Source organism: Falco punctatus, assembly GCF_963210335.1.
Source record: "Falco punctatus genome assembly, chromosome: 5".
Classification (NCBI taxonomy): Eukaryota; Metazoa; Chordata; class Aves; order Falconiformes; family Falconidae; genus Falco; species Falco punctatus.
The window spans coordinates 43,850,136-44,129,650 of NC_137584.1; the positions used below are offsets into that span (position 1 = coordinate 43,850,136).

The following is a 279,515-nucleotide window of genomic DNA, read 5'->3' on the forward strand; positions in this document are numbered from 1 at the left end:
AGCCGAGATGGCAGGAGGGAGCAGGAGCACCTTTCCTTCATCTGTACAGCAAGGGCTTCCTTTCCCTATGTAGATGTTACCAGTTTTCTGTGGTACCAGACTGGATTCCTGCAGATGGTTTTACACAGAGCTGTCCTTGAAAATCACTAGAAAATTCTGGTCAGCGAATGCTTTAGTTGCTGTGTTTCCCACAGACTACCCAATCTTTCTCCATAGGGTATGGTGACTTCTGGTTAAATTCCTTGTCCTGTTTGTTAGTTACAATCTAACTAAGTAGAGCTATGTAGTTAATCTGTATTAAATCCCATATATCCAAGATATCATCTCTCTCTTAACACTTACCTAGGTCCCTGTCTGGCGACTTCAGCCAGAGTGATTCACACTGATATTACAAAATTAAATTAGAATTCTGTGGCATTTAAATGGAGAATCTGAAGCTCAGAAACTGTGGACCTTTGACTTTGAAATGCACTTTTCTCTTTGTCCTGATGTTGCATAAGCTTTTTGGTATGGAAGTCCCAGCACAGATTTAGCTGTTCACTCAGGTGTTTTCTTAGGGGATGATTTCAGGGAAATCAGAGGATTTCAGAGCAATAGAGTTTTATCAAAATTAATCAAGCTTGATAGAATTGGTGTGTGCAAGAGCATGTTGTAAATCTTGTGTAGTGTTTTGGCCTAGAGGGCACCCTAAGTACATTTTTGCAGTTCAGAAATAAATAAATACAGGAATGGTTTGAAACATTATCCAGGGCCGAATAGTCCTGCTCTTTAGCAAAGGAGACATCCAGCTGACTTCTTGGTCACTCTTTGGGAGCATCTCCATAGCCATTAGAGCACCAAAATTTGTCACTGGGTTTTGCAAGAACGAGTGCCTAGGAAATCTCCACACTTTGAGATATGTGCCCTTTCTGTAATGAAGGCAAACCAGGCACTTTTGACCGTTGCGTGTCATTTCTTGGACAGCATTGGTTTGTGGCAAAGAAACCATTTGTGAGATGAGTTTCCCTTGAGGAGAGGCCAGGCCCTTTCTCTTCTGGAGCACGCTCCTCCAGTCTGTCTCCTTAACAGTCAGCATGAAGCACTTCTGCTGAGAGTTTTTTAATATGGTGTTGTAAAACCAATCATTTACTTATTTTAAAGTGTAGAAAGAATTAATCTTAGCTTATTAACAGCTCTGCTAGCCAGAGATGGAGACTGCTGAACGTCTGAATAAATCTAGTCTATTCATCACTTCATGGAGTCTTTAATCCTTAGAGAGTGTCAAAAATTTACAAGACATCCCTGAATGTTGAATTTTGCATTGATTTGGATCTCACATTTATTTGAAAGACATTTGAAATCATAACCAGGCAGACACTTCCCTCCTGACTAAATCTCTGAGGAGGTATTTTTGTTATTTTAAAAGGATGTGAAATCTAAGCCTGTAAAACATGCTCAAGATACTGTGACTTGAGGCAGGGGATGAGAGGGTGTTTGATGATGAGCAATGGAAGCTTTCAAATTTCTGGGGATTGTTGGGGTCAAGCGGTGTCTATGCCTGTTAAAAAAAACAAAAAAAAGAGCTGAAGAGAGTAACCCCATATAATCAGAGGTTCGTGTAGAAGTTATTACTAGTTTCTAAGTATCGCAGAAATGAGGCCTAAATTTCATGGGTTAATCCTATTTAATTTTAATGGATCTACTAGTACAGGGAACAGCTGAGCAATCAGATCTTTATGAAGCTCCATATATACTGACATCGATCCATTAATGTTCATTTCTTAGCAGATGCAGCAAGTGTAAGTAATCAAAACTGTTAAAAATGCTGTTGCTTTGTTTCTTAAGAGATAGGGTGACTTAAGAGCCTAAATATAAGAAAGACGGTGACAGTGATGTAGCTGGTACACATTTTAAATGAAAACCTATGAGAAACATTTGCTTTGCTACGAGAAAAGAAAAAATATTGAAAAGAAAAAAGAAAAAAATTAGGAAGATTAAATTCCCTGTTTCAACTGAACAAGCCTGCTAGATGATGAGATGCCTCTAAATCCTTGTTCATGAGTAAACAATTTGGTATCTACTATAGAGGTCTACCTATGCATGTTTTGCATGCACACTGTTTTTATATAGTAGGTGGCTTTTGCAAATCATGAAGGATAGCATCTGAGTGAGCAGAACAGAAAGGACTATAGACAATTTATCAAGTAGCTGGTATATGTTTTAACTGACTTCAGGTGGGAACACATGAGCTTTCTACTTGTTTCCAAGGCAGAATAAAACTGTATAATTTTAGTGGCATTGATCCTTGCGGAGTAGCTTTAAATCTCTCCAATAATTTAGCTGAAGACTCTGCATGATGAGGCAGTCAATCTGACTTTTCTGTCATGGTAGGAAGTAGAAGAGGAAGGAGCCATGTCTGGAAAACCAAGAGTGGGGTCTGAGCAAACCAGGTTTCCAAGCTTCAGTCTTTGGTATTCCAAATCACCCCTCTTTCAAACCATTTTCTACAATACACTGGCCTTTCGCATTACAGCTCACCAGAACTTTTCCAGCACAAAATTTTCTGTTGAAAGAGGTCATTTTGGTGAGACAGAAACATTTAATAGGAGTATGCCTGTTTCAGAAAAAAAAATGTTTTGAAGAAATACTGGAACAGAAGTTCCATTTTAAGCTGAAGATTGATTTCATCTGAAGTAAAAATAATGATACACTTCCCTACACTGTATAAAATGTTTAAAAGGAAAACAGAACAAAACACATTTGATGCTATCAAAATAGAATACTTCAATCAACTTCTAAGTGATTTTTAAATTGTGTTACATGGGAGACTGAAAATTGTTCACTTTTCCTCCGTTTCAGAAAGCAAAAATATTCAACACAAGGTAATTTCCTGTGGAAAGCAAACATTGCTTACAAGCCAGCTGCAGCCCCTGCTCTGTTCTTGTCCTGATTCTCTGCTTTTCTGACAGCAGCTTGTATCTCTGCAAAAAATACAATCCCATGTAGCGCCCCAAGGATGGTTACCAGATGATAAAGGTACCATATGTTAAGAAATTTGGGAAGGCAGTAGGACTGGTGCCATGGGTGGTTTCTGAGGGGAGAAATGTTAGACTTGTGGGCTGAGACAGGATCAGAATGTGTAGGAGACGGGGCAGAAGGCAGTGGGAGGACTCTGGCCTCTTTGGGGGAATGAGGACAGCAGGGGTATATGGTGCTACTTTCCCATGAGGGAAGCCTCTGTTATCTCCATGATCACTAGGGAAGATTGACACCCCTGCAGTCCCAGTGCCCTCTTTCCCTAGCCTTCCTTAAATCCTCCTGATATCCCAGGTGTTTCCTCATGAGCCCCAGAAATCTGCCAGTTCCCACCTGCTGCTGCAGGGGTTTGAGAGGCGGCAGTTGAGACTGTGGCTGGGCATCAGGACCTGGTGACCGGGCCCTCCAGTCTCAGCAAAGCTCAGACCATTGCAGGAGGGAGAGCAGCTCTGTGTGACAGCCATCCAACGAGCCTCAGCAGAAAGGCCTTCTGTCTTTGTGAGAGCCAGGTTGGAGGGGGTGAAGGCTACAGTACGTTAAACGTTGGGAAGAAGCAATGGGAGCATTTGCAAACACTTCCCCTGCCACAGCCAGCGGAGCAAAACTTTCACTCCACCATTGGAATAATTTGCTGGCATGTTGCAGGTTTGTTGTGTCAAGGGCAGAGACTAAAGATTGATTATTAAAACATGGATGAAGGGGAATTTTGTTGCCCCTTTACCTGCACTTTGGGATGTCCCTCAAGGCCTGGTCCTGGCTCTGATGCCCTAGGCTGGCTCTGCAGCGTCCTGGGGACTTCATGCCCCGAGGCAGGGGACAGGCAGCCCCTATGTCCCAGGCTCCCTCTTTGGGAAACAAGACCTGCAGGGAAAGTGGCCATCTGCAAACCCCTGGGCTGGGTCTTCCATAATGAATATGCCTCATGGATAAACACACAAAGCAGGTGAATAACTAGTTGTGTGACAGTTAAAAAAAGCACAAATATTGACATATGGAGAAGACATCCCTGAGGCAGCATTCACTGCAAACCTTTCTCTGAATGAGCAATAGTTAAATGTTTGTCCTTGCCTCTTTCTTTCAAAAGTAGGGCAAATATCTATAGAGTTCCCAGCGGGGAGGTAATCTAACTTTAACTTTCATACAGCCAAGTAAAACACCCGAGACCTGTGTTAGGGATGCAAGCAGGTCGTCTGAATTATGATTATTCAATCTGGTATTATTTTAATCTGACATGCCTCTCACATGCTTCATTTAGATTCATCTTGACCTGAAAAGTGTAATCTCAATGCCTTTATCCTTACAGGTGATTTATCTTTTTGCAGCATCTTCCCCCCACCCCACCCCACCCCCCCCCCCCCCAGTATAAATATTTATTTTTAATAGCGAAACCCTGCCCGTGAGGCAGACCGGCACATTTCACAATCTCGGATTTCCCGAGCGTGGTCCGAGTCCCTTCGAGCAGCAGTCTCTTGCTTTCGCTCTCGCTCTTGCTAATTGTGGCAAGAAGATAATGAATTAGGAGCCGCGGGAGGTGAGTGAGAGCAGACACCTCCCCTGCAGCCGCAGCGTGCTCCGGGTGATGCGTCCTTCCTCGCTTACAAAACAATAGCCGAAGAAATTAAGGAGGGGAGAAAATGACTGATCCTTCAGTATGAGATAATGGATGAGCCCGGGATGACCTGTTTTTTTCCTTGCGGTGGAGCGGTGCTGAAGACAGAGGGCACCAGCGCCCAGCCCACAGCCGTCGCCCCGCCGCCAGCGCGCCAGCTCGGGGCGGCCGGAGAGCCGCCAATGCCGGCTCCGAGCAGGCAGGCAGCCGCTGCCGCCCCCCGCCAGGTACGTCTCAGGGGAAGCCCTCCGAACGGACCGCGGGGCGGCCGGGGCTCCGGCGGGGCAGGCGGACGGCGCTCGGGGCCGGGCTCCGCAGCCGCCCGCTGCGGACGCTGCCCGCCGGCGTGTGCCGACGCGCGGCCAGGACGGCGGCTCTGCTCGGGCATCGCCCTCCCCGCCGCGCCGCTGCCCGCCGCGGGCCCGGGCCCGGCACCTCTGCCGCCGCCGGGGAGGGCGGGGGAGCGGCGGCCGGCCACCGCGCCTCGGGGTGTCGGTGCCCGTGTCCGTGCGTGGGGGAAACGGCGGCGGCGGCGCCAGGCGGAGGGCAGAAGTTAGGGGGAAGCGCCCGGCGGTGCTGGCGGGCGGCCGAGCCGGCGGTGGCGGGACACTGGGACAGCGGGACAGCGGGGTGCCGGGACAGCGGGACACTGGGGCGCCGGGACGGCGGGACACTGGGGCACCGGGACCGCGGGGCAGGGGGACAAGGGGACGCGGGCCGGCGGCGCTGTCCCGGGCGCTGTCCCGGGTGCTGACGGCGCCGCCGTGCAACAGGGACCTGGGCCGGCCCGGCCGCGCTCCCCGGTCCCCGGGCGGCAGCGGCGGTGGCGGCGGTGGCAGCCGCGCCGCCCGCCCCCTTCCCACCGCGGCGTTTCAAGCCTCCAAGCCCAGCCGCGGGTCTCGCCGCCTCTGCCCGCCCGGAGCCTGCACGCAAGGCAGGCGTGCCGGTAAGGCACATCAGGACTTTGCCCGCGGTTGCCTTAGTAACTAATATGTATTTTCCCCCGCTTGCATGTGCGTGTCCCTGGCTGCATTACAGTTTTGCCCCCTACACACGGAAAAGTTAATCTAGGCGGTAAAGTGGTTCCTTTCTTCCCCCCTTCGCTGACCTTTAAATGACATTTCCCGGCGCCGGCTCGCTCGCTCTCGCTTTTCACCTCCTTTCTGTACTGGGAAAGGAAATTCCTGAGCTGAGAAAGATGCCTTCAGGTAGTCAGAACGCGAGAAAACGCGCCTGTAAGCTGGCCTGCGGGGCTGGGGCGGCTGGGACTGGGCTAGGACGCTTCTCCGGTGAGCCACCTCCCTTCCCGAAACTTTCCAAACTTCCCGGGGGCAGCGGGGAGGGTGTGCGCCGGCTGCGGCTGCGGGGAACAGCCGCCTCAGCTTGAAAAGCGGACACGAAAAGGGTCATATAAACCTAACATACGTGAGTGCGCATGATCGTACGTCGAGGCAAATAAGTACATATCGTAATCCCTCTTGAATTTTCCTTTCGAGAGGCTTACCGAAGCAAATTGCCCCGGGCATTTGCGAAAGCAGTCATCTCGAACTGTGCGGGGTTGCTTTATCGAGCTCTGGTTTGACATCGATTTCCCGATTAGCCTGTTTGATCCTCTGTTTCTATGCCACCAGGTTAAAAGTCACTAGGATGACGGCTGCCTTGGCACCTCCGAGAGCGATGCTGTAAGACTTCGCTGTGATGGTATTTGGAGCAACCCGGGCGCTGGCGGGGGGAAGCGGGTGCCATTTCCTACATGTCCTTAAACCATGTGCAGGCAAGAGGAGCCCATGAAATTCGTGACCTGGGTTTGGATGACATCGTGCAACAAAATGTTTGGCGTGCTGCTGGTCTTTTTCCCTGCTCTGCTCCTGGAGATGGACGTGCTGCCCAGGAGCGCCGGGCGGAAGGTGCTTCTCTCCGCAGCCTCCTCGCAGCGGTCGGTGGCTCGGATGGACGGGGATGTCATTATCGGGGCCCTCTTCTCTGTCCATCACCAGCCGCCGGCTGAGAAAGTGCCCGAGAGGAAGTGCGGGGAAATCCGGGAGCAATACGGCATCCAGAGAGTCGAAGCCATGTTTCACACTTTGGATAAAATTAACGCCGACCCGGTCCTGCTACCGAACATCACCCTGGGCAGCGAGATCCGAGACTCCTGCTGGCACTCCTCGGTGGCCCTGGAGCAGAGCATCGAGTTCATACGGGACTCCCTCATCTCCATCAGGGATGACAGGGACGGAGGCACCCGCTGCGTTTCCGACTCGCAGCCCCAGCCCCAGAGCAGAGTGAAAAAGCCCATCGCGGGGGTCATCGGCCCCGGCTCCAGCTCGGTCGCTATCCAAGTTCAAAATCTGCTCCAGCTCTTCGACATCCCCCAGATCGCTTACTCCGCCACCAGCATCGACCTGAGCGACAAAACGCTCTACAAATACTTCCTCAGGGTGGTCCCCTCCGACACGCTGCAAGCCAGGGCCATGCTCGACATCGTCAAGCGTTACAACTGGACCTACGTCTCCGCCGTGCACACGGAAGGTGGGTATGGGGTATGGGGCAGCCCGCTGCGCCCCCCGCTCCACCCGCCCCCACACCGCCTCCCCCGCGGCCCCGGGCGCTGCGCCCTCCGCGGGGGCTCCGCAAGAACGCGCCGGTGCTTCCCCGGGACGCTGCCACCCGGGGGAGCCGTGAGCTGAACGGGGCAGAGTCGCGGGGTGGGGGGGGACACGGACACTCTGTTTCCCTCGGCGCGGAGGAGCCCCCCCGACCCCGGTGGCCGCGGCTGCGGGAGGGGTGCCAGCAGCGCACGGAAGCCCGCAGGGAATCAGGCGCCTCCCCGAAGGTCCCGTCCCCGTTCACAGGCAGAGCGGTTCCTGTATTTCTAAAAAAAACCAACCCCAAAACGACAAGTTCACAGCTGTGAGCATGCTGGGGGGCCGGGGAGCCGGGGGGGGGGGGGGGGGGGGGCGACTTCCCGACCCCCCGGCTCCCCGGCCCCCAGGTCCCGCTCGCACGCTCGGTCGCTGCCATCGCCGCAAGTTTAGCAAAATGTAGTAGCCCCGCTGCAGTCCAGGTAGCCCCTGCAGAGCCAGTCCCGTGGGAAGGAAGGAGCCGTGGCTAGTCTGGCTGCGGGTACGGGCAAGCACGCTTCCATGCAGCTTGAACAGTAAAAAAACATTCTTTTCTGTACAATCTGTTCGTAGTCAACAGGGTTTGTTAATTTTAAATATCAAAAGAAAATATCAAAAGTAAGGGTATTTTAAAAAGGAGAGGTTTTAGGGTTTGTTTTGTTTTGTTTTGTTTTGTTTTGTTTTGTTTTGTTTTGTTTTTTCTACCCAGGCTAGGTGATCAACAGAAATTACAGAAGTAATTGCATTTGATGGAAAGCAAACTCTTGTGATATATTATTGTGACATTCTTATAGTCCAGTTATGATCCTGAAAATGGGATTTTTAAGTACAAAATTGCAAAGCTGGCCACATTATTGCTAGAGTTTTGTAGCTCTTCTGTTTATCTGACCGTATCTTTTGTACGGATTTGATTTATGATTCCCTCTGGTTACTGAGCTGACTCCACTCCTTTAATTCTCACAGAGATGACTAAGTAAAAAGAGGTAAGAACGTATATTGTGATGAATAAATAAAAGAATCTCTAGGGAGAGCTTCATGTAAAACATTCAAAGGTGAATTGGATAAAACTGGACACCTAAAACATGAAAGTGCTGCAGTTTGGGGGGGAGAGGGGTAAGAGGAGGGAGCAATGACCTGACATTTCCAGTTCATTTATGCCCTGTTCACATGAGAAAACGAACTGCTAGCAAGAGTTGGACACGAGCTATTAAGATCCTGTGTTGCTGACAGATTTGATTAGATCTTGTGGAAGGCCAGTGTGAAAAATAAACATGAAAGGGGCAAATTCTTGATGTAAATCGCCACCTCTCCCTTCGAGGCACTTCGGGGAGCTATGCTAACTCACAGTGCCTGAGGAGCTGCCTTAAGGGACCTGCTCCCTCCCTCCCTCCCTCCCTCTGTAGATGCAACTCACATTAATATTAGTGGGACTTGCCTCTTTTGGAAAAGACAGCAGCTTATGAAGGTTATTTGTTCATTCATTTTAAAAAGATCGTTATACATAGTAATTTCAGTCATTGCTTTTGAGAAATTTTAATTAAATATCTATTGTATGACTACATTACTGACTGATGAAAAATGCTTGTTGCAAGACATTTTTCTAGACTTTGAAGTGATACTTTTGAAAATAGTGGATCAGTTCTACCCCACAAGGCAACAGACTCCTCTTAGGAAACGTCACAAGGATTTTGCAGCTTATGCAGTTTGAGATTCATATTTGCTTTCTTAATTACTATTAATCTGTATCTGCCATACCTTTGTTGTTATATTCAAGCTGCAGATTCCACTGGAAATACGTAGCAAGCTTCAAGTTCTGTGTTTCTTTCCAGAAAGACAAGTTATTAACCCCATCCCAAGTGCTACTGGGTGGATTCCAGAGACTTTTTTATTTTTTTTTTTCTATTTAAAGTGAAATTAGTATTCATGAAATTTGGTGTAAATTGTTACATTTCTGTTGTTTCAAATCACATGCATTCACTGTGAGAGATCTGCTTGCTGGTTCATTAAAGGTGGGACCGTTCCTCACAGACAACACAAAGCCACTCTGAATAACAGTCTGCGTGAACAGGAGCTGCTCTATCCATGCTATGTTTGGAAATACAGGGATAAAGTGTAGTTAGAAACATTCCTCCTCCACACTTACTCATAGGCCTCTACGCTCTCTCTATGGTGGGCTGCAAAATGTGCTAGGAGGAATTCTAGGGTATCATGGGTTGGAGAATCACTTCAGCAGGGACTGTAAGGAAAGTGCATGTTTCTAGGAAATGCATAGCTTCACACTCTGAAGAATTGTTTCACCTTCTAAGGACTCCAGATCCAATCTGGTCACCTCTTGAGAGCAAAAAGCTTCTTAGTTGCTACCAGACCCCTCATTCTCATGGGGATGGACAGTCCTTAGCTCTTGCAGCCACCCAACCACAAGGGGATGCAACGAGACCACTGAGCTGACGGGCTACCTGTGTCAGCCAGCCATGCTCCTCAGTTTACACTGGCCCAGGGCAGGGTCACAGATAGCCTAGAGGTGATGAGCCTTTTCTCAAACAGTCTGAACCATCCAACTCCTCTGCTTACTTTTCCTCTGCTTCTATACTTTAGTTAGAGTTATTTGAATGCCCCAAACAATACCAGTCCACACGATTGTATCTTTAATGAAAACCAGAAATAAATACCACAAAATTTGATGCCCCTGTTCCTTAACGTGAAGCCTATGCATACCATGAGAATGAAAATAGTCACCCATGTAGCATGATGTCTTTAAGTAGTCCCCAATATCCTACTCTGTTTTAGACAGGAAAGTTTATTCTTCCTGTGTTAATATGATTAGTGTTAACTACTGGTGACAGCATTTTACTCTATAAAATCTCTACACACTAGTACATGAAGTTGCATGTAGGTATGTCATACCTCTTAGGGTTTTTTGCACATTCGTTTAATAAGAAGTATAAACATTGCACTTGGATGGAAACTTCTCAGTTAGTGAATAAAGTCTGTTTTCAAAGGCCCACATAGCACGTTGCTCCTTTTAGATTAAAATTGACACATAAAGCTCCACATTAAAGAACACAGAAAGGCAAGTTACTATGTTTGGTTATTTTATTACGTATCTCAGTTGAGGATAGTTGTACATCACAAGAGTGTATTTTTTCCAGAGTGGGCAGCAGTCATTAAACGATGTGAGAAATTGGTGCATCTGCCGGCAGAAGGCTGTGTGACTGTGTAGTAGCTGCAAGACATTTTCAAGGCTATTAGCTTTTTAAGGATTCTTCAAAGGTAATTCAGTGTTGGAGTTCTTGGCATGTGTACATCTCAGCTCTTAGGCTTGGATGTCGTTCTTATCTGGAAATGCACATAAGTGGATGCCTAACTCTGAGCCAAGGCTTCCTATGGAAATCAAAGGCATCAAAAGCACATGTGTTAAGTCAGGCACAATCCCAAGCATGATAAGGACAGACGGAGCTGTCTTGATGAAAGGGTTACTTTCCAAGTGAGATATTCTGGTCTTCAGTGAGATAACCTCACAGCCAGGTATTATTCTTAACTTACTAGGCAGCAACTGGTTATTTGGTAAAACTATGAGGAATTACAGGGGACGCTTTCTTCCTTGCTGGAGAAGAGCCACTGAGCTGCCTGTAGAACAAGGCAAGAGATGGCGGGCACCACCTCTTGCTGTTTTGATGCTGAAGGCACAGAAGTTAATAGTGTTGTCTCCAGAAAATGCAGAGCCGCTGTGAGGCTGCTGTATGTTACACCAAGTTCCAAAACCCACAAAACACCTGCACCCTGGCTAGTGAACAGCACGGAGTCTACACCAAATCCCTCACTTTCAGTGGTTCCTCTTATACATGAAGCAGGAGAGAGGGCGATATATCAATTCTGAATATGCAAATGGAAATACTTGATGCTATGCCTGACTTTTAATTTAAATCATTGCATACAATTAGCCTTACAACAGGTATGTGAGATTTTTGAATCTGTGAAAATGAAATTTGAACATGCAGAATAGATCCATTTGAGTAGCATTTGCGATTCGTGGACCGTTCTTGCACTTTAGTGTAGAAATACCCCTGTATAAAGAAAATTTCCACTCCAACAGATTGACATGCAGACTTTGTAAAAGCAACTTTTGAAATCGAATGATTAAGTTAATTGCACCAAATTTTGATTGTTTATAGATTTGTTTTAGAGAGCACAGAGATGTTTCTGGTCTTGATCAATTTTGTCAGATTTGTATTGCCAGGCTGTTTCTTTTTCTGAAGTATAAGGCTTGAAATGAACTATGATGAAGCAGATGGCACAACTGTAAAGACTTTCAGATCAAAGTAGATGGAAGGTGTATTATCTTCACAATCATTTTTGATAACCTGACTGCCACACACTTTCCATTGTAGTAATGTACAGGAAATTCATAGGCACGGTTATATACATTGGAAAGATGAGGGAAGGGAGTGAATCTTGTACTTCATTGCAAATTTCAGAGGAAATAAGTTCTTCCAGTAGAACTCAGTAAAGTAGCTTCAGACATGCTAGAAGACAACACTTCTGTTTAAAGATAAGTGGGGCGATATCCATCAAATAGCTTAGAGGAATCATTTTCATACAATTGTCTTCCATTTCTCACAAGATATTCCTACAGCTGTTTCTAACAATGTTATATTACTAATTCCATGGTGTCACTCAATGATTGATACTTTCTGATAAAAGCTATGGTCAGGCAATAGAGAACAGCAACTCCAGTTCAGATGTTTGACATTTCAGAGTTTGCAAAAATTTCTATAGTTACCAACAGTTACAAAAACGCTCTTAAAAGTTAACCTCATGAAGTGTTGTGAATTGTGCCTGAGATGTGTGTTCACAAATGCATATTCCAATCTATTTTTTTCTCGATTTAACTGGCCTCACTAACCATCTTCAGAGGCTTTATGACAGGGAAAAAAGGAGAGAGATATGTCCCAAGGAGGACAGAAATTAATTTGAACACAGGTAGGGACTCAAATATTCCCTTCATTGGATGTATTAATTGTATTTATTAGAAGGTGCTGGAAGAATCATTCACAATGATTGATGTCAGCAAAATTATTGAGCGTGAAAAACACCACAGAGGTCAAGAGAAATTCCTTCTTGAAAATATATTGCTTTCTAAATTCACAAATAATATAGCTTTTCAACTGCACAACTGGCAGCTGCATGAGTTAAATCAACTCAAAAGACTCATTGAACTTCTGTGCCTGTCTTCTCAGCAATATTGCTAGAGTTCATATTTATCAGTCAGCAACCATGGGTGCATTTGTGCTTTACTTCTATTTTTTCTGCATTATGCCCTTGCTCTCAGATTTGTGTGTCCCACCATCCTTGTAAACTCCTGCAGGATTCTTGTCTCACTGAAGACTGTTTTGAAAATGTTAAATGATCTTGGCTTTCTCAAAAAGCTATGTGAAAATGCCTCTACAATATTCCTTTGAACATATGGTTCATAATATGAACTTGCTTGTCCTTAGGTTTCTCAGACAGAAAACCAAAAGCTATGTAAAGTGAAACCATATAACTAGAAGTAGTGTCACTCATTGAGAGAGATTCTTCAGGGATCTGATGCATCAGTGAGCTGGTAACGGTACTGGGAGACCAGAAGCACTGCATCTGCCACACGCAACCCAGAAAAAATACCCATCAAAGTCATTACTAACTGGTGCTCACTGACCCACGCTAAGCAAAGCAGAGACTTCAGTATATTTTCTGGGTGGCAGGTGTTCACAGCATAAGCCACCATCACAGATGGCAGTAATTAACAGCTGCGCTGGCAGTCTGAACGGGAGGGCCAGAAACTGACTGGGCATGAACTACAATAGCATTTCACCTAAAGAAACCGTTCTTTCACCTATAGGTATCTAAGAGATGCTAAAGGATATCACCAGAGAGAGGTGGAGAGACGTGTGCAACAAATGAGTGCCATGAGTTTTGCTGGCTAACTTTTCAGACCGGATCTTTTCCCAAACACTAATATTGCTATTATTATTATTACTATGAATGTACAGCTTAAAGAACAATTTCTACGTCTGGTTGGCCTATCAATGCAACACAAAGTTGGCTGTTGAGAGAGGTGGCAGGAGTCCTGTGATCTTTGAAGCTATCGTAGCTGTTGCTGCTTGTTGGGCTGCGGCCCCAGTTCCTGGCCGGTATGAAGGAGTGCCCGCCAGTGGCTGGTCAGGGACACTGGAGTGGGATAAAGTCACTGGAGTCAACTGAGTTTACTGAATTCTTTACCAGGGGAGAAACACATACAGGATAAGGGCCATTTTTTAACCCCCTATCTCAATTAGAATACCTCACACCACAAATGGTGTGTAAGAGGTATGCCTAAGAATGGTGCATATATAAAGGCTTTTTGTAGTAATTGTTTTATGTGAAAAATAAACTTCGTCTCTGGCTGAGGAAAGGAAATAAAAAATTAAGAATTTTAGAACTGTTGCATTGGTCCTTCCGCAGTGGGCTGAATATTAAAAGATGCAAGAGTATGTAGCAGCTTCCCAAATACTAGGGCTACCGGCTGCCACTAGACCTTTCCTTTGTGAATTTTTCCAGTCCCTTTTTCTATCTATTTATTCTTCAGTCTCCATAGTAACATGACAATGAATTCTATAACTTAATTGTATGTTGTGTGAACAAGTGTTTCCTATCATTTACTTAAAACTGTTCCTTGATGACTGCATTATCTTCGTAAGTTCATGAAAAAAACTTCTCATCATTTCTTGATCCTGATCGTTATTCTGTGTTTCTAATTCCGATATGAAATGTATGGAAGCAGAGCTATATTCAGTAGTCAGTGGGGGTTAAACTCACTTGTGAAGTAGCAATTTCAGTATGTCTCTCAGACCTTTCCTAATAAACTTCCAGTAGTCCTTTACCTTTTTAGCTATCACCATGCACTGAATGGATGCTGCCAGAAAATATTACCACAAAACCTTTTTCTTAAATGGTAAAGCCAACTTCAGAGGCCATTATACACAGAGTTTTCCTCATGTGTGTTACTTTTAATTTATTAACATAAAATTAATTTTCTACACTTCGGCCCCTATCAGTTAGCCAATTATTAATCCAAGACTTTCTGTCTTATCACATATTACTCCTGTTTCTGTCAAAGCCTTTAATAAGAGAATTCATCAAAAGCTTTATCTAAATTCGAAGTACTCTGTAGTGACTGTATCATTCATATGGTCATCTGCTCCAACAAAAAAGACGAATGAACTTCCGAGGTATGTATTTTCTCTGAAAAAGCTATGTTCATTCTTCTCTAATATGGCATATTTATTTATTTGTGCATTAATACTGTTCTTGTTATGGTTCCTACCAATTAGCTTTGTGCAGTAGTATCTTAAGTCTGCAGAAATATCGTGTCTGTTGTCCATTGGGTTACTGTCTGTGCCTCTGTAGTCTCTATAAAATCTGTTAAAAAATGAAAAGTGGTATGTGAAGAAATAAAATTACTTTTTCCACTTTACAAGTTCCATCTGTTTTGGTACTAAGGCCAGTTTAACTGGTGGTAAAGTACCACAACAGAAAATTAGCTGGTATTGGTGATTTGTTAAAGTCCGTGTTATGGATTTGTTCTCCAATACATTCTATTGACACTCTGAGACAACAGTTCAGTCTTATCCTACATAAGGAATGACCTTGGTATGAGACCCATCCTATCCACCTTTGCAGGCAGTGCAGACTGAAAGAATTAATTTAATTTTTCTGTTATGGTTTTATCTTCCCTGAGTGCTCTTTTTATATAACTCGTCCTCACTGAATATCAGGCAAGTCTCTGGAATATTTGGTGGGTTATTAGATTCTATGCGTTTATGTCTCAAAATTGTTTCATCTTGTTTTATTCTGGTTTTGTATTTCATTTGTCAAGGTATACTCTGTTCTCTTTCCTTCATTAGGATACAACTTAGACTTTTTAAAGTATTTGTTTTATTTTTATTGTATTTATTTTATTTTGGGTTTTTTTGTTTGTTTTATTTTAATAGCTTTAGAAAATCTACTTTTCTTCTTTTTTATGCTGGCTTTTTTGATTCTTTTGGAGCTTTAGCTTTCAGCATGTCATATATTTCTCAGTAGTCTTCATGTAATTTGTTAGTATGCCACTTTTTTGGCTGTTTCTTTTAATGTCCTTGAAATTAGCTGTATCATTTTTATAGAATTTATTTTGTTTCAAATTAATATTGCTGTTACTGACTTTTTATTTCACATGCAGCTTTTTTCTGTCCAGATATGACTAAACTACAGTCACAATTACAGACTGGTTTTTGGATAGTTAGGTTTTAATAAGGCCTTGTATACTTCTCAAGACTAAACCAAGAGTTGCTGCTCCTTTTCTGAATTCAATGAGCAGATGAGTAACACACATGAAAAAGAATCAATACACAGTGTGTAAGATTTGCCTTAATTTTCCATTATCTAACCTACAGTCTGGCCATACTACATACAGTGCCAGGGTGGTTAACAGCATTTTGTGACACGTGGGGTGCTTTTTAATGAAAAGTACTGTGCATCACAAGCTGTTCTTTCCTCTTGTGACATGCCACTGCCTAAAAACCAGTGTGAGATATTTAATTTTACTGAAAAGTAATTGTTTGTTATACAATGCACTGTCCTCTGTTTGAACAATTTCCATTTGTATTCTCTCTTGAGTGTTTTTAAACAAATTAATTTCTTTAAGTATATTTGAATTATAGTAACAGACAGCAATGATGTATAAATCCCTTTGAAATGTGGTAGGAATGTTGTAAGAATAAGCATTTGGCAGTTCTGGTAGACAAAACGGAGGAGGTCATGTCCCACTTGGGTGCAGAGAGCAAGTGTAGCTGTAAGGCTCTTGATCCAATGATCATTGAAGTTAGTTAATGGTCCTCTGTGGAGTCCAGTGGAACCTGAATGGGGCACAGCACGGCCATCAGATGTTATCTTTTCAGGTTGTGGAGCTGACATTTCTCAGAAAGTGCTAAAAATCCACAGGGCTTGTGAATCCTACAGCTAGAAGGATCCCACAGTTAATCGAACGTAGTGTAGAACTGTGTGAAGGCAAACTGTGTTTGTTGAATTTGCACAATATTAGAGGATATTCATATAAATATTTTTTTCTTTCCAACTAGAAGAAGGTGAATCTGCTTCATTTCTTCCCATACAAATTCCCTAGTGAATTTAACTCTTGTTTCTCTTTGCAAATTGTGTGAGTAGCAAACTTTCATTTTCTTACATGTGGTCACCATTTTCGATTGTTTGACCAGCAACTTTCATCCTTACTCATCTCTGGATAGATAGATTTGCGCTAGTAATTTTCCAAACATTTATTCAAAGAAAAGTAATCCTGGCAAACAGCAAAAAGAACGAGGCATGAATATTGCTGAAGTGACAGCTATTTAAAATCTGAACAAGTGTTCATAAATACTTTCTAAAATGTCTGGCCAGGCTCCACTGAACATTGAATGTCTCCTCCTATGTGGAATAGAATATAAAAGATATATTTGTAATTAATTGTCAGGAAGTAAGAAAACCTTTCATGCTTATTTATATAAGCCTTTCTTACCCACATGGTGCTCTGGAGAGGCTTTAGCAGATGGAAATTTGGCATGTAGATCACAGTGCTGGGTATTGAAAGGTGGTGATCCTCCTGGTAAAAATGTATTTCTCTGATTGCAAGCTCCACATGTATACACCTCAGTGTCTTCCTGAGCAGCAAATATGTGAAACTTAATATAGACACTACTGTAAAGGAATGCTATATTGTCAGCATTGCTAAAACTGGTAGGATGAATTGAGAGACTGGAAAATTAAAACCCACTCCTACAGCTGTGGGCCAACACCATTCTCTAGGAGGATGCCCTTATTTGCCAGACCGAACCTCCCTGCAAGGCTAAGCTCATATTCAGGATTGTTCCAAAAACTCTACAGCTATATGAAGCAAAGTGCTGAGCTGGGACAGCTGCTTTGCTGGAACAAAAATGTTCAAGACTTTGAGAAGGGGAAATGAGCCAGGCAGCAGCCCCAGCAGCCTGGGTATCACTTAGGCCTTTCCTGTTTCCTTCCCCCTCAAGTCACTACAGTTGTGGCCCTCAGGTGTCACTGCATTCCCTTGGAAATAGGGTTAGCCTTCCTCTTTCACAGGGATACCTGCCCTGCTCAGACCATTCTTTGTCCACTGTTAAGGCTGACCAGGGCTCCAACATCTCACAGCTTGGTCAATGCATACTAAGTGACAAGGTGCCAGTGCCAGTCACGCAGAGACAGAATTCCTCCTCCTCCCCACGCAGTGCCAACCTGCAGGGGAAATTACACACAAGAATAACAGGCAGGTTTTCCAGGAGCTTCTTCTGGAATTGTCACTGACCTCAGAAAGCAATGGCCTATATTCTATTAAACACATACCCCTAACCACCCCTGCAACGCTGTCCTCCAGTGTTGACATCCTGCAAAAGGGTAGGATGAGGGTGTAACAAAACTCTGAGTCTGCAGTATAAGGACAGTAATGTGCAAAACCAATGTTAAGAAGTTGAGTGAGGCAATTAATATTGGTTTCAATATAATATGGAACAGCCAAAAATGGACAGTGTTGAGTTATGCCAAAAATCCAAACACAAAAGACGAATGAGCTATGCCAGACAGCTTTGGCTACCAAGAGAGCAATCCCCAGCGAAATAAGAAGATGATTTAGGATTCAGATAACAAAAAATTGTAATTAAATTAAAACCAATCAGTGTGACTCTACAGAAAATAGGTCTTCTCAAACAAACTTGATTTTATGCCCTGATGAAAATGCAAACTTGGTAGCTATAGATAACAGTGCAGACAAAACACCTTGGATTTCTGTAAGTCACTGAATTAGTATTATGTGTTATTTTTGTTTAAAAAGCACTGTGCAATGTCAGGAAATAGGTATCATATAAATTAAAACTCAGCACACTGACCTCAGCAAGTGAAGAGTGACCATCAAATGAGATTATATCTACTGCATTGCATAGAACTTGACAAAATGTCTATTGCCTCATTGTCTTCGTCAATGATATACAAAGCATAATGGCTGACAAGATATGCAGGTTTTTGAAATGGCAATTAATAGGGAGAAAAGGGAAGGTTCGGATCTCTTGGCAAGCTAGGCCCAGTCTAAGAAAATGCATGCTAATACAGTCAAATGTCAGCCATAAATACAGGAATAAAGCACATGTGCAACTTACATAGGAGAACTGTGTCCCTGAAAGAAGTCCTAAATTTATTATATGGTTATAGAGGAGCTGCATCTAAAAAACTCCAACCCAAAATACAAAAAGCTAATGTCATCCTTTCATGCTTAATGTGTTCCTTGAGGAACTTTACCTCAATCTAAGGATTATTAGTATTAATTTTGCTATTCTTTGTTCAGTTCTGTTGTCAACATTAAAAAAAAAAAGTTAAAATGTTGAAAAGAGGTAAGGAAAAAAGTCTAAATTATTTGAGGGCTGAAAAAAAATTACCTTATAGCAGGAATCTAAGCCAGCTTTGTCTACGTGGTTTGTCAAAAAGAGATACAGCTTAATTTATCAAAAATTGTTTCATTTCCTCTAAGCAAACAAAACCATCAGGCACTACAGGGCTCTGTATCCTAATGGTTAAATGCATAACAAGAACCAACAGCTGGTAAGCCAACAAATTCTGATTAGAAAGAAGACAAACATTTTTACTTGTGATGGTGATTAACCAGTGGGACGAATACTGAGGAAAGTGATATGTTTTCAGCCTTTTTCTGTTGTCTAATCAAAATGTGCTGCAGATGTTGCAGCACAGTTTTATCCAAAATGCAAGTCACTGGATACAGCACAGTGGGATCTGAATGTATGGGCTGGCATTATACAGGTGGTCAGATACAAAGAGCTGACGCTTCTTTCTGGCATTAAATCTTAGTCACTAATGCATGGTTTTGGTTATGTAAACAGGCAGGAAAAAATGTTTAAAGAGTATCTTAATATTCATGGGTTCATTCATCTGCTCAACTGCCTTGGAAAATGTTGATACTGATTGTAGAGGAAGAGAAACGGGATGAAATAATCCTCTCAGTCAAAGTCAGTCCGCTGGTGCAGTTTACATGCATTATTTTAAGTCAGTATTTGTTCCCTTACCAGCAGCTGGTGCTTGTTAACGCACTTTTACCAGATTACCATTAGAGCCCTTTAGTTCCTACTGTTTATGTTTGCTTGGGTGAAATTTTTAGTTTCATGCGGATTTTATACTGTACTTATTCTCTTACTTCTGACATAAATGTTGGCCCCTATGACTGAAGAAAACAGCAAGTTTTCTAAAAGGATGCAGTGACATTTTAGTATGGTCTCCTTAATTAGAATACGACTTTGCATCTAGAGTGATATAATTCATTTGACAGCCCATGTAAAATAAATAAATAAGAAAACACTACAAAGAAAACAAGAAGTTGGTAGCTAGCATAATTAACATTTTTACCTAACAGTTTTTCTAGAAATGAATTCAGTGGTGAATTTTGTGAATATTCATTTTATTTTTAACAGAGAAAATATGGCCATTGATATTTTCTGGTTGTTTCAGAACACAACCAGCATATTATAGATGCTATCCTTTCATGCAATGATCATCTTAATGTACTTTTACAAGACAATTTATAGTCATGTTTGAAAACTCATTGTCCTTGTCACACCTACTTGTGCCTTTTCTACTGAGTCCAAATATATGTGAAATAATGTATTCCACTCTTGTTATAGCTGTGGTGTTGCCTGTGAAGTGTGAAGCAGAAATGTGCTGGTACCACAGATATCCAAAGTCACATCACTGCTTTTTATAGTTCATATCCTGAGGACATATGAATAATAAAATGCTCTTTAAAATTCTGGCAATACATCTGTATTTACACTCAGAACTATGATTCGGCTTTAATGAAGTCAATGGAAGCTATTGACTGAAATTTAGTCATGCATCTTACTCTATGGAAAGATCCTTTAAGGTGCAGAATACTCTTGCTTGATCCCAAAAGGCATGCGAGCACTAGCTTAACTTTACACTTGAATTATGGAGGACAAGAATTAACCATACACTTACATGACACAGTTTCTAGGGATCGCTCACATCACAGCAGTGTCCAGTGCCTTACAAGATTAGGCACGATGTGCTTATCCGTCACTAAAGACAGGCTTTCTACTGATAAAACTAACATTTGTAAGCCTTGTAAAGGTCTGTGCAGTGGGTTAGGCTAGGGGGAAACCAAACGGCCTTAGAACTGTACATATCAGAGGATTATGAAAACCGGTGAGTAGGTTGACTAAAGAAAGGCTGCAGTCCACTGGAGAAAAAGGGCAGGATTTTGGATATGCTGCTTTGAATGGACAGGTGAAAGTTAGTTACCACTGTCTTTCTCAATTTAGAGTGCTAAAATAAGTGACTAGCTTGGCTCTCTTCCAATTTTGTAAATAGAAGATCTAGGCAAGTAGACAGCTAAATGAATGCTGAAACTTCATTGTATTTGCCCATGTAAGAGTTAGGATTATTTTTTAAATGTTTTATTTGTTTTGCTTTTATTACTCATTTGCTAGAAACACTAGATTGCTAGATTACACTAGGGTAAATGTCACGTGGATTTCTTTCCTCTCATTTTTAATGAACACTTGTAGAGTGTTGATTTGTATGTGCTTAAATTCACAAGCTCATGCAACTTTTATCATAATACATGCAAGAAAATAACACACAAAGCAGAAAAAGAAAGGAACTATTTCTGCGTCTCCACCACATAAAGACTTCTCATGTAAAAATCTGCTGGTTTTTTGCTGTTGCCAGCCTCCTCATACTAGTATAAAATTTTAACTTCCAAGGAAGCTATCTTAAATTGCCTAGTGTCTAGCAAATACTAACTTAAATTTCAGAATACACAATATTTTGTAAAACAGATAATTAAAAAAAAAAAATTACAAAATGAAGCTCACATCCAGAATAAGCACTATGTATGTTCCATTGCTTAATAGCCAGCAGAACACAGAAGGTGTCTGGGAGCTGCCACAAAACAGGACTTGGCTGCCTTATTTTGGGGGGAAATTTGTTGAAATGAAAAGATTCTTGTAGAATCATTTGATTTCACTGAACCAGCACCTTTCAAAGGAGGAAACATCCTATAAGAATCTTCTAACTGGCTCTGCCTCTAACTCTGGGTCTCATCATTCCATCCCCTAATAATCACACCCTGTACCTTTCTGTACCAAGTTCTAGTCTTTCCTGCAGCTTTCTCTCCCAGGCCTGTATCCCAGAATCTATATGAATACCTAGAACAGTTTTTAAAATCCCAATTGACTATTAATTGTTTTCAGAAGGTATTGTCTTCTGGAAATGCACACGCTTATTGCCAAATCACTCTTCTTCAGTACTGTGCTTTTCATGTTTTTACCATAAGCCACCATATTTCAGTAATTTGAACAGCCAGGTGTAAGCATCTCTGGACCATACAGAATTGATGAACATGTCCTCAGTCACTGGGAAGTACATTTTCTTTAAACTGAAAAAAAAATAAATATCTGTCTGAGCTGACCTGCAACCTGAGTGTTCAGACAGGCAGAGAATTTGAAAAAGGCTTTGTAGTCATTACAGTTAGATTATAATTAGCTTTTTATTATTGTAAGTTATTTTAATGTAAAAATAGAATTCACTTTCAACCTGATTCCATTGATGTCAGTGGAAGATTGGCCGCTGATTTCCATAGGAAGAAGTTTTGGGTATAATTACTACACCATTTCAATGCAAATGTACATGCATATAAGGAAAATGTACACAATTATGAGGAAAGAAGCTTATAAAACAGGAGAGCTGAGAGAAAACCTGTATATCTTATTATTTTTTTGTAGAAAGATTCCAGAGATATATTCTAAAAATGTAAATCTTTATGAAGAATTGCTTCATGGTAACGTACATTTGAATTTCAGTCTCAGGGAAAATTGGCTTTATACTGCTACTAATTATCTTTGTGGTGACGAAGGCCATTGTTATTTAGAATAAAAGGAAAAGGATGTTCTTCATACTGTAATCAGGAGCACCAATAAGCAAAGGCATACATTTTAGTGAACAAGAGGGTGGGGATGATGCACACCTGCAAGCACAGATGTTTCACCCTTAATTTCGGCAACTTTGATTTTATTCAGAGCATTTAAGTTCTGCATCTGTCAAGGAGTTCTGCTTCACTGCTAATTAGGAATAGATCCAGTAGATAAGAAGGATCCAAATATGTTTCACAGTTACATGAAGAAAACGAACAAACAAAAAAAGGACATTTTACATTAGTCCTAACTCACCCTTGAAATGGTGATTGGCTACAGCTTAGCTGTAGGTGATTCATTCTTATATTTATTGTGGGAAAAAGTGCTTTGGACAACCGCAAATAAATTACTTTAATATTTTTAAAAAAATTTATTCTGAGACACTCTTAATAAGTGCCAAGGAGGGAAACATGACGGTCGTTCTTATTTTACATGTTATCTCATTGATTATACTAACTGGAAGAGAGTCTCAATCAACTTTTCCTCTGAGCAGATGGGAATACCATTTTGTGAAGTATTATTGTCAAATGTTACACTGCTGTATTTTGCAAGGACATTTTATGTGTTCATTGTTCCAAGTGGTGGGTTGACCCTGGCCAACAGCCAGCCACCCACACAGTCACTTTCTCACTCCCCCCACTCCATACCAATTGGACACGGAGAGAAAATAGAACAAGAGTAAGAAAACTTGTATGTTGAGATAAATAGATGCAGGAAGAGGGGAAAAAACCAAGTGAAACAAAGGAAATTGCTTACCACATCTGACAGACAGACCTACATCCAGTCAGTCCCAAACAACAGCCTTCTTGGAAGCCCAGACCCTCCTTCTACTTCAGTTTTTATTGCTGAGCACATTGTCATATAGTATGGAGTAATCCCTGGCCAGTTTGGGTCAGCTGTCCTTGTTGGGTCCCCATCCAGTCTCTTGCCCATCCCAAGCCTACTCACTGTGGAGCAAGGAGGGAGCAGAGTAGGAAAAAGAGAAAGGTTTGGTGCTGTGTGAGCACTGCTCAGCAATACCCAAAACACTGGTGTGTTACCAACACTGTTTTACCCACAAATCCAAAGCACAGCCCCATACAGGCTGGTATGAAGAAAGTTAACTGCATTGCAGCCAGATCCAGTAGAGTCCAGCTCAAGAAACACTGTATTTCCATGATTAAGTCACTCTCCTGTGTAAAAGATTTATTTTCTTATCCTCTCATGCCAAAATTGAAGCCATATTGCCCACTTCGCTGATGAGTGCTTTAAATGCTGAACTGCTTGACTCGAACTTTGCGTCTGCAGAGGCCTTGCTGCGTTTGTAATGTCGGCATACTGAAGCTTTCACAGCTAACACAGTAGAGATAATGGCATTAGCATTTCAAACTGTAGTTCCTCAAATACTTTGAAGTGTATTATTATTTAATCTAGATTTACAGCCCAGAGCTCTCTAATGGACAGTTCCCAGGTTGAATGTTTCATGCTTAAGTAACCTGGATAACTGTATGACCAAGCATGCTGACAAGTTATAGGGACATCTTACAGATAAATGACAATTGCTATACTTAAGTTTGAATGTTTCTTCATTTAAAATATATTCTCAAGTGGTATAGGACCTGTGAGTTTATGAGAACTTCAACTGTTTTGAAATAGGAAACATATTTAGAAATGCAGAGGAGAGGCAGAGGTTCAGCTTCGGTGGGTGCCACCTGAGCAGAAGTTTCCCAAGATACAGTCCAACTCAAAATTCCAGAACCCTATAAGCACCTTCTTCATTGACTCCCCACGTTGTATAATTGTATGTGTACATTTAACCCATTTTAAGATCCACCCTGGTAAGTTCCTAAATACCAACAGTTCTCTTGCCATGTTATTCTAGAATTTAATTCCTTCTACAATTAACAGCTTCTTAATGCTTTGCTTTTGGTTGCTGCTTTGGGGGAAGGGGGCGAGGGGAAGGAAGGGGAGCAGGAATTGATATGAGAAGGAGATTGAGCCCTTGGATAACTCACTTTAAGTTACATCTTCCTGTCTTTCATGATCTTGAGGGTTACACTTTGAAATTTCACCAGTTTTCCAGTATCTTGTAGTACTGGATATTACTGCAGAAGTAGTCATAAGGTTGTGAAACAGAATTAAGGTAGTATGATCCTTCTGTTAGTATAGTATCACACTTATTTAGATAACTAAAACCCAATGCTATTGTTTTTTTAGCCACAGCATTACCTTCAGTGCTTGTCTATTATAATCCTTAAGCCAGTAATTGCATGCCATGATGGAGTCCAAGATCCTGTATGTGTAACGTTTTTAGTTCCTGAGGGTTTAAATATATGTGTCTTTAACTGCATATTTTTTTCTCTATGCCCAGTTTACTGAATTATGTAGATCATACTGCATTAGTAACTTGTCTCCCAATCTTTCTGTCATTTGCAAATGTCATTGGTAATGCTTTTGTATTTTTGTTTTTCCAGGTCACTGATTAATGTTAACTAGTAAAATCTAAGAACAGAACCTTATGGGACACAATAAAGAGACCCCCATTTAATGAGTGTTCCTTCACTGCAAGTATATGTTGAAACCTACCAGCTGGATTTTAATCTATTTTATGTATGCAATCCTGATTCTTATCATTCCAGATTCATAACCAAAATGTCATGCAAAATGAGGTAGATGTCCCGTGGAAATCTAACTGTATTGCATTGACATTATTACTTTTAATAACCAAGTTTGTAAATCCATTGATAAAAGATATTTTGGATAACTAAATTTGAAAGATCTAGTTTCTACATACACATAATGATTGGCACATGTTACCTTGCCCCACTCCCTTAATTTTTTTCTTACTCAAGTTCCATGTCAGCTCCTGAGTTATTTTGTCCAAAATGAATGTCAGGCTGGCAGACCTGTAATTATTCAGGTTAACTCACTTGTCCTTTTGAAGTATTGCACAACGCTGCCTTTGTTGCAGTCCTCTGGTGTGTTACAACTTCGGACAGCCATTGAAAATCATTTCTAGTAGCTCAGAGAGCTCGTCAGCAACTTCTGCCAGAAGTTATCTGAACACATCCATTTTAAAATGCCTACCTTTTGGAGCTGCCACTTGATTTCCTTCTGAGTTGGGAAGGGAAATTACCATTCATCATCACCATCAACACCGTCATCATCTTCTGGTATGTATACATTATCTGTCTCTTTCCCAAAATACAGAACATCAAAACTTATTAAATGCTTCTTTTTGTTCTGCAGAATCCCTTCCAGCACTAATCCATCATCATTATTCATTGTATCTGCTTTTCTTTTTTCTCTTTTCTTTTCTTTTCTTTTCTTTTCTTTTCTTTTCTTTTCTTTTCTTTTCTTTTCTTTTCTTTTCTTTTCTTTTCTTTTCTTTTCTTTTTTTCTTTTGTTTTTTTCTTTTGTTTTTCTTTTTTCTTTTGTTTTTTTTTCTTGTTTTTCTTTTTTCCCTTTCCTTTCCTTTCCTTTCCTTTCCTTTCCTTTCCTTTCCTTTCCTTTCCTTTCCTTTCCTTTCCTTTCCTTTCCTTTCCTTTCCTTTCCTTTCCTTTCCTTTCCTTTCCTTTCCTTTCCTTTCCTTTCCTTTCCTTTCCTTTCCTTTCCTTTCCTTTCCTTTCCTTTCCTTTCTCTTCTCTTTTTCTTTTTCTTTTCTTTTTTTTTCTTTTTTCTTTTTTTTCTTTTCTGAAGTTCCCAGCTTCCAGTGTTTCTTTGTTACCTTTTGAACTCCCATACCACAAACTAGCCAAATGGCATAATTTCCCTTTTTCCAAGACAGGAAGGCCAGTTCATATCTAAGCAAAGAATGTGGCTGGGGGGACTTACTGGGAGAGGCAGAGGAAGGCACAGTTCTGCTGCCCAGTTTGTCTCTGCTTAGTCTGGCAGGCAGGGCTGCTTGGTGTCATTAAGGGCAAGAGATGACATATGAGGCAGTAGCTGCTGCTGCTGCTCTGATAGTGACAACTCCCGAGGTTGAGGAGGTCAGGGCTCCCAGCCTCCATATGTCCAGAACAGCCAGGAGCAATCAACCTGCTGCTCCAGTGCTTTCACCCAGCTGAAAAAAATCCTTTTTTTTTAACATTTAATGATTAACACTGCCGTTCTATATTTTAAGAATTCTCAGAGGCATTGTAGAAGCCTGCAACTCTCAATTTTTTCAGCAATCATTTGCTTGAGCCTCTGTTTTTTTAAAAAATAAAATAAATAGAAATTCAGTCCAGATAATTTCAGGCTCTTTTTAAAAGGGGCACCATTTAAAAATGTGGGTGTAAGTTAATAAGAAGTTGAATTTCTCAAAAAGCACCAACCTAAGATTAGGGCAGGCAAACTACTTAGCTAAAAATGGAAATCCTTATACAAAAGTACTATATCAGTAACCATCAGCCAAAATAACCCCTTTTCAGGGGTCAGAAAAAAGAATACAATGATATACCTTTCATTTTAGCAGACTTTCACACATTTTCATCCCAGGGCCCCTCCTCCCTTCTGCTCATGATTTTGACAAACTTTTGAGCCAGCTCCAGTGACAGAGCTCCCCGTGTAGCAGATGGCTGTTTCTGTGTGTGTTCAAAAGATGGCAAATCTCTGATGGTGTTGCTCAGAAGGATTGCCCAGTCAACATTTGGGGCACTTGAGTCATTGTTGTGCCTTTAGCTGTGCCTACAGTTGTGTTTTGCATTGAAGAAAGCCATATTTTGTTTCTCAAGGACTGTAAGTACAGCAGATATCTCAGGGGAAATGTCTATTCCCATTGTAGTGTATTGACAGATCTCCACTCTATAAGAAAAGAAAGAAAAACAGTCATTTTTTTAATTAAATTTTTATTTAATAAATAAATAAATTTTTTTCACAGCACCCCATAGGTAAGAGAGAAAATAGTTCATCCCCCTCTTGTATCTGCGTACATGAACATACAGAAGTGCTTCAGATGTTTTTTGTTGACATATGGTTTTGTGTTCAATTATCTGTGCTAATACGGATATCCACTCAAAATACAACATTATTTAGGAGGGAGGAAAAAACAACAAATCCACTCAAATTAAGTCATCAAGATGAAAATATCTTGCAGAGATGTCAAGAAATGTTAAGAAAACTTAAAAGCTTTCTGCTTTTGACTTCCTTTAGATTTGTTAGATTAGAGTGCAGGCATCATGTCAGAAGAGCAGCAGTGCTTGTGAGAGAGCATTTATCAAGTGCTAACAAGAGGAGGAAGGGAAATTGAAATGCCATTACAATCTTATTCTTCATTAAAAGTGAAGTACTACATTTCCAACTAATTCATTTTGACAGATGATAATCTGAGAGAATTGACATCTATAACAAAATGTGACTATAGTGGATGCAATACAGGAAGTGATGTTTCAAGGTTTTTTTTTTTCCTAGCACTATGATGTTAATGTAGTAGATAATTCAGAATTGGGCTTCTTTAATCTCTTAAATCCATTTATCTTTGATCATCAATATTTTTTGTTATAGGCAGATATCTACCCACAAAACCAACAAAACCATTAGCTTCTTAGACTGTAAGGAAAATGAAGTAATTACCTGATCAACATTGCCAAGGGAAAATAGCGTCCGAACTCTTTTCCCAGGCAATGTGTGAGGAGGCATTTTAAAGCATGACTTTTTTAACAGCCTTTTCTCTCCCAAGTTGGATTTTTTTTTTTCGTTGGAAATGCAACATTATTTTGTTATAACTGTTGATGAGATTTAAGAGAGAATGGAGTGCTAAGCGGGGAACTCTTGCAAGTTACTTTCTTGTGAAACTTCAGTTATGGTTTTCTTTGGGATATAGGGTTGAAAACAAGGCTGGCAGTCATGTTCTGACAAGATATTGTAGAGGTATTTCAGCAATGTATTCCAGATATAATTATTAGTCATAATGTTTCTTTGCTAGTTATTGAGATAGACTCTAATGTGCGACTGAGAAGTGCCAAGTGAAGTAGTCACAACAGGATTTAAGTCCCAACAAAGGTCCTGCTGTTCCTGAACTTTTCTTTAGATGTTACGATGAGGCTTCTCTAACACTCACTGAGTGAAAGTGATTCCAAGGAAAGCATCAACCAGAACTACTTTTAGCAAGAAGTACATGGCAAAAAGACACAAAGCCATTGCACTAGTTAAGAGGTCAATGAATGCTTCTGTGAAGAGAGGTGGTGCTCCCTGGGCAGGTATATAGCAGTATGCCACCAAACTTGGTCCCAGTGCCACTGAGAACCTAGCTACTCTGTTGTCTTTCTGAGTGTGGTTTTTTTGCCCACAACTGAACAATGAATAATCTCAGGGAGCAGTGAACAGAGAGCACAAAAAAATCATCAGTTATGGTTCCTTTGGCTGCAGACCACTATGCAATAAATTATTTCAAAAGGTTCCTGTATATTAGTTTAGTAAATAGTTGGCCTGTTTTTCCTTTTTTAATAATTGAAGTTAATTGCCAGACGATGTCTTAAAAATACTGTCTTTAAATATGATCTTTAAACAAGAAGTTAAATTTATCTCTAGCAGAGTCTAGCAATTTAAATTTTTTATCAGATTCTCTTTTGTTTGCTTTCTAATCTCTTCATTTCATTTTTAGCATGTCTTATTGGTTTGATACGCCCCCTTTGTAAGCTAAGGAAGATGCAATAAGTTTGGAAATATTGCCGTTCTATATTTTAAGAATTCTCAGAGGCATTGTAGAAGCCTGCAACTCTCAATTTTTTCAGCAATCATTTGCTTGAGCCTCTGTTTTTTTAAAAATAAAATAAATAGAAATTCAGTCCAGATTATTTCAGGCTCTTTTTAAAAGGGGAACCATTTAAAAATGTGGGTGTAAGTTAATAAGAAGTTGAATTTCTCAAAAAGCACCGACCTAAGATTAGGGCAGGCAAACTAGCTAAAAATGGAAATCCTTATGCAAAAGTACTATACCAGTAGCCATCAGCCAAAATAACCCCTTTTCAGGGGTCAGAAAAAAGAATACAATGATATACTTTTCATTTTAGCAAACTTCGAAAATTTCTTGCTGGGCGCTTTGTCTTTTCTGATTCCTTGGTAATCTAGCCTTGGTTGCTTCACTTACTAATAAGATATATTTGATGGTCCTCCAGAGTTCAGTAACAATTTCTGGGGGTTTTAAACTGGTTTTGGGTTTTCCTACTCCATACACTGTGTTTTCTAAAAATTATTTTATCTCAGAAGAGATAATCAGTTTACCTCCAAGGCTCTGAGAAGCCTATGAGCATGCCTAGTCAACTACACATTTTTGCTTTTAGACATGGCCCCTTTGTAACTATTCTGGCAACACAGCCTCCTTGTCCAAGCACTCAAAGAGTATATAGGGGAATGCTGGAACCAAGAAAGGCAAAAGTTAGAAGACAAGTATTGCTGACATTTATTAAAATCTCCAGACTTACACAACTTTCATCTCTTGGCCTTTCTCTGTATCAAGTTGCAACAACATTTTAAAAAATGTCAAAAATATAAGCCACAAGTGCCTGTTTTTGCACTTGTGTATGCATGCAGCTCCTGATTCAATCATTGAAATCTGCATCCTCTAAACAGTAGATTTTGGCCCTCACTGTGTCAGTTTAGCATGCTTTCCAACAGCATATGGATAGCCAAGTTAACAAAGCTGAAAATTTAGGTCTGCCTAAAGCATCTCCTCATAGTATGTTAATATGCATAACCATATGCTTTTCTGAGTATATTAAAACATGGACTGATGTATGTGATAAGATTGTAGTTCCTTTGAAAATGCCATAGCAATGTGGGATATGTTTTTAAGAATAAAATTAATCTCAGACACAAAATCTCATACACATAAAAAACATCTAACCACCGAACCATCTAGCAAATGTCCAAAAGCTGTATATGTTCATACAAATTTTGTCTATGATTTTGAGGTTCTTTGTTGCTAAAGATTTTGCAGGAATGAGCTTGGTCACAGTTGGACCAGTAATTCCTGTCATCAGGCTGACATTTCAAGAGCAGATTTCTGCATTTGTACTCAACCTCCCAGATGCACCAGAACCACAACCACCCTCCCATGTGTGGGGCTGCAGTGACAGCAGAAGAGAGGCCTTTGCATTTGCAGAATAGTCAGGGCCAGACAGTCCTTGGTGAGCACCTTTCACTCTCTGTCCATCTGGGAGAGTAACGGCTTGGAATGATTTACTTTGCATTGTTCATGGAAGCTGTGCATTTTGCATACATGAGGGAGCTTCTTATCTCCTTATTCCTCTGGGTAAGCAACCTAGGGGATTTGAACTGAATCCATAAAGGAAGTATGCTGAAATCTGTGACAACAGTCTTTACATGATTTTATTTATCACTAGCAGTCTTTTCTCCCTCCCTTCCCATGAATGTTTTGTCTGTGCAACCAGGAAGTCTTGAGCAGGATCCTGACAGCACCAAAGGAAATGAGCAGCAGCTAATTTCAATATTACCTTCGGAGGCTTCTAACATTTTCAAAGGAGGTAGAGAAAAATTTGCATTCAGGCCATATTTTAAATAAAACCACTGTTCACTATTTATTGAACACATGGATGGTGAAAAGTATAGCAGCATTTTAGAAACAGAAATCCTGCTGTTAATGAAACTGCTAAACACTTTCTGTGCCGTCTAATTCCTTTAGCATGTAAGTGGGATTTGCCCAGTCCCTGAGCATCTCTGCTTTCAGGTAGTGCAGACTCACAGATGCCCTGAACTTCCCTTTTCCAAGCAGCTGTGCGTTTGCTTCTGTATATGGTCATGTACAAAAGTATCACTTGTTTAATCTAAGGCAAATGTCATTTACTTAAAGGTACCCTCTAGGATCACTGCATCATGATCAACTTCTCAGATAGGCAAGTGCATGCAAACCATACAAGCAAACTGTTCAGTTGCATGAAAAATAGTGCTGAGAAAGAAAACATTTAAAATTAATAAAAGGGACATATCAGTACCATCCAAAGTGGTATGTGACCGGCTTATCTCTTAGTTGTGTCTTAAGAAGAATTGTTAATTTATTCCTACAACAGAATGGGAAGCGTCAAGGTGTTCTATGTTCCCTTGGTGAAATAATGGTTATGTACTAACAATCATAAAATCTAACTTAAATCTCTTGCTTACTATGGAGATTATGTGGGACTTGTGAAAAGGACTACTAGGTTTCACTTAAGTGCAGAAATGCTTTGCTGGAGAGAGAAAGAGTTTATGTGAGACCTCAGTGGTATACAGACTTTGCAGCGACTTCTGCACTGCTCTTTTTTTTTTCTCTAAGAAAGCCCATTTCTCCTGCCCAGCTGTTTAACACTTTTATGAACCTTTTAAGAGCTTGGTGTCATAAATAGCCTCACTGTTTTATGTTGTCCTTTTAACACTTGGGCAGCTTAACACCTATGCTTAATACCTATTTGTTCTTCTGAAGATTAACAGCAATTAAATTAATTAAAAGAAATAATGAAATTTTCAGCCCATCTGAAAAAAAAAGAAAGAGAGGGAAAGAAAGAAATTAAATTGTCTGGTGTAATTAGAAACTGAAAATTTGTTTATTTTTGATCTCACATGTTTTGGTATCAGCACCAATTCAGTTGATTGTATTTGGATTAGATACAAGAAGCAGTTGATATCTGGCCTGAAAACATTCAACGTGTCTGAAGGATTCAGCATCTTCTCACTCTGGGTTGCTTACATCTTGTCACAGAACATTATGTTATCTTGTACCAGAGGCATGTTATTGATGTTAGGTTATACAATACCAAAACAGGATTTGTAGTGTCTTGTGCTTTTGGATCATACCCCCATGGTGCTCAGTCAGGACTTTGGGGACTGATTTTCCAACACTCCCAGTTGTAGAAGTACATATTTTGAACTGCTATACTCTTTGTCAAAAGTAGAACATGTTGCTGGAGAGCAATACATGGAGTATTTTAGTGTGCAGTTCAGATCTACCACACTCGCTGTCACAAGATCAAGAGGCATCCATGTAGTTTTTTATTGATTCAATCAAGGCAGAAATGTAGAACACCCTGAAAAGCACCATCGCTTCTCTAAACACGTGATGGAGACCCTCATCAAAAGTCCTGGCATGGGGGGCTATTCTGTCTCACAGTGCTGCAGCAACCGCACAGGCTGGCTGAGGAGCCCCCGTTTTCACCAAGATCACTTCTGCACAGCTGCTGATGGATTTTTTCTGGCTCCCACAGCTGTGAGATCAGAGCCAGTCGCATTGATGCTGCCCTTTGGCTGCTGTCGAGGCTGAAAACCTTGCTTCTATGCTGCCAGCAAAGTGCCAAAGCTGAGGCTGGTAGGCCACCCAAATCTGCCTCGCAGTCTGCCATCTCACAGCCTGCTTTGGCAGCAGTTAATTATAATGTTCCTGGAGAGCTTGTACGCAGCAAACTGCAGAAGCATAGCTGTCTTGCCCTCAGTAGCTGCTGTATGTGGATGAGCTTATCACAGGCACTGCCTCAGCTTCTTCTCCCATTTCCCACCCACCATCTGGGGTCACCCACCTCTCCCTGCTCTCCCTCTCCCCTCCTTTCCACTGAGTTCCCATGTGAATACACTGGACAGGGCCTGGCAGAGACGCCGGCCCTGCCGCCAGCCCTGGGAGCGAGGGCAGCCCAGCTGCCGGGGCACCAGCTTCTGCCTGGCGGGGCCTGCAGCCCCGCTCTGCCCAGTCTGCAGGGCCTGTCACCGCCGCCCCCTCTGCTTGCCCCCTTTCACTGGTGCCCGGTTTCTCTGAGTGTTTTGGCACTCACAGGTCCAATTTGGAAGAAGATGAGGTGGTTGGGAGCAAGCATGGCTGTGCCCGTCTTCCCTGGCGCTTGCAGAGGGCTGTGGTTATTCCTTGGGCCTTTGGCTGAGGGCCGTTCCCTTCCCCCAGCACGTCTCCCCAGCAGGGTTTCTTGAGGACTGAGCAGCTGAAGCCATGCTGGGATGACGTGCTCGGCTTCAGAGTTGGGGACAGGAGACTGCTGGGACCTTCTGGATGACCACACAACTTGTGAGTACCCAGATGTCATTTTCCTCAGGAGCTATCTGTAAGCCAACAGAGCTGTGAGCATGATGCGACAAAACTGTGATGTCTGGGGAAAAAACCCCAATCTTTTAGTCTTTCTCCATGAACTGTCTTTTCTTGTTTCTTAACCCAGCAAAGGGTCCTTCTCTTCTCCCTCCAACGAGCCGTTTTACAGGTCTGGGTAGCAGTGTTGCATAGATCTCCCCAAGGAGGCACGGTGCATGAGGAACCATGTCCAGAGAAATAAAAGGGCCTCTTGCCCCCCCGGCCTTCCTGGCTCGGCCCAGAGAGCCTGGGAGCTGGCCTGGGAGCGCTCCTGGCTGCGGGTGCTGGTGCGGGGGAACACACACGGGGGCTGCCTGAGGCATCACCCCTGAGGTGCAGCCCGGCAAAGCTGTATGGACACAGGACCAATGCCCTTCTCGGCTGGCGTGCAACGTGCTGGTGGATGGAGTCGGTTGCTCCTGACTCATGGGGGCAGATAATGGCTGTTATCTGTTTTGTGAAATAGTTTTGGAACAGCTGTAACAGTTTTGTTGTTTTTGGGCTTGGCTAACTCAATACCTATGCTCAGTCCCAGCCTGTGCTTCTGTAGCTTCATGGCAATTCAGAGAAAAGAAAATGAACTCTTCATTTTGCTCTTAATTCACAAGCAGTGTTTTTAAGTGCTCTCCACTATCTTAAGTTTTTGGGCTTATCACTTTGTCCTACTTGCATTTAGGCAATATTTATCTATCTCACAAGTCTGCCCTTCTAAAGTTCACTCTTTTATTACATTACCTCAGTACGAGCTATGCAAAGTAACCTAATAATTTGCTCTCTGCTTGTGCTAATCCAGTTTTTACACTCATTTCCTGTACTAGTTCTGCCTGGATTCTCAGCCTTAAGCCACCTTTTCATGTGCAGATACTATTTAGCAGATAGCATGTGAGGAAAGGTATTTCAAACATTTCACCAATCAGCATCACATACGCCTTTTAACACTGTGTAATTCAAGCATTTATATTGTGTTAATCCTTGAGGTTATGAACTCAATTGGGAATGTCAGCATGAACCATCCAAAATTAGGATTTGATTTTTTTGTTTGTTTTGTTTTGAATTTATTCCTGTCAGTCTCAAATCCTACAAACACTTGTGCTGTTTAACTTTTCTGCTCTAAGTCTTTAAAGCATCACTATGAGTATTCAAGTCACCATCTGTGACAGTGTGTGCAGAACTGAGACTTCAGTTTAGGGGTGATTGGAAATATTTTGACTAAATGCTTTTTGGAGCGGGGGGTGTTACTGAAAAAATACTTATAAAGTTAAATTCAATTTTTTGAAAATGTTGATTGTGTAAAAATGAAAGACTTTTGTTTAGATACATTTTATTTTTGCTTATGTATTCCAGTTCTCTTTCTCTAGGCCCTGTTCTTAAATTGTTAAAAATGTGGGTTTGCTTCTTATCTCTAGCTTTCAGACTCAACATCTATACCTTTCTGGCTTTCTTTCTTTCTTGTATCAGTCCAAGAGGCAGAATTGTTTAATATGTTATTCTGTGTTTCTTCCAGCTGTGATGACATAATTGATTACAGATGATTGGTCATAATAGTAAAAATCAAAAGTAGGCTGTACGTGAGGGTAGGCAGTTCAGATAACATTAGGAAATTACATTTATTTTTATCAGAATCTTTAATAGACACATAAGGTAAAGCAGCGACTGTCTTTCTTAAACATAAATGAAAACACAATTCTTTCTGAAATCATGTAATTTTCTTCTGAATAATAAGATTTAAAATATCCAGGGATTTGATAAAGCATACATCAAAAAGTCTGTCTTCTAATTTGCAACAAAACCCAGCAGTTTATTCCATTTAGATGAACAGATTCACTGGTGACGGATAAGCTATGATTAGTTATGTTTTTTTAGACAGAAGACTAAGATTTATTACTTAGATGTTATTCCAAACCTGATATAATTCACGTCTAGAGCTGTGGCTCACATAAAAAGTATTGGTGTCTAAACATCATATGTAAGCCAAAATTGCCCTAAAGGCCATGAATATTTAGCTCTGGGGTTATAGTTCAGGTCAGTAGCTTTTTGGATATTTGTTTCAAAAATGTGTGTTAACAGACAGTAAGGAATGAAATTCAATAATTTGTTTTGCCCTCTTAAGAATTAATTAACATTTTATAGTTAGCTGCTGAATTCAAGGACTTCAGTGGGAATAGGTCCAAACACTAACTTCTCTTAATGAGAAAATAAGTAGAAAATACACTTCAAAAAGTAATCTAATTTCTAACATACTTTCCAGATACCCCCTAAAGCCATTGATAATGTAGGTTATCAGGAAGCGTTCCTGGTCTTGATAACACTTTATGAAGTATCTCATGATGTTTGGCCCTCTTAAGTCCCAGCCCATGCAAATATATGATTTGTGAGTATATTGGTTCACAAAAATAAAATAGCCATTTTTAATTCTCAGAATTTTAGGGAAAAGTCAGAAACTGATTGCTCTTTGCCCTCAGGTTCAGAAACCAGATAACCTGTAGAAATATGTTCTTAAATTTCCATTCATTCCATTATGTTCAAACCTTCATTTATAGTAGGGTACTTGTGTGCATGATTTTTGATTGCTCAGTCTTGTGCTTGAAATGTAAGCTAATCTAATTGCATAACTGCCAAAGCATGAGCAGAACTGAGCATATAGTTAATTCCCATATGTCTGCTCATATTAGAAGGAAAAAAAAAAAAGAATATTGTTCTTCTACTTTGATGTCCCTTCTGGGTATTCTTTCTATAACTGTTTTTGTAAATGATTTTACTGACAGTAACATTCACAGCAAACATAAAAAAAAATTATTCATACAAAAGTGTTGAAAACATATTCTTCTTTACTTTCTCTAACCTCATCAAGAAACATTAAAAAAATCTCTGACTTTTTGTTCAACCAATAAACGGAACTAACTAACAGTGATGTTAGGCATCACTAGATTGTTTTTAATCCATTATGAATAGAACTAGAAACTCCATACTGATAAGTAATGAAACTCCATACTGATAAGTAATGAACAGAAAGACTAAGTTCAGCAAGTAAATTTGTTAACAAGTACTGTATATCAGCTAGGGTTGGAGCTGAAATAGTTTCTTTAGCATATAGAATTCTAAAGCTCTTTGTTAGACACATAATAAATAAGCACTGGATGTACTCTTTGAATACATTTAGAAAAAAAGTTGGCATAAGATCACATTTTGGCATTTCTTTTATTAGGATAATGTCATTTAGCACTAATACTCTCATTACTTCAGGACTGACTTCACCTGTGCTTGTATTTCTGACAAGAATATCAATTAGTTGTTAAAGATGATGCACCTGCCTCATTCAGGATGAAGACTTAAATATAACCACTTCAGTCAGTAGCAGTTTTACTTTCATTTGGGTCTTCTTCACTGAGACAATACATCGCTATGGTGAGCTGTTGGCAAAATGCCTATACTTTGTAGTTAATGACAAAAAGTAATCTAACATTTAATAAAATTATGTGGATTTTCTTATTTGAAATATAGTTTCACTTCTTTGGAAAAGAGCTGGAGAGGGACTTTTTACAAGAGCATGTGGTGATAGGACAAGGGCCCATGGCTTTAAATTGAAAAAGGGTAGATTTAGATTGGCTATTAGTAAGAAATTCTCTACTGTGAGGGTGGTGAGGCACTGGAACAGGTTGCCCAGAGAAGCTGTGGATGCCCCATCCCTGGAAGTGCTCAAGGCCAGGCTGGATGCGACTTTGAGCGACCTGGTCTAGTGGAAGGTGTTCCTGCCCATGGCAGGGGGTTGAAACTAGATGGTCTTTAAGGTCTCCTTCCAACCCCTAGCATTCTATGGTTCTTTGAAAAGCTGGATTATGGTAGGAGCATTGTATTGTTTAATGGCTATAACAATTATCTAAACTCGCTCTTTCATCTTCTGTTTCTATTTTTGCCTTTGTATGCAGTTTTACTTGACCTCAGAAAATGAAAAAGCTAGTCTGGTCTCACCAGCTCACTTTCTGCATTTCTAGAAGGGCCTTAACTTCTGGAGAAAATAGGCTGTAAGCACAGATGGCGGAGGTCTGTAATATACCAAAGATGACTCAGTCCATTAATGCATCCTTCTGGCTTTTGTAAGGCTAGAGTGCAGTTGCTTGGAAATCTCTGGTAAACACAGAAAACTTTGCTAAGGTAGTTTGGAAGAAGACATAGTGTTTACAGTGCTATTTCAATTTCTAATGAGTTTCTCTTTCCACAATTAAAGGACAGTGAGACCTCCACCCAATGCAGTCTGTCCAGTAATGTCAAGGGAAATGCTGACTTCCACCGAGCCATGAGCTGGCCTGGGAGGCAAGCTGGTGGTGGTAAGATCTGTGATCCCTACAAGTCATAGCAGGTTAAATGCAACTTTAGAACTGAGGAGCTGGGTGGCTGGACCTGCTCTGAGCAATCGAGAGCAGTGGACAGTCCAGCTGGTCTCTAGGAGAGGAGTACCTGTAGTGAGTATCTGTGACATTCAACCTATATTAAACTGTCCTTAGTGGTTAACGTTGGTAGGACTTGTTCCTCTCTTCTTTAAAGCCATTGTACTTAGAGAAATTAAAATAGCTACTTTAACATTCTTTGTAAAGCATTTCCCCCCTTATTTATCTGCAAACTACTTAGAATTAAGTAAGACGTAAAGTTTTCCATTTAAGCTTTGCAGTTAGACTGGGATTTTAGGTTTGGTGAAGTTTTTTCTTTTGGTATTTTCTCCACTGTTTTGTCCTGCCTGATAACAGAACTGGAGCCCATGTCCATGCAGTATTCTTCTAGTAAAGTGGCCAGTTCTTTAAGGTTTGTGAAGTGCTTTCATAGCCTAACTCTCCTGCTTTGAAGTTGTCCCTTAAAAACACCTGAAGTGAGATACACTCAGTGAAGAAAGAAAATTATGTTAGGAAAGCTATCTGAACTCTGAAAAGAAACTGGGTGGTAAAGGGCCTTAGGTGGTAAAGTCAACATTAAGTGAAGAGGGACAGAAACACAAATCCTATATGGAATAACAGATAAGTGGTAAAATGCAGCCCCTCCTGACATCACTGTGATTTTAGCCTTGAAAAAGATATTCTGAGGAAACATGGGAGTGTTTGATCTTTGCCCTTTCCACAGTGACAGAGAATTCTGGCAGAGGAGGGACGGTGTCAGTCCAATGGTCCTGGAAGTTGTGCGGCACCAGAGCTGCTTTCTATGAGTGTAGTATTTATGTTCAGGATATACAAAAATAACACACAGGGGCAGATCCATTTCTACAACTTTTCGGGTTTTGTTGGTCTGTTACATTTAGGGAATAAACGTGGACTTTGTCTTTTATTTTTAACTCTCTCAATCAAAGGTATGGACAAATGGATGTAAGTGGTTGAAGTATTACAGTGTAGAAAGTGACAGCTTATCATCTGAGACACATTAGCTGATTATGTATGTGCTCCCAACCTGTTACTAACATACTAGATTAAATCTGATGTTTGATGTTCTTAATTTTAGTTTGCAATGAAATAAGAGTATGCATATGATTATTTAATATGGTTCAACTGATAAGAAAGGTATTAAAACGAGAGAAATCAATAATTTTCTTATTAACTGACCCTATTCAAAGTTGCCCTTTGTGGCATAGGGAAACATAGGATGCTGTAGGAGAGAAAACTGGCACTCATTTGCCTTTTTATTTTATTTTATTTTTTTATTTTTTTATCTGTTCAGTGGTCCAAAACCTTCCAGTTTTCCCAGACTTGCATTTGACAACCGTACAGTTACTGTCATATTTAAAAATATCACTAGTTTTTACAGATGAGTTATTGCAACATATCTGGAAGTACCTTAATAATCAAATCATGTACTTGCTCTGCTCATCCCAAATAATCTGGTTTTGCAGTAGAGAAGCTCTTGAGTAGTTATTCCTTGCTGTTATGTCATGCAGTGCTCTTGTTCTCCTCTTATTTTTTCTCTGCCAAAAAGTAGTTAATGAGCTGAGGAAACTAGATGTTTTATAGTCAATCAATACTGAACAGTGAAACAAACTTCATACCTCCAGCAATGTATCTGGGAGAGGTGAACAAAGAAATCACGATGTTGAGAGAGGAAAGAGGAAGACAGGGAATAGTTTCTCATTTGTTATTTGTGAGAAGAAGGACCTTCCTGCAACATGACTTGCTTCTGTAGTACCCTGCAGTGAAGGTAGATTTTGTGGTTTTCTTACTGGTGCACTTCCTGCACTGTGTGTTTGCAGGGTATACGGTGTTTTTTGCGTGTTCACTTTTCATCTAGATTGTGGTTACTGCTGCTGTTTAGAGGAATAAATGCAGCAAATGAGCCCCTAATGGCAAGGAATAGGTGACCTCACCTGAGGGTATTGCTCATGGCCTAGGTAGGTGAAGTATCTCTTGCTCCCTGACTTTTGTTATTTAAGTGTGTTGGAACATTCTTCCAGGCACAATCCTCTGCTCTGGGTTTTTGTTGTTGTTTTTGTAGGTGTGTCTCTGAAGGAGTCCTTAAACAAGGAGTTGATATTTCCTATTGCCTAAAAGCAGAGTGAGAGGGAACAGTCTTAGTCTTCCTCTTCAGCATGACACACACACCCTCCCCCCACCTATATTTCAAGGGGATGTTCTCTGCAGCACAAATAACGATTCATATTTCCTTATGCTGCCCCACAAATAATCCCTGTCCTTGAATGAAAACGGACATTGATTTATGCAGGACACACTGTTGTTGTTATAATCCCCCTGAAAACACACCACTTTCCGTCATACGGCTTGGGAAGACCCACACAGCTAATCTGTGCCTCCCTTAAGAAGGCAGTCTCCGGGATTCTCATAAGCACCTCATTGCTGAGGCTACATTTCTGCTCCATTTCATAAATGAAAAATAGATTATTCTCTTGACAAAGAGAATGGGGATAAATTTGCCAAAAAGCTACAATAAAAGGGAGAACATAAACCTTTTAGATGGAGCTCATGGGTTCTGCTCCCCACACTGCTCAAGTGTTAGTACAAGCAAGTAGTGTTAATTCCAGTGTAGCTGTGGCACAAATGTAATACTTGCTGACTCACAGGAGCAATTTGTGAGGCTAAATTTTTAGTAATTTCTTCTTTTGTCTGTCTTCTGTTCATCAAGAGAACATCTTTGATTTTTACTACAGTATGTTAATGTTTTTATAAAGATATTTAATACAGGGAATGCAATGAAGGAGAATAATTCCCACTACATGTAGCTCTCACCAGCACCTTCAGATATGTGGATCCTCTCAGGAAGGCCTTATCAAGGATTTTTAGAGTGGCGAAGCAAAGCTGTCTTTGGCACTGAGAGAAAAGTGTCATGAAAATCCTCTTAGTAAAATTGGAGCCATGATAGGGTTAGAATTTACTTTTATGCTGCTGTACAGGCTGTGCTAGAAGCATATAAGGAAAACATCTGGCTCTCTGATTAGGGTCCAAGTTGAACAGAGCTAAAAAGAAGAGAAAAAAATTGTTTAAAATTAGCAAGGTATTGTTGGGCTCAAAGTATGTTACTGGCTCATGTAATTTTGGGTACAGGTCAGAATGACAATCAGTTGTCTGTAGCCTCAGAATAACAAATACTTTTGCTTTTCCCAGTTGATCCTGGTAGCAAAAGGCAGTTGCAGATAAGATTGCACCTTTTCTTCAATGGCTTTTTCAAAAGAAAAGTGGTCCTCAGCCCATGGCCCTGTTGGAACTTTTCACTGCCTACCATCTCATGCAGATTTTTTTCATTACACTTTTGCCCTCTCAGCTACTGCATATGTGTGGATTGAAAGTGGATGTACACACCAAGCTGGTACAGATGGATGTGTTCTTGGCTGTTGCACAGAATTAATTAGTGCTTTCTATTCTATATATGCCCTTACATTGTGTGTACCTTGGTAGCTGGGTGCATTGAACAATGTATCTAACAGCTGTCACATGTTCATTTTCTGCCTGATCCTTTCCCCTGAAGGGGGAAGGTGTGCAGTGTGCTGCCTTGCATTGGGAGCATGGCAAATGGACTCTGAGAGGACCTCCTGGGTCATCAAGTCTCATCTCTGGCTGTTGCAGACATCTACATTACATAATGCTCTTGCGAGCTGAGCAAGCTGCAGTCTAACATCATATTTCTTTTTTTGTGCTGCTATTGGAAAGCTGTTTCACTGCTTTCATATAAGGGTTAGAAATCTTTCCTTTTCAGCTTCAGATTGTTTCTGCCTTCTCTTTTGCTTATTTCATCTTGTGTCGATGTTGCTTTTGATATTCATTAGCTTTCTGCCTTCTAGGCTATCGCACTTACTGAATTTGTAGACAACAGTCTTACTTCCTCATAGCTTGTATTTTGGTAGGCTGTTGTACTGTCAGTACAGATGTGACTACGTTTGAGATAATTGTTACTCCATCAAAATTAAAGCTGAGAAAAATCATTCCAAGTGGATTTAATTTTTCATTTCTTGAAATCATTAACTTGAATTACAGGAGAGTTAGTGCTGTACTGATATATGAGAAAATGCCACCCCACCTTAATATCTGGGTAGGAAACCTACCACATTTGTTTTCTAATATGCATTGCCTAAATATCTAAAAAGATTCAGTTTAGTCCCCTGGCTCACCTTAGGTAAGACTTTAAGAATGATTCTACTGGTTTCAAATGAGTCTGTGTTGCGCAAAGTTCCACATGAAATTGGGAAATATATCCTAATTTCCTTCCAAAGCATAAGGTGCTTGCTAATGGCAAGTCAGTGATGAGGCTGTCCTGCCTCAGTCTGGGACTTGAGCCAAGTCATAAAAGCACTACAGCTCAAACTGCCCAGCCTCAGGTCCTGGGGTAAATCCCTTGGTGACTGCAGGTTATGGCCTATAAATACATGGAAATATCTCCACACGTGTCATTCTCAGCTTAAAACAAACACTGTACAATTTACCCAAGCACAGGGTCTTGGGATGGGGCTGCAGTTCTGAGCCCATGCTGGGGGCTGCTTGGTGGTGTGCTCCCACTAGGCACAGCTCTTCCTCTCTTATCCCCTCCCCGCAGCCATGCAGGGCCAAGGCATTGCTCTGTTCCTGCTCTGGAGTATGCCTGGCTCAGACAAAAAAGCAGACTGACCTGGTTGCTGTATCAGGCATTGAGTCACAGACTGGAAAAGAGGCCATTCTGCTGTGCTGTAATTTTGAGAGAAACTAGTTCAGTGCAAAAGGCTGGGGAACTTTTGTTTTTTGTTTGACACTACATCTGGCACGTTTAGCTGCGTCCTAGTATGACTATGACTGCCATAGTGTGTCTGCATAATGTGTCTGATCTGCAGGAAATGATCCACACTTCTGGAAAATGCACTTATTTCTACTGGATTTATAAAGAATGCCTGAACTGCCTCTTGCTGAATTTTCTCTCTGGTGGCTACACCTTTTGAGTAGTTGTGATTTTTTTGTGGAGGAAGTTAGGCTGATTCAGAAGTGTTCCTCTTTGCAATTTGCTATTTCAAACTATAGCTACAAAGGGGGAAGGTGGACCTCTTCCGTCATCCCTTGCTTAGAAATGTTTGGGTCTAGAAGTGTTCAGCATATCTGATGCTACTCCCTCAATAAATTAAGTAATCATTATGGATGTGGATAGCATAAAATAATGCTTTTCTTTTTGAACCATTCCTTGTTGATGTTAATAGATGGTTTTTTTGCAATCCATCTGCTCCTCTTGCCTGATTGATGTTCATCATTAATCCTGTGCTCTTGGCAGGCATGAAATATTCAAAGAAAACTTGAGATTTCACCTGTCTCCATAGCTGAAGGCAGTCTGAGTTTTGTAAAGCTGTTTATTTGGCTTCCTAAACTTATAAATAGAAATGTGAAGAGAATTTGAAAATCAGCTTTGATATTGTCTGGGCCACAAAAGTTCAAATATTTCTAGATTAGGAAGAGTTATTTCTGAAGTTCTTACAGATAGCAAGTCTCCTATTTGAAGAGAAACATCAAGCCTAAATTTTAAGTGTCATGAAGGTCAGTCCTATTAGTGCAAGTGGCTTTCAAAATGCTAACAGATCAATGTGTTTTACATTTTCATCTATCTTTCATTCACTTTTATGAGAGTGGACCACATGTGGGACAGAATGGCTTGTAATAAAATCCTTTTTTCTCTTTTTGTGACTGTATTCTATGATTAGGGCAACTGTGATTTTTTCCATAGAAATGTTAATAAAACTTTATTCTTACTGTCTGAGCTGTTTCTGTCCCCATCTCTACTTATCCATCCTTTGTTTGCCTTCAATATTCACTGGTAAATCAATGTAAGAAAAGAAACTTGCAGTCTCCAGGTCAGTTAAGACCTACTGATAAACAGGCAGCTTGTTGCTGTTGCTCCACTGAACTCTGTTTACTTTGGTGGATCTCCTTTGCTCTTCCTTCTGCTAATACTAGTTGATTTTTTTATTATTATTTTTTTAAGGAAAACGATCCTTTCCCGTCACAGACCCTTTACTTATAAATGCATGATATAATATAAGTTGTTTGTTTTTTTTTTTTTAACAGGAAATTATGGAGAAAGTGGAATGGAAGCCTTCAAAGAGCTGGCTGCCCAAGAGGGTCTCTGCATTGCTCACTCTGACAAGATCTACAGCAATGCTGGGGAAAAGAGCTTTGATCGCCTGCTCCGCAAGCTGCGAGAAAGGTTACCCAAGGCTAGAGTGGTGGTTTGCTTCTGCGAGGGGATGACAGTGAGGGGGATCCTCATTGCCATGAGGCGCCTGGGAGTGCTTGGGGAGTTCCTGCTAATTGGAAGGTAAGGGTCTGGGTGTCATTTCTCTGCCTGTCCTTTCCCTCTTGTCCTGCAGGAGGTCCTTTCATTTCAGAGCCATGCAACTCAGGCTACCTGTAATTACCATGTTTACTTGTCTAATGAATCAAAATAAATAGCAAGATGGTAAAGCAGATCTCTGGAATGCGATATGACGATGTATTCCAGCTTAATTAGTGGTGGTAACTTTTGCTATTAACTACTAATTCTTTTATATGGATACATGATATTAGTGCTTTTGTGCTTTTGCACACTTTAAGGGAGCGTTTCATACACAGATTTTAGAACCAAAATAGGGAGAGAAGAATTCTGGTTTCAGAATGTGTCTGGAAGTGTGACACAAGACAGCATTTCATGTGTTTCACTAAACATGTCTCCTGATAATTCGAAACCCCAAATTATTGTGTGGTTTTGATTACTGGAACTTTTTTCCAGTCTTATGATTACAACCTGTAATCCTCAGTTGTATACTTTGTTCTGATCTTTGCTGTTGAAAGCTAGGGCACTGATATTACACAGACTTGTTTGTTTTTTAAAACGTTGAACTTGCTTATGGTCAAGTCAGTATGTGTGTGTGTTTTTATATTAACCAGAGTAATAGTGCAGGCTTGTATTGGACAGGCAAAGGCTACCTTTATCAAAAAGAAAATGGTTACTTTTTTCCTTCTAGAGTTTTTCTTTGTAGATATTCACTGAAATATAGTAATTTTAGTTCTATCACACGTAGTCTATCTACATTTATATTTTTGTGATAATTCTTATTTTGAGGCTTCTTTGACTTTCACCTTGATTTTTGCAATGTCTTTGTCTCATTTTCCATTTCAATGAATCTTGTTCAAATGATAAGGACTGACATTTTCTGTCTTGTCTGTTAGGTTAATAATGTCTTTTTTAATCCTTCTAGTTACTCTTTGTTTCTTTCTTATTTATTGTTTAAACACCGTTCCTTTAAGGCTTTTGACAGTTGTCTCCATACCTATTTAGCTTCTGTTATCATTCTGATCTTTCAGACTTCTTTTTGTCCCTTTCTTTCCTTAAAGTCTTTGTATCTGTCATTGTCATTAACTGGGATGCTCTCCTTTTGCCCTGTGCTATAATATTGGTCTTTCCTTGACTATATTGCTCCTCAAAACCCAGAATTATGATTTTTTAAAGTCAGACAGCTAATCTAGCCTAAGCAATCATCTGAAAGCAATCAATGGTTCTCCTTTCATTGTTTATTTTTGTTGCAGTCTTTCATTGCAGTCTGTTTGGAGCAGAGACTGTATCTCTACAAGTGTGTGTAGATAAGATATAGCACATTTTGAAAACCATCAGCATTAAAATGAAACAGAGAGCAAGGTGGTATTGAGAATGGTATTCTAGATTTGTGCATGTGTTTTTCATCTGCATCATTCAATACACACAATTTGAAATGAATAATGGAATGTTTCAGTACTGACATGTTTTATCAGCGAATAGAGGAAACTAACTATAATAAAATTAGTCTGGGTGACAGCATCCCTGGTCTTTTTGTAAATGTCCTGCGGCTTTAGGTAACGCTGTCTTCATGTATTGTTGTCATTCTGTAGTGATATCTTATTGTTCACCTGATTTTGGTGCTCCCTCTTGACACTTTCCATAACAGAGAGCCAAAGGAAATCAGTCTCTTTCATTAAGCACCAAAATGAGGTACTTTGGTACAAACTTTAGTTTCCTATTAAACTATTTACTTAATCCCCTACTCAATGGACGTGTGGAACATTTCAGCTTATAATTTTGACTACAAGCCTTTATCAAGCATTATACTGCTCTATTTAGTTCATTTATTTGTCTCAGAATCTGCCCAGCAGCATTGCTCTGAGCCTTTTGTCAGAAATTCTCACCTATTAAATGCTAATAATGGAATTTCTTTGGAAATCACAATGCATTTTTCAGGTAGGTTTTCACATACCCTTCTTTTATGCTGATAAGAGTATGGGAGGCTCCTTTTTTAGGGCTAGGTGGGCTGTTCCAATCATAAACCAGGCTGGCTATTGTTTTGCATAGTCTGGATTGTGTCCAACAGCTGGTTGAAATAAAAAGTATCATAGGGCTTGCACATCTTTCATATGTGCTTACAGAACTAAAAGAAAAGAGGTTTTCTTTGAATTGTCCTAATTAAGTGATTTTAAAAAATGGCAAATCTAGCAAACTTGTGAATAAGTAAGTTGCAGAGGAATTGCAGTGCGATGAATTTGGTCATCTATATACAAACAGGAACCAAGGCACATATTAACATTGCTCTGACATGCTGTTTATTCTTTTTTATTCAAGTACCCAGCTAAACAAAAACCCCAAAGCCTTTTAAGAACATTCTTTTAATTGACGGAAAGTGGAAGTAAATGTGAAATCAAGACTTTTTTTGCAATGATGAGCTAAACAAAGCCTTTAATTTACCCACAAATTTATTATCAGCCAAACTGTATCAACCCCATACTCTGCTCTGACTCACTGTAAAGAGCAAGCCTTTACAAAGGGACACCTGGCTAAATAGCATCCTCCTGCTGCATCTTCAATATTTCTATTGATCACAGGAGACAGGAAAGGCTTAGCTTAACTAAATTCAAGGTATTGGAAAGAGTGCTGGGAACTCTCTTTGACTTCAGCTTAATCTGGGAATTATAGGGGGTTACATTGAGCCAGAACTGGGTCATCGGACACTGGGGACTTTTCCGGGATGTGCTGACTCTTCTCAGGCATGGAGTTAAGACACTATTTGTGCTTTATCTAAGCAAGTGTTCCCAAATTCAGACTGGAGATCAAACTAGAAGTTCAGTCCCCTTTGCTACTGGAGGTGGGAGTCTGTTGTATTAGCAAAAAGAAAAGGAATTCCTATTTCTGAATCTGGAGGGAAGCTGGGATTAAGACAGGATGGGAGAAGAGGTTACAATCTGAGGGAGAACTGCAGATGTTCTGAAATTGATCAGTGTCCAAATGTAGTGGAGAGTTTTAGTGGTAAAATGTATTAAACTATGAAATTAAAGATGATAAAGCTTTAAAAAGTGGCTGATAATCAAAGCGAAAGGAGAAGGCAAAAACTGATCATGGCTTTGTATAAAACCAGTGATTGGAATAGTACTGGAATAACCAAAGGCAAAAGTTATGGTAATAAAATAAACTGTACTCTTGCGGCAATTGAGGTTATAGCTCTTTTAGCAGAAATTAGTTTTAATGTGAAGAGATTATGTAGAAAGATGCTCAACATCATGTGTCTAATCATGTATATGCAGGCCACCAGGTTTTACGTTACTTAATAAGCATCAATTAGATTTTGTGAGAATCTGGCAAGGTGGAGGAATCTCCTATATATCCCCTGGGATGATGCATCAAGGCAAGGCATGTAACTGACTTTCTAGCATCTGTGTGGGTAATGCAAAGCAAATGAAAGATACAAATGAAATCCCCAATATTAAGAGTTACTCTGAGATCATTGGAGAACAGACATGTTAGATAAATAGTTGGAAATGAAAATGCTGTTTTGCAATTTGATGATCTCTCAAACTCCTACACACAATGGTTTGTGTAAACTAGGAAGGAAGTATTAGTGCAGATGCCATTTTTCAATATAACACTTGGTAATAGGCTATGTACTGCTTTGCTTCCGTAGGCTTCCCAATGTTTTATGATCTCCATTAATATTGCTCTATAGGCTATTGTAGAACTATAAATTTTAAGAGTTGGTACGGTGAATTCTCCTGAAAGTTTGGACACTTGGCAGTGAAGATATGGTTGGGTTCTTTGCTGTGAACTCAGCGCATGACAGAGGGCAAGTCAGTTCTTCTTTAATAAAACCCTTTTAGTGCAGGGTGACAGAGTTTTCAGGATGCGTAGTGTGACAAAATTTTTCCTGACTGCCCTCCCTTCACAAGACAATATTTGTGGGTTTGGCATTTAACTTCACACCTTCAAAAATATTGAGAAGGCACTGTCAGTGTAAGTTGTTTGGTCCCATTATCTGACATTGTTGGATATGTGGAACCAGATTTCATCCAGGTGTAAAGAGTAAACAACTTGCCAGTGAGTGTCTAAGACATGTGCCCTGACGCAGTCAATCCCTGGGGGGCAGGGTGTGTGGGAGGATTTGGGTAGGTGCTTAGGGCAGTTATCATCCTCCAAAGCCTGGGATTTTATACGTGAACAACCATGTAATCCCATCAAATTTTGGTGCATGACTTGACAGAAGAGTGCCTTGCCTACCTGCATGAGACCCATCAATTCCTAGCACTGTGACTGGGACACTGAGCCCCTGTTCAGCTCCATCAGAGCAAAGGAGGGCCTCTGCATCTGTGGACACGGTGGTTAAGACAGGGACCCAAACCCTATCTACATCACCCCAGTACTCATAAAGAAAAACTGGAAGGAGAAATTGACAGGCTCATAACGTTGATTAATAAGGGAGGAGGAAGAGTCTGATCAGGAAGCTGGTCCTTCATCAAAGAAACAGGAGAAGGAGGTGACAGAAGTCACTTTATAGTGAGGCAGAAATCACCTGGTCCCTGAGGGAACTTTGAGATATGCAGAAAGATTGTGTCTGCCAGCCAGGCAAAATGGATGGCTGCCTTGTTGCTCGGATGCTGGGATACTGAGGCTGACAGTCAGGAATTAAAAGATGAGGAAACTCAGAAGCTGGGGTAACTTGCTAGGGACCAGGGAATAGACAAAGAAATTGGAAAGGCAATAATCCAAAACCTCTGGAGGTGGCCTCTGTCAGGCATGAAGGCAAGATATCTCTTCAGGGATGACCTTGTAAATTTCCAAGGAAGTAGACCACTGGAAAAAAGTGGTGTTTTAATTTGTATCTCTGTTTCTCACTATCCAAATCTATTTTAATTGGCAATATATTGAATTATTTTACCCCAAGTTGAGTCTCTTCTGCCTGTCATGGTAACTGTTAAGCAATCTCTCTGTCTTTGTTTTGACCCATGAGATTTTTCATTCTACTTTGTACCTCTCTCTTGTTGGGTGGGGGTACCTGGTAAGCAGCTGGGTGGGCATTTGGCTGCTGACCAAGGCTAACCTACCAGAGATGACATAAGTTGCACTGACAACAGTATGATGACAGGTATTTCTCTTTCTTTTACATTCAGTTCTGACATGACAAATATCAATAACACAGAGTATCACAAATGCTGCCTTCCATATCTGGCTAAAGAGACTGTGTGCCTTTTCCTCCCAGACAAGTCCCTGGTGCCAGTGGCTCATACATAACCTACAAATTGACTGAGAATATTCTGCTGTTATATTGGGATGTTTTTTATAAAAAAGATGACCATCAAAGTATGTTGCTATTTTTTTAAGTTAGACTAGCTGAAAGAAAGTTGCTTTCTCCAGTGCACAGTGTCTTTATTTACACAGGGGCTGCCCCATGTTTATGAAAAATCAATGAGAAATGTCCACATTCTCCCAAAGGAGCTGAAGTGCTTTGCAGGGCCAATGTGTTTAACTCCATTTCTAGAAAATATGATTAGCTATTTTTAAGTACATAACAGATTACAAAGAAATCAGTAAGAGCCAACGCTATGCTGTCAGTGGGGAAAAAAACCCTGTCTTGTGCTAGCCTAGATTATCTAGCATAGGTTTAGGCTTTGTAAATTTGGCAAAAATAGTAGATATCACACAGTGTTGCTCATGATAGTGTTACTTGCTATGTTACTACAGTTTACTATGAATGGAAATGTGGTGTTAAGAGAACTGGTGGTAATCCAGCATTGCCAAATGGATACGATAGAACCCAAACCACTAGTATATGATGTGCTGGTTGTTTTGGGAGGGTAGTCTGAGTGATAAAACTCATAGTGGTTCAAAAGCCTAAAGTAAAGATGACAACACAAGTGGCATGCTGACAAATAGGAAGATAGTAATTTAAGCAGAAAAAAAGCTGTTTACAGCAGGAAGAAGACTTATCTGTCTGGTACCTGCACAGCCAAAGATGCTCAGAATGACTGTTACTAATGAGTCTGTTGCTGTTGACACTCCAAGTTAGTGGAAGATTCTGTATTTAAATAGGTGTTTAGATGTAATCAGAGGTTTAGCTAGGTTTGGATTCAAATTCCTGGATTAAAATTCAGGTAGATTCCATGAAATGCTGAAATCATTCATGATCAATGTTAGAATACTTTCAAAGTCTAACTGAATATGGCAGTTAAGCAAAATCTTGTCAATGAAGATAGTCCCACCTGGCAACATCAGCCTATTTCCTGAACATTATCAAGGTTGGTAATAGGATCCATTGCCAATTTTAAAGTCTGGAACCTCAGCACATGTCAGTCTCTACAAATTTGAATTCCTTATTCATTCATAGTTCAATTTGTAATTGCAGTCTAGCACCTGTTAACTATGATGAGAATTTATAATCAGTGTGGATGAGAACAGCATTACATGATGCAAGAAGACTATGAACAAGCATGTTTTGTTTACCCTTTAACCTAAAATAATATCAATCCACATTAAAATGGGATTACATGTCAAGTGCCAATTAAATAGGCATAAATTAGAGCAGAACTGCCTTTCATTTGACTTTCTCTGTAGTTCACATACAGAGTTCACCAATAGCCATTCCATGGCTGTTGCTTGTTGGAAGCTATGATGAATTAGATAGAACATTGAGGTTTACTTGGCTGGGATTTTAGAGAACATTTCCCTGCTGATCTTAACAACAGGAGCAATGTTCAGTTATTCAGGGGTAGAGACAAGAAAATACAAGAAATATACCTATTGTTTTTAATGGTAAAATGGGATTTAATTAACACAGTGGGCAATTTTTTAACTGTTTTGGGTTGAGGATTTTTGTCTTTTCACTTCCTTCTCCCTTCTATGGGACATGAACTAAACTAGGTTTTGGATATAATCAAACCTCTGTCATATGGGCATCCAGAATTAGTTTCAAAGACATGTATTAACCCTTAGATATTTCTGTGGATACACTCTGTTTTTAATGAGGGTGTCATTTTCAAAAGTCGTAGGTGAGATATTTGTAAATTGTAAATGTTTTTGTAAATGCTACTCAATTTCATTAAAACCCCCCTTTTTAACTCAAAATGAGATAGTTTCTGTTTTATGCAATAAAAATTGTTACAAAATAGTAAATTTCAGCCATGGTCTCTTTATGTTATTCCTAGTTCTTCACAGGCTTGTAACTCAGAATTTCCAGTATGGTGCTTGCTAAAGTGAATCCACTTCAGAGGAAACAGATCATATCACCAAGTATGAAACTGTGTTCCCATAGTCCATGTAAATTCCTGCCCCAGACTGTCCAAGAGGGATCCTGTTTTGATAGACATGAAATACTAGGTCTCTGGTAACTTGAAGACATAGGAAAAAGCCCAAATCCTTCCTGGCAACTTTTTTCCAGGGTGATTTTCCCATGTGATCTTTAGAATTGTCTGTCCTTACGTGCCTATGTATCCAGAGACTTCCTGAAAGGATCAAGCTTATAGGGATTTCAGGCTGTAGGCCATGCAGTTGTGAAATGGTATGTTTAAACTGTATTTGAGTGCTTGCAAACTATCTGTGGTAAGAAATAAATCACAGAAGATAGTACTTAGATTAGACGCAACTCTGAGTATCTTTTGTTCTTGGACAGTGGTCATAAATCACTTCTTTGATTTCTTTACAAGATTTTGAAAGAAAAAAAATATCCAAGTTATTATTCAGAAGATGTCTTTGTACGTATTATTAATATAAACATCACAAAGCATAAATACAACACTTTAATAAATCCTGAATGCACCTGTAAGACTAATTAAAGTGGAAGCAGTACTGATTACTAAAATACAAATGTGTAAGTTATTTTAATAAAGTAAATACAGTTTTTTAAATTGATATGAAAGGTTGCTGATTTAACAAACAGGACACATGAAAACCTGTTTAAGGCAATGTACACGTTTTAAGGTAGTTATTAATGTACCTTTCTCTTAAATGTTGATTGTATTGAGAGAAGAAAAGGGACTGGGATTTTCCTGTTTCTGAATGCTTAGTGGAATTGATTATCAAGGCTAAGTAACGCTATCTTTCACTTGCTTAAGTCACTGGAAAAGGAGAGGGGACAAAAGCATACAACTAAGTATCTTGAAATCAATAAGAAATGTGTCACTTAAACTTCATGATGGTAAAACTTGTGGGGACAAAACTCTCTTGTTTCTGGATTTCTGGTAAAGCTTTCAATGAATCTAAGGCAGTTTATGCTTAGAAAAAAAAGGCTAAGACTTGGTTCAGTGTTTTCAAATTGTCTTGACATGAATTTTGCAAGGAGAGTTATCTAAGCTAGTAACGTCCAACAGAATGCAAGGAAGGAACATTTTCTGCAGTCTTCCAACATTGAAAAAGTGCAACAGTTCAATGTATGCTTGTTGGCTGTGAATTAATATGGACGTTAGAACCAATGAATTACCAATAACATGGTGTTATGTATTGTTGATGGTTTATTTATTAGGGGGTATAGGTTTTATCATGCCTCTGTAGCAACCAGTAGCTGGATGGCTGCTGCTCACTGGAAGGATATGCTGTGCTTTTATGTGAATGGATAATATTGAATGGTACTACTTCAAGGGTCTTTGTATAATTTACTTACGGCCAGACTTTTTCAGGCATGTCCGTGTGAGGCTGGGATTTTTTATCGATGGTTAGGAAACAAAGCAGTTTATGTTTCTACTGACAACAGTTAAAATAAACCCTAATACTGTGAACTTGGGAATTCCTGCAGTTTACTTCTAGTGCTTTTCAGTGCTCAAATAGAAATGTAATTTAATACAGTTCAAGTAATACCATGAGCTAACCCCTCCCTCAAATTATAAAGCTCAATGTTTTTCTTCAGGTTTAACTTCTTAATTCTAAACAGCAAATGAATCACCTGTGCTATTTTTCAAGAAAAACAGAATGAAGGGTGAACCTTCCCTGAAATACTTGTTCATTTTATTATTACTAAAGGATAATTATGTTCATGTTTCCTGCCAAGTCTTAGAATAAAATTTGTTTTTCCTGCTCCAGTATAGACATATATATAGACTGTTAACAGTTCCAGTCCTTGGATCACTAGAAAATTTGCCATTAGGGGTAAGTTATTAACTGAAGGTAATCAGAATTACCTGAGCTGTGTTCGTACAAACAACACGTTTTGACAGGGACAAGCACATCAAGGAAAAAATAATTTAGGTTGTAATTTAAACAACTTTCTACTGAATGCCTGAAAGCAGTGACTGAAGAGCTTTAGAGCTTCTGTGCATAATCATCTGGCTGCATTTTCAGTGCAGAAATTTGCTGCTTGTTTAAGCTTTTGGCTCATTGACCAGAGAAGGTAAAATAAAGAGCAGGGTACAGTCTTGTGGGGAAAGACCATATACTATGTGATTTTCAGTAGTTTTTCCCTTTCCTTTCATAAATGCCTTCAACATAATGGCTTTGCTGCAGAACCTCTGGTACTTTTCCAAGGCTGGAGTATGTGCCCAATATTTAGCAGTCTGAGGAGCTGAATTCATATGAAGGGAGGCTAGCCCTGAAGCATCTGTATGAACATACAGTGTAGAAGTTTTAGGTCATGCAAAGGTTGTAATCTGACAGCCAAATGCATAATGTTTCTGAAGCTGAAATTAAACTGGGATCAAAGCAAATGGCCCATGGTGTTAGATCCTTAGTCTGTTGTTTTCGGCTGAAATTTTCAGCCAAGGCAAATCCTTTCCATTTCTGAGGGATAGTAGTGCTTTATGTCCTGACATGACGTCAAGAACTCATTTCACAAAGTCAAAGCTGGCTTTTTCATGTCACTATTGCCTCTTCAGCGCCATTAGTCTGTTTTGATGCAGGACTGAAAGATTGCAGAACTGGCCAGCTCTTGCCCACGTTTCACTTCAGGCATTAAATGTCTGCATCTTATTTCAGTTACTTGTACCTCAGAGAGGGAGAGTCAAAAAAAGAATTTTGTATCAAAGCCCTGCAAATTCATTGCTGCCTGATAAGTGACCTGGCACTTATTTTAACTGACTTTAAACCATATGCATTATTCACTATGAGCTATTTGTGGGTAAGCTTTGGTACCTAGGGCTTATACAGTTATTTTCCATGCTGGTGATTTGGCTATATTTATTCATTCTGTGGGGAAAAAGTTTAAATTTTTTCCTCCTGTCCCCCTTTTCATCAAAGACTGGAAGGATGCAATGCAAATCAGAATTAAAAAGAAAAATATACTTCTGCTGTTTAGTATAGTAGAAATAGAATGTATTATTTTTTCTGCTTTACAGAGTAAGACTGAATTCTTTGGTTTCAGTCCAAAGAAGGCATTGCTAAGAAGAGACTGACTATCAGCTCTTCCATGTTAACATGAAGATTAGGAAAGCTGCATAATAGGTCAAATTTAAGCACTTCTGTATGCAGAAATGACAACCTGAATGTGACTCCTGTTACGGGTTCTGCTGATTTCTCACAGCAAGTTGAATCATTGTAAGTTGTAATTTCTAATAAGAAACATCCAAATTTTCTCTACTGTTCTTCTAATACATCTCAGAATATTCGATTTTACCTGCCTCCTTGTTGTTATATATTATTTGCATTCTTTAGTTGTTCTTTGCGTGCACCATTTTGTTTCCTGCATCTCCAACCATCCTTTCTTCATCTTCCTGTCCCTGTTTACCTCAGTCTCAAGACTTTCTTGCCAATCAATATATTGAGCTCTTCAGCACCTGCTACCATTATGCAGCTTTTAATTTTTGTAGTAAAAATTCCTCACTGTTTACATAATTTCATTTCTGTGAAGTCAGGAGGAATTTTGGCATTTTCTGAATCAGAAATGGAGATAAGTAAAACATGCTCTTGAAAATCCTACTCGTATTACAGAGAAACTTGAGGAATAGGGAACTTTTCTGCCTTATCTGTTTGCTCCTATTATGTTAGGCAGATTTACACCCTTTTTTGCAAGTCTCACTCAAAGCCATTATTAAATAAACATAAAAATTCAGGAATGATATATCCTCTTTTTTTTTTGTGTGGATGTGCGATAACAGTCAAGAAAAAGAAGACCCCCCTCACCTCAAAAGTAGCTATGCAGCTATGTAAGACTGGCCCTTTTATTGTTTTCATCTGTTCTTGATGGGAATTTGCATCACTATTGCCATTAAAAAATACAGTATGAAGCATTTGTTACCATATTAACCACTATTGCATTTACAGACCTGAAGTACTGTAAGGGTAATTGACTTGAATCTGAAAACTAAATTCTGACGACTGGCAATGATATAAAGTGAAAAACTAGGCAGGTGTTCCAACTTCTAAAGGCTAGCAGTTGATCATTTTCAGAGCTGCAAACTAAGTATATGTGAAGACTCACAAGAGGTAACCTGGTGTAAGCAAACAAACCAGACACTGTAGTACCACTGCTATGGTCAGTGCCCAGACTAATTTACAGCGGAACACCTAGAGTACAAAATTAGATGTGTTAACCTGCATGCATTTCAAATGAATTTGTCTCAGCAGTGTGATTACAATGTATGTCAAATGAACCCAGAATGGGAATGGAGAGTTTAAAGTCTTCACGAGAAACCTGCCACCGTCTCTCTAATAAGCATGAGAATAGAAATAGAGGATGATAGAGTGCAATAATGTCTCTTGAGAGCTCTGTTGTCCAAGTATGACTGATTTCTTTTTTTCTGTTTACCATTATATTAGTGGGAAAACTTCTTAGATGGGAAAACTTAAGTAATTGCACAACCTGCTGCTGCAGCAGGGTAAGAGTTGCAGTTGTAAAGAGATGCAGGCAGAATTAAGAAGCAGCAAAGGTAAAAGGCTAAGAAAGGAGAAGAGGTGGTACTAAAATGTGAGAAAGAAAAACATAGATTGTAGGAAGAGGGCAAGTAGAATGGGGAAGTGGGAGAGCATGATTTACAAGAGTCTGTATGTAAAAAAAAAAAAAAAAAAGTTAGAGATGGTGAGTGATAGCTTTGGTTTCAGGCAATTATTACTTTTTTTTCTGACCCAAATTGAGATGTGTTACGAAACATGAAACAAGCTGAGTCTCTATAAATTGCACAAATCGAATGGAAGCAGAATCATGACTCCAGACCGGAGAAAGTGGTGGGCTGCTAGCCCATCAGGATTCAATACAAGAACGCTTCTGTTGATACTGAAGCTCTCCAGCAAAATACCAAGGGCTGAATTCTGTTTTCATGGTGCTGTGAAACATGAATAATCCTTTGGAAAACAGTGCTGTTGAAGTGAGTGTGAAATGAGAATAACTTTCTGATACGAAGTGCTTACCCGTTAAAACAGAAAAATGTCCACGTGTTGTAGGATTTGTGTTTCTGTCAGTGCTGAACATCCAGTGCTTGTGTTTCAAATTAAGACCTTTTACTTCAATATTTTTTCTTCTCTGTGAAGAAACATATTTTCTGATATGCTGACTGGCTGATTAGTTTCAAGCCAGATGATTGACATTCCTTGTAATTTTCATCCTTGGTGTGGAAATTACAGATGTTGTGCTTGTTTGTTAATGTCTGATTCTTGTTTAAAGCTTCCTAAGTTATTTACTTCAACAAAACCTCAGCAGCGTCTGTCAGTTCCACACATTAGTCTGAATATAAAAGGATATATTCTGTGTGATTTACATTTGCTGGCTTTTAATTGAATCAAGTCTTCCTAATGGAAGAGGGAACAGGAGTCTACCTGGATTCATTTTCATCATTTATGTTAGACGTACCGTCATGTTTGTCCTCATGTGTCTTTCTAACTAAATGCACGTTTTTAAGGTTTTGCAGACTACAAATGCTTTGGGGAAGGGAAAATCTTTTAAGGCTGTGCAACGCAATACACAAAGGGAGGACCTTGGCTCATAACTGGTTTTGCTGGTCAGTACTGCAACTCATGCAAACAGTAATAGTATTTTAAAACCAAACAAAAATTACTTAGGAAAGAATGTAAAGGAAAGACCAAACACCAAGCAGAAGAGGGGATTTTTTTTTTTTTTTTCTGTTTTAAAAAGAGGCTTGCTGCAGTGCTAGCATAAATTATACGCACTTACTAAAGCTGAATTTTGATATTGTATGGGGGCCATGGCCTCACTGCTTAAGTGGAGGTGTTCAGGATCAGCATGAACAGCTGTGCTACTTGTCTTGATGATCATGGAAAGAAGCTGGCTGGGAGCCTGGAGGGGAAAGTGTCTATATCAAAGCGTCATTCTTTCAGAATGTATGGGCACACTGAGTAAAGCTTCAGTCTCTCTGACAGAGCTCCAAAACCAGATAGAATCATAGCATCATTTAGGTTGGAAAAGGACTTTAAGACCATCAAGTTTAACCATTAACCCAGGACTGCCAAGTCCACCACTAAACCATGTCCCTAAGCATCACATCTACACATTTTTTAAACATGGTGATTCCACCACTTCCCTGGGCATCCTGTTCCAATGCTTGAGCACCCTTTCAGTGAATAAATTTTTCCTAATATCCAATCTAATACCTCCCAGCATAATTTGAGGCCATTTCTTCTTCTGTCACTTTGATCTGAGAGAAGAGATCACCCCCACCTGCCTACAACCTCTTTTCAGTTAGTTGTAGAGAGTGATAAGGTTCCCCCTGAGTATTCTCTTTTCCAGACTAAACAACCCCAGTTCCCTCAGCCGCTTCTCATAAGACTTGTGCTCGGGACATTTCACTAGCTCCGTCACCCTTCTCTGGATGTGCCCCAGCACCCCAATGTCTCTTTTGAATTGAAGGGCTCAAAGCTGAACACAGTATTTGGAGTGTAGTCTCATCAGGGCTGAATACAAGTAGACAGTCACTGCAAAGTGATGGAGACTTACCTCAAATTGTGCTCCTTCTTTTCCTGGCTTGATCCAATGAAAGTTGTAGCACAGGATCTAGCACTTCATCTTTTAAAAACTTAAGCTTTACTTAAGCCGGAGTCTTTGGATTAGAGAAAACTATTTTTGTGAGCCACTTGTAATATTCAGTGCTCAATGTAATCTGTGACTGAGATTGCAGTTCCCACTGCAGAACTAGGCTTTATAGTCTAAGAGTTGCTGCTTCATTGCCAGGTATTTTACCAGATTCAAATTTACTGTTCCTGTTAATCCCAAATCACATTTTGTGTCCCCAGGCAAGCAGAGCTTCACGTACCTGCCCCTTACCTGTCCAGATTCTCCAGCTCTGTGCTCCTGGCAGCCTCTAAAATAAACTTCATACATTGCTAATGCATATGCCTGCAGCACAGTGAAAGCTGAAATAGTTGAGACATAGTAAGAATAAATTGAATTTAACATAAAAATAAGACATTAACTGTTGTAGTGACTGAATTATTCCATGTTGTATGTAACTTAATATAAGGCTCTGTGAATCACTTAAATGAAACTGCCACAAATTTTCAGACTGAAAAGCAGAAGGAGCCTTGCTGTGTAACTGAAATCCCCCCCTGAGGTAGGTAGTGATTTACATCTCTCTTGAAGGAGCCAGGGTCTATTGACCGTTATGGAGTGTATGGGGAGCTAAATGATAGGGGCAAATACAGAGGGAGAAACAGCTGTACAGTGCTCTAGGTGATATCTATCTGCTTATCTTGGGTTTACAACATAGGAAGTCCGTTTATGCTGGAATGAGTAGTAGGCCAGGAAAAACAAACTTCATAACCAAGGTCTTTGAAAGGTATGTATCTCCAGTTGCTTTTCCTCCCCTCTTATTTCAAAGAGCTGTAGGAATGATACATTTTGTCATCTATTTGAAAGTTTGGTGGATGAACTAAACATTCTGGAGGCAATGCTTGTAACAAGTTGAAACAACTTTTAATGACTTTAATAGTTTGTTTTCTTTCCTTAGAAGGAAGAAAAAATGTATTCTTTGCCAACCTGAAACATTTTTGTTAAATCCAGAGCTATGTTGTATCAATTTCAAAACAAATATGCTATTTCAAAATAGAAATTCAGAATGTTCCTATTTTGAAAATATTGAAATATTTCTTCTAGAGAATGTCAAAATAAATTGTCATAATATTTAACCCTCCATGCTTTCCAAATCGGTGAATAATTTTGATGTCCCCACATATTTAATTTCCAGCAGATGTATTATTCATCCATTTCTTTGTAGTTTTAGTAATGCTTTTGAAATCCCTGCTGATAGTGACTCCACAAATCAAAACCTCCCACCATTTTCAGTAGTCTGAGATTCCATCCTGTTCTCATGTATAAAGATAGAAATACAAACCTAATTTTTTTTTTTTCCTCTGTGAACTACACAAACACAATATAATAATTATATAGACTCAAGTCCTTAGGAGCATGGTACACTGTGACATGCTTTCTCAGCAGTATGGGATACCGTGAGCCCATCAAATCCATCATCTGTTTGCATTGGCTCCCCATAGAATAGTGCCCTGGATTCAAAATCCTTACTCAAGGTCAGCTTTGTCTTTATCCTTAAGGAACTTGGTGATCTTTAACAAAGTTATCTACAAGAGATCTGAAGTATTTGGGCTCAAAACTGTGGCCAATGCTTTGGCCAAAATGGCAAATGGGAGTCTCCTGTAACAGCATGGACAGTTCTGTGTAAAATAGCTTCTGTCCGAGGCTGGCCTTAGGATGTAGAGTATAAGGTATGTGACTGAAGTGCTGGCTTCTCCCATCAATACTCGTAAAAACATATGCATAAGGAGATCAGAGAATGAACACTCTATAAACAAACAAGTTCTTAGCAAGTAGCTGCAAATATGCACCACAGCAGAAAAGATCCATGATATATACAATGCTTTATCAGCAAGAGGAGGAGAGAACCAGAGGGAAGGTTGTTCAGGCTCACAGTCCTCCCATTAGGGGTTAGGATCTTCCTGCAGTACCTGAGCAAGGAAAGCAGTCACCCTCGGCTCTCTGCAGATGGCTTTGTTACCCTCCTAAGGCACCTGTCTGTCCACGTCTCTGTCTCCCTGCTCTACTGGCTACAGGGGCAACACATACCCAAAGTCATGCAAGAGAAATTCAGACTTCTAATTCCAGCATCAGATTGGGAGGTTTGAAATGTTTTTAATTGAAATTTATACAGAGAGAAAGAAAGAAACAGGGTTTTTTTCCTCCCTAGCTTCACTCCACAAAATCCGGTTCACCGAACCTGTACTCTGCAAACTTAAACCTGCCCATTGATTCACAGTTCAGTTCTGAGATGGTAGCAGCCACTGCAGTACAAACACCTGTGGAGATCGTTGACAGGCAAAGCTAGTGTTCCTGTTGGTATATTTCTTGCTGTCTTATCCTAGTGAGGTTTAAATGAGTTCAGACTGTGTCTGGCATGAAATAGGGCATCGAGCACTTCTTTCCTGGTGGTTCTGGTACTAAGAAACAAGTTGTGCAGAGTCTTTGACCCTTTGAAGGCATTAACTGAATTTTGAATCATAGTTCCTTTAAATGAAAACTGATTCCATTCCTAGTCATTTCAAACCACCTTGTACATGATATAATTTTTTTTTTTTTTTTTTTAAATTAGAATAAAATACTGAGAGATACTATTCTGGACAGTGGAGAGACCAGTGACATTGGAAATACTTATTTAAAAAATCTTGATTCTCACAAAAAAATTATTCTTAAATCTGAACTTGAATTAGGCCCTGGTTTTTAATGATTATTCGGATGTTTAACATTTATGTCTTGACAGCCATTGTACTTGAAGTATGATAAGAAAAGGTAAAAATTTTCCCATTACCAGATCTTTACAATAAGTAATGAATTTAAATTGATACTGTCCCTTATTTTTGACAACATGTTAACATGGCTGGCTGGTTAGTTTGTTTACTGTTATCCCCACATCTAATGGTGAATTCACACTCCAAACCTCTAGCTGCATAACATAGAAAAGTGGTGACCATCCATAGAAATGGAACTCCTTTGGGAACAGAGGAGATCACTCAGCTGCTTGCCATAGCTACCACAAAAGAGATGTCTAGAAAACAAAAGAAGCAGATTGGTCCCAGGTTTAAAAAAATCTGTTTGTTTTGGCACCAACCATTTGCAGAGAAGCCACTCACTGTGAACTCCATGGTGTCTCATGTAGAATCCACTATTAACCAATTTTAAATGCAATAAGAGTGAAGAAAAGGGCTGTTTCTCAGTAACTTACTTGACTTGACTTTGCATGGTCAAAGAGATGCTGTTGCTTCTGTTCAGCAATACTTTTAAGCATAGACTTAAAGATTTAAAAAAAAAAAATTATTTAGTAAGTGTCCACCTGGTTGCTGTCACAGGAAAATGCAAGGCTTTTATACTGATGAACTTAAACATTATAGAGAACACACATGATTTTGGGTTTAATGTTGATTCCTTGAAAGGACTTAGAAAGGTGAAGGTACTTAAGGATTGTGTGGTCATTAAGAAAAGTACACACTTATAATTAGCTTTATATTCTGGACTACTAAATAGGTTATTACTAGTATAAAATGAAAGCAATAAGATCATATTATAGTTTAAGAAGCAGCACAGGATAACATTTAGTAGAGTAGCAAAGAATGAGTAAAGTTATAGCTAATATATCTTTAGCTTGGCTTTAATCATGCTAATTAAGATGACTGGAAAACACAGAAGGGAAGAAGATTCAGGAACAAGAAATAAGCTGACTTGCCAGTCACAAACATCAGGAAATCAGCTTGATCAAAAAGCCAGTAGATGTATTTGTAAGTATTGTACAGAATAAAATGATGTTAGGTATAGATATGTTTGTTAATTTATGTATTCAAGGATAACTAATTATTGGTGCTATGCAGTAGTCATGGAGGAGAGTGACACAATTTTATATCAGTAATCAAATATTAAAAGGTCTCTGAAAACAGCATTCCTCAGGCTTTGAACTTGCATTTGAGCCTTGGTCCCTGTCTATGGGTGCATCAGGATTTTTTTTGTAATTTTTTATCTGGATTCAGGTAATCGAGGTAATATTTCTTTGTAATAGGTAAACCATCTATTTGTGATTTTCAAGACAGAATTTGATTTTAGTCTGATCTTTTTCTTTGTCTTATATTGTCTGTATAACCACATATTTCATAGTGCTGAAATACGTGATCTCCTTGTCATAAGAGGCTGTTGTATCTCATTGTTCTTTATTTACTCACTCTGTGCTGTGTTTAAGGTTTTATTTAAAACCTTTTTTGTCTCATTCTTTAAGAATTAATTTTTTTAAAGGTAAGTTCATTAAACTTTCCCAGTTTCTTTTATCATTTCCAGAGTATGTCTTGTGGCCAAAAAAAGCTGACGAAGGTTTGAGAGGAGAAGAGCATGTCTGTATTTGTTAGCCAGCAGATAAATTTGTGTCAATAGAATACCCTGCCAAACCTTCAGAAGTGAGGTGGCCATTTAGCATGTGCTTCCTTGTGATTTCTTCAGTCTTATACTTTATATTATCTGCATTTTCATGGCCCTTCACAAAATAAAGTATTCCTTTTGCTGGGAAAGATGTGCTTATATTATTTACATACCTTTTCTGTTAGAAGTAGCACACAAGCTCTTTACTGCTAAAAAAACATTAGGTAGGCTTGTGATGTTGAAATATTTTGTTCTGGATAACTTTACATTTAGTTGTGAGGTGGGATTATTTTGTTTCGAAAGACACAATAGTCTCTAGGAGATGAAGTTGTACATGAAAATCCCTGAAAAACATTGAAGATGGGGACTCATAGGGAAAGCAGAACCTGAAGTTGTATCCAGTGAGTTTTTCTTGGCACCGTTAGGGTGGGGACTACCAGCCGAAGGGCAGTGATTCAGGAAGATGTGGTTCATAGCTAGGGCCAACAGTGTTGGAGGTTTTTCTGTCCTCACAGAAGCTCAAGAGGAGGATGTCTTGAGAGCTTGCTGCATATCTGGAGCCTTGGACAACTGCTTTGATACCTCTGCATTCCTTTCTGGTTTGTGGTTTCTGTTGACTGGCATAGAACAGCTGACGTATGTTAAAAGCTAGAGTGCTCCTGAAGCTTGCAAGCCTGCAGAGAGAGAACTTGTCACTGCTGTGGTGTAATAAACTTTCCTCCAATTCACTTTTTTTTTTACTTGGAAAACTGTTAGACACTTTATACGGCTACTAAAATTTACTATTTGAAGTTTCTCAAAGGGAATGAATGTCAGAACTAATCTTGGGGCTATTTTAGAGAGACAACAGGACCTAGATTTATGATTAGGTTTTTACCTATATCAAAGTTAAGGACTGGTTTCATATTTGTGGTTATGGAAAAGTAATTTGGCTTCACATTGACAATCCACTGTGGTATCAATACACATTGCAAATTATTAAACAGAATAGTGTCCTAACTTTTCAATTTAAAATATGACTAATTTCCTGAATCTATTGTTTGTATTGGAAAATTAGATGATCTACTTTTCATTTATACCAGCATACAGACTATGCATACTTGATGCAATTAATATAGTTGGATGAAAGGCAGACATATTTTGATACAAAGGCAGATGTGAATCAGTGATTTTCATCATAAAAGTATGTAATTAAGTAATCTTCCACTCTGACCTACAGGAGAAACTGAACCTTGGCTGCAACGAACGTGTAAATAGCAGCCCTGTATTTTGAGGAACAAAGGGTGATATTTACAGCAAAGACAGCATATTATCAGTGTCATCAACTCTCTGTAGTTAGCAGCAACTGTTTCCAAAGGGTCCCCCAATGTTACAAATTCACCAATCAAAATCTGGAAAATACTGAACATTTGCTTTGCTTTTTTTTTTTTTTTTTTTTTAATAGGAACACTCTTTGTTTACAGTCATATATTTCAGGCATCCATTTGCATAAAATCTGATGTTATAATTTTAAATATAAGTGGGTTAGGTGTTGTTGGCCAAGGTAGGCCTGCCCAGGTCCCACATCCCTCAGGCAAGTTTTCCTTTGTCCCACATTGGGATTCTCTGCAGGGTTCAATGCACAGTCCCCTTCGATGCACCGCTGGAGCCAAAAGATACATTTGGTAGGCATGTATGGCTGGCTCACAAATGCTTCTGAATAATTCTCTTATACTTTGAGAAGGAAAGCCATAATTTCTCCTTCCTTCTCTTTCCATTTAACCAGTGTCATGCTGGTGGGGATTTTAGCTGTGCAGGAGAGATTTTCAGAACTGCTCGGCATCCCTAGAGATAGAGGTTTTTCTGTGTACTTATCTTGGGGCTTCTGATCCACTGTTCAGCAAGAATTTCCTTTCTTCCATCTTCTTCCTTCTTGCTTTATCTCTCCTCAGACACCTCCCATCTCTGTTGGAATTCAGTGCCAGTAAGAAAATCTTCCTAAGCACTTTCTTGATTATTAGCTGACACTCTCCATAGTTGCATCAAAATGAAACCCCCTGATCAACACATTCTGACTGTGATGTTTGAGGCAAGATTATTACTGGCCGATAAGTTCATGTAGCTATGAGGCCAGGGTTTGTATTTTTAAGTATTATAAAGTTAGTCAAACAGAAAATAGTCAAACAACGCTTCCCCATTGTGTACGTGTTAATTTATAAGGTGAATTAACACCTGTTTCCAACTTATTTTTTAACACGTCAAGAAGAGTAGCAGAGAGAAAATCAGAGAGCATATACTAATTAGCATGTTCTAATAATGGAGTGGGCCTGTCAGAGTCTCAAGCACAGTGGTTTAGATAACTATCCATTTCTTCTGCTGTTGCAATTATTCCACATGAGTTGTTCCCTAACTTTCCCTTTCACCAGACCATCATGTAGAAGCAGGACCTGATGCAAGGCTTGCTGAGCCCAGAGAATGTATTTGGTGTGTCACTGTGTGCGGTGAGGGAGGGGCTGCAACATTGTGCTAGGGATACAGATGTAGAATTGTTATTATGGTAGGTTATGGCAAGGGAAGGACTATTTACCATGCTTTGCTGACCAGAATTCAGAACAGCTACTAGCAATGATCAGGGCTGGCTAAATGCATGTTTGCTTTCTAAAAAAGAATCTTCATGCCTTGCAGTCTGACAAGCATTTAATTTATGGAAGTGTAGAGTGCTTACATATGTGATGGAGAACACATGCAATCAAATGACGTTTTTTAAACCTTTTGATACATCAGCATACACATACCTTAGAGACTGTTTATTGGAGTATGTTCACACTCTGTGGCTTTTACTTGCTTAAAAGGTTAAAAGGCTATGGCAAATATTTTCTATTATTTCAGATAAGACCGAGTCCTGTGACAAACAGTCTGGATCATGAATTTTATGTTTGTGGTCAGCTGCTACCGCAGTAATAGTGAATGTTTTTTGAATCACTGCTTGACATTTCTAGCACAGTTGACTTTCAGAAGATTCAGGGTCATTAAGGCTGGACACCAAAAATCATGGAGTAAGGGTTACTAAGAGGACAGAAACAAGTGTTGGATTTCATTCTTATTCCCATCAGCACGAACACCTGTTCTTTGTTTTTTTTCCAGCACCTTTTGAAGCAATAACCTTCAACGACTCTAGCTGTATCAGGCTACGGGCTACATTGTTGGCCTATTTCTCCTCAGAGGTTTTAGCATTGTCTTGCTATTTCTCCTGGACTAATCTTTCTGAGTGCAGTCTGGGGACTATACGTTGTTTTCAGCTTAGAGGAGGGAGATTGTCATCTTTAGCTAAAGCTTGATAGGAAGAAAATGCTGATTTATGATTATTGTTTCTACTTTGTGGACCTGAGTGAACCACTCCTGCAAATGCCTGGTCTTTTTGCAGTCCTTGAAATGGGCATGGTAATGCCTTCTTGTCTTTGTTTCTCTGTAGGAGGGTTGTGAGATAAAAGTGTTAATGTTTTGCTGTTGTGTTGTAGATAAAATCTCTGTATATTCAGGTGTTACCTAGGAATATTGATTGCGTATATGTATTTCCCTCAGCTGTCATGAAGTAAAAACATGCTGAAAGTCAAACGATACTTATATAAGGAAGATCACAGGGGATAAATGTGTGCTATCTAACTGGAATATATTAACCAGTTTTAAAATTATTTTAGGAAAAAAAGTGAAGTTAGTTTTCACATAGTATACTAGAGGGAAAATGGCAGATATCTATGTCCTTCATGGACCAAACAGATATAGTGCAACACCCAACAATATAATGCTCCTAATGAAAGAGGACAACTTTCTTTGGCCTCCTGAACAGTGATACCAAATGATATGCCAACTAAATTTGTGTTCCAATGGCACTGCTTTTGTTTCCTGAGGAACTGGATACACGTCAATGAACATTCAATGACAGACTTATTGTATGGTGATCTACTCAATAAGTTTCTGCTTGCATTGCTGAGGCTGAACCTGCATACTCATAGAATTATTCACATCTCATCATCAGCTCCATAAACTGTCCAGTTCTTATGGATATTGATGTTTTGAAAAAGAAGTTATTTGAAAGCACTATTGCGTTGTCTCTTACATCAACATTTAAGGTTTTCCCAGTTGTATATTTTTTAAAATTAAAAAAACCTCTTTGTCATCAAAGGAAAAAATGGGGAGAGAGGACAAAATACATATATAAAACTTGGTTCTGAATTGAAGTAAAGACGTGGTATTAGCAAGAAATGTACCATCAGTCAGAAATAAGAAATATTATGTAAAATAACTTTTTAAAAGGTTTAAATTCTGGATAATGGTGAAAGATGCAAATAGGAAAACAGACACGTAGCACCCATTTGTCCTTAAAAAAACATAAGAATAGTAGTAGTAGTAATAATAATAATAATAATAATATTAGCAGTTGACTCTGTCTTGGGGAAGCTTAAGAATCTGGGACATTTCAATAGCAAGAATGATTGCGTTTTTAAGCTTGCTGAAGTTCTTAATTCACAGTCTTGCTGGAATGCTCTTAAACTTATCACACAGTTCCCCTTCACAGGGAAAAAAAACCCTACAAAACTCCTGAGTACATTCTTTAATAATGTAGTATAACTTTTATTTTATGGACAACCACACTTTCTACTAGCAAAAATCCAAACAGATGAGCATCTGAATACTTAGTTATTAAAATTTTAGTTCTAAAAATGAATGTGAAGGGAATGCATTCAGCTGAAATTCATTCTCACCATAGCCTTTACAGGAAAAAGCACCCTATGTCAGGGGTCCTCAAACTACGGCCCGCAGGCTGGATACAGCCCCCCCAGGGTCCTCAATCCGGCCCCCGGTATTTACAGAACCCCCACCCCACCCCGCCGGGGGTTGGGGGGGGAAACCAAGCAGCCGCAGATGACCTCCTGCCACTTCATCTGCGTGCCGGCCCCTGTTTAAAAAGTTTGAGGACCCCTGGCCTATATGATCAGGCCATCTGCTTGCCTACCAAGCAACCTAGAATAGGCTGCTTGGCCAATTTCAAAGACAAGTAAAGTTCTTCAGGATTAAAGTTCTTCCTAGCAGTCATACCACAATCAGCAGAGGAGAAAGCCTAAAGCAGTGTCCTTTAGCTTATTGAGAGCTAATTACCTCTTCTGCCTCCCAGTTCACCAAGCACCCTGACCAGGTGGTCAGCATGGATCGGGCCAGAGGTACTTCTGTTGAGTCTGAGTTGAAAGAAAAGAAGGGGCTAGTGAGTCTTAGTGGTTATTCTTTGGGGGTGTTATGTAGAAATGTGGAAACCAACTAGACAAGGAATCAGTGCTTTGTTAATTGTGCTGCTTCTGGAATTAGTTTGTTACTGAAATAAATTGGTGTAAATGATGTAGTACTGAGTACTCATTAGGAAAAGAGTTCATTACCGTATGATCTGAAAAATGCAGTGAATTCTGGTGTAATAAGGATATAAGAAAAGATAAAAGTTATATTGTTCTTTAATGTAAGGCAATTAGCATTGAAAATTGAGTTTACTATTCCTTCAGCTTTCAATATTTGCACCCAAAAAAGTGGATACTGATCTCAATTGGGAACACTTTTAACTCTTAAAAAAAAGGTGGATATTTCTTTTTACAGATAGTATTTAAGGAGCTTAGTAAGGCCTGTTAAATCTGAAGGAGATTCACTGCTGGACATACAGGCTAACAGAAAGTGAAGTCAAATACAGTAGCAGCCTTGGCCAAAGTGAGGTGACAGATGGATGATTTGGTTCAAAATAGAAAATATGACCTTGGCCACAATAAATGAGATTTGCTGACGGCTCAGAAATGGTATCTACCCACTATGGCATAATAAGGTTAAAGCAAGAGGTCTTGTGTCAGAGAATTCTAGTTAAGGATTTGGCTAAATTGCAGGGTGTAGTGTCAGCTGATGCTTAAAGCAGAATCTACCAGAGAACTTGCTGCTCATGCACATGCACATGTGCACACACACACATACACACACTGTTATACTGAACCTGTAGAGAAATTGGAATTAAGTTCCTTTGAGCTAATGAATCTTGAAAGCTGGTGAAATGCATGTTGTTGATTTTTTTGTTTTCTCTGAATTGCATTGCATTGCAGTCACGTACTGTTTTGTCTTGCCAAGTACCACAAACTACATCTTTTACCAGTTTTCTTGGAGTGTTTCCATTATTAGAGTAGGCTACAAAGCAAATTCACATTGACTGCTTGATCTAATGTGCTTTAGTAACAAATCAATGAAGAAAGATATCTTTACATTGAACAAAAATGAGCAGGATGGTGAATAGTAATGTGTGATGAACATGAGGTTACCTTTCATGGCACTGATAATGCTTTCAAAGAGTAGCTTGACCAGCATGTGTTAGGAGCAACACTGGGGTGTCCAGTTGCCTCTGAAAAGAGGGTAGATGACAATTTTGGGATTCATTTTATCAGCATACCAGGATCTGATAGATGCACCTCACAGATTTAATCATCTGGTCATGCTCTTTCTCAGTAGAACTGGATTTTGTATTTCATGCTTATAACTGCTCTCATGCATCAAGAAGAAAAGATAGTGACCACCATGCTAGTAGTGACCACCATGATAGTGCCAAGATGGCACCAGCCTTTTGGACTACTCTTAAAAATGGCACAGTATAGTTTCAGCCAAGGGGGGTGCTGGATGCCCTCTGCTCAGGACTGATGGGTGTTGTTGGCTAAAATCGTCATGTGGAGTGTGTTAGAGAGATGTGCTTTTTAATTTTGTATGGTGAAAATGAGCACAACTTCCTAAGCATCTGTCAGTATGTGCTCTTGGTACAGCTATAAGCAATAAAGAGCTCAGTGTGCTGCAGTGTGAGAGGGCTAAATGATACCTTGATAACATTTTTGACATCTTGTAGTTCAGCATGTTCAAGACATGATGAGTAAGTTAGATAGATGCATGCAATACAAAGGAGACGACTCTCTGGTGTGTCATGTATCTGAGAGAGCATCTAGATGAACCTTTTGCTTTATCATAACAAAAGGAATTTGCATGTCAGGCTATAACTGACACTAATTCCAGGTGAGGGCTGCTTTTCATAAATACCATTCTCGTTTGATACTTAAAATTACGTATTTACACCTACAAGATATCCCTCTTAGTGTTGTATCTGATAATTTGTTACTTTAATGTCAGAATCCCCTGTAGTGAAATTTCAGAAACTGTGCCAAATAGAGAAACAAAAACAATATACAAATTCTGTTCACAGACATGAGCAACTTAAATCATGTGAGACTGGTCAGAAAACTATGATTTTTTTCTCACTGCTTTTGAGGAAATGATAATCATTTACAGACATTTCTTGGAAGCATTTTATTAGATCCATTTGGTTGGAAAATATATACCAAGGACCATCTTCCTTTAAAACTAATCAAATAACAGAGGGTTCAAAATGTTTTTTTGAATGTGAACACACGCAGTTGTGAGAATACACAATATATCCTACACTATCAATTCTATCTTTGAACTATGAATGGTTTTTGTTGCCATATCGACAATCTCAAACTTCAAATATGCTAGACATGACTGTCTTGGATGTGAACGAATTTCCTTTCAGTATTTTTGGTTTCTTATACACTTTTCATAAAATCACCTAGTCTGAAAACCTGTATTATAAAGGAAATTACCATCATGTGAAATAAACTGATTCTTTCACATAGTATGAATAAAGTAAGGAACAATTCAACATAGTAAGTTAGAGCCTTTGGCAGTGGACACTTTTTTTTTTTTTTTTAAACCAGACTTCCCCTGCCTTTAAACAGAAAATTTTCATCTAACTTTGAATAAGTTATTCTTACTTGAAAACGTGTGGGTTTCCTTTTTATAGGGATTGCATCTTCCTTAAAGCTTTCCTGCAGTCATGCAGGCTGTAATGGAAAAGATGCTTCTTTGCTTAGCAACCTGGTGAATATACAAATCACAGTTTCCCTTTTTAGTTCCCATGACACCTATGCAACATTCATAAATATTTTAATCACAGACCTAGCCTAGTATGGACTTGTTTTAAAAATTTATATGTAAACAATGAAAATGCAGATCAAAGGTGATGCAAAAAGGAGGAAGGAAGTACTCATATACAGAAGTCATCACATGATGGTGTCAGCAACATATAGCAATCAAGATAAGTCTTGCGTGAAAAATTGTAGATCTTACCTGTCACATTATAGAATGAAAAATTTTATATCATTCAAGTGGCATCTTGTGGAGAAATGAATTGGTTTGGTTTGTAATGACTATATAGGACCAAACAGAAGATTAAAATATCAAGCCGTCTTTGAGATTTCTGAAGCCAGGGTTCAAAATCCTTTTTTAGACATTTCCTTCGTGATTTGGTCTGTTGGATTGTTCACCTGAGCAGGTGGACTAGAAAGGGTTAGGGAAAGACTGGTGTGTGCTTGTAAATGTTATGCATGTGCAGCTTGATACTCTGAAGTATAATATAGACAATTAAGCACATAAATATATCCTTGTGTGTATGTCAGTAAGCTGGCATGACTCTTACCTCATTTCTTTGATTTTACATGGATGCATAACTCAGCCTCAGTAGACTTAACTTCAAGCATGTTATTCTGTCAGCTTTATTTCACATGCGGTGTTCAGAGATAGATTCCAGATCTGCTTTTGCTATGGAAATCTGTTGCTGAATTTTTTCTATCCTAGAAACCGACAGCTAAGTTTATCTTTGTCCTTTCTGATGCCATACGTAACCCGGTAGCCCAGTAAATTTGGTGGTGTTATTGCTTGGAACAGGCCACAGGCTTTCTGCTAGGCTTTGTCTTGGCCTTTCTGGAGATCTATTTCAGCTTGCGGCCCCAATTATCTAATAACGAGGTGACTATTAGCTACCTCTTTTAGCTTTTGTTTAGCTCTCTATGATTGTGCGGTTGTGATGCTTATTGTTATTTCTGCAACTAGTAGGTAATAAAAAGTGCTTATTATGTGTGCAATGAACTACCTGTAGGTCTAGAATAAACTGCAGCACAGAGCAGTAAATGAAGGGGGTGAAGCAGAGGTCTTATAAGCACAGGCATAGATTGACACTTGCCCATAAGGTATGGAACACTATAAGCAACTCCCCAGGGCCAGAGAGGAATGCAACCTTGTGAGCTCAGTAAAACTTGTTTCAGGCATAACAAAGAACAGTAGGAAAAATAGATAAAATACAGTGAATTTACTTGTAATGTGGACTTGCTGACCAATGAAGAAACAAGGATTAGAACATGTTAGCAAATGTAAAAATTATTCTGAGGAGGGAGAAACCATCAGCATCACTCTCTTCCCAGAAAAGTTCTCTGGACACTGACAACTCCTCTTTCCTCCCATCCCCTGTGACCCCTCACCCTCTGCCTTAAGAAGGTGGGCAAAACATCAAAGACAGCATGAAATTTTGGCTATATATAACTTAAATTGTATATTTATATGTAATATATAATACTACATTTTACACTATAATATGTATGTAATAACATTTTAGTATCATTGTAACTAGATTAAAAATAATGGATGAGGTTGTTAACACTAATTAAACTGACAACAAATTCTTGGGTTTGCATTTAAGGGGTGTTCCTTTTGCTAATAACAAAATCTTTAGTGTAAGTGATGGGTTAATTAACAAATCTGTAACTTGGAAACAACAAATGGGCAACACACAGCTATGGTGAATATGATATAACTGATGATGCCCTCTGCATCTGAACCCTCTTTTTAAAAGGAAAAGCTAAGTGCCATGTTTAAAGTCACAGCTCAAAGATTCATTGCGTTTGGGTGGGATCCAGGTGACTTCAGTTGACCTCTTTATAGACACAGGTGATCTCATGCACAAATCACTGCTGGTTCAGTTAAATAACCTCTGTTATAAATAAATTACCTGCATATACCCTGTATAAATAAAAGATTTCACTGTTAAATAAATCATGTGAACAAATAATAAAAAAAAGGAAATATTGGGATTTGCATGATTTTAATTAAACTGTAGAGGAAGCGTGTTTTGCAAAAAGATTTTGAGGGGAGAATGAATTATTTTTCACTGTGCTCTGCTAAGCCATTCTGTGCTATTTTTTTTTGGAGGTTGCGTTGCTTAACTGCCGTAGTAAATGCATGGATACACAGGGATGATATCACTGCAATCACATATGAGTTGGCATTTTCTCTAAATCCTTCTTTGGTAGGCACTTAGATTTTCCAAAAATGTTTTCTGTTTGACAACATTTCTCACCTTTGTGTCTAACCAAAAGCGCTTATATTTTTAATATTCATTACAGGAAAGTCTGATAGAATATTAACCAACAGGCTTTGCTTGTATTAATGTAAAAAAAAGAAAATTAAATTACACAGTCTCTCTCTTACTCATCTAGCTGAACACTTAATTACTGAAGTTGGCACGATGACTTCAGCAGAAACATTCATGTAGTTGTACAAGAATAACACATTATAATCAATAGAATATAGGATACTTTTTTCTTTGCATTTACTTGAATAAAAATTCATATATAATCCCCTTAAACAAGGGAAATAATTAGCTAATTCATTTGGCAGAATGGCTTAAAGCTAGGTAGTCCTTAATAAACCATTAAGGACTACTACACATGCATGCAAATCATACTGTAATATGTTTTTTTCCATTTGAAAATACTGATAAGCTGGTTACTAGTAGCTCAGTGATTAAAAAAATGTGGTGCTGCTTGTTCAGTCTCAAACTCAAGTGTTTAAACCTGGTAATACAGAAGGAGATGAAGCCTTTCCTTTTGACATTTCTGAGCTAAATAAAGATAGTGCAGATGTGCTAGGTTGGTTGCTTGTAATTACAAAATGTTTCCTGTGGGTTTAGGATCCATTTCTGGAACAGATGAAAACCAGCGTCTGCACTGGAACTCTTTTCCTTCTCAGAAAATAAATTTGCACTTGGAAAATCTGTTTAACATTTGTTCTAGGAAAATAGTGAGTTTGAATATTGTCACAGTGTAAAAGTTTGAAATGTATAGTGCTTGATTTTCTGCTGTTGTTCCTTTTTAAACTGAATTAAGCTGTGGATGCAAATGAATATACGTAAGGTAGAACTAATGTGGTCAGAGCTGTTAGAGGGGCGTGCAAGGATGGGAAGTCTCTCCAGTAGCTCGCTCATTGCATGACAAAAATTTATTTAAGAGCACAGTCAAGTTAGGCACTTTGCTCGGTAAAGCCACCTCTGATAATGAGATCACTCCTTTGTAGGAGGCCACACCAAGGCCCTTTTAGAGTTTTCTGTATGAGCACTCACCTGCAGTTTTGTATACCCAAATCCAAGTTTTGCTTTTTCAGATAAAAACATAATGCATTACTGTGTAAGGTAGGAATAATACCCAAGCATAACACCTATGTTTGCTCCTACTGCCTTTAAAACTGCACCCTTTATTATGTTATTTTAATACAGAATGATTAAACCCTATTTTTCAGATATATGGTTGAGATGTATCTACGAATTAAGACTTCTAAACTGGAGTGTCTCAGTTTAGGTGTCTATGTATATATCGTATGACCAATATCCCACTATAGTTACTGGACAGCAAGTCAACACAACCTAAAAACCAGTCTAGTCTCCCTAAAGCAGACACATGCTGACTGGCCATCTGAACCCCTGTCTAGTCTCTGTTGCCTGCATTTGATTAAATTTTCTTTGACTGTAATGGGAACTTTGACACCTAGCTCACATATAGGCATATAAATAAACATACCTCCACATACACACATAAATTCATACTGTAAGACTGAATCACAATCAGTATATCTATTTTGAGTTTGTGTAGTATCCAGTGCAATGTGTGGAATTTAAGTTGCATTGGTTTTATTGAAAGTGTTTCTGAAAAAATTTTGGAGAGACTGACAGTGGTGAAATGATACTTTTAGACCTTTTATGAAATCTTGGAGTCTTAGCTTCTCTTTTCAAAACAACTAAATAAATAACTATTTACTACAAAATAGGAAGCACAAATGAAACAGTTAATTTTGTATAACATTATTTCCCTCCAAAGAGAAATTTTCAAAATATTTGTTCACAGGGAACTTTTGGTTTCCAAGTTTCAAACCTACAGAGCTGAAAACCAAATTCTGAAATCCTCTGTATGATTGCCTTCTCTCACAGCTATGATGACAATTTCTATATCAAACCAAAAAAGCATAAAAGGGTGCTTTCATTTATGAATATATCTTCAAAGGGGCCAGCTAAGGTCTTGCAGTTTCTTTGTTGTGTCTTCTCTCCTGAACTGCAAATATCAAATGTTTCATACTCAAAAAATATGGCATACGCAGGGAGTATAACCCCAGTAAATATGTAATGTGAGCTTTATAGAAATTCAGAGTGTAGTGGCAGAGTTAAATTTGTAAAGTTCTTTTAAGTATTTTCCCTTTCACACGAGATTTAAACAGGAATATGTCCATCTGAATGCTCACTTGTTAGCTTGGGGGTTTATTTTGGTTTCGTAAGCAATGGGAAAGTATACATGCAGCTGATAATGTCTAAACATAAATGCAAATGAGAGATGTAAAAACCATGACTTGGACTTCCTCATCTAAGCCAGTGTGAGGATGCCTACCAGAAGAGTACTCTGATCACTTCACATACAGGAGTAAGTTCTTCCCTAACAAGCATCATGTTCTGTTTATATGGGTTGAACTGTAAGAAAAAAATCATCATTTAGTAGTGATCTTACCAAATCCACTCTTCTTAGGATATAGATAACTGACTCTGGTACTTCTGTTCTCCAGAAGGTAAAAGGTATTAGGAGTTTACGCTTTGGACTGACAAGACATTTATCAAAACTAGAAACAAACAGATCTCTGAAGCATTTCTGTTGCCTGGTCTGTGAAAAATCCAGTTGTGTTTCTATAGCAACTGCAGTGGGCCAGTAATGATGTCATCACTCAACAACCAGCTAAAATGCATATCACCTTATTGCAAATGCTGGATACAAATAAAGAATGAGTCATCTAACTGCTAGTATGAATAATGTTGCCACTTTCTTCAACAACTCCAAAGAAGAAAAAGACTCATACCTGACTGGTCAAAATAGTAACCATATGCAATAATTTGAAAGAGGGGGAAATGTCTTTGTTGTCAAACTCCGTTCTTTTCAAGCACGTACAATGTAAATAGTTACTGAAAATATTTTTTGTGTTTCTAGTCAACTTGGAAAACTTTCTGTGGTGCTAGATGTAAATTCTGGGAGATATTTGTACTTCTTTTGCTGAAAATAATTCCTCAAACTGAGTCACTGGCATACCAGCACCTGGCTGCCTCTGTAGACTGGAGCCCTCTGAATGATGTGCAAGACCAGCACTGGATAAAAGAGTTGCTGCTTGATATTCTTGTCTGCCAGCTATCCTTGAAAGGACTTGGTTTATCTCCAAATTTTGGAAGGAGGTGGTTTTTTTATGAAAGGTGGAACTATCTTTTTCTTTTTATTATTCTCCATAAATCAATGGATGAGTGCAAAGTCAGTCAAAATTTAGGTCAATGTTTATTATGCTCTATTAATTTATTATCAAGATGATTTAATATTTTTCTGCTGAGTTTTATAGAAGAGCTATATAACACCTCCAGTAGGTGTTCTAGTAGGAATACTTCCTTCTGCCTCTGAATTAAGGGTCCCATAGTTAGTTGTGTCTTGCTCTCTGATATGATTTCCACTGGGCTGGATATCTCCAGGCCTCCGTTTTTAAGCAGAGACTAAGACAAAGTTTCGGTCCTTCTAGTAGGAGTTGTTCATTGCTGTATGCCTATACTTCTCCTGTATCATAAAAATTACCATCTTTTTCTCAGCTCTTTCCATAAATCTAATAAGAAAAATTGTGGTGTTTATGATCAAAGTCTGCTTGAATCTTTCAGATCTGCCCTTTGTTTGCCATTTGTAGAAAAGTGATTTTCTAATTAATCAGTAGTACTCTTAGCCTGCTTGGTGTCTGTAAGTATTCAAAGAGATATGCAGCTCTTATTTGGAAAGACTTTCTGTCTCTGTCATTCAAAGAACTCTGGTTTCTTTCATGGTGGGGAAGGACAAATGTGAGCTCCTCGTTTGTCTTTTTGTATTTCTGTTGGTTCTCCCAGAGAAGGAACTTTGGACAAGCTGTGATGCAAGGTGGTACATAGGCTTTACATGGACCACTGCCCACTCTTTCTTCTTCCTTGCTCCTATTTTTTGCCTTAACTTCCTGATGTTGCTTTTTCTTTATTCCTACTGTCAGTCTTTGCTTTGCACTTACCTCATCTCCACAGCTCTTTGCTTCTGTTCTACTCCGAGGTGTAAGTCAGCAGTTTTCTCCAGCTTGGCTTTTCAGTGTCTTTCTCTAGTTCTGCCTTGGCTCCCTAGCTGCCTGATCTAGTCCTGCCTTGATTTCTTTCTCTTAATATTGAGTGCAACAGCTACTGCCCCCTACACCCTAACATTGTGATTTAGAACTTTTTTCTTTATGGCTACCTCAGCATTCTCATTGTTGTGTTAATCTGGGGGAGAGAATACAAGCAGAAATGGCAAAGTGCAAATATAATGATGTGATTTTGATGTAAAGGCCTTAAAAAAAGAAGAAAATGCTATAATATAGGAGTTAACCAGAAGAATAGAGATGTTAATTCTAGAACAGAAAAGATGTGATATCTTTAAAATTACAGTTTGCTTATCTGGCATAGTGAGAAAGCTGTCTTTTTTCCTGTGTTCTGAGAAAGCTGTGATTTGTTCTGTGTGCTTGTCAAGCTGTAGATGGGCTTTTGTGAACACACAAATGGCACAGATAGCATACTTGCAGAAGGAGTGAGCCTTGGGGAGAAAAGCAAAGAATAGGCTGTAGAAAAGCAGGGTACTGTATCTGTTGGAGGGGGAAAAGCTAGCTGATATGACAAGGGACAGTTGGAAAAAATTGCCTGCAGAAGCAGTAGAGAAACTGGGTCTAACATGATTGAATCAACTGACTTGTAAGGTTTTGTTGTACAGTTTTGATTGAGAAGGGCAAAGAAAAAGTTAAGCAGCAGTTGGATCAGGACTTGAACTCTGAGCAGCTGTGAACTGAATTCTTAGGAATGTTGTGTGAGCGGCAAAATAAAGGGGAGAGTTGAAAATGAACATGATCAGGGACTGGGACAGCAAAGAACTGTTGAAGTACTAGGCACCTTTTGTCTTCAAAATCTGAATGGTAACCTTGCCGTAGTTTTTCAAAGTCACAACAACTGCTGCTTACAGCGTGTCTCTGACCAAACCTCTGAAAGGAATGTCATTAGTTTCATTCGTTACATCTCATGTCTTCTACCTCCTTTCACGTAGTTGTTATTTTAAACTGGGTGTTGTCCCTAGATGAAATCCGTTACACTTGCTCTTACCTTAAGCTGAAAATAGGTAAGAGACATATTATTCCTCGTACTGACATTTTAATTTGGTCCTCATAATTGCTTCAGCAAGTTAAACAAAATTTTTTTTTGGCTAAGTATCAGAGCCAGCTGTTAGGAGAACAGTGAGCTTCAGGATGAAGCTTGTCATGTCTTCATTATTAGATAGCCAAAGCATAAATTGCATTGGTTTTACAGTTTCAGCTAAAGCTATTGTCTGTCTTTTAGCAGATGCTTTATGCATTTGTCTCCATTGGATGTCAGGGGAGATACTGATATATGTTCTCCCTCACTGCTGATTTCTATCAGGATAAGCCCCTGAGTCTCTTTGAGAGGCATGTTGTACTAGAAATCCCAGTTTTAAGGTTTTATGAGTCAGAGCACAAATTCACATTATGTAAGTTTTCTGTGCTTACTTGGAAATTTTCATTGACACAGTGAACACCTCACAGATCTGCCCCACTCTGAAGACAAACAGATCATCCAGAGATTGGACTTGTTGATATGTGCCAGAATTTTGTGTGTGTGCAGGTGGATATGATGTTGTTCTCTTAACTTGGAGCAGAGTTGGTAAATTGGCAATGATTCTACCTATGTTTGCTTCAGCGAGTAAGTATTTCAGGAATTTGGGTTAAAACACCTTCAGCAATATTGCTATGCTACTGTATTCTTGTGGACTGTATTGCCTAAAGTTTTGGGTTTTGGTTGTTGTTGTGTCCGTCCATCCGTGTCGTGTCACCCCCCCCCCCCCCCCACACACACACACACCCACACACACACCCACCCCGGTACACTTTCTTAGTCTGCTCTTTAGTAAAGATCTAAAGTCATCTGTCACAGAAAGTTAATGTGCATGGCTTTTCATTACATTTCCCATACATTCCAAAGTCAAAAAATCCCTAATAATTATGCTTCTGGTAACTCATAACTACCAGTGAGATCACTTTAGTTCCTATTTATTCCAGAATTTCTCTTGTTTTAGAATGATTAATTATATAAAGTGAAAGCTTACAGTTTACAGCATTCTGGAACAGTTTGTAGTAGAAATGAGGACAAATGTTATTTTGATACAGAGAAAGGTGTGAAAAGGCAATATGCATCTTCCATGTTTATAACTGGACAAGAGAAGTAAGGATCAAGGATGTTTCAAAAACCCAAACCCAATAATGCAAAAAGCTATCCAAAGAATGATAACTATATGAAACATAGTAATAAGCTATGAAACATTTTATTTGGGAAAACTATTTGTATTTTGGATATTTTTCTCTCTTTGCTTACTCACAGGCTAAGCATCAGTATTTCTCAAAGCAGCCAGATTCTGCTGGTAAGTTGCATGGAGCTCCTGAAGGTGCTGAGATAATTTCTCCCTCCAGTCCACTTCAAGGAGAATTAAGGTGCTCACCAGGCCTAGGAAATGCCAAATATAAATCAGTATTGTTTTCATACATTTCAACGGGCTGGGATCTATGGATTCTCTTCACATTTGATTGCTACCAACACAGATCAGGCAATAATAATACTTTGAATGTCATCTAGCACTTTAGATTTTCAAAGCAGCTTATATTACCATTAGTTGTAAGAAGTTGCTTTCCTTCTGGTGACTAAGAAATGGAGGTCATGAAATACTTCCTTAATAGTTATTTATATGACACTCCTTCCATTAATCCAGTAATTTTATACCTCATAAAAAACTTGGCTAAATGTCCTCCTAAGAGAAAAAAAGCTTATAAGGTCCACTGTAAGTTTAAAAGGCAGTTACCTTTTTAAAGGTTAGGGCATATTCATCAGAGAATGGTATAGCTTTATTGTACTTTCAGGGGCTATATATTTTATCATAGAATTTAGAGCTGAAAAATTTCCATAAATCATGCAGTCTCTCTTCCTGCTAGTGCAAGGAAGTGTTCCTCACAGCACATTTTCTGCATTTGCCAAACCTTGAAGTATTGCAAGCAATGGGATTGCTGGTTTCTACCATTTCTCTTGAGCTGTTCCATAGCCAAATGTATTGAAATGTCAGATGATCATGGTACACATCCCAAACTTTCTTTTTGCTGGTTCCTTTCCACTGCTTGATATCACCACATTTAGCGTATTTTATATTTATATATTTGATTTGTTCTTGAGCCTTTCCACATGACTATAGCTATCTCTTAGTCTAGATGTTCCTATGCAATTACTCTTTTCTCATAATTAATCCAGTATAGGTCTTTTGGTTTTCCTCCACCTCTCTAGTTCTCCCCATTGTTCTCCAGTTCTTCAGTCTTTGTGGTGATAAAGTTAAATGCCAGGGATCTGGGGATGGATCTAATTAGAGCTGAAGTAGGACACACTTCAGTTTTCTGGCTGCTCTGAAATGGTGACATCCTTCCATATAAAGTGCATTAATCCACTGATTTGTTGGTTGTGACAAGCTTGTTATACTCAATGTTGAAATTCCCACTGGTAATGGTGGGCTTTGTGGTGGACTTGTACTGCATTTCCAGTTTCACCTCTGCTGCTTCTTTCCTGATCTCTCTAGTTAGAAATTGGTGTTAAGTTTTGGAACGTTGTATGCTTTTAAAACCCTTTTTTCTTCTCTAAATAGATTACCAACTTAATTTTGCACTGTTGTTTCCTATTAATGTTTTAATAACTCTAGTTCAGTTTGTATTATTTTTCTGTCTTCACTAGTATGCAGAATTTTCCCAGTTTGTAACATTTTCAATTTTCATTACCAAGTTCTTGACCTTCTCTCCAGGGTTGTTAGTGGATATGATGCTTAACACCATTTCTTGACTAATGCAGAACTTGGTCCTTCTTACATTGTGCTCAGTAAACGGTTTCACATTATTCTTTGGGCAATCCCTGAGAATTCAATCAAAGGAACAGCAAATAATGAGCCATGGAGCACCCTGATTTAAAAAAAAACAAACAAAACCCACCACAAAACAAAGAAACAAAAAACTTCAAAAAAAACCCAGAAAAATGAGGGGAAAAAAACCTTGTTGACTTCATGTGAGACAATCAAAGTAGCAATATTGCTCTATAACTCTGTGCCCTGAGTTCTATTATATTTAAAGCTACAATGCTTGTATAAGTTCTGTTAGTCTCAGAACTCTAACCTCTAAAATATTTTCATTGGATTTTAACTCATAATAGTATTTCTAGCACTGAAGCTCAGATGTCTTTACCAGAAGAAAAGAAGTTTTGAAAGGTGAAGTATGTTACAATTTCCAGTTCTGTAAACATTTCCTGAATGTTTGTGTAATATGTAGTAAGACTGATTTCTATAAAAACTGCAAAATGAAAGTTAACCACAGCCATATGTTGTTCTAAAAATATCAAAATATTAAAATGCAGTGACCTCTGAACATATATTAAAATATATAATTATAAACTTATTGAAATTCATTGATTGAATCATTCTAAAAAATCATCACTAATCTTCCATAAAGTTGCTTGATATTTAAGAACTTAAATACAGTTGGTAAATCTGTGGCAGAGTAATTTTAGGGAATGCTGAATAACCTATGTAGTTGAGCCTTCACTCTTTTCAAAATGAAGTAAACCCAAGTTGAAATTAATTTTCTTGTTTGCTATTTCCATCTGAACCTGTTGCACAATTATGTTCCTTCACCTTACAGTCTTACAAGTCATAAGGGAAGAGATTAAAAGGCTACAACAATTTATTTACTTACTACTTTTAAGAGCTTCTGAATTGTAAATTTCTGGATTAAGGAATTAGAAGTCCCTATTAGAACTGTGTCATTTTTGTTTCCTTTTCACAACGAAAATGTTGGCCACTCCTTCATTTCAGGGATGTTACATTCATCATAACTGAGCCCAAAATGAATCCCTGTCTGCAAAAAATTACAGGATTATTTATTCATAATTATTCATGCATTTCATCACACTAGCCTATGCAAGAAGCAGAAAAGCAAAATGGCAAAGGAAATCTTATCCTTAAAACAGCTGAGATGGCTAAGAGGGACCATGCAGTCCTTTCTCTTGCACTTACAAAGTTAATGATCTCTGACATATTTTAATCTGATGGTGCTTAGAAACCTCCAGTGGAATTCCATTACTTACTTGCTCCATATTTTTTTGCAAGACATTATTTAAAAGGATTTTCCTAGTACCTAACCTATACCACAGAAAATAAGCTGACTACTTCTCCTTACTCTTCTGGATATGGAACAAAATTCTATGCTATGCTTTAACTAGCAGATTTTACACACAAGACATAGCTAATGTGTCCCTAACCCTTAGTTTTTGAGATATTAAGTAAACCATTACCTTTAACATTTACTCATAGGTCATCATTTGTATTTTTCCTCTTGCTCTGCCCTGGAATGCTACAGGTTTTGGCACTTCTTAACATTATAGTCATGACTGGATGAGTACTTTGGTACAAGCTTCAGAAGTAGCAGGGAGACTGCAGTAATTATTTGTGGTGTCTTACACACAACATGTCAATTATTATGTCCCAGGAAGTTTTATTCTATCATTTAATACTGTGGACTCATTTTCAGTTTGTTATTCATTTAATATTAACCAGATCTCTTTGCGATACATTTTCCCCCCAGTTATTTATTTGACTTTTGATTTCTCCTCAGGGACACTATTTCCAGTTTGTTGTTCGTAAGTTGATTTTTATTTTTTCAAGGTTTCTTTGGATTCTGATTCTATTTTCCAGTGTGTGTGCAATCCTTCTCAATTTAGGATAGCCATAAACTATTTACTGACCTATTTTCTCTTTTCCAATCTAAATTAAAATAAATAATAATAAGAAGAATATCACAGAATTCTCAACAAACATATTTGGATCCCTTCACAGCAGAAACACTAATTACTGTTTGAATTAATTTTACATAGTTTGTATGATAGCATTAACTGGACTATATTTTGCAATTTGCATAGATAAGTCTGATGCAGGAAACTGCCAAAAGCCTAATTAAAGTGAATATATCTTACACTCAATTTTTCACTCTAATCCACTAATGTATCTAACCTGAAAAAGTAGGAAATCAAATTGGTTAAGAACTTTTGTTCCTAAGAAATATGCAATCGATTCTGATCACGTTATTATCTCTTTGTGATTATATATGGGTCATTTAATAATTTGCTCAAGTGTTTTTTGGGGTTACAAATCAGTTTGAAAGTTGTGTAATTCCCCAAATTCCCCCTTTTCCTGCTCCTTTTCAAAATAGGTGCTGTGTTCGTCCCTTTTGAGTCCCCTGAGACTTCCCATGTTGTTTCGCAGGGTTTTCAAGGCAAAAGTTAACAGTGCAGGAACAGCCTCCATCCATTCCTTTGTACTCAAGAGTAAATGTCATCACACCTTGTAACAGAGATACCCATCGTTTATCTTACAGTTCCAGAAGCTACTCTTTCCTGGTTACCAACTTTTCTTTTTTCCTTCTGTTAAAGTTGTGGTCAGTACTGATTAATCCTTTAATGAAGACATAGGTCAGAAAAGCACATAGGTGCCGCATAATGTATTTGTTCTCCTTTGGTGTTTAAATAATGGTCTTAAACTTCATTCAAATGGACCTGTATCATCTTTTTGTTCCTTAACATTTTTTTGTAATTTGAGTTTTATCCCTTCATACCTGCACTGCTCTTTATATTTCCATATTTGACACATCATTTATCTACAACTTCTACTCAGTTTTTCTTGTTATTGAAGAGTTGTGGGCTTTTTACCATTTTCCACAGAACCAGGAGGTTGTTCCATTCTGCATTTAACACTGTCTCTCTCAGTAAATGGCACTTTCCACAGTCTTTTTACATTACAGTATCTTACCAATATACGTATCCATTCCCTGAGTTGGTTAAGGTTCACTCAATGAGGGCAGCAGCTCTCATTCCATCCTTTGTGTTATGATAGTGTTCTGTATCAATTCATGAATGTTTGGACCCAAATTTATATCTCTGTAATCTCAAACAAATCTTCATTTTTAACTGGAAAACATTTTAAAATGTCATTTGCTGAGTGACTTCATCCACCTTCCCAAGCAAAGAGGAGTATCGGTATCTGTCTCCACCCTCTGTAAGCATCTCAGCCACCATCTTTGGATCAAATCGTTTCTAGTCGGTAGGCTGTATTGTTCCAGTTCCTTTTATATCCATGCAAAATATTGGGCAAGTCTTCCTCTCACTGCTTCCTGAATTTTACATACCGCTCTCTGCCTGGCCAGAAATAGGAATTGTCTGTTGCTGTGAGATTTGCAGATCATTTCTGTATATCTTACAGGTTGGTGATTCAGCCATACAACATCTTGACGATAAATAGTAAAAAAAACCCCAGCAAAACATATCGAGATTTTTATTAGTAGTTGATCCATCATTTTTAAGTTTCACTCATATCATAATGTCCATATGCATAGGTATATTTGTTTACAGGATATAACAACACAGAGTGAGAAATATCACCCTCATCTCTGGAATCTGTTTTTATCGCATATTCTCGAACCTCCATTAGAAATGTGAGACGGGACAAAACTGATCAGATGTCACCTGTAACAATGGTTTAAATAAATGATAGTTTCCCTTTCTCTACAATATACAAACAAAACAAAACAAAAATCACTAATTTTGAACAGGCTGTTATACTATCTTTAAATAGTTTTCAGTAAATATTCACATTTGTTAGTGCAGAAGCTTTACTGAGTGTGTTATGTTCCTGTATGTCAATGACATTTATTCTAATCTAACATAATTTGATAGTTATATGAGCCTCAACACAGTGTCAGTCAGTGCCTGTTCTGTATTCTCATGTAAATGCTCCTGTCAACAGGAGAAATCCTTGAAAAGAGAAGCAGAAGCAGAATTGTCTTGAATGGCTCATCCTGAAAAGGCAACACATGCAGTTAAGAGAAGCCAGTGCTGTCTTTTTGTTCTATCACCTAACACCATTTCTAGCAAACAGCTTTACAGTGGGGATCTGAAAGAGAAGCTCTGTTTCTCTGAGCACCTCAGCAACCCTTTATTCCAGGCCAGAATAGAAAATGAGCAGCAACTGTGACAGATGCTTCAGGTTCATCAAAGACCTGTGCTTTGCCAAGTATTTAATTTTGATTTACATTTCTTTAAAAGTACTTTCCTAATCTAGGTGCTTTCGCTCAATCTTACTGTTGTCCACTTTACTATGAGAAGGCTTGGAGAGGTCTCATGTAGCTTGTTTCATGCTAGAAAATTGATGAAAGTTTCTCACTGGAAAGGAGGACTGCAGAAAAGAACAGGCATCCACAAAAGAGAGAGAAATGCGGGAAACACCCTTTCAGGGATGTTACCCAGTCTGGTCCAGCAGTTAGAAGTCCCCTCCATTGCGGAGGCAGTGCTGCCATGCCAGCATCTTTCTGTGATCTGATGAAACGGTAGCCTGGGAGGCTGGAAACAGCTTTAGACTTATATTTTCAACTTATATTTTCAAGACAAGCATAAGAGGCCTGGCTCCATTTCAAAGGGTCTAATCACCTCAGGCTTCAGTCAGCCTTCTTCCCTGCCTTTAACCTGCAAATCAAAGGATTTTGATATTAGCAGGAAACGATTGCCAGTATTTTGAAATCATACCTACTTTAGATCATAACTCCTGCATTGTGTTGACTCAAGCATGGGTTTTTTTGCACATGTATTTTTCCATTATCAACAGATAATGCTAGTTACTATCTTTTACCTAAACTGAAGTACAAATCTATGTTCAGTATAGGCTGTTGTTGGAAAGAACAAATTCAACTGCCACTTTACAGTCAGGGATGGTACTTCCCTAAAAAATCTCTGATGTTAAGTCTGAATGTTATACAAATGTCAAAACACAGTATCAAAACACAAGCTCTTTATTCAAGCCTCAGATGGAATTGCTGAAGTAGTATGGAATGTGTTTGTTAATAGGTGTGCCTCCTATTGTAAGAAGGCTAGGTTAGCTTCCGGTAATTAATAATTTTGTAAAAACATACATGTTTTTGAGCTGATGTGGTACATATTGAGATCAGATTTTAATATCAAAGATGGTATTTCATAATTTTACTGCCACAGTTTAGCAGCAATCCTTAGAACTATGGAAGCTCCAAATATTGCTTGGTGATGTCACTTGAGATGTAACTGCGGTTTTTAAGCAAACATAAACACTGCCCAATGAGAATGAAAAAAAAAAGTTTACACCTCTGTTACATAGGTTCAACTGACTACTATTTTGTATTTGTTGAATTGGTTCTGAGACTGAAAAAAATCTTACATCCAGACACATTTTCCACCTCCTAAAAATGTGCCTGAAATCTCATAGTATTGAGAGATTTTCTTGCTCTGCTTTAGTGAATATGCAATTGGAAAGTTCAGTGCTGACTAAAGGATTTCCTGGTTTGTTTCATTCTTCATTAAAAAAAAAAAAAAAAAAAAAAGTCATGTAAAATGCATAAGCAATCAAGGAAACAGTGAATGAAAGCTAGAAGTCTTTCCCCTTACCTTGTAGCCTAATTGCATGCTACAGAAATGGATGCCACTGCATGCTCTGCTTTTTAGCTTCTTTTCCAGACTTGAGTCTAGCTGAGGCTGCTGAAATTGTGAGTGCCTGATGGTTTCACCCATGGCTTGATACACACCTGAAAAGGAATATGGGCCTTTTGTATCTCTTAGACTGAGAAAGAAGATGAACCCAGGTTTCTGTCACTGCCTGTGTGAACAGCTTTACCAGCAGGTTAGTGGGCAAAGGTGAATGATGCCCCTGCTTGATCAGATTCTGCCACCCAAGTGCCTCCTGCCTGTCTCAAGAGGCCTGAAGCAGGTGCCCACTGAGAAGATCAGCTTGTCCATTCCTGGTCTACTGGCTCAGGATGCACCAAGGAGCCTTCAACTGCCTAACAGAGAGGTTTACATATCTCTTGACGACATACAGAGACTAACTTTAGAAATCAAAATAATTCAGATGATGTTTCCTTTCCTTTTTTCTTTTCCTTTGCAGTACAGAATTTGAATGACCACTATCAGTGCTTTGAATCTGGCCCTTATTGTAATGCGCATGTGCGATAAAGGGCTGAACAATCTAAAGAGATGCATATGTACTCTAATTCTAGCTCTGGGAAAAAGCTCTAACTTCTTCAAGATAATTCTGGCAATAAATGGAGTCTGAAATATAAACTGCTTTCTGAAAAAGTAACCGCTGCACACTTTTCCTAATATTATTGACAGTTTTATGGGGAAAAAACATGTCTGGGGGCTAAGGTGCCTGATACCTAATTGACTGACACTAGGACACACTGATGAAACATTGCTGCCTTTACCGAAGTCAGTTATGATTTGCACAGAAGGAAAAGCATTTCATTGCTTCCATCACAGTCCCTCATGCACCTCCCTTGCATATTGCTTTAGATTAAGACAAAATTGAATCGAGATGTTCCTGCAACTTCACCACTGCTGTGTTTAGAGGCCTGGCAGCTGGCCAGCTGCTCAGTTGCCCATCTGATGCGTATGTGCCACTACATTTTACTAATGGTAAATCATTAAGTGGTACAATCATTAAGTCCTTACAAAATACCCCAACAAATTAAAAGTTGGCTGAGATGGTTAAAAAATCTGCACTATTAACAGTGGCTATAAAAAGCTTTTCTAGTGGTACTACTGCTGGATCTCACTGGTGGGGTGATGGCAAAGTTGTGTTTGATCACAGCTGTATAACTCTGTGCACCTACCTTTGCTGTTAACTCTTACAGTCACATGAAACATATGCAGAGAGTTATGGGAAAAAATTCTGAATGACAAGCCCAAAAAAAGGAAATATCCCACCCTTCTGGAATAAAATTACATGTTTTCTGTGAGTTTCTTTTTGACAGGGGTGTTTGGGCATATGCTTTATATTTTTGATACAAAATGTGAAGACTAATTCCTAGGGCCATTCATTTAAGAACTGTTTTCAATGTATATCAGAAAATATGTTTCTTCTTTTACTGTTGGAACTAAATCAGGAAAAACATTTCACATAACCCATTTTCTGAGGTGAGTGCATCTCAGTTCCCCTCTGCAGAAGGAGATTTTATCCTAGAATGTAATCTCAAAATATGGTTTAAGAATATAACACATGGGAATCAGGCACTGTTTAGGTAACAATCAAAGAAACTGCAAAATGTTTAGAACATTATAATTAGAATTGCATACTTACACAGGAAAATTAATTGAAAAAAAAAAAAGAAAGATAATTCCACATGCAGCCAAAGTGACCTGTGCTGCAGTGGATCAGCTTTGGACTTGAAAAAGATACAGGTCCATCACACAAATACAGACTCTCTCTGGTGCAACACAATTGGTATACTTGATGCTGCAAAGTACTCAGGCCTAATTGTTGAGTCTTGGCCTCTGTATTGACTTATACCTATGTATCCATTTTTTTTCTTTTTTTTCTTTTTGCCAGATAGCAGATATTGAAATTCACTGTGCACCAAGCTTTCCAGGTAGATTAAATAAAACCTGATAATGCTAGCCATACAGTGGTTTCAAGTGACAATCTTTCAGAACACTAGGTGAGCTAGTCATTGTTGTTTTTTGACCTGGGAGCTTCCACCGTCTGCAGGGTATTCTTAACAGCAACCTGATTACTCTTAACCTCTAGTCATCTTTCAGTATTAGAAGAACATTAAACTGCTTCATATTGTATCTTCTTGCTAGTATTTAAGAGCTTAGCCTGCAATTTTAAAGCTTTCTACTGTGTTTACTAAAACATACAAATTAATTTTTATCAGCAATTCTCCTCCTTTCTATTTGTTCTGCAGACATTCAGATAGCTGACTCTTGCTCGGACAAAATATACATACACATATATATCATCGAGTTGACAGCCAGTTGAGGACATATCTGTACCTTATGTGCTTTCCTTTGAAATGTTAGTCTCTGTAGTGTGAATTGGACCTCTGTCCTGCATAGATTTTCCTCCAAGAGAGATAAGTGTGTGTGTTTTATAAACCACACATTTTGTCATGACAAGTTGCAACCCAAACTGCACATACCAAACAAATTTTCAAATATGTTATTTGAATAACTTTACTGTTCCTTCAGTGTACCTGCTTTCTGCAAGCTATCTGTCTTTTTGCACAGCGAAATAATAGCTGGTATTAGTGTTGCTATGATGCAACATAACACTCATTGTCTGAGCAAAACCAAACTAAGCAGAGTTCAGTTAAGGCAGATTTAAGATGTCATATACTTGCTAAGGAGGAAAAGGGAGGCAGATGGAACCTACGGACATGTGACATCGTTGTCCTGAGTAGTTATTGCTAGTTTGTTTTTCTGGGCTTCAGTTTCAGGTGACATTTTGTTGGGCATGATCTAAGCATAAGGGATAGGACAAAGATTCTGGTTTCACAAATTGTCCAGCAGCAATACAGCCTTGATGCAAGTATGATGCAATAGCAGGGTCTTTTCAAACCTAGTTGTTCCACAATGTTTTTTGCCACCAAGAAAGAAGTTCAATCTCCACAAACCAGTCATTGGGGTTCCTAATAAATGGTCAAGAAGGTGCAGTTACAACAGTAGTACTACAAAACACTGGCACCAGTGACTTACAATTCATTTTTCAGCTATCCAAATAGAGATGGTGGTAGGTGCAAACCATAAACGTACCATGTACAGCTACCAGCCTCCTCTAGGGTTCAGCAAACTATAAGCAGTGAGTAATACACAGGGAAGAGCAGTTTCAGTCAACCCAGAATTAATTTAGCTTTGATTTAAGTTTGGTGAGCTAAATTTCTTTTATAATTTCACATTGAATAAAGTGTTTGGGGAGTTAGATACCATGTACAAAACTAGCTAGGATGAACTGATAAGACTGCTTATGATACAGTCATCAGATCTGTCACCTAGGGTTAAGCAGACTGCTTCTACACATGCTAGAGGAAGGATATGGATATAAAGTTCTCCACTGTTCTACCGGGGCATTTTGCTTCTGTTGGGGATGAAATCTGGTGGTGTAAAAACCTGGAAGTTGTGTCCTACAGGCAATGGAATGGCCTAGCCTCTCACCCTCTCCTGCTGAGATTGTTTCACTTTGTATAAACAACTAAAAAAATCATAATATGAAGGGAGCCTAATGTCCAGCCATGATTACCAGGCTTTACAGCAAATCTTGTTTACTCAGTGAGCATTTACTTGTAGTGTTCAGCTGAACGTTATAAACAGTGTGAGTTAAAAAAAAAGCAAAAGAATAAACAACTAGCACGCTAATGAAATTTCTTTCTGTGCATGGCAGCATCCTAAACACCACCACTTCAGATTCCATCTCTGATTTGGGAAGAGTGACATTCAGAATGTAAGTCTTCCTATGGCAAGTAAGTGTTCTAATCATATACAGGCATCTTTGTAAGTCCTCTTCTGCATCCAACATTTTGCTTTTAGTAAGAAGATCCAGCAACAAGTAATGTTTTAATATGACCTCTAAGGAATTAATATTTATGGAAAAGGCCAAATATGGCTAAAAATGAATAGAGGTGAAAGATCATTTTAATAGAAGTATTTTAAAATAAGCTTGCATTTTAGTATCTTTCCTCTATTTCTAGAATACCACGTATGCCAAGCCCCATATACAGTCTTTTGGTTATTTTAATGAGAAGCCAGAAAACAGAATTAACCATCTACTGCACTTTAAATCAAGCTAGGAACTGCAACTGCTGTTATCAGACTGGCTTGAGACAGACAGCACAGGTGGATACTGGATTTGCTGTACAACTGGTAGCTGCTGCTCCTTTGAGTGCATTACTTGCATATTGTTTGTGTCTGTTTTGGCAGGGTTAGGGCCATCTCCGCAGCAATGCTTGGAGAAGGGAAGGAGAGAAAATGTTTTATACTCTGCTAACCCTTGGGAAATTTTTTATCATATAGAAACAGATGTGTAAATAAGGAGTGGATACGAAGGATGTGTGAGAAGGTGTGAAAGCTTTCCAGATGGAGGGATGTCCTCCTTGGGGACCTCAGGGATCCTGTCTCTTGTAATGCTGCTGTTGAGAGTCCTGTGCTGGGTCTGCAATATGCCACATGCCCAGGGGACACTTGGGATCAGGATGGCCTAATTCTGCTCTGCAGCTGCACTGTGAAGTCTGTGGGCTGAATGTTCTAGCGGTGCTGAGCACACTGCCCCTTCACAGTCTCCTCTAAACTGGGATTAAACAGCTGGATGGGGGTATGCATGGGGGGAGTTACAGCTATTCCTGAAGTGGCTGCTGGCAAGCACTTTTAAAAAAGAAAATTTTGAGCTGGTTAACCTTGATCACTAACAGGTCTTTTTTTTCCCCTGTGAGATACATTGTCTTGCATGTAATTTATTATTCTGAATTGATACTAGATGTCGGTTCCACTTGACTGCACCTCTTGTAGAAAACAACTTTGCTGCAGGTTCTCTGTTGGAAATCATATGGTGGTAACAAGGAAGACCTTGCACATCACCACTGTGTGCATATAATGGAGCCATTTACACTATTAGCTGGTGAAGTAATTACCTCCCCCCCCCCCCCTTTTTTTTCTTATTCTCAATTTTTTCTTCCTTTACATTTTTGTTTTAAAAGGCAAGAAATAACAGCTTGTCTCTTTGAGAGCAAATAACACTGTTTAAAAGCAGTTGCCAAGCAACCTACGTTTACAGTTTTGGTGGGCTGCTGCATTTGCACTAAGCTCTGAGCAGCAATGAACCCTCCCCCTTCCAGCCCCCAAAATAAAATCAAGTTGAAATAACAGGCATGCAGAAGACCAGCCATTCTAGTGCTCAACACATTTTTGGTACCACAGAGTGCTTCTTTTACAGTGATATTCGAAGTGGAGCAACCTGTTAGTGTTGTGGAACAACATGTTCAGGTCAGTGAAGGAGGGTTATTTTTTTCTTCCTAAATTCACTTGTTTACCACAAGTTTGAGAGTGGAAGCAGCAAAACTGTTGATGTTTTTCCAGTCAAACATACAGAAGATAAAAGTTGCATACCAATCCCCAAGAAATGCTGTGAATCACGACTCCTCCTGGGTGGTGTAAGTGCTTGTAGACTCCAAGCAGCCCTTGGTGTTTGAGATTGTATCTCTGGGTCACACATTTCCCTCCCCCCCCCAGCCAATCTAAGCACCTTGCATGCTCTAGGGTGCTACGACGGAGCTGGCTGGGACCACCCATGGTTGGGAACTGCTTCTTCCACTGTTTTGCATGGGTTTTGGCATGTGAAATTTTTTAGTGGCATTCTAGATGGAAATACGAATAGATGAGGTGTGAATAATGTGAGAAAAGTGTCCACCTATGGCATTGCCAGTGAATCCATGGACTCCAACACAGAAATTGTCAAGGTAGATGCGCATACACACAAAATTCCTGTGTCCGGTCTTTGTAATTGTGGTGATTCAACTCTGCATCACAGAGACATTAGAATATGAGTGACAAATGTTAGTATGTGTGGGTTTGCTTTTCTGAAGGGCAGAACAGAAGCACTGAGTACTAAGGATAGCTGTGAAGGTCCATCCTAGGCCTTGCTACCATTACAGAGCTGGATACAAGCAGGACATTCACCTGAGCCCTGGAGCTTAAGGGTTTTCCAGGATCTTGGAGTTCAGTTGGAGCTTTAAGTGTCTCAGATTTATGCTCCAATCTACCATTTCTGTGCTATTCCATGCAGAATGGAATAAGCCTGTGCAGAGCGAATAGAGTCTCCTTTGAACGCTCTACATGAATCACATTTTGTCTAACTATATCATATGCCTTTGGAATTTTGTCATTGAGTGTAATTTTCCTTCTTTGTTTTCTCTTTTAAACTGCTTACAGTGCTTTTGTGTACAACTGAAACTGTCTATTGCATCCTAGAAGTACATTTCAGTTGGGAGGGAGTTTATCACAGTTCCTGGCAAGTTCTTAGCTATTCTGGGCTGATTTAGCAGTGAGCTATCCAAAGGTGATGGTTTTCAAGGCCTTGAATCTTCAAACTACCAGAAAAAAGACAAAGAAATACAAAGATTGGAAAGGACTAAAAGGGTCTTGTTTCCTTTAGCTGCTGAGTGTTCTCTGCTGATGTCAGTAGTATTATTTGTTGAATGTATCCTTTCTTAATTTCATTTTATTATCAGTCCCCTTTGCTTTCTTTTCCACAAGAGGAAGTCACACAGAACTGCACAGATTTCAATCCTTCACTGGGCTGCTTTTGCCATGTGGCTCAGCATTGAAGCTGGGGGGCTCGCAGCCTCTATTTGGCATATTTTAAGACTAACAACACCTTAGGCCAGAAGGACCAGATGGATGTAGCTCATTGCCCTTCTTTCTTTTGAGACAGGTTTTTGTACGTAAAATACAAGATCTAAAAGCACATTGCTGTCTTGGTGCCTCCTTGTGTTCCTGTCAAGAGGCATGAAGATTGTTGTTTTTGCTATCGCTTCAAGGTGAACTGCATTTTGCGCAAAGCCCTCAAGACTGTCATTGATGTCTTCTCCAAATGACTTCTCCTGCACATGACAAATGACAATGGGGATGGATCCAGATGTGAGTCTGATAAAATATTTGAGTTCACATGGCGGTTTGTTTGCAAGATCCCTTGGAGCATCCAGAAAGCACTGTGCTAGCATGCCTCCTGTGTTAGCAGTACAAAAACAATTTAAGAGACTGAGTCCCACATTCCTCAGAGTGTCTGTAGGAGGACATGAAATGGTAAACAAAGACTGAATTTGTACTGTATAGGTTTTTGTCAAAGAACTTTTCAGGAAAGTTTAGTGTAACATTCACAGTTAAAGAGGGGAATAGGAAAGACAATAAATTCAGAGTTAGCACAGAATCAGAGTGGATAAGGTTGGAAGGGACGTCTGGAGGTCATCTGATCCAACCCCTCTGCTCAAGCAAGGTCACCTAGAGCTGGTTGCTCAGGACAGTGTCTAGATGACTTTTGAGTATCTTCAAAGATGAAGACTCCAGGCCCTCCCTGGGCAACCTGTGCCAGTGCTTGGTCAACCTTATGTAGCACAACACACTGGTGAAGAGGACAACTCAGTGATTAGTTTGTTAGAAACTGTTGAATGGCACCTTTAACAACTATACCTTTGCTAATGCAAAGGTCTGAAAGTTCAGACAGCCTCTCAGAATTTCTTCTATCAATTGTTTCTTCCTATGTGTTATACCAACAGTTAGGAAAAATAATAAAAAAAGGTCTCTGGGAATTTAGGTCATATAGTTAAGACAAATCGATTACTATAAGGTTTTCTAAAACATATTTCTTCTGTATCTATAACACTAAGTGTTCTATAAAAATGCATTCACAGAAAGCTCAAAATAAAGTAGTTTTGGGGTTGATTTTTTAAAAGATTTTTCAGTGTTGCCAGTTTTATGTTAAAAATAGCCTGTGGATATTGAGCTTTGTCTGTCTTTCTGAGGGTTAAATCAAATGTTCTTATGTACTTTTTCAGTCACTATGACTGATTTTATCCCAGTTAGGTTTTCTACAATCTTGATAAGGCTGCCATTCCTGTTTTCCTTTTGCCCTCAGTGGTGCTTCTAAACATCCAGATACAGCTATGGAGAACACAGAGCCTGAAATTTGAACTGCTTTGCTTTTACTGTTAATGTTATTTAAGGTAAACTAAGGTTTTTCCCTCTGCTGTGAGTATAATATTGGCTAGAAAATCTGTTCTCTTAATGACTTTTCAGCTATACCTGCAGACTGCAAAGCTGATAATTAACTCTGTTTAAGCTTGCAGGGGTTAAGAGGGTAATCACAGGGACTGTGTGCTTTGCAGTCTGCATACTGTTCCTTGTTTTGCAAACATTGAAGTGCCCGTCCTAATGTATAAATGCAATCTACTAACCTAAAAAAAAAAAAAAAGTTTTAAAAGTTTTTTTCAACATTACAACAATAATTTGCACACATTTCACGCAAAGTTACCCATCTGTTCTGTGGAAGGGGAAAAAGCAATCGCAGATACCCACACAGCAACACATGATGAGATGCTGGTGGCGTTTCCTTCTGGCCGCTGGTAAGTGCTTATTGTAAGACCCCTTGTGCCTCACTGAGATGTGACTATCACACCAGTTTGTTACACCACAAGCAGGAGACATGAGAAGATAACTTCAAATATGTTTTAACTAGTTATGGGCCTTATCTGTTTAAAAATTTTTCTTTTTTTGTTTGGTTGGGTTTTTTTCTATCAGTTTCAGCTGTTCTAAATACTACGTTTGGGTGTTGTAGCAGTATCAGGCAGCTTGTAGTTCTGAGCATTATTTACTACAACAACTACTACTGCAACTGACATACCATCAAAACCCAATCAAAATGATAACAATTCTAAATGAAGTGTTACAGAACTAAAAAGACATGAAATGCTGGCGCAGATTTTAGGAATCTGTTTCACTGGGAAGTTTTTAGTATGAAAAGAGATGCAACTGGCCTTTGATTTGTGCTGTGACTGATGCAACTGATCTTTATAGAGACGTCAGCTATCTGATTGAATTTTTGTAGAGACCTCAGCTACCTGGTTACATAAAGGAGTATAACTATTTTTGACATTTATTCTGGAGAAAGGACAGTTGTTTTACTTTGTGCTGCAGTTTTATTCAAGTTATCATATTAAACACAAAGACTCCTTAATTTTTACTGGTTTGTGGACTATTTGTTTTGAAAAGTTTTCATATTTTTTAATCTGTCTTTCCAAAGGTCTTTCTATTTCAGAAATTGATGCAGCATCCTTATCCTCTGGCTGCAAACAAATTGCATTAAAAATAAATAAACCTCAAACTAAATTTTGTGGTATTTTGTGTATCTTGCACTTCCCCTACCAACAGAAATAATGATGTCTTCTTTCAACCTCTAGATTTGGAGGCACATATGTTATTTTGAAGACATTCTGTGGGTAACTTTTCTCTAGCAACCTTTTCAAAAGTTCTCATGTAAAAAATTAAAATGAGAACTTTCACCTTTTTGTAATTCAGTATTTAGCTAGTCATAGGAAATGCTTTCAAATTAAGAGTCCTAATTGTACTTATTTTCAGCCCTGGGTATTCTGTTCTCAGAACAGTTACTGTAGTTTAAAACCAGAGTAAGGCACTATAGAATCAGATTTAAAAAATCTTGGTTTCATTTTTTCCGTTTTTTTAGTTATTTCCCTGTACATTTCTCTGCATAAATTTTGAGAGCTGGTGTTTCTTTTAAAGTGGACAGTGAAAGCAGATGGATCATCTTTTAATTTGTTTCTAGCAACTCAGCAATGCAATAGCAAACCTCATCATACCAAAATACTGTGAAAAACATCACAGAAATTGTGTATTAGACTTACGTTTCCAGCAAACTTTTTGGAATGTAAAAATATAAATGTATTAGGCCAAATATAATGTGACAATTTTTTAAGCAAATCCTACAATTTCATAGTAGTATGAGTCACAATAAATATTCCATAATCCTAGCTACAGAGGAGAAATGATACACGCTGGCATATACAGCCAGTGTCCCAACAGAAATATCTACCCATAGTAAAGCATTTACGTTATATTGATTCTGGAGGGGCTTGAGTACATGCCTAAAGTTGAGTATTTTGATGAGTAAGTATGGATTTAAGTGTACTCTTAAATATTCTGCTGAGCACAGACCTGAACTTGTAATGTAATAGGGATCTATTCAGGAAGCCTGTTGAGAAACCACTAAAATCAGTGAGTCTCTCCAGGGCCATAAAGGTCTGGCAATGTGGAGGTTTTTTGTAGGATTAGACCAATATTAGAAGTGACAAATATTCATTTTCAAGACTCCTCCATTAAATGCAAAGATGTTTTAATATTCATGGTTGGCAACATGTTTAAAATTTTCTGTAGTAATAAATAACTATACTTGAATCAAATTCTGCAACAAAGTTCCTTAGAAATACACACATATGCTAATGTTTCCCAACTTAAGTTTGTTGGTGTAGGGCAGGATACCAGCCCCAGCTGTGGCATACCATCACTCAGCAGAGGTCTCTTTCTGGTTTTAGTATTTAGCTTTTATTTTTGCATTCAACAGTTGCTAAAAGAGGGAATGTGATATAAATAATCTACTTTTTAAACTATAGTTATTGGTGGGTTATTATTTTTTTACCTTCCTTTCCAGCTCTCCTTGGTGTTGATTTCTGTTACTCCATTCCGTGCGCTTTACTGACGACTGTGTAATATGAGTATCACTTTCCATTCATTAGTCCTAGGCTGCTTCTGGTTTTTCAGACTGATCCAGACCTCTCTTAAATCAATAGAAAAACTCATGTGGACTCTGAATCGGGTTCCAAATATTCATGCTCTTTAGCATTTACTCCTGTTTAGCTGTTACTGTCCAGTTAATATTTCCTCAAATATGGGTTGTTACTTGTCAATTTTAAACTTCACGACTTATATAAATTAGGGAAGAACATCTGTCCAAGAGAGATATCTAATTTTCTCTCCATAAGAAAAGTCTAGAGAATGGCTATTTAACCCACATATTTCATATATTCCAGCATTTCTATGATTAATGCATTAAAACAGATAATAGAAAGACTAAGTTCTTTGTGAGGCAAGCCACAAAGACTGGACATAATTATTCTCCTTATATTGCAGAACTTCACCAAGATGCATTATTAATTTTTTGGTATATAGCACTTTCAAACCTTAGGCAAAATGTATTTTGTAGGTGTTCTAGAGCTTCATTATTGCTCACTGTTGTATATCCTTCATGCATTATAGTGTTTGCCAGGATATACAATTAAACTGTTCCAAGGGAGAAGCAATCTCCTTATAGCTGTAGGACCATCTCAGTTTTCGACATGTCCAAATTCAACCAGAAGCAGATGCTGCACCTTCTCTCTCTCATGCACAAAAAGTAATTTCCAGTTTTTCATGTAACAAAAGTTTGCAGGGGTGAGTCCTCCTTGGAAATCACTCTGTAATGGTTCCTGGGACTTCACTTTCGATTTATTCTTTCCCCAGATAAAGAAAGGAATAACTAGCAATAAATATCTCTCTGTACTGGTAAAATCCAGAAATCATTTTCATCAGGCAGATAATTCTGTACACTTATCCCATTTGATAAATTGATTCTGGCTCACTAAGATCACTGCAGAGACTGTAACAGTGCTACATGTTTTAGTCATTTGACTGCTGCGTGGCAAGTGCAAGTCACAGTAGAAAGGGTTCATACGCTGGGGATCATCCTGAAAGCTAATTTTGTGGGATGGCTATTGCACTGGATGATCTCTGATTTTACCGATTGTAATTTAGTGTTGTGAGAACTCATGCTGTCTAAATAACTTTGAAATCCAGATCCTTTGCCAAATACCAGTACTGCCCAGTCAATTTATTCTCACCCCGTCTATTTCAAAGTAGTGCCCAATGTATTAGTTCTTTGACTCCTGCTGGTTTTAATGGCAGTACAATAGCTTAATTTCTCTTTACTTTCCACATGTTATTTTGAAAATCCATCCCTGTGCAGACTGAATTATAAACATAGGCGGAATCCTTTTTGCTAGACAATAGGCTATTCAAATTACTGGATTTTGTTGCTCTTGTTAGCAAGAGTGGGTCTGTAGCCATTACATAAGAAAAAGTCAATGTGAGAAAAATATCTTAAGCTCTGTTGTGAGTGGTACAGTATAAGCATTTTAGCCTGATAATCGTATCCTTCCCTGACTTTTATCTGCTTCAAATGTTTCCTGAAATTAAAAAAAAAAAAAAAAAAACAAAACAAAACATATTGTCACTATTAGGTATTAAATGTACTGTCAGATAGTGTCAATATTTTTGCTTAGGAAAAAGTTAAAGAAATTCTGAAGCTGATTACCATGCCTGCAGGCTGACATAGTCACCATTTAGCATGTGGAATGTGCTCGGATGTTTTTAACTTTGGTTGATAACAAACAGGGAAAAAAAGCAATAAATTCTGTGGGTTTTTTAATGATTTCACTTACACATCTCACGTGAGAATCAGTTTCTTTTTCATAGCCATAAGCAGTATGTCAAAGGTGTTTATTTACCAGCTGTAATTTCCTGTTGGATCCCTTCCTTAAATAGCTCTGTATTGATGAAAGCATCTGGAATTTAATTTTCTTCTCACAATATTACTGAGTCAAGACCAGCAGCTTTAAATTTCTGCTGAGGAGGTGGAAGTACATAGCAACAAAGTCAGGTGAACAGCCTGTAGCAGTCAATACAGAGAAACTGAAAAATATTTCTGGACATTGCTACTTATTAATTATTTGTTATGAGTTTGAAAAATTACCATGCAAATTTATTGGCTTAAGCGTAATATCTATTTTGCAGTCATTTACTAAAAGTTACTCATTCATAAAAAGTAATTACTCATTAAGGACAAACAAAGCAGCAGAAAATGGTGGTAAGGCATCGGCAGACACTGCATAGAAAAACCTGAAAGCAAACTTCCTAATCTCATGGACTGTTGCCATGTATACATACTATTAAAAGAAGAATCTGCTCATTACCGTCCATGGTAGTCTGATCTGATCGAAATGAGATGGGCCCCTATCTCATTATCAACTCTAAGCTGATAAACAAGACTGTAACCTGTGTAAAGGATGGAAATGGTGTTTCTTCTTTGTTCCTTACTGCACTTTGAAGAAAATAGTTAACTTTTTAATGAGATTCAAGATTCAACAATGAAAAAGAAGTCAAAAGAAGAAAACAAATAAACCCCAACACTATTCATTTCCTAATTGCTGTACCCTAAGCAATAATTTCTTTTCTCTGTATTTCTCACATGGATAACCAGCATTTTCCTAAACTGAGTAGATTTTCAGGAAAAAATAAGAAGAGCTTCTCTGAGAAGTTTGATGTCTAACTCAGAACATGAAACTAAATCTCCTGAGCTTAAGACCTGCATTTTACTTTTGCATAGCACTGTTTTCCCATTTCATTTCACTTTTTTTTTCCAAGCTTACTCTTTCTTCTCATCCGTGGCAGTCAGCACTGAACTTTTCTTCCACATGGTAGTGTTGAGAGTTTTGAAGGTGTATTATGGTATGAGCAAAGAAATAAAAAATGATTAGAGCCGAGAATAGTAGATGCCCTTAGATAACAAAGAGCAATAAACATTAACTTCGTAATGGCAGATAAGGGGGTTTATTCCAGCAACATGAAGCACAGAGGGCACTACTAGACACCAAGAGAACCCTCATTTAGGTAGGACATGTCTTCCTATAGGGAACATTTGACTGGAGGCACGCAGTACATTCAAGATTGGAAAGAGTCTTTGGAGGCAACCTATGACAACATGTTACATAAGACCAAATTAATGCACTTACACATAAGAATACTTAGTTAATAATGTTAGCATGGAGCAATCTGTCTGCCCAGTGAATAATAAAAACAAAGCAAAACCAAACCCAACACCTGCTCCTTGCTAACCAGTGGGCAGGTGCTGTCCCTCAAGGTAGGGATTAAATACGACCTATACCTTCCCCAAGCACATCAGTACCTGTTAGCACCTCTGGAGGCATTTCATTCATACAAAAACTTGCGCAAAGAAAAGAGAATATTATTTTATCCTGATTTTCATAGTACATGAGCTTTCCATTTTAATTTTCTGAACTGTCAAAACTCATGTTGTTTACCAAATCATTGTATTTACAGATCAAATGGATTCCCCATGGAATATGGGACAAAATCTGCATATTCAGTGTCATATACTTATTTATGCTGACCTGCATATACTTGGCCTGATTTCTTGTTATGAGGGTCCTTACTTCTTAGTGTAAAAATAATGAAAGCATGAAAAGGATCTGGAACGTAACTGTGCGGGAATAGAAAGATGCACGAATCATCAAAGCTGTGTTCAAATCCTTTGTTTATTTCTTGCCTGATATGGTTTCTCCAGAGGAGATAACACACAGCTTATTATATTCCATTACAAGGGGTTGGTGGGAAATACTCTCTTAAAAAGAACAGAAATAACTGGAAGAAGATGACATCCATGATGCGCATGTGCACACACACACACACACAGAACTACTACAAGACTTTATTCCTAAAGTTATGAAGTAAATGACTTGGAAGTTAAGAATGCAGTGAAGCACTGTTTATTTACTTAACCACAAGGTTCTCTCTCCGTAAGATGCTGCTTACTCAGCACATGCTACAGATCTCCCTTGGGTATGGGCAAGGCTGTGTCAGAAGGCAACTGCTGTTTGGAATAACTGCCTCAGGGAATACTGAAATATCACAGATGTAGTAAACAAAGCAGAGGACAATAGGACAAGGAAAGGGAGTCTGTCGCGTAAGACAGTTCAATGATTTGAATGAAAAACATTGACATTTGTCGAAATCCAAAGACATTTATGATAAAGTATTAAAAAAATCCCCTATCTTTGTCACGATATCACATTTCCATCGTATTTCTGTGTGATGCTGACCAAGTAATTTAGAATAAGGTTTTAGCAGGTGGCCTAGCTTTGACGCCTTGGAGTGTGATTTGCAAAAGTGCTGAATACAATCAGTTGTATTAAAATCAATGGAAAACACATACAGAACAGATTTTTAAAGGATTCAAAATATTCTAGGTAGTCAGAAAGATTGGGTTTTAGGTGTCCTTACTGGACATCTCAATTAGTCTGTACTTACTGTCTTACTCTCTGTTATGTCTCAGTTCAGCTTCTATTAAGAAGTAAAAACTACCCCCCCTCCCCTCATCTTGCAAGGGTATTGTGAAGGTAAATTAATTGTTAAGAAATTCTTCATATTCTGTAGCTATGCAAATGAAAAAATGCATGAGTAATGTTGGAAGACTTCTTTTTTTTTTAATACTGAAGCTGATATGTATAGATTTGTATAGAAATTTGTGAAGGTTTGATGAACACCATTAGATAATATTTGCTTTGAAGATACAAAAGTAAATATGTTTGTCTTTTCTAACTGAAATGTTTTCTCCATGAAAGGCTGTTTTATTTTAATTCAAGATTCTTCCAAATGAAGCTTTTATCTTTTATATCTGAGAGGAATTTGTGTTTAAAAATTGGTCCAGGTTAGAAGGAAAAGGTTAAAAAAACATCAACCTAAAACTGAAACAAAACATTTGGTTTTAGACAGCGTTGTAAGTTGACCTCACATAAGAATTTATGTCTTCTTGGCATCCTGCAAAATCTGAGAACTGGAAGGGGAGGATGACCTGTTTTAAAGGTTTAGACACAACTGAAAAATGCATTTTGTTGCCTATGCCTAACCACTGGAAAAGTCACCATTCTGTCTTCAGAGCAGGGTTTGAGTAGTATACCATGAAAGGGGCAGTGATGTGTTCAGGAACTTGTAACTTATTACCTGATGTCTTGTTTTTTCTGTTCCTTTAGAAATTCTTTCCCTGGTAGAAGGGGATGTAGTTCTTAGTTATCTACACCAGCAAACCCTGGAAGCAGAAATACCATCTAGGTAAATATCAGTGACACTTTTGGAAGTGACTGTTGGGACTAAGGAGCCTTTCAAGTTGCCAGAGAGGTCTTCTGTTTGATCTCTGCATTCCAACTGCAATTCCAGCAGTTGCCCTTACTGTGGGCTTCAGCCTGGTCTGACCTCTGAGCTGACCCTGTCTTGAGTTGTACAAAAGCCCTCCCCTGGCCCCCACCCACTTGCGAGACTTCATGAGCATTGACTACAGATGAATTTTCAGACAACTGTCTAATAAATATTTTGTATGCCCTCACAAATTTCAAGGTGGGCTTTGCAAGAGCTTTGCAAAAGCAGGTCATCAGAGATTTTTTCAAAGGCGAAACTATCTTTTTCTGCAGCCATTACAGTAGAAATTACAAAATTGTTCTGGGTGACATTCAAAAAAAATATAAATAAAAAAAAGACACCCTGAAGTAAACAGCAGGCAAAGAGAATTTCCATCCACACAGGTATTTTTCCAAGTTATAAATTACTGTAAATAAAATCTAACCCTAGGAAGTTACAGGCAATTTTAGTAATTTATAGGTATCAGCTCAAATTTCAGTAAAAGTTTGGGATGTGCTAACTGTGCAAAAATATTTGCTGGAAGCTGCTACCAGTTAGATTAAAAAGTGTGAGATAATTCAAGCAATCTCTATTCTTCCGTGGTGACCAATTTAGTAGGGTTTTCTTATGTTAAGTCTGGATGGGTTGGTTTATTTAAGATTTTTTATTCAGTTTCCTTATCTGGATAGTTTGCCAGGTTTTTAATTTAAGGCTGCTCAAAAGGAGACCTTGTTGACTGGGGAAGATTATCGGTGACTGATTCAGAGAGAAAATTAACTTGGCCTTTCGGAGAGAACTGTCAGAAATGGGAGCCCGCATAGGTCAACTAGAGCGCGGTTCCTAATCTGAATACTGATGCACATGTGATCTGGTGAAATCGTTAGGAGGTGCAGACAGGAAGCCCTTTGAAGTGTATAATCACAAGGACTTTGCTGTGATTACAGCCTGATAAATACAGCAAATGTTGTTACACTTCCATATTCCACTCATTAGCTAACTTCATACATACTAGCTACTGTGTATCTACACACACACACACACACACACACGCCCCCCACCCCATTTTGTGAAATCCCCAGGCACACATGCTCCAACAAGCATACTGAACAGGGAAGATTATTTTCATAAACCTTTATTGAAATGACCATCAAAGACAAAAAAAGAGCATCAAATGACCTTAAGCATAAAAGATGTGGGACTTTTTTTCTGTAAATTGAAAATACACCTTTATGGTACGAAAAGGGCAAGATAGCTTTTCTTTGGATTCTTCTTTCACTCAGTACTTAATGTGATGAAAAATTACTTCTTTTTCACAGCTTGTAGGTGGCATGTTTTGATCTGGTTGTAGACCATTATTTTTATATTGGTTATTAACAGTGTTATTATGGTTTATTTGCATGCTTTGTGTTTCATGGGCTTGAAATAGGTTGGATGCGTCTCGGGTTCTGAGATCCCTGCTCTACTTTGCAGCTTGCCAAGAAGATTGGATTTTGGTATGACCTTCTCCTTTGTGTCCGTATGATGCTATGAGATTCAGCTATGCAGTACTAAAAATAGCATTAATATCACAATTTCTCTAGCTCTTTCACATCAAGGTTTTATTATGATGGATTCGGATGGTGAGCTTCCATTGTGTTAGGCTATGGGTGTCCCATAGTTTTATAACATTACAACAGAAATAACATTACTCATCTCTAAAGGTATGTGAGGCTTTTCCTTTAGCATTTCCCTCTGTGAATGATCTCCTCTTCACATGTTACTAGTCTAATCATATATTGCTAACCTTGGATCTACCAGTTCTGTTTTACTATTCTCTATGATATGAAGAGCTGCAAAGCGAGATCCCTGGTTGTTAAAAATGACACTGAGTCAGTTAACACCTCTGATTTTTAAAGGTTAGATCCAGGCAATTTTGTCTTTACAGGGTCTTTGTGATCATGTTTACAAAACCCTGTTCACAAAGTGATAGTATTAGCAGCACTTGACTGTCTTAACACATTAGCACTGTTTTAAAATCTTTACCTTGGCTTCATATAAAACCTCATATTGACCTTAAAAGCTTACTAATACTAGAAACAGGCCTCTAGTAGTTGTGCTTCGAATAGTTGACTGGTTTTCATCACCCTAGACTTGCTGATGCTTGATTTATGATTTGGGTGGGTTTTTTTTTTCAGAAATAACTGATTCTCAGCTGTGGTGTGTTAGCATCTTAGATCTGGAGAGCTGTTTTTTCTAAAAAATCAAGTTAGAAGATGTGTTGGTTATTCATTTTTGAGTAGGCATTGGTAAAACAGTTCAGCTTAAATATCTGTTACACATCTTTGTCCTTCTCAAGTTGGAAATGGTTATTAAGTTTAACTGATGCATTATTTGCATGTCTCTGTAATTCTGTTTATAATCTGAACATGTCAGAAAAAGGCACTCCTGTTGCTATATTTGCAATCAAGTTTATAGTAATAGGTTCTGGAAAGTTCAGTTTCCTCTGATAAGATTTTCAGACCTGGATTGCAAGGTTTGCATTATTTCAAGGAAATACTTTAATCCAAGGAAATACTTGCATAATGAAATGTTCAAACTCTGCTGTTGCTATTGCTTGCAGTGGTTGTTGTTTTTCATGTAACTCCCAGGGACTGTAGTGACCTGCTAGGTATATCAGCTCTGTTCTGCTTGGTCCTTGGGGCTGTCAGACAGGGCTTTAGCTTTGACTAAAAATCAGTGCAGTCTTGAAACTCATATTGATTCCTTTCATCACTCAGCAAAGTGGTTACTACAGCTTTTCAGGAAAAGGTCCAATGTGAGAGTGTATCCTGGAATAAATGAAGGGAGGGAATGGAAGGAACACAAAAGCCGTCTCTAGCAAGATCTCACACATTTGCTTTCTGGGAATTCAGTTCCATTTAAAGATGAATAAATGAATAATCATATGGTGCCCCAGCATCTTGGAAAAAATGTGTGGGTGCTCTATGTGTTTTAAATTCATTTAGCTAAACACACATAACTGGTAACATGCACACATTCAGTACTTACTCCAGAGTGGTTTAATGTTTCTGTTAGGAAGCCCTTCCCCTCAGGCACACTTGCCGATCAATTTCACATTTCAGTGGCTGGATTAAGTACTTACGCAGCACTTCATAACCTAACGTAATGCCTCCTGGGACTGGGCAGGGCACAGTACACCATTACAGATTGCAATTTTCTCTCCTCTCAGAAAGTGTGTTTTATCTTCCTTCCTCTAGAATTCCTGCTGAGGAGACATAATGTAACTGTGGCTTAAATTCCTTAATTCCAGGTTTTGTCATCAATTGGATATAATCTGTGATCTTCTTCAGGTTAAAAGTGTGAGTCTCTGCTTCCTTAGCACAGTAATTAGGATTTTAGTAAGTCTTTTCAAACTTCTGCCAGCCTCCAAGAAGCAATTTTGGTTTTATGATAGGAACATAGACACCTCTGAGACAGTGAAGTTAGCACTGTCCCTTGAAAAGCAGCAGAAGTGGATCCACTTAGGCAAGCTCTTTCAGGAACAAACTCTACAGGCTTTGGAAGATCCCGCTGAAGAAGGGAATGGGGCCGAGTATTAGCTGACTAGAGGAGCTGACTCTAGAGGAAAATAAAATCTAGGAGTAGAAGAAATATGCCCATCTATGAAAATTCTGGAACTACAGCCTTGGAATGACTCATGAGTTCATGATATTAAATTAATTTGATTTTAACCCACTGCCAGGCTTGTCTTTTTTTCATTTGCTGCCTTTTATATGCTGCTACAGCCTTTATTGGATCTTTTTAAATGGGCCAAACTATCTTTGAATTCTATTTCATAAGGGAACAAAAATGATGTAAGAGTTACTTTCTTGTAATTTGTTGTATATGTCATCTATCTTTAAATATAGCATCACATTATAGAAATTCTACCTGTTGATGCTGTCCTTTCACATCTAAAGCTTATTAAATGGATTATGACTTATTCTGTGACTTTCCTCAGTCATGTATTTTAAGATCCTTAGTCCAGTACACACTCACTAATGGCTAAATGCTGCCTTTCTAATCTTCAGCTTCCTATGTTAAGATTTTAGTAATTCATCCTACAGGTCACATTCAGAAAAGTGGGACACTTATTCCTGTAAGGATATTTTCAACCTCCATGAGGTGGTGTTTTTATCACTGATCTTTTATGAAGACTGGATGGTTTTTTGACATTTAATCATCCTGACACTGCCCAATAAAGCTTTTTCTCCCTCTCTCCCTTTTTGTATGCCTGGCTGCTATTTTTCGTGAAGCCGCAAGTAACAATGGCCTGGTTCTTCTCTTGGCTTTTTAAGATTACACACACTTCCATATTCTGTGGTCTTGCTGGTTTTATCATCTGTTTTTCTCTTTTCTGTTTCAAGAACTGATGTAGTTCCTCAGGGTGGGGATAGACATTTTCTTAAGATAGTATGATTGTATCTCTGCTCTTCTACACATATTTGCATTAACACAGCATCCCCTAGACAACCTAAGCATATATTCTCCACAAAGGAAATATCACGCTTATGAGAAAGAAAGGAGTTCTAAATGCCTGATCAGGCCCAAAGACCACACTAAGAGTAGCCATCATAATCCGTCCCTGTGTCTGTTTAGTGTCTCTGAATACTGATTTACTCCACTGGGCTACCCCTTGGCTCTGGGCTGCCCTGAGCAGAGGCAGACTAGACAGCAAGTTAACGCTGAGTGCAGCAGAATGCTAGGGACTAATACCATCCTGGTATATTGTTTCACCTTTGTCTCAAGGATCTTCTGGTAGTCTAGAGTTAAAATAAATCAAATTTTGTAGGTAGATTATAAGTCCTGATACCTACAAATGTTCTGTAACTCCAGTAATTTCAGGTGCTCCTCAGTGACTCTAGTCTCAGCAAGGTGAGAATTCAGCTTAAATGCTGGCTACAGAGTTAAAATTGTTGCATAGTTCATGTGAATTTTTCATCTCCCAGCATTTTTGAAAGAGAACCGACTGTATTATTACTGCAGAATTGTTTGAATCCAAACAGTTTCACATTTCCACAGCTGCCTGATCCCTGCCAATAATGTCACATCAGTGTGGCTTGGTTGAGGTACCCGATGAAGCTTTGCTGTACACTGGTGCTGGGGAGATTACTGATATGTCTGCAACTGTTCTAGCTGCTGGGGAGAAAGGCATGTACTTGAAACCAAGGTCTAAGTGGCTCTGCAGCTGTAGCTGCATGCAAAATTCTGTACTTATATTATGTATTTGGCCCATGCTGGCAAGCATCTTCACTGTCGGTGTTTAGATGTGTGATATTCATAAGACAGAAGCCAAGTACACTACTCAGCAGGCATGGAGTGACGAATCACTGGGAAGCAGCAAGAAATGGGTTCTTAAACCATCTCTCCCATTTTCAATGTTGTGTCAACATAGCTCATTTGCTTCATCCCAAAGAAAAGTCATGTGGGAGTGTTTAAACTTTCTCTTTGTGCTGGACCAAAGAAAAGAAGCACTTACAGGGTTAAATCAGGCTCAGCTGGCAGCTGGCAATTAAAAGACAGCTGATAATTGATGAAACTTTTCTTTGTCACCTCTCCATTACCAGTTACTCTTTCCTATGAAATTTCACTATCTCCAGTATAGAGGGATTCAGATTTGCTGTCTTCTGACTCTAACAAGCTTTCTGCTCAGAACTCACTGTTTCGATTTAATGGTCTCAGGCCATACACTTTGTTCTTTGTTGTTTTACTCTCAAAGGGCCAGTACATAAATTCCTCATGTTTCATTTATTATTTTTTTTTTAGAAACAGAAACTGATCTCACCCTAAATTTTCTTTTACAGGGGTCATACGAAAAACATTAAACTATTTTAGCAGTGCTCTACATATTCTTGTTGGTCTTCTAAGAGCAATTCAGACTGTGACCCATTTTTCCACCACTCCGCATTCTTCTAGCAGCTCTGTGTACAATACTGCTTCCAGTTAGCTTTCAGAGAAAAGCAGTTTCTGTCAACTATTCCTCCTCCTCCTTTTTTTTTTTTTTTTTAACCCTCAGAACACTGTAATGGCTTCAAGGTTCCCATAAAAGTATGTTCCTAAGTTTGTATAAGATGAAAAAAGTAGTTTCCTGAGTAACTGCATCCTTGCATCCATCAAACACCATCATGCATACAGTCTGCATGTCCAGGCTATCAAAACTTTACTGCCCTAGAACCGCTGTCATACTTTGACGGTATCATTCAGAATCAGTTTGGTCTTTTGTTGTGTTTCTGATTAACCTAGGAAGTCTGATCTTGATTTTTGTGTTAAACAAAATTTCAGTTAGTGATAGACCCATTCTACAGATGGTGCTCACACATTGATCAGCAGTAACCATACATGTCTTCTAGAGTTTATCTCTCTCCATGTCATTTTCCACCAGACCATTCAGTTTAGGATGTTTGGAACTTGATATATGACATGTTGAAATCCATAATTCTCTGCTGCAACAGTTCTGCCTATTGGGTCGTAGACCATGATCAGATATAACAAGTTCTAGGACACGTCTGGCAAATACAGATTTAATTCTTCCCTTGAAAAAATCTTATACAAATTTCTGCATGTAGCCTTATGGTAACACAAATAATAATCGAACAGTATAGTTTCTGAAACAATTTTTGTTACTATTCCCTTGTGCAGTGATAGTCCATTATTTTTGAGAATTCACCTTGAGAGTGTCTCTATCAGTATGTTTCCTGGTGTATGCTATATTTTCAAATATTGTAACTGCAACTGAAAAAGCCCACCTTACTTTGCAGCTATATTTAACCAGTGCCACCTTTGCTGTGGCCAAAAATGTTATGTGACTAGTTTCTGCTGTTGCAAATTTTCCATAAGTGAATACATAAAACTTCTTTCATCTACCCTCTTCCTCTCCACTAATGCACAGGGACATTCTGATTTGCTAAGTGCCTGGTATTCAGCCTATTCTGTAAGCATCCCATCCTTCAGCTATTTTCCAAAGCATCTGAAAATGCCCTGGTCTTTATATTGGTATCAAAATACTTGAAGGTAGGAACTTTATTAACCCTGTAAGGTTTGAAAGTCTCTGTCCAAGCTTGAGTACCATTGCATACTCTTCTTCAAAAATGTTCAACTGCTTGTTGATTGTCAAATTTGTCACAAATTTTCCTACGGATTTTACCATCCCTCCCACTTTGCACACTTCTTTGTCTTTTGATCTTTGAAGTCTGGAATAGCTTGGTGTTGACTGCCTTCTTTGTACCATCTTTAGCCTTTCTTTCAAACATTTTCTGGAGCCTGAAGCTTTACATTTGTTGCATAATTTGGGTCCAATTTCATAGTCCAGTCAAATGTACTTTATAGTCTTTGGTGATGTTCTGCTGCTGTTTTCTCACAAGTCAGAACATCATTAATATACATTTGAATAGATTCAGTTCCTTCAAGTAATATGTAACACTTAGTGAAAATTCTTAGGAGCATATTTTAAGCCAAAGGAAGCCTGTGAAAGTACTACATCCTGCGCAGTGCATTTAAAGTGGCTTGCCTTGAACTTGTCTCTTATTTGGGGAGATTTATAAGAACAAAACAGATATAAATTGAAATTAGTTAAAGACTAACATGTTTCATTTAATGGAAAAACAAAATTAACAATTTATTTAGTTCTTTTAGATCTAAACAGAAACAGTAATATAGATTTTATTTCAGTATTAGTAGTAGTAGATATTCAGTGGCGTTTTCTAATCATTCTTATCACTTGTTAACTAAATGGTTGAGTTTCTTTTGGAGTTTCTGTCTATTTCTGGCTTACAGATTTCTAAATGAACAGAATCTATGGCCAGTGTACACATACCATTATGGACAGCTGGTCCTCTGCATTACCCTTTCTGGGCTCTTTCAGGACATATATCCTCTGCATCTCATGCTGGCTGAAGCATGTTTTACATTAAAAATTTACTTTGGGCCAAAATATTTGTTCCCACTGATTTTAATAATTGAATCAATTTCATTTTTACTTTCAATTCAGGACCATGCAGTCCCTTACTTTAGCTTACCAATATAAGCTCTCAAATCTACTGGGCTTCCCACTATGTGTTTTGGTTTCTGATTCAGTTGTTTGGAGTTGCCTTCCTATTCTGATGTTCCAAACTGGCCCACAGATGTTTTCCTGTTATAGAGTCCCTACAAGCACCTTCAAAGTTACTTACCCAGACCATGGGAGCACATGCCAATGTGAAGAGGAGCAGGACTGGAAATGTCACAGGAAAACCTTGGGACCACACACTTAAGAACAACTCAGACAAAAGCCATACCAGATAAACCAACATATGTGCCAAAAGACACACTGACAAGACACTGTAAACCAAACTATAATATATTGGAGTTCCACTGATTTAGCCTTCTGCTACACACACGTCTGCCTAGAAGCTAACCTCATCAGAGCTGGAGATGCCACTGGACGCTCATAGCATTCTGATGTAACCAGTGCCCTGTGCTTGCGTGTCCTACTAACATTTCAGTAGCTACGACACATGGCTGCTGCTTACTTGGGTCTAACATGCCTTGCCAGCCTCACGACATAGGCCAGAACAGCCAGAGCTACTCTTTTTTTGTTGTCATTTGTGAAGAAAGTATGCCATCCACAGCCGGACAGGCACAAGAGCACAAACGCTTAGCTAGAGGTGTGATAAACAGGAATGGACTTTATTTGGGTAATCCCTTTGCCCAAGGCTATCTTCCCTGCCACTACCCACTGAGCTTCTCTCCCCTTCTCCTCATCTCTGACTTTCACTGCCCGTATGCTGTCGAGAGGCCAGGTACAACCCCACAAAACCCCACAGTTTGCTTCTGTCTCTCTCAGGAAAGAGAAATGGGCTGTGAGTGAGAGGGTCTGGCCTTCCCCTTGAGCACAGCACTATCCTAATGAATGTTTTTCAGCTCTGTGACCAAAGTTCTGAAAAGAAAATATTCAAAGTCAGTTTTTTGAGGCCATTTAACACTAGAAGAGGGCTGGATTAACAAAACCCAAACATTGGAGACAGTGATCTCCCAGTTCCTATGTGGAGTACCTCTTCAGCCAGGGGTGCCAAACTGCCCAGATATAGAAGTTCAGCCCAGACCTTTTTTTATCTTCCCCTATCTGTTTCCCCATGAATCCAGACCTCTCTGCATGCATGGTAAGAGTTTAATGTACATTTTGAATTGATGGCAATGAGAACCGAGCAGGGTTAAAGTTGTAGCTTTGGCTGGGGCATGTTGTGTGTTGGAGATACACTGCCAGAAGTAACATCCTATAGTTCCTTTTTCCATCTCCCATGCAAGAACAAATCCATTTGAACATAGGGGAGGCACAGCAGCACGTGTGCTGGCACTCGTTGAGGCTTGGTGACTTTTCCTGCCAAGTCCAAGGCGGGCACTGGATGAGCTAACAGGAGCACAGCTGAGCTGAGTGGCAAAATCTGTGTAGCTGGGGAGCACAGGGGCTGTTCTGAAAGAGATTGGTCCAGTAAATATATAACCAGTTTTCAGATTTTTTTGTTAAGTACAGATGCATAGAAATATATATTCAAACAGATAGAAAAACATATACAGAAATAGCAACACAAAAATCATCATGTCTTTTCAAGGTCGAGGATGTATTTACAAAATTACTTAAAGCTACAACTGTTGTATGCTCAGGATTCCCATCCCCTCAAGTACTAAGCACTATACATATGCCTGAAGATTAATTAGAATATGTATTGGAAGTGCTACTTCTGAGTTGCATTATTCCAAATTAAATACTGAAATTCCAAAGAGAGGTTTTTTTCCTCCTAGGAACTTGCAATATGAATTACAAGAGCAATTATTTCAAAGTGTATATAAGAAATACATATCAATAAAGCGCTGTGCATAATGAAGAATATGATTTGTTCAGCCTGGCTATTTGAGCATTCTTGTTTTCTGCCAAGTGGAAGGATATGACAGCAAGCCAAACAAGAACAACATGCAAAGAAAGGAAATTACAACACATACAGAAGGAGGTAGCTGATATGTTAGGAGAAACTGGAGAAGCTTATTACAATGACAAAAAATAAATAGCAGGAAGTTAGCAAACTTATTAATAAAGAGAGAAAATAAAATTACTAAACTATCTGCTGTTTAAATCTGTCTCAAGAGAAATGAAGACAAAGCACACAGGCACCTAAATGTATTGAAGGACATTGCAAATATGACTGCTGATAAAAGGGAAAGAAATCAAATGTAAAAATGAATAGGCAAATAATGTCAAGAATGTAAACTGTTAGGCGGTAAAAAGAAAGATTCAAATTTATGTTTTGCATGCAAATAACTTATAATGTAAAAATATACTAAGGGAGATCATTAAGGGGAGTATAAAATTCTGACAAGTCCCTGTAAAGAGGCGGGGGATGAGAAGAATTTTGAGTGTATTCCTATGTAAATGTGAGGTTCAAACTTAACAACAAATTTTTAGCATAAACTTTCCATCATACAGCAGTGAGCAAGTCCCAGTGTTTTGAAGAGTAAAAACAATCACTAATAGTATTTCCACCTCTGTAGAGGAATGAAGCTGGGTTAATTACCATTGATAATATACAGCTGTGGGCTGGCTTCAGGGGTGGTGGGTTGGCCGATGTGGATAAGGTGCAGCTGTGGCTGGTTAAGTTCAGTGGTTGAGGGGCAATGAAGAGGGAGCAGCTGAGGGAGAAGTAGGGGGAGGAAGAAGAAGTAAGAGAAGAGAGACTGTGTGTCCTGGGTGAGGTAAGAGGTGATGAGGAGAAGGCAGCAGAGGGACTGGCATGAAGAGTATGCTGGTATGAGATGGTGAAAGACCTTGTTGCAGTGTGATAGTTTGGATAGTGCTGTGACACACCTTCTTTTATTTTCCTTCATAATTTTTAGATGTCAGATATCAGGTGTATTCTTGTTTCTTTTTTTTTTTTTTTTTTTTTTAAACCAAGAAGAAGAAAATACTTTTTTTTTCTTTTCTACTTGGGAAAATAAGTTTACTCTTTATCCCAGGCATTCTTGGGATGTCGGTAGCTGTTATCTTTCTGTAGTGCTAGGACAGGAGTGGCTGTTTCAGATGCATGCTTTAAAGGAGTTGCCATTAAAAAGTTGAATAACTAGGGCTACAGTAGCACACCAGGGAGAAGGTACTTTCCTGTCTTTCTGGGCTGCAAAACTGATGAACCTGTAGGACCAATCATAGCCCTTTGTACTATGAAGACATAAAGCTGAGATGGATTTTGAATGAGTCTATATTGTCAGTGAAGTACAGAACAGCAAGTATATCTTGAATGAATATTTTCTGCTCTTTGTGAATAGATTTTCTGGGAAGTTAACTTAAGCAAACTGTGGAATGAAAGAGTGTGGTTTCATCCTAGCCCTAGTGTTGTGTCTGCACCTGGCTTGTTAAGTATGCTTCTCTGTCCTTGGTGGGAGGACCAGAGCAGCCTTTTTTGTGTGTGTGTGATTTGTAGATTATGTTGCATTTCTGTTCAGTTCTAGTTCCTGAAAGCATGTGTCAATATAAGAATCTTCATTTCCATTTAACATAAAATACTTGTTTAACTCATGATTTCAAAGAATGAAATATATAAGCCATGAAGACTCTAAAAAGTCTCTAAAAATATTGTATGTTGTAATATCTCTTAATTTGTAAACATGTCTTGCAATTTTATAGTCTGTGTTCATCAAATATCTACTTGAATAAGCTGTGAAGAGCCAACAATAAGCAATTCAACACTGCAACACTTCTGAGAATGAAGCGTTGTGTCTTTCAGTACTATGCATCAGCATAGTCACAGAAGTAACTCTTGTACAATAGGTAGCTTTCCTCACCTCATTTTCTGAGGCAGTAAAAAGGAGTAATTTTTCTTGATTTTGTTTTTGCTTTTAATAAATGAGGAGATAGAAAGTTCTTTGCAAAGCAGCTAATGACCAGTGTGGGCTAATATTGGTTGATTTATGTTGATGGGATGGGGTGTGGTAAAGGTGGTGTCAGAGAGCAGAAAGGAGCAGCAATAACTCTTTCCATTATTGTTGAATTGGCTCCTTGGCTTTAAATGAGCTTACATTTCAATACAAAAACAAAAATACAGACCTGGTTAATTAGAGCCTGTGATCTCATTAAAAAAAAAAAGGAAAATACATCTGTTCCTATTGTGCTTCATATTTTTTATTTTCTTTTAAGAGAAAAAAGATATCTATGGAGAAGGCTGTCAAATTAACACCAGTATGTGCTTCTCTAAGGATTTCCTGAATATACCACTTTAAAAGGTTATCTTACTAAATCAATTCCCATCAGACGCTTCTCTGTCAAACTTTCCCTGAAAAATAATCCTTGCTATTTCTGGCCATTGATTAGACAAGCACATAACAAAGGCATGCTTCTCCTCTCTTTGGGTATTAGAAAACATAGTCCTAAGCTGGAATTCATTGATGCCTGTTGATGTTGAGTCCTGAGATAGAGACTTCCCCACCAAGGTAATAAAAACTGAGGTAGTAAATATTACTTTGTTTTAATTCTAAATGCATTGCTCTTTCCCCCCCCCCCCCCCCCCCCCCAAATCCTTTCTTACCTCCTTGTTTTCTTGGCTGGCAGAGTTACATAGCACACAAATATAGTACATATATACATGACTATAATATGACAGAAATATATACATGACTATAATATGACAGAAGGCTGTCTTTTTGGGGAGTGACATGTCAGTTCAATCAACATGACATGGTTAGTTTCCCTTCCATTCTCTGTGCAAAAATATAGTTTCCAAGTCATAATTGAGTTCCTGGTGGAACTGTAATGATGTTGTAGCACTCTACATTTTAGGCAGTCCAAGCATCTCCTTGACCAATACTGGATCAAGTTCTAATTTTATTAAACAGATATATTTATTTCTCAAAAAAATATTATTCAGAACACAAACATGCATTTATATTATTTTGGAGTTCATGTGTCTTGTAACACAGTTAAACTTGATGTTAATGCACCAAAAAAAAATAAATTATTGTCGTGATCTCATTCTTTGTACTGGGTCAGTCTTCCAGGGAGAGTTCTGTTCTTCCTCTGCCAAAACTTTCCCATTAATACAATGCCATCTTTCACACCTAATTCTTTTTAACTGATGTGGCATCCTTCTACTTTGTAGTATTTCAGTAGGGTTTAAAATGTAGTTTCCAGTGTGCAATAGCTGGCTGTGCACATGGAAATACTGTCTCTAGTACAAATAATAGTAGCTGATAAAAAATATCCTTTTCTTTATGTAGTTGGCAAGGAATCTAATGCTTCTCTGTTGTTTAAATCATGGCAATATCTAGAAGCTTTCATCGAATGAAGTCCCAATGAGTTAGACAGTGTGAAAGGGTGGGGGTCATGGAGTGTAGAAAGGAAGAATAACTGGGGAGATAACAGACAAGCAAATGGTAAGGAGGAGAGGGTGGGGTGACAAGGGGTTGCTTAGCTATAGTGGGAGTCACTATACAGGAGACAGTAAGTGGCCCTATATCACTGCATAAGAGACTTGGCGAGTGTCACAGGATGAAAACTGATCGGCAAATAGGGTACATTTCTCATGTGAATTCCCCTTCGGCTTGTATCTGTGGTTACTATATGTATGATACATAGGTTTCATACCTGCACAGCTTTCCCACCTCCTCCCTCTTTCCCCCAATAACAACTGCAGAGTAAAGTTAACTTCAAAAATTTTACAAATATATGGCTATTTCTAATTAAACAAAAAAAGCATTGTTTCATAAATGTTGTCAAATGGGGCACTGAGTTAAATATTTTTCCTTTCTTACAACTGGAAATAAGATTAATATGTATTAATTATGAAATATTTATATTTCAGCTAGCATTGGCTGTCCTATAGTAACTTTATACTTTCCTTCTCTTCTTTTCCTTCTTCATTAGTTATAATGTCACTCAAAAATTATGGTATCGCCAACATATTTATATATCTGTGTTTAGGTATTTATACACTCTTCTTACTTAAGAACTCTCAAACTATCTTCACATCCACATTCTTTCCCAACAGCTGTGTCTTCTGCCTGACATGGACTTTCTGAAAAGGTGATGACCCATGATGAAAGTGACCTGTATATTATCCTTGTATTCCTTTTTCTAGTTGACCAATATTTACTAATGCTGAACAATATTTTTTTTCTCTGTTGTATCCCTCAGATAAATGTTACCAGACCACAGGTAGAGGATTCAGAATCAATCCCACAGTATTCTCTAAGGATAAGCAATCTGCTTCAAGTAGAATAACTGGTCCCTGAATTCTCAGACTACTGTAAGACTGTCCCCTCTGTCTACTCCTTTTGTTTGGGTACATTAAGCCTACCCATGCTTTTGTTCTCAGTGGGGTGGGAAATTGAGAGTTGTAATGCACCAGGAATCAAGTAAAGAGAAAGGTAGAAGACTAAACACAGGTGGCCATCCATAGAAGGTAAAAGATAGCCTGGAAAACTCAAATGATTTACATTTCTAAGACAGCAGGAAGCAGCTGAAAGTGCTGTGCCTGTTTGACTTTTAATCACTTCCCAGATTTCTCCTGAGGTAGTACCAACTGTGCGGTCTTCCTTTACTTGCAGCTTGCAGGTCATAATACACAAAATCTATGGAGTTTTTGATGAGGAGGACAGGGCCAGATAAATTTTTCTTCCTGCATCTCTTCTATCTTTTTGTGAGCAACAGTCCTTGCACCCACGCTATTCAAAGACTCAGACTGCTGTTCTTACATTTGTCCCACAACAGTATTTTTATTCAAAAAAAGCCATTTTCCTTTAATTTTTCCACTATTTGGTTTTGTTTGGGTTTTGGGTTTGGTTTAATGTGCATGTGACTTTACCTTGAGGTCTGTAGGTTTTGTTGGTATTTCAATGGATGAATACAATATTTTTTTTTGTTTTGAATGTTTCCCCAGAAATAACTGTGTGTTCCAGTTCTCATGAAACTTCCTTTCAGATTTTGTTGATAGAGATATACTAGATTTATTTTCTTTGAGGTTGATTCTTAACCTTTCACATACCATTCAACCATAGAGCAAAATGAAATAACAGTGGGGACTTGTCAACTTCTCCGTGGCTTAGAATTTCCTTTTCTTTCTCATCATCAGAAAATGGCAATTGGTCCAGTTTGTTGTCTTGAAGGTCATTCTCTCTTTTGTCTGCACACGTATTGCATGTTTGTGGTGACTATAGCAACTGTAGTTGTGGAATTGAAACATTAAGCAAGCAGTATTTTGTGTCTCTATTTCAGAGATTTTTAAAATCACTCAAAAAAAAAAAAAAAGCTGAAAACAGAAGGAATGCTTATGCTGTGGTATCAGTCAGCTCTCTGATTAATGCCATCAGATGTTCTGCCCAGTGACCTGAACTCTTCACTGAACCTGGCCACGATGTCTGGGTCTCCCTGGCTCACCTGGCTCAGGCACAGTGGGACCGAGCCCTGGCTGGAGAGGCTCTATCCTACCCTGCGCTGGGCTCCTGCTTGGCTCCTGGCTCCCCAGCCCTCAGGGGGCAGCTGGCCCATGTGGTACCCTGACAGCAGGCCTTAGCTGATGCTATTTGACTTTTCCGCCTTTCCTTGCCCATAAACGCAGCATTTCTATTCAAGGGAAGTTTCTGCACAGTGCCTTTCATACATTCTTTGCATATCTCCTGCTACCACATGAAGCAAAGTGACAATTGTCTATTTTATGTGAATACATACTTATTGCTCTTTTTCTGGCTGGATTCATGAATGGAAAAGGAAAATACTTCTCTGTCACTGTGTCATGTAAGAAAAAAGACAGCTTACACACTCTTTCACAATTGTGCCCTTGTGCAAAAGCCGGAAAAAATCAGGTTTTATTTCTAAAAAGCTTACTTCTGTTTCCATTAGTAAGTTGTGACATCACAACTAATTAATAAATGTGATCCTGGGAACACTTTGATTGTTCTGGGGTCAATAGATTTATAAAATATAGAAGAAATTTTGGCTTCCTAAAGAAAAGTGTAACGCTCTAGTTATAGTTTCATATTTGTTGACTCCCTAGTTACATGACTTGTAATTCCTCTAATGACCTGAAGACAATGACAGGAATAAGCCAAATTGCTTGAAGGGAGATTGCACAGACCATGTAGCTTACTGACCTATAAGATCTTTAGGGAATTCTTCCAACCTAAGTTATTCCACGACTGCACAAATAAAGGTTAAAACATAGCATCTACACCAGAAGCAAAGCCTCTGTCCTTTCTTGGGAAAGATGAGTATTAAGAGGAATTTCCATCAGGAAAATATCTGATATCAGAAAAGTTATTCATACCTGTTGTCTGGAAGAAGTGTTCCAATTCAAGTAAAACTTGGGATCCAGAAGAAAATCAGCTGCCGCCTCAATCTCCAGTACAGAATTAACAAAGAATAGTTCTTTGTTTCATCCATTTTGAAATGAATCTGATTATATTGTGCATTCATTTGATAACTTAGTAATTTAGACGCTTTGAAGAGTGGAGGCCTTTCATTTCAGGCCCACATTTACTTAGTCATAAGTTGGATTGACTATAGTAAAAGTATATGGAATTATTTTACTTCTGCAATTTTAAGTCTGTTTCAAGTACCTATAAAATACATGTAGTCTGAGCAAGATTTTGGCAAATCACTCTGCTCTTTTTCTAAATGTACATCTGTTCACTTCACAAGTTTTATTAATGTTTATAACAGATTAGTGAGTTTTATCCTTTTTTATAATATCTTAAATATACCTTTCTGATTAGCATAACTTACAAGAAAACCTATTGCTTTGGAAAATCTCCACTTATATTGTTCTCCCAAACACGTGGATAAGTCTGCATATTAATCACATTTTTAATAGAAGAAAAAGATTCAATAGGTGCTTTTTCTAATTCCTAGGTAGTCAGGCTGGTAGGCAGGTATCACTGCACACAAACTCTAAATTTACATATGCGTCTTGCTATGTCTATTCCATGCCCTAGATGCCACAAAAAGGGGTCACTATAGGATGCAGTGTAATCCCATTCAGCTGCTGCATGCTAGCAGGAGCCTGTGTGCACCTTTTCTTTGCATTAGTATCTGGCATCCTCAGTGATGCCAGCATGATACCTAGGAGTAGTAACACTTGAACAATCTGAATGATAATGCTACTTATTAAAGACTAAATTGTAAGTTTCAGACAAGATGGTGCATTTCAGTGGTTCATCTGACCAATAGTTTCCAGTTATATTCTGGACATATTTTGATTTAATATGGGTTGGATACCAGACAACTAAATGCCTAAAAGGCTGCTACTGTCCTATTTTAGTTCTGCTTGATAAGGCAGATACTCTTAAGGCGTAGAGGTTAGCTGACCGATGTTGAACTGGGTTTGGTTTAGACAGGCAGATAATTGTACTTGGAACTCTTTTTTTCATGTAGCTACACAGATATAAAATAACACTTATGATGTTAAGACAGCTATAAACGCAGAAGATTAAATAATACTTTTATGTATTTTTCAAATGCTCTACAACAGTTGCTTTGGGTCAAGTATCACGGTATTACCTGGACATAGTGGATTATTAAAAAAATATTCAAGGCATTACGCCCATTTTAAAGTTCAGCAACTGTTTGTGAAAAGATTGCTTGATTTCGAGGTGAATTCATTTTTCAGATTATTCATTGGTTTCTTGGTTTGCGAGTGGTTCATAAGCTATTCATTGTAGACACAATGCAAGGTTGTGTTAGTAGGTTGCTGAAGTCTAATGATTTTACTTTATTCAGTCTATGAAAACCTTCAAGTATTACTTGATTCTCTCACTGGAAAGGTATAGGTGCTTAGATGACTCACTAGTATAGTATGACTTGGATATTTTCCATACCAATATATAATTTCAAATGAAGAATTTATAGATATTTGGGTGGAAATTCTTATTCATAAACATTCAAGTAATCTGAATGTTCAAGTATCCACAGAAAGTGAAAAAGAATGGCAGATATGGCCAAATTTAAAATAGCTTTGGTAGAAATGGAAACAGCTGTTTATGGAAATATTATTCTAATATATATTAGCTTTGATAGCATCACAAGTTTTGAGATTTTATTGTAAGTTTAATCATATTTGACCTTTCGTTTTTAATTTTATTCCATCTGATATTTTGAGGCCCATGTTACTATGCTTTGGAATGGAATGGATAGCAGGCTTTTATTTATGACTATCAGCTCCTCTGCAGACATGGTTTCATTGAGGGGCTATCAAAGCAATAAGCAGTTCCTGCATAAAGGTGTGTGTAAATCTTCAGTTTTCAAGCACCAGTGTAGAAATAGCATTCCACAAGCCCTGTACAGGTATGGAAATGGGATATATGCACACGAGTAATAGCAAACTGATGCAAGATGTAGGACATCTGCTTTAGCTCTGTAGGTTTGAAATTTGACTTCCATTGAAAAAAGGCCTATAAACTGTGTATATTGTTTTTAAGCATTATCATATGAGATGGTTACAGTAAGGGATGGCTTGAAGGAGTCACATAAGGCTATAAATGACTGAAGGAAAATTCTGGACTATCCTACAGAAGTCAACATCTTGAAGAAATCTAAAGGTTGGACTTCAAGGTATTTTTAAGCTCAGCACAGTTTGTGTGAAAATGGAGACAGGAATGTGATTCTAAGATGTTTATGTTCCTCGGTATCACAACAAACAAAGCAAGGAGAGAAGAAAGGAAATGTGCTTCTCCTTTTTCTGTCTGTGGTTAAGGAAGACATCTCTGAACTAATCCTTTAGGAAGTGCAACAAATTCACATGCAAACATCCAGCAACTCTGCTGAAGTGACATGGAGCAGAGAGGGCCATGTGTTAACCTGTTCTCTTTCCTGTAAGCACACCTGTACCCTTCCATGTAATTCCATCCTGTTTTCCTTCCATATGCTATCTCACTTGCCAGTCCTTCAGATCTGACCCAGAGGCTTAAGTAGTTTGTAGCTGGCTGGAGCAGAGGTGGGAAGCGCTCTATTCTTCTTTATGCTTTTGCATGGTTGCACAGAAAAGACCTCAGTCTCCAGCACTTTCAGGCAAAATGGAAGTCTTAACAAAATTGTGTCTTTCTAACTATCCCCCCTGAAAAGGGACTACAGTTGAGGTCTCCATATCAGGAACTGCCTCTTAATATCCATATCCATTCTTCAACCAAGTGTTGCACATAACTTGTAGCACAGCAGCAGCAAGGGGAAAAAAAAGTCCCCAGGAACTTGTACAGAGTAGCAAAGGTAAAGTTCTCGATTTTCAGATTTGGGTGTATTAATAAGATATTAAAAATCTTGGATTTGGCTGCACATATTGGAGCCTAGGAGCACCTTATATGAAGCACAGTGCTAAGTGAAAGGCTTCGTACTTGTGTGTTTAAAATTGGATACTTTCCATACACATGTGCTTTCCTTTGGAAAAAATTGCGCTTTCACAATGCCTTGCATGAATTTCAAGTATGCAGAGCAAGGATTCAATCTGCTTGTCAGTCTGGGGTGAAAGCATGTGTACACCTTTAGAAAAATCAGTTATTGCCTTAGAGAATATATGTCTGGTTGCTGATTTTCCAAGATATGCACCATTGTGCACCCTTGAGAATGGTAAAACCTTTCCTGCATAAAAGCAGCAACTACATTTACAAAAAGCTGCACATGCCAAACATGTCAAGAATCTTCACAGTAAACACTCCCAAAGATAATGCCTGCATGATAGGCAGTTAAATTACATTATGTAAATTACATGCAAATGTATGCACTGCACACAATAATTAAAACCTTCCTAAATACATATTTGCAAAATACAATCCATCATGGTCCATGAGGTTATAATCTACATTTTTTAAATGAATGGTGCAAAAACTCTGAAACTGACACAAAAGTGAATGATAATAATTTGAAACATAATGACCTATCATTTATCAACTTACTTTCTTTACAGTGTCACTCATTCAAAAAAAGCCAGTGATTCACTAAATAAAAATTGGAAGCTTTTATCAGCAGCTTCTGCTTGTGTAAATTATAAGTACTAATGGGCTACTGTCACTGCTCACCTTTGGTAATCATGGATGGGAAGTGAAAAATCGTGTATGCAATGTTACGAAACAGAACCTGGCAAGAACAGAAGATTTACTAAGAAATATGACAAAGTGCTTGCAGAAAGCAGCCTTGGGAATTATTTTTAAACTTCATCTTTCAATTTCTCTCTGAATAGCACCTCCTGTAGGACACTGGAGCTCAAAGCATGATGGATACATGTAGCAGTCTCAAAGGGAGCAGGGTTAATTGATAAATCATACTGGTCTTTTCCTGAGTCACACTGGTGATCTTGAGATGTCCAGTCCCGTCCCCGATTAGGTTTGACATGCTTTTCAATCTATAGTCCATGGTAGGTTTGTGATCCACAGTGGCATAGTAGCACTTTGTGAGTTATGAGTCTGAAATCAGTAACTGCACAGCCTGGTACTAAATGCTCCTCTTGTACCTTCTTTTGTCTGTGTGCATGAGACTGTCAAGGCAGCAATATTCACTCTCGCTTTTACTTCCCGTTGCCCTCCCAGAAGAAGCTTCAGTGGTTTTCTTTTCCTGCTTCCAGTGTGCAAGGCTGATATTCCCATGATGCTTTCAGTGGATTTAAGCCGGGACCGATCTATGAAGGTCAACAACTAGGAGAAATCTAAAGGTTGGAATTCAAGGTACATTTGAGCCCAGCACAGGCTGTGGGAAAAGGGAACAAGTACAAACCCCACAGTACCTTGTATTACCTGCTGCAGCTTGGGAAGGTGATGACTCCCACCTTCATCTATGCCTGCAGGAGCAAAACTACTGGCCTATATTACCTTTGTTTTGTTTTCTTTTTTAATTTCATCTGATAAAATTTAGTGCACTTGATTCTTCTGGTTTTAAGGAGGCCGGTCAGTGCTCAGCAAGCCTCAGGTTATAGCATGGCATTCAGCCTGGTCTTGCCAGCAGTGAGATACAGGCTTACCTGTAGCCATGGGACTAATCTAAGATTGCTAGGACTTGTCAGATGTGTAAAAGTAAAACTATGCTTTTTAAGAATTCATGGCTTGGCAATGAGGAAAGCTCTCCCACCTTTCAATATAAGTTTGTAGTACTGGTGAATCAGCTGAATGAGTTAGTGCAAAAAAGGCCTTTTGTCTCCCACATCTGAAATAATGCTCATTAACAATATGGATCAGCACCTTTCAGCTGACATTGGTGACTACTGGGATTGACTGATAATGCATAAGCCTAAGGAGGTCACTTTGCTAGTTGCTGACTTGAGAGTATTGGACAGTCTCAATTTTCTTTACGTGGCACCTTTTGTTTTAGGAGTGTATTGCACAGACACTGAATATCTTTGGTAGAGTTCCTTATTGCCAGAGAATAGGTCCATCCTCCTTCACAATAAGATAATTGTGTTTTCTTTCCAATATATCAGGCTGGCAAAATAAAAACTTTTTTAAAAAAAGTCTACTCCCAGAGGAGGGCAGCTGAGCTGCCAGCCACAGTTCTGTCTGCAAATTACTCCAGGACTGATTCTGCCACCTGTGCTCATACCAAATAGGAACACTGACTGTTTTGATGGAACTGCCTATGAAATTATTTCACACTGGTACTTTCCAGGTTGACCTTATGTTGAGCTCTGAGTTTCTGTCAATTCTGTCAGAAAAGCGGGCAGGAGGCCTTCACAATTGCACAACTTCTGCACTCAGGCAGGAGAATCCGTGCTGGATTTTCCAGTGTCAGAGAAGACTTTCATAAAAAGAGAAAACTGAATTTTCAGGCTTCCAGGTCTGACCAGCTCTTGAAATCCGGAACATTGACATTTATCAGAAACAAATAACTTATTTAAACTCTGCTTATCACTACCTGGGGTTTGTAGCATTTTGAAATACCTCTAAATAAGCAGTGTCTGACCACCACACAGAAAGATGGTTTTGCAAAAAGCAATTTCCAAGTAAAATGTCCAGCCTTTTATTTATATAACCCCCCATATAACTCTCCTGAAAAATAAAGACACTGACATATAACAAAATGGCATGACTCGTCACTGAATGTTGAATTCTTTGAGTGGTTCTGTCCTCATATTTAAATCTATTAAAGTTTAACATAACAGCAGGCTAGCTGGCAGCCTTGGGAGCAATGGTAAGAAGGCATTCAGAAACATGCTTTGCAGGGATGTATATTGATGTGTCAAGGAAAGTACATTGATGGGCTTTACTTTTGTGGAAAAGAGAGAAAGGCAAGAATATAGATACTGATCCTTTTGTGTGACAGCTATGGTTACCTGGTGCCCTGCTACCCTGCCTGAGTGAGATATCTGCAGGGAACCTCTGTGAAGGATGAAAGTTTGAAACTAATGTTCCCAATTTACATAGGTATAGTGACATGTAACATTGTTTTCAAAGTGGATAAAAGTATCCACTAGGGCAGAAACAAAACCTGATTAAAAAAAATAAAAATAACTTATTTGGTTTTATAATGACAATAATATCTGATGTAGGCAAAAGTATTATTGCAAAAAATAATTCATTTAGCATTTATAAAGGGCTTTTTGCTCTTAATTTCTTTTATATAGTTTATGACTTGGCCAATACAGCAGAAAAAAATCTTATCATGAATGCAAACTTCTTAAGAAAACATTACCTTAGCTAATGCAGAGGGAGTTGACAAAGCTGCCAATGAAGCAGCCCTCCAGACAGAGGAGTCCAAGCCAGATGCCCTCCACAGCTTTGGTCAGTCAGGTCAAACATTGTAAGGGTACAGGGATCAAATTGCCAGTCAGTGTTCACGACAGACAAATGTGTTTCATTTTCTTTACCTTTGCAAGGATGCTACCTCCCACCACAATAATCACAGGGCAGGTACTCCTCATAAAAACTACCAGGTTTACTTCTTGCATGTTTGCCTATGTGGAAAAAGCATCTGAAAAAGTAATTGAGTGCTGTTCTGGGAGGCAGAGCAGAGCTGCTGCAGCATAGTTTAAGAGTTAAGTCCTGAGGAGATGAAAATAGAAAGCCTGATTGCTGGTTGTCTCATCAGCCCTTGTGAAAAGCAGCTGACAGTGTTCATGTTTGGAAGAGGAGAGGAAATTGGAAATCCATTACATTTCTCCTGGTGTTTCAATCACAAGAATATATATGACTGTAGTTCAGAAAATATAGGGAGGCTAAAACGCTTAAGCCACAACTCAGAGACATCCATTATCACAAATTAACAGAACAGTAAACTGGATAAAACAAAAATAGCTTTGATTCTTCAGATTTGGCCTGTGATAATGGGAAATAGGACCTCTGAAGCTAGATTGGGTAGCTCTGGGCGTTTTAACCTTTCTGCCTGATTTTGTTTGTGATTGAATGCTGAAACTGGGATTTGGCATCATGAATGTCAGCTGCCAGACTGGTACTTGGACTGAGAGTAGCTTGCAGGATATCAGTGACCATTCTGGTTGTTATAAACACTCACTACAAAACCATAACAAAAGCAGTTCTTTCTCTCCTAAGAGCAGACAGAGTGGTTTCTGGTTTGACTCCTACACGCTTGTCCCTCCCTCACTGTGACTTCACACTTTCAACCCCCTCACAGAGCTTCAGACCAACTGTTGCATGAGATACCTGGCATGTTTCAAGGCCAGACTGTCACACGAAACACTCGTGGGCACTCATCAGGGAAGGCAGTTTGGGTGATGGATATTGGGTCACCTCCTGAAATCTGCAGTAAAGACACAGAAAGATGGTTTCCCAAAAAGTGCTATGTATGGTGCTACTTGCTATTCAGCAGGATAAAAGAAGGAAAGTAGGTGGAAAGCACTCAATTCTGACAACAAAAGAATAGTATGCACTGCCTGTTTTTAAATGAGACTTCATTTTGCCATTGAATCAGCTATTGGTCTTGTGATTCTGTCACTGACATGCATACTGTCATCTGGACTTCAGTATCGTGCTGTTGCCCAGCATTACAAAGTCAAATTTTTTTTTTTTTTTTTTTGACAGTGTCTTCTGGAACACTATCCATTTATTTATATGGCACTAAGGATGCACAGTTCCCAGTGAATCCTTTTCCTCCTCTCCACTCCCCCCCCTTTTTAATATATAAATAGCAAAAAGCAATATAGGCAGAAATTATAACAGTATCTTAGTCTCTGATAGTCCTCCCATGGCTGCTGGTAGGGCTGCACAGCCCCCTTAGGATACCTTTTAGCACAGCCAGCCTGCAGCTGCCAGGATGGCAGATGTCCCCTAAGAGACCAGAGGACTCCTTTTTGCTTCCTTGACATTGCTGAAAGTAGACCAAAGCTCCCATATGAACTTCTACACATACAAACTTTTTCCTCTGATTCTGGTGCCTTTTTTTCACATTTTGTTGCACACAAAACTTAACAATTTGAGGAAGCTTAGAAGAGAACAAAAAACATTTGGGGCCAAAAAGAGACAAAGAAACATTAGGTGACAACCTGTGTTCCAATTTAGGGGAACTTTTCCATCAGCTGCCCTCAAAGAACTTGAAATACACTTTCTCTTGCCTTTGCAGAATTGCTCTGCTTTGCCTTCAGAGTGAATGTGGCAAATTTCCAAGCCAGAGTTACAGGGAAGGGGAAATAAATCACTCTAATGTTTGGCTGGTAGGAATCCAAGCAGCAGAGAAACTACCTCCTTTCTAGAAAGTCTTGTAAAAAATGGCCCAATTTACTTAGTCTTTTCGACTCACTAATGTTTCTGCTTGAGTCTACAGTTTGCAAGCCATAAACATTGTGACAAATACTGAAGTAATCATGCAATTAAGACCCAATTACTTATGCTGTAAGAATAACCTCTTGCTTGTTTTTCCCCCACATAAGAAGAAATAAATATTATGTCTTTTTTTCCACTCTGGTGCTAGTTTGTGGCTTGAATTCTGTGAAATCTAGAAAGTTTGCTTTTGTGGTTTTACCTTTGTAGGGTTATTTAGACCGTGGTCTGTTGTGTGAGGTAGTCAGGGGTGTGTAGTACATGGTACTTTTTACTCACTGCCCTCAGCATATGGACAAGTGAGGAGCAGGGGGATGCAGAGAGGATGAGCTGTGCCTTCTTGCCCTCTGCAAAACTCAAGGCAGTCCAGTGGGGCAGGGAGCAGGATGGACAAATCGAGGCTTTTGAACTCTGTGCACTCCTGTGGCAATTCAAGTGCAGCTGTCAGGCCAAGGCTGTGCCACACAGTTATCATTGAGCTATATTGGTACAAGGGCAGGAGCTGGGTAACCTGCATCACTGGCTGTGGGAAGAAGTGACCCAGCAGATGCTGCCAGGTTCAGCCTGGCAGAGACAGTCACTTTGGGATAGTACATCATGCCCACCCTTGTTCCACAGCAGGTATCTTCAGCCATCACTGCCTCCCTCTTGTGACCTACTCCCTGCACCTCCCCTTGCTCTCCACTCTCATACCACGTATGAGATGCAACATGCATACACGTGTATCGCTTGCTGATTGGCTATATGAAGATATTGGTCAGTGGGTTGTAAGCTCAGAAAACTTGGGCAGTTCTACAGCAAGGGCTTGGCAAAGGGGGAAACAAAGAAGAAATCCTGGCTCAGAGGTCTCATGTAGTGCTGTGTTAAAGTATAGCTTTGTGAGTCCCCAGGCACAGGTTGAAAGGAATCTGTTGATCAGTCGCTCAGTGGGCTGCCAGATGACCCTTGTCTTAAATAGCTTCCTGTAACAGAGGCTTGGGTTGTGTGTCCCATATAGAAAGCATTCAGTATCTGGGCTTTCTTGTATTTTCACGGAGACCTGCCATTTTTTTCCAGGTGCCTACAGCACAGATGCAGCAGCTAATGTGAGAGAACCATGCAGCTGCTTAGTCTGGTGGCTGAGGACCAAAGACTCACACATGCCCAATGCACAGTCACTTTGCACCTGTTTGACTAGGACTGTGACAGAGCTTGCTTCTTCAAATCTTGTCAATTTTCGATTGTGGAGTCCCAGGCACATCTATGCTGAGTGTCTCATAAATGCGCTCAGCTGGTATGGTCTGCACTCCGATGCTCTTCTCAAGGCTGTGTGTAAGAGACTCCTAACAAGGACCTGCTTCCAGTCTGTCTGGAGTTCACTCTTTTGGGTGAACCAGAGACTTCTCTTTTCATGGTTAGCTGCATTTTTCCTCTTGAGCTTTTTGTCACTGAAAGTGCTTCATCTGTCTGCTTTTCACAGCAGCAGTGCCACTGATCTGATTCTGAGTGGATAGAGCTAGATCTGAGGTGCCAGAATAATCTGTTTCTCTCGTGACATGCCCAGCATCTTAAAATTAAGCAATGGCCAACGTATATTTGCACTTAAATTAGACTGTAATAGCCCTGTTCTTTGGGGACCCTAATAAGAATTGGAGAATGACACTAAATCAATGGACTTCTTGTTAAAAGAACTAAACCAAAACTCAGATGCGAAGCTCAATGGACTTTGTTCAAACCTGTGAAAATAGACTTTACATGAAATAACGTTGTCGAGAAAGAGTTTTATCTTCAGGTTTTTGAAAGTATCTTTTACATGAATAAACAGAGAAGTAAAATAGAAAGCCATTGTTTGTTAAAAAAAAAAAAGAACATGCTTTTTTTCCTCTCTTATCACAAATCCCATGCAGTGCAAGAATAGCATGTGGTTTTCTTTTTAGTTTGGCCAACCTTATCAAGTATTCTTCTTCTATTCTCTTCCAACACAATGCATTTTTCACTTTATGTTTTATTTGAATTACTCTTCTAGCTATAAGATCTGTGCATGCTGAGATCTCTTCTGCAAAACACCCAGGATTCTGGCTCAGTTTCCTTTCCATCAATATTAATCCTTTCAGTTTCCACCCCTTACAGGACAGCCTAAATAAGGCAGAATCTCTTCAGTTATAAAGACATCACACCGGAAGCTATGCCCAAAACCACCTTCCAGAGGGACAAGTATAAATCCTCATCATTCCAGATGGGTTAATGGGGACTCTGCATGAAATCAGTCAGACTGCTCATTACAAGTCTCCATCACTGTGCTTTCTTCTTTCCCTCTCTGCCTGAATTTTAGACTTACTTTTTGATTCCCCCTTAATCACTTGTTTCTGAGGGTGCTGGCGTGCTTTTAGCTGGTTGTTTTATCAAAACAAGCTTTCTGTCTTTGTGTAATAAGCGGGTTTTTCCCTCTTTTCAGTGACGGCTGGGCAGACAGAGATGAAGTCATTGAAGGTTACGAACCTGAAGCAAATGGAGGCATCACTATCAAACTGCAGTCTCCAGAGGTCTTGGCGTTTGATGACTACTATCTGAAGCTACGTCTGGACACCAACACCCGCAACCCCTGGTTTCCTGAGTTCTGGCAGCACAGATTTCAATGTCGCATCCCGGGGCACCCACTAGAAAATCCCAACTTCCAGAAGAACTGCACTGGTAACTTGTCAGCTATTTTCCTGTGCTCTGGCAAAAAATTGTCTTTGGGGTTTTTTTTGGTTGTTGTTTGTTTGTTTTGTTGTGGTTTTTTTAATGTATAAATCACCAGTGAAACATGCCAACCCCAAATTGTATGTATATAAGTCTCAGCTCTGGTGGGAATATGTCTGGCACTGGTTGCACAGCCTCCTTTCAATTTAGATCTGCTCTGTTACAGAGTGATTTGTTCCTTTTCATGTTTTATGGCTATGCTGAGGCTGACAAAAGTGTCCAAGTTTGTAATATAGTTTGTAAAAAATAAGCAACCATCACATTTTAACAAAAACAGGAACAGATTTAAACTTCTTTCCTCAAAGTCATTTTTTTTCTGATAAGCTGAATAATAATCAGGAAATTTATAGAAAATATTACGGCAGAAAATAAATTCTAAGGAAAATTGATGAGTCTTAAAATTGGCCAGTCATCTGTTTTGCCCTTACTTTTCTTCACCCATTAAAACATTTACAGTTTGTTTTCACTATGGAGCACTTATAAAAAAAACACACTGTCCTACAAATAGAAGTAAAGCTCGCCTCATAGCAAGAGAAGTGTATCTCTGCATAGACGAGTTTTTTCTTCCATGGCAGAATCTAAGAAAATAATTTAAATATTTCACTATGATTAAATTTATTAGTAACTTGAGTGAGAGAGGTGATCACTTTTCTGGAAATACTTGCTGAATAATTTTTTAAGTATTTTGTTTGTAGTTAGTAAATATTTCATTTCTAGTCAAAAACTGTGTACTCTGATAGTAAGGAAGTTAGTCTGTTAGCAACAAAACTAATGAAGCTTGACTTCCCCTGGATTTCTGTCCTATTCTTTACCTGTCCACCGCCTCGATCCTGTAGCAGTAATCTCAGTTGGTCTTCACGTGCTCCCTGAGCTGAATTCCTATAGTGTTTCTGGTTCTTCCCTTCTCCATCAGTAACACTTCCGAACAACAGCTTCTGCATTACCTTTTGTTTCCCCCAGGTTCTCTTACTAACAGCTGAGACATAACATCAAATACTGTCATTGACTCAAACCTGGCCTGATGTACTGACTGGTAGCCAGGCTGGACCATCTGGGTGCTGATGGGCTAATGGCAAGCCAGACGGGCTAAATAAATGTTGAGGTTATACTGATAATTTTTCCTCAAAGGAGTCATTAACTATGGACTCTACCAAAATGTTGATTTATGGTATATATATTTAATTGGTTTTGAGACTGCTTCAACTCAGGCAAATGAGTTAATATAAACCCACATGGGCAGAAATTACTAAGGAGAAGGTGAATGACTGATGCACAGTGCAAGTGCATAGCCTTGTTTCTTAAGAAGCTTAAGATCGCAATTTTTTTTGTTCATTCTATTCACAAAAATAGATTTCATGCTGGTATTCTATAAAAAAGTCTCATTTTGAAGAATCTCAGCAGCTGTTGTATACACAGGTAATTTGTTATCTAGCCTCTGTTTGGTTATGAAAGTAAAAACTTCAGTTTGAACCAGCATAGTCATTCTTAATCTGCTGCATCAAAGGCAAATACCAGGTGGTGAAGTTCAAAATGGCCAAGACGGGATACTTCTGCACAGAATGTGCAGATCAGTTTACAGACAGTGGTTGCTGTAGACTAAACTTGAGCCAAAAGGCAGTGAAACAAATTCACAGAAGATAACCAATAAGGGCTGTTTCTTGGGAAAAAAAATCCCACCCCAAACTGGCTCAGGACATTCTAAGGCTGAAGCCACCGGATACTGGAGAGGGTGCTGCAGAGGTGCTGTAACATGCCTGCCTTGGTCTTCTGTGCTTCTCAAGGTGTAAGGTATCAGAGACAGGAACCACTACATTCTGATAATACTAATGAAACATAAAAACATTTGTTTATATTGGTAGATTCTGACAGTTAATAGTCACAGTTCAGGCACTCGGACATCTTTCCTCTAAAAAGCATTAAGGTTTTGCATGAAGCCTCAAAATGTACAATACTTTTTAGGTTTTGCTGAAAATCAGTCAGCTCTTAAATTTGGTGGTAACACTAACCCTCAGACGTGTCACACACAACTAAGAAGTTCATAAAGATCTCAAATCACCAAAGGGAATCACCACAACGTATCTATTCCCAATAATTGCATACCTAGAGAATCAAGAGACCTACATGTCCCCAGTAAGTCTGGGGACAATAAAATATTGTATTTATTTTTATTTAACTGCACAGAGCTGACTGGTGACTGTCTGGCACCACCAGGGCTTTCTGCACACGTATCTTTATCTGACCTTTCTTCAGGGTTAACAATGTCACTTCAAATACTAACAGCTTCAAAGCTTGCTAGTGGAGCCTTTCTCTCCAAGTAGGTCTACGTATGATAGTGCCAAGAAACTGCTTTCTTTGCCTCTCACAGGTTTGGAAACAGGCCTTTTCACAAACTCTCTGTGAAAGAAAAAGGAGTCGGGAATTCAGAATTGCTTCTTCCCTCCTTCACAAAGTAGATCCATGCACAAATTTGAAAGAGATAATCCATACTGCTCAATAAATAATAAGCACTAATATTTGATATCCATTAAAAGTATCAATAGATGAAGTTCTGACTTTGTGGTACTACAGATTTAAGTACTGCTGTTACTACTGCTTCACTTCAGGAATATTATCAGTATTGAATAATGGTATCAAGCACCTTAACCCCTTTACATCTAAGATCTTTTGCTCTTACTTCACAGTATTCCATCAATATTCCTGTAACAAGATACATAAGGTCTCACGTTATGGGAAAAGCTAAGTCCCCTGTGGTCCCAGGAGTCCATGCACATTATTAGCATGCATTGTGACTGTCTCTGGGTCCTGATCTGTTCTGTGTTCCAGAAGTAGAATTTTGCATAGACAGAAATTAAGTCAAAGGCAGTAGACTGCTGAAGTTCATCATTCCTGTCTGGAAAGTTAACATCTCAGGAAGCTACCTAATGAAAAAGAAAACCAAGTACAAAAATACTTGTGATATTTAGGGGATCAAGGTGTACTTGTATCTACCCAGCAGTGGGTTGCCTAGGAGCAGCCAGAAACAAAAAAAGAAAAGGCGGTGCTGTTCTCCAACCACCTTATTAAAAGATTCAGAATACTTGGACCAATCCATTGTGAAAAGGAGATTAACTACAAATTCTGTATTTGAGAATCTTCAATTACTGCCTGCCCGATATAATTTGCTCATATACAACCTAATCACTTTACCAAATGATTTATTCAGAATTGCCACTGGAATGTAAAGTTCAATTTTTAGCATTCATGGATAGGCAAGGACTTCTCCTCAAGCAATTACAGCAGCTGCATTCACAATTTCTCACACCCTGTTACTGTTGAGTCAGCACTAGCTTAGCACTGCAGGCTCTCTACAAAGCAAGGGAAAGCCAGTTCCTAGAAATCCCTCTTCTCTGATGACAGGAATTACTGCTTGAATTCCCTCATTCAGTCCCTGAGAAGCCAGATGTTGTCCTTCAGGAATTCTCATGTTACACTGAGCTCTGAATGTACATGTGTATTTTTTGGGAAAAAAAGTCTTCCTAGTCTAAACACTACTGGAAGGAAACACGTCCAAGTGTGTTCTACTCTGTGAAGTCTGTGGGATGCCTAACATTTGGCCTTATTTTCAGAATAGTTTGTGGGAACGTACTAGGACTACATCATAGTAGCACAAATTCTTGGGAAGAGAAGGAGATCATCGAGAGTTTTGCAGCGACTGCTCTTTTGGATCATCCTTTCTTGCAAAAATTAAACAACTTTTCCTACTTGGGTGGCAGCCAAATGAGTGGGAGCTATTTTTGACTCATTCTTTGCTAATGTTATAGACAAATGCCTCTCATAAGGGAATGCCTCTCTCCCTACTCCCCCCACCCCCTTCTCTCTCTCTCTCTGCTGTAGGAAATATTCTTCCTCAACACAACAGAATTCAAGCCTAGAAATTTTCTTATACGTAGATGTATTGGATCTGGCTTGGATGGAGTTCACTTTCTCCATAGCAGCCCTCATAGTGCAGTGTTTTGTATTTATAGTTAGAAAAGTGTTGAAAACACACCAGTGTGTTAGCCATTGCTGAGCAGTGCTTGCAGAGCACTGAGGCTCTCTCCCCGTCCTCTCCCTGCCCTCAAAGGCTGGGAGTGGGCAAAAGGTTGGGAGGGGACATAACCACGACAGCTGGCCCAAACTGACCAAAGTTTCCACAGCATATGACGATGTGCTCAGCAATAGAAGTTAAAAGAAGGGGGGGTGGGGGGCATTTCTTATTAAGGCATTTCTCTTCTGAAGAAACTGCTACATACTGAGGCCCTACTTTCCAGGAAGTGCCTGGCCATACCCCTGTTGGAGGCAGAGAGTAAATGTTTCTGTTCTCCTTCACTTCCATGCATGGCCTTTTCTTTATTACACTGCATTTATCTTGACCCATGATTTTTTAGTTTTATTTTCTATCCCCCATCCAGCTGAGGAGAGGGAATGAGAGAGTGGATTGGTGGGTGCCTACCCACCAGCCCAGTTCAACGCACCGCAGTAGAAAAGAGGTATTTGTATATGATCATTCTCCTGTACTTTCCTCGTTATCTAAGCAGGCCAAAACCACTTCCAGTATAGAATTGTTCTTAAGCTGTCCATGCCACTAAAGTACTTTCAATGTGTTTCATGTAGTAGCTACACTCTTTAGGAAACAAAGCATGTCCTGCAACTCTGCATGGACCCCTGACTCATCGTGAGCTTCAGAACTTCACATCATCCTTCATGCCCTTCAGATGAAATGTCAGAACAGAGCAGGCTGTTTTAACACTAACAGAAAAAAGCTGTTTCTGAATTTGAGATACTAAGAAGCCACCTAACTCAGGATGAACCTGCTAAGTTCCCTTAGCAGACAACCTCAGGCACTGCCCCAAGCAACAGTCACAACTTCTCTCAGTTCATCAGACAACTCAGCATTTTCCACATTCTGGAGATCATACAGAGCTTGTATGCTGACAGCAAGATTAGGTGGTAGACTCTGTATGTCTGGCAACAGAGTTCAGATACCTTTCCAGCAGTTCTGTAGGATCTTTTTTCCTCCCTGATCTGATAGAAACAGCCTGGATGAAAGTGTTTCTCTCCTGACAAATCTACAATGACAAATACTTCTCTGTTGGACTTGTTGAGTCTACGTAGGCCAGAATTAAATGCAAGTTAGACTTCTGCAGAAATGTAGAACTCAGTGCAGTGCAAACTCTCCTATGGAGGTCTAACTGCTCATTTACAGAATGCCTTGTTCACCTCTTGGCAGATAATACAATCGCTGTAGCTTATGTAAACTGGGTGGGATGAGTAGTCCTCTGCACCACAAGAGACAGTTATGAAATTGGTTATGGAACTGATGCAAACATCAGATTATGCTCACAGCAGTTCATCTGCTGGGACGAAAAAATACATTGGCAGGCAATCAGTGCAGATATTTTTCAACAGAGCGAAGTGGAACAAAGTGGGCAATTCATGATTCATTCATCAATTCAATTGATCTTTGAGGAGAAGGATTATTTCTCAGTGAACAGAGAGCTTTGATTGGAATTCAGGGAAAAAAGGAGAGTGTACCACCTTTGGAAGAAGGGGCAGGCAGCTCTGGAGGACTGTAAGCATGTCACAAGGTTATGCAAGGAGAAGATTAGATGTGAAAGCCCAGCTAGAACTTGGGCTGGCCGCTGCCATAAAAGATAACAAAAAATGTTTATACAAATGCATTAGAAACAAAAGGAGCGCCAAGGATAATCTTCATCCTTTATTGGATGTGGCGGGGAACGTTGCCACAAGGGATGAGGAAAAGGCTGAGGTACTTAATGCTTTCTTTGCCTCGGTCTTTAATAGTAAGACGAGCTTCCCTCTGGGTACTCAGCCCCCTGTGCTGGAGAACGGGGATGAGGAGGAGCAGAATGAAGCCCCCACAGTCCAGGAGGAAACTGTTAGTGAACTGCTGCTCCACTTAGACATGCACTTGTCTATGGGCAGGATGGGATCCCCCTGAGGGTACTGAGGGAGCTGATGGAGGAGCTCGCCAAGCTGTTCTCCATCATTTATCAACAATTCTGGCAAACTGGGGAGGTCCCAGAAGACTGGAGGTTAGCAAATGTGATGCCCATCTACAAGAAGGGCGGGAAGGAGCATCTGGAGAGCTACAGGCCTCTAATGTGCCAGGGAAGGTTATGGAGCAGATAGATCATCCTGAGTGCTGTCATGTGGCACATGCAGGACAACAGGGGATCAGGCCCAGCCAGTGAGGGTTTATGAAAGGCAGGTCCTGCCTAAAGAACCTGATCTGCTAGAACAAGATGACCCATCTAGTGGATGAGGGAAAGGCTGTGGATATTGTCTACCTGGACTTTAGTGAAGCCTTTGACACCATCTGCCACAGCATTCTCCTGGGGAAGCTGGCTGCTCATGGCTGGGATGGCTGTACTCTGCGCTGGGTAAAAATCTGGCTGGACAGCTGAGCCCAAAGGGGGGTGGTGAATGGAGTTACATCCATGTGGTGGCCAGTCACAGGTGGTGTTCCCCAGGGCTCCGTAATGGGGCCAGTCCTGTTTAATATCTTTATCAGTGAACTGGACGAGGGGATTGAGTGCACCCTTAGTACATTTCAGATGACACAAGCTGGGTGGGAGCGTTGATCTGCTTGAGGGCCGGAGGGCTCTGCAGAGGGACCTGGACAGGCTGGATGGGCCCAGCCAACTGCATGAGGTTCAGCAGGGCTCAGTGCCGGGTCCTGCACCTGGGTCACACCAGCCCCACACAGCGCTACAGGCTGGGGCAGAGCGGCTGGAAAGGGCCTGGTGGGAAAGGGCCTGGGGGTGCTGGGTGACAGCCATGAGCATGAGCCAGCAGTGTGCCCAGGTGGCCAAGGCGGCCAATGGCGTCCTGGCTGGTGTCAGAAGCAGTGTGGCCAGCAGGACGAGGGCAGTGATCGCCCCCCTGTACCCGGCACCGGTGAGGCCGCACCTGGAACCCTGCGTTCAGGTTGGGCCCCTCACTGCAAGGCAGACACTGAGGTGCTGGAGCGTGTCCAGAGACGGGCGATGGAGTTGGGGAAGGTTCTGGAGCACAAGTCTGATGGGGAGCACCTGAGGGAGCTGGGGGTGTTTAGCCTGGACAAGAGGAGGTTCAGGGAGGACAGAAGCTCTCTACAAGTACCTGAAAGGAGGAAATGTACCCAGATTGTGCCAGGGGAGGTTTAGATTGGATATCAGGAAAAATTTCTTCACTGAAAGGCTGGTCAAGCATAGGAACAGGCTGCCCTGGGAGATGGTGGAATGACCATCCCTGGAGGTATTTAAAAGATGTGCAGGTGTGGCATTTAGGGACATGGTTTAATGGTGGACTTGGCAGTCCTGGGTTAACAGTTGGATTTGATGATCTTAAAGGTCTTTTCCAACCTAAACGATTCTATGATTCTATGAATGTGTTTGTGGCGGACAAGAAAAAGAAATGTAGACCTTTTTTTGTTTCAAAGGAGATCACAGTTCAAGGTCCCTGTAGGGTGCTTACTCATACCTTGGTCATGCCACAAGGATCACTTTATCTGCTAATTCCTGTCTTTGTCCAAGGGAACTACAATCAGTTTGAGTGCAGCCAGCATTACAGAATTACTCTGTCTGGATGGTAGCTCAGGAAGACTGTAGTCCAACCCACTGCTCAAAGCAGTTTAAGTTACGATTTTGAACTAGGTTGCTCAGGACTTTTATTCATTGGGTCCTTGAAAACCTCCAAGGATGAAGGTGGCACAGTGTCTCTGGGAAATATGTTCCACTACTTGAATGTGAAAAAGTTTTACCTCCTATCGACTCTGAGCCTCTCTTGTTTCAAGTTATGCCCATCATCTCTTATCCTCTCACCGTGCTTCACCATGAAGAACGTCTCTCTCTCTCCTCTATATCCACCCTGTAGGTATGAGGGGCTGTTGTAAGGTTCCCCTGTAGCCATCTCTTGTCCAAGATGAACAAGCACAAGTCCTTCAGCCTGTTCTCAAAGGACAAGGACTGGAGCTTCGGATCATCCTGATGGCCCTCTGCTGAATGTGCTCCAGGTTATCAGTCTTTCTGTATTGGGGGTTCACAAACTGTATGCGGTATTTTAGACGCAGCCTAATGAGTGCAAAGTAGAGTGGTGGTAGTGGGAAGGTCATCACATGCTGCAGTTGTGCTATCAGTTCTAAACCAGGATGCTGCTTGCTTTCATTCCTGATAAGGACCTGTACAGCCACCATATTCTTGTGTCAACTTTGGTACCAAGAAATATTTTTTCTTTCCTTCTTTCTGCATCAGTAGACTCGCTCAGAAAGAGGACATAAGCTTTCATCACACCTAAGTAGTTCTGAATGTCTACTGTAAATCTTCATAGCATGTCAAATCTTGGGTAGAACATAATAATCATAGCAGAAAAGAGCTTGTGAGGAAGATTAAATATTGCAGAAAAGGCATTTATGCTTTGGTATGAATAATGCAGAGTCATACTTCTTGAGACAAAAATTACAGGAAAAATAGACTATTTTGTCACTGTAAAGACCTTGAATCATTGACTTTTCTTAGTATAGCCGTAATCTGAAGGAGGTGTAGAGCATGGTGCAGAGGTGGTTTAGGTATGAGACCCACACAGGCACACACACAAGGAACGGTGCAGTGTTACACAAACATACCAGCTCAAGTACAGGATTAGTATATTTATGTCTGTGGGACATTATACCCAAGCTACTAAATCCAGTCATTTCAAAAGGTGCTTTGGGAGCCAGCTTGACTTGTTTGCCTTTAATTAAAATTTCTCTGAAAAGCATTCTAAATGCTTGCCACCATCATCACCCACTTGTTAGAAAGTTTTTATCTCATCCAGATATAGACAAAATCCTTAGTTTCGGTGAGGGTGGAGTTGTTTCTGACATTGGATAGTAACATCTTTTTGGAAGATCTATAGAGCCTCTACTCACAACTATCATGTTTGTATGTCTGTGAAGTGTTCCTTGATTGCACTTATTGCACCAGGTAGGAAGAAAAAAAGCTGATGGCTGACCTGTTCCCATCCTCAGACAGTTTTGTATTTGGCTAATACATCTTTCAGACTACATTCAGTCTACCAGTAATGTAGTTCAGAGCCTCTCTTAATCAAAAATTTTTTTTTTCTTTAGATCAATCTTAGTTTTGATTGACATAACATGGGGCCTTAATATTCTATCAATGGACAAAGCACTCCAGGACATGTACTTGCTTTTTTCTATGTGTTGCTGAAAGGGTGAATGCATTTCCAGTGACAGTTGATCTGAGTGGTTTTCTGTCTTTCAGGTTATGTTTTGAGTTGGACAAGTTAGATCCAGCAGACATTATTAGGGCTCATTCTGCTGTGTCAGAGGTGTTCATAGATGTTTCTCAGAACATTCCTTTAATCTCAACACCTGCAAGGCTCCCCCATGGAGCACCTGTCCCATGAGACTTTGCATCAGCAGAAGCACCTACAGTAGGAGCTATTTTCACTGCAGTAGGTCAGAAAAGTTAATTATAAGACATTAGCCTGAGCACACACTCTGAAAGATCAGTCACTGTTTGTAAATTACCTGTGCAGTGTACAGGAGACACATTTATAAGCTTTTGAAGAAGGAACCAAGCTATTGACATGACATGACTTCTTCAGGATGTATTGTACCTTATGTATCTTGTGAATTGCCCTCCCTAATCCCTGCTCTGGATTCTCATTATATACTTATGTCCCTGTGGTAGAGAAGGAGCTGACTTCTGTATCATTCTCTTTGTCCTCAGTATGAGGCAGGAGATCCTAGGAATCTCTCACAGTAGTGATCAAAACTGATCTCAGTGTCATGGGCACCTAGAGTAAAGCCTATTAGGGACAACTTGTCTGAAAGGACTCTGTTTGCTACACTTTTTAGTCATGGCTTTTTTACAACAGGCAAGACAGGAGAGCTGTAGTCTCATTTTATTTCCCAGACAAGGTTACAGACAGCTTTTAAAACTTAAAGAAGAGGAAGATTAATAACATGCTTATCTGTGATAAATCATATGAATTATTTGAGGAAGACATTATCTATAGTCAGGCTTTTGTTCATTTGCTTCTAGCTTCTTATTTCTGTGTTTGGAAGAAAACAGCTACATTTATCTAATATTTTATATTTCAAAAAATACTTTAAAGCCAAGCTGTCAATCAAAATACAATAACGATAAATACTTTTCCTCTTTTGAGATCCATGAAAAAATTAAATCATCATCAAATAAAGGAAGGAAGCAGTATACATATAGGTGTGTAAACAGCATAGAAGACAGTTTGCAGAACACATACATATTACAGCAGGATATATGAATTTTTTTCTGAATGTAAAATTTACACCTACATTTTCCATTGTGGGTTTTAACAGTCAGATTTTCCACTTCTGGGATGAAAACAATCCTTGGGTAGGCTTGTAACATTCAGCCTTCCCTGTTATGCGAGTAAATCAATGGTGCTGCAAGGGAACAGGACACATGAATCATGCTCCCTTGTGCCTCCTTGGAGCTCCTGTCTCCTGTGCCTGGAGAGTGACAGGGGCACTCTTGACTGCCCAGACTGTCATAGGTGCTTTGAACTTGTATCAGGAGCATGGTGAGGACAAAAGCACACAATTAAAATGAATTTACTTGTTCCTAGAAGTCAAAAGTTTGTGCAGGTCACACATCAGAACAATTAGCCTAGATATAAGCATTTAACCAAACCATTAAGTAAACCAGATGAAATAACACAGGTAACTGACCTGAAAACAAGGCCAACTGCCTTCTGTCAGCCCTCCTGGTCTTTTATTGGATCATTTCTTCCCTTCATTTACCTGGAAAGTTTTTAAACTCAGCTTGCAATTTTACAGGTGGTCATTACTGGCAGTATTACCCCACAAATACAGGTGCAAAGGAGATACAAGTAGAGGTTAACATGTGTAGGCACAAACCCACACATTCACACATGTCTAGCTGCAGCTGAGAGATGCCATTCATGCACAAGAGTATTTTCTGAAAAATAGAAATAGAGTTCTAAAAATCAATGGGTTCCTTTAATAGATCTTGGACAAGCAGTGGTATAAAGAACAATAAATTATGAGCCAGAGTAGTGAAACTGTACCATACAAAGCACAAAATTTCCTGCTCAGAATAAGCCGTATTGGTATCCATAGGGAGAATAACCTGATAGAAGGCGTGTGCTCCAAAGAGTAGTGCTGCCAGAATAAACTTCTGTTTTCCCACTTATACTGGAAAGTCTGGGAGAGTGCAGTGTGGAGGGAACTAGGGAAAAATAATGAAACCAGCTACTGCAGCTAGGCTGGGCTGCTGGCTGAGCCAGAGAGGGCCACTGAAGCACAGCAAGGTGCAAGACAAGATTATTTCCAAAGGTTTCCTTCAGCTCAGATTGTTGAAATTCATGTAATAGAATGCAGCTTTGGAGGAACCTGCAAGTTCAGACCTTTAATTTAGCTCTGAATTCAGGCTCAGCTCTATAGGGATGGAAAATCAGGGCAGTTCTCTTCAAAGCTATAGTACTTTGCACATCATGCTATGCAGTGTGCTGTCTACTTTCTGCAAAGGCCAGTTTACTCTGTCTGTTTTTCCAGGATTAGTTTATCTAAAAATTCACATCACAAGGGCCCATTTTCTTGTTAGATCTCAAGTACTTCAGTAATTTGGGTTTGGCTGGGCTTCATAGCCCTTTTTTTCTGCATTGTCACATTTAGCTACACCCAGGAAAAAAGGAGGTATGCTAGAATGAATGCTTTTAAAATTCTTTCAGATCTGAAAGAATCCTGCTTCTGTTTTTCTGTTGAATTTAATGTGTGAATAAAGATTAAGGACACTTATTTTATCTTCTGATTTGCTTAGCTCTAGTTCACTGCTAATCAGCAATGCATTGTTCTCATGCAGATGTCATTCAGAAGCTTCTAATCTTAGCTTAGATTTAAAATGATATTTTTTTTCTGTGATACTGTACTTGAACACAGCTCTGGGCATATGTCCAGTTAAGGGGAACTTAAAGTGGATTTTTGTGATCTGTGTATTTGCCATTAACATCTTGCACATTGCAAGGGTTACAAGGGAATGTTTGGATCCTCCTAACAGTCCTTGAAAACTACACTTGATTTAACCAAAAAAGGTGAGTGTGCTCTGTTAAATGATAACATAGTCCAACTAGGCACGAGTTGTGGTGGCAGAGGGTGCTTTGCTCCTCAGCTGCAGAGCAGGGGCAGCGGCTGCCTTTGACCCCAGGCCTCATAGCATGTGTGAAGTCCACCCCATTGGCATGCAAACATGTGGTTCCAGGAAGCTAGCCCTTCAGACAGAAGTTTTTGTGTGTGAGGATGCAGTCTGTTTAAAAAAACGCACAGAACAACACAAAACAATAATGCAAAACCAACACTAAACCTGGCAAAGGACAAATTTGGAGGGAGCTGTATTTCTGCAGAGGTAAGACATGTTGGTGTTCATATTGATTTATACTTGTGCAGCTAATGCTGGTGTTCTTAATACTACCTTAACATTAAGAACAGAAGTGACGAAGATGTGCTTTGTTCTTTTAGAATAATAAAAGAAAAAGAGAACCTGTAGTACTGGCTGCTGGGTGGTACGTTGTCATGCAAGAATTCTGAAACCCATCTTAAATCAATAGTATTTTAAAGCATGATAAATATTAGATATCTTTCCTGACTATTCTTCAGACTCATACTCGAATTTAAGACAGAAAAATACCAGTGAGGCCAGCTAGATCTGCCTGCCAGCCATGAGCTGGTATCCTGTCATGAGGGGAGTCCTTGCTCTGATGTTAACAGGAGGTACTAACACATACCTTGGAAGTCCTCAGGATCTCATGCCCATACACTGACAACCATGAGCTAGCACTTAGATGTTTACAGGTCTAGATCAATGGACAGAAAAGAGTTTATGTGATTTGTTCTATTTACCGTCTCCACGCCAGATAGAAGCAGAGATCTCCAGAAAGGATAGCTTAATTAGTATGTATATTTTATTATCTTCATCATATTTTCCCACTCCAATCTAAAGACCCTGACTAATAGTTTTGGGTGTTGTGCTGGTGCTGAATATTTAACTTATGCTGAGACTAGATTTCTGTTAACTTCTTTGCCCCATTCAGTGGTAATACATTCTATGATTAATATGAAGGTTGCTTATTTTCAACTCTGAACCAGCACTTTTTGATGAAGATGCCCAAAATTAAGCTCCTGAAATGCATGCTCTGAGACCTAGATAAATTGGCCTGATTTTTAACAGTACTGATCTCCCATAATTCCCATGGAAGTCAACAGCAGCTAGAGAAGTTCAGGTATTAATCAAGTCAATTAATTAGGTGCCTAAATATGTATTCAGGTTCCTAATTTAAGTATCTAAGGTGGTTAATGTTCCGAAAGCTGCAGCACAATTACTGAGTTCTGTCTCTGTCTTTCAGATAGTCTCAGGCTTCAGATGAAAAGCATGACACTTGAAATTTGATCAGTCCTATTTCATGTGCTTTTCATTTTTCTGTCATTGTGTGTTACAATAGGGTATCTGCAAGGGTATCTGACTTAACTGTTATTGTTATCACTATTGTTATTATTATAATGCAATAATATATTATTATATGTCTAATAATATATTATTAAAATATAAAATCATTAAATTATTGTTATTATTGAGTGAAAAGCATGATGAAAGCTAGCCAAATAACAAACATTTGCAAATATTTCTTTAAATTTGCAAATGAACTTGATTTTAATGTGTTCATTTTTGTCTCGAATAAAAGTACCAGCGGCTCATTATCTGTTAGACTTCTTCCAAATACCAGATCTGTTAAGAATATTAGTTCTAAATATGTCTTTAATGTAGTGTGCAAATAAGACAGCAAGGATAATTGTGGGAGAGGAGAACACTAAAGGTTGGGTTTTCTTTCTTTTTAATTGTTCCTCCACATGAGTTCAAGTCATGTAGAAAATGGTTGTGTGGAATTCTGTCCTTAGAGAGACACTGTTAGGATCCAGGATGGCATTGGAGGAAAGTTGTAAAGAAAGCAAGAGAAGCAGGCACATCCAAGGTCTCTGCAACAATAGCCAATTGCATTGAAATGGTGCTTGGGGCTTTGGGAGCACGGGCACTTTGGGACCCTGCAGAATCTGAGAGAGAGGCTCAGAGAGAGTTTATTGTTGGCTTGCGAGTGACAAAAAAAGCTGTAGGCCACACGTAACAAATTGAATTCCCTGTTGTATTCCTAAGACAGGGGACAGAAGAAGAGAAAATAATTAAAAAACCAGAAAGAATCAAAGTCAAAGAATAAACTGGGACTGGGGAATTGTGATGCCAGATCAGAATATGGCCTCTGACTGGGAAAAGACAGGGCAAAAGCCCTCCTTTCCATTCCCATGGCTCATGAATTTTCCATTAAAATAACTATGCTGTTGCCTACATCCTTTAAATGAAAAGGCTGAGCTTGACCATTCAAATTCCTTTGTCAGTAGTAACATTTAATCAGCTAATGAATTAATAAGACGGATTTCAAATGCTATATCCGGATTTGAAATCAGTGTCTTTGCTGATTGCATGTACAAACCACTCAATCAAGGAACAACAACAACAAAAAAGAAAAAATCAGCTGGCATATTTTATTTCTATTTATAAGAGGAAATATTCATTTCTAATTAAAATAGGAGCTGAGAAATAATATCTTGCTGCAGAAGTTAAATAATATTTTCAAATAAATAATAGAACATGTTGCGGTCATTTTGCAGGCAGTTTGTACACAGTCCAGCTTTTAAGAAAAACAGATCAATCATAATAATTATTTGTCAAGCTCTCATAATAATTACTCTGTGTCTCTAAGAAAGGCACTGGAATCACTTCAGATTATCTTCTATGTTGCCCATTTCTGGAATGAACTTGTCATTTAATGTTATGTCCTATTTGAATTGGAGTAGATTTTTTTAAGCCCAAACCACATGCGATGATGGATTCCCCAAGTTCAGAATCACAGTCATAGTTTTATTGATTTCTAGTTTTAAGCCTTGAATATTATGCTTGGGTATTTGACTGTAGGTACTAATAAGCTGCTGTTATTCCATGCCAGATTCCTGGACAGTTCCATGGGTCTTCCAATGGGTGGTCACAGTATTTTAATTGGAGATGGATTTACATACGCTAGAAGGGCCGTATATTGATTTTTTTTTTTATGATCATCAAGTAGGTTAAATATCCTTACAGCTTGCTTACTTGATGATGGACTTAATTCAAAACATCTTCATTAGAATGTGCATAATAATGAATGTTCATGATTTTATGTGTATTATGGCAGTTGTAAGTATAGTCCCAGTTTGGCACATGAATGCAGCCATGAAAAGAATGGCACATAAAACCAAACTCATGTTTCTTTTCAAACCCTTTCAGCTTACACTGAACTGTGTTTTCCTGGGAGTCAAAGATACAGAAATTGATACATCTCAAATAGGGACAGTTATTTTCCTCTGTTTTTTTCCAGTCTTTTGATTCCAAAGGACAGGAATTAAGATAATAGCCAAAATGAGGTAATAATTAACCTTAAAACTTAATACTCTCTTCGATTTTTTGTTATATAGCTTCACTGTTGGACATTCTGTGAATTGTATTTCTCAAGCTGATCGCACTGCAAGAACACATACAGATACCATGTGTGTGGATCTTTCTTTTTGTTTTGAAAGGGGCTGGGTTTTTTTCACCCTGCACTGAGCTATACTCTATATCCTTCAGCTTCTATTTCATTAAAAAACAGCCTTCACTGCAGAGATATTTCATCACAATCATTCTACTAAAAGCTAGGAACAAAGTGAAGCAATGCAAAAATTTCCTGCCAAACCTTTAACAGCTTATTGCAGTGGATGCCTACAGAAGTTTCAAATACTCGCTTGCAGGTTTGTTTAGCGGAGAAAGAATTTCAGAAAATCATCCTCATAGGGCCTTAAACCCTAGGATTTTTCTTAAGTAAAATTCCTTATGAAGAATTTTAGCCCAGTGGGAAGAAACACAGAGGCTTCAGGCCATACTGTCACCCCTTACAGAAGCTTTATTGGGCTGGTGAGCTTCTGTCAGGCCATCTGCTGTAAGTGGATCTCTCCAGGCCTGCATTTAACAGCATGTGCCATATGCATTAACTTGTAGGAAGTCCTCTGCTTGTTGACCAGTTTCCTGCTCTTTTTCTTGTTGTTATAAATACTTTCTGTGGACACTTTCTGTATTCTTGCAACTTTTCGACTCTATGATAAGTTTCTCTCAGCTCTCACTGACAGGAATTATAAATGCATGGGGACAATTTGCGTAGATTGCAAACCTGTGATGGTAGAAAGCTACACCTTGCCAGGGGCAGCCTAGGGAAGGAGGAGACGGCCCTCTCTGGGGGTGGCTGGTGTGCAGACAGCTGTGCTGTTAGCATGGCCCTTAGACAGGACATCATATTTGTCTTTCTTCCTTCCGTCCTTCCTGTCTTTCTTTCTTCTCTGCTAGCCAACAGAAGAACCAGAGCAGGTGATGCAGATTTATGGAGAAGGGGAAAAGGAACTTCTTCTCAACCACAGGCCTGTTTTGCACTTCCCTGCCTCCCACTCCAGTGGTGCAGTGTTGGCAAAACCATGCTGTCAGCTGCTGCACAGGTCTCCAGCTTCCCTCTAGCCTCTCTCCAAAGGCAGAGAGGGGCTGCAGCATTGCACGTCAGCTGGGAGTGCTTGTGAGTATATAATCTTTCACCCAGACATGCTTCGCCTGCTTGCCCCAGCACTGTCAGGTACAGATATCAGGCATGCCCAGTCCTTGCATTCACTTGAAGCTGCAGCCAGCCTTTGGGAAAGGACAGTCCTCATCCCCTGCTTCACTCCTTTGGGTCACTAGAAAGGAGAAGTAAAAAGAAAGCTCTCACTGCTCTCTTGGGCACAGGCACATTTGAACACATCTTTGTCATCTCCCACAGAGTGAGCATGAGTTATGTGCATTGTCGCTTTGTGTTTATGTCTTAAATCTGCTTTTCCTTGAGTCATATAGTTGTGTGAGTCTGAATGTCCACAGGGAGAGGCAGAAAGGGCAGGGATGGGAAGCAAGCCTCAGACTCTTGTGTCTGCTAAGCAAAGCTTGCAGACTGGGAAATACAGGAGCAGTTAGGAATTGGTTTCCTTTTGTTTTGCTCTCAGATTGCGCGGTGGATGGGCTGGACCTGCAAATTCAGACTTGGCGTAGGGCTGCCAGGACCGCTCAGTCGCTTTTCTCCTGCCCAGTGCAGCGACTCTGAGACTCCCCCTGCATCTGATTAATGAATGAGTCAGCAGCTTGTGCGGTCTTTTCTCATAATATTTCAGCTCCACTGTGGCACTGTTGTATTTGTGTATGCCAGCCTCATTCCAGAGACTTTGACACTAAGCTCTTAAAGCCCTAATGTGCTTACATAACATGATACGGAGAACCAAGAAAGTAAATTTAATTAAAATCTTTCCCCACTGCTTCTGACACACAAGGAGAGACAAAAGGAAGACACTTCTTTTTTGAACACTAAAGAGTAATGTGGCGCCCTCACAAAAACACACAAGGAAACTGAAGACACTGGTGGTGTATAGTATATCTAAAAAGGGGACTAATCTTTTAAAGTTTAGGTATTAATCATCTGAAATTAAGAAGAACCTGTGCCTTTGATGGCTGAATTAATGTTTTGGTTTCCTTTAGCCATTGAGTTGACATCTGTGAAAGATATGTTCGTAGAAGTAAGTAAAAAATCCCAAACCCTTTTAAATTCAGTATCAACTTCATTCTAGAAGAAGGTTCATTAGTTATTTGACCAACATTGCTAGTGAAAATAAATAACCCACTGCATACAAATATTGCTGCAATCAGCTTCCTGCTAATGCTTTAGAGAATTCTAGAGCAAATTTTTGAAGGAGCTTCTGCTGAATGTTCAGCTTTTGCACAGCTTTCACTTCTCTCTGTAGTTTTATACAAGAATAGAAGTACACTTATCCCAATTAAAAAGCAACACTCATCAGATGTAACAAAGCAGTGGTATCTGGGAGACCCACAGGTTTCCCCATACTCCAAAAGAAAACAGCAGGGTCTCTCAACTGGTAACTGTAATTGTATCCTAGCTTTTCAGGGAAAAATACATTAAATATAATTGCATGAATTGAATCTCTTTGCTTGGGGAAATAAAACCCATTTGATGAATGGAAGCGAAATCTTTCTGATTTAATGACATCCTGAAAATGAAGTCTGCAGCCCCATGAACTCCATTTATTGCTTCACATCTTACACAGTACTGTAAGATGTCAAATGTTTATCAGCATGTTTTGAAATCTGGAGTAGAATACACATATTGTAAGATACTCCTTCCTTTTAGCTGCACTAGTGAAAGCTCCGCTTCCTCTCTTCTTGCCAAAGGGCAGAGCAACTGGCAATTCTGTGGAGTGCTACATTACTTTCTATAGACTGGTGACATGATGCTCAGGAGGCAGTTAAGGAAAGATCCCTTTTCTTAAATAATACATCCTTCCTCACCCTTACCTGACAAGTAGTGGAGCTTCATCCAGGCAAACAAACAGTTGACATACCATGGGAATTGAGTTACCTTTTTTATCTTGTGTCTTTTCAATAGCTCTTCTACTGCCTTCCCTGTATGTCCTATCTCCTCTTTTTCACTGTATTTAGCTGCCTCTTGAACTTGCATCCCTGCTGCAAATGTAGAGACATCAAAGTAGGAAGTGAAGGGTAACCATTACACATATGGTCTGGTTTTGTTTGAAAACAGTGTAATAACTGGTTTCCTGGGTCCAGAACCCATACAATAAAAAATAATTTGCCACAATGGGATTATTTATTGTAGGTTGAATGAAGCATTTATTATGGTCTGTGAAAAAATTTTCAGCCTATCATTCTGTCTCATGAAAATTAGAAATATTTTTTTAATTGAGATTGAAGCAAAGCGTCTTTTTTTCTGACCCTCTTTTGGCTTGGTAAAACACACAAAAAAATTAATTAATTTTTCCACAATTTTTTTGCTGTCACATTAGCTTGCATGTAGAGACAGCAAAGTCATTGAGACAGCCCACAATAAGTGAAGCCTGCAGCCCTGATCCACAATTGCTTGTTCTGGTCACCAGGTAGCAGTTCTGGCCTTTCCTGCACAGGCAGTCAGCTACAGCTGGAACTGCCTGGAAAACAGGCAGTTGCTTCTGAAAACACAACTTCAGAACTTCTTGTAGCTCTATATTTGATTGTGGGCTGAAAGAGATGGATGGGTATTTTGATGTTTTCACATAGAATAACTGACTTTTACTAATCTGAATTGTTTCCTGTGATTTACATTTGGAAACGAGTACAGCGACATGAACAAAAGTCCTCTTTATACTGTCAAGACGTGAGGATTTCATTCAGCCATACAATATTAATGAACAGAGTGCACTTGTTATTAAGGTGATATGAAGAGAGAAAGCCAGTTAGTGCACAGGTTTTGAACATACTATCATTATATTAATTACACTGAGAGACATTATAATCTGTGTGATTCATTTTGCAGCGCCTTAAAGTGAAATTTGTTAAATAATTTTGTTATCTTTGTTGAGAGATAATGGTAAGAGATGTTATAAATGTAGGAGGGAGTGAACAGGCAATATTTGTAAAATATCTGAAGCAATAAGGGCAAATGAATTTAAACAAATGAAATCCTTTGCAAAAATTATTTCATAGAATCTTTGTTTGGCATGATTATTGACAGGATTAGGCATTACTAAATGTCCTTATGTGCTAAAAGATGAACTGGCGGGGAAGAAGACTTGCCTGACTGAACAAAGACCTTTGGCTGGAACTCAGGAAAAAAGGAGAGTTTATGATCTTTGGAAGAAGGGGCAGCGCAACTCAGGAGGACTACAAGGGTTTCATGAAGTTATACAGGAAGAAAGTTAGAAGGGCCAAAGCCCATCTAGAACTTAATCTGGCTACTGCCATAACAGTAAAAAATGTTTCTATAAATCCATTAGCAACTTTCCATCATTTGTCAGCAGTCCTGGCAAAGTGGGGAAGACCAGTTGACTGGAAGTTAGCAAATGTGACACCCATCAACAAGAAGGGCAGGAAGGAGGATCCAGGGATCTGCAGGCCTGTTCTGTCCTCAGTGCCAGGGAAGGTTATGGAACAGATCATACCGAGTGCCATCACGCAGCACGTACAGGACAACCAGGTTATCAGGCCCAGCCAGCAAGGGTTTATGAAAGGCAGGTCCAGCTTGACTAGTCTGATCCTCCTTCCATGACAAGAAGGCCCACCTAGTGGATGGGGGAAAGGTTGTGGGTGTTGTCTACCTGGACCTAAGTAAAGCCTTGACACCATCTGCCACAGCATTCTCCTGGAGAAGCTGGCTGCTCATGGCTTGGATGGCTGTACTCTGCGCTGGGTAAAAAGCTTGCTGAATGGCCAAGCCCGAAGGGTGGCAGTAAATGGAGTTACATCCATGTGGTGGCCAGTCACAAGTGGTGTTCCCCAGGGCTCCGTACTGGGGCCAGTCCTGTTTAACGTCTTTATTGACAATCTGGACGAGGGGATTGAGCGCACCCTCAGTATGTTTGCAGATGACACCAAGCTGGGGGGAATGTTGATCTGCTTGAGGGCAGGAAGGCTCTGCAGGGGGATCTGGACAGGCTGGACCGATGGGCCGAGGCCAATTGTATGAGGATCAACAAGGACAAGTGCCAGGTCCTGCACCTGGGTCACACCAACCCCATGGGGCACTACAGGCTAGGTGAAGAGCAGCTGGAAAGCTGCCTGGTGGAAAGGTACCTGGGGTTTCTGGTCAACAGCCAGCTGAGCATGAGCCAGCAGTGTGCCCAGGTGGCCAACAGCGTCCTGGCTGGTGTCAGAAGCAGTGTGGCCAGCAGGACGAGGGCAGTGATCGCCCCCCTGTACCCGGCACCGGTGAGGCCGCACCTGGAACCCTGCGTTCAGGTTGGGGCCCTCACTGCAAGGCAGACACTGAGGTGCTGGAGCGTGTCCAGAGACGGGCAACGGAGCTGGGGAAGGGTCTGGAGCACAAGTCTGATGGGGAGCACCTGAGGGAGCTGGGGGTGTTTAGCCTGGACAAGAGGAGGTTCAGGGAGGACAGAAGCTCTCTACAAGTACCTGAAAGGAGGTTTGTAGTGAGGTGGGTGTCAGTCTCTTCTCCCAACTAACAAGTAATGGGATGAGAGGAAATAACCTCAAGTTGCACAGGAGGGTTTAAATTGCATATTAGGAAAAACTTCTTCACTGAAAGGCTGGTCAAGCACTGGAACTGGCTGACCAAGGAAGTGCTTGAGTCACCATCCCTGAAGGCATTTAAGAGACATGCAGATGTGGCATTTAGGGACATGGTTTGGTGGTGGACTTGGCAGTCCTGGTTTAATGGTTGGACTTGGTGATCTTAAAGGTGTTTTCCAACCTAAAAAATTCTATGATTCTAAATAAAATGAAAGAAAAAAAATATTTTGAGGAACAGTGATAAAACAGAACTGTAAAATTAATTGAATTTTCTCTCCTGTGTCCAAAGATGAAAACATAGGTAGTTAAGCATCCAAATAAAATTGCTCTAATTTTTCTAAGCCAAATATCCTAAAATTCCACTAAAATTCATCATCTTTCATGTGTCATTTAGTTTCCAGAATAATTTTTAGCTCTTATCTTTAGAGACCCAGATTTGAAATGACAGATCAGTTCAGGCTTCTGTCCTGCTCCTTGCAAGACCGTATGGTACAAATTTGTTGTGTTCCGAGTTTGTCAGGTCTCCTCTTTAACACGAGACACTGCAAGATATGTGCCTTCCATTGTTGTCCAAGAACATGTTATGTCACTAGCTCATCTCTGCACAAGCTCATACAGAGCCAGTTGAGTATGTTTGCTCAGAGTCAGGGTATTTTTTGTTTTGCTGAGTTTTTTTAAATTCAGTTCAGTTTGAAGGGAGCTACAATGGCCATCTAGTCCAACTGCCTCGCCACTTCAGGGCTGACCAAAAGTTAAAGCATGTTATTAAGAGCATTGTCCAAATGCTTCTTAATCACTGACAGGCCTGGGGCACTGACCACCTCTCTAGGAAGCCTGTTCCATTTTTTAACCATCCTGTGGGTAAGGTGGTGTGTGTTGGAACTGAAGGAGAGAATAAGAAATCTGCCTCCATGGCTTCTCCAACGCATATGGATATTTGCTATAAGCCTGGGTACTTGTCTACCAGTTCATGGTGTAACCCCTGCTCTGCCACCTGGCATTTTGCACCTGGCAAGTTGTTATACACATAACCCAAGTATCGAGGTTTCTTTTATTTCATCTTCCCAGTGAAAATTAACCCTAATTGTGCTTCCAGAACAATTTTTTTGCTTAAATGAGCACTCATATTGAACGTAACCAACACCATGTTGTAACTCTCAATAAAGCTAAAACGTCACATGGCCTACCCGTGAAGCATATCAATCCCTGGAAGGACTGCTACAAATAAAGAAGACAGTATATACAATTTCTAAGACCTTCAGACCTCTGTCAGGACCACCAGAAAAGATAGCTCTCATAATGGTTGCTAACTGGACCAAGACAAAAAAATCACTTTTTATGTGACCTCAATATTCAGCAGATGACAGTTAGTAACAAACCATAAAATCTGCCTATTCCATATGAAACATTATCATTTACAACAATTTTATTCAGCAGATTTTGGCTTTTTGTTCTAATCAAGAGTTATCTGTGAACAGACTATGTTCTTTATCAAATGTGTGTGTTTGTTCAAAATTTACCAACTGGCTAGGTATTGATCAGATTCCCCAACCAAAATGTTTTTACATTTCTTTCCATCCTAAATTCCTTCTTGCCCTAGTCTTTCTAGAGAACTGCAAATGACTAATCCTTTGTGCTTTATTTCTTATTTTATACTGACATAGGCTTGTCCTATCTTTACTTTATACAGGAAAATTAACTCATTTCTAGCTGTAATTCTGATAGTGTAGTTTTTCTTAACTTGAGTTTGTCAACTGGGATTTGCATAAGTACCCACTCTGCTCTCAAGAACACTGTTAATCCCACATCAACTTCACAGCAAAGGCACTAGATTAAATTGATGGTTGCTTTACGTTCAGGTCCTTCCAAGTACCTAGCTGAAGCCAAGAGTAGTTTGATGTGAGGCACGTTATGGTAAAAGGAAAGACTCACAGTGGGATTCGTGACATTTTGGTCTGTTCTCTCCTCTCCCTCTACTTAGGTACTACTTTTAGCACTGTTGGGAGCAGCCATAAGGTGTGCTTAGGGGATTTTTTTTGTTTGTTTATTTTTTGTTTTAGTAGTATATGTGTGTATACCCTCCTCCTTTTTCAGCTTTTAGATTGACTGACAGAAACAAAGACTAAAACCAAAACTGTGGTACAAAAAAATGTCCCAGACTATTGATGAACTGTTAAAATGAAATTATTAAAGGAAGATTTGCATCGCATCCAATACAAAAATATGTAACTATGAAATTTAGGACACCTGAATTCTTCAAGGTCATTCAAAAAAGTAATGACCTAATTTGAGTGACTACAATTAATCCAGTACTCACGTGGCTTACATTTATTCTTTTTTTTTTTGCTTAGTGCAAGCTAGGGTCCTCAAAATAATAATAATAACAAAAAAAAAGCTAACAAAATACTTTTCCATTTTTAATTTTAATAAGCCCTAGTGTTCAAATCAGTCTTTGTAGATCAATGTTATTTTTCACAAAGGATGCGAAAGGAAGTAAAAACAAGTTTCATAGTCCAGAGTTCTGCTTTGACCCTTTCAAAGACCTACTGAGGAAAAATGCAATATCACAGAGAAGTCCCATAATAAACATTGTTTAGTTCTTGTATTTCTTGACAAGCTGTCCTATGAAAACCTAAATGAACATCGATTACCTCTGTTTTGTCTCTGGCTGAACATAATTACGTTATTTCATTTGTTTAAAAAAACCCCACACATTTCTTACTGATTGTCATAAGTGAATTTTTACAAGCTCAAATGCATAGGTGTATCAATAATTTACAATGATGAAAATGAAATAAAATAGATTTTGACTGCGGGAAGTTAAGTTTGGGTAAAGCATGACTTATGCTGGATTTACTGGAAAATAACTTATTTACACATAGGGATGTTGGTATTGCTGATCTGTAGACAATTCATTACCATATGATGCTTCATATATTGTTTTCCATTATAGTACAATTATTTCTATAGGTGATGTTAAGGCAGTCACCTTTGCAGTGTGGGACGATATGCTTGGAGCCTTAATGTAAGCTAGATGTTCACTCACAATTAGTCAAAAGCAAATCCTTCCACCACTGAATATTCATTTTCTTTGGAGGTATGCATATTGTATTGAAATATGAGGAACCAAATGCATACTTTGCAGAGTTAATACATACTTGAGGGCAATGGCCTCTTTTTAAACATTGGCAAGTTCTGTTACATTTAGTTTTCTGCCTCCAGCAGCCAAATGAATGCTTGCCTCAGGAATCATGTATGGATGCTATCATTATCTCCTGCAAGTGTCATTGATGTTTGCATTCCTTTTTTTTTTTTTTTTTTTTAACTAATTGAGAAATCAATGAGGTATTTGAGATAAACTCCTAGGTAGAAAACAGCTGATTGTGCGTGCTGTGCACTATCAGTCATTTTGTGATCTCGTCCATGACTTGCTGCCTAGAAGCTTCATGAGAGGACTGCCGGACGGGGCACAGGGGCTTTCTGCCTTTCTTTCACATAAGGATGGACAACACATTCATTTTCTATCTACAGGAAAGCAGAATATGTGATAAATTCATGGTCTGTTAATCCTAAGGGACTAAGCAGCAGATAAAACACACCTAGAGATAGTATATTCAGACAGCATATTATATTCAGGCAACAGATGTCTAGACTATGCCATATGTACTATATGCAGTACATAAGTGAGGGTACATGCACTGTCATACTCTCTGCTTCCCTAGGTAAATATTGTCAGCTTACACAGAAGATTTCTATTATTTCGGTGTTTCTGAACATGGGTCTGAATGTCATTGGTTTCCTGTGATTTGCATGGGACCTATGAACCTTCTCCTGCAAAGAAAGTGGCAGATACATTGCCTCTGGGAAATATTTCTCCAGCTGCTCCTTGCTTGGTGGTGCTGATAGTGAATGTATGACAGTGAGAGGAGCACATGAACTCATTCAGTCATATTACGCTCTTTTCACAAGGCTTTTTTAATTCACCATCACAACTGTGTGCTATGTTCAGCTCATCTGGAAAACAGCTACCGAGGCAAGATTTTCTTGCCCAGTTGTGATGAATGTCCTGTGCAAGAGAGACCCAGAGAAAGGAAGCTAGACAACCCTGCCTTTGGAATCTCTGCTATCCTCCATTAGGATCCATTATCCCCACCTGACATTTCTGAGTTGTAGGGTAAACAAGCTGAGAACTACCAGATCAGACCCTTTTCCAAGGATAAATGTAAGGATGGTCTTCATGATTTGATATGAAAGCCATAACATATCTACATTCAGGAAAGAAACTATTTTTTGAAAGTTCCAGTGAACTTACAGATCTTCCTCTTTTCTTCATATTAAAATGACAACTATCTTCTCCAACCTGGATTTGAGAAGTGTCAGTTAACACCTAGTCTCTCACACATCCTACTTCCCCAGTGTAGACAAGGTGTTACTTAGACAAAGTAACAGAGAGTGGATTGCAAATGCCTGTTAAACACCGAGTAACGTGGGAGGTCTACAGATAAAAGCATCTTGCAGTTTGGAGCATATTGTGATAGAATGACTCAGGGGGAAGGAAACAAAACAGGGAGGTTTCTTGCTTGCAGCTCCCTCAGGACCCCTGCAGCACAGGTCAGCTATGACTCGGGGTCAATGCTGACAGCACTCAGCAGCTCGTGACGGAAAGCGGGGAAACGGCCCAGGACCCAGCGGGGGCTGATGTGAAATGCAGACACAAATGGCACCCTCTGGCAGTGCCTGCACATCAGCCCATCAGAGCTGAAATCCACGTGTGGGGAAAACCTTCACTGCCACGTTTTTTCTGATCAAGGGACAGAGACTTCAATGTCTACTCTTGCTGCAGTTACATAAATGTCTTTTAGTACTATAAACTTTGTTTGACTTTCTGTAGCAATTCCAAATTGGCATATCTACTACTACTTTTAGCTAAAATGATTATTTCTGATAACTTCAGAAGTGATGATCATTTAGGTTGTTTACTTATTAACACTGAAAGGGACATAGCTATCTTGGCCCTCAAAAATATGAGATTAAAAAAATATCTTCAAATGTGACAAAAAGTCAAATTTACAAGCAAATTAAAAATTGTTCTGGCTGAAATTTATCCCTTCCTAGCATATGTAACATTGTGGAATGACAAGCAAAATTTTGAAAAGAACAAATTCTAGCTGACAATTTGATTAAAATGGTGCTTTCTCATGAGACATTTCACTTTCAATGAATTAAAGATTTCGGGGGGGGGGGGGGGGAAGGGAAAGTGTGGTTTTGGGTTTTTTATTTAATTAAAATCCCTGGCTGGCACCTTGTTTATGCTTCTAAAGCTTTGTAAAAGAAATAAGAAAATCCCTCTTTATGTCTCATTCTTTTTCATATTTTCATGTTATTTCATCTTTGTTTATAACACTTGTTTTTCTTACTATTGTAGGCAATGAAAGCCTGGAAGAAAATTATGTGCAGGACAGTAAAATGGGATTTGTCATCAATGCTATATATGCTATGGCTCATGGGCTACAAAATATGCATCATTCCCTTTGCCCTGGACATGTTGGGCTGTGTGATGCTATGAAGCCAATCGATGGCAGCAAGCTCTTGGAGTTCCTTCTCAAATCCTCGTTCATCGGTGTTTCTGGAGAAGAAGTTTGGTTTGATGAAAAGGGAGATGCCCCTGGAAGGTAAAGAGATATTTCACCTCAACTAATTAAACCATGTGTTGGGAAGGGGGAATGTTGCTGGGTTTGGTGATGGAGATTTCTTTGGCCATCTTGCTAAAGCATACAGCATGCATACCGTGAGACATAAATGGAGTTACTGGGGTTAGTCTTACCATTAGCCAGAAGTAACACTGGTAGCACACAATATAGGCATAGCTACAGCTTGTATTGGGACAGGAACTACAGCAGAGCCTGTAAAATTTCTAGTGTTTCAGGAGAGGACAAACCTTGTATCTCACAGACTTTTGGTGCGTACCACTGGTACTCCGCACCAGGGTCTTAATATGTATAAAGCCTGATACAAGTGATTGGAATTTAATGAAGCATTTACTTAATAAGGTTATGAAGGTAAAGCTGTAGGGCACTTCCTTTTCCAACTGGAGCTCTGCTGAATCCTTGCCAGCAACTATTTAGTTCTGCTTGGTGAACTCCTGTGTGCTCTCTCAACTTCTTTCACTCCAAATAAGATCTCCTGTTCCAGAGTTTAAAGATAGATAATTTTAATACTTTTTTTTCCCCTGAAGATACTGTGTTTCACTCATTTGGGGTCTGGTAAATTCCAGCTGTGGTAACTGCTACTGTCTATCCCTTGCTAGCAAACACATTATGTACCTGAGCAATATGTGAAACAGGAACTTTGCAGACTTGGACGTCACCTTTGTTCCTCTTACAGGAGCCAGCTGACAGAAATTTTTTCCTCTTCATTTAGTTCTGTGGCCTCTATCCAACAACTTTAACTGTGACACCTCCCAGAAGGATTTATTTTTCAGTTTGTTTGTTGGTTTTTGGTGCTTTTCTTTTCTTTATAAATAACTTTATTTCAGCTGCTGAAGTGCAAATTCCATTATTAACTGAAACCTACTCAGAGGTTACTTCATTGAAGTTAGTTTTCCTGCTGAGTGATTAAAGTGTTATAAAAGACTCTCTCACTCCATCTTTGGGCTTATTGCATAAATGCATCTGAATGCCAACACTGCACAATGAGACTGCTTTGGAACAAACAAGTTTGCAGTCTGGCATATGCCTTCAAAGAGTATTCCTAAGACAGAGAGGCCTTAAAGCAACTCTTTTCTCTATTACTAACCTTTATCAGCAGAACTGTCCAACATTTTTACCATTTTCTATTTGCATTTCTTGTTATATTTAAACAGTATATACATTTAAACAACTTGTTACATTTAAATAGTAATAAAAACCTGGTCAGTTTGGTCTTCTGGAGCGTTGTATACTTCAGATTTTTTTAGTCAGAGATATAGATGAGCTAGGTCAGACTTTGAAAGTAGAGGCAAGCAGTTCCGTTACAGCCCAACACATACTTACTGACACAAATACATAAATCAAGTCTTTGCACACATAATTTAGATAAGACAGAGAAATTACTGCTTAGTGTAACTTTATTACACACTACTTATGTCCATAAAAGTATTACTTCATCTTTGCATAAGCTACATTGTCTGCCTGTTAGTTATTTGCTTTGATGTTTAGGTGTAATTTTCCAGTTTTAGCCCAAATCTTACTTATTGTCACCTGAGAGCATTTCCAAACCTATCAAAAGTACCAAGTGTAGAACTAGAATGAACAGTTCCTGAACTGAAGATAAAGGAGGGATTATATCAGGATATTTTCCTGAGTAGGTCAGAATGACAGAAATTATTCTATCCATTATTTTCTTCTATAGGAAGGTTCATTTCTCCTGATACCCTGGCCTATTTAGAATTTGATGGGTTATTTTAGGTGAGTTTGGGATTTGGTTTCTTTGTTGTTGCTATTCCTCATTTATATTTTCGCAGCTGGAGTTAGCAAGTTTGGGCAAGAAAATTCAATTAACCTTTTTGTTATTCATGCTGTAATCCTTGGATCGGATCAGTCTGTGGCATTTATGACAGGGACAATATCATATCAGACAATGGTGATGTGTATATGAAATGCTATCTATATGGTCTGTCAGATCTTTGTATGCCAGCAGTAGTTTATGCCCATGCATATTGCATTTAGCTTCAGATTAGCCCCAGTATTCCCACAGCTCCATGTGGAAAACTTCTTTGTGGATGAGTGAACAGACCATACCATTGTATCAATATTCAAAAGAGCTTTTCTACCTCAGCAAAATACAAACACCACATACAACACCTAAACACAGCAGAGATCACCAGATCTGAAATTTCCTAAGTTTTTTAGCTTTTCTGTGCCAGTGCAAGAATGTCACACAAATAGGTAAAAATATTTGTGATACAATGTTACCATATCATATGAACAAATCAACTTCACAAGATGGAATAAATCAATATTCCTTCTTAGAAGGCAGCACCCTTCCTCATACTTTATTTTCAAAATCTGTGAGGTTCTTTGAGCAATTGGCTCTCACCAGCTCCTAGTTACTATCATCATGAGTACAGATGCCTGTAGTTATGTTTGCCTGACACATAATTTCCTGTTTTGAACACCCTACAGCTTCATCACACCTTAACCATTTGTTTAGATACAACTCTTTTTCTGTCCCAGGCTCAGTTCATGGTTTCAAGCTTTTTTCAAAATGAGATTAGAAAACCTGAAGCATTTTTTGAAGGTTTATTTCTTCTATGCAGAATCTTTTCTTTGAAGAGCTTTTATGCAGAAATATGAAGCAGACCTTTATCAGAAGGGCACAAATATAGTCACTTAACTGACTGCACTACCTCTGGGAAAAATGATATTGATGTAGCTCTGCAAAATCAACAGTATGTGCTCTCTATACTGTCATGAAGAACATGCTGGTAAAATTGCTGAACTTCTTACTTTCATTGAGTACTTCCCATTTCCTTTCTCAATAGTAATCATATCACTCAAATTTCCAGAAAGACTGGAAAAGGTGTGAGGGATGCAGTAGTCAATACCACATCCTTCTCTGGGCCTATGCAAGGGGCAAATAATTTTGAGCTCTTGTCTGTTCTAGGGTAACTGCCTACTTTTAGCTTATGGCAGGTATGAAGAAACTTACCTCTCTAGGACAAAAAATTTGTGTGGGGCTCTGACCATAAAAAGATATGTGACAGTGGGCAGGAGAAATGGACCTCTGATATATGGAGAAATGCTGAGGTTCATTAGCTAACAGAAACACTGTGTTTCACTTTACCTTAACTAGACTTGGACACAGACCTATATAAGTCCGTCTAGTTCAAAAATTCCAGTAGCTGTCCTGGCTTCAGATGTGGCAACTCTATCAACTCCAATGCTTTGGGTAAATTATCAAATGCATAAAGCAAAGACTTCAAACTTGTATATAAAGGAACCTTTTGTCCAATTTATGTGGTTGTTTTGGAGTATGGCTTCGTGGGTTGTTATTTTGGCCAGTTACATCCCAGTGCTTTGCTCAGCATTACTGTTTTCCATTCTGCCTTCCTGTATAGCATACCTCACTGCTGGTCTGGTACTATGGCTATGGAAAAAGGTAACTTCAGCTGTCTCAGACTCAATGGAGTAACAATATGCCTGTGGCCAGCTGGCTAATGTTCTGGCTCACCTCACAAATAACTTGTTCATATGACACCACCTATTTGGTCACATCATTTTCCAATATACCAGAGAGCTTGCTCTTATGTTAAGAAGAATTAATTTTCTTATCTGCAGAGTGTTTTCATGGCTTCTGTAAATGCTGCCCTATATGTGTGAAATCCAGCTGCCTCCATGGTCCTCACTCTCTTAGAGCTTCACAACCTTTGTCAAATCCACTTCTTTTGGGATAACAATTTTTAGCTTGGACATAGACCAGAACTGTTACAGTTGTACGTATGTGAATGAGTGGATGGGGGGAGGTATTCCAGCACTGAACTTGCCCTTAATCAAAGCACTTTTTTTTTTTTTATTAAGAACAAGAAGGAAAGGATGAAGAACTTATGCACATCTCCATGTACCAAGTGTAGTTAGAGTTAGACTGCATTTTTCCACATAAATTTCAAGCTGCATATCAAAGCTGCAAACGTTGTACTACAACTTGTCATATGCAAGACTGTGCAAAAGCTTTTAGTCTGCATACTTTATCCTTTGACAGATAACTGATAGAAAAGGGAAAAGTCTTATAAGAAAACATAAGAATGGCTTTCAACCTAAAATCACGTCCCTGAAATTGCCAACCCCTGATTGATATTGCATTAATGCCATTCTGTGCCTTGTAATATATTTTAGCAAAAATGAAAACTGTGCAGGCTCAAAAATTCCATTAAGGGAATGTGAGGTTTTAGTAATCTTTTATTCCCCTTCCTGAATTCATTTTCCAGCCCAGAGTAACTTACTTTGTATCAGTCTAATACAAGGTCACACTAAAATTCGAGTAGGTTCTTCTTTCTAGGAAGAGGCATGTACATTCCTGCTCAGTTTTACTCCTGTCTGTTGAGTCTATATTATAAAGTGCCAGGCTCTTATTACTTCTTGCTATCCTGATTCTTCATAGTCCTGAAAACATTTTTTTTTTATGTTCTCCCTTCATAACAACTGAGATATGAGAGGGAACTGTTTCCTAGTGAATTTTAAATTTACACCTTTTCTAAGCAACACCTCAATTAATAGCTGATTAAGAATCAATAGAGCTGCCTCCTGCTTGGAGCTCCATGGAATTCAATGGCAAGAGCCCCTTTTCCCACGTGATTCGTTGGAGCTCTGCAATGGCACTGACATTGTCAGTGGCAAGACTGAGGTCTAAATACAGCTGTAAATGTGCACTTCTTTAAATTGCCTTTAACTAGAGAAATTCCAAAGACTCAGTTAAGACAGACAGACATCTAGAGTGTAATTCTAGCACCTCTCTCCTCTGTGAAGTGCAGAGGTTGAAATTTTGCATGTTTGAACCTCAGAAGGGAAAAGAAATAAATGGATGTCTCTCTTTGCCCACAACAGGTTGAAATTTTGCATGTTTGAACCTCAGAAGGGAAAAGAAATAAAGGGATGTCTCTCTTGCCCACAACTAAGCATCCCAGTTTTATTTATGGCTCATAGTTTGCTTACCTTTCATTCCTAAAGAACATACAGATTAGCAACAGTTCTTACAAACAAAAGATATTTTTTTTCTCCAGAGACAGACAATCCAGTTGAGAAAAACAAGGCAGTAACTCCCAGGCCTGGCAAACAGAAGATGCTTTTCAACACTCAGAAGGTGATTTTTAGCTCCAGTGCTGATTTCTGGTTCTCAGCCCTCTTTCTCTTGTCCTTTTTTAAACAGCTCCCCCCCCCTTCTCATCTGAAGAGGCCAGGCTGTAGGTCCAGCCTTTTTTGTAGTTCTTCCTCTCTGTGCACTCTCCAATATTACTTCTCCCATTCTTGCTTATTTCCTACTAAGAAATCACCACAGTTAATCACTGCTTTGCACAAGCTACACTATGTAGGTTAAAGAGAGAACAGTACAACTAGCAGTAAGGGACTCACTCACACCAGGTCCAACGAATGAAAGGCAATGATGGAGGCAGGGAAGCTGTTTATTGTAGCAGTGTTTTATGCTTCCGTTACATTAGCCTTGGGAAGTTCTCTCCTAGTTGCCTGGGGTGAGGAGGGAAATTTTGTGCCCGAGCTGCAAATTTTTCCTGACAGTCTCATTGGGCTGGGTAATAGAAATAGTTGAACCAGTGCTTACAGTTAACTTATGGCATACTGGTTCAGTTAGTTTGAGCATTTCTACCGATTACTTCAAGTTCCCAGCAGAAGCTACACTGCAACCAGCCTGTATGTAGGCACCAAGTGAATGTTTAAGGCATCTTGAAAAATGGTTAAAAACCACACCATCCATCCAGTGCGTACATGTGCATCTTTAGCAGAGCTGGCTGTCTTTAATGTGTGGTTCTTCTGGACACACAACCTTTTACCCACAGTTTTGTGTAAGCAGTTCAGCTGATTGGTAATGGTGTGGCAATCAGAGCTGTCATTTCCCATGATTCTGCTGAAAATCCTACAGGTACGCAAATCCTAAGGGTTGATATTAATATTTATGGAGGCAAAAAGAAAAGGTCAAGTTAATTTTTTATCCTTCGTGTTGTAGGACAGTGACTCATCTTCTCTTTTTTTCGCTTGCAGGTACGACATCATGAACCTGCAGTACATCGAGCCCAACCGCTATGACTATGTCCTCATTGGGACCTGGCATGAGGGAGTGCTCAACATCGATGACTACAGGATTCAGATGAATAAGAGTGGGATGGTCCGATCGGTGTGCAGTGAGCCTTGTTTGAAGGGCCAGATTAAGGTTTGCCTCAGACTCTAACTTTCTGCTATAGAAATTGAATCATCAGTGGTTTTTTCCCTAAGCCCAAGCAAGCTTCTTTCAAGCCAAGGGGTAGGACTTCCTTTTCTTCAGGAAAGCCAAAATTATAGAAATACTCCTAGATTTACATCTTACTCTTACAATCCCACATACAGGCCTATGTTTTCTAAAATTGCCCTTTGTAGAGATGCAGAATCTTCTAGTGTGACAGGATTTGAATTTCACCTTATGTGAGAAAGCACAGAATTTTCATTTAGTCATTGCCTACAACATTCAGTGGCTGTGATTCACTTGGGGGCTGATCCTGAAAATAACGTGACCCATGGGAATGCAGTATTTTGTTCCAGCAAGAACACCTGCAAGAAAAAGGGGAAAAAATGCCTATTTGTGTCTTGTGTTCACAACAGGAGGTATGGAAACACAAATGAAATCACTCTGTGTTTACCAAACAGTAGCACTTGTACCAAGCTACAAATAATTTGCCACCTGCCATGTCTGGATGACATAAAGACATGTTTCACCGGTATCAAAATTGTATGGATGCAGTAAGTTTAAAATGGCAAGAAGCCCATTCAGTAAAATCACCTTAGAGCAGACCTTCCTTTCTAATTTCATGTAATAAGCACACTTGCAGCTTTTTAATTCTATATTGCTAATCTAAGCAATGTGATTGATGATTTGGCAAAGGAGTAGTGACATATTCCAACAGTCTTGGAGGGGAAACATTATCGTTATTTACTACCCTCCAAAACATCTCTTCCCTGTTTTTGAGATTGTGCAGTTTGTGTATGTGTGTGTATATGTAAACACCATGCATACAAAATGCCAGCTTCGGCTGCCATTGAAGTCTATTGGAATCTCTCCACAGACTGCAGGAGGAAATGTTAACAAAAAAAGCCCACAAAGCCAGCATTCAATAAAACAAATATTTTGTGTTTCACTACTACACTTAGCTCTGCATATAGATGGATAGGAAGATCCTGGAGAGAAGGCTTGATTCCTCCTTTCTGGTAAACAGAGCTGAGTCTTTGTTGGAACCCCATGAGCTGGAGAAATCCTTAATCTTTCTTTTAGCCTCAGCATAATGGAACTAGGAATCAAGACAAGAAAACCAGCTTTTCAACATTGGATCATTAAATTTAGCAGCTTCACAGCAAAGAAAGATACAGCTTTCAGGGACATTTCTCTCCAAAAGAGCTGTTCTGAAGCATGCACTTGGTCACTGCATATTGGTTTTATTTTCTACTAGGACCCATTACATCCTTTAAGCAGTAGATTTTTTAATTTGCTCTTATTTGAATTTCTATTTACACTAGTGTAATGAGCTCCAAAGAGACTTCCATGTAAATTGGTATTTATGTGTGTGTGTGCACTTGTGTGTGTATATTTATATATCTATCTATGCATGAATCACTCTTTGTTCTAACCTTTGACTTTGTTTATGGGTTTTGGTATGCAACAGATATTAAGCGTGGGCTGAGCTACTTGTCCTGACCTGAACCATCTCTCAGATTAAGCCTTTTCTCAAGCCTGACTGAAAAGATAACACTCACCATGCCTCTGTACCAAAGAGAAAAAATGTTTTGTACTTTTAACTCAGACTTGCTACCCCCAAAATTAAATAGAATTCTCCCAGAGATTATCCTTGAATTCCTAAGCACAAACTTTAATATGTAGGGGTAGGTACAGAATCAGGATTCATGTTTTCTAGTTGTTTGAAATGTGCCATACACAGGGATCCTGTCATATTTTAAACAGTGCAGGTGGTATCTGCTGGTTGTCTGTGTTGTCTTATAGAGGATCATAGCTGAGGATGTATTTTGCATTACAGGTGATCAGGAAAGGAGAAGTGAGTTGCTGCTGGATTTGCACTGCTTGCAAGGAGAATGAATTTGTTCAGGATGAATTCACATGTAAAGCCTGTGAGCTTGGCTGGTGGCCAAATGCTGACCTGACAGGTAGGGATGTGTCCCTCCAAATGCATTCCCATTTTACGTGGTGTAAGAAGAATGGTGCGTGGTGGAGAGTAAGATGGCAGTATGAAGAGATATTAAAGGCAAATATTTAAACGCACATCCTCATGCAGCTTAGGGTACATTATAAACTGTTTTATCTTTTGGCTCAGTTCAACAGCACTGGCAGTAAAGATGGCACAATTTCTACGAAGAAATGACATTGTCTGTTCCTCCTCTTCAGTTAGCATAAGCACTGATAAAGCTGTTAAGACTGCTAATGAATTCAGCAGCATTTGCTGCAATTTTAGCAGTGATTATCACAAAAACGCAGTGCATCCTTGTCAGATTGACTTGATACTCTTTCTGATTGTTCTACCATGCAATTAGTAATACTTTATCTGGGATTTCAGAGGCCATTCAGCAACTGATTACCAGACTTTTGTTCGGTATAAAGATCATTCTTACTGCACCTGCAAGCAAGAGGAATGTAAACAAAATCCTAAGAAAGGCTGGCAGAAGAAAGGGAAACAGCTAGAAGTGGTCTCCCCTGTGTATATGCTTTGGATGAGTGACATCTTTCTGCTATTTTGTACCTGTCAGGGTCAACCTCCACAAGTGCTCAGGGCTTTGCAGTAACCATTACCCCAAGAAAATAGATTTAATGCACTGAGAAACACCACCCTGACCTTGGGGGTTGCTTTGCATCACTGTAGAAGGCTACTGGCACTTCTGCCCCGTGCCGCATCTGCAAATCTTGGCTGACAGTATTCAGCAGGGCATCTGGCTACCTAGCTGAAGATCAAATGTGCAATTTATCACATCTTTGTCCTTTAACATGACTGGCTGGGAACTAGATGTTGCTTCAGCATTTAACACATAGATGAAGTACTCAAACCTTAATTAAATATTTCCAAGACATACTGTTCAGCTAGCCACTGAACTGAGGTGAGCTTTCAGATGATTTAGAGAGGGAAGGCTGCCCACTTCTTCAGCTAAAAATATATTATTAATCACAATAAACTGGGAAATTTGATCCATTGTTTATCTTAGTTTTCTATGGAAAATAAGCTACAGCCACGTCCCAGATGGGTGTGTATCTGTCTATATCTCATACCTCTCATCCCAACACACCCCCCCACCTCTTGCTGTGCAACTGAACCTACTTCAAACAGATTTGTCAGGGTACAGAAATCTCAATGATCATTCAGTGCCTTCAAGTTTCATACAAGTTGGTTATATGAAGAGGAATTCTTGAAAAACACTGGTAAGGCCCCTGATTGTGGAAAAACCTCTTGTATTACTAGACACCAGAAAATCTACAGCATCTTTCATAAATATCCTGACCATTGGAAAAGCTCATATTCAGCTCTCACCTCCTAGGACACCAGTGTCTGCTAATTTTAAAGGAGATATCTATAGACAACTGGGTTCTGTTAGTCTTGGAGCTTTGCAGAATTGTTTGTATCTACTGTTCAGGGAAGAAAACTGGGGCTTCTTTTTAATCAATAAGGCAGAACAAGAACATAGTGAGAGATCAATGTGCACTTGAGCAAATATGGTTCAGTGCTATCAGCTGCCCAAAACAGCTCAAAAGGGGGCATGTCAAAATGACAGGCACTGCTGAAAGGAGCTGAGGAAAGCATCAGTGCTGGAAGAAATCTCAGGGGCATGTTGCAATCTATTAACTTTTAATGAAATCAGTAGATGACCTGCTGATTTGTGTTTCTTCTCAGCAAGGAGACTGGACTGCTGCTGTTCTAAAATCACAGTAGCATCAGCTAAATGACAGTGTAGCCATTGACTGATTTCCTAGAGAACATCAAAATGGCAATCTGCTCCTGCACAGCTTCTTCATTCTGTTTTATTCGGGAAAAAACTTTTTTTAACCCCTGCAATTCATTTACTTGAATAGCAGTACAAAGTTGTGAAGAGAAGCTGATGCCATACAAACCTTTAGAAAAGGGAGATTAATAGATAAACGCTGGTTCCTGAATTTTGTGGGATTCACTATTGGTACCATTTAATCTGGAATTATCTTTTCTTGCCAGGATTTCTCCCATCAAATGTGTTTTTATAGCTTGCCTTTGTGTGTTGTGTTCATACCCTGACAGTCACCATACTATTGACGCAGACATTAACATCTCACATTTCAGCTAATTTTTCCCTTTTCCTTAAATATTTGACGTTAAACATGTATGCAGTTTTAGTCCCATTTTCCATCACAGGTGAAGGCTCTAAAATGCTTCGTCCCTTTAAGAAATGTGAAGCACGTACTAACCTGTTTCCTAAGACGTGCTTTTCAAGGTGCTCATTCTTTCTGTTTGAAATCAGTCTCTGTTGCTCAGCAATCCTTTCCTGACATTTTAATGTTATTTTTAAATGTACAAATTTTTTATAGATTGCTTCTCCTAAACATGTGTTCAGTGAAGTGGAGTCAGCAGGCACAAAGGATTTCTCACCACAGATGATAAAAATGTGACCTGACAAATAGTCACTAAACCCAGTATCTTAAGGCCTTGTGCCAAGAAGAGATATCTTTTATAGTATTAGAATCTAATATAAGAAGAATGAATGTGAAGCTAGTAAACCCAATTTACATAAATAATCTTAAATAAGCAATAAAACGGGGTAGGACAGGAAGCTATATAGAGTTATTATGAAAGGAATAATAAAAGTTTGGGACCATCAGTTACCTGGGATGTGTTAATGACCTCAGAAAACATCCTGGATTGTCTTATTGGCCTTGCAGTATGAATATATTTTTTTTAAATAATTACAAAAATCAATTAGCCTTCTGCCCTAGGAAATGATTCACGGTTAAAGTACAGGGGAAATAGTAGAAGAAACCTAACAAACAGCTTTTTACTAGAAACTGAGCTGTGAATCTTTTGCCACTAATTCTCTGATTTTTTTGAAGTGTGGGTTAGCTGTTGGGTTTTTGGTGGATTTTTGTGTTGGATTTTTTTTTTCAGCCTCTAAGTACACCATTTCCTGAGTATCCTCCCCCAGTCTCAACAAGGTTCCCTAGCCCACTTTCTCCTAGCTGGGAAATGACCCACCTTCACAGGCGCTGACAACCAACAACTGTTTGCTGATACAAGCAGTGCAGGCAGCTTTTTACAATGTTTGTAGCATATGTGGCTCTTGGGGCTTGCTGGTGCCCAGGAATTACACTAATTTAATGAAACAGATTTCTAAGACCTTACACAGAATAAGCTTAAAGCTTAAACTACCATGCTGAATCAGGGCTAAGGCTCTGAAAATATTGTTTAAGATGGAATAGTATGAGTAAAGCTTGAAGTTACTAAGCTTAAAACCTGTGCTGAAACTTAACCCTTCCAGCAACCACAGACTGGCTTCTTGTTTAAGAAGAGCTCTGCATGTATTAATCAATGAGCAGGAAATTCTGATTCTTAGTCTTTTATTAAACCAAAGAAAGAGCCAACTTCCACTCAGGGCTGCTGCAGTCAATGGCCAGAGGTTCTCACTTCCAATAAAAAGCTTTTTCTTCTTATTTCATTATAAAAATGCCAGTTGGAAGAACAGGTTTCCTCACCTATCTGCATCTTGAACAGACCACTTTGAGCAAAACAGAATTCCTTTCCTTTATAAAATATGACCTTCAGCTGCACATGCTAGCATTTCTGTTGGGTTTGATGTTACAGATAGCTGTAACATCATTACCTGTAGTTAAGTAGTCAGCATTACCTGTAGTTAAGTCAGCAGGATACTCAGAGATTTGTCTCTTTGGAGTACAGAATTATAAGACATTTTTTCAGTTTACATGACATTGGCAGACATTAAAAGTTTGAGTGGAAATTTTCCATGTCAGGACTTTGCCTCGGGCTGATTTTTTTTTTTTTAATTTAAACAAAAAACTTTTTTTTTTCTTCTATTTCTAAAAATGAGGTTACAGTAAAACTGTTCAACCCTAATCCATACCTCTGCTTACTTCTATATTTGGAAGGAAGGACTTTACACTTTGGTAGAGGTATCAGCTGGTAATTGTGTGTCACCCTGTGGAAAATGCATGCAAATTGAGGCAAACTGTGGGTCTCAGAAGCTTTTAATTCATAGAACTTGGTTTCTGTAGATATACTCCATACTGAGGAGGAAGGGGCTTTTGTTCATCACAATATCAGGGCCCTTGCTAAGATTTAGCAGCAAAACAGAGGAAAAAAATGCCTCTTTCACAAGCTTGCTGACACCGCTGCTTTTTCCCTGCTCTTAACTGCATCCAACACCCCAGACAGGCAGCAGTGACAAGCTGGACCAGCAGTGTGAGTGGTGGAGACATCTAGGTGGAGAGGGGGCTGGCTAGGAAGGAGAACTGAGATGGGGACAGTGAGGGACTGGGAGGAAAGGTACCTGAAAGGTCGAGAAAAGGCACAAAAGGTGAGCTGAGTCCAAGGGAAACTGGACGAGGACAGAAACAAGAACTAGAAGAGGCCATGGGTATTTACCCTGGGATACAGAAACACACTAAAAGCATTTTGGCACTGCCAAAAACAGAAATTAGGACATTTCAGAATGAAGGTTTTCAGTAACTCAATTTCACAACTGTACCATCCTATTAACATGGAGGATTTTTTCTTCTTGGTAATGTTTATTGCTGGTATTTACATCTTCAGCACAGTGAGGAAGGTAGCCAGAGACTCCTTTAAATTGAGTGTGGGAGAGAGCAGTTAAGTACCATCTGAACTGATTCCTATGTTTGCACATCTGTACTAGTCATAAAAGAGACTCTTTCCAGTTATTTTTTGAAGGCATGCATATTTCATGGGCTTGGCTTTTCCATAAGAATTGAATTACATTATTTAGAGGAAAAACAATAAGCAGAGGGTTTGATAAAACAAGAATAAGGTAACGTTAAGGACAAAAGAAAAGCAGAAATACACTGAGAACATACAGTGTCTATGGTGCAGTTCCATTACAACTTTGGATTTTGTCATGTGAAGGCGGGGGAGGGGGGTGGGGCGGAATCTTCTCAACCCCGGGTGTCTGATCTGTCTATCAGCGCCCCAGGAAAGCCGAGACCCTTGTGCCCGACCAGTCTGTCAGTGTCCCGTTACAGGGACCCTTCACTGAACAGTCCCGCTGGGTCGGAGGGCAACTCGACTGCCTTGTTCAGGGAAACACCCCAACTGCATCAGGGGGACCCTCAGCGGGTCCTCCCGCTTTACCTGAATGTGTTACCCACCGCTGGCAGCTGCGAGCGCCCACAAAGGGCTAACGGTAACAGGTTATGGAATAACACTCTTTATCAATATAAAATCATGACAATTAAAGTTAGTGATCACTGGTGACAGGGACTGTCTGAAAAAACAAGCTTGAAATGATATACAACCAAACTACGTACAACTAAATTATAATCACTAATAACAGTTAGCATGAGTTAGTTATTCAACATGCACACAGTAGGTGTCCCTATGGGGGAGCAGACAGGTTCAGCCCGTCGACTGATCCCAGAAGTTACGATGGAGTCTTCCCTAACTTCTCCCCTCATCTGTCCACTTATACTCCATTCATATTCATTTTTCATACACAGGATTGGTTACAAGTTTTTCGCTTCTGATGCAAATCAGTACGCATCCTCAGATAGCGCTGCTGAAGTTCTCTGCTAACTGCGCATGCTGCTCAAGTGGGGTTTTGCCCTCTTCTGGGGGGGCTATTTGAGCTGGAGGTTATGATCTCTCACTACCACAATTATATTTGTCTCATTTTCATCTGATTTTCTGTTGATGTCAGTGGATTGCAACACCTTATCATCCTGTTTCTTCTCACAACCAGAACTTCCCTCACTTGAAGGCTTCTTTCTGTGTAACTTAGATAATGGTGTCCTTTTCACCATCTGTCCTTTGTTTCTCATCCTCCCCAAGGCTGACTACCTTGATTAGAAGTCCCTTCATAACAACTTTAGAGAGTGAGTCAGCTTGACCTAACTTTATGAACACTGAATCAGAGTTGGGTAATCTGGGCGTTTAGGCAACAATTCCCCCCCGCCTCCCCCTTTGGACTTATTTCAGTCCAGGACTAACCCATTTCCATCACATTCAGGTGGAGCTTGGGTGACTCTAGTCACACATATTGTTGTTACCGACTGGTATCACGTGCCCAGTGAGGTGCGGTAGTGCCTTGGAGGCAGGTAACTTTGGGCTGGAGGGGTGCGTTGGTATTACAGTGAGATCATTTCATCTGAGGAAAGTAATTTTGCCACAATGGCTGGCTCAGCCACGGACATCTCACAGATTCTGCATGTGACAGCTGCTACGCAGCTTATCAGCTGTGGGTGCCATCAGGTTCCCACCCCTGCAGGGAGCACAGCAGAGCCTGGCCGTGGGGTCTCCACTCCGCTCCACCCTCCCTCACTCCCACCAGCATGTGCTGAGCTGGCAGGGTGTGTTGCTTAGGGAGCTGTGGCGATGCAGATTCTGTGCATGCCAACCATCCCAAAGGTGATAGCTGTATTTTACCCTAAAAAGCTTTCTGTAATACTACGCTTCTGTTAGCACCCAATTTTCTCTAATTGCCCCCCTCAAGGTGATTTTCCCACAGATTTATTGTCATTTTTCTGCCCATAGATCTCTAATTAATTTATACTATTTATAAAATCACCCTCACAAAAATGTTGTGGTTCAAGTTATAGTGGTTTTGATATAGGTTAAAATAAGGTCGGTCAAAAAGCTAACTATTTTGATTTGTAACAATCCTTTCCCTTCTGAAATAAAGGGATGGTGCTGAGTTTTCTGGGTTCTGTTCCCAGCTCTGTCTCTGATATGCTGGGCTTGTCATCTCAAGAAAAATATTCAGAAAATTTCCAAATCTCATTTCTTTTTGTAGTGTCATGAGCAAATGTTTGCAACACACAAAACTGATGGTTGTTTTTTGAACATGTTTAATCCAAACTTTTCCATGCTGCAGTTCACTCCTTTGTAAAATGGTTGCAATAAACCATGGCATGTATGTAGGCATAAACTGATGTTTGAATTATATTGGGATCCAGAAAAAAAGACCTTTCTTCAGGCAGCTACCTTTCTAACACTCTTGTTTCTTTTCTGTACACTGCAGGCTGCGAACCCATCCCTGTAAAGTACCTCCAGTGGAGCAATATAGAGTCTATTGTGGCTGTGGTCTTTTCCTGCCTGGGGATCCTGGTCACCATGTTTGTCACCCTTATCTTTGTGCTCTACAGGGACACCCCTGTTGTCAAATCCTCCAGCCGGGAGCTCTGCTACATTATCCTTGCTGGCATCTTTCTGGGTTATGTCTGCCCTTTCACCCTTATAGCTAAACCCACCACGACATCCTGCTACCTCCAGCGCCTTCTGGTGGGTCTCTCCTCTGCCATGTGCTATTCTGCCCTTGTGACCAAAACCAACCGCATTGCACGCATCTTGGCAGGCAGCAAAAAGAAGATCTGTACCCGCAAGCCACGCTTCATGAGCGCATGGGCCCAAGTAGTCATCGCCTCCGTTTTGATCAGTGTGCAGCTGACACTGGTGATCACGCTGATCATCCTGGAGCCCCCAATGCCCATCCTCTCCTACCCCAGCATTAAGGAAGTTTACCTTATCTGCAACACCAGCAACCTAGGCGTCGTGGCTCCTGTGGGCTACAATGGACTCCTCATCATGAGCTGCACGTACTATGCCTTCAAGACTCGCAATGTGCCTGCCAATTTCAATGAGGCCAAGTACATTGCATTCACCATGTACACCACTTGTATCATCTGGCTGGCCTTTGTGCCTATCTATTTTGGCAGCAACTACAAGATCATCACCACCTGTTTTGCAGTGAGCCTGAGCGTGACAGTGGCGCTGGGGTGCATGTTCACTCCTAAGATGTACATCATCATAGCCAAGCCTGAGAGGAATGTCCGCAGTGCCTTCACCACCTCAGACGTGGTGCGTATGCATGTCGGGGATGGCAAGGCACCTTGCAAGTCCAACACTTTCCTCAACATATTCCGGAGAAAGAAGCCAGGGGCTGGAAATCCAAAGTAAGTGGTTAAATGCAGGTACACGTCTATCTGTATATGTCCCTCTCTTTGTCATCCTCTCTTGGTTGACCATAGTCTGCTCGATAGTAAGGTATGTAACAGTTTTTCAACTCATGTGTAGCAGAAAAGATGGAAATGATCTTTTAGATCTAAGCCTTAGATGGATATGGACATGTCGCTGCTCATTTTCTCTCCTGCTCTAAAGGCAGCCGTGTACACAACTCCCTCTACCTCTGGGGCAGGTCAGGCAGTGGCAGAGTAACCAAGGTCCATTTGCAGCTTCTCCCATCTCTCCGTGCATGTGATGGGGATCTCACGCACCTACGTGCATTTACTCTGCGTTATGTTCAAACTGAGGTGATACTGTAGCCTTTGGGGAAAGGGGACCAGAAACCTATGTCTGAGTGGTTGTAAATCACATGTACTTGTCTAAGGCTGCTGGGATGTGTGCGTGAAAGTTGGGGATTGAACATCAGTTTTTAAGGTAATGTTTTGTGACAGTCCTCATAATTGTGATTCAAAAGCACCCTTCATACTATTCCTGTGCTCTATTTAATATTCAGAAATATGAGCAATACGCTTAATCATCGTTAGTGTAAACTTGTCCATGTTCTCAAACCCAGTGTTGGTGCGAAAGCTGCAGAAGTCAACTGATGGTGAAAATGAACTTGCATCTACATCTATTGAACCTGTTATTTTCCTTGCTAATAATTACAAGCAACCCAGCTGCAGCAGAGGGAGAGAACTGTTACTTCAAACAGCATTTTCCTGTGAGCAGCTGTCTGAACATTTGCATTCTTCATTATCTTATTGCTTTTTAATCTTTAAAGAAGCACCATAGGGCTAGACATGAGCTTAGATTATTTTTGTCCCAATTAAAAAAAAATTACAGAATAATAATGAACCAGTGAAGTCTACATTTCTGAGCTTCCTGATAGAATTAAAATTCAGTTAATTTCCACTATTTGGGATCTGTAAGTTTCTCTGAGTCACTCCAGTTGGTTTGTGTAAGAACTGTTTTCATATGTTGTGGAGATGGAAGGGCTAAGGATGGAGGCAATACTGCAGAAAACCCATGCTCTGGTCAATTTTGCCTTTATGCTACTTCCATACTTTTTATTTTGTTGCCAGACAGGGAGTCAGAAGAGAAGGGAACGGAGATGTAAGTAACCCAAATACACAGTGCAGTGTGCCACAGAGGCCATGATAAGACTGCCAGCTCCTAAGCTAGGCAGAGAGGGAGCTGGGAATGGCAGGCAGCCCTTGGGAGGCCCCCATGCAGGGAGATGGCCAAAAATGTCTGTAGCTCAAAACGTTGAATTCCATGCAAATAGGAAGCTAGAGCCTGATACGCCTTCCTCTGACTCTCTGGAAGTTGGATGGGGTCCTACATGTTTGTAAGAAACTAGTGTGGTATCTCTGCAGTGTAGTCTCTGGCTAATGCTGTTGGTATCTTTAAGATGATATCAGACAGAAACAAGGACTATTGAGTATTTCAGATCATGAGAAACTTAATAACTAATTCTTTGTTGTGCTTACTGTTCTACTTTCACCAAAAAAAATAACCTTAAAGATCCAAAAGCAATATACCTAGAATACAGTTCATAATGTGAGAAAATATTTCATCCTGTTCAAAAACTGAGCTTCCCCCTCAGCATTGTCACCCTAAAACAACAACAGGGCTTACATGAGCTTTTTAGGAATTTGTTTGTTGCATGATTTTAGTAAGATTTTCTTGACCTTTCTGTTGAGTCTCTGTGAGTGGTATAAAGCAAAAAAGTTCTACAGAGTTTTAAGATGCTCTTCTAAACTAAAAGTTCAACACCTAGTTAATATGCTTTTTTATCTTAGGCCAAGCCTCCAGATCTTCTTACACAGCAAAATCCCAACCTCTGACCTAAACCTTCTGTGCAATAACTGCTAAGTTCTTCACCTAAACCAGCACAGATGTAGAGGCATGCTGGGCTTGCTGATGGAGAAGGACAGCATTCCTCTCTGTACATGGACATGAAGAACTGAAAACAGAGTAGCATACAAACACACAGCTTTGGAAATAAAGTCACACGACAGCACAAAAAACAATTTCAGGGCTTTGGAGGATATTGTAGCTTCAAGCACAGTCCATTGCAAGGCTTGTGAGGACATTGCGTTGACATTAATAAAGTGTCACTAAGGAAACTAAGAAGGAAAAAGCAGAATTTGCTAGAGCCTTTGAAGCTCCTAGACAGCTCCAGTGTGTGTGGTCAGGTCCTGCCTGAAACAGGACTTGAAACTACTGAATGTGCTTAATGCCCACAGGAATGGCCTGCAGGCGGATTGTTGTCTTCTTTTTTTTTTTTCTTTTTTTTCTCCATTTCCTCTCAAATTCTGGGCTTTATTTGCTATTTTTTCAGTAATTAAGATCCCTGAGTATGTTGCTCTGCTTCTTCATTCTGTAATTGTCCCTCCCTATGGCCACATTTTTCTGTGTCTAAGTGGCTAGCAGTGCTTCATTCAAGATTTCTTTTCCAGCTGTCTTACAACTTTTCATCCATTTTCTTGTTATCTCTTCTCTTTTTTAGATTGTTTTTCTTTTTCTACTTTTCAGTTTTCATCTCTTTTTCTGTCTGTATCAAACCTCTCCTCTGCTAATCCAATGAATTCCAATTCCTAAACAGAAAAGTGGCATCCATCTAAATTAAATTTGTGTGCACATACAGAATTAAAGTATGGAAACTAGTTTACATTTACAAGGGCAAGTCAAACTTATGTAAGCCTGGATAAAGCACTCACATGCAATGTTGTGCTGTTAGTTTAACTAGCATAACCTGGGGACTAGAGCAAGCCAAGCCACTCTTCCTTTCTCCTTCCTAAAGTAGAACAAAGGAATTAACTAGGGAAATCTATTAACATAGGATCTATTAGTCAATTCAAAACCTTCAGCTATGTCTGGTGCTAATATAGAGGTCAGAAAGTCCTCTTGAAAAATGTCTGTCCCAGCTGCATCACCAAAATAGTTTCAATGAAAATAAATTGTTTAGTAACACTTGTCTTCACTTAAATTAGTTAAGGCACTCATTTAGGTTAAGAGCATCTCTGTCACTTCCCAGGTGAATGCTCTATAACTGGACTATGCATTGTCCCACGGCAATTCTCCTCCTTTCTTTCTGTTCTTGACCAGCAATGTGTCCTGGAACAGAGAAAAAAAATCCTGATGCAAACCCTAGAGAAATACTTTGTATTCTTCTGTGAGAGAGCTTGAATCTGGGTCTGAGAGATCCCTTGTGATCCCTTCAGTACCAAACTGCTGCCAGTCTCTCCCTCTTGTCAAATGAATATTTAACTATGTATAAAAAATGGAACAGCTCCATCAGGAGATATGGAAAGAGAGTGATATCTGCTGTTTTTATTGAAGCTTTGTGGGGACATTTATTGTTAGTTTCATGCTTTATGACTTTACGAGATCCTGGCTGTTACAGGATGACGACATAGCAGCATTTTTAGGAGAAAATTTTTAATCTTATTTTTTCTCCCTTAGCTGTGAGATTGTATCTTTCGGATGCAGATCTTGCCATGATCATTAGCCTTGTTCTTGACCACAAATGTTACTTTGGTCTACAAGGGTCAATCAGCTTGAAGAGCAGCACTCCTGTACAGTGCATGTATGATCACTTCCCTGAGGAAGCAGTGCTCCCTTGTGTACTATGTGCAGAAAAAATAACCAGTGACACTGAAGATGCTGATCTTGAAGAAGGTTCAGGAAACACCTTCTCCAGCCACTGTTTCAAATGGACCCTACTCAATGTGAAGAAGGCTGAAGCCAGGCCTGCAACCTGCAGGTCTATGCTGTTACTTTCCTATAGTCCACACACACACTTCAACCAGAATTTGAGCCAAGGAGTTTTCAAAATTCTTTTATTCCAATAAAAAGTGTCAGGCAACCCAACATCTCCTAGTACCTTCTCCCTGCTTCCTTCATCCTTCCCTGTTCTTTGTCCTCTCTCCCTCTGTGCTGGGTCCCTATATACAGATTTTTAACTGGGAATCAGGTTTCCCAGTTACCTCTAGTAACATGTGTCTGTTCCCTTACCAAGGCTTAGGGAACCATCTGCTTTTTTTTTGTCTTGCCAATTATAAAATTATCTCCAGGTATTCTTAAGTTACTCTTTCATTTTAAGCTGACTTGCTGAGTTGCCATTCATCTTCAGCAAGCTGTTCTGACATACTGTTTTTCTGGGACTCGTTTCACTTGGCGACTCACAGTCCACAAAGGCTTTTGGACTCCTCAGCTCCTTCATTTCCAAAGCCTCCCACAGACACACAGTGAGGGGAATCTCATCACAAGTACGTCCAGAAGGCAGGACATTTTGTTTCACTGTTTTTCCATGGTGGTGGGAGGAGGCAAATGCACAATGCAACATGGCAAGAGTTGGAGCTTCCAGAAATGGAGTAAATGTTCAGCATGTTCAGTTGCAGTCACACAAATGCAAATCTTTTACAGCCGCTCACTTGATCCAACCTGGGTGCCTCGTCATAGGAAGAGATGCCCAGGAGTATTCCATCTTCTTGCTGTCGCGTTACTACTCCATGCAATCAATACGACACCTTTAAGTAGGAGGCTATGGAGACAAGGGGGGAGGGGAAAGAAGTGTGAACATAAGATGTAAGACCACTTTTCACGTAAGTAAAACAGTGACTTCTGTCCTGACTTCTGCAGGCTATAGTGTGTGAAATTGAACAAAACTAATCTCAACCTGGCACAGCTGCACAAAGAATATTTCACTCTGTCTGGCTGAAATGCATCAAAAGATCTGAAACAAGAAGATTTAGTGGAAAGTGCAAGGAGGATTAATAATAACTGGTCACCATTGTACCTTCTCCCATAAAAGAGAATATATTGTCAAACTCCTGCACTTCAGGACACAAGCCCAACCTGAGAAGTCTACAATAGATTTAAGTATTTTCTTTGGTTGTAAATTATGTCACCTAGCCGGCACCATGTAAGAATTATCTTCAAATGCTTGTTATACCGATTACTGTCTAGTGTAGTTTTATCTTCTTACGGCATTGCCAAACCAGTGTATAGACAACTGCTGAATCTACTAGGAAACGGTAGGCTGGCTTGTTTTGCAATTTAGAAAATTGATGTGGTGGGTAAATTTCTCGTGTCCTGCAGTAGTATTGCATACACAATAAGGCATCCCTTTATTTTTACAGTTACAGACTTAGAAAATGTCAAATTTCAAGGCATTTTCAAGAAGGCCTTTAAGCATGCTGGGCCTGCACAGCCATCCTGCTGAGGCTTACCCCAGAGGGAAAAGTCATATTACAGAAGAGAGTTTTGAAACAGCAGAAAGGTTTTAAGCTCTTGGAACTGGTAAATACAAAGATTAACAGGAAAAAAAACCAAAAGATAATAGGGAAAATGATACAGGTGAGGTTAGGTTATTAATTTAAATAATTTCTTTGTTGTTGTATATTTGATCTCTCCATTAACCTGGCAATAAAATGTGGATGTCCAGCTCTGATTTTGGTGCTGACTCTGTAGAGCAGTGGCACCGTGGGGTGCAAGGCGCAGTGCTGGGTTGCGGCTGTGCAGCTTCCAGCTCCCTGCCAGGGCACAGGGCTCCACAACCACAGGGTGCTCGGTTTGACCTTGCACCTCACCCAGAGCATATCATGGAGGAGTCTGCTTCCTTTGCAGTGTGGGTGAAGATGTGGCATCTCTGGCATGGTTCCCTGGTGCCACAGGGAAAGCAGGTGGCATCCTGGTCTGGCCTGACTCACCTCCCCATCGCATCCTTCCCTGGGGTTTCCCTAGCTTCTGTATGCAGTGTAGTTCTTCGCCCTTTTCTGAGGGTGCAGTGCATTTTTGGGAAAGCACTGTGTATGCTCACAAGGATAGCTGAAGGTTTTAATGCCAGACATCTCTCTCTCAGCAGTTGGTATGTTTGCTGGCTTCGCTGGGCTATTTACTGGGATTAAACCATTAATGATTTTGTGGACACAGCACTGTGACAGGTAACAGCTCTTACCCAGTTATCTCATGTATGTGATGTGAATTTCAAATAAGAAAATTTATCAAACTCAGTCAAGCTGTTCAGTCCTTGTCAGTATATTGATTTAAGTGAGTATTTAAAACTCTCAGAAGACAGCTACGAGTTTCCAAAGGGACTCTTACAGTTGATGTTAAAGAATTGGAAAGAACACCAAATAAAGGAGTCTGAAACTTAATAATCCAATAGCAATCTCTTCTAGCCCTGCTGCAGGGTTGTCCATTAAATCTGAGCTATGTAATTATATCTAATATTGTCCCCCGTAGCCTTGAATTTGCTTTTGCTTTAATAGATATGATGTAGTTCTGTCCTGTGCAACAAAAAAGCACAGAATAGGTGATAAATAACTCTGAGATGTCACTATCACACTTACATTCTACCTAGTTGTTTAAATGAATGCTAAAAATCATATTTATTTAAAAAACCAGGCATGGCAAATGCGTATATCAAATTGTCTATCTGTGTATATATGTGCAAGATAACCAGTCTGGAGACAGAGGATTTACTTTTTCCTTCTAATGAGAAATAAGGGGCAAGGCTGCATTAGGCACTGCAAGTTTTCCTTGCAAATTATCCCGGCTAAAGGGAGTCCCAGCACATGCATAACCAATCACATGTCACTCCTGAGGCAAGCTGAGGAGAAGGAGTGGGGACAGATATGCAATATGATTGGGACGCTTGTCAGCAAGTACAAGCCAAGAGTTCTGGCAGTTTAGGCTTATCCGTCTGGGTTCCTTTCTGTGACCAAACAGAGGCTGCTCAAGACTACGTTTGAGAGAAATAAATCAGAAAAGCAATGAAGTTCAGCAGCACCCTCCCAGTAAAAGCAGTGAAGATAAAGCCCCCCCCAGACAAAATCCAGGCTATATCAAATGAGTTTACAGGGCACAGTACCCGCACCCTGGGCTTCCATCCAGACCTCTGTTTCTTCATCACCAGTCAGAGCCACATTTTATTTGGATGGTCCTTTTAGGGGAAAGGGCTGTTGTGTAAGGTTTTATGCAATTTCCTCCCTCTCAGGAGTTCCCGGTCCAGGGCAGTTTTGCCACTTTCTTTTTCATGGATGTTCGCAACTCTGTTCTCCCAGGGAATTTTGACAGGACATAAACCCAAGGAATGGTCTCTGAGTGCAGCCTGGTTCTTACCAAAGGACTCCTGGAGAACTTTGCTTTACAGCTCCTTCTCTTGTTTTGCTGCTCTCAAGATGCTGAATCACAAAATGTTGTTTTACTTATGGGCACTGCTGTAGCACCAGGTTGCTTTGTGTAATGAGTGTCAGTACCTAAACAAAACGATGCATAGATACACAATCACATCAGAGGGGAGCTTTACAGTTATGTATCACAATCTCTGCTTCCTGACTGAGGGGAAGCAAAGGCAGTACTACAGAAATCCTGGGGAAGACTACTATCTTTCTTGGCATAAAACACCGGAATAAGGACACCACTTGTAATTTAATTTCTTGCTTGACTGGATCACTTATTACATTTCCTTGTAATTTTGTATTTGTATATATTATTTATTGCATTTTTATTCTGAAATGTAGTCATTACAATCCAGTTAGGATGCTACAAAAATACACCAACTCAACAGTGAGTGATACAAACAATTGTGTTCACATGTAGGTATAAGCAAGTGATGTTCATCTGCTTAGCACCATAATCTTATGTTGTTTTGGTTAGAATTCTCTCTGTGAGAAAAATAAAGAAGAAGTTTTCTCCTTTTAAGAGTATCAGGTAAATAAATAGGTGTTGAAGTTGGCATCCAGATAAACACTTAAACCCCTGGATATTTTCCTATATTACATATAGAACTCAAACTCCAGCTCTCTTAGGCACATACTTAGGAAAAAAAAAAACACCAAGCCCTGTTTGGGGGGTGGGGGGGTGGGGCGGGGGTAGTCTGAAATATTTTTAAATGCATAATAGCATTTATTTATTTAATCTAGCATTTAAAAATGTCAATGGAATAAAGAACTACAATACAAGTCTCCTAGAGGCTACTTTAAGATTTTTTTAAGAATGCATTTTACCTCCTTCCTATCCTCAAAGGTGTGATAATTCAGCACTGTGCCTCAGTTATTCGCCTCCCCTCAGCAGAAGAAAACAGAGCTGTGACATTTCATGAACACATGATAATTCATGTATAAATACTTGCTAGAATAAACACACAGGGTATTCTGCAAGTGTTTATTCTGCAGGGATCTCTGAGCCACCATGTAATTTCATACATCTTTGAGCTAATTTACAGGTGAACAAAAATTTGGGTACTGAAAGATATCACATGGATATATGATATTCTCTGTGTAAGGATAAGGCTATAAAACAGCACAAGCACTATACATACGTACGTACAGTTAATATAGGGGTTTGGGTTTTTTCCTCAAATTAAGTTGTAGTCTGAAAAATATTCTTGATTCATCCCAGCAATTCAGTGCAAAGTTACTGCTAATTTATTTAATCCTCTTTAATGCTTAGGGACACACAAGCACATGAGATCCCAAAAGAGGACAGCACCCTTGGATGTCACCTCTTTCAGAAAGGCATCTCATGTTCTGGCTTGTTCATCGAGCTTACTCCTGCCTGTGATGAGTGCTCCCTTTTGCTCAGGAGTGACCCACAAAACAAAACACTGCAAGACAAACTGCAGATGTTGCGAACATATGCTGACAGAGCACCTGATTTTTAGAAGGGCTTTGTAATTCATAGGTGAATCACACCCCCAGAGAGAGAAGATGGTCCATCTCTGTTAAAGGACTGAAGACATGTATGGTTTTCCACCCTGCTAGAAACTAAATTGTCTGAGCAGGAGTTTATCTTGATTATACAGGGTTAGTCTCAGTCCATTATTGCTCTGTGTTTCATTAGAGAAATATCTTCAAAGTCCTTGGTGGATGACACTAGCATATAAGTTTTGTTTGCTGTGGGAAGAAGCCTGCACATTGCTCTGTCAGTTGATTAGTAAAGTGTTTCAAAACAAATTTGTCAGGGTGATGCCTGCTGTCACCAAGGCACAAAGACCTGACCATCCTGACTTACATTGTCACTAATCTGGGAATTGTCTCCACACCTCTTTCATATCCTAAGGAAAGATCTGAAAAAATTTCTTAACAGCAGTATCTCAGTAGCTCCCCACCACTATTTGTGCTCCCAGAGCTGGGAGTACTTTTGACAATGGGAGTTCTACTAAACTTTGGAAACAAAAGTCAAGCAGTTTCAGCTTACATATGCCTCAACAGCGTGAACCACTGCCAACTGCAGTAGCCTTTGTGAGACCACAGCCTGCACACCTTTTGTGTCTCACCATCAGCAGCACCTGAGTTCCAGTTATTACAGGGACAGGACACAGCACACTAGCCAGGCACCTGCAGAAGCCCATTTTTCTTAAAATACCCACAAACTCAGACACATTTATTCACAAACACCTGTACTACCTCCTACAACATTTAATGCCATCCTAACTTTTCTATTATTCACCTTACTTCATAGAATGCAGAAGAAGATGCAGAGACTGGTGCTGGTTACGATGTGCGGCAAAGCAGGGGCTAACTTCTCGTGTACTACTCAGTCCAAAATCTGGGTGTAGTCTTTCCTAAATGCCTGTCCCACAGATGTTTGTACTGGAGCAACTTTCTTTCTTCTCTCTCTCTCTCTTTTTTTTTTTTTTTTTTTTGGTCTACGATGATTTAAGAGTTTATGAAGGGAAGAGTGAGGAATTTCCAAATCTCCATCTTTGCTTCCTGCTTGACTTTGATTTTTTTTTAGCTAGTATGGGTTGAATTTTTTTCACCTGTCTTCTGATACTGTTTTCCATCTTTCCTAAAAGCACTGACAAGCATTCACACCTGGAGCAGAGATCTGATCACATTGTTCTCCCAGTTCTTAGTTCTGTGCCACCAGGACTCTGAATGGGTAAAATCAGCATTGCCAGATCTTTGTTTGGGGTTTCCAGGCCCAAATCTGGAAGTCTGCAGAACCGACTATGACAGATTTCATGTCCATGCAGAAGCCATCCACTGTCAAAGAGTCACTAATAAGCATGGCCAGCTACAGAAGTTATGTTCTCTGCTATGCCAAAGGACTCCAAGAAACCACTTTAAGCATGGGTTGAAAAGGAAAGTATATTTTAGCAATGGAACATCTGCCTTCATATTAAAGTTGTTAAAGACTATTTAATTTTGAAATAACAAGTCAGCTAATTCTTCAGAGCATATATGTACTCTGGCATTCAGCCTCCCACACCTGACAAGCACAGGTTGAAAGGCATCACTGTAAACAGCAAACAATTGTGCAGGCTAGAAGTAATCACACAATTTGTCACTTTAAAGCCCACTTGAAAACTAAAAAGTTCCAGTTTTATTATTACAGCATTATAAACAATTCACCGTTTCTAACTTACTGCTTTAGTTATCTCTTCTTAAGCTGTTTCCCCTTCTCTGCTCTGTGGTTCTTCTTCCGTGGCATGCAGGATGTGATGTTCTTTCACCCTGTATAATTAACCTTACAGAGAGGGGGAAAAAAAAAAAAGAATTATTATCTGCTGGATTCTTCTCGAGCCAGATCTCAAGGTCATAGAAACATTAACATCAGCACCAGAGAAGGTGTCCCTGCTGCCCCTGGTTTAGGGAACAGGGGTGAGAGTTGTCAATTTCAGCAGCAGATCATTAGATCAGCTCAGCTGTGCTGCAGCACCACAGCAGGAGATGTCAAAGCTGATCTTAAACTCGAGCAAAACAAGTGCCCCCGATCTGATTTTAGCAGCTTCTCACTAGTAGATGCTTTGCTGGTGTTTGCAGTTTCAGTCTGATCGGTCCCAGAGAATCACAGGTTCAGTTTAAATGCCCATCTGCAAGCCATCTCTTAGCTAGTACATCCTTCTCTTTACCCAGCACTATTCATTTTCCCTCATCCTTAGTGTGTTAAAGTTCGGAATGTCTGCTCTTGTTGCTTTCTTAAAGCTCTTGTTGCTTTCTTAAAGCTTTTGTTAGTCTTCCCCTCTACTTCCATGGGAAATATTTTGTTATAATTCTCTTCTGGCCATTTGTTTTCATGGCACAAGCTAAATCATTTCAGATGGTTCAGTTCACCTGTTTTGGCTGGCTTGCAAGCTTTGCATTCCCAGATCAAGGATTATCTGGAATTTGAGACTTATCCCTCATTACTCCAGTCAACTAACCAGACAGCCATCAGCAAAACACCCAAGAAACAACCAACCAAATGAAAAAAGGCAAATCCCAGAGTCTGTGTAAGGCCCCACGGAGGGATGATCTACCTTGACAAGGACTGACAAAGGGCTATGCTTGAAAACACAGCCACAGCAGCACAGACAACTGCAAACAACGCCCAGCAAGCAGATGGGAAGCATTAACCTCCCCGAGCCGTGCCATGGGCTGTGAGGCTGGGCGGCAGGTTGATGGCGGGAGCACGCAGGGGCAGCCGGGTGTCTCCGCAAGGCCCTCGGAGCTCGCAGGCGTGCTGCCTGGGCTCACGGGGTGCAGTGGGAGCTCGGGGGGGTGCGTAGTGGGGGCTCATGTGTGTGGGCGGTGGCAGCTTGTGTGTCTGGGCAGTACAGGCTCCTGTGGGGTACAAAGCGTGGCCCTGGGACTTCTCCGTGCTCCCGTCAGTGAGCAGTTCTTCCTCCTTTACTTTCTCATATCCTCTCAAACGTAAGGCTATACATATTTCTTAATCCTTAGGGTTATAGAAATTATCTCAAAAAATTCTCCTGCCACTATCCTGGGACAGCCAAGAGATTTGCCTGCAGCTACTTTCTGCTGTCATAGCCCGTAAATCCACAAATGCTTTAACCTTCCCTAAGCCAGAAATGACACCCAAAGCCTTCCTCTACGCCATGCCGTCCCATCACTTCTGCAGGGACAAGAGCCTGGAAGGCCATGCTGTGAACTGGAGCGGGGAACTGATAATAATTTTTTTTTCCTTTCTTTTTCTGGCTTAACTGTGACCCAGATTAGTTGTCCCTGTCATTCCCTGCCAGTTGGTTGAACAATTGCACCAAGGGTTGAGCTGGCACAGAAGGGAGGGTGGAACAGCAGGAGGGAGCAGCTGAGGAGGGCTAGAGCGCTTCCCTGGGCACACAGCTGGCTCCTGCTGGCCTGGGGTGACCTGAAGTGCAGCCTTAGCTCTGTCTCCACTGTGCAGCTCAGTGCTGGGTCTTTCTGGGCATCCTACTGGGACTATGTTCTCCTTGGTGACCATGACCCTTCTTTGGCATGGCCATGTCCTCTTTGGCAGATGCTCCCACCTTGACAGAGAGGGTGTTCTGTGAAATTCCTCCTGCTCCTCACTCCTCCACAGGTGATAGATACCTGTATGTCTCACTGCCTGGCAAGGGAGAACGACCCTATAACCTCCCTCCTACTTGCAGCGCTTTTTGCTTCACAGCTTTTAATGAGTTCTTTCTCTCCAAAAACTGCCCACAAATCAATGTGGCATTGATTAGCATAATTAAGTTAACACCCAGAGCAATTATTTCCAACCATCACTTATCCTGGAATTTAGGACTTGTGTTTTAAAAATGAATTTATATTGAAAACTTGTCCATCTTCCCCACTTCATCTATTGGCTTAATTAAATTTGTTGCAGGAAACTTCTATCAGATCCTGGCTTGTACAAAAGGTATTGAAAATTCAGCTTCTCTTCCTACAGGAAAAGGACATGGACTTGCTTCTTTTTATGTAGATATCTTTTGATCTAACCATGACAACCACACATAAAATCTGACCTTTCAAGGACACAGACATCACAAAGATGAACATGCTTCTGCCTAGGAAGGTGCTAGATTTAGAGAGACAAGAGGATTTAGGATGAGTGTGTTTAGGTGAGCACTTTACTAATCTGGTTCTACATACAAAGTGTGCTTACCTCCGCAGTCACCTTGCAGACTGCTGGAGGGTTGAGGAGGTGAAAAGCAGGCTAGAAAGTTTGTGCTGTTGCTGAGCTCTTCTTTGGGAGTGCAGAGGGAGGTCAGTCTGAATGCTGGAGCAGGATATATTCTAGGATGTGATGGCAGTGTGCCACAGGGCACATGGCACAAGGCTTCTCCCTTCCTGTATTAAAGCTAGGGGCTATACACAAGTTCTTAAAAACTACAGGATGATTCAAGGCTGTCACTGTAAGTATCATCATGATGCCATCATCCCTTCTCTTGAATTTCCTCCCCACCTTGCTTTCTTCCTAATGTTATTGTTGATCAAATTTTTCAGATTAGATTGTATAAAATCTGGGGATGTACTTTTCTGTATATTTTTTACTGTGGGGAATGTGAAAACTTTTCTTACAGCTTGGACAATGTCTATTGTGGCTGACCTCTGACTGTGGCTTCAGATGATAGGCAACACTGTCCTGCACTTCAGTTATCTTGGACACCAGATTCATTCAATTTGTGTCTGTTTGGGGAGTCTGGTTGAGCAGAGAGAGTAATTCCAGAGCAGAAGGTGAATGTTTCTAGTTTCACAGCTGTTCAGATATAAAACATTACAGATAGCAATTTACACTTTCCTACAATCCTGACACAGCTGTTTGCCTTGTGGGATGATTCATTTACACTGAACAGAAAAAAAAAGTGGCAAGAGTGACTCTTCCCTCAGATCATTTATACTCCTCTCTGCAGATTTCAACAGGCCCTTTACCTATTCTGTTCTGAGTGACTGGCTGAAAGCATTTTTCTGCTTCAAAGGACGTAAAGTAAAGCAATTAATCCACTTCTTTCATAAACCCTCTAAACAGCCACCCTGGTTCCTCTGCCAGAGTCCCTGTTACTGCACCCAGGGGTTCATTAGAAAGCAGTTCAGACACTTTCATGATGGTATGCCAAGTCCTTGTTCAAATGCACAGAAGATCCATCCTGCCTCTGGGCTCAGGATACAAATAACCACTCAGCAGGAATTACCTTTGAGAAGACTGCCCCAAAAATGATCCATTAATCCTCATATTGTAAAGATGGGCAGGCTACCTAATTTTTTGGTGACCAGAGAAACGTATCTGAAATGCCATCAATTCCTGCAAGGCTGGGAGGAAGAGGAGGGGTACATTGTCATAATTAAAAACAGAAGAAAAAAAGAAGAGAGGTACAGATATCTGGGCACTAATTCTGAATTAGGGTTCTGCAGTATTAACACACACTACTAGTAAGACAAAGCAAGTCTACAAGGATACTTCAAACTGAATGCTTCAAAAGCATTCATTATTATTTATGCAGTTGACAATTATTTGATAATTGCAAAATAATTCACTGAAGTTTAATCAACACAGGCACTACATTTCCCATAACACTATAAATCCAAATTTCACTGTAAATCCAAATCCAAATTCTGCTGAAGCACAAACCTTGAGATTTAGAGCTGATTCCTGTAGTGTATGTGCTGTAGATCACCATATGGAGATCGACCTTGACCAAAAGGCAGACTGGTTCTTTGATGGAGTTTGGCAGCATTTTAACAACAGCATTTGGGGGTTGCAATCTCTATTACATGTAGTATCTGTGTTTGATTTTGGCTGAGGAGCCCAACTGTAGCCACAGAAAGGAAAAAGTTCACTGCATTTCGAACTTCTTAGGAAGCATTTTGGACTGCCTGAGAAAGCAGGCTTCTTCATTCCTTTCACATAAGACGATTTCATAACAAGATCTACACATGCCCAAAGCCTGGAGAGCAAAATGCTCTGACCTCACTCCAGGGATATATCTGAATAAGAAGGAATTCAGGGGGGAAACAAGGGATGTAACAAAGTAAGCCAGAAGCGACAGCAAACTGCCATAGCAGAGGGACGATAGCTGGCAAAGTCTGTTGGTTCAGGAGGACCTAGGGCTGGAGCAGGGCTCTGAAACAAAGGTGTTTCCCCTTTCCCAGGGTCCCTGAGCAAGGCTCTCTGTGGCTGGGTGCCCTCTATTGTGCATACAGCACTGTGTGTGTGTGAAATACATTTAGAACTGGATTCTTCTCTCGGATAATCAACTGCATGTTGTTACTTGTTTTGCAAAATTAGCTCTTCTGAATGAATAAACCATTAATTTCTGACTTTTAGCAAAGCAAGCACAGAAAGTAGAAAGCTCTTATTTTGTCAACAGATGAAGAAAACTGGGTCTGTAGAAATGTTGGAAATTCTGTTTAATCAGAAGCTTAATAATCTCTGTAACTTTAATAGGCTCTAGAAGAGACCATGGTAGCTAAGGTCCTAATTATGATCACCTTTAAAATGTTAAATCTCAGAGATGTCATTATACCTGGTAAGGAATTTAATTATTCTAGAGACTTCAAAGTAAGTAGGTTTACAAAATTGCTCAGCGGTATGTCTTATTTGTGTTTTATTCATAATAGTTCAGAAGCCATCTCAAGGCATCTACCTCTCCAAAATGGGTATGCATGTATTCTGTGTACATCACGCTGTGCTCCTGTGCTTTAGTATGTGGTGAGAATGGCGGCTTGTTTGGCTCATGAGCAGCTGTACTGAGTATGTAGTACACGCACATAGCCTCCATGAATCCGTTGTTTTGAGGTAAATAGAAGTCTGGCAAGCATGCATTATGATTGTTTGATGGGGAGAAATGCTGAATTTTGATTTGCGTTTTATTTGCAATACAATGAAAATTATTTTTGCAGAAATTCATTGATACATTCCATGTGCAAAAATACCTGAGATTTTTGTCAAAGCACGTGCGTGTGTGTATATATTTTTATTGATACTGGGGAAGACAAATGAGAGTTTGCATTCGCTTGACAGGGTAAAGGAAGAGCAGAAAAATGAAGTGGAAATTGTCTTATATTAATGGCCAAAACTGCAATCTGCAATTCCTTTTCGAATTACCATTACAGATAGAGCACCTAGGAGATTATTCATTTTGTGTCTACCTCAACAAGGCCAATGTTTCCTTGAAAAAAAAGAAGCACATATAGTGTGATCATATATAATAAAAGCTAGTGACTATTTGGCTAAAGCTTAAAAATAAAAGAAGGGAAACATTTAGAAAAGCAGATTAGGGGAATAAGAGTCATAGGAAAAAGCAGGAGCTGAGTATATATTACAAACTCCACCAGCAAAAACTTTTGGTGATGTTTTTGTTGTAAATAAGATGCAAAAGGCAGATGCCCCCTTTTCGCCATTCCACCCTGCATAGAGAATACCAGGGGAGAAGTCCCTCTGACAGCTAGATGCACAGCAGCCCTTGCCATCTGGCATGTGAAGTGCATCAGGGCTCAGCAGAGGAAGAAGAAATGAGCACCATGCTGGAGCCAAGCAGAAATCTATGTGGAAGTTGAGGTGACAAGAGAGAAAAGATGGGAAAGCCCACAGTGACCCTTAGGCATAGGTCAGGGACAGGCACCCTATTGAGTGGTATAGCCACCATGTGTGCACATGTGTATAACCACTCACTGGGTGTCTTTTTCTTTTCAATCTTCAGGAAGAGGCAGCCAGAGTTCTCGCCCACCAGCCAGTGTCCGTCGGCACATGTGCAGCTTTGAAAAATCCCACACTGCAGTGAATGTGTAAGAGAAGCTGCATGACAAAGAGTGGTTTTACCCCTTGCTTTCTCTTTCTCATTGGTTTATCATGTCTAATGATGGGACAAATGTGGTGCATGCCAGTAAAGATGGGAAATATGCTTATGTCCTCTGTTTTGCACAATGCCTTAATCTTATTGACCAGATGTGATGATGAGGACACTGAAAAATTTTTTTGCAGCTTTTACTTTTTTTTAAGCCTTCAATTTTATTTATAAATGCCTACAACTTTGCAAATACATCCTTTTTTTTTTTTTTTGTACTGATTTTATCTTCTTTTTCCATTTAGCCAACATTTTTTTTCTTTTTTACAGTTTTGCATGGAGATGACATTATCCTGCGTGCTTTAAACAAGAATCTAGTGGCTGTCTCACGGCAAGACACCTTTGCTGTGCACAGCTCTTGCTAACTGTGCTTGTTAGTGAACTGCTGCTGCAGAGCCAGCAGGGGGAACACAGAAAACACTGGTTTGGTGGGACTCGCAGAACAGGGAAATCATGAGCAGGCACACGTAAATAAAATCAGCAGAATCTGGCTTAGGAACAGTCACCCTAAAGTATCTTTAAACAACAGCAGAGAAATTTTTCTGTTATCGTTTTTGAAAGATGTTCAGATTCTGTATATTCTGCATTCAGCCAACAATAGCAAAGTCCAGCTCTTCAGAAACAAGTGCAAATACTGCTCCCTCTGAGCAAACACAAACCCAGTGGAGAAAACATGCTAGCTGTTGCAGAAACAGCAAAGCCTCGCCTCATTTCTTCCAGGATAGATTTATGCTCATTTCCATCTGATAAACTGCAGATGTGAAACAGTCCTGCTCCCTGCCCCAGGGAAGGTTGTGCAGTGACTAGGTGGAAAGCTGCCTGTGATCCGCTGACACAGCATTTTGAGCAGCCCCATCTCTTTACTGCCAGAGATGCTGTTCAGCTCTTCTAATCAGCGACAAAGCATTCTAGCTCTGCATATGTCTCCAGCAGTCTATGCTATTTGTAGACAGGTAGAAATGATGTTAATTCAATCGAATCTGCCCCTCTGATTTGCAGATCAGAAGAAATATATACAAGGCATCATATATTTGGAGCAGCAGTGACGGTTTTACAGGGCCTGTGCAGCAACCAGATTTGCCACCCTGAAAGACAAACTTTACAAAGGCAGTGTGAGGAGCAGTACAAACATTTAGTTATTAGCTTCCAGTCCGACAACAATATGCCCTTCTTTTCCAAGCTGGAACAAGTGCTGCAGATTCCCAGGGCACAGATTGCCAATTGTATGTCTGCAAAGACTGATGATGAAATGGGAGTCCAACACAGGCATACCATTAGGAAGCAAAGGCGAATGCAACAACAGATTATACTTTAAAAGCATGTACATAGGCTGTAAACTCCTGAGCACAGGGAAGGCTGAACCTCCTGCTTTTTGCATGACAAAGCTTGGGATTTTTTTTTCATTTTGGAAAAAAAAAATCCTTACCCACATGAGCTCCTGAGGAACACCTCTGGTGGGACTCCAACCAGTCAATGAGACTTCAAACACTTGTGGCAGCTACACAGATAAGAAAGGCTTTAAAAAGCAGTGGAGCTTTTCAGACCTGCTGAGCATGAAGCTTGCCATTTTGGCTTTGCCCGTCCCTGCTCATCAGGCTTCCCTCTCCCTCCAGCCAGGGCTGGTGCTTTCAGAGGCTGGGCAGTGCTGCACTGTGGCCAGGGGAAGAGCATGTCCTCCACTAGCAGCCGACTGCCCGCGCTTCCTGAGGCCACGCGGCCCAGGCTGGGCAGTAGGCTTGTGTCCGTGGTTGGTGTCCTCAGCTGCCCATGGCCACCCCCTGGCCTCCTGCCTGAGCCTCGGTCACCAGAACTGCAGCAGTGTGTGAGTCCAGATTTTCCTGAGGAAGCCCTGCTTTGCTACCCCAACGTGCCAGCAATCACCACGGGTGCTATGGTTTTCCTTGCCTTCCAGTTACAAGCAATTAGATTTAGGGACTTGAAACTCTCTTGTGTTTTGATGTACACAATACTTAGCATCAGTTACTGTCTTAATGTTGATCTCCATCATCCGTGTGATCCTGGAGATGGTCCAAAATGCAGAATCCTGAAAATATAGATTCATAAAAAAATATTATCATATTAAAAAACTCAGAAACATCAGTTTGGGGTTTCAGGGCTCTTTTCTTCTGAAGCTGCACATTTGTTACCATGGAAACTTTCAGATACACCCAGAAAACCCGCAGTCTTTACTAGCTGCTTTATCTGCTGCAGCATATTAGGGAGAGCTGTCTGATACAAACAAGGGGCCTCATGACTAAGCTTCCTGTGGCAACTGGGTTAAGTTTGCACTCAAAATGGGGGCATCTTAAGGCAAGTCTGACGGCTCTTCAAGCACTGTTTGAAATGTTGAGAGTTTATTTTATTCTCCAGTATACCAGAGAATCTGACAATTTAGAGTGGGAGAAAGACCTCATTGACTGGTACCCCTGCAAGGGCTGTATACTTTTTGGCAGCAAGTATCCAGATCAATGGGCTTTTACCAGTTCATTAGGAATTTATTCCTTCTCTGATACAGCTATTGACTGGGAAATATTCTGGATTTTCAGTATAATTTGTCTCTTTTGTAATTTTATCTAGGGCTCTCAGTTGTGCATCTGTATGCTATGTGAAATACTTTCCAGCTTCAGTGCTAATGCCTTTCAGATGTTTGAAGTCAAACTGAATACATTCAGATATTTTAGTTTTCTCTCACAGTTACCTCTCTATCCCCAATGGGGGCTTTTTGTTGCTGTTCTGTATACAGCTTCCAGCTTGTCAATATGCTTCTGGTAAAAAACATGGTGCCCCAAATAATTTCCTATTAGAACCATAAAGGATTACAGAAAGCAAGGAGAAACTGCCAACCATCTTAATTACTATTAAATTGCATTCATGGGAAAGACCTCCCAATCTCTGTACCATGGTGTGGTGCTTTTGAGTGAGGAACACAAAATTCATGGACTATTTTTGCAGGTTTATTATATTCAGAGTTCATTAATTAGTGTTTTTCATTCAACGGCAGCTCTAGCAGCTCTAGATCTTTCCCCATAGTATTTCTTTTGATGCAATGTTTTTTGAAGGCTTTTGATCTTCACAGCCTTCCAGTCCTAAGACTATTCTGTCTTAGTTGCACCCACCTACACTTTTCCTAAATTAATTTCATTCTATCATTTTCTTCCCATGTTCCTAAGCTTTCCAGGTCCCTTTGCTCAAAACATTGTAATTTTCAGTTTTCAGGTTCTTTTAGCTGTGCTCCCTTTTGAGCCTGCCTGAATAAATGCTTCAGTTCAGATATGGTCATTGGCTGCACTGTCATATACATTTATTTGAATGTGCAGCACGAGACACATCTACAGATAACACAAGTGTGCTTCTCCATTGATACTGAGGATCTATGATGATTCACATCGTGCTTTTTTTCATGCACAAACTTTAAAATCCTGAAAAATAATTATAAAGTGATTCAGTAGGATGTATTAATTCTGAATATTTGATGGGGTTTACTTATTAATAACAAAAAAACCCCAACCAACAGATTCAAAAACTATTCATTAGTAAGACCAGTTTTTAATTTCATTTTGATTTTCAGGTTTCTGATCTTCATTTCTTGAACACTGGAAGAATTCACTTGCTATTTGGGACAAACTGGTTTTTATCCTGAACTTTGTATTATTTATTAGAATAAGTTGTTTTCTCCAAGCAACACATTTGTAGCTATGTGACATTTTTTCAAAATAATTGGTGAACACAGTGGTGAACCAAAGTTTTTTCACTACTTCTATATCTCAGACGAGACAAAAAAATTATGTGTAGTAATTATAATTAGTAGTCAGCCCTTTATACACATTACCAGTGTAATATTCTCACACCTTTGTTGAGCTGGGTAAGTAAGATCTGTGATACGTGCTAAAGCTGTAGGACTTCAGCTATGTTGAAACATTGCAGTGAGCATCTCTCTCACGCTGCCCTCTACCACAACCCCCCAATTTACAGTTGTACAAAAGTACCTGTGCACGTATATGTAATTGTTAAGTCCCAAAATGAATAAATCTCTTTATTTAGGGGTATTTGACTATATCCAAGTTGTTGGATTTGGGAGAACTTCCTTGCCCCTGGGACCAGGTATGAGCCTGGCAGCACCCAGTTCCATGGTAGTAAAAGCGTAAAGTGTGTGACCCCACTCCTGCCTCCTGCTTTCCCTGTCTGGTGACCAGGCCATAAAGCCAGGGGCAGGGAGGGCACTGGCACCCTCTGATACTGCCCCAAGGGTCTGACCCCAACCTCAGGACCCTGTGAATAGAAACCGGGATCATGTCACAGGGTACTCAGGCTAGACATAGCTACTGCATCCACATTACAGACTGTATAATAATATTCCAATTTAAAAAAAGAAAAAAAATCAGCAAAAAATCAGTTTTAAATAGAAAGCCTGTGTGTAGCTCAGATAAAAGTAATACTTAACCTCTGCAGCACAGTAACTAATGAAGGAAATGAACGGGCTAGATTTACTTGACATAAGCCAGTGGCAAGACAGGAGGTTGGAAAGGTGGCTTTGGGCTTGTGCTCATCAGTTCTGCGTGATATGTTTTCCTGTATCTTGTCTAGCAGTTTCCATCATACATTTAAAACAGCTTTCTAATTTATGTGGAACATTGTGTCCCATGGCCAAGGCAACTTGTTCCTAAAAAAAAAAAACAACAAAAAAACCCCCAAAACCCTGAGGGGAGCAACAAGGAAAAGTTAGTAATTTAAATTTCCAGAAACACAAGAAGTTAAATTTTGCTTTAACTACACAGCACCACAGAAAGCAAGGGAGTCACACTGTGAGAGCTTTTGTAGGGTTCTCTGATCACTGAGATAGATTACAGTGTAAATGGACAAAGGCTAAAATTGGTTTGTGATTCCTTTTTTCTTTTAGGTGATAATATCAGGCAAAAACCTGAGCATACACCCCATAGGGACTATGGTAGACGATGGCTCCTTCACCCTTCGGTGAGCCACAGATAAATTCAACCTAGTAAAAAAGATGAGTCTCTAGAAGCAATGCTCCAAAAATTAGTTTTGTAGGAACATGCTAACCAGCATGGCTTGTTCTTGTAATGAGTGGCAGGGCTGACTGCTGCAGCTCCAAGAGGAGGGTCCTGTTTAGCACAGGGAGATATCACTACCCTGGATTAAAAGCAGTTCACTCCCTTAATCAAATTTCATGCCCCAGTGGCCTTATCTAAATGGAGAAAATAGTGTAAGAGACCTTGGGGATACCAGCAAAGAACCTGCAATGTGCTGCAGTGCAGGTACTACCCTTAAATGTTAAGCTTTTTAGCTTGAGACCTGGGAACAGTGAGGCTGCAGCAGGACAGAGTGACAAGCTTGGGATTGTTACTGCTTCTTGCATGACTGCAGAGTCAGAGAAAGCTTGTGGATGGCTAACTGCTTTTCTGTGCACAGGGCAGAAGTTCCCCTGCTGGCTTCCCTAGGAGGGCATCTATCAGCAACTGCTGTTTGGGCTGAGAGATGTTTTGTCCAATACACAGCTTTTGGATGGGGTCTTGCCTTTGTTCTGCTTCCCTGCTGTCTCCAAATGCTGGCCATCCCTGCGTAAGCGCACAGGGACAGCCCTGCGGGTGCTGTGTTCTGGAGCACAGCTGTCAGGCGGCCAGTATCTGCCCCACTCTGTGAAAGTGGGAGCATCACTTGTTGACTGGGCAGTACCTGACACTGACCTTGTCTGGTTGCTGGTAAGGTAGTTCAGGGTTTGGTTTGGACCTAATTTTTGCTGACTTAATTTGATAGGCCCTTCTCAGGTTGCATTTAACGTTCATTCCTAAGATTTTATCTTCATACAAGGGGGCCGCTAGGTTATCCCAATGCATTCTGCTGGCTGTGGCTTTTCAGTTAATGTAGTGACTACAAGGAGGTAGTTTTGGCCAAAGCATCAGTCTGACAATGAAAGAAGAAGAATATATATGTCACTTCTCCTATAACCTCTTCCACTGGTTCATTGCCATTGCTGCTTAAAAAAACCCTACCCTTATATCATAAAACTGTGCTCTGAATCTTTTCTAACACCACCAGGCCTGGCCCAACTGACTGTATCCCTCATCTCAGCAAGCTTAAGATGCTCCCTTAGCTCATGGCCACTTGAAGAAGATAACAGACCACAACTCTGGCTTCCTAACTGGATGAAACAGGGGATGAACTCTAACAAATCAAGGAATGTCCATTCCTTTTTAACTGGAAGAGCTCTTTTTCAAGCTCTTTTACTGACTGCATCTCCAGCTGTTTCATTCTAGCAGTGACAAGCACTACAACAGACGAGAAGCCATTTCCCAATATGTCCTTGGTTCCTAAAGTTAACCTCATCAGAGCATACATCACCCTGCTTAACCATTTCATGTGGTATCAGTTAGGGATTGTTACACATGAAATGTTCCAGGCAAAAAGGACAAAGGTTCAAGCACACAGGACTGAAAGTTCATGGAATTTTCTGTGCTCTGGGTCTCAGGCTATAGCTTCACTGGTGAGAGGATCAAAGAGTTGCACAGACTAAGTTACTTTAGACCACTGGGGCAATCTTCTTCTACCTCAGGAGCATTCAGCCTCTAAGATTTAAAGAAACCTTTGCTACCCAATATCTGAAGTAAGACATCTTTAGGACCCTGCAGCTGGGGAGGAACCGCCTGTTATGGGGTGCTGAGACTCGACATTGCTCCAAGAAAGCCAACGAGGGCAGATCCTCCAAGCACTGGCAGGAGCAGGACTCTGTTCTTGGCCTATGACTGGACTTGAGTCTAAGGCACCCCTAGCCACAAGCAGGAGCAGGATTTTGGACAGCTGGAGATAGTTAACAACGAACAGTGAGCTATCTAACCCGCTGTAGGCATGTTCTACAACTGGGCAGTGGTATTTTGGATCACAGTCTCCGATTTGAGTGCATTAGTTTTTTTAAAGACTTTCTATGAGTAACCATTAAAGACTGAAGTTGTTTTCCAGCTTGGAAAATCACCACCTGAAAGTATTTGAAAATGACTGCCCCAGAGTCATGCAGAGAGTATATTGTGAAGATCGATGCATATATTAAAAATAGCACTTTGAATTACCAAAAATAACAACAGATCTGTTCATGGAACTAATAAAAATTCAGACAAAAAATATGTCTATTCCCCCAAAATACAAAACCCCTAGACAAAACCGTGTTGAAAATTGAGAAACAACAGCTAAATTCAATGTATGTCCTTGCCTATAATGTAAAAGCAAGCCCGTCTTATGTGTTGATAGGATATCCAAGAACTTGTCTGAACATTTAGGCTAGATGCAAGGATTTGAAGAAATAATACTTGGCGTGTTGTATTATATGAAGAAACAGTACTTGGCTGGGTATACACAACTACAAACCTTAAGATCCCTTGGCACTCCAAGGAATTCACTTCTAGGCAGTAAGTGTGAAGTCTACATCCTATGGGAAATTGTATAAGGGAGAAAGAAAGTTAGTAAGGCAAATAAATTAATGATGGACATGAAATGGGTAACCATCCTATTGATAAAAGCAAGAAAACAGCAATTAGTCCCACCTCATCACCAGGCAATTGAACATCACTTTTTCAACACCCCAAACTGTAACCTGGCTCGGTGCCCTTTCCTACCTTGGCGTGGAAAAATCATCGCTTCTCCCATTATACCAGGCAGATTATTTTGATCTTCACCTTCTCCCATGGATGCTTCCTTCAAAAAAGAAGATGACAATCAGTGAATGGTGACCATGCATCCCAATGCAGTCAGGATTGCCATCACCGCTTTGCACAAGTGAGTCAGCTCCTATCTCACCGAGACCCAGTTCAGGTCTGAACTCCTCCAGCCCCACCTTCACTTTTTGTCTAAGAGTTGATTAATGTTATCCAAGATGGCTGGTCTTTGTTCCAGCATAACAAGCATTTTTCTTACCTGTTAATTGTTAATTCTGCCTGAGTATGTCAATCTCAGTGTGACTCCCTACCAGTCATCCAGCAAGACAGACCCCAGGTATTTCTATGACAGTCTTGTGACTGTCTCAAACGTGACTCATTAACAGGCTAACGATGCGTGGACACAGCAAGGAGATCCAGTTGAGGAAAAGAGATGGAATAAGAGACTGAGGAGAACAGTAACAGAAAAGAGAGAATTTCTGGTGGAAATCACCAGATTTGCCACATGGAGAGCCACTGCCGCTCTAAAGCTGTTTGTCACAAGGCCATCGGAGTCACGAGCAGTAAGGTCTGGCAAACCGAGGCAAGGTGCTTCACCAGCACCGGCTTTCCCTGTAGAGCAAGTTGGTAACAGACAAATCCTGATTAAGTGGTTAGTTCACACTTGGATATTGCAGTCCACGTTTGGGTAGTGCAGCCTCAGTGCAGTGTGATGTAAGTATGGCCGCTGACCTGGGCTCAGTTCAGTACATTATGGAGAGTGCTACAGAAGAAAGAAGTCAGAAGAGCAGAATTTGAGAGTGAGGGGGAGGAAAATGAGTTGAATAGGAGGAAGACCTGAAGACAGAGGAAGGGAGTTCCTTAAAATAGCAGTGCTTGCCTTTGATGTAAAATACAAAATCTTGGGAACAAAATGAGATAGAGACTAAACAGATGGTGTGAGGAGGGATTCAAAAGTGAGATGACGCACCAGAGCTAGATATGAAGGAAGAAGTAAATGATGCAGAAGTGGACTTAGCATAACAGACAGCAGATAATCATCATGGGGGTGTTTTTCAGAAAAGCCCTTTGCAGGATTTGTAAGCTATAGCATCAGCAAAATACAATATGAGATCGCTTGACTTTTTTCCTTTCTACAAGAAGAGACTTGTTTTGAAGTTAAAGCAGACAGAAAGTGTTTCCGTGTGAAGAGTTTGTAGATCTTGGTATGTTAAAACATTACTTTAAAAATCTTTCACACCCAACAGTTACATTCATTTGCTTATCTCTATAGCACTTCAAAAAAATGTCATATCACAGCTCATTTTGATCAGAACAGGAATGCTTCTAATCCTTCATTCTTATCTTTCCATTGATCACTGTAACACAGAGGTTTCATTCTTCAGGTGGAAACTTGGCTTTTTTTCCCTCTAGGTTAAAGCTCTAAGTCCAAACAGCTGCAGGTCCTACCAACTACGTGCTGTGGGGAATTATGAATTTTTTTTATATTGGCCTGTCCTTGCAAGCCAGTTCCCACAGTGTTGGTGAGTCACAGGTCCAGCGTTTGGAGTCTGGAGTTGGAGATGAATTTCCCAGCTTGGATCCATCTCAAATTCTTTTTTTCTCCAGGAATATTTACTGCTCAGCAGAAACATGCCATGTTGTCATGTACATTTCTTCTCTGTTTTGCCAGATATACATTATCTGTGTTGTACCCGTTTCTTCCAGCTATGACAGTCGATATTTTTTTACAAAATTCAACCGGTAATTATTTACTCCCTGAAGAAAAAGAGAAGCACAGGAATCTGAGCAAGGGAAGGCAAAATACTTAGAACAATATTGCAGGCTGTGTGTAAGGGAAGCCATCTCCCCTGGTGTGTGCAGTAGGAGGAGGCAATGCTGCTGTGCCAGCCTCCCACCTGCACTGCAATCACTTTGTTTACTTCTGCCCCCTGAGGGATGAAAACCTGAGATAAGGCTGCTTCACATAAATCATCTCCGAATTTTTCCCCATCTCTGGTTTCCACCCAGGTGATGTATATTATAATTTGTAAATGATATCTACTGCCTGACCTGCAAGTAAACATTGCTTGGTCTTTTTGAGCACCATTCAGGTTCCTGGCCCACCAGCTGCTAATGAGTTATCACTCTGCTGTGAGTGCTGCTCCCAGCAAAAGCACAGGGAAATGCAAAAAACCTACAGTTCCTCAGGGACAGGCCTGACTCTCGTGTCCTCGCTCAGCCAAACAGCCCAGCGTTTTGATAGGATCCAGCCTGTGTGTGAAGTCAAAGGGTTCAACTCACCACGATCGTGTCGCTGCTTGTTCCTCCACCCACACAAACCAACTGTTTTCAATCCCAGCATTTTACCCTGGTTTGTAAATAACAGTCGCTCAGGAAGATGTGCATTTGCCTCCTACCTGATGGAGGCCCAGGGAGTCCTTCATTTCTGTAATAGCTAATCTGTTCCTTAGTACAAAACGGGGCCAGGGAATAAAAAGGGAAGGAGGGGTTAGTAACAATTCCTCTCTCTACCCAGAGTGCCAAAAGCTAAGGCTGTGGGTTGTTCTTCCAACAGTTTGGAAATGTTTCCTATAAGCTGCAAATCAGACTTAACTAAAGTTCTTCCTGTGACTTTTTTACCTTTTTTTTTCTTCCCCCCTGCAAGGTGGGGTGAGCAAACCTGGGTACAAAATGACGTAGCTAAAGTCCTCAAAACAGCCAGCCCTCCCAGAGCCCTTCCCATGGGCCAGGCTTTCCAGGCTGGCCGTAGGGTGGGTAACCAGCAGGGAGTAATTGCCTTTGGATGAAAATTAGCATAGTTGCTGCTGCTAAAGCACAATGTTGTTTCCTTCTGTAGTATTTCTGGGATGACGTGAAGAACTGGAGGGGGGGGGGGGGGGCTTTTTAATGAAGCAAAGCAATCAGTATTTCTGTAGGTTTGTTTGTTATACTGCCTGTATCTGTGTAATGTAAATGCAAATAAACTCATCTTTATTTTATTCATAGTTCTAATGGAAAGTCTGTGTCATGGTCTGAACCAGGTGGAAGACAAGGTCCCAAGGGGGAACACATGTGGCACAGACTCTCAGTGCATGTGAAGAGCCAGGAGACAGGGTGCAATCAGACAGCGGTGATCAAACCCCTCACTAAAAGCTACCACGGCCAAAGCAAGAGCCTGACTTTTACCGACATCAGCAGTAAGACTCTGTGCAATGTGGTGGAGGAGGAAGATCGAGAGCCTATTCACCTCAACCAGCCCAGCAGCCCCTCCATGGTGGTGCACAGGCGGGTCGCAACGACTCCCCCGCTGCAGACCACAGTGGAAGAGACCCCCCTCTTCTTGCCAGAGCAGCCCCCCAAGACCCTGCCCCTGCAGCCACGGTCTCTCATGGACCAGCTGCAAGGAGTGGTCAACAACCTTGCCACTGGCATCCCTGACTTCAATGCCATCCTCCCAGCACCCAGCTCGGGGAATGGTGTGCAGCCCCCCTACCAATCCCCACCACCACAGCAGCCGCCTCTGCCACCTTTCCAGGCAGCTGCCTTCAGTGAGGACCCCCTGTCTCCCCCAGCTGACGAAGTGGAGAGCGAGAAGCTGAAGCTGATTCAGGGATACGTCTATGAAAAGAACCCAGAAGAGGAGGAGGATGAGGAGCCATCGACCAGCAAACTGACTCTGGAAGACTCTCCGGCACTGACACCCCCATCCCCTTTCCGGGATTCAGTGGCTTCAGGCAGCTCTGTGCCCAGCTCACCCGTCTCAGAGTCAGTGCTCTGCACGCCCCCAGATGTGACCTATGCCTCTGTCATCCTGAGGGATTACAAACAAAGCTCATCCACTCTGTAGATGCTGCAAGAGACAAAGCAAGAAGGACTTTGGCAGCTGCCTGCTGGGAGGTCTTGGGGAGACAAGTCTCCCAGGGCTGGGGAGAGAGCGAGCAGAGAACAAAGTCACATGTGACAGGGAAAAAGCTTCATCCTGCACTTAAAAAAGTAAAAGGAAACAAAAAGAAAAAAAATCCATTCTGAGGGCTCAGAATTCTCTAGCTGTTGAAAACAAAAGTATTGTACTTTGATAAAAAGATAGGAAACCATAACAAAGCACAAACCCAAGAGACAACTTCTATAGCAAAAAAACACAGCAGGAAAAAAAAAAATTACACTTAGTCACACCCTCTCTTGGCAATGCTTGAAAAGGACTCTGGGAAGTATCACCTGGAGAAGTCATTAGTACATCTCATGACTGCTGTCTGCTACAGAACCAACACACCCAGGAGCTAGAAGGGTGAAGTGTGGTGAGGAGGAATGAAGCTATTTGTATATGAGACATATATGCATAAATATTTTTTTCCTGGTTTCTATAGGTGGTAGAACTGCATAATGTGTCTGGGGGAAAGGAGCTGAGATAATGTGAAAGCACATGGCTCTGACGGACTTTTGTCTGAACAATTTGTTCTTCATACTCTAGGCTGCTCTTTGGGGGATCTGGGCTGTTTTAACGCTGATGGTGAACAGAGCCAGAAATATTATCAAGTTAGGACTTGAGGTTTCTGAAGAAAGCCCTTGCTGTAGTACTTGTAATACTATAAGGACTTAGATAAACTGCCCTTTTGTATAAGATTGCAAACTATGTGACTGAACTGTTACACAACATTTCCTGTAGCAGAACAATATTTATTGACTAACTTTTCATAATACAACATATTTGCCATGTGACTACATCATTCCTTTGTGTTACTTTGGAATCAAATACATTGGAAAATAGCTGTATACTTAGAGCAACAACTATTACTTGGAAAGAAAGGCAATTCCATACTGGGGGTTATAGTCAGTCTCGAAGCAAGAGAGTGAGCGTACGTTTGTGTTTCTGTATGCGTGTGTATGGTATGTGTGAAGTGTAATGTCCTATAGCTACCACTGGAAGATTGTCTTCTATACTATGAATATTTTTATGTTTAAATCATGTTTTATATCACATTGTTACAAATACTCAATAGATCTTTGGAGGTTTGTATGCTGTGCTAACATACTTTTTTTTCATATACAAGCTGAGATTGTTACCCTTATAATAGGGTGCCTTGTTTTGCAGATATTTTATGAAGTAGACATATGGTATTAATAACAAGCGTATTGAGATTTGTTATTTTACATGTTTGCAGCAAGTGTGTTAATGAAAAAAAAAGAAAACAAAAAGAAAAAAGTCTGTTTTAGAAATCTTGCACATGCCAGTATAAAGGTGAGACAGGAAAAGTAATTCAACTATTTTGTTGCTTCAGATAATTTAAAATAAAATCATGTCCAGACAAGAAATTTCATCAGTGCTTAATGTGTGCATAAATTCCCAGGCTTTGTTATAGATGGTTCTTTTAATCTCTTTGTGATGTTTAGTTGCATGCTCTTTCCATATGCTTTTACTTCTATTTAATATACAATATTATATCTTAAACATCACTTCTAGGCAGCTGTAGTTCTGTCATTCATTCCTCTTCCTCTGTCCTTCATGTGTTACTTAGAAATACATCTAATCCAAAGCTCCCTAATGGCTGGCATGTTCAAAGTCCAGGTCTAATTGCTGTGGCTTGAACTTAATTGTATTTATTATTACCCTATTTATAAATGTGTGTATTATACATATACGGGACAGGATTTTAGCTGCTATGAACTTTGTTTGTGTTGTTGAATTTAGCTGAGGATCTGTCCCACAGTTCTATACTTTATTTCCAAAGATATTTTTAAGGAATCTCTTCATGTCAATGTAGTTGCAAAACCTGATTTTAATCATGCTTCTTGTGAATATTCTATCACAGTTTTTTCTGAATTCAGCATATTTCTATTCTTTTTCTTTCTTCTCACTTGAATTTTAAGAAGTCCTGCTGCCAGTCGTCAAGTCTCTGAAGATCCAAATCTCATCATTTTGGTCTGATTTGTAGTAGTGGTATTGGAAAGTTTGGGTGGCGCTCAAAACCAGATAGAGCCTTTTTTCCTCATCCTCTTTTCACGATGTTTGCTCCTTTCAGTATGACTAGTGGCCAGTTGTTATCTTTGCAATGTGGAAAGCATGAAATGACTTTGCCCAAAGACACCGTTATGTCTTTGTCGATAGATTGATGTCTCTATAATGAACTAAACACACCTGGGGGTCTGTTGGTTGATTTTTGCCTGCTTGGAGCCTTTAGGGGGTAATTTTTTGTTGTTTCTGGTTTTTTAATTCTGATTACTCATTAAAGCAATGAGAAAAATGCCGTATTTTCTTTGCTGATCACTACACTGGCAATGAATTCTATCTTCATATAACCTTAGTGTAAGATTTGTTGTGCTATTTCCAAAAACACTTCAGTAGCACAGAGGTAGTACTAGGAAGCTGATCTTTGAAGAAATGCGATAGATAAGAAAGAGAAACGTAACAGATTTATATTGATGGGGGGACAGCAATGTGGCAAGGTACTATATTGTTTTCATATGTGTCTGTTTTGAACATATTAAGCACTGATTTTATTACTGCAATGTAATTATGAGTAGGAGTTTTCTTGAAATTCAGTATATTAGCTTTTAGTTTGTAAATGTTAAAACTGGAAACATACACATACGTAAATATATCTAAAGAGCAAGAACTCACCTTGTGTATGTAGTTGTATGAGCTATGAAGCTTCCTGTAAAAGTTCTTTCTTTTGGACTGTCAAATGCTTGATGAAAACTGCCTTTTTGTCAAAATGATCTTGAAAATGCTGTAAAATAAATTTTCTATTTATTATTTAAAAACAGAATGCCAAGATTGTTAATTTTTGCCTCCTAAGCAGAAAATAGTCATGCCTAGTAATTAATTGTTCCAGGGCTTTTCAGCATTGCGTGTGAGAAATGATAGGATGCCTAAATGGAGGTAGGTATTGATTAGATTGTGGCATGTAGGTGAGATGGTGGAGAACTGGAGGATTTTTGTTTGGAAAGCAAATCTCAGGTTTTTGGCTTCCTAATAAAATCAGGAGCACTGGAAGTATGCACTCAGGCTGACATTGTAGAAGAGAATTCAATGGCAAATGACAGGAAATTTTGCTTCCCAAGGACATGGGGAAACACCAACCCTTTGCTGGAAATACTCCATGTGTTTGACTGAGATGTCACCTTCTCCCATCAGGGAAACTCAAAAAATTCAAATATGCTTTCTTGACAGCTATAAGCAGTAGACAATGATCCATCCCAAGCACCTTGTGCTCCTTCTTTGACTGCCTCTGAACAGAGCAAAGTACTTGAATCCTGCTCTATAACTCACAAACACTTTGACTTTTTGGTGACTCCTGAACTGCTGCATGCCTCACCTTGGGGTTCCGTAAGATGGGAGTATAAATGCTTCTACTGAAGCGCTGCTGAGATTTTCAGACCCAAGTGGCACTAGATGTAGAAACTCTAGCCTTTTTTCTTTTTAAACTTGTAAATAGGCTTGTTTCTAGTAGCTCCTTCGTTTGGATATAGCCTTGCAAGAGCCCATCTCTGAGGGGTCGGTTCACCTACAACTACTGCACTGCTGGAGTACACAGAATGACACCACACTCAGTGGTAAGTGCCAAAAAAAAGTTTGGTATCTTTGCTTGTAGAGGTTTTCCTCCGCCCCCCCCCCCTTTTTTTTTTCCCTTCTTTTTTAGTTGAAGTCTAGTCTATCTATGTCTCCATAAAGGTTCTGCTGTTCAAGTGAACTCAATTACAAAAGCATCCTCAGGACAACACAGCAATTACTCCCCTCCAGAGGACCCTGGGCAGTGTTGCACAAGCTGCTGAAAAAGCCCATCTGAAGTAGCTTTACACTGGGTAAATGGGTGACAGATCCAGGACCACAGAGCAACAAAGCAGCTTCACATACTTGAGCATTGGTCTCCAACCTCCTGCCGAGTACAGGGTTGGCAACTCCACCAGCCCAGTCCGTGTCTATCTGCCCAAGCTCTGCTCAGTAAGCCAGGTCTCTAGACCCAGGCTAGTGTGTCGCATCCACTTTGCATGGAGTAAGTGGCTATCAGAAGCACAAGGCAATGGAAATTGGGCCCCTGGAGCTGTATTCATCACTCTTTAGGGAAAAACAGAGAAGCAGATTGCTAATGGCTGTTCTACACAAGGTCTGAGTGGCTGTTAAAAATATTTCTTACAAGGGAGTGGGAAAAGCGTGGTTTTGCAGATTGTATTGTTGTGGTAGTTTTTTTTTTCCCAAATAAATGACTCACTAGATACTTGGCAAGTACCTGTCTGCAAATCACTGGGAAGAAGCAGCAGACGCTGTAGCGAATATCAAGGCCTATTTTTATCTACGTAAGATTCCCAACAAGAATATTAGCAAGAAGGGAGATAAGGAAATGTAACACAGCCAAGTGTGTGGCCCTACCGCAGGCCCTATATCTGGACTTGGACCCACATTTTGACAAATCCTGCAGGCTCTAAGAGATGGCAGATGAGAGTAGAATGACTGGTTTCCATTTCTAGTGCTATGGGTAAATCCTATCCAACTCAAAAAACAAGCAAGGTGTTCTTTGCCTTGCTAATTCAACTTCCAGTTCTTAGTAAATCACAGAAAAGGGGACTGCTTTCCACCTGGGAGAGCAGGTCATGTTTGGTACCAAGAAAGAGCATCTGGTATCTACTCGATTTCAAAGGTGGGCGTAAGCAATACATCTCCACAGAAGTAAAATATCATTGTGAGTTGTGGGTTCCCATAACCAAAAGGCCTCTAGGTAGGTGGAGAAGCAGCTGGCACAGATACCAGTGCAGACAGATAAGAGTTTAGGAGTGGTATGTATCTATGACATTCAATCCACCCACTTATTTATTGCACACCATGCAATATGTAGGTGGCATGAGATCCATCCCCCACCCCCCCACCCACCACAGTGTGGTGTATGGGACTCCTACATCCCCGTGCTGCTCTAAGTCTGCAGCAGGAGCAGGATCTGCGAGACCTCCTTGCTGGGGAGGCGGTGTGCCTGGGGGACTGGCTCAGGGTAAAAAAGTCTCTGCTCAGCTCCCTCTGACTCCATTTGCCTTACACAGAGTGTCTTTGCAATGCACAAAGAGTTTATTTTCCTTGCAAGCCCCACCTAGAGATGTGGGATTTCAGTGCTGTGGAGGGACTCAAAAGAAGTCAATAATTTAACAAAAGCCATTTCCCCAGCTCCCCTCCAACAGACTGCATGAAGGTTGAGGTGAGACCGGTCTCCCCCACTATGGCTAAGCAGACCTGTCAATCCTACAGCCTTAATCCCAGGGTGTGATGAACCATTGCTTTCCTGAACGCCCAGCAGCGTGTGCTGCCAAACATCTGTGGTGTTCATACAGCCCCTGAGCACAGGCAGAAGAATAACACCTGCTGCTTCCTGGGCTGCTGACACTGGGAGGTCTGTGCAGTACAGAGGGCTCACTGTAGCCTTTGCTGTCCTTAATGATACAGGGAAAGAGAAAGAGAGAGAGAACAATGTGCTTTTACCTCTGTTACAAGAAAGGCAGGTAGGACAGTGCTGTGGAGCAGTGTACCCCTAAAGACTTCAGCTAGAGCCTCTGATCTCACAAAGTCCTGTCAGCCTCTGTGATTTGCATTTTGACAGACCTCAAGTGTTGGCCCTTCGTTCTTTAGCTGCTCTTGTAAGCTAACACTGAAATAGACAAACCACAAAGTTATCAAAGCAAAATATTAAATACCGCCATTGAGAGTGATGGCTTTTGATGAAGCTGAATCTGAGCAATGTTTTCAGAAACTTACAGTATAGGAGTTTTCTATGTGCCTTTTAGACTTTGAAATGCACTGACAAATAGATGTCTTTTTATTTGGGGAAGGAGGTAAGAACAAATTTGTTTTCCTGCGACATATGATACACATGTTGCTTGAACACTGAAGCAAAACAGTTCAACTGTATTTTAATCTGGCAGCTACCTTGGCAATTGTTTTGGGGCAGGGTTTGGCTTGGGTGGGGTTTTTTTCTGCTTAAAAATAGTGCCTGGAATACCTAGCAACTATTAACTGTGCAAGAATTTTCTTGTGCATCTGTGCAATGCTAATTTAGAAACTGAAGCCTTCAAGTGCCGAGATTCCCAATGTGTATGAATCAGCATTAAGGCCTGAATTATGTCATTTTCCTCACAAAGCTAGTCCAGTACCGGTACTATTAACTTTTGAGTTTCCTAAAGATTAATTTCCCACCTAAAGCTCTGTTTTGCATTTGTGAGGATCTTTGGCTTATTTCTGGTTTTGCAGCTGCTGCTCATTATTCTTATCATTTGGTGCTGTACCTTTGCACCAGCTTTGCAGGGTGGAAGTCCCTGTCAGGCTGTAATTCCCCAGCAGAGCTGAGAGATTTTCCTTCTGAGCAATATTTCCCTTTTTGAGAGGTGGCTATTCTGCATGTCCTGCCCTCCACCCTGCCATTTGTGCTTGGGTAATATGGTTTTTTTTTATTTGTTTGTTTGTTTTTTTAAAGTGAACAACCACACAGAATAAGAAAGCATTGCCCTCCTGTTGTCCCTAACAGCAGGATCTGCACAGACTCATGGACCCAGTGCTCATATAGGACAGTCTGGCAGCAGTCACACTGTTGGGGGAAAAACTCAGTGCATTACAGCCTGGCACCGAGCTCTGTCCCCATTTCAGCTATTAATTCATTTAGCAACTTCGGGACATTCATCTACCATGGGGTATTTCAAAGTGGGATAAGGGAGCTGAGTGCCAGCTTACAATTGATACAAGTGAAAACTGAGCATAGAAATCCTTCAGATACAGTCTGAGTTTTCAAAGGCCTTTCCTCCATTGCAGGTCTGGACACAAGAGAGGGTTGTGTAAAGGCATGAGAAATTCCATAGTCCTTTTATTCTCTTTCCCAGCTCCATCTCAATGCCAATTCACTCTTGCTTATTCTTTTCCAGACTCAGAAACATCAGCTGGGGTTCACTTAGGTGCTGCAGCCATATAATTCAGCGAATAAGGCCACAATCCATAGCACAGTTAACACCCAGGAGGGCAGAAATACCATCAGGTCTAACGAGAACTAATTTTCCCAGCAAGATCCAGGCTTTGAGTACCAGCTTCAGCATAACACTAAGCAGTCAGCTTCAATACCACCACCTGCAAAACACTCAGAGCCTTTTACCTTCTTAATTTTTGGGAGAGGTATCATCATCTACAAGGGCTGCTGTGCACAGACCTTTCCTCACTTCTTGCTGCCACCACTTACAAAACTTCTGAAGCCTTTTTCTTCTTATTGCTGATTTTCAAGATAGGCATCATCATCTTCAATGTGAGGCCCACCCTGCCCATGACAGACTGGGCGCTGTGCAGTGCCGAAGCAAGATCAGGACCCAGGGAATAAATGAGCTTCCTTGCACAGCAAGCTGCTTTGAGACATTTGTGTAGTGTTTTCCTTCTGCATTCTCTTCCAGCTCTGCTGGCTGCTGGGAGCCTCAGCACCTCTATTTGCAGCAGCATGAACAGCACGCAGCTGACAAAACACTGGAGCCAGCCATATTTACCTTTTGACCTCAATTTCCCAGCTCAGTTTCTAAGACTTTCCCTTACCTTCGCTCCTCATCTTGCTGTCACAGACAACTTTCCACCTGTGACAAAGAAGCCAGTTTGAATGAAGAAACAGGGATGAAAGACACTCTTCTGGGCAAAGGCTTCTCGGTGCCAAAGGCAGGTAGCCCAGGGAGCGCTGCTTGGCAGAGGCCAGGCACATCCCTCAGGAGGGTCCCCCCATGCACAGTGGAGACAAGGCCCCTGTGCTGGCACACAGCCTGGGGATCAGACAGGGCAGATGGGATCCTCTCAGGCCCTTTGAGACCACAGGTGCTGCTCACCAACACAACCAAGACACATGTGGGACCAGTTTGGGACAAAGAGCTTTGAAAAAGACAAAGACAGGCAGTTACCCCTTGCCATCCCCCTCTGAGGACTCTGGTCAGGGTGTCTATGTCAGCATAGGACTGGCTGGTGTTGGGGACAGCCTGCAGCTCAGCCAGCCTCAGCTTCTCTTTGTCTCCAGGCCCTCCCAAGCTCCAGCCCTGGCTCTTCCCAGTGTTTTTTTTCCCTTCCTTGGGGAAAGGTGCCTGCGGGGGTTGGCAGGACTCTGGTGGTTTTGTTTTCTTGCTCCAGGGGTCTCTGCTGGTGCATTTTCATTTGGCCTCTAAGCAAAATGCAAACTGACATCAGAACTGATGCTTACTCCTGAAGGCACAGGAGCCAGTGTGTCATCTGCTGTCACTGTTCCGGCTGGGAAGAGAGCGCAACAGTGCTAATACCTAATGGTGTGGGTATTGTTCATATAGCACAGTTATAGAAACAGAGAGGCTGCATGAATGGCATCCATGAGTTGTTTCACTCTGACATCTATGAAATCCTGGCTAAATCATGAAAATCCAGAGTTCTGACTGGGCTAGAGAGAAGTAGTGCACTGTGTCCATTAGACCTTCATGTCTTGTTCCTGATGGGCCAAGCCCAGACATCCCTGGCAGCTGAGGATTTTTTTTTACTTTGTACCTTCTGTGACAGTGCATCACACTGGAAAAGACAACAGAAGCAAAACAGAAGCTCATCAAGAAGAGCTGATACTTAAAAGCATACTTAAGAGACATATGGGCTACTGAATTTAATAGCCAAGAAGTTACAAGTTATTTCAAGATTCTCCTCCTAATGCTTTAGGCTCAGTCCAGCTCAAGGCTAAGAGTGATGCTTACCAGGGTATCAAAAACAAGAGGCCTTGTCATGTTGGTGTAATAGCACTATGCCAAGCATGTCTCCATCTTCTGCTCTTTTAAGGAAATCTGAAGTCTTTTAAAAATTTTAAGTGGTGCCCAAACACCCAAATTTCACATGGATGATTGCAGAGGAAGGAAAGCAGTGGGTCGATTGGCATTGATGGTATGTAGCTGTGGCAATTTTGTCTCCCCTTGAGGCAGCCTCAAAAAGTACCTTTCCAATGCTTTGCCATGTCTGAATGCTGAAAGCCTTTTTCACTGTAACTGGCAAATCATACTTTTTAGACCACACTAGCAGAATTCTTATTGCCATTTTGTCATATTTTACACCTGTTTCTTAAACTATATCCATAAGCATTGCAGATATAGAATTTGTCTCCCTGTCCACATTTAATTGTTCTAGTAAATCTAAGACTAATCTCCATGTTGTTAGCAACATTGTTGCAATTTCATCACCCCTTGAGGCAGCCTCAAGGAAGTTTCCCAGCATTTTGCCATGTCTGAACACTGCAGACATTTTTCAGCATAACTAGCACATTATTTACTTTGCACCATCCTGGCAAAGTTCTTACTGCCTTCTTGCTATTCTTTACACTTTTTTCAAATGTATCTATAAGCATTGTTAATGTAGAATTTTCTTCTTCTGCACCCACATCAATTAGTCCCCATCTATGTTGGGTACCAAAAGTTGCAATTTGAGTCAAGATGGACAACAAATATTGCAATACACCCATATTGATTAGTTGCAACAGCTCACCTCTCACAGCATCTGTTACAGGTCACAGGTTCTCCCACTCATCTCAGCTACTTTGGGCACTAGTTGTTGTAGTTGGAGTTCAACTCAGTCAGCCTCACACAGGCCACCAGTTGTTGCAGCACAAACTAGTAGGCTGCAACAAGGCTCTTACCATAGGTCAGATTCTACTGTCTGTGCTGAATCTCCTTCCTCCAGAAGCCAGACCACACTGCTCCTCCTCCACCCAACCCCCTCTCCCACAATCCTCAGGGCTATTTAACCACTTAGTGGAACGAGCTACAGCTGCACATCATCCATGTCAATCAACCCACTGCCTCTGAGGCAAGGCCACAGCTGCACATCATCCATGCCAATCAACCCACTGCCTTCATTCCTCTACAGATGATTAATGTCAAGTGACCAGGACAGAGGAATCGGAGTCCAGTTTCTAATATAAAAGTTATAGGACATTGTAGCAAAAAAATCATTTTCTTCTTTAATCCACATTTGAAAGTATCACTGCATCTGTAGAATAATTCAAAGGAAACTTGTATCACTCCCTACCAGGAAAGATCCACTCAAGCACTGAGATATTTATTTTATTATTTAGTTTACCATATTGCAAAAAATAAGCCTCCTGCAGACTGTCAGGTATATATATTAATTGTACCACAGCTCTCACATCAGCTGATGGGCATGTTATGTACTGCTTGACCTCAAGAAGAAAAGGGAGAGGATTCTCCAATTATAAGCATTTTTCCTAAGGCCCTTAGTCATGTTTTCTGCTCTGCTAGATCACTACATTTAAAGATGCAGTGTGCAGGCTTTTCACATTGCCTGACTAAGGCTGAACACCTGATGTAGTGAGCTAATGCCTGACACTAATCATCCAGGCAGGCCAGTTTTCCTAACTTTTCCAAAAGTAGCTCTCTTACGGGCAACTCATAACTTCCGTGAATGGCTAATATGAATTTAACCAGGTTCAGACAAAGAAAAATAGTCTTTAACGGAAGACTAGGTTTGATTTATTTCCTTTATTTTGAGAGGAAAGCCTTGCATAAACCCATAAAGAAGTTACACTTTGTCCTGTATCTTTTCCTCAAAATATGTAATTCAGTGTTTTTCAACAAAAGACTGAAACATATTTGCCCTACAGAAGGAAATAGTGTAAAGCTGGTTCCTTGGGGGAAAAGAGAGACTGTGCACTTAGACAGAAGGCCTGATATTTATAAGACAATATCCAGTCATTAATGACTGTGGGGTCAGTCTTCATCATTGACAATGACCTCAAGCCATGCAGAAAAAGTAGTTACTGTCTTAATGTCTGCTGAGAAGGACCTGGGAGCCCTGGTGGACAGCAAGTTGCCCACGAGCCAGCACTGTGCCCTGGTGGCCAAGGCCAGTGGGATCCTGGGGGGCGTGAGGAGCAGCATGGCCAGCAGGCCGAGGGAGGTGATCCTCCCCCTCTGCTCTGCCCCGGGGAGGCCCCATCTGGAGTGCTGTGTCCGGTGCTGGGCTGCCCAGTTCAAGAGAGACAGGGAGCTACTGGAGAGGGTCCAGCAGAGGGTCCAGAGGTGGTGAGGGGGCTGGAGCATCTCCCTTGTGAGGAAAGGCTGAGAGAGCTGGGCCTGTTCAGCCTGGAGAAGAGAAGGCTGAGAGGGATCTTATCAATGCGTACAGATCTCTGAAGGGTGGATGTCAAGAGGCTGGGGCCAGGCTCTTTTCCGTGGTGCCCAGCAACAGGTCAAGGGGCAAAGGGCATGAGCTGCAACACAGGAATCCATCTGAATTCCATCTGAATCTGAGGAAGAACTTAATATACTTTGAGGGTGAGAGATCACTGGCACAGGCTGCCCAGAGAGTTTGTGGAGTTTCCTCCTCTGGAGACATTCCAAACCTGCCTGGACATGATCCTGTGTGACCTCCTGTTGGAGAATCTGCTTTAGCAGGGTGTTGAACTAGATGATCTCCAGAGGTCCCTTCCAACCCTGACCATTCTGTGATTCTATAATCCAGTAACTAAGACATGAGTCTACTTTTTAGTTGCCAGTAACTTTTGTTGGAAAACATACGAGGCAGTAATTTACCTTCTCATGCCTATGGAAACACTAAAATTCCTCAAGACAGATTCAAACCTCTTGACTAACTGCATTCTCTCTCACAAGTACCTCCAAGATTTTTTAAACTGATGCCATGGCATCTTACAGAATACTGTGTTCACACTTAAACAGCTTAGTCCCAAACCCTTTCTGTCTCTGAGATTTATATCATTATTCAGCCTGGTGCAAGACATGTAGGCTCTTCAAAGGCTGGCTTCTGGAAGCTTATGAGCACTCCTCTCCTAGAGTTTTACAGAGCATAAAATAGTTGTGGATCCAGTCTGTCTGTAATGTAGTATGTTTGTGTGGGATGTGGCACTGTCCTCCTCATTTGGCAGGTGAGGAGGCTGACACATTGTATACTAACACCAACATTTTCAAATATTTTGCTAAAGCTGAGCACCAAGTTCTTATTTTGATATTCAAAGAAAAAAAAAAAAAAAGGAAAAAAAGCCTGTTTCAGTTCTCATCCTCCTGAAGTTAATGACAGCTACAGCTATTAAGCATATATATAAAATTCAGGTTGATGATCTCACTTCCAATGGATTTAGGTGCCTTTCTGAACAAATGTTTCAAACTCTTGCTCCAGGGAAAGGATCCTGTACCACAAGTGGGGGCCTGTGGCACTGAGGAGAAAAAGAAGTGATTCTCCTCTTCCTACCTATGACTAGTTATTGATACTCATCTTGAACATTAAAAGCTACCCTAGTATTGCTTGGTACCATCTAGCCCCCAGTCTAGCATTCTGAAATAGGACATGCTTATTCATCTGTAGTTCTGATTTCTTTTTAGCCATTCCTTAGGACAAAGCCTTTAATTATGTCACTACATGACCATCTGCCTTTTACAGCTCTCCCTCTCTTTCAGTGCAGGGGATGGACTGTGCTCAGATAGTGATTTCTCAATATTTTGTTGTTCTTCACTGATGACAAGGTGAGCAAGCTTTCTTTACTAAACATCATTCAAATAAATCAAATGAATCTTATTTTATAACTCTCCAACGTGATATGAGGACACTATTAGTCCCACTAAGCAGTTTATAAAACCGAGACAGAGAGAAGAGTCAAACCATTAACTGTGGGTCTACAGTTTGGGCAGGTTACTTCAATTTACATAACATCATAATATTATATAGAAGTCATACATAAAATCACAGCTTTGTTAGTACATATGACTGCCCAAAGCTGGAAATCAGGTCTAATATTTCAAGCTCATAAAAAAGTCTTCTGACTTCTCTCAATCCCCCTCTTCATTTACTACATGATTTTCATTTACCACACAATTTTCATTTACCACATGAACCTGATTCATTCCTAAAACAAGTTCATCCTGTTATTGAATAGAAAAGTAGCCCATGGGAAAATGGTGTTTGCTCCTGTCTTTAAAAGCTGTCTTCACATGTCTACACAAAGGGAAAAAACCAAGGTTATGCTTGTTAGGAGGTTAAGTTTGCAGATGGTGCATGTTAATACTGTTCCTGTGGGCAAGATTAACATCTTTTTCAAGCTGAAACACAGCCTGGAGTTTGCACTCAGCAGCAGAGCAGTGACAGCCTCGTGGCTGCTGCTAGTGGTTTGGGCTACGTTGATTCATTGCATCGTCCTTCCAGTGCCTGAGTAGCAATGAGGGGTTCTCACTCCCTCAGTAGCCCAGTGCTACAGGGAGGTGGGATGTTTTGCCGGTGAATTTGCAGCATGTGCTGGGGCCCACTGCATCACTCTGAAAGAAGTGATCTCTGCGCCAGGTGTGTCTGCTTCCCCGATGACCCCTTACAATGTTCAGGGGAGAGTGTCCTGGTCTCCATGCCCAGTACCTTGTACCCCCTTGGCAGACACAGTGCAGGCAAGACCCCCATAGTAAAGTCAGAGTGAATTTCAGTGCTTGTTAAAGAAGCTGTTGTATTATATTTTTTTTTTAACTGATGAGGAAATCTTTAATTTTACCATTTAAAATTTAAGATTGGTTGAATTGTTGGAAAATCACAGCCCAAACAATTTAACAAAATTTCAAGCAGCTGCAAGCGAAGTCTTACAGCAGGAGATGCTGTAAAGCTTTAAGGCAATGCCGAGGTAGCGGTCCTCAGCAACACATGCTACGCTGGGGTAGACCGTCAGCCAAACTCAGAAGTACAGGAAAGCACTGGTCTTATTCCTGTTCAGTAGGATATTTCTTGCACTTCTAAACCACTGTCAAGCAGCCTGTCTGGTTGAAATCCAGGTACATTTATTACCCCCTGACATTTGTTGTGACTGTGTGCTATTTAGAAGAAATAAAAGTTATTCATCTGGGAATGATCTGACAATATAAATGGTGTCATTTTGGGCTTTTGCTGGCAATACAATTAATCAAATGAGAGCCAATCACATTTTTTTGCTTATGCTACAGTTCATCCAAGAAATCTGGCAACTTCTTTTATCAGGCAGTGCTAATTTTGATATTCTGTCCCATTATAAGGCCAGTTTTCATCAATTTAGCAAAGAGGATTCTGCAGTAGCTTTGAATAGTGTCACGTGCTCAGAGATAATATGCAAGACACAGAACGAAGGATGTAAAATATGCAGCAAAGACTGAGAAAGTTCCTTTCCCATAGCTCCTTGCATATACACACACTGGCAGCCACGCACATCCAGCCCTGTTCCACCTGATGGCACATCCATTTCTCCTTTGGTTTAACTACGTGTGTGTCTAGTGTGGCCATGGTGGTTCATGAGCCACTTTCTGTGGAAGGGAGCATAAGCTTCCGTGCATGGTAGGGGTGAGAAACCACAGAGGGACTGTCAGGTTTCTGGTGTTTCTGTTTGCATGAAATAAAAGACAAATTTATGGGGATATCAAAAATCTTTAACATTTTAGCACATAATTCACATTATTTGTGAGGATCCACTACTTACCCTAATGCAGATAGAGGTAATGATATAATTGTCCCTAATGAACCACTTAAAAATGACAAATAATTGGTATTGCCAACTTGTTCTTTTCTCACATCCAAAATAAAATTCAGTGAGCTTCATGACAAGCAAAAAAACCCTTCCCATCTGTAATCTGAAAATAAAGAAAATTTAGATATTCTTATGCTTCAAAAATAGGATAGAAGACATCCTGTGTTTGTTAAGACAGCCAAGCATCTCAGTGAAGAAAAACAGGGAGAAAAAAGAAGAAATGCTGTAAAAACTGGTTATCTTAGACCATTTTCTTATAGCTTTAGCAATCTAACTGAAATAACAGACAAAAAGGTCAGGATTCTTAAATATTTTGATTAAACCTTTCATCAGCTTAGAAATATTCCAGCTCTCCCTTCTTTTACACATCTGAACTTAAGAAAAAAGAATACAGAAAAAAAAACAGAAAGAAAAAAGGGTGGATCATTTTTTGTAATTAGCAAGAGTACAGCAAGCAGTACTGGGGGTAATCAGAAAGAAACAAAATGTGTGCTTGAATCTTTTGCTTAGATGCTGCTTCCTTTCTCCCTGAAATACAAGCTTTTATCCTATAGACAGGGCATCTGGCACTTTTTTGGATTCCATTAACACAGAATTCATAATTGCTGCAAAAATAGGTGAGCTTTCTATTATTGGAAGAAAGAAAACAGTGTGTCTTTTATGAATCTATTTTGACTGGTGCATCTAATCACCATTTGGTCTACAGGGTCAGTGGGAGACACAGGTGGATCATTCACATTCAGTAATCCCCATGAAAAGGTCATTTGTCAGATGCTGTAGTCTCATAACATCACTAAGCAGCAAGTCCTTTATTATCCCATCATGATGCACAGAGACCCCAGTCATCCATAAAGAGTCCTTGAGTATGGCCTCTCCACGGGATGCCAACGCACACTGAACACCAGACCTCTTTTCATCTGGGGCTGAATGATATGTATATATTTATATACATATATGATATATAATGCAAGGCTGAAAAAGCTGGCAGTATTCTTTTTATATAAAAAAATGAAAAATCATCTAAGGTGAAAAAAATGAAGTATTTTCATAGTTCAAAAAAGAAGAACTTCAAAAAGATTTCATAAAGTAATATCTTGGCTGCACTCCAGAGCACTTCAGAGTTGACTGCCAAAGGATTAAGTCTCCAGTAAGATAAAAATATCTGTATACACACACATGAACATAGACATTCAATATATGTCCAAAAACCTATTCAGATGATATTAAATGGTTCAAACTGGCACAGCCATGTGTTGTTTGTGTGCAACAGACAAGATGGCAATCCCTCAATGACCGTTGCTTTGCCCTTGCATCTGAGGTCCACAGAAACTTTGCCAGAGTGAGTCTTTGTAAAACATCCAAGCTCCAAGCACATCTTCTGCCTTACTGCCACAGTGCAGGAGACATCGCTTCCCGCAAGACTTACAGCTGCTTTCCAGAATTTGGGCGCTACATGCCCTGCAACACATCATCTCCCACAGTAACAGGGGGACTGCAAACACAAGTAAGCCTATTTTTTCAGCAATTCGTTTTTAATAATTCTGGAAAATTGCCCTGAGTTTATTTATTAATTAATATTTATTTGCCAAGTTTGTTCCCAAGGCAACTGTTGCTTTTAATACTATCTAGTTTCCAGTGCCGTTTTACTGCTACACCTCTGACAAATCCTATTTTCCCAAAAAGGGGATGAATACTGTAAACATTTGGCAAAGGGATAATGTCTAAAGGTTCGGATGGTTCTTCTCTCGGTAAGCATGAAGCTAGATACAAGTGTAACTGAAACTGTGGTAACTAATCAAAATCAGTCTTTGGCCAGAATAAGCAACTGCCCCACAGCTTGGCAAGTGGCCAGGTGGCCCTGGCCATTACTTTCACGTTGCCTTTTGTTCATTAAATGGCCATCTTTTGCACCTAGGAGAGAGAACATCGATTTAATGAAGGAGGGACCTGGAACTGATAAAACAGTATCTTTTCCTCCTGATTAAAAGCTCCGTGCACTTCAGTCACTTGTAAGTTGTGAGGAGGCAGGGAGGAAGCCTGTGCTAACTAGATAAATGTTTTGCATAGAATGACCAAGAAGAAATAAGGAAAAGGGTTGAATTTTAGCACGTGATAGTTAAGATTAATATAGGAATAATCTTCTTGCAGGTGAACATCATTAGTAGCCAACAATATTCTGAATGTTCATTGAATGAATGACTATTCAACAAATATTCAGTTCAGCATTCTGAGTTGAGCCTCGAGGTCTGAGCTCCCCTCCACTGCTGAGCCCAGTCACTAATGTGCAGGAGGATGCTGATAAAACCAGCCCGGCTAGATCAATGCATTGGTAGGCATGTTTTGTCAGAAGACAGTGGACATTTCAACAGCTGCATGTGGAATGACAGCTGAAGGAAACAGATTATTTTAAGCTGGTTTTTTTTCCCCCCAAGAACTTAAAATTATTTCAAATACTTAAGTGGTGTAGATTTTCTATGCAAATCATCATGGGGAGATTTACTGGAGGAATTCTGTCAGGGTTGGCAAGTGACTGAAGACAAAAAATGAAATGTGACCTTAACACTGCTCACAGGGTTTCTTCTGGTGAAGGCTGGATCGAGGTCTGTGATTAAAGTATACACAAATAGAAAATGAGGCTTCCTGTTTTGATGACTTTGTAACCCTGAGTGGTGGAAAAACATATTCAAGGGAAGTTTGACAGCAGTTTGTGAAATGATAACACTTACTATCACTGTAATAATTTACCACTTTGTTGTGCCATAAGACACATCATGACTTAAAAAAATTAAATGAAGCAAAAGAATGATCCATACCTCCAGGCAAAATAGACCGTTGACTGCTCCATTAAAATGTTTAATTGTAAAATTTCATACATATATCCGGAACTTGAACGCGCATAGCAGAGTATCACTAGGTAAAACTGCTCAGAACTGTGCATTTTGATCAGTTTGAGCAAAATGAATTGTCAGCACAATTAAAATTGTCCACACGGAATATTCCTCAGTACTGAGGAGCTACCAACACTTTCCATGAAGAAACTATAGGACTCTCTTTTTCAGAGAGTTTTGGCTGTTAATCTGCATCTGCCTCTGCCCGATAAAAGCTGTAGTTTGAATGCTTTGAATTTACTTTATCCTCTGCAGGCAAAGCCTCATAGCTAGACCTGCATCTTCCCACTATGCCAGGATTTCCTTTCTCCACATTTTCTGTAGAATAAAGGAGGCATCTGATGCGCCTCTCTCACCATTTGCAGCAGCAGTATTTATTTTTTTTTACAGCAGCCCAGGTTGGAATGTACATGATTCCACTGCTGATGCAGAGGTCACAGAAGCTGTATGGACTTAGCAGAAGGTAAAATTCAGATGAAATTTACAAGACATAAGGATTTCTAAGATGTTTATGGTCTTTGTGTAAATATTTGGAAATTGAGATTTATAATGACACTATTGAGAGGGTATTAGCTAAAACACCTGTTGAGAACAAGATAAATGGCCAGTCTAGACTGAACATGAGGCTATTATAAAAATGATGGATTATCTTATTGCTTTTGGAGATTAGCTTAGAACTGTTGGAACCCCCAGCTACTGTTTGTTGTATTCCCAAATTGCCACGTGATCCTTATGGTAAGATACTGAGGCATACATCACATGACTTGGCTACAGATTGCATAATAAGTAGAGAGAAATGCGTTTTATATTCTCTTTTTAGTCTAAAAAATGAACTTGCAAAATATTGATGTCATTTAGATTAAATAACTCAAAAAAACTCATTCAGTAGAAAAAATATTTATTACCATTCTACATTTGAATGTTCAGCAGATTGCAATATTAATACGCAAATGTCACAGACCAAATTATACAATTAATAGTGACCTTTGAACTACAATTTTTATTGTATCAGTATTCTTTGAAAGCTGAATCCAAACATAGGCAGAGAAATAATTTAAAACATGATTTAAAGAGCACAGCGTGGTAAATGACAAAAAATATTTTTTATAGAGAAAAGACCATTAAGTTTTGCACACAAACTGCTTTCATAAGCCTACCTATTAGAGGAACACACAGTCTAAGTTTGCCCATGCTAATCATGTTCTTAGTGATATTTCTTCCACCTATATTTCCCTAAAGGGCAATTTCTTCTTGAGTTTGGAAGCTGAGTTTTCAGATTTGCACCAAAGTTTGGGTGAACATAAAGCCTGTCACAGGTGAGAAGGCAGCTCAGCATTATGGAGCTTTCCTGGCTGATGAGCCTCTCCGGCAGAAAGCTTGAGATGATGTGGGATGGGTCTTGCTTCTTCCCAAGTGTGCAAGGTTGACCAATTTCAGGGAATTTGCTTTCAGGGTACACGGTGCCATATAACCTTTCAAATTTATTTAAAATTCATCACAACCATCACATGAAGCAGTGTTGGAGTACAGCAGCTGCAGTCAAACTGTCTACAACGTGCAGCATATGTGACAAGCACAGTTGTTAGGTCCAAATGTCAGGCCGCAGCATGCAGCACATGGGCGCTTTCTGCTCAGCAGGAAGGGGGGCAGGCTTCTGCACCTGCCAGCTCAATGTTTGCTACTGTAGAATGCAGCCCCTGTAGGCTACAGGGATGCTAAACAAAATAAATCAGACCTAATCTCTGGCCCTGAAGCCTACTGGCACAGCACAGCTTGAAACCCTGTGGCTAAAAATCTCTTGCTCTCTGACACAGAGTAGTCATACTTGAGTTGTCTCTGTGGATGGCTCCTGGCCCAAGCTGGCCTTTGACCAACACCCAGGAATTGCTTGGGAGACTCCTCATAGGCATGCACCAAAAAACATGCCAAGAGAGGACTGTGCAGACAGTTTAATGGTACAGACTGTTTTAGCTCTGCCTAGATTTCTGGGGCAAATAATGGGTGGATCTTCCATGCCTGGGCAGTGAATGATGTCAGTGTGATCTCTGCATCCCAGATAATCTCATTCATATGCCACAATCTGGTGCTTCCTCACCTGCTCTGACCTGGGGAGCTCCCGACTTTTCCCTTTGTAGGCCACATCCTCCCTTTCCCCTTATGCAGGAGGGTCTCACCAGTTTCTCTCTCTAAGAACTCTTAGCATGGGCAGCACTGAAGTAAGGTTAACAAGGTGCACAAACTCAGCCCCAGTCAGATCCTATTGAAATCAATGCCCTGCTAAAAGAAAAGAAAACGTTACTGAAGGATCGGCTGCTGCTCAGTAATGTCAAGAAGCAATTCACAAAATCATAGAATTGTTTATATTGGAAAAGATCTTTAAGATCATCACGTCCAACTGTTAACCCTGGACTGCCAAGTCTACCACTAACCCATGTCCCTAAGCACCGCATCTATATGTCTTCTAAATGCCTCCAGGGATGGTGACTCAACCACTTCCCTGGGCAGCCTGTTCCAATGCTGGACAATGCTTTTGATGAATTTTTTCCCAGACATACAAAGTTGTCTCTCTGTTTTAAAAATGCCAAACAAGCCGGGGCAGCTAGTATTTAAAGGTGAGCAGAGTAAAATACATTGCAGATTACTTTCAAAAACTCTCACAGTAGATGCAATAGACTGTAGCCTTGCCAGATCCTGCAAGACAGAAAATCTGAGCTGGTTGAAAACTACTTTGCAGAGGAAAAGAAGAAAAGCAAGGTGAAAATATTTCATTTACAGTGTCCACTGTTTGAAAAAGTTTATTTTCTTCAAATCCCTAGAAATCCTCATATGAAACATAGTAGAGTTTACATCTTCCTTAGTTTCTTTTTCATAACAAAAAATCTGACTAGACCAGCTGATGGAGTTCCTTGTTTCTTGGAATGTGTTGGTTTGAGATTGACAAACTAAACAAATGCAAAATTTTCTGTTAGACTGAATACAGGACTGAACTTGAATGGTGATGGGGACGTGATGCTCTTGAGTTTGCTGTGCTTTTTAGTGCCATGCACAAACCCGAAATTTAATTCTGTTCAACCATTTGGCCATTTTTTAGAGGATTCATGACAATAGGTATCAGCTGCAGCGAGAAATTAAATGCAAGCTTGCTGGAAACCACAGCAGATAGCAACACCAGTTGATAGATTAGCATTTCAGTGTTATTATTCTTCAGGCTGTGCAGATGGTGGTTTGCTTAGTGCCTGCTCTTTTCAGGCACTGGTCCTAGTTTCAGGCACTATCTATGCCTTACCTCATTTGCATCATTTTAATTCAAAATAATAGTCTTTAAATTTCACAACATTTTCAAGCTCAAGGGTGCCAGAATGACCTAGATAGTAGCAGACATCTGGAGAAAAAAAAGACAGGCAGACAGCTGGAAGTGCTATAGATTATGCTTACTCAAGCTCTGCATTTTTCAGTCCTCTCTGGTTTAAAACTTTCTCCTCTTTTTAGTGGAGGTACATGGTTCAGTGCTCTTCCACACTTCTGAATCCATTGATGCCAAGAGCAAAGCAGATAACTTTCTGAATCAGTCAAAACTGGTTACTGGACTTGGTACTGAATGGGTGCTATAACCTGTGCTACATGGGGAGTAGGCTAGTTGAGCAAATACTCTCTACTGTCCTAAAAGTCTGTATATCTTTCAGTTTACGAAAGCTGTTACTTGGATTTATTTTTGTTGACACTACAGGATTCCAAAGCTTGCCAAGAAGTTGAAGTCCTGAAAAAAAATTGTGGCCAGCTTGATGCAAAGCTCCTGTACTCAGGAGATACTGTCGATAAGAGGGAGGCAGGTGCAGAAAGCAAAAGCCTGGCATAAGTGACAGATTATCCATCACATGTGGCAGGGACAGGAGATGGCACAGCTGAGAGCAGCAACATCCAGCAGCAGTGGATGGGCTATGCATGGGCCTGGTGTGACTGCAGCTGCCAGCCTTCATCAACCAGCTCTCTGATCCTCCTGCTTTCCCTTGTGCTTGGATGCTCAGCACAGCCCTCACCGGGGATTTTGCAGAAAATGAATCCTATCTCTCTGTTTTTACCCTGCCCTTTAACTCAGTGTGGTTCTTCTTAGTGTGATGCAGTTTTCAGCCCAAATACTAATTGCAGTCAGCTTCTGTGCCAGGTGTGATAGTGTGAATTGAAGACTGTAAATGTGATTGTAGGTGGAGGTAGGTACACAGCAGTGTTATTTACAGGAGGCCAGCCTGAGCTGTGCTTTGTCTTCCTGGGAAGCAGAGCCACCTGCAACCTGTCCTGATCACATGAACAGGTGAGGCCAGAGAGAAGACATGGAGACATGTATATCCTTCTGCATAAGTAGGTGGGAATTTTGAGTGAGAAGGAGCAGTGCTGGTGGTATTTTTAGTTTCTGTAGCATAACTCTAGCTTCTCTTGCTTTTCCAGGAGGTAAAGACCAAAGACATGTGGATGCTGCAGTGTGTTCTGGGCTCTCACCTTGAGTGAGTGTCAGGAGCTGCTCATAGAAAGCGTTGCCAGAGATGCTTCTCATGCTAAATGGACCCCACAAGATATTTGGATGAGAAATTCAGCATACAGGAATATCATGCTGAAATTCATTGCATAATGTAACACCATGAGACCAATACCAATGGCTAGAGAAACCGCTGTCTTTCCACTCTCTAATCAGTAAGTGGCTGACTATTTCATTTTTTTTATACATCATGCATCAATTTCCAGACGTGTCCTTGGCTATGACTCCCCTTGTGATAAGAAGCAAGACAGGAAACCTTCATTTAAGGCTCTCCTCTGAATCAAGAGGATCTCTATTCTGTTATATTGCCTATACTTACTCCCTGGCAATTATACATCAGAGATATTATCCTGACTTTGAACAGAAAAACTCTGGTAGGCTTAACTATTTTCTCATGAAAGTTTCATCAAAACTGACATGTTTCATTGATTTCTTACAGTTTCAACTATTTAGTTTCCAACGAAACTATTTTCTTGAATATCTTCTCAGTCAGTGCTATCTAAAAATTACTATTATCAAGTGCCAGGTAATATATATATGTAAGTCTTGGAATCTGCTGAAAGGCCAGGGTTGTAAGACAGCCTTGGACTCCAGGGTCAGTATGGCACTGGTGCTGCATTTGGCTCCTAGCTGTGAAGTTTAACTCCTGTTCACAAATAAACATGCCTTTTCTTCAAAAATATTTGATTTGGGTACATATCTATGTTATAAACACATGCAGATTTAACTATTTTGCTATTTGTTCCAAGAAAAAAAAATCAAGTAGAAATAATTACTAAAAAAAACCAAACCCAAAGCATTTTGTGTAATCTGTTTCAAGAAACTCTCAATTCTATAAGTCTTAGTACTTTTCTTAACGTTCTGATAGTTAAATGGTTTGACTTTCTGATGTAAAGGTCTTTTTCCCAAATTTCCTTCTATTTAATTTTCTAAATGTTCAGAATACTCAAAATGCTGTTTTGAATCTTTATATTATTTTTTGGGAAAACAGTTTTCAATTTGTCCAACCTGCAAGTGAATTGAAAATCCAGTTTCCCACTGTTTTTCCTATTGATAGCTGACTTTCTGTAAGTAATGTCATCTGGTGTTCAGCTTATCTTCTATCAAATGAAAACAACAATCCTTCATAACCCTTTTTATCTCTTTGTCTTTTTGGTGGAAACTCCCTGTCACTGTGTTCAGGGATTACACTTGGCAGTGGAATGCCCATCCTCCAAGTGCTGTTGAACTCAATATAACAATAAATCTAGTACCACAGAACTGGAACCAAACAGCCTTTCTCTTGTCCAATAATTACATGAATGATGAGAACCTAAAACTTGATCTTCGGATCAAGTATTTTTAGAGAGGTTCTCGGTATGTTTAAAGCTGAGTACAGCTTTCATTTTACTCTTGTGAGTCAGTCATACCAGATTAAAAGTACTTTATACTGACCTTATTTTCACACTGTAGTTTAGATTTTGTCATATTGGTTTTCATTAAACTGCATGGAGTCTTCACTTTATTAAACTGTGATTCCCTTAGGTTAAGAGATACAGGAATCACAATGGCATGTGAATATTTCTATGCTAAATTGACTTCATTGTGCTTAGAGCAAGATTTTATTATTTAATAATTTTAAGATTCTTCCCAATGATAAGAAATCTATTTCTTAGTGTCATTTGCACCTACAAGCTTTAGCAGTTAACATCTAAGAAAAATAAGAGCAGCAACGCTTAAAAAGCACCAGAAGGCATATACATGTGACACTCATCTAATGATACATGAGTGCTGCCTGGCCTTGAATACTGTTGTGATCATCCTGCGGTTACAACACAGGGTTGTGTTCTGCTCTTAAATGTTCTTTGGACCTGCTCTGAGATATTTGCTACATCACCATATCTTTTTGAACACTATTCTACTAATATGAGAAAGGATAAGACTAATAACATCTCGATTAAGTGGTGCATTCGTTGGCTGCATCCGAGATCCAGTTCTTCAAGGTGTCCACTGCAGTTTCCTGAGCATCTGTAGACTAAAATGGGTTTTGTGAATTCTCAGTAAGATATGCACAGTATATTGTAAAATACATTCCAGAAATGGAAAGGACGTTGCTGGGTGACCTTAATCACTAAGTGGATCAAAACGCCTGTGTAAAAACTTTTGATGAGGGCGACTTGATACACAATTTATTTCTTTGGTCATGATCCAGACCTTATTTAGCTCAGTGCTCAGTGCAAAGACTGGCTACATAGGTTTTAGATTATACTCTGCATCTCCATTGAATCCTTTCAACCACTACCCTCTTTCAGACAATCTCAGATTCATTTATCTGGTACTTGTTTCTTGTCTTGTCTTAACTTCCTGTTTTGCTTTGAAGTGCCTCCTTATTCTTTACACAAAATACTTCTGTTGCATTCTCTGAGTCCAGGAGAAAATTAAAAATAAAGAAAAAAATCAAATATTTATTCCCACAGTAAGCGGTATGCAATTTTATTCACAAAGTTTAAGTAATAATAGAGCCAAGAACAAAGACAATGACCTGGTCTAGATCACTGATTCTCATCTTTGCGTGGCTCAGCCCCACTTGAGAAACGCCTTCCAGAGGCTCAGAGTCCCTGTCTCCAGTGCCACACTGAGTCCAGCTCCTGTCTCATTCCCACAGGCTACCTCGGGGCTACTGCCTTGGCTCCTCAAAACTCCCCTCCAGACATGCAGGGCAGAGGCAGTTCAGTTCGTCTTGCACATCCCTTATCACTTGGGAATGGTGTGGCAAGGATCTTGTGCTGCTGTAACCAATTATCGCTGTGAGAAGTCGTGTCGCAAGTGGATGTCAGCATACTAGGGAGAACTGGGATAATATTATGCATAATGATAATCATAACCTTGTCTTGCTCTGAATTGACATATAGGCAGAAAAAGCTTTTCAGAACAGATGGCTTGATGTATACCAACAATGCTTTGTGAATATGTGATTAGACATGACAGGCCTTATTGTTTCACACACCCAGATTTTGATGGGAGAAGCAATACCAAAAATTTTGAATTGTGAACAAGGCTTTTTCTGCAAAACCCCTGAATGGAGACTTAGCATACATGAACAGCTTCTCTGCTGCTCTGGTTACATCAGCTACGCAGACAATGTAAGGGCAGCTGACAAAAGTTGGCTTCCTGCTGTACAGTTACATCTGCCAAGGGGGCCTCGTTGCAAAGTGTCATCCAGTGAGGCAACATAACTCTTTGCAGCACCAGCTGACAGTGCTACCCTGTGCAGCTCACACTAGACCTAGCCTCCAAAGGAGCAGTGTTTAGTCTGGACACATCCACAGGATTCAGATCAATCCTTAACCTTGGTAGTTCACAAAAAAAGAGTTAAGTCAGCCTGTGAAAACAGCAACCAGAATTGATTAGTCATTCTCAGAATAATTGTCAAGTATTTGATCTGACTGCTGTGAAACTAGAACTTATCCCATTAAGATGTCAAATGCTTTGTTCAAATACTTCCACGTTGAGAACTGTTCAGCACAGCAATGGATGACCTTGTACCAGCAGAAGATCCTTGTCCCATTTTAGCTAATAGCAAGGACTGTAGGGAGGTCAGGGAAGCAGAAAAAAAGTTTAGAAAAGATCTTCATTAATCAAACAGAAACGGTGGCATCCTCCTTTTCTTCAAAAACAATACTGCTGTGCAAATAAAGTCATAACAGTGATGGTGAAAAAACAAAGGACAAGGAAGACTTTTTGACTGATGTACAATAGGAAGTTACACATGTGTTTTGGCTTGTGTATTAATGGTTTTGTTAATGTGTTGGTTTTGCTACAGCTGATCGTAAAAGCAGGATCTTCCTCCTATCTGGAGATGTTGTGTCTTTTTTTTTTAATGTGGGTGGGGATACCTATTTGTGAACATTGTCAATATGTAGGAAAAAGAATCTGAACTCTGAATGAAAGGTATCTCAAAACAGTCTAAAAAAGAGAAAAAACTGCCATAATACTTTCAGGAGGAAAGATGGGAGAAAACTGATACGTGGTTACTGTTACAAATTTTTTTGCATGAACACAATTTTATTCTTGGGGGAAAAGTAGATCACAAAACCAGGAGGTCTATAAGTTGCTAGAATGAAAATACACTCTAATTTCCTACATTTCATAATGCTTAGGCACAAGTTTGCTTTCATCTGTTTTTGAAAAATTATTGCCTGGCAGTTCTAATATGGAAAATAATTAACAATGTTATGGCTCTGCTCACTCTTTACTACAACTCAACAGTTGGACATGTGCACATAAACTTTGAATACAGGTAATGAAATGGCAATGTGGTATAATAACATGATAATTACATATGTCATTGATGTTTCAGTCTTCTGTAAATCTGGTCCTAGTGAGATGTCAGATTACTGGAAAACATTGAGATAGTGTGAATGAAAAATTATCGTAAGCCAGTCCTGCGGTGAACTTCAAAAGGGTAAAAAAAAATATCTTGTGAGGACAAGGACCTTGAGCCATATGAGGAATTATTTGTGCCTCTGCAATTAGAAATGATATCCTTACTGTTCCACACTGTTTGGTGGAAATCGTAGCGTAAGCAGTTTTAAATTAAGAACAAGTATTATCGCTCTTTAGCACTGAGAGAGTAATTTGTTCATTCAAATAACTACATCTTCTAACAAGTGAAATAAGGAAGTGTGACTAGTTTGTTAGTAGTTGTGATTAGAGAAGAACTGGAATTGGAGAAAGATTTACACTTTCTATAGACTTCTTATACCTTTTGAGACTCATCTTACTGAGATCATTATTACACAGAACTAGGTCCCTGCAGACTTGCTTTTAATTTAAGGGTGACAAAGCTGAGAAACATGGTGTACAAGCAAAAGCTTGCAGAGTAGAAATGAATGATTACAGAAAGAAATTATGTCCTCTGGCATGGAGTTCCATATCTGCACAGTCCGCTCATTACATTTTACAGCAACCCTACAATTCAAGAAACCAATTGTCAAGCAAGAATACATCAAGCAAGGTTTGTAATTCAACAACAGAAATCATTCCTAGTCCTGCAAGTCATTCCTAGCAGAAAGGAGAGGCAAAAAGAAAGGACAACCATGTCTTGTTCATTAGCTGTAGAATGGATTTTTTTTCACTGTAAATAGGGAGAACTGTCACAGAATAACAACCTAGCAGCATGTCATGCTGTGTGGAAATTTTTTTAAATGCTTCCGTGCCTTTTGTACAATCTCTCTCCAAATAATATGCTCCTTGAATTCTTTGGGAACATTTCCTCTTTAGAACTCCCTTTTTAATGTTATATCCATGAGCCCAATTCACTTAAGGGAGTGAGGTTTTATTCCTTTGTGAAATACAAAACAAAGCAAACCACATTAATAGGCAATGCGCTTTATGTTAGAAGCCTTGTATAATTCTGTCCAACTTGTCCACTGGCCTTGTTCAGATGGTGAAGTTCATAGCATAGGAGAAGCGCCTTCCATGGTGTCTTCTCTACATGCAAGTAGGCTGCAAGTTCTTGGCAGTTACAATGGCAATAATTTCCCCTTGTAACTGCAAATATTTCCACTGCTGTGAGGTGCTTCTCCACTGAGAGCAATGTGGGTGTCATTAAAGAGGTTTAATTATATGCCACACATATGCTACAGTCACTAGTTCCAGCCTTTATACATGGGCTGCATGATCTTAAAAACCAATGATTTAACTATTTCATTTTGGGGCTGTTTAAAACACTGCAGCAGATAGCAGAAGCCTCCAGGTGATCATTCTCACAGCTGTTCAGAGTTCTCATGGAGTGAAGATATAAAATGGGAAACACATGTGTAATGCAGTGACAGCTTAAGGCAAGCAGAGATGGTGAGTTCTCATCCAAACTTTGAGCAGTATGTAATGGCACAAGAAGCACTTAAATTCAGAACCCAATTCTGTAATAATTCAGTGGCAAGTTTTGACCATCATGAACTATTTGGAAGAACAGTGGGCATAGTATGAGATAGATAGCAGCTGGATCTATTAGTCAATGATGAACTGGGAGGAGGTCCAGATGACTTCACTGCTTGTTATATCTTTCACACAGACTTGTTCTAGTGTGTTGCCAACCTCCGCTAAAGGCCAGTTCCCTTGTATGTGATCATTATAGTCACCCAAAATGCCTGCAAATCAAAGCACACATGATCTAGTTTCAAGTTTTGAAGTCTCATCTGAAAAATCTCTGGGGTGTATACCACATCAAACTGAATGATCTGCTTCCAAAAAGATGAAGGGTGGGCTAATTATTGTCTCAGCTTTTATGCCATGAACATAGATATTCTAGACAAGCCCAGGAAATGGGTCCATTTCCCAAAATTCTTTTGAAAAATACACACTGTAGACACAGCGAGTAAGGCATTTCAGCATAAAATGAAAAATTCTCATGCATTTATCATACAGAGTTTATCATTGGGAGATTTTACCTTTATTCTTTAACAAGTTTAACTGAACTAAATTACATGAACCAACAGTCAATGAAGCTGAGAACTGGGGAAGAATATGGTTGTGTTATTAAGCAGAGACACACATATGGTAACAAATGATGTTGGATGGACAGCCTCATTTCTGGCAATTCATAACTTCAAATGCTTGGCTTTTCAAGTAGATTTCTTTTTTTTTAATTATTTCTGGATTAAGTAAAAATGTAGTTTCAGTCACCTGTACTGTGCAAAAAAATGTCTACCAAGAACCACCTACTGAAGTGACACCATGTGGTTAGAATTCATACTATGCAGAGTGGGCAGCAGTTGGTGGCGTATTAAAAAAAGAGGTGAAGAGATCACTGCATGATGGGTTCTTCCTTCCAGCAGATAAGTGGCATGGGAGAAACTCCTATTGCTGCGTGGGGCCAGCCTGCGCAGGTAACTTTGCTCTCTCAGCAGTCATTTAATAAAGCACTTAAAGAGGTTAGCTTTGAGGCATGAGTCTCAAGTATCATCTCAGCTTTCCTACATCAACTCAAACATTGACACTAAGCGCATCTTAAGTACTGTGTTGGACAGAGGCTCTTTCTGATAGTCTTGTAGTTTCAAAAACTCCATTTGCTTCAGCCCTCAACCCTATCTATCTATAAATAGATCTTAATATGATACATAATATTATATATGTATAATACATATATATACATAAATAGATCTTTAATAGTTGAGAGATATAAACTAAAGAATCATTGAAATCAAAATCAGGAGTCTTGAAATGCATTATTATTTTCAAAAATCAAAATCACTATTAGATCAAACTCCTTACATTTGAAACACCTTGGGTACTTTTCTGAAGGAAAGATGCAGAATACTAGGTCTACTGGAAAAAATGAGGACTTGAGAAGACTTCTTTGAAGTAGTTTATAAGAGGCTGCCAGAATAAATGTCTTCATTTAGAAGAAAAAGAAGAAGAACAACCTTGGTTGGTATCTTTGATGTGTCATGTGACAAGCTGCTATTTGAAAAGACTGTTTATAGTTGTTAAAACTTCATACACATCTGAGAATCAATTCTGGAAGAAAAACTCTCTGATCTCAGCAGACATATAAGCACATGTAAGAAAGAAAGCATTTGCTAGGTCCAGCAAAAGGAAGTAATGTCAGTTGTAGCTTTGGGATATTTTAAATCAACATCTTCAGTTCTAAATGGAACTTCTGTATCTGCAAAACTCTCTCTGTTCTTTAAGTGAGTTTCCTTACTTAAGTGGTAAGGACTGGATTCTTTGGTGTTTTGTTTTGCAGCTATTACAGCAAGAAACTGCAAAAGTAGCTCAGAAGAGCTGATACCTGAGCCAGCCTGTTGTTTAGGAAGAAAATCTCCATCATCTGAAAGCTGTGTGTGATGAACTTAGTATCTCGGTCACAGGCAAATCACAGATACATTGCTGCAGCAGCATGGAAAGGAGTGGGTTTTCGCTGTGTGGATGTTTGAGACTGGGTTAATATTTAAGAACTACCGCTATGACAAAAGCAGTTAGACACCTTTAACATTGTTGAGATCAGTACCAGTACTTAGAGGGTTAGATTAAACAAACCAGAGAATAAACTGCAGACTGCAGTGGTAGTAGGAGTAGTTAAGAATTTCCTGAAGTAGTCAGGAACTTTTTGTTCCTATAAATTAAATGACAGACTAGTGCCTGATTTGTAAACTTAATATACTATCTTTAAAAGATATTCAGAGAAGATAAATTTCTTCAGTAGAATTACTGGGATAATATAGGAGAAAAGAATAAAAAGAGGAATTGAAGAAAGATAAATAGTTACTGACAGAAAATCAGTAGAAATACTTCATTTTAGGCTACAACATTTTGCTTGTCTTTTATCAAATTTAGATATGAACCCAAGGACTCTAAGTCATCAGCCACATCAGACTAATAATTACAAAAGTATTTTTAATTGATAGGTTTTCATCTCAGATTTTCAAAAGTTAATACAATTATTCATATTTTGTAGTTGGGGAACCTCGACCAGGAAGAGCAAATGATTTTTCTAGCATTATGCAGCATGTTAGTAGCAGCTGGAAATGAAACACAAATTGATACTCTGGGATGTTGGTTTGACATTTCACACCATGGTACCTTCCTAGAAATGAAAGATGACTTAGGACTGAAGGCCAGGCAAACATTGTGATAACTTTTTTTTTGAGAAATCTGTGATGAAGTCCATCATCTGACAGGAAATTCTTGTTGCCTTCCTACTTTCATGGTGAACCTGCTACAATTAAATGTGACTCTTCTGTGGTTTTGCCTAGTTTGCTTTTGGGGGCTTTCTTCGTGATATGATGACTTTCTGAAACTGAAGGTTCTGAAATTAGGCACAAATGTGCACATTGTCTTCTCTTTCTTTCTCCCTCTTTTGTCTGTGCTTCTCTTTAATTTCTGGAAAATTGGCAGTAATTGAATATACCCCATTTATTCCAGATTTCCTTGCAGCATTGCTTGGTCCAATTTTAGGATTTCACCATACTTGCTATCTTTTTAAATTTCTCTGGCATCTCTAAGTTGCCCTAGGAAAATCGATTATGCTGAGCTGAAGTACTCTGGGATGAAAGCTTCTTCCCTCATCCAAAGAACCCTAGGAAAATACTTGCCATCTTCCAGATTCCTAGACTAGAATGCAATTGCTTTCCTCTAATCAACAGTGATTAGGCACCTCTAGTAAGCTTAGAGACAAACGCCTGTGGAAATACTATAGCAAATCAAAGCTTGTTCACAGGCTGCAAGAGAACCATCATGATGGGACTGTAAGGTCTGTGCTGAATTAATTGTTTGTGAATTACATAAAGTATAAAGGCTGAGAATATTATCTCTGACATAAACAGACTGTGCTCATGAAACAAAGTATTTGGAAGTAGAGAGATTAGCTACGTAACTTATGTTAACGTGGTGAGATGGAAAGCAAGGTAAAGATTATAATTGCACTCCAAGTTGTCCAGTTGGAAGAACAATCCTAAGACCTAAATATGTAACTCAGTGGCAGTTTTATCTACTCTCTTGGCAATAGTTTGAAAACTAGCAAATAGTAATCACTCATTAATAATATCTAGTATAACTTGATAGCAGACAATAAAGCAGATGCCCTTTTCCTTGCTCATTGCTGCTCAGGGAATCAGCAACATCTACATCTAATGTTCAGCTTGATTGTTACTCATCTTGCAAAAAAATTCCAAAGGTCCTGATCTGATATGGGTAGATCTCATTGAAAATTTTAATTAGCTAACCTCTCCCACTAGCTATGGAGCTTAACTGATTGGAAAAAAAAAAAAAAAAACACCAAACAAACAACCAACCAAACAAGCAAAAAACAATGAACCTGGGCTAGGTTTTAGGTATGAATAAGTGTGCAATTATATTTTGAAAAAATCCTGTAGCTAACTTTTAAAAGACTGTATCATAAACAGTAAACACCGATATTCAGTTGCCAGGACTTCTGCCCAGTGTGAGTGCTTTATTGTTTTTTATGTTCAGGTGGTTTAGAGATGTGTAGGCAATAAGGCGTCCATAGAATAAGCAGAGGTTGAGGAAATAATGCTGCAGCTTAGGTAGACCAAGCTGACAGTAACTTATATTTAACTGTCTGTTGCTAACAATGAAGAAAATAGGCAGCGGTGTTTTAGATGATCACCACAAATGAAAGTAAAATTCTGGAAAAATGGAAATATCTATAGCAAAAAGGAGCAAAATGTACACAGACCCTCAGTACATTGATGAAAATTGGCACTGACCCAAGAGTCATGCCAGTCTGAAGGACAAGAATGTCTTGGGAGCCGACCAGAGCAAGCATAGATAAGCTATTGTCTTTGTCCCTCAGCTGATCAGCCAGCTGGCAAAAGCATTCAGTCCCCTGTTCCCTGGCTGCCAGCTCTCCCCTGACTGACTGGTGCTGCTCCTCAGGAAGGATCTGGCAAATAAAGCACATACAGCCAGGGGCAGGTCAAGAACTGAAGCACCACGATGGAGTACACACTCAAGAAAGAAAACGGTTTCAAGAAGACTCTAAACCTGCACACACATACAAATCAACATCACCACTCTACCCACCACCGCCCCCCCAAAAAAGAAAAAGTAGGAAAAGAAGATCTTTTCTCAGGGAATAAGTGCAGACTGTTTTGTCTGCAATTACAGGTAAAGTGTTTGGGCATTAAACCCAGCTTCATTCTCACACAGTCACAGTAGTCACACACTCTATTTGTATTCCAAATATGTTATTTCCACAGTTTCCTGTAAAGAATACTGAGTATAAAAAAAAAAAAGCTAATATGATTAGCAAAATACATTTTGCTAATGTAGATGCATTGAGCCTGAAGGTCTTTCTAAAGAAAGAATACCAATACTCATTTAGATGGATAGAATATGCCACTATGGAAACAGACAGGACATTGTTTTCTTTTTTTTTTTTTTAGGTTTGAAAGCAGTGCCAAACCTATAAACTATTGTCCAAATACCTGTAGAATTGAGGAGCAGTGGGGATAAGATGATACAGTACTACAGTACTGCAGCGGGAGCTACTAGCTTTCCCAGTAATGAAGGCTGGGAATCTTTAGCCTGCTTGAAACTTAAGCAAACTTTATCCATGCCAGCTGCCTGCCTCAGGCTCAAAACCTCTAAAACTTGTCAGCAAGACCTGTTCAGTCATTTCTCAATAATAAATTAGAGGGGGGGAAAATTACTGTCCCAAGTCAAGAAAAAAAGCCTTTCTTTTTCTGGAAAGGTTTGGACTCTCATCTTCAGCCACTGAATCTTGAAAATTGACACAGGGGGTAGCACAGGGGTAGCACAAATCAAACTTTACGTATCTATAAAAAACTCTTAAAATTGGTCTGGGGCCTCTTAGACACCTCAGTTCAAACATGAATTTTGGCAACTGGCAGATAAATCAGCTGTAAGAAAGCCACATAATTACAACTTAAATTACATCATAATCTCCATATAAATTAGACTGAAACTATTATTTATTTTGGTCATAATATGATCTGCTCCATTACATGAGCTCATGGTCTGTTTAAGGCACAGAACAGCACTGAGGCCAACACAAAATACAGTAATTAGGTTCATTCAAAATCTTTGTCAGAGAAGCTTGCCTCTTTGAATGGGACTAGAGAAAGGAATGGGCATCTTCACCTCTCCTGTAATAACTTTGAAACTTTGCAGCAAAGTGGGGAAAGCATCTACATTTTCAGTTGAACCTGTGATGAGGAAGTATGATGTATATTTATATTTACATGCATATTAGCTGTACTTCCAGGCCTGGTGTAATATTGATCTTTTTCACTCTCTGTCCCACCACAAAAATGTAGCAGCTGGCTGCATGTGACAAAGCTCGTGCACATGAATAACCTCTAGAAAGTGGGGTGGATGGGATGACTCATGGCGTCTGAAGTTCCGCACTTGCTTAGATGTGTAAGCAGAACAGGGACTTAGTATAACATGGTTTAAAAAAGGTCACAGAATGCTTTTTCTTTCAGTTTTTCTACTTTGCTCCATGTGTAAGAGAAAATAAATGCTGCTGCCTTAAAAGGTTGTTAAAAAATAAATGTTTTAAGTAATTAAAATGACATATGTGGGTAAACATGGATTTCTTTAGTGTCCAGTTTTCGTTCTTGTCACTCTAAGTATCTGTGTAATTTGGTATCTATGTTTCCAAGGCACATCTCATTTTAGTCATACTTCTGTAGCTGCAAATATTGTTCAGTGGGGTACAGGAAAAGCACACTTGTCAACCAAGATAAGCTAAGAATGATAAGGATTTTAGATAAGAATGAAAAAAAGAATTATGTTGACTCATCAACATAAAGATAATTGGAAGTTCCTAAGTACTTAGTTTCAGAGCTGGTTTAAAACACATGAAAAGTGTTTCACTAGGGCAGCTCATGTCTAGTTGGTGCCTACTGCAGAGTCCTCTCTTACCCAGCTGGAGATGCTACCAGTTGCTGCTAGAGTAAATCCTCTTACCTCATCCCCATCTTCAGCAGCTCATAGACTTGATATTTGCCTGTAGGTGCCATTAGTTAATCACCATCATATAGGCCATTGCCTAGTCTTCTGTGCTGATGAGAGACCAAAATGACCCTGACTTTGTGAAAGAGTCAGGTGGAGGCACTGTGGATGGAAAGAGCCTTACATGAAGAACTTCTTCTGTTCCCATCCTAGAAAACATGTCTTGGGAGTACTGAGGACAATGGCATGCTAACTAGTGAATGTTGGAAAAGGTGTTGGGAGAATTTTTGGAACTAAGGTCCCCATACAAACTGGAGTGAACAGCTAGTAAGGGAAGAAAGTGTACAGTAATAATTCCCTCAGTATTTCACAAACTATTTCGTTTTTCTTAGCTGAATCTCAGTCAATTGCTGTCCTCCCTCCTGGCCTCAATCTGAAGATGAAGCTTTACAAGTACTCCTATTTTGCCACAAATCTGCCTGCCAACAACACTCCTGGGGCTCGTTGCCCTGGTTCAATACTAGAGTATTGAACTATCATCTTCTTCAGTGTTGCTAATGAAGACAAAGGATTTACCATTCTAATATGCAATGAGGAAAAAGAAAAATTGCAATGGAGAGACTTCAAAACCTGTTTCTCTCTGTCTGTCATCTCCTTAGATGTAAATTTACCAAAACAAGTCATGAAGGTTCTGCACATCTTTAGCACTTTCACTACCACTTGCCCCCATGTCACATGTTGCAGTCACAGAGGATGAGAGTGCCTCAGTCCCTCTAGTAGCCCTAGCAGCATTGTATCCATTCACCTCCTGATAACCGCAAAGGCACAAAAGACTTTTCAGAAGAACAGAATTAGTGACAAAACAGAGTGTGCTTAACAGGAAGCCTGTAAACGGAGATCATGTAACTCAGATGCTGTGTAAAGATGGCAGTCCAACCGACACATCATTTATTTGCATGGATTACAGATGAGTTAGTCTGAGGGAGACTATCCTACCCTCAGTGCAAGACCATCAGGCCTTGTGAAAGAGGCTTCTGTCTGTGATCATCAGGGCTCTTTCCAAATGTTTGCCAAAGACTAGCAAATGGCACTGTTTGACATGACTTCCTCATGGCTGGTTTCTCTTCCTCTTCCAGACAAAAGCATTCATCCATAATTTCACTAAAAAGACCATTATTTTATGTTTTTAAATAAAATATTAATATTCATTTTTCTAGAATTTCCAATATATATTTATGGTTTTCTAATAATAGTTTTGTGTGCAGGCATCCAAGATACATTTTACAACTGACACAGAAAGAGTATCTGTATTTCCACAATCACATCTTTCAAGTATCAGTAGAATTGTCCCATATGTAGGCTGTGTGTATATTACAAGTTCAGATCCACATAATACAGTTAAATTTGTGGTCAGGAGACAACAGTGTATCATATTTCCTTGTAGGAAATGAAGCCCCAGACAAGCTAATACTAACATAAAATCTTAGCTTTCTGGTCATGGGTGTTCTCATACCACTGACGGAGAACATTTTCAGCAGGCAAAAACTAAACATACCTTTTTAGACTGTAAACAGACCTCTTGTGTATATGCTTTGTTCTCCAGTGTTGTACTTGACCATCATAGTATTCTTCCAGCAGTCCACCAGCCTTGCATTCTTACCTTGACCTCTACTGTTTGTACGTTACTACCACTAAAAGCAGTACTTTGGGACATTTCCCTAGAAAACCACTGGTAATAGAAAGCATTCAAACACCTATGCTGCTCCAAGCAGTACAATTTGTCTGTTATAACAACAATCTTTTCAACACAGATGTTTTCCCCCCTTCCTTGGGAAATGCACGTGGAGCAGAGGAGTTGTTCTGTGCATCCCCCACCTGATCAGAGAAGCGCACAGAGATAGATAACACAGCATGCAAATCTGCCCAGTAATAGCGTCCAAGCAGCTGTGGTTCCTCACATAGATACAGAGAAATCTTCCACATGTTGTACTTCTTCCACTTTTCCAGCAGCTTCACCATCCCTTCAGCTATGAATTTCACTTCTAATGCAACTGCAGGGAAAAGTAAGTGAAATGCATCCCTCTGCTTCAGGCAACAATGGGCCTCCTGTAGCTTTCCTGGCTTGACTAACTGGCTGAACCTGCTGCTATCCCTTCCTCAGTGCAGGCTGACAAGAAGAAACATGAAGAATCCCTCATTTGCATCAGAGAAGAAAAAGCTCAGAATGGGAAGGTATGAAAGGGAGAAAACATGAAAAAAAAAAGTTAAAAAATGAAAGGCCTAAACTGAAGTCAGGTGAAGAAGAACATTCAGGGAAAATGAAATAAAAATAGGAAAAAAAAAAGACAAAAGGAAAGATATTAAAGAACTACAGTCAGTAGGATGACAACAGGAGGGAAATAGGGTAAAATGGTGTAGAGGAAGTGGAGGAGTGATTAACATGGGAAAGATTAAGTCTTGAAGGAAGAGCGATACAAAAAAGACATTAAGGATCAGAAAAAAGGAAGGTACAGTGTCATCTTACAAGCAGAGCTATTTCACGAGTCCTTTGGTATTTCATCATGTAATGATCATGAGGCTGTTAAAAGTTCTGAAGCATCTCCAGTGAGCAGCCAGTTCCTCAAACCCAGCTGATGTTGGAAGCCAATGTTCTGACATGGATAAACTCATAATTTAGCAAAACACCTCAGTGAATAAGCAGGCTAATGCCAGCAAACAGCAACTGTAAAAAAAAAAAAAAAAAAGCTGCTAGTTTTTATTCTGTCCAACCTTCAGCCTTAAGGTCAAGAGGATACCAAAAGCCTGTTTTGTAAGATATAAATTTTCTCTTCCTCATTCCTGATACCTCCAGTGCAGGGAAAGAAAAAGACAAATACCTTTTACAATTGCTATTTGAAATACGAAGCAAGCATCTTATTTAAAGGCAACCAACCAGATAAGCTAGTTAGAATGGCACAACAATAACCTTCTCCCGGTCTCCCAGTGTAGGCAACCAAAGGTAAAATATAACATTGTAATCCAAATTACTGTACTAAGATGCCAACAACCCTTGTTCAGTATAGGATTTTTGCTGACATTTAACTTGTAAAGGGGAGTCAGTTAAAAAGTAGAACTACATGCAGAAGACCAAGTGACACCAAAATTTAGCTCACAGTATGAAGATTACCTACCCTGCACTAGGCGGGTGATGATTACTCTATAACCTTGCGCATGGTTGATTATACTGCACCATGGAGAGGCAAAACAGTAATAACAGGACTGCAAATGACTGAATTCTTCCAAGCTGTTCCCCACAGATATCAGCCAGCTTGAACAAAATGAATAATAATGAAATTAAGGCAAATTATTAGTTCAGGCAAGATCTACTGCTATATGTTTGGCATGCTGTAATGTAATTAGTACTGATCAAACTATTAATCGTGGAAACTTATCGTTCACGTTTTGCCCTTGTTTCTGTTAGTGACTCTTCTGTGAACAGATCATGACTTCTATAGACTTCTTTGGTTTGGATGTTGGTTCTAATTGCTTAAAATCAGTATGTGGGGAAAAATAACCTACAGGCTTCTTTTGTACTGCTGATACCAAAGTTCAAGTATTCTGAAGCACTTGTATTCAGTTTACTAACAATAGTACAGTTGTTCACTTAGTTGTCCAATATGATCTATGTTCCCTTACTTCTACAAATTGAGGAGAAGGAATGAAGAAAATAATGGGAGTAATGAATTTCTATGCCATGTAAGACAAAGAGGGTAGTAGGCAGGCCTAAAAAATGGTAGGAAATGCCTAAAAATTTTCACCCCGTCTATGCAAGGAAAAACACTTTATCTAAGGTTATGAGAAGCTTGCAATTAGAACAGGCAAGTATTCCACCCCCTCCCATATAATGGCAGAACATGCCTAGTAATGAATTCTCATAACTTTCCTGTAAGGTAGGAAAGCACTATAATCACCACCAAGACAGGTAGGGAAGGAAGACGCAAAGACTACATCTAAGCCTGAGGAGCTAGGGTTTTGCACCCACGTCAGACCCCAGCCACAACCTTAAGTGAGCATGTGACAATTCATTTCCATCCTACCTTGTTTTTGCAAGGAGGGAAACTTTGGCACCTATGCAGGGAAAGATCTTCAGTGCATGCCAGCCAAACCCCCTGTCTCAATGGACCATAGCTGTGCTGTGTTAGTCTAGATACAGTTAGAGAGGTTTACCAGAAGCCACAGTGGTGAAAGTACACGTACCTGAAATGAGGTTGTCTCACATCAGTCATCAACCTCCCAACTAATGACAATGTTTCTTGTTTATTTCATCTCTTGCCAGAGAACCTGTGATACCCTCTGCCACCGTCCATCAAAAAAAGCAACAAAAAAGTCTATTTTTTGAGTAACAGTCTTCCCCTAGTTTATATTCTGAGGTTATGATTGCTGCTGGAAAGCAAACAGTAATTAGAACAATTGTCTTGACGTCAATATAGCATGACAGCTTAAATTAACAAATTTAACCCAAAATCTCTAAACACAGTTTTTCTCCAAGAACCCTAGGTTTTTAGCCTCATTTTGCCAAACAGCTATTCTCTTCACCCACTCCCATGTATGCTGCATGCACCGCCTTCGTGTGACATGGAAGTAAGCATGCTCCAAGCCAGCTGAGGAAGTCTAGATCATTTTACTGAAGCCACTTACTTAAAGCATAGGAAAGGAATAAATAAGTATATGCAATAAAATATTACAAAACCAGGAGCAACAGAAGATGGTTTGCCAGATTAGTTACCAGGTATTTTAACCACTGTTTCCTGCTGGAGGCATCCCTTCGCTGCTAACAGGGTCTTCACTTGGGCTCCCAGCTGGTGTGCACACACACACTGTCCAGACACACAGCATTTCCCTTTTGGACCACTTTTCACACCTCTCCGGCATGAAATAACTCTGTTAAGGAATTTACACAATAATTAAGCATTACAGCACGAAGACACCACTACTTAGCCACAAAACGTCAGCCTCTTGTCGCAAGGACAGACGGTTGGGGTTGGGTGTTTTATTTGAAGAGCACGTTAGCAAAGACGTTTGTTTTTCCCAGCACCTACAAGCTACACACACGACACTGCATGGTCCCAGGGACTGGAAATTTATTTTATGTTGGGTTCTCACGGTGTGTCTGTTCATTGCCTGATGTATTATTTAAAACAACTGGAAAGTGATTAAAAAATATGTTATTGGATTAATTTAGGGAGAGAAGGGAACCGAATAAAGTTGTGTTTGATGGGAATCCTGCAGGTGAGGGGGGGATTTTTTCCTCGGTTACCCGAGCCCCTCACAGTGACGGCCTGGCCTACCCCACTGCCCCGGGCCTGGCTCAGCACCCCACCTGGTGTGCAGGGTCAGGCCCGGGCAGGGCGGGCAGCAAGCCCGGTAACGGGGAGTCCACTGTGGGTGAGGGTTACGGTAGCACTGCTGTCAGCAGACGTGGTGGTAAAGCCCTCTTTGTCCCGCAAGCCTCTTTACTGAGGAGAGGGGAGAAACCCCGAGCGTTTTCAGGGAAGAGTCCCCTCAGCTCTCGCCACGGCGGTCGCTCCGTCCCGCTCTCCCCGGCCTCCCCACGGCCAGCCCACCCCAGCCGGGACCCCAGACACCCTATGGAGGGACCCTGGGACCCCGCCTGGCACCGCGGGCCGGGTCCCTCCTCCTGCCCCTCCCCCCCCGGGCTTTTATATGGCCGCGGAGTTTCCGCGTCCTGTGACTGCAGTCAGGTGGTTGCGGCGTTTCCCTCCTCCTGCTCCTCCCTCACTCCCTCTCCCTTTTCCCCCGCCCGGCGTAGGCCGGCCCAGCGTGGAGGCGGCGGGGGAAAGTTGCAGGAAAGTTGCCGGCTGGGAAAGTTCAGAGGAGGGCGGGCGGGCGGGCGAGCGAGCGGTGGCCACGGTAGCCCGGCCTCCCCGCTGCGCCCCGGGAGGGCCGAGGATGGCCGGCGGGGAAGGAGCGGGCTCCGGTGTGCCCGAGTGCCGGGAGCATCTTTTCAAGGTGCTGGTGATCGGGGAGCTGGGTGTGGGTAAAACCAGTATTATCAAGCGGTACGTGCACCAGCTCTTCTCTCAGCACTACCGGGCCACCATCGGGGTGGATTTCGCACTCAAAGTCATCAACTGGGACAGCAAGACCCTGGTGCGGCTGCAGCTCTGGGATATCGCAGGTAGGGACCGGGCTTGGCTCTGGGGTGAGCCCCGGCGGGGCAGAGGCCTGTGGGCCCGGCCTCTGGGGGGGAAAGTGTTTTGACTGTGAGATGTGCCGCCTTGTTTTTCCCCTTCCTCCTGTTGCCTGCAGCCCCTCTTGCCTGTGTTTGAGATGTAAGTAGAGGGAGGTCTTGGTGTGGGAGTGAAGTTTTTTGACTTTTTGCAGACTGTCCGGGCTCTAGTTAGCTGAAGTTGCGGGTCTCTTGCCTTGGCCCTGGCTTTTTGCGGTAGTTCCCGGCAGTGCATTGCTCTACCTGCTGGCCCTAGGGCTCCTGCTCGTACTGCTCCCCCTGACCTGCTTGCCTGGGTGCCTGTGGCCCTGGTTATCGCTGCTGCTTACATTCACTCAGGGTTACGGCTCCCTGATGCTTCTAGAAGAAATGAATATCTCTTCCAAGTATGTTACGTTTAGTAAGCACGCCTTACAGGTTAAATAAAGGTAACTTGAGTACCTAAAACAGTCTTTCAAAGGAAGTATGCTCAAACTGTGCTCAAGCAGTGGAGTTGCCTGCTTTATTTAAAAGTAACTGTGTCCCTGCAAGGTGGAATAAGGGAATGGCACTCGTGTGTGTGAAACATTAAGGTTTTGGATTTTTTTTATCAAAAAGGTACTTCGAGCATAGAGGAGCAGAAAAGCCCTGTTCACACGCCCAAACAACACATCATTCCTTTCCTATGTGTAATTCAAAACTGTTCTTTAACACCTCTGTTTTGAAGACTCCAGCTGTATACCTGTCACAGTTAACTTTGCTTGTGCTGTGGTGTCAGATGCCACAGAACAAACTCTTGTTTTGCTGTGGTCTTGTAAGAAGTCTATCCCCTCAACTCCTTAATCATCTCAAGCTGGTGGTATTGCATTTCTAGTTTTGTGTGCAGCCCAGGTTTTAACCTGCAGCTCTCTTCATCCATCTCTAAGATGTTAAGAATATCTTCTTGGATTTGGAAAAACAGACTTCATTTCACATGCTGGTGTTTAAACTTGCGCTGCTGGAAGATAACTAGGATAACAACTGGTAGCTACTGTTTCCACAAGCTCTAGGCTTTATCTAGTGGAAGCTCGAAAGAGGAAGCATAACGTGTGGCTGGTATAACCCTGTGACAGGCCAGCTATACATCAGCTTCTGGCCTTCTCTAAAGGTTACCTTAAAACACTTGGAATATGATTCCTCAAATTAAAAAGCCTGCTTCCTACTGTCATACACTGAAGCACATCATAGATCTTTCTGCTGTTGGCCGGTAGGGCGAACTAAAATAATTTCTAATTGCTGTTTTGGAGAACAAGTAAAATGTTGGCAAGCTTTCTCTTCTGGTGTGTTCCTTTTTTGGATCAGTTTTAACTTTCTGTAAATCGATTAACAGTTGTGGTTCAAGCTGCTACAGTGCTCTGGATTATTTCAGCAAGTCTGGGGTTCCCAAGATTGAAGAGGGGAGACTATCAGGATCCTGGGATTTGGCAGGGTGCCATGCTTGTGTTTAACTTCTCCTCAGCCCTTGGTTTCTGGGGCTGGGGTAGGCTGTGTGCTTTGCCAAAGCAATCTGTTCCAACAGGCTAGACAGAAACTTACTGTAATTTGTAACAAAGTTTGGGCAGAACCTACTTATATCATGGGAAGTCCTAGCAATACACCCATGCATTCATTTCAAGATCTAGACGACTCTATCTTTCATTCTTCATTACTGCCCTTAGTACATCTTGGACACTGGTAGGTGGAGACTGAGTTAAGATAAATCTGCTGATAAATCTCTGGAGGCTTGTGATCATTTTGCTGATAGATGGAAGAATTAATTTTTTTTTCCAGTCACTGAAATATTTTTTCTGTATTACAATGAATGAAACGCCTAACTAGTCTTTTCCTAGCAAAAATGATAAAGGAAAATACAATTGTTCTGCAACTTGCACTAAACTCGTATGTCTCATCTGGTAGTTCAGGCTACTCTGTTTCCAAGGGGCTGGGAGTCCTTCCCCGATGGAAAAACAAGACCAAGAAGAGAAGTAATCTTAGCCTTAGTGATTTTTTTTTTTTGATTGATCTCTGCTTAGCTAGTGTGAGAGTAACAGTTCAGGCTTCTATAGAACTTGGCATCTCAGTTAGGCATTAATCATTAAAATAAAGGGGATTTTAATATCCATAAGGGTTGTTTCGTGGTCTTAAAACTCCTGAAGCTCTCAATCTGGGAGCATGTTCTCCAGCTGTCTACATCTATACTCAAGCATATTTGTAAATACCTGAGGATGTTAACAAGTTTATATAGAAATTATTAGTTAGAGAACCAGGTTGAAGGTTCCTTCTATATAGTCATAGTGCATATTCCCTGAAGTGCTTTACTGAAGTGTGTAACAAGAGTATCTGAGCATGTGATAGTCATTCCCTTCTAGCTCATCAGCCCAACCGTCTTCTGGCTTTCAACAGCTCATGTAGATGATTTTGTCTGCTGGTCTGTGCAGACAAACAGCTTTAGATCTCTTGAAGAAATATTATGGTAATTAATGTTACATGTGACTTCCCTGCAAGCAATATGGTGCTAGTGTTCTGAATTGATTATGATGCATTTAAAAAGGCTTCTGAATTAAAGTCTAACCTTTAAGCATAGTGAGGCATGTTATTTTTCACTAGATCAGAGCTTGTACTCTACGGTTCATCATAAAGCTTTCCTCAAAGAGCTGGGTCCTGTAACCAAATCAGGTGATAAAAATTAACAATGTAGTTCAGTCATCAGTCAAAGGCTATAATGCAGATACTGTACTGGTTTCTGGCGTGATTGTAGTCAAAATAATGAATATTGTGCTGTGTGTTGCAATGCAGCAGGCTCATGAGTGAATTCAACTTCTTATGCTAGCTGAGTGGTGGTTGGTTTTTTTTTTTAGTGATTAGATAATTCTGTCAAATAGAGCATGACAGTGTTACGCTGTCTATGCTTTGTACCTTACAACAAGAAGGCTATTTTTACCAGTAAAAAACTAATGCAGGTTCCTGCAAGGGATCAAGGGGATGGGGTGTGAAATAGTGTACGGGGAAGAAGGGTACTGTTGTGCCTAGACTTGTGTATTTCAGAAGGGTTCTCAGGCATTTTAGTTTTTAGATACAGGTTGTAGCTTCTTGAATAATGGAGATGAAGAAGCTTGGGAGTAAGACTGATCAGTCACTGTCAAATTATGTTGGTTGCAGCATGAAGTATTCTGAAAGAAGCTGCACAGGTTACGTGCATGTTCATACAGGAGCAAAACTTCTAAACTTTGCTGCCCTTAGGCATTACTTCTGTTTTTATCTTGACATGTGGAGTTATGATAAATATCTCTTCCTGGATAAATTCTGAAAGTGTTAGAACCAGGGTAACTCCCTTGATCAAAGGACACAAATAGCTGGTGAAATAAATAGGAGATAGGAATGAGTCATTGTGGTAAAAAGATACAAAACAAAGGAAACCTAATGATTAGGAAGTGCTTTTAAAGTCTATTTCAGTACACTGAAGATTCCTACTTGACAAGCATGCTGTTTTGGTGAGTGTACTGCAATGACCACAACATAGTGTAGGAGGTAGGAGGTGAACATAGCATATTGATGAAGCTCAGTCAAATATCATTGAAATAACACATTAAAAGGATTTTCTGTATCATAAAACCTTTTGATCTGCTCTAATAAAATCAGCAACTCAGTAATGTTAGCTGCTGCTTTATGATCACATTGACTATCACTGTCACTCACATGAGCCTGTACAAGCACACAACTTGCTGGAGGGCAAGGGTGGTAAAAGTCATAGATAACTACTTGAGCTTGGCTTCTCCTGAAGAAGTCACTAATGACAACTGGTTGACAAATTTGGTTTTAAAGCTTTGGCAGTGATTCTGCATTAACTTTGGTGTAATAGCATCCTTCTGGGACTCTGTTAGAATTTCTTTGTAAAGGTGTTTATTAGAGCTGGATCAATGCTTTAACTGGAAGAGCTTGGCTATGAAATTGGCCAAACAGAAGAGGAATGACTGTACTTCAGTGTTTTACACATTCTGTAAACAAGCTTTCAGAACTTGAATGATAAGACTTGCAGCATGCAGATTTGTTACTAAACTCTTGTCTGTCTCCTTAAAGATCTGAACTCTAACTTGTTAGAAGTATATACCGGTCCCCAAGAGGGTGGAGAAATCAGATAAAGTATTTTGCTCAAATACTAAGTTGAGGAAGAGCTGGAATAACTATCTTGTCTATGAAGACAAGTGAGTTTTACATGCGTGAGTTGCTGTTAAGCTTAAACTTCTTTAGGAAGTTAACTTGCTCTCATCAATACGAAGCCATGAGAAATGGGAAAGTGAGTACAGGAAACCACAAATGAGGGAGGAGGATATTCTAAAACTTAATTCACAGCAGGGCAGAAGACTTGAACTGAAATTAGCACAGGCAAAATGCAAGCCTTCTTGCTTAGATAATCAGGAGTTATGCAGCACTTGATAGATCTTATTGCATTGGGACAGAAAATGTTATCTCCTCTGGAAAGGTGGAGTGCTTGGTAGCTATGCACCTTCTGTGGAGCATAGCCACTAAAATACACAACCGTACACAGCTGAGTTTCAAAGGCATTCAGTCTGTTCCAGTATGTGAGATATTGTACTAGCATGTGTAAAACCTTAGTTTCAAGCAGCTGTATGTAAGTCTGCATTTGTGCTGCTGACATGTCAGAAGACTGCCAAGTTGCTTCTATGTACCAGGTTATTGATTTGTTTCTTATGTTAATAGAATAATTTCTTTTTTATTATTATTTAAATAAGGTTTTAAGCAGTGTTAATGCATCCCTGAAAGTCTATGGGGGGCAACCAGAAAACCTCAATTTCCTATATATGCATTGCTCTGTGCCATAGAGGCATGTACTTCAGCTGCTTTTCAGGGGAGTCTTTCAAAGTATGGAGAGCTTGAAGGTAGTAGTCTCTAAAGGTAGTCAAAGTACTCTTGTAACAACTTGACCTTGACCACAACACATTTTGAAGCTCAATGTAGGGATTAAAGTAACTCCTGAAAAGAAACAACAAATTGCTGTGTGCCTAGTACGAGTGAGCGTAGGGTGGAGGAAAGACAATCCAGGCATAGCCTGCCCCCAACTGTGTTTTTTCCTCACTCTTATACCTAATGAGTGAAAAACATGCACACAAATAACTGCATCAGAAATGGATGCAGAACTGGGAGTTTTTTCAGAAACTGGTAAGTTACTGAGGTTATTTTCTATTTTACATGGTGGTGGAGGCTCTAGCAGCAGCAGCCTTCATGTGGAGATGGGAGTACTATAATTTTGCTAACAGCTGAGACAGCTCTATCTTGTCAGGGCAGGAGAATCTTTTATGTAAGTCTCCTGACTGATGAAAAAGACCTGTTATTGACTTCTGAATGCTTCCTGCTCACACATTTAAGTATAAATCTCATGTGAGAAAAATTACTGAAGGATGATACTGGCTGGAAGCATGCAAAACTAGGAGATAAAAGTTTGAGGAGGGGCAAATAGAAGCCCAGCTAATGTTGAAAGTGTGAACGCTGTCTTAAAAGCAGTCAAGGTAAGAAACAGAATTGAAAGTGGACTTGGTTTCCTTGTAGAAACCACCCCTCTGTGGGAAATCTTCTGAGGGTTTCCTTTGTTGTGGCTCATCTGGAAAAGCCGAATTGGGTACCAGCTTTCAGCTGAGAATGAGTTTCTGTGCTTGGAGCTCTAAGCTAAGTATTCAAATAAGTGTTGAACATGTTAAACTTGTTTTTTTGGTGTGTTTCCAGCCTTCAGACATCTCTGAATACATGCTCTGGATGTCAATATGCTTTCTTTTTTGGAATTCTTCTGTTTAAGTAACTTTTTGTGAAATGCTATCAGGCAAGGTATGGTGGTTGGCCTTGCTGATGAAGCAACTTCCTTGTCTTACTGGTGGATACTGAATCATTCATATTGGTGAAGGTTCTTGTGCATAGTACTGTATTATGTAGCAACTCAAAGTACTGTATATGTTATCTTGAACTAGACTTCTTAAAACCTCTATGCTGATGGAATTCTGTAAGCACATGGGAAATGTTAGTCTTGAACATGGTGTTGTAAGAAAGTTTAGTATGGTAACTTTGATTATGCAAGATGGGACTATTCAGTTAATTTTCAGTTAAATGGTAGAATTGAGACAGATGTTCTTTCAGTGTCTTGGAAATAAGTTTAGAATTTCTCCATAGGCTTTTCTAGGTCTCCTATGAGAAATGGGGTTAAAGAAGTCATCTTAGAAGACAGTCTGATCTACTACAGGCTTAAAAGTTTGCTGTATTGATCTGGCAGGTATTCTTAATTTCTGCCAACAATGAGATGCACTTAGTGCTTGAGCTTCTAATCACTATGGAATAGATGGGACTTTAGCCTTATTTTCAAATAGATACAAGTTCATATCATATGTAGCTGTTGCACAGAAGTTTTATGCTTTCTGCAAGATCACAACAAAAATGCTTCCCTAGCACTCTGATACAGAGAAGAAAGGATAGATGGGTATCCATCAAATGGGCAGGGGGGAAGTTACCTTAAAGCAAAACAATAACAAAGTTATTTTGTGTAATACAGCAGACAGGAGGAAAAACAGTATATATCACACAACTAATTTGGGGGTCAGATTATAAAACAAACTAGAAATCCTTGCAGAAATCATTAACTTACATTGATCATAAATGCTTTTTTCAGGCAAGTATTGGCTAAATTCTTGCCCTTCATGTAATACTGACTCAAGTAATGCAGTAAGTCTGGTTTGACGAGCCAAGTGCATAACCCTTCAGAGACAAACTGGAGTAGACAATGCTAAACATAAAAAGAGCAGTGTAATGGATGTAAATCGACCTTTATCAACTCTCCTCCTTGCATCAGTGTCGCAGCTTCAGATTCTTGGTCTTCACTGTACATCTCCACTGCACCTCTTACCAGTTTAGTGTTCTCTATATGCACGCTTGGACAGGGTGTCACTGAAGTGCATATACACAAGTACAATTGAATTGGCAGATGCTGTAAAAGGGTCATTTTCAACTGATTACTTTCTTTCCTGCATTTCACAAGACAGGTAATATTAGCTGCCTGGTTAAAAAAAAAAAAAAAAAAAAAAAAAAAAGACTTCAGCATGCTATATAAAATAAGATTCTTCCCTTCAGTAGTAAGCAAGGCCGCTGGGGTTCTGTCTCAGAGCTGTTGGAAATACCTTCCTTGAACTCCGGGATAACCATTGCCTGGCTTTTGTAGTTTGTTGTGAACTGTTCCCTTCAAATATCACTTCAGACGTTCTGATGTCTGATATGCCATGTCAGAAGGAAGTGACTTGCATAGGAATAATTCCTGTGAAACTCTTGCATGTTGAAGCTAGCATGACCAGCAGTAAGTAGTGACTACAAAGCACAGCATGTTTCTCAAGTTACCTGTGGCAGAACATTAGATTCAAAGTTCTCCTCTCGCTATGGAGACACAGAACAAATGTAGATGGGGTGGTAAGATTATGATTTAAAAAATGATGGGATTTCAGGGGTTTATAGAGCTTGTTGAATAATAAATAACTGTCTAGAGAAAGACTAGCAAACTTTCAGTAGCAGCTTCTAGATTAGCAGCAAATGAAAACAAGTATTCCTTATTGTATGGATTTTAGTAACTTTCCAAATAATAGATTAAAAAGCAGCCTGAGTGTCACTGCAAGCAGCTTATGTGAACTTGTTTTTTAAATGCTCCCAGGCTAGAGTGCTGGATAGAGCGAAGTGGCAGCTATTTGATACAAAATTCCAATCACACAGTGTGCCATGACACACTGACCATTTTGGAGATTAACATTTTTTCAGTCTTGTGATAAAGTTGTTCTTGAGACTGACTTTAGAATTGTTCTGTGCACTGTGAAATGCTGTAGTGCTGTGCAGCATCACTGTTAAGTACACAGTACAGCTCTGGCTGCATGACAGTGCACCAAAGGAGATGGATTAGAGGGTGTCGGGAGTGAAATAGCTTAACTCTGGCAGATTACTTGTTTGGGTAAGTCTAGTTAAAGCAAGGTGGGAAGTACCAATTCATGCTGTCTGGCGCTAATAATTAGGCTATGTCAACTTCTGAATACTAATGCAAAGGAGGGTTTTTCCATGTGTGCTGCACTTGACAGCTAGTTAGAAAACATTTAGCTTGTTTGAATTCTGCTTTTCTGGGGATGGAAATCTAGTGCTTAGTCAGAGACTTCCTCTCTTGTTAATTTACTGTTCAGCAGATGCAAGCAAAACAGGTGAAACTTTCTTACACAAACATGACTGCCATAAATATTTGATGCTAAACAAAGCCTTTTGAACTTTAAGTGTGGGGTATTGTCTCTAAACTTCTTAAAGACAAGATAGTGAGCTGTGAAGTTTGAACAATTTTAAGTCATGAATTGGCCCAAGGCTACAGGCAGCAATGAAAAGTCTGTCAGTCTTGCTGTAAAATTCCCTGAGAACCATGCAATTGTTAGAGGAAAGCTTCCTAGCCTTGAAGGAGAATGGTGTGCTTTTCCCATCTATTAGGATGATAGATGTGGCCAGCATTCCTGATGGAAATCAGATGTCTGACTTCTGAGCACTCGCACCTCAGTGCTCTTGCTGTTTCACTGGTAGCAAACAGAACTGTCCTGCTTTAGAATAAAGATCAAGCGGTAAATGGAAAGATAGCAAGCAGTGAACAGGACTAGTTGCTGACTTTGAAAATTCGGGTAGCTAAGAAATTACTAGATTAGAAAGTGGCTGTGTTGTGCAATGAAACTTTAGAGCAATTACTTCCTACCATTTCAGAATGAAATAGTGGCTTCTAAGAACATGGAAAAACTTTGTTATGATCTAAGCAATTAAAATACTGCTGCACCTGAACTGATATTCTTCATAACTTTTCAATGACTAGTCTATCACACGTGTATATAGTGTGTACTGTGGAAGTCAGGTCTCTGACACTTGTCTCATTCAACAGAACTGTTCAACTGCACCTTGCAACTTTCTAATGCAGACATAACCTTTGATCCTCTGGTTATCTCTTACGGTAAAGTGGGGGTCAGCTGAACAGGGATTAACAGGCTGGTTACCTTTTCCCCTGAAGACTGTTCTTCTGAAGGGTTTGGGACAGTTACTTTCAGGCAGAAGTCCATCCAGTGGTCATTTAATTTTCCCACACCACCCTTAGTAAGAAAGGACACTAGCAATTGCCTTAAAAATCATCTGATGCTTTTTGTCTCTTAAACTGTTAAGAGCTGCAGTCAGTGAAACTGTTTCTAGTACTGTCTAATACAGGAGGGTATCATATTCTTGTAGTTCTTGCTTTTGAACCTCTTGGTGTTTTTCGCCAGAACCACAAATACCAAATACTACTTTCACAGGGGTGGAAAGTAAAGTCAGGGTAGACGTGCCCTTTTTAACTCTTAAAGGTTTCTAGTATCTGCTAGAGCTGCTAGCATAGTTCAACACCTCTGTGGTTTAAACACGTTGCATCTTTTACCCATTTAAGCTATTATGCAGAGTGAGGAGTGGAGAGCTGTGTAGTATTGACACTCTCAGTGTCTACTCTCAACCTACAACTGCTGCCCATGTGATAAAGCGGGTAGACATTTGGGCATATCCTGTAATATTGATAGTGATTTGGTTAACCTACTTCTTAGTGAATAGCTGATTCAATCTAATTGGGTAAGACAGTTCTGGGACAAGCTGTGCTGGTTTGGGGAGAGGGATGAAAGCTGTCAGCACTGGTAGCTTGCCAGTTAACATATTGATACATCTGTCTGAAAAGGAGCCTCAGTCAGGTCACACTTGACCCTGGTAGTGCTAAAATGTACATTAGATGTCTGGAGAACTGGGGTATGTATCCTCAGGGCAGTTCTGGATATTTGCTGTATTGTGCCAAACATCCAGCTGTAGGACCAACAGGCATCCAAAGCGTAGTCTGTTCTTGCCTGTGGCTCCTAAAGGACTTAAGTGAGTTTTGGAAGTAATGATGGTTCTAACTTGGTGCAAGGATTGGGCTGCATGCCCGGCCATCTTGGATGGTGCTTTAGCTTACATCTACAATGCTGAAAGATGTGAACTTTACTGAGTTGAAATTTAAGGGGCTGCCACTTGGATGTTCCTTGATGTTAATATGTGAAAAACTGACCCTAGAAATTCAGGAAACTAGAGAAAAAAGCTTTTGTAAGCAGCACATCTGGAGCAGAGAGGAGAGTGCTCATTAGGCTAGACCTTCCCTTGGCAGAAAGACGACTGGAAAAAAGGGTTTCACTTATTGTTGAATTGTGGGTTTTTTCCTGTCTGAGTCAAATAAAAGCATGAATGTCTCCTGGCCCTGGAAACTGAAACAAGTGACTTGTGGAGTTTGACATTGAAACCTAAATAGTGGCACTGTGTTTGCACACTGTGTGGCCAATAAGGTCAGAGTAGTTGATAGTGAGGACCTAAGAGCCATGGTGTTGTCAGTTAGTTTAGAGCTAGTCTGCCTGTCACTAATGCCCATTCTTGAATTTTGGCATGACTAATTGACTGTTAATGGTAATGCTAAATAGTTCATCTGAGAAGCCTCTTCTCTGTGGAAGGAGAATGTTTAAGTATTCCCAGACTAAAACTGATCTATTATTACCTTTCACTTATATCTCTTAATAAGCACGCTGTGATGCATGAGTGCACTGTAGTGTATATAGTACCTGTTAATAGAAGAGCAGAATAACTAAAATACACCAGCAGAATACTACTTCTATGCATTTTGAACTCACTTAATTTGATTCACTAGGTATCTTGATTATTTTCTTCACTACTGCAGTATTGCTAGATTGTTTTGGGTTTTTTTGCTTGGTTTTATAGATTAGACTCTTCCTGTGTGGTACATTCCTTCTTTCTGTTGAACTTAAACTGCCCTTTAAATTAACACAACTCTGAGTTTCAGCGTTCTGAAGTACAATGTTTGCAAGAGCTGCTTGGCTTTATTCATAAACTGAAGACTTCTTGCTGTTTAACAGACTCTTGCAGTTTTCCTGGAACAAATACTAAGTTATCAAAACTTTGTTGCACTGGTCTTCCAGTTAGCAGCAAACAATGCTGGAATAAAACTCCTCATCTTGTTGTGCATTGACTTTTGGGTGACTGCAGTCTACACTATACATCTATAGTTTAATATTATTTGATGTGGAACTGCCAGACTTGCTAAAATCAAAGTTTGAGCTCTGGCCATCCATTAAGCTGATTAGCCTTGTCAAAGATGACTTGAACTAACGTTACTTCAATGAAAGAAACTATTTGTTCTATCATTCTTCCAGTTGTCAGGATTTTATAACTGTTGGTCATATTTCTTTTCCTCATTAATGGTGCTATTTTTGGAGGATGCTAGAACTGTTAGTCTCATCTGAAAAAGAACTTTGAAGAACTCCGTCCAGTTGTCCGTCAGTAATCCTGGTGAGATGTTAAGGGTTTAAATGCAGTTAACACAACTCTGGTTTAAGTTGTGTGGCTTCAGGTAAGACTAAGCTTGGATTTTTTTACAGGGTGGGAAATCTGTGCTATACTGTGGGTATTGACAGAGGTAAACTAAAACTTGCCTTCATAGCAAAAAATTATAGTTGGGGTAGCTGCTTCTAGATTTGCTATCTTACTCTTGAGTAAGTTCTTGGGTAAGACTTCTAGGTATGGCAAGTAGTCTGGGAAAAGAAACCCTGAGAAACTCAGTAGCATGCATATTCAGCAGTCATTTGTGCACTTAACTCACTTTTTCTAGCCTCAACTCCCATCATGTAGGAGGAGTCAAGAGTGGAAATAATAGTAGGAGTGTAGGGTATCTCCTGCTAAGTAAAAGCAAGAACTGCGAAAGTGAGTCACACTGCTGTGATAAACAGGACTCCCTTCTTTATTCCTTACGTTGAGAAAGATTGTTGTAGTAACTTTAAAGCATACTTTAAAACAAGGTTGGCACTGTCTGAATCTTATGATAACTTGTCTTTTACTTCACTGTAAAGGATAAAGGTTCTAATGTCAATCCTAGCTATGACTGATTTTCATGTAGTTTCTATCTTACAGTTTACCCTGTTAGAATGTAAACTGGGAAGCAAGAATAGCTCCCAGGCTCTGATACAGTTTTAAACTAACTTAATTCCAGTGATGCTGCTGTAGCGAATTGTATTAGTTCCTGATGCATGACATTATGCAAGTATTTAATTTAATGTTGCAATTACTGGAAAATATAGTGACAGTATGTGCTGAATCATTTAGGTATGAAAATCTTGTGGTTAGAGAATGCAGAACTTTGCATTGCATGCAGCCACTTCCATGGCCCCAAACAAAACCTCTGATCCCTGTAGCTTAGTTCCTCATCTATATCTGAACCCCTAAAACACAAAGTATACCTTTGATATCACCAGGTTTATGTCAAGGCACTAGACCAACCAGAATGATTAATCCTGTAACGTCCTTCCCATACTGCTGCAGTAATCAGCTTCCTGTCCTCCTTCCATGGTTATACATACTAGAGACCTTATGTCTAGTTTCATCTGATCACTTTAATCTTTTTTTTTTCCCCCCTCTGTGGGTATGATCCACTTTTTGCACTGCTCAACACTAATCTCACACATGGTTAAATGACTACGGCAAAAATTCTGCTGCACATAGGAAAGGGAATGACAAATCCCTGGCTGAACTGAGCATGGCAAAAATGTAGTCATTTACTTTTAATAACAAATAGAAGACTCTAGACTTTGGGGGAATAGTGTATTCTATGGTTTGCTTTTTCTGTACGGGTTTTTTTACAAGCAGAAAAGCACTTGCAAAAGCTTTGCCTGAAAGTCCTGTTAAATTCTGAAAAGGCTGTCTAGAACGTTCTGTATCCTCTACAAGAAACTCAGCGTGTGCATTGTCAGTAATAACAGGACTGTAAAGAAAGTCTGCTTGGTTTATACTGAGTTCTTGCTTCCTGCTATATACATCTACCACCTCTTACCCCTTAGGTGGGCTATGTGTTATTGCTTCTGTCTTCTTTTTATGGAATAAAAAGAATATAACCATCCTCATTAGCCTCCAGACACGACAGAAGAACAGCCATAAGCTAGTATGCAGGTCAGATTTATTGTTGTTGTGAATTCTAGAGGTGAAGGCAGCCCTGCATAATAAACTGTTTTGGGGTTTGGGCTACTTTAGAAAAGGGCATCACTCATACTGGTGAGTATTTGACATATTAAAAGGCTTTGATCTCTAGTACTACGGTGACATTGAGCTTATGTGTGATTTTTTTTTAGGGGTAAGGAGTATCAAATCCTCCTGATATAAAGCTCAAATCTAATAAGATAGAAGCTTTCATGCTGATATGTGCATCACTTGTCTACTTTCACCCAAATTTAAATTATGAAAGAATATGTATTAATGTTTTTTTCAAATCTAAACCTGATACTGTAAAAGCAAAAACTTTTACTACTATCAGTAAAGCCAGCTAGAAATAATATTATTGGTCTGGGCAATTGAATCCCAAGCTTTCTAAGTGACTGCTATAGAGTACAAAATAAAGTACAGTTCAGTGTAGGCTGATGTTCCTACCAGAACTGCTGTCTCCTCACACAATAAGGAAAGCCACAGTACGAAGCTAACCTTGGGTTCTCCATTATTCCAGAGCTCCTGAATCTGTCAGTACAACCCCACTCCTAGTCAGGGCCCCATGAAGGGACTCAGCCAGTCTGCTGCTTTGCTACAAGACTGGTGCCTTTCTGGTATAGCATAGCTGGCAGGAGGCTGCACAGTGTTAAAGCTTCATGTAGCTTGAGGAATACTGGAGCATGAGAAGTCACCAGTGTCAAGGAACCAACTGGCAGGCAATCTTGGTTGTTACCAGTCAATGCAACTCTCGTATTTGTAGTATGTAAAGACATTTGGCCAAGTGAGTGGGGAAGACTGACTATGGTAAGATGAAGGGAATTCTCTTGGAAGTGGAATTGACAGACTTCAGACTTTCTGGCCAAGGCTAGGCCCCCTGTTACTGCTTTAAGAAAAAACATTTGGTGGTTTTTAGGACTCTTCCAAGTTTGGTTATGATATATATTTTGTAACTTTTTCTTTGGAAGCTATATGTGATAATGTACTAATTCAACCTCTTTCATACACTTTAAATGCACCGTTGTGCAGGCTTCAGCAAAGGTTATAGTAAGGCCATACTAGCCTCCTATAGCTAATATTTCTTTATCTTTAAAGCTTATTTGGATGGGAGGGCAGTAGGCAGGAAGAGATTCAGTCAATGGTAACGTCCTTCACTGTGGTAACTGATCACGGCCATGTTTACTTACAGCTTGCACAGCTGTCTGAGAAATCATAACTGCCTGAATCTTTTCTGCAATTCCCAAAAGTTTTCGTATGTAGTGATTATGCTGGCTCTGCTGCCTGCTGGTTAGCAACCCTTTCTGCAACTTGTCAACACGATTTAACTTTATTATGTAAATGTCCATCAAGTTTTTGGAAAACCTTAGTCTTAATTAAAGACTGAAATCCCCACAGATCTTCAGCAACTGAATAGGGAAGAGTGATGTGACTTCCCTGCGCTGCTTCAGATTCATGTGTTCTGTCATGTAAATAACAGCAAGTAGTATTCATTTCTAGGCCATTTTGGGGCCAAACTGAAAAAATCTTTCTCTAGAAGACTGATGTTGGTACAGAGCACTGCAGACCTTGATTACGTTGTCTTGTGGGCCTGTCCTATGGTGTGAAGGGATATACTGCCTGAATTGGATGCAAGACTCAGTGCATTAGCACAGAGGCATTCCTGTGTAATAAGAATCAGCGGTGAGACTGACTAAACAAATGGGGAAGCTGAGAAGGAGCTCCTTATAGCTTGTGTGATGCCATATGCAGTGACTGGCTTAATGTAATGAAATTGGATTCTGTGCAGCTTCATTTAAAAATCCCAACAATCTAAAGATAAAGCTTCTTTAGATGTGACACAATTGATCTGCAGAAGTAGTAAAAGCCATTAGGAAAGAGTTTGGCCAGAAGGTATTTGATTCATGAAAACCATGGGCACATGGTACAACAATTTGTAGTAAAGCTATACAAAAAACACCTGTCAGGCATAAGAATCCAGCCTGGGAAGACCTAGAGAGACAATTTGAGTTACTTGTATGCAAGTTCTGTGTATGCTGTTCAGGAGACTTGTACAAGCAATGTGTCTGTTCCAATGACACAGGCACTAAGATGCAGACTTAGCACCTGGCTTGATGGCCTTGGAGTCCATGGCATAAATGCTGCTTCAAATCTTGAGCTTTGAATATGGAGAGAAGAGCTTTCTTCTTGTGTGCTTCTTGTTCTCACACAGGATAATGAGCTGGTAGGAAAGAATTGCACGTGTAACTTCCAATCCTCAGAATACGCTGGCTAGTGATGCTGGTTTATGCAGCCTCATACTTTAAAGTTGAACAGCCAGAAATAGTCAGCTTTGTGGTTTTCTAGAACTTCACTATAGCTGCTGCTTTCAGGCAGTTCTAACAGCTGCTTAGTCAGCATTTTCTGAAAATGTCTATAGGGAATGAGCTAATCGGTACACTGAAGTACAGACACTAAAATGAGGCAATTGAGCTCAAAAAACCATGCTGTTGAACAGGATGCCTTCTCAGGTTCCTTCACCTAAGGAATTTCTGGCTCTTAGAAGATTATAATACCCAGTTCTCCTTGTAACTGTTTGTCCTTGCTGTCAAAGGTGGACTTGAATGTTTATAAACGGAGGACACTTAAGTTTCCAGTTAAAATTCTTTATCTATTCTAAACCAGGATAGGCACTAAATGCTAAAAGCTGAAGTGACGATAGACTGTAAAACTAAATTAAGTGCAGGGGCTACTTTTCCCAATGAAGACTTTGGAACAAAGCAGAAAGCTATTTTAGTGGCCTGAACTTTCCAAACAAAATGCTAGCATTTGACACTGCTGCGCGCAGTACAAACACAGCATGATGATCTGACCTTCCAAACAGAAGAATAACTGAACCAGCGTTCTAATACTACATTTGAAGTATACTAAACAACAATAATTGTACTTAAGAAAAGGCTTTTTTAGTTTAGTATACTTGCTGATCATTTGTCCTCGTTTCAGCAGGGATAGATTTCATTTTCTCCTTAGTGGCTGGTGCAGCGCTGCATTTTGGATTTGGTGTGAGGACACTGTTGGTGGCACTCTGATGGGTTTGGCTGTTGCTGGGTCGTGTTTATACTCAGTCAAGGACTTTCCAGGTTCTGGGGCCCTGCCAGTGAGAGGGCTGGAGGGGCACGGGGAATTGGGAGGGGACACGGCCAGGACAGCTGACCCCAACTGGCCAGAGGGATATTCCATACCATGGGACATCATACTGAGTATATAAACTAGGGGAAGGAGGAGGAAGGCGGGGACATCTGGCATTATGCCTTTTGTCTTCCCAAGTAACATGTGATGGAGCCCGGCTTTCCTGGAGATGGCTGAACACCTGCCTGCCCATGGGAAGTGGTGAATGAATTCTTTGCTTACATGGGCAGCTTTCGCTTTCCCTATTAAATTGTCCTTAGCTCAACCCTTGAGTTTTACATTCTGATTCTTCTCCCCATCCCTCTGGGTGAGGGGGAGTGAGCGAGCGGCTGTGTGGTATTTGGTTGCCGACTGAAGTTAAACCACGACACCATTGGTTTTCTTCTGGATACTTGTATATTTTGAACAATTGCACTTCAACTATTCTGATAATCATTTCAAATCCTGGGGTTGCTGTAGGACTCCTATAGTCAGAAACTCTTCCAGAGAAGGCCTTAGACTTAGAAGATGAAGTCAAAGGTAATGGGTTTAGCTAGGACTGTTAAACTAACTCCTTCTGAACTTGTCCCTGAGGAAAAAAAATATCTATAATATAGGTGACTTAACAGCCTTCAAAGCATCTTCTGTTTAGCCTTGAAGCTTGTAGAAACCCTTGTTACCCACCCTTCAGAAAGTCTGAGTTTGCTTAAGTCTTTAGCTGCAGTAACTAGATTTATATCTAAATCTTGCAAAGTTTTTTTGATTAAAGAATTTGTGTATAGTTGTGCTGGTATTGGTTTTAGGCATTACTACTTAAAGTTTTGAAAAATTCAGAGTGGCAGTTGGGATTGCTTTTAGCATCTGACTTGCTGTGTATAATATGTAACGGTTGCTATAATAAGCTTATATAGCATAGAGACAACGTAGTATGAACTAGGTGACTAGACCTGAATGCCAAACTTGTATGTACTAACCTGGTACAGAAGTCCATTTATATTGACTACAGTCCATGCTTGAATATACTCTGTCAACATCCTCTCTTTCAGGCCAGGAGCGCTTTGGAAATATGACGAGAGTATACTACAAAGAAGCAGTTGGTGCTTTTGTGGTCTTTGATGTCACAAGAGGCTCCACTTTTGAGGCTGTTTCAAAATGGAAGCATGATTTGGACAGTAAAGTACTACTTCCCAATGGCAGCCCCATCCCTGCTGTTCTTCTTGCAAACAAGTGTGACCAGAAGAAAGATGGCAGCCAGAATCCCTCTCAAATGGACCAGTTCTGCAGAGAAGGTGGCTTTGCTGGATGGTTTGAAACGTCTGCCAAGGTGAGCATGAAGAATAAACGTTTTAATTCTTAAGTATTGGCATAAGAATGGATGAATACAGTCCTGTGGGGAATAAAATTATCGAGTATAAGTGTAAGTCAAGTCTCCAATGTTCAGCAAAAGTTGGGAGTGGTGTACAGGCTAGCTTGCACTTGAGGAAGACTTGTGGTATATTTGGTTTAGATTAGAACTGCATCTTAAATTAAGATAATCTTAAAACTAACTGAACACCTTGATTCACTGAGTTTAAGTGGGTTGGACTTTTTTTCATCTTGCATACATCAGGATCAGAGTCATTCTTTAGATATTAATGCTACTAAATGCTGATCAAGCTATCCAAAAGAGACGGGTAATCTTTAGGTACAGGTCTTTAGTTGCAGCTTCTGTCTTCGCTGTTGGATGTAGGAAATGGTAAGACTCTAGAAGTGAACAAGCTGTTTGCTCGCTTGTTACTACCTACCCAGATGATAAAGTCACCAAAGCACTTTCCTTTTTTATCAGGCAATGTCAAGACTGAACTGGAAAAAAAAACCAAATTGTTCTTAGTAACATATAGTAACTTAAGCTAAGATAGACAGCTGCTTTAATCAAACAGATAACCTTGAGTAACTTTTTATATTGTACACTTTTAGTCTGTGGACTTGGTCAATGCACAGGTAAGCTTGTGGTAGCTTAAGTGGAAGTGAAATCCAGCAGTTCCTTAAGTCAATTGATCCTTAAAATGGAAGATTCCTCTAGATGAAGGCAATGTGGCCTACAGACCAAATTACTAGTCTGGTTGATAACTTCTTTATAGGGTAAGCTAAACCTCAAGGTCCCTTATTTCCCTTGGTTTTTGCCTACTTCCTTCAGCTGCTGCTGCTGAACTGGCACAAAACGATGCTTAGACAACTCTTAAGGAGTGGGGGAAGTCTGTAAGAGGAACATAAAAATAAAGTAACAAGCCTCTTCCTGACCACTTTAAGGAAGAAGGGTACACAGTGACAGGAATTACTTAAGTTAGCTAATCATTTGTTTGCATTTGAACAAATAATTTCCAAACCCACCCTTCTGTTACTAAAAACGCTGATTTTAAGGCTCTTTATACTCAAAAAGAATACAAAGATTCTGCTTTGGGTTATGGCTTCCCTGAAGCTTCACCTGCCCATAACACTGCTATGTATAAACTTCACATGGGTTAAAAATAAATGCAAGTAACACTAGAACAAAACCTGATGCAGAATTGTAGTGACAGGTTGCATTTCAGGTGGCATTTAAGACACAACAATGAAAAACAAGGTTCTCGGTGCAGAGAAAAGTCCAGACAATACTAGTCCTATTTCAGTTATGAATTGACTTGTTTAGTACTCTGAAGAGGTGTTAAATTAGCTTGGCAAAAATTCAGGACAGCTTTCTTGTTTTCTAAGCATACCAAATGAGTTTATGGTTTTTAAGTCTTGCCCACTTAAATATCCTGATAATCTGCTTTTGCCTTTCTGCTGGAACTGATACTTGAAATCTTCAGTCTTGTCATTAGTAATATAGGTCACACTCCCTGTGGATTAGGGAGAATATTAAAGGCAAAAGAACTGCAGAGAGTATAAATATTCACAGAAATATTTTAGGAACATAATTACACTAAAGTGAGGAGAATCCTCCTGTGTTCTGGACATGGGAAAGTGCCTATCTGCAAACTGCCAAAAGCAGAGTTTGTGGTGACAACCACAAGCTTGTCAAGTGTAGTAGTGATGGGTCAAACGTTCTCATGATCTAACCTTACTTGTGTAGAGTTTAGATCTACAATTATGGAGACAGAAGGGTATCCTGGGGTGGTATTCTCTTTGATTCCAAAAGATGAGCAATTACAAATGTGGCAGCCCTGTAGTGAGCTAACAGGTGGACCGGCCAGGTCAAAGCTGTGGCTAAAGGCCTCTTGCCACTGGCCAGCTTGGCGCCTCAGTAACTGGGATATCTAGTAAGGTATTTCATCAGGGTATCCTGCATGCACACCCTCTCTAGAGTGTATGTGAAGGTACTTTTCAAAGAATGCACAAGAAAATGTAGAGTGGCTTGATGAGCCACCTGATTTAGGTGGGGGTTTGAGGCTGATAGAAAATGTCCTTTTAAATAAGTGTATCCAAACTGCAGCAGAAGTAGAAAAAGGCCCCAAAACATAGAATACTACTATGAACAGTGTAATTGCCTATTATCTTTGGTAATGCAGAAATGCACTTTGGCATTTGTGAGTCTTCCAAATGCAGGTGACACTTATCCCCAAACTGCCTACTGGATTAGAGTTGAAGTATTCTGTTTGTAATATGGATGAATACCTTTGTCTCAAACCTTTCTGGTAATTTTTTTCAGAAAGCAAGTGTATGAGCAATGACCTATGAATTTAAGCTGTTTGTGTCATGCTGATGAGACTGTAGAAGATTTTTTTGTTTGTTTGTTTGGCCAGCTTCTAACAGGAATGTGTGACTAGTTAAGAAAAACAAACTGAATTCTTTGCTTTCAACATTTCTAGGACAACATCAACATAGATGAAGCTGCTCGATTCCTGGTGGAAAACATCCTTGCCAACTACAAAACCTTTCCTAATGAAGAGAATGATGTGGGGAAACCAAAACTGGACCTAGACCCATTGAAAGCAGAGAGTAAATCACAGTGCTGCTAGTGCTACCACCATTCAAAAATGTGATGGGATGAGCAGCAAGACTGTTCCTGAAATCAAACTGCTGCTATGGTGCTGTGTTGTGACAATCCATATGGGGTGTCTGGTGTTATCTGAATAGGTGATTCTTGTGGGTGTTTACATATTCTTGTTTAGTGTGAAATGAGTATCTTGTGAGTTATCATTCCACTTGCTTGAGTGGCTGCATCTAAGTCTGATTAGTGTCGTCTTACTTGAGAAGATAAGGTAGCATTTATACTCCTAAAAAGGAACAAAGACAGCATTCAGTGTCTAGTTTGCTTCTAGGACATATGCTACATTCCAAATAGGACTAATCTGTCATGGTTTTAGCTGAGTAGACACTTGCACCTTTAAACTTTTTCCTTTGTCACCAGTAATGTCCCACTTCAGCCTTCTTGCCTACACACTTGTTCCTATTTATTATCCCCCACCATAAGGATCTGTCTCATTACTAGTTCCCCTGGACTGAGACATCCCAGAAATCTTGAAGGGACCAATAACAGATGGGAGGTATTTTAGTGTGCTCACTAAGACTGAGTGAAGTAGATGGGTTGTACCACTGAGTAAGAACAAGGTGGGTAAATTATTGTATTTAAGAGGGGAAAGGTATAGTTATAGAGATACTAACAAAAATGCATCTCCAGCCATTTAAGGCAGAGTAGTTTCAACTAATACTTTACACATGAAACACATTAATGAATACAGTTATACAACTGAGGCACATAGTTATGGTAACCTCATCCAAATGCATAACCAATAACTTTTACATGCACTAACACTGAAAGCTTTACCAAGAGTTCAAAACCTAAATATCTTAATTTCCTGTGATAATGAGCTTGCTCCTTTTTCCTTCTGTCTTGAGATGGTCCCGAGTACTGTGAGAAAGGAGAGAGGTCTTGAAGGAAATAGCTTAACTGGTTCTTGCTAGCCTATCAAAAAACCCCCACAAAACTGCCAAGCTCAATCTTGTTCAGTTTTAGAACAGTGCTGCGCTCTTCTGACTACTTAGAGCTGGTGAATTGGCTTACCAGTTTGTAATTTTATATGCAGGGATGCTTATGTTTCCTCATTATAACTCCTATGTATTTTTGGCAGCAAATGAAGATCAAAAGGATTAGGGAGATTTCATGGTTCTTGAATATATTTTGGAACTCTGGCTCTGCTTGGCTGAAAGGCTTTGAAGCTCAGTTTTAATTTAAAGGTTTCTTCTGTCCTGGTACCTCACTGCTGCTGACTTCAGAAGTCTTATCTTGCTTGGTCTCATGGTGCTGATGTTTAAACGTAAACATGAAGTATGTGCCAGATTGGATATACTCTTAATCTGTATTGAGACTTCCTAGGCTGTTTCTTCTAAAGAGTAACATACTTTTTAAGTGACAGATCTATTTGGGCATCTTATGAATGTTGTTGGTGTATGCTTTTGAGAACATGAATCTTCACAGGTGTCCCATCCTATACACAAATGCTTTCATTGACGTTTGGAAACAACTTTGTCTTCTATTAGTTGCAATTTAAAATAAGCCTTTGACATCTTGACAAAGCTTGGGAAAGTTGTTTCAATGCTTGACTGTCCCCTGAGAGTTTATCTAGCCTGAATCTTTTGAACTTTGTCCATGGTCTCTTATCCGCCTATCATGGGCCACTAGATGGACAAGATGGACAAGAATGTGTCCACTAGGCTTGTGCAGATTTACTGGATGCTTAAAGCTTGATTGCTACTTTAAATTTTAAGCCTGTAGCACTTCAGAAAGGAAGCTGTACCCCATCTATGTTCCTTGCTTGCTGGCTTGTTTGTATTGGTAACTTTTCTAGGTAACCTGGAACTACTGTAACCTTCCTATTCAGTTACTTAAACAACTCCATTTAGATTGTAACCTCATTTTTAATAAGCTGTTTAATCTCCAGTATATTGTCTTTTTCTACACTCCAATTACAGGGGCGCAAATCCAGTAACTAGCCAGTGGAATATGTGCATAGCCTGTTTACTTGATGCTTCTTGACTAGATCAAAACATGATAAATCTTGATAACCAGTCAAACAAGATGCAGTTTCATGTTCACTTGGCTTCAACTGTAAGTTTACTGAGCTCATGAAATATTACATGAAGTGTGTCACTAATGGGCAAAAAAAGGCCAATTCTTGAGTCTGTCTAGCATGGCTTAGAATGTTGGTCTACATTCACATGCTGGTTCTTTAAATACCTGCTTTACTGGGGAAACTGCTAGTGGAGGTAGATATTTTTTTTTTTTTTTTTTTTTTCCAAATGGCTATTGTGTTTTTTCTTGTTTTTTAGTTTTCAGATTCAACAGCAAAATGAGAACTAAACTCTGAAGCTTCAGGACTCTACCTGAATGCATGAATCTCATCTGGGTCCTGTTGGTGACAATGTAATCCTATGCAGTTTATTTTCAATAATGTCTAAATTTCTGGTTGAAAAGCTATTGCTTATGCTTAAGCACTTCTTTGTTCTGTATATAGCTTGTGTTTTTCTAAAGCTCTACATGGCCATGATTTTCAAACGGTGTCGGAGTTACACTAGGTTTGATACAGGTTGTCACTGACTGGAGAAGCTGAGGCAGGGTGAAGTTCAGGAACTACCATTATAAAAAATAAAAACCTAAATGTTTAAAGTGACTGTGCAGATTGTATTACAGAGCAAACTCTATTTCCGAAGCCTAGTGGCATGAAAACCAATTTCTTCTACCTGCATGTTGGTGTGTTTTGCTTTTCTTTCACCTTTTGGGGGTGGGGGGTGGAAGGGATGAGGGGAGTTTGAGCTTTAATAAATGGCTAGTTTTCTGTGGTGTTACAAGCTGCACGTTCCTTGGGGGGAGCATCATGATACATGAGGCTTCTGGGTGGCTTAGGAAATCTGATCCAGCCTGAAGGTGAAAACTGTAAGAAAAGACTAGCATTTTAGCCTGAAGAAGGGAAAGGGAGCATCTCCCTGGAGGAGAATGAAACTGTATTTTCTGGAAAAGTGTTTAGGTAAAATAAACTAATCATGAAAACCTGTCCTAATGAAGCAAATAACTTTAAATTTCTATGTATCTTTCAAATCAGACAGACCCGATTTAATTTCAGACAACTAAGTGAAGTGTCAAATGTAATTTGGTTTATATGTACAGAATATATAGTGAAGTAATAATTTCAATCAGATGAACAGAGGCCCCATGCTATTTCATTTCATTATCTCCTGCAATCTGAAATATGTCAATCGTAAAGGAGAAAGTACATGACTTGCTAGTCCCTATATTTAAGGGACAGCTTTGAGATGAAAAACTTGAGTAAAAAATCTGAACCAAGGCCTCAGTAAGATGTCTTTCCTGGCATGTTTCCATCAACTATATAAAGGCTGGAGATGGCATATAGTCTTCCTGGATTGTAGTTGTGCAGTATGTCTGTGCAGCAAATGCCAAGTCAGCCTCTGTTCACTTAAAAAGTTTAATGAGGCATTACAGTTGCTGAGAAAACTAGAAAGGAGTTAGAGCAATTAGTGATCTTTCAGTGTGGGATTTTTTAGGTGTATCTTAACTGCAGTAGTAGAACACAAGCTATTCCCAGCTCAGTTTTGTTTGTTTAAATGTTGTGTCAGACCTATTGAACTGTAATAGCCTTCAGCCTCCTTAAATTGAACAAATACTTGTTCACCTGTAGTGATTAATTGCTGGGGAATAGTATGAGTCATTCCTAAAGGCTCACTGCTTGAGTAACCATTTGATATACAGTGATAGGACAACATAATGATAAAAAATATGTGCAGTAGAACTGCGGTATTAGATGGTGAAACATTTTGCTCTTAAAAACCATTGCTCCCTTATCTTTGTAGTCTTAACCTCTTGACAGTGACCTTGGTTCCAAAACAGAGAACTGGCTACCTCTTCTCTTTACAGAACACCTTATGTGGTACAGAAACACAGTCCTCTAAGTATGTGTATGCCTTCGTCCTTCATATAATGAATTGCTAAAGAATTTAAGAAATGTGGGTAGCAGTATACTTTCAGGAGTAAAAAAAAAAAAAAAAAAAAAAAAATAACAAAATGCCAGTGAGATACATAATGATTCTGAATTGAAATGTCATTCACTTGACAGTGCACAAAACATAATTTCAAAGTTTTGTCCTGCAGCAGTATGTTCCTTATTCTCACTATTTTTCTATATGAAGATTAATCTAGTGAAGATCATGTGAAAGAAATTGTGCCTGTATTGTACATTACCATCATAAAGCTCTGTTTGTAAGATCTTTGCTGTGTCTAACCAGGGTGGAAGTACTTTTGGTGTATTTTTAAATACATGATTATGGACTGTTTTATAACCCACCTAAGATAGCATTCATTTAGTGAAAATTTCTAGCTTAGATGTTCTATGTGGCTTACACACTTGTATGAATACATTCTACTAGATGGGGTTTTTCTCATTTCAGTCTGTGTACCTACAAATGCTTCCTGCCCCAAGTACCTTAGAAACTTCCTCTTTTAGGTAGAAATGATGTTTCAGATAGCTTTAGCTTGGAAAGTGTAAAAGTAGAGGGCCAGCATCTCAATATTCATTCTTTTTTTTGCAAAGATAATATAAGTATAGTGATCTTGCATCTTTTTACCACTGGATAAATCATCATGTGGCCTGAGCTCTAAATGAAATTAAAATATGCAGGATTCCTGGCCTTATTGATCTTAACTTGTAACTGGGAGTAAAAGGTAGCTGATAAAATGCCACATGACATGTCATATTAAGCTATTTTATCTGTCGCTTACAGGTTCTAGGAGGTAAGGTGTTCAGTGTTTTGATAAAACATAGACTTCTGTTCTGCTTCACCTTTTTTTTTAACTTAAGAAATTTTAACCTCTTTATTATCATGACCCTTCTGAAAGCTTAAGTTATGCTGGTAATTATTGGTCCTGTTAGAAAGCTCATGGCTCCCTAAAGGTTAAAGATAGCATGGGCATCCTGCTAACTCTGTTTCTAAACTCCTCTGCCCTTTACTGGTATGTATCAAAGTAGTATGCAGCATCCATCCAGAATAATGGACTGTCAACATTTACCATTCAGATGGGTTTGGTTTGAACTTTGGTTCAAAAGTGTCCTGTAGGCTATGCTACTAGGGACACATCTATTGCCATTGTTCTTATTATGGCCAAGCATCTATGGTGAGTGACTTCTAATTGACAGTGCTATCCCAGCACTAATGTAGCAAATTACCTGCCCCACTGGGATACATTCAGTATTAACTTTAATATGCCTCAAACATGATTTTATATTCAGTCAGTATCTATTCAGTACAGTACAACACTGAAATAGTTGTATGCAAAGATTACGTCTAGTCTCTTTTCCCTGGACAGCATCTGGCTGGTTGAAGAAGCTATTGCTTCTATGGATATGTGTACAGGCTGTATTGGATTTGCATGGCAATGTTTTGGTAGCAGGGGGATACAGAGGGGGCTTCTGTGAGAAGCTGCTAGAAGCTTCCCCCATGCCAGCCGGCTCCAAGGCAGACCTATTGCTGGCCAAGGCTGAGCCTGTCAGCAATGGTGGTAGAGTAGTGCCTTTGGGATAACGTATTTAAGAAGGCAGGGTGTGTGTGTGTTAAAAAACAAAACAAAACAAAAAAAAACCAACCACAAACCACCAGAAACCAGCAACTGCCATGGGAGTGAAGAGTGAGAAATGTGAGAACAAGACTCTGCAGACACCAAAGTCAGTGAAGGAGGGGCAGGAGGTACTGGAGCAGATTCCCCAGCAGCCCGCGGTGAAGCCCAGGCTGAGGCAGGCTGTCCCCTCAGCCCCGGGAGCCCACGGCGGAGCAGATCCCCCCCGCAGCCCGTGGGGACCCCACGCCGGAGCAGGGGGATGCCTGCAGGAGGCTGTGACCCCGTGGGCAGCCCGCGCTGGAGCCGGCTCCTGGCAGGGCCTGTGGCCCCGCGGAGGGGTGAGCCCAGGCCGGGGCAGGGCTGCTGGCCGGGCTGTGACCCCGCAGGTGCCTGTGGACCTGTGCCGTGAGGGACTGCATCCCATGGGAGGGGGACCCACACTGGAGCAGTTCATGGAGACTTACAGCTGCTTGTGGTTAGCTTCAGTCTGTCTGTTCAAGAATGGTTTTGCTCAAGTTCAGTTCCCTGTCCTGTCACTTCAGCAGCCAACTGTTCCTCTCTTCCCAAGCTCTATTACATGCTGCAGGGTTTCCTTTTTCTCAGGCATTGCTGACCTCCGCTCACAATCTCACCTTTTCTGATCACCCTTCACTTTTCCGATCCTTCACTGCCTGCTGTTCCTGAAATGCCAGCCCACTGCTGTCCTCCTTCATTCACCATTTCACACTGACCTGTACCTTCCTTATCTCACTCCCACCTACTCTTTCACTTAGTAAATAAGCAGAAGAGTAGTAAAGCAAGAACACTCTTTTTAATGGTCTGCTAAAAGAATGAATTTCAGAACCTAGATTTTCCTATTCTTTGATAAAAGAAATGGAAAAAAAAAAATATCTCCAAAACCCAAACCAAAGAAAATGAAAATTCATTCTACCCCTCTTTCATCTTTTATCTAACTTTGTTGCAACCTCTTGCTTGAAGATACAGCATCTGTTCTTACAGAAGCTTCTGTGTCTAACTTTAACCCTTTTTTCATGGAAATCTTCCCAAAACCACAGAATGGGTAAGGTTGAAAGTGGTCTTAGGATATCGTGTAGTCCTACACCAATGGTCAGAGCTTAAGCAGGTTGTTCATGGCCATGTCCAGTTTGATGAAGACTTCACAGTCTCAATGGAAAACCTGTTCCAGTGTTAGATCACCCTCACTGTAATTAAATAAATAATTTAAGAGGAATTTCCTGAATCTAAATTTTCATACTGTCTCTGATCCTGTCGCTGAGCATCTCTGAGAAAAATCTGAGTGTCTTTAGTCTCCCATCAGGTATTTCTACACGTTAAGCTTTGCCCCCTCTACTACACTCCCAGGCCTTCTCTTTCAGGCACTTTCTCTTATTCTGGAATCCTTGTGTCTGCTGTAAAATCAAAGGAGAGTCAACTTTGAGCAGTCTGAGCTCCAAGACCCCTGAGAGGGGCCTTGGTAGTGTTCCTGTTCATAACAGTTGTTCTGTTCTTTCTCCAACTAGTATTTGTAGCTACAAAAGTGTGTGAAATATTTAAGACTAAAAGGCTGTTTTCCTGTGACTTGTGTGTGCTATAGCAGTTGACAATGTGATGGTTTAAGGGAAAAAAATAAATAAGCCAGTGTTTTGAATTGTGTCTTAGAGGAATGGTGACCAGAATGCCACCCATCATCCATCGCTAACCAGTCCCTGTTATCTTAGTGTTTGTTTAGCTATGTCTCAATGGGTTCCTTCTTGTTTTGTTTTGTTGTCTTGTATATTCAGTTCACATTTTCCTACTGTAAGGCTGCCTCTACCCTAACAAGTTTTCCCTTCAGGGAGTGTCTGTCAGATATACTTTATGGCTTGAGACACTATGCCAGTGAAACAGCTGATTTGACCTTACAGATTCTTTGCCAGTTAGAAAACTAGCTTTTTTTAAAATTCAGATTAACTTCCCTTACCAAACAAGCTGCCCTTGTCATTCCTGTTAGGTTACGGAATTCTAAATTAAATTCTTGGATAAATCAAAAGATGTAACTTGATGGACGCAAAATTTGAGATCCTTTTTTTTTTTTTTTCACAGAGCACCTAGGTACATGCTTGTAATGCCATCACTCCTGGCAAACAAAAGTTATTGTAGAAGTTTATAGTAAAAGGTACATTCTGAACTTCATACCTAGCAGCTATCATTTAACAGAGCCAAAGAATGAAGGGCTCTGTAGCTTACATATTCTCTTCTGATTTCTGTCTTCTGTCCTTCACCACCCAAAAATGTTTTGAGAGACAGATGCACACAAGTTTCAGCTACTTTTCTGTTGTCTTTCACATAATTGTATTACAAGAATTGTATTTGCTGGGATGCTGTAAACCTCACTGGTCATCTGCAATGGGATCAGAAAGGAAATTTTCCTACTAGGAAAACTTTCACAGGTGCCTCTCACACCTATGTTTCCTAGATACTTTTCCATAGTAGTTTCTCTGCCCAGTAAGTACAGGAAGGAAAGGGAAGTCAGAGGAACAGACAATCATCACAGCTTATTTGAGGTGATTTTATCTGTATTCTGGTTCACAAACTCAGTCCTGTAAATTCCAGCCTCAGTCTGCAAGTTTGCGTCAGCACCCAGCCAGGTGTGGAGGTTAACAGCCCTGCACTGATACTGAAGTGGTAGCCAGCTGTTTGAGCTCACCTCTGTCTCTGCTATTATTCACCTGCATGCCCTGATCAATATTTGATAGTTAATTGTCTGAAAAAAAGACCAGCTGCTCAGTTTGAAAAGAAATAAATAAACCTGAAAAGTTTACTGGGTTCCCAAGTGAGAAGCGTCCCAAGGCGCCTTACTGAAAACGGATGCTGTTGGACATAATGCTGAAGGAAGTGCAAAGAAGTGGAAGAATTTTCCACTTTAAAATTTAGAAGTATATATCTAGCCTTCTGTCATCTTGATATAAATCAAGATCTGACATTTGTCTAAAATAAGCCTCTAGATGTAGCAACATCTGCATATTTTTCCTTGTACCTTTTGACCTACTCCTGCCCTCTGCAATTTGACAAATACATTTGCATTGATTTTTATATTTCAAAAAGACTTAGCTTGAGTAAGTGAAGAAGTATGTTCTGTTTTATCATGGATTTTTCATCACGCACTAGCGATTGGGAAATAGCAAATAGGTTAAGAGTCAGAAACAGGAGGTGTTGGCGACAAGGTGATCTCAGGAATGTACCTGAAAGAGTCTGCTTCGTTTAGGCAAAGTTTGAGCTCCCCGCTGGTGTCAGAAGTAGCTGATTAATATTAGTTTTGCCTGACCTTTGTGGGACCCCATTGACTGCAGTAAACACAGCCTTTGTATCAGAAATTCATTAGCTGCATCATTTTGAAATAAAAAAAGAAAATAAAGAAATTCTCGTTCTGGCTCTAAAATCTCTCGAGGCTCCAGGACTAATTCCTTTTTGCTTCCTTCTCATGCAGCTGGTATCTACTGGTATAAAAAAGGGGGTGGGGGTAGGAGTGGAAATTCGATCATTTCAAGTCGGTGCTTTTTACGCTTGCTCTTCACTTGTTCAACGTAGTCATGCGATTAGAACATTTATAACTAAAATGCATTTTTCAAATGTCTACTTTTTTTCAAATTATTGTCTTCGCACAGACCCCGGCAGCCGCAGGGTAAGCCCCGAGGGCAGTGTCCTGTCGCTTTCCAAGCCAAGCCCCTCCCGCAGGGCACTGCACACCAGCCCTCGCTTCCCTGAACGCGGAGGCGGCGGCGCGGGGCCCGGCAGCGCCCGGGGTGGCGACGGGACGGGACGGGACGGGACGGGGCGTCACCCCTCAGCGGCCCCCGCCGCCCGCCCGCGCGCGCCCTCTCCCGCCCCTGCTTCGGCGGGTGGCACCTGCCGCCGGCCCGTTCCCGGTGCCGGGAGCGGGCTGGCCCCGGGGCGGCGCTGGAGCCGCTGCCTCCGGCGGGCCGGGTCGCCCGGCAACGCGGTGGACGCGGCGAGACCCGCGGCCATGGCCTCCAAGGGGAGCAAGAAGAAGGAGCTCGACAGCCGCAACGGCTCCGGGCTGCTGGGCGCCCCCGCCAGAGAGTAAGAGCCCGGGGGCGAAGGGGGGAGGCGCGGGAGGGGGGCTGCCCCCGGCCGGCCGCGGGGTGCGGGGTGCCCCCCGGGAGCCACACCGGGGTGCGCGGCCGCTCCCGGGCAGGCGGCTCGGCCGTCTGGGGGCTTCCCCCGGGGCCGCCCCCCTCCCTCAGGCGCGGGCGGCCGGTAGGGCCCGGGGCTGGCAGCCCGCCGCCGCCTCCCGCGGGCACCGGCCGGGCTGCGGGCCTCCCCCCGTGAGGGCGAGTGGCCGGTGCTGAGGGAGCGCGGGTGCCCGTCACAGCGGCTTCAGCGGCCGGGGCGGTTGGGTGGCTCACAGGCGTCCTCCCCGCCGGGCTGGTGCGTACGCCCGTCCGGTGGCAGCGTCCCGCCGGAGCGGGCTGGGGCTCCTCCTGCCGCCCCTGTCCCCGCAGCCCCGGTGCCCGGCGGTGGCGGCCACGCTTCGCGACGTGGCAGCGGCTGTGTGCGGGGGGCGGCGGGGCGGCGCAGCTGCACCCGGCTTACGCGCAGGAGTTACGCGTTCGCTGAGGGGGTCGGTGGGGTTTCAAAGAAGCTCAAAGCTGCGAACAGGGGCAGTAGCAGCGGGAGCACACGGTCCCCGCCTGCAGCCGGTCACGGAGCTGAGCCGGCTGAAGATTCCAGAGCAAAATGGTTAATGACTCTTAGAGCACATGGGCTGCGTTTACAGAAGGGAAACACAATGCCCAGTGCCTTGAATGTTTGCTTTGTGTTATAGTGCATCTGAGGAAATTAAGTGTTCGTTTCTTAAATATTTCTTACGTATGAAAAATGTCTTAAATATTTCTTAAATCCCATTCATTTCTTAAATATCTCTCTGTAAATAGCATCTCTTGCGATATTTTCAAATAAATCACTGCTTGCTAGGTATTTGGTGTAATTTTGGATATTTACATGAAAATCTATATTTCTTCCTGCAAAGAAAATAAATAGGAAATACTGACTTTCTTTTGCTGTTGCTATTTTGACCTGAGAATTCTGTTTCTGTGTTTTGAGCAGCTTTCTTATCCTAAAGTGTGTAAGCCTGCGTGCATGGCACTGGCAGGATTCACATGATAAAGGTATCCAATGTATATGCTCATGCCCTTTTCTTCTTTGTCGTGCCATAAATAAAGGTTCCAGTGGTATCACTTATTTGTCTCTTGAAATCAATCTTCAGATGCCCTTTGTTCTTATTTCATGTTCCGTTACGCAGCTTTGCTACAAAATAGTTTATTATTTCGTATTTTCATACTTGTTTCATATTTCACACCTTGATTCCTATTTTGGTAGCTTTTCAGTTGTTGCGGGCAGACAGTATCTTAATTTCCTCCTTTCTCCTCACTGCATCCCTTTGCTTAGGAACAACTTTTGTTTGTTGTCACCACAGCCGTGCAGCCCCTCATATTTACTGCTTCAAGCTGTTTATCAGAATTTTTCTGAGGATCTATCTAAGCTGTTAGGGACACTTACTTTTTAGTGCTGTTAAAGAAAAAGAAGTATTTTCTTTCTTTTTTTCCAGCATATGTGAAACTGAATGTGCTGTCATCCAAAGATTTTGTCTAATATTTCAGATATGGTTCCCTAAGAGGCATTCTTAGTGTGAGAATTTTTTAGCTGTTCCATTAGATTAAGATACATCTTTTTTTGAAGTCTTCTTTTATAGTAAAATCGTTAATTCTCTCCTTTATCATACATAATGACTTGTAAAGGAATAATTCTTTTGGAGTTATTTGTATCAGAATAGCTAGAAGAGTATCTTCCTCTCTTTAGCACATTGTTACTTGAGACTTTATTAAATAAGACCACGATGCATAAAGTGTATTATAAGATTGTTTTCCCAGTGTCAACTGAGATGACAATATTTAATTAGAAACTATTTGAATGGTATTAAGGTTTACTGAAAGACCTCTGAAATGCAATCTAGGAGATACACTTGTGTTTTATTTGAAATCTCATGTTGGACCTAAAGGACAGGAGACATGATTTATCTCTCACTTTGCAATTATAAACTAATTGCAATGGAACTAATATCTAGCATATGCCAGTGTTAATTCAGTGTAAGCTACCGTCGTGGTTTAACCCCAGCTGGCAACTAAATACCACGCAGCCACTCGCTCACAAACACCCCACCCCCCAGCAGGATAGGGAGGAGAATCAGAAAACGATAAAACTCATAGGTTCAGATAAGAACAACTTAATAATTGAAATAAAATATAATAATAAAAATACAATAGCAATTGTAATGAGAAGGCAAGAGAGAAGAATAAAACCCAAAAGGAAAAAAAGAAAACAAGTGGTGCACAATACAGTTGCTCAGCATCCCTTCTCAGTTTATATACTGAGCATGACATCTCGTGGTATGGAATAGCCCTTTGGCTAGTTAAGGTCACTTGTCTTGGCTGTGTCCCCTCCCAATTTCCCGTGCCCCTCCAGCCTTCTCACTGGCAGGGCCTGAGAAACTGAAAAGTCCTTGACTTAGTATAAACATCACCCAGCAACAACGAAAAACATCACTATGTTATCAACATTATTGTCATGCTAAATCCAAAACACAGCTACTGAAAAGAAAATTAACTCTATCCCAGCCAAAACCAGGACAGCTACGAATCAGAGTTCAGGGGTTTTTACTCCCTTCACTGCAGCTATTTTACATTAAGTGTAGTAGCTCAAAGATGTCCTAGTGGTGGTTTACTGTCTTATGTTACTAGAATATGGAAGAAACCATTACAATAACCTGATAGTAATGTAGAACCTTCATAACAGAGAATATAGAGCTTGTTTTAATTGTTTTTGCTAAGCCTATACCTTTTGTTTGAACTGTAGCATGTCTTTTGGGTTTATCTGCTCTGCCGTTGTGATAAGAGTACCCATGTCGTAAATAGGAGTAACTCTCAACAGCAAGCATCTAGATGTTTCAGTGCATGTGCTTTATACATTCCCATGTGATACCTTACTGTCCTGAACTATATGCAGGCATATGAAGAGATGATGTGACCTTTTTTTTTTAAAAAAAATAAAAAATCTTTGATGGAACAGCTTTTAGTATACAGAACTACCTCTGCATCAATGAATATTTATATTAATATATATGTTACCAGAAATACTGGTAATGTAAAAGGGGAAACCAGGAAATTTGTGACTTTTTATAGTTCTGAAATATTAGTAAGGCCTTTTGGATAGATGAATGGATGGATAATGTATTGCCAAGTTCAGCAACTGACCTGATAAACCTTCTTGTTTAAGCTGTCAGGAAAGATTTCAGTTCAGCATCCATTGAGCTATACATAATGATCTTAAATCAAGGAAAGCTAGTGACAGCTTATTCTAAACTTTTGCATCATTAATTTTTTGTTTTGAAATGAAAAATTTACAGAAAAAAGTTTTTCATGAAACAGTAGAGAATGGTGCTATAAAATATTTGAAAATCTGTGCTAGACTTTCAATCATGTTGTTTTGCTCCCTAAGTTTTAAGTGCTTTCTGGGTTGATTAAAGGCTCTATTCTACTGCAGTGTTCAGTCTTAGTAAGATCTCATCCTGCTGAAAACCCCCATGCATCTTAGTACTCTCTAGTCAAAGATCTGGGTGAAAATCTGGTTTCACTGAAATCAGTGAAAATTGTTGACAGTGGGGAACTGAACACAGTGAGGCTCAAAGTTTACCCTTGAGAACACTTTTGATGCCTTGAATAGCCTTTCTTCTTGCTTGACCTTTTTTCCCAGATGGATTGGGTTTTATACCCCAAACCCAGTATCAAAAACATACTTTAGCATTCTTAGTCCCTCTGAAAGGACTGAACATACTTCTTTTCTTTAGTTATGCTATGTGCCAGTAGTCTCCAAACTGTTTTGATCATGCAGCTCTATCAGTAAAAAAATTTTGAGCAACCCCTCCAATATATGTTTGTTTGTTTATCTACAAGTTACATGCATGCAGTACTGAAGTTCTAATGTTATCTTCCTTGTGCGCACATCCCACTTTGGAGACCGCTGATATAAGCCACAGAATTTCTATGGAGAGAACAAGCAGCTAGGCAGTTTCAAGTTTTGAACTGCAGTCTGCTAAAGTGTACAGGGAGCTTTTTATTTGGATGAGGCTTATGGTCAAAGTGGTGATTTATGCAGAATGGGGGCTATGTCTCATTTTTCAATTTTCAACATTGCTTCTAGAGTGCTTTCCCCTTTGTCATAGGATTTGTGATGTCAGAATGCTGGGAATGCAATTGATAGCACACAGATTGATGTGTTATTTATTTAGAAATGGAAAGATGCTGTATAGTAAGGAATATCTGTTTTACAGTAAAGACATTCTGTGTTTGGAGGTCCATGAGAAGACCAAGAAAAGAATGTCATTCATTTCCTAGAAAGTACAATTCTAGCCCATTCTCATTCAGAGAATGTTCAGTTTTCTGATTTAAGGCCAGATCTGTAGTCAAGAAAAATCAGAAGAGTACCAAGCTGATTCTGCAGGAGTCCACTCTGGGACAAAATGATTAGTACTGGTGCTCTTAGTATTTGTAATTGTTAAGAAAAACTGCTGAACATGGTGATAAAACAATCATACTGTGACCCTATGACTTAAACCTCATCTTGGTTGGTAATCCTTGTGTTGGACAGATGTGTTGCCTAGATAATGATTTTCTCCTAATCGTAGGCAAGTGTTAGTAGTGATTATAAATATTTTATCAAAGGCAGTGTACCAAGTCTTCTTTTAGTGGGCTGTGGAAATTAGAAGTAAGTCTTATACACACACTGTAAGATTGGAGCTGTGTTCATTGGAGATACGACAATTACTTACTAGGTATTTCCTTGACATCTGTTCATGTTCATTCTGTTACCCAGCTTGTTCAGTGTATTTGTGAGACAGAGACAACTTCTACTGTACAAATTTTGTGTAAATGAGGACTTAAATAATGTTGCTATTTCTGTATCTGAAAGAGGGATGGATGTGTGCAGGCAGCCTGAGAAAATGTTACCTTGTAAGTTTAGTGTTCTGTGGTAATTGCAAGTTAGGTTTTCCCTGAGTATCTCTCTCTTATTTTTGAATACAACTTGCAGTTGCAGCGATAAAAAGGTCAAAAATATTTTGTCTTTTTGTCTAGTATTATCTTTCTGATAGTAAATGATACTTGGTTTATATGTCTGTAATAATTGAAATACCAAATAGAAATATCAGTAGTATAGAAAAGGAAGAAGGCTAAACATTTTTAGAAATAATTTATTAACAAAATATTCTGAGAACTGGCAGTGCTTACCATGAAGAATTACAGTGTTATAATTCCAACATTAATGCAAAAGCCCTCTGGGAGTAATGCGTACAAACATCTGGGCAATACATTTTGATCACCTTAAAATTACTTTGCTTGATTTCTAGTGAGATCAGGCATCTTTTTCCCCTGCAAATTCCTATAGCAATCAGCACAGTACATCTGCACTGTGGAAAATCAACAAGGATTACTGGTGGATATATTGCAGTGCTGGAGTGGGACCTCAGAAGCATATGGAGAAGGCAGGAAAATTCCTTTGGACTCACTAAGTCAGACATAATGCGTGGGTCTCCGCAGGATGCTCCATTGGGTCTCTCTTCATTACTGCTTTCTAATTAGGTAGCAATTCCCTGCAGGAGCTAGGCAGTTGCTAGAGATGACAGGTTGAATAGCTCAAAAGAACTGCTGTCCTTACAGCTTTTCTTAATTGCACCATTAGAGGCCACTGAGAATGTGATCTTTCCCAGGTTTCAATGACTATAGTGAATTGGAATTGATGTCTTTGTCAGCACTGAGAGAGATTCTGGCTAGTAAGAATGGATAATGAATTTAAATGCTTTTTAAATGAATTTGATGAAGCTTTATGCCATCACGCCCAAACTTTTGAATTAAACTTGAGTCATCAGCATCTATCTGAATTAGGGTTTGGGTTATTAGATACAAAGGTGAGAAATTAATGGTCAGTGCCAAGAGAAGCAAATGATTTATGGTTAATTGTGGCACAGGCAGAGGTCACCATGATCATAGTAGTGCTAAAGTTCTTTTTAAGGAGAGCAGTAGCTAAGAGCAATATTTACTGCTAATGGATTCTTGAGGACCTGCAGACACAGGCTGAAGCCGGGCCTAGCTGGAAGAAATTATTTAAGGTTAGTTGTATGCCTGACTGATTGCAATGAGTAGCAGGTTGACGCACTGTTGTTGTACAGTGGGTTGCTGCACCAAAGCCTAGGATTCCGTAACGTTTCTTGTTAAGACTAAATGCTGGGACAGTAAGAACAGGGGGGAAAAAAACGGCGTCGCTGCTTGCTCATACTTGTATTCTCATATGTAAGGATTCAGCCATAGCTTGTGACTGAGGTTTTATCCACCACCAGCATGTGTTCCTCATGTAAATATTCTTCAGGTTTAGGCTATAGCAGTGGTCTAGAAAACATAGACTGAACAGATTAATTTTTTTATGTTTTGGGTGGGGCTTGCTAAGTTAACTGAAGTTTGGGAAGGCAAGAGCTAAGGTCTTGTAGATGACAGCATGGTGGTTGAACTTGAAGCTGCTTTTAGTGTTGTACTGGAGCAGTTGTGTTTGTTAGTCTGAAGTTTTAATGAGCACTAAAAATTTACATGCGGTCATGGAACAAGTCCACGGAAAAGAAAGCATTTGAAGATTATATAAATACATAGCAACCCCATCTAGCTCAGGAAGTGCTTAATCTAAAAATGACTGGAGACTATTAAAATATTAGAGAAATACACAACATATGCCTTTATGCTCTTCATAGGCTTTCAGTTGCGAGTATTGCTTGAGGCAAGCTGTTGGGCTATAGTTCACTCTTGCTCTGACTCAGTACTCCTGTTCTTATGTTGTGGTGCAAGAAGGTGGCTCAGTGGTATATCTTTGTCTTGCAAAATATGTTGCTCTATTATTTTAAAAGTTACTTAGATTTGTATCATAGAATCATAGAATGGTTTGGTTTGGAAGGAACCTTAAAGATCATCCAGTAAACACATCTCATACATCTAGTGTGTAGATGCTTATGTATGTTTTTGACCTTGCATGAGCTTCAGAGATGAGTGTGGTGTGGCTGCTGAGGTTTGAAACAGAGTTAAGATGTTCTACAAAAGACATTGAGGATACTAGTCCCAATTTTTGCAATTTTTGGTTTAGGCATATCCATTTTACGGTTATTCTACCCCATTTCTTGGAAACTGGGCTGTCTTTAAAAATACAGTTAGTTTTGAGGTTGTGGTTATGATAAACATAATGTTCAAGCTGAAAACCTCCTAATGTCATGGTTTAACACCTGTAGGCAGTTCAGCCCCACATAGCTCTCACTTACTCCCCCTCCCCAGCAGATGGGGGAGGGAATCCAGGTAAAAAAAACAACTCATGGGTTGGGATGAAGACAGCTTAATAGGTAAAGCAAAAACTGCGTGCACAAGCAAAGCAAACCAAGGAATTCATTCACCACTTCCCATCGGCAGGCAGGGGTTCAGACATCACCGGGAAAGCTGGGCTCCATCGTACCTAATGGTTCTATGGGAAGACAAATGCTGTAACTCCAAATGGCTACCTCTTCTTTCTTTCCCCAGCTTTTATTGCTGAGCATGACATCATATGGTAAGGAATGTCCTTTTGGTCAGTTGGGGTCAGCTGTCCTGGCTGTGTCCCATCTGTCTTTCTTGTGCAAACCTCAGCCTCCTCACTGGTTAGGCAGTGAGAAAAGCAGAAAAGGCCTTGGCTCTGTGTAAGCACTGCTCAGCAATAACTGAAACATCCCAGTGTGATCAACACTGTTTTCATCCTAAATCAAAAACGTAGCCTTGTACAAGCTAATGTAAAGAAATTTAACTCAATCGTAGCCAAAATCAGTACAGCTAGTTACTGGACTTTGCAAGGGAAAAAACATTTATATGAAGAATTTTAAACCTTCACTGCATTCATAACCTTCTTTACAATTGTAACTGATAATGTATTACAAGATTATATATCTGTACTGCAAAGCTGCTTTTGGGTAACTTGGGAGGGTCTTATGTCTCAGATATCTCAGTTCAGATCCTTCCTAATCATACCAAATCATCACCAAAGCCAGTTAAGGCTCCACAAGAGTCTGGGAGCGAGCTGTGTTATAGCTGGAGTTACAGCAGTTGTTCATTTCCAGTTTG

At 40.1% G+C, this 279,515-nt stretch overlaps 2 protein-coding genes and 1 long non-coding RNA gene across 9 annotated transcripts; 2 read left to right on the forward strand and 1 right to left on the reverse strand.

Annotated features, from left to right (window-relative positions):
- The first annotated feature begins 4,741 nt into the window (after nucleotides 1-4,741).
- On the forward strand, nucleotides 4,742-203,544 carry GRM1 (glutamate metabotropic receptor 1). 6 transcript variants are annotated; one of them, XM_080388235.1, is made up of 9 exons: nucleotides 4,742-4,851; nucleotides 6,256-7,153; nucleotides 43,815-44,064; nucleotides 129,271-129,506; nucleotides 156,222-156,468; nucleotides 162,544-162,712; nucleotides 164,562-164,688; nucleotides 171,754-172,684; nucleotides 199,929-203,544. In XM_080388235.1, the coding sequence occupies exons 2-9, from the start codon at nucleotides 6,391-6,393 to the stop codon at nucleotides 200,767-200,769; spliced, it is 3,564 nt and encodes a 1,187-aa protein (XP_080244361.1). In that variant the 5' UTR covers nucleotides 4,742-4,851; nucleotides 6,256-6,390; the 3' UTR covers nucleotides 200,770-203,544. The 6 variants fall into 6 exon arrangements, with proteins under 6 accessions (XP_080244361.1, XP_080244366.1, XP_080244365.1 ...); XM_080388240.1 differs by lacking the exon at nucleotides 4,742-4,851 and adding an exon at nucleotides 189,136-189,220 and having other exon boundaries at nucleotides 5,495-7,153; nucleotides 199,929-200,037; XM_080388239.1 differs by lacking the exons at nucleotides 4,742-4,851; nucleotides 199,929-203,544 and adding exons at nucleotides 189,136-189,220; nucleotides 189,550-190,713 and having other exon boundaries at nucleotides 5,495-7,153.
- On the reverse strand, nucleotides 172,697-210,484 carry LOC308064204. Of its 2 annotated transcripts, none has more exons than XR_013928288.1 (4): nucleotides 210,397-210,484; nucleotides 203,539-203,647; nucleotides 190,706-196,980; nucleotides 172,697-183,218 (listed from the first exon to the last, which is right to left on the reverse strand). It is a non-coding gene; the product is annotated as an uncharacterized lncRNA (long non-coding RNA). The 2 variants fall into 2 exon arrangements; XR_013928289.1 differs by lacking the exon at nucleotides 210,397-210,484 and having other exon boundaries at nucleotides 172,697-177,282; nucleotides 179,865-183,218; nucleotides 203,539-203,612.
- A 30,465-nt stretch (nucleotides 210,485-240,949) lies between these two features.
- On the forward strand, nucleotides 240,950-268,502 carry RAB32 (RAB32, member RAS oncogene family). The gene is made up of 3 exons (XM_080388254.1): nucleotides 240,950-241,433; nucleotides 258,746-259,023; nucleotides 261,527-268,502. The coding sequence occupies exons 1-3, from the start codon at nucleotides 240,959-240,961 to the stop codon at nucleotides 261,674-261,676; spliced, it is 903 nt and encodes a 300-aa protein (XP_080244380.1). The 5' UTR covers nucleotides 240,950-240,958; the 3' UTR covers nucleotides 261,677-268,502.
- Nucleotides 268,503-279,515: the final 11,013 nt, after the last annotated feature.

Coding starts and splice junctions, on each gene's coding strand:
- GRM1 (XM_080388235.1), top strand. CDS start 6,391: ATGTGCAGGCAAGAGGAGCCCATGAAATTCGTGACCTGGGTTTGGATG. Junction 156,469..162,543: donor AAGGGAGATGCCCCTGGAAG/GTAAAGAGATAT, acceptor TTTCGCTTGCAG/GTACGACATCATGAACCTGC. Junction 162,713..164,561: donor GTTTGAAGGGCCAGATTAAG/GTTTGCCTCAGA, acceptor TTTGCATTACAG/GTGATCAGGAAAGGAGAAGT.
- RAB32 (XM_080388254.1), top strand. CDS start 240,959: ATGGCCGCGGAGTTTCCGCGTCCTGTGACTGCAGTCAGGTGGTTGCGG. Junction 241,434..258,745: donor GCAGCTCTGGGATATCGCAG/GTAGGGACCGGG, acceptor CCTCTCTTTCAG/GCCAGGAGCGCTTTGGAAAT. Junction 259,024..261,526: donor GGTTTGAAACGTCTGCCAAG/GTGAGCATGAAG, acceptor CAACATTTCTAG/GACAACATCAACATAGATGA.